The following is a 288,358-nucleotide window of genomic DNA, read 5'->3' as shown; positions in this document are numbered from 1 at the left end:
GTTCAACAATTTTTCCTTCTCGGAATCTTTCGAGCTGACGTATCTTTTCTACGGGAATTCCGTGTTCAGTGAGTTTTTTGTGAATTATTTCCACGTTTGAGTTTCTAGGCAGCTTCTTAATTACTACTTTGATTGGTTTTTCGGAATTAATTTTGTATGTGTGGAATTGCACATCTCGTTTGGCCAGAAACTCCTTGATTGCGCGATAGTCATTTTTATCCCAGACTTTGATGTTGAGTGTATCTCCTGTGAGATTGCCTTTGACTTTTTTACTCCTAAATTTTCGATTTCCTCTTTTAAGGTATCCCAGTTGGCTGTAAAATCTGAGAGAACAATTGGGGGAATATGTCCAGTGCTTTTTTTTGGCGAGAATACATCCTGCGGACTCTGAGTTCGATTCCTGCTCCATGCGGTCATCGTCCTGTAGGTCACTGAACTTATTTTTCTGTAGGGGTAGTTCAGCTTCCGATGAATTTGAATGCTTTCGTTATGCGTGATAAGGGGGGTTTTAAACCCGTCGCTGTCAGTAGTAATTTTCTTTTTCTTATTCTTAGATATAGTCGTAGTTCTTATTCTTAGATGTACTCTCTATATTTTTTGCACCGCTTTTTTGTGTTTTATTAGATGCTTTTGCCTTTAACATAGCATCGCTTTCGTTATTATTTTCCATAATGGAATTGTTTGTTTGATGACGGCCAGATTTAAGAATGCGTCTTAATCCTGAATGATGCGTTCAAGTTCCGCTATACGTTTGAAATCATCGCTAGTTTTGTTTTCAACTGAGTTGAATTTAAGGAGATCAGCAATAGCTTCCTTTTTGGGGTTGTGTAAGAGTTAACATTGGGTGGGAGATTAGCTCTCTTCAAGTGTATATTAATTCTACCGAAGGCTTGTTCGGCGGCTAAAATTTCATTATCTAAATTTGCGGATGGCTGACACTCACTCATATTTCACCGAGGTAAAGCATAGCGAGGGAATCAAAAAGCAAAAATAGCTTACATAAATCCAGAGCAACAGCTTCGGTGAAATACCGGAAGGCGTACTCCAAAGAAAAGCAAAAATATCCAAATGGATGCGCAGACGATGCGTTGAAAAACCCGATCTGGACGCGATTAAAGAGGCAACCAGCTGAAAGCAAATTCCGACTCAGAATGAACTATAGGTTTTATGACTTATGACTTACTTTTTTCTGGTCATTAACTACTAAAGAGTTTTTGCCAGTAGATCGCATTAAAGTGCACCAGGCAAAGATATTTTCAAATAAATGGTACTAGGGAAGTACCAACACCCGTGGGCGAAGAAAATTCAGCTGCGTGAGCAGGCATATCTTAATACTTACGAAAGTAGGCGTTTATCAAAAAAATTGTGCAGTGGTAAGCAATGGCATTAAATTGAAGCATGTAGGCAGGTTCAGTGAGTTGTATGGCAAATGCAGGTGGTGAGCTCTATATAGCTAGTAAGAGTGCAGGATAAGCAATAGTGAGACATCATGAAAATGGCGCGAAGACAGTTTGAAGCTTGCCAATGCCAATGATTTAAAAATTTTGGAGTTCCTATGGTTCAAAACCATCTACCTCCACATCAGAATTAATAAAAGCGAGCAGAAATAGGAAAAATTTGGCATAAGTGATTTACTTGATGCACACTAGAGGGAGCCACAGGCTCAAGAATGTTTAGGGATAGAGATGAGAAAATAAAATCTTAAGTATCATAGTCTTTTTATAAGTTTTTAGGTTTATAATTTTTTTTTTTTTTATATTTTATACTTTTTTTGGTTTTTTATAATTTTTTTATACACAGTACAAACACTAAAGCAAAAAGTGGATAGGAAAGATTTTACGATTAATAGGCTCATTGGCATGTGGCTTGTGTTGGAGAGTGCAAATAATTATTGAGATCGCGATGAAAATATTCTTAGGCAGATTTGAAATCTGCGGGAGATGTGATTCTTAAGTAAACAGATTGATAAGTTTGCTTGAAGATCTTGATGGTAGTAGCAGAGGATGAAATAAGCAATTATATGGTAGCTCGCTGAAGAGACGTCCTTCCTTCATGGCGCGGGGGCTGGAAGGCTCAGGTGCTGGGCACTTCAGCAGGCTCCTAGGCTGGGACAGCCACATCCTGTGCATAGTACATTTCAGATAAGCATATCTTTCCTGGCATAACATGTTGTAGCGGATAAAAGAGGAAGAACAATTTTTCCTTAAGAGAGTTCAGTTATTGTTGATGTATGGCATAAGGGAAGGTAAGCAATTGACGATATTTAAAAATCTTGAGCCTTGCGTATACACGAATCGTAAGGTCAGAACGTCCGTCAGGAGAGATAGGCGTAACTGTCACTGCTTCGACGTCCGGTGCTCAAATGAGTAAGAAATGGGTAGCAGGGCAGGTCCATGGTTGAGTGGGAGGAGCTACTGGTCACGTGGTCCAATGGGAGTCCTGGAAAGAGAGTGCATTTCCTTGCTCGACAGGCATTGGTGGGGGAAAATTTTTAAAAAAAAAAAGTTTAAGCTTCGTTTAGATCTTGGGTAAATTTATTTAATAAAATAAAAAGAAAAAAGAGAGTTGTCTAGATACAATACAGTTACAAAAAGTAAAGGGATTCTGGACTGAAATAAGTTGGTCTAATTTTAATGAGTTCAGAACTACGTAGAAAAATAGGAAAAATTTGACATATCAGGTGATGGTGTGATGAATTATTGGTTCCTATTCTGTATGATAGATGGCGAAACATGTGCGTGTGCTTTTAAGAATTGCCTAGGTATGGTGAGGGAATGTAAACATAAAATAGCTATTGAGATGCAAAGAATCAGTAAATAAAACCGTAGATTAAATTAAGTGCCGGAGAACTGCTCCGGGTCTTTTTTTGTTAGCTTCGCTATTATAATCATAGTTTAGTCTTGGGATGGAACTGTTGTTAATTTTTTCTATGTTATTGAAGAATTTCTGTGCTATTTTAGCTATATGTATGCTAATACTTTCAATGTTTAATTCGTTCTGTATAGCCTCGTTCCTGAAGAACCAGGGACTGTTGGATATGATCCTCAGCAAGACATTTTGGCTTTGCTGAATTTTAAGCATGTGGGTTTTGCACACATAACCCCAGACTGGGTGATAATGGGTCGCAGCATGGATCTATATACATGAAGTTTATTTTGTATAGATAAAACGGAGTTTCGGGCAATTAGGGGGTTGAGTAAGGCTTTAGTACCCCGAAACTTGTTCAAAACAAATGTTATGTGTGGGGCCCAAGTGAGTTTTTGGTCTAAAATGACTCCGAGATATTTGGCTTGCTTGGCCCAGGGAATACTGATGTCATACATTTTGAGGGTGATACTTAAGTCGAAGATCCTTTTCTTCGTGAAATAGACAGCTTCCGACTTTTCAACGTTGATCTTGATTTTCCACTTAATCATCCAGGACTCTAGTGCATGGATGTGTTCTTGTAATGCCTGTACGACTGCGGCCATAGACGCAGCTTGATAGAGGATCGCAGTGTCGTCTGCATAGAGTGCTAGTGTTGTGAGAGGGTGGTGAGGGATGTCGTTCGTATAAATAGAAAATAATGTGGGCGAAAGCAAACTTCCTTGCGGTAAGCCCGCAAGGGTTACTTTCCGTGTAGAGTGGGTGTTGTTATAACGAACGACAAAGTATCTATCATATAGATAGGAATTAATGATGCTTATGATGTAATCTGGGAAACTCAGAGTGATTAGTTTGTATGTGAGGCCCTGTAACCATACACAATCAAAGGCTTTCGAGATATCGAGAAAGAGTGCTCCAGTGATGTGTCTTTTTTGGAATCCTTCAGCAATCATTTCTGTAACTCTGTACAGTTGATGGGTTGTAGAGTGTTTGCTCCGGAATCCGTACTGCTGTGGGATGAGAATTTGATTTTCTTCAAGGAATTCTTGGATTCTATTTAAAATGACCGCTTCGGCGATTTTGCTTAAGGTCGACAGTAAACTGATCGGCCTGTAGGAGGAAGCCAGCGTAGGGTCTTTTCCGGGTTTCAGGATCGGTGCTATGATTGCAGTTTTCCAATTGGTTGGAAAGTGATGTAGGCGAAGCATAGCGTTCAATAATTTGGAGAATTTACATAACATTTTTGCTCCCATTTCCTTGATCATCTTGTCGATTCTTTCTCTTCTCGATATATCTAATAACCTCTGAAGGCATGACTAAGGGTGTGTTGTTTGTGTGTGTTTTTGTTTGGAATTGTGTGATGAGTGTCGAAACCAAGTGTTCTGTTTGAGGGTTAGAAATGTTGTGAGTGCGAAATTGAGATGCATAGTGATCTGCAATAGACTCAGCTTTCTCAAAATCGGTGTATGCGATCCCGTGGGGGCCATTAATGGGCGGAATATTAGTGTTGCGTCTCTTAAATTTAGATACAGCACTCCACAGTGAGTTATCATCTGTGGATAATGCTTCTAAGTGTCTGGCCCAGTCAAGTTGTGCATGTTTTTTTAGTAGAGTCCTGACTTGTTGGTTTAATTGATTAAGTAGAATTTTATCCGTAGGACATCTGAAACGCTGCCACTGCTTCCGTGTGCGGTTTCTGTTTCGGATCAGCTCCCGGATTGCACTGTTCTTGTATCTTCTGTCAGCTCTCATTGCTTTGCTGTTTTTGAGTAAGGCATCTTGAAGCTCATCCGTGAATTCTTCAGTATAAGCGTCTAACGCATCCCTGGAGTGTATCGTGGTGGTAGGGTACTGAGTGTTGGTTAGAGCTTTGGCATAACCTGCCCAGTTTGTAAAAAGGGCTCTTTTGTGTGGTGTACTGTAGGAGTCGGTAGATATTTCCATCATCACCGGATTATGGTCTGAAGACAATTCTGTCAGACTTTCGACATAACTTGGGGGGTTGATGTTTTTTAAAATAAAAAAATCCATAATTGATGGTCTACCTATCCCACAGTGTGTTGGTTTATCTGGTACTGCTAGGTGGATATTGGCCGCTAGGGCAATGTCGTGTATGACTCGTCCATGTTGATTGATATCCCAGCAGTTCCACTCGCGGTGGTGTGCGTTGAAATCTCCACCTATGATGACTCGATTGTTGGTATTTAAAAGTGTTTCCAAATCTGTCCGAACAGAATTTGTAGGTGAGTGTATAGGAAAATAGGTGGAGATAATAGTGAGTGGTCGTGACGTGTTTGGTGTGAGTGTAATAGCTAGGGCTTCAACCGCTAAAAGCTGTGGAAGTGGAGTGACATGATGAAGGATGGAGCGCTTAACCAAAATTAGCAGACCTCCTCGTGCATTTCCTCTAGGCCCAAGGCCCAAGGCGATATTTTCCGGAGTACCTTTGCAACTTAATGCAATTACCTCCACAACTTCGTTAAGGAAAACTGAGGTGATTAAGACAAAGCACTGGCTGAAGGGTAATGAAGGAGACCATTAAGGGTTTACAGAGAAGGAAGTGAATAAGTAGTCCGCACTATGGACGATAAATTCTTTCTGCTTTCAACGCTAGGTTGAAAGAGAGAGAGGTGATGGATAAGGCGAATTCCTGAATGCATTGCATTAATGGAATCGGAAAGATTGAAAGACAATTAGCCGGGAAACATAGTTTTCCAGGGCTCGGGAAAGGTATATTAGGTAATACGGAAAACCGCAGTAATTGCTAATGCCTTGGGGATGGGCTGGGGGGGAAGAGAGTCTTTCGACTAAAGCTCGGAGCAAGGGATGGTGGAGCGAAAAGAAGGGGGGAAAAGGATTGAAGAGGCGAAAAAGTTCTCCTACCGCCCGTGGCGAGAGTACAATAGGAGCAACTTTTGAAGCGGAAAGAACCGTGAAGAAAGTTAACTGTAGAAAAGACGGAGAAGTTTTAGGATAGTTAAAGGGAAGGGAAGCAAGGAAAAGTGTTATAAGTTGGAGAGGAGAGGTGGATTAAAAAAGGGGAAAGAAATAAGAATTGGGACAGAATTAACCAAAATTACCTAATTGCAGTTGGTGTTTGAAGATATGCAAGCTTGTATCTATGCAGATTGCTGGAACAAAAATTCATGAAATAAAAGTGTTTTGAGTAGCATATGGGGGAGTTAGATTTAAAAGATTAGAAAATTAATTTAAATTTCATTAATTAAGCAGTTTAAGTTAAATAATTAAGTTAGATGATAAAATAATAAAGAAACGTTAAAACTATTGCAAATCTGATTTATAGTTGTCTGGGCCGTGTTTTATGAAAAGATGAGGTCTTGGCAAGTGGAGGGGCAGGTTACCTATAGCAGCACGGATATAAAACCGAGAAACGAGGCCGAATTAGGTCCGGCGGGCATGTGGAAGTATAGAAATAATTAAGGGTCGTCGGGTTAGGCCCGTGAAGTGCTTGTTAATTTAGAAAATTTTTAGAAAGAATTCCTAGTCAAGCAGACACCTCCGCTTCGGCTTCCTAGGAAAGATGTTATAAGTTCTATCAAGAACGCTCCTAGGTCGCTTAGCTGAGCTGGGCTCAGCTGGATCATAAGCAGGAAGTGAATGCAAGACTGGGTTTTCCATCTGTGTTAATCGATTAAAGAATTTGGCCGAATTTTACCTGAAAAAGGCGTCAAGGGGAAGAATTTTGAGGTCGTTATGAAGCACTTCATTACGGACGAAATAATGAGCATTTGTCAGAATACGAAGCGTGACGCTCTGGAATACTTGAATTTTCTTCAGGTGACTATTGGCGGCAGTCGACAAGACGACAGCTGCGTAGGTCAGGATCGGAAGGATGGTGCTTTTGTACAGGAGGATCTTGTTGTTGAGAGAGAGGTTGCTGGTTCTATTGAGAAGGGACATCAGTTGAGTTCTTGTAGTACGAGCTTTGGATATGGCATAATTAATGTGTGTATTCCAGAGCAGCTTCGCATCTAGATATACTCCCAGATATTTGTAGGATTCCACCCAGGGTATATTTTCTTCAAATAATCTGAGTGGAGGGAGTTGACTATGGACATTCCTCTTTCTGGAAAAGAAAACTGTGGCGGCACTTTTTGCGACATTAATTTTGATTTTCCAGGTAATGAGCCAGGACTCCAAGTCTGTTAAATACAGCTGTAGGTGATTGAGAGTGGCTTGTAATGTTGAGTGCTGTGAAATGATGGCTGTGTGGTCTGCATAGAGTGCTAGATCGACACTTGGTGTTTGTGGTATGTCATTTACATACAAGTTGAAGAGCGTGGCGCTAAGAATTCCTCCCTGAGGCACCCCAGCCAAGATAGGGCGAGGAGAAGAGACAGAATATTTTACTATGACAGAAAAGGTACGATTAGTGAGGTAAGAGTGCATTATGTGCACAAAGTTAGCCGAAATTTCAAGTCGCATGAGCTTGAATAGAATTCCGATATGCCAACATCTGTCGAAAGCCTTTGCTACGTCTAAATAAACAATAGCTGTAGGCTTTCCACTGCGAGATCCTGTATGAATGATTTCAACTACCCTCAGTAGCTGGGCCTGAGCTGAGTGTTTCGCACGAAAGCCGAATTGCTGAGGAATAATAATATTTCGGTTTCGGCAGAAATCATTCAGGTATCTAAGCAGTATAGCTTCGTAAATATTACTAAGTGAAGACAGAAGGCTGATCGGCCTATAATTTTGAGGGACCTTTGGGTCCATTCCAGGTTTTAGAATAGGAATGACTAATGCATTCTTCCAGCTATGGGGATAATATTTTAGCCTTAGCATTGAATTTATCAAAACTGCTAGGTAAAATATGAATTTAACTGCTAAATTTTTAATCATGCGATTAGAAATCCTATCCAGGCCAGGTGCTTTTGCGGGGGTGAGATTTTTGATAAAAGCAGAAATCTCAGTCATTGTTGTGGTGATGGGATCCTCTGAATTTGTATCTGAGGAGAGAAATTCTTCAACTTGGTGTTGGACTTCATGCGTGTGCTCTGCACAGGAATCGAACATGAGTCCAGTGTTAGGTGAAAATTGTGTTTGAAGGCTGTCTGCTATGCGTTCAGCCTTTTCGGTGTCTGTTAGTGCCATCCGGTCATTGACCGTGCGCATTAGGGGGGAATGTCGTGTTTTGGTTTGCGAAGCCGTGCGCTAGCAACCCAGAGGCTATTGTCAGAAGTCTTTAAGGACTTAAGATAGTTTGCGTATTTTTCGTCTGTGTATTTCTTAATGTCAGACTTGATCTCATTCTGGATCCTTCGCAGTTGCACTCGAAAGTTTTCCAAACGTGTATTTTGCCAATCTCTGCGAAGGCGGTTTTTAATTTTGATTTTATCTTTAATGTGATCAGGTAATTTATAATAATTTTGCCTGAATTTGGGTTTGGAAGCGGCTGTAAATGCGCTTCCTAGGGTTTGGTTGAGCCTGTCAATGGCAAAATCAACCTCCTGATTATCGTGAATTTTGATAGGGGGGAGAATACCATTTTCCAAGACATACCGAAAGTTGTCCCAATTTGTGGAGACTTGCGCCGGTAAATTTTGGTTAATTTTAGATGTTTTAAGGGTGAGGTGAACCGGATAATGGTCAGAGGACAATTCCGGAATCACTTCGATCGAATAATCTACTGGGATATTTTTAAATAAGGCCAGATCAATAATGGAAGGAGCACCTAACCCCCCAGGAAACTGGTAATGGGTAGGTGTGTTTGGCGCAATAATTTGGATACGGGCGTCCTGAGCCCAAATTTTGAGTTTATCGCCATAGTTGTTGGCAGTGACACAATCCCAACTTCTATGACGGGCATTTAAATCTCCTGCGATAATCAGGTTATTTGCAACACCGCTTAATTTTCTGAGATCAGAGATAAATGCGGGTCCCTGTCTCGGAGGCATATAGCAGGACGCTACTGCTATTGGGGGACAATTTGGAATATGAATTTGTACTATAGTCGCTTCTAAGGCCTCCAGTGGTGGCGTGGGTATCCTAGAATGCTTTAGGGAGCGTTTTACATAAATGCTAGTACCGCCACTAGCACGAACAGTGTCACTGATGCATACCTCTCTGTCATTTCGGTAGCAGAAATAATTCGCGATGTTCGCGCTAAGTCCCTCAACCAGATGTGTCTCCTGAACGAGGAAGAGGTCCATGTGATGCTCATTAATAAAATCCCGGACTTCGTGAATCTTCTTCTTGATTCCGTTAGCGTTCCAGTAGGAGATCAGGAGAGAATCTTCACTAGTTGCACAGTTGAACTTGAGGCCTTTAGTTTAAGAGGCCACAGTATGCCTCATAAATATAAAATGCTCTCTCAGGCCCCGTGGAGACATTTCGGAGCCTAGGGAGAGCATTTCTAAAAGCCTCGAGGAGGATCTTATGTTCTATACCGAATTCCGAGGCGATTTGGAAGACGCTCCGGAGGGTATCTGTGCAGCTTCCATCATCTACGGTCGGGGCTGGAGCCTGGGCCGGTGGAGTTGGCTGGAGGAGAGGACTCTGCTTCGGCGCTTGCTTCGTAGCTTGCTTCAACGCAGGAGCTTTCTTCGGTTCCTTAGTAGATGATGGTAGTCCGGGATTTTTCCGTCCGGAAACGACATCACTAAATGAGGGATCCGTGCTGCTAATTGGAGCTTTTACCGGAGCCGGTACAAATTTTGAATTCCCGCTATCCGATCTAATAGGGGGGTTTTATTTTTATTGGCTGGGTTTCGGGGACAGTGAAACCAGTTGGCTGCGTGCCGTCCAAGGCAGTTCGCGCAGGTGTTGGCTTCCTCCGGGTCTTTGGTACATTGGTACGCGTAGTGCGGGCCGGCGCACCTCAGACACCGGATTGGCAGTGTGCACACTGCGGAACTGTGGAAGAAGCCTTGGCAGCGCCAACACTGGCTCGGCCCCTTCTTCCCGATATGTTTCTCGAATTTGATTTCGATGCCAAACATTGAGGTCTCTTCAAAAATGTCATAAACGTTCAGAGACGGATTTAGCTGGACTAAGAATAATGGCATAGGATAACGGGACCTGTGCCTACGGAGCTGAGTCACACTGATAACAGAGTATCCTAAAAGTTGTAATTCAGCCTTAATTTTCTCAGCTTTAGCAGAATTAGGTAGACCGCGAAGTATAGCCTTTACGGCCCGATCCTGTTTCAAATTAAATGACTTATATTCGGCGCCCTGATTATTTAGAATTTGGGCCACCGAACGATAGTCCTCTTCGGACTGCATTTCAATGCGTAAAAATTTACCTTTCATTTTGCAAATAGCCGTAGGCACAGTTGCTTGGACTAGAGATGTAAGAAACTCAAAATCTTTGGGTTCAACAAAGAAGAAAGGTATTTTCCTTTTAGCTTTGTTAGAGTTTTCAGTAGGGGGGGAGTACCGTCTCCGGGTTGCTCCACGAGATCATTTTTCTCTTCCACCCTAACCGCAGGTTGGGTGGGAGGCAATTCCTCCTCTGGTTGTTCTCTCCAAAATGGAGGCAGGCTATTGTTCGGGACCTGTTTTTCTGGGGAAATCGGCGCTCCTCGTGAAACAAGATGGCGAGGAGGCCGCTGAAATCCTTCATCATCTATTTTTCTAATCTTTTTAGTTTTTGGTAATTCCGAATTTTCCCGTGAGTTTAAAGTTAGTTTCTGGATTTTTTTGGTTCTAGATAGTAATTTTTCTGCTTGTAATTTAGCCGGTTTTAGTATTTGCTTAGAATTTTGATTTTTGGCCGAATTTTGATTTTTATCCAAGGAATCGGATTTTAGTGAGATTTCGTCGTTACTAAGTTCCTTAGCCGATTTCAGTAATTTTTTAATACATTCTTCCTCAGTTGGGGGAATGGCAAAGAGAGGCAGATTCAGGCGTTTAGCAAGAGTGGTAAGATTAAAAAGTGTTACCTTAGATTCTTGTTGCACGCACTTGAGGTCAAAGCTTGCCAGTGGTGTTGATTTCCTCGCTCTGGATAGATTCTGTTCTAGGTCAGTAAAACGGGCCTTGAGTAAGTACAGCTGTTTGATCTGGATCAGGAGGTCGTCCGGATTCATCTGATGGTCAAGATTGGTGTCAGAGACAGGGACGTCGATGTGTCCATCTCGGCGCTTGCTTCGGAGGGGTTTCCGGCCATGATTTCCGGCTTCGCGTCGCTGCAGGTGGCTTGTGGGGAGCTCATTGTCATGCGTCCGCACTCTGCGAGAGACACCCTGCTAATATTTCCTCTAGGTGCAAATCTACCTTCGGTAGGCCTGTTCCATCGATGCGTAATATAATTGGAAGCTCTGAAATAATTTTGGGTGCCAAGCATGTGTTCTTGTAGGAGTAAAATATCGGGGGAAACTTCATGTAAGAACTCCTTAAGCTCATAGGCTTTTTGGAGCAATCCATTTGCGTTCCACGTGACAAGAGTGAGAGGCATATTAGGGTTGTTCTGATACATGATTATTGATTTCACTAACAATTTCGTAGAACATAAATAACTTATCTATAGGGTCAGACAAGGTTTTCAATTTTGGTAAATAATTTTTAAAAACGTTATTCATCAATCTAATATTATTGATTCCTAAAATGTTGTTAATTTCGGCGATATTTTTCATAAAATTAATGAATTCAGAGCCTTCTGGCTTCTCCTGGCTATCCATAACATTTTCTTTTCTTTTACTATTAGGGTTATCACTATTGGTCATGTTTAGATTTTTTAAAGCATTGCTTAAATCACTGGGCTTAATATTATCATTTTTCATTGAGTGCAAATTTTGTGCAGCAGAAGCCGATTCTGAGGGATAAAATTTAGTATTGCCATTAAGCATATTGTTATGTCGTTTTGCCATATCTGCATAGGAGATGCCTTTTCTTAGAGCGTTGTCCTGTTTTTGCTGGGCAGGTCTGTTTCGTGGGAATTTCTCACACCCACGGTATGAAGCTACATGATTTTTGAGGCAATTGGCGCACTTGGGCTCTTCCATCCTTCCTTTGGTGGGGCAGTCCATGGTTTTGTGTTCCAGCGAGCACTTAACGCATCGAGGAGCAAAGTGACAATTTTCGGAGGAGTGGTGCCACTTTTGGCAGTTATAGCACTGTGGCACCTGATTCTTCGAAATATATTTTTCTACTGAGACAGCAAAGAGAAGGAGGCCGGTGATTTGATAAATCTCGTCCGCTTTTTCGTTCTTGATAATCTGTACAAGGAATAAAGGCATGGGAGCTTTGGTTCTTCGTCTTGTAAGTTGCGTGACTTTACTGATTCCGAATCCCTTTTCCGATAAGGCAGTGGCTATATCCTCCGGTTTTGTGGTTATAGACAGTCCTCTGAGAACCACTTTGATTGGACGGGCGTAATTTGCGTTAATGACATAGTGCTCTACTTTTTTTCCAAGAATAGAGACGTCAGAATTCTGTGGTCATCTTCAGTGCGTGGTAGGACTTTCAAAAGTTCACCGTTGACTTTTCCCAAAAATTTCCTTCAGTTTGCAGAGCTAATTCCTTGAGAAAAACCTCGTGCGTCAGTCTTCCGGGATTAACCATTATGGGGGGAATAGCCTGTGATTGGCTGGTGGTCGGCTGCTGCTGCACGGCCTGTCCGTCTGGGTTATTTATAGCATTTACATTTTCATCATTACTAGAATTTTCATTTAATACAGATAAACGATTAACAATTTCTAAATTTAATGGAACTTTATCTAATTTTTGTTGCTTAGCAGTTTTTACAGGTAACTTAAATCCATCATTATCTATAATCAAATTGCCATGACTAATTTTCCTCTTAGCTTTAATTTCCTCATTTTTTCTTTTCATGCTAGAAGTAACAGGGGGAACAATGCCTGAAGAGCAAGATAAATTGCACTTACCTCTTATTTCTGCAGCTTGGGCCTGGAGCATGCGTAAATTCTTCGTCATGATATCCGTAGTGGTATCCGGATCAGAAACCGCGCGTAGCCGTTGACATGCTTTAATAGCGGTCTTCACAGCATCAATTTCCTTTTCTAAGTCCATAAGCTTTTCCGTATAATATTCCAGGTTGTCGTTAATATCCGATTGGGGTTGCTGCGGGGGCTGGAACTGAAGTTGAGAGGGCGAGTCTTGCCCTTTTGGATGGCGGATAGATGCCAAACTCTCGGCCAATCACGGCTCTCGGTCTCTTCTGTGAGCTGCGAATAGCAGGATCGTATGCTGGAATCTGCTGAAGTGCTCGGTTATCAATCTGTTCAATTTTAAGGAATAAATTTTGACTAAGCTTTTTAATATGGTAATCTACAGGTTTAATATCCCCCCCCAGCCCATCCCCAAGGCATTAGCAATTACTGCGGTTTTCCGTATTACCTAATTTACCTTTCCCAGGCCCTGGAAAATTATGTTTCCCGGCTGATTGTCTTTCAATCTTTCCGATTCCATTAATGCAATGCATTCAGGAATTCGCCTTCATTCATCACCTCTCTCTCTTTCAATCTGGTAAAACAGGTTGAAGGAAGAAAGAATTTTTTCGTCCTTAGAGTGGACTCCTAATTCACTTCTTTCCCCGTAAACCCTTAATGGTCTCCTTCATTACCCTTCAGCCAGTGCTTTGTCTTAATCACCTCAGTTTTCCTTAACGAAGTTGTGGAGGTAATTGCATTAAGTTGCAAAGGTACTCCGGAAAATATCGCCTTGGGCCTTGGGTAAGCACAGTCAAATAATAAAGTGAAAATGAAGAATTCACACTTGAAGACACACAATACTTGTAAAGCATAGTAAATTAAATGTATACACAATGAAACAGCAAGAGAACACTTGATCAACCAGATACAATGCCAATGCCAATGATTTGAAAATTACGGAGTTCCTATGGTTCAAAATCATTTACCTCCTCATCAGAATTACTAAAAGCGAGCAGAAATGGGAAAAAGTTTTTGCATAAGTGAATTACTTGATGCACACTAGAGGGAGCCACTGGCTCAAGAAAGTTTAGGGATAGAGATGAGAAAATAAAAACTTAAGTATCATAATATTTTTTATAAGTTTTTAGGATTTTATAATTTTTTTGTATTTTATATTTTATACTTTTTTTGGTTTTTATAAATTTTTTATACACAATACAACACTAAAGCAAAAAGTGGATAGGAAAGATTTTACGATTAATAGGCTCATTGGCATGTGGCTTGTGTTAGGGAGTGCAAATAATTATTGAGATCGCGATGAAAATATTCATAGGCAGATTTGAAATCTGCGGGAGATGTGATTCTTAAGTAAACAGATTGATAACTTTGCTTGAAGATCTTGATAGTAGTAGCAGAGGATGAAATAAGCAATTATATGGCAGCTCGCTGAAGAGACGTCCTTCCTTCTTGGCGCGGGAGCTGGAACTGATGTTGAGAGGGCGTGTCTTGCCCTTTTGGATGGAGGGTAGATGCCGAACTCTCGGCCAATCACGGCTCTTGGTCTCTTCTGTGAGCTGCGAATAGCAGGATCATATGCTGGAATCTGCTGAAGTGCTCGGTTATCAATCTGTTCAATTTTGAGGAATAAATTTTGACTAAGCTTTTTAATATGATAATCTACAGGTTTAATATTTAGGTCCGAATGAATCACATCTGTACGGACGTACCAGGTTGCATTCAGGGCCATACGTAAGGTTTTACTTTGAAAAGATTGAAGTTTTTTCACATGAGTTTTTGCAGCAGTACCCCAGATTGTACATGCATACATAAAGACAGGTCTTATAATGGATGTATAGAGAAGGATTTTGTTTTTAATTGACAGATTGCTCTTTCGAGCTAAAAAAGGGTAAAGTTGGGCTCTGGCACCTTTCGCTTTGTTGAGAACATTTTCAATGTGAAGGCGCCAGGTTAATTTTGAATCAAGTACAACTCCTAGGTACTTGTAAGAATTTGACCAGGGAACATAGTCATCAAAGAATTTAATATTAATGGAAGGGTACGGGAGGGGGCTACGTTTGAATATCATAGCAGCACATTTAGTACCATTAATTTTTATTTTCCAAGTGATGAGCCAGTGCTCAAGGCTGGAGAGATATCTCTGAATGATTTGGACCAAGCTTTCAAGGCGTGTGTGTTGAGCTAGGATGGCCGTATCATCTGCATAAAGTGCAAGAGTGATACTAGGTGATTTTGGTATGTCATTTATGAAAATGTTGAACAAAATTGGGCCTAAAAGTGACCCTTGGGGGACGCCGCTTAGTATAGGACGGGGTGCCGAAATGAAAGAATTAACTCGTACAGAAAAAGATCTATTAGTGAGGTACGAATTAATTATATGGATTAAATGGGCCGAAACGTCAAGTCGTATGAGCTTGATAATAAGTCCTATATGCCAAGTCCTATCAAATGCTTTGGGTATGTCAAGAAATAAAGCGCCAGTAAGCATTTTGTTACGAAACCCTTCGTGAATGAACTCCACTGTCCTCAGCAGCTGGTGCGTGGTGCAGTGTTTTGCTCGAAATCCAAATTGTTCATCAATCAGAACGTTGTGATTATTTTCCATAATGGAATTGTTTGTTTGATTTTTATGCATGACGGCCAGATTTAAGAATGCGTCGTAATCCTGAATGATGCGTTCAAGTTCCGCTATACGTTTGAGATCATCGCTAGTTTTGTTTTCATCTGAGTTGAATTTAAGAAGATCAGCAATAGCTTGCTTTTTTAGGGTTGTCTAAGAGTTAACATTGGGTGGGAGATTAGCTCTCTCTAAGTGTATATTAATTCTACCGAAGGCTTGTTCGGCGGCTGAGATTTCATTATCTAAATCTGCGGATGGCTGACACTCACTCATATTTCACCGAGGTAAAGCATAGCGAGGGAATCAAAAAGCAAAAATAGATTACATAAATCCAGAGCAACAGCTTCGGTGAAATACCGGAAAGCGTACTCCAAAGAAAAGCAAAAATAGCTAAATGGATGCGCAGACGATGCGTTGAATAACCCGATCTGGACGCGATTAAAAAGGCAACCAGCTCAAATCAAATTCCGACTCAGAATGAACTATAGGTTTTGATTGAGATGGAAATTCAGAAATATACTCATTTTATTCTTGTAGCGGTGATTGTTGATATATTTATTATACGTACATTTATTTTGAAGTGTTACGTGTTAGAATGGATTAAACTAGGAATGAAATTGTCTCGTCTTTAATATTAATAATAGAAAAAGAAAAGAGCTAATTCACTACAATATGGTTTTATTAACTCTTAGTTGCTTAGACAGGAAAAGTCATTATGCAATATTCACTTTCAAAATAAATCTGCTTGATTTGAACTCTAAAATAACTTGAAAATTGCATATCACTATCATTGGCAATCATTTACCTTTTTGTTTTGGGTTAGCCATCGATTACTTGCCAATGAAAACGCAGCGACTCTTGTAGCGAACAATTCTGAAAGGCGACAAGCAAAAATTCAGCCGTACACCTTCAGTGACTGAAAGTCATTATTGGTACCCCCCTTGTGGTTACATTATACCACTATATGCAAATAGTGATCTTTATTTTTTATCTTGAGCACTTTTGCTTCGTTGTACTGGTCATGTAACCGACGGAAAAATCTTCTCTAATAACAGTAATCCAGAGGGGGGAATTGAGGATTATTGTTAATTATAATTATAATTTTCATTTACATATTTTCTATCTCATAATTTTGCTTTACAGATTTTGTAATTTTGCACATAAAATTTCCTTGCTGCTGCTTTAATTCTTTCGCTAAAAAATCTTTTCTGTTGCCAAGCCTGAGAGTAACTACTGATTGTATCCTGTGACACTGTGAAGAGTTGTAAAATTATATCTTTTTTTTCTTTTTCCTTTTTTTTTTTTTTCTTTTTTTTTTTTCTTTTTTGCAAACTTCCAGAATTCTGAAGGTTTTCTTTTGTTAAAATAAATTTTATCAACCTATCACGAACCCGTATCCACGCAAAAAAATATTATGAGAAGCACGCAATATGTAAAACATCGCTGAATGCTTTGAGCTATATTATGCTTTACTAAATTATATTTGGATCGTCAGATCAATATGCTAATCAGCTGTGAGTTAAATGTTAATTATGTTTGAAATGTGAGCTCACTATATTAAAACTGTGTGCGTTATGTGTTAATTAGGTTTGAAATGTGAGCTCACTATATTAATACTGTGTGCGTTATGTGTTAATTAGGTTTGAAAATGTTTCTTTGTTCTTGTAAAATATTTTATGAATTGCGACTTCGAAATAAAAGTTAATTTTGTGATTTTCATTGATCAAAATACTTGCAAATCAGTGTCACGTCGTCATCAGTGTCACGTCGTCATCAGTGTCACGTCGTCATCATTTTACTGTCATGATACCTCGAAATTCCTTGCTCAGGATTTATTTATGGATACGTGCTGCTGCTCGAGCACAGGATATTTGTATACATGCTAATCAATACCGCTCTCTCTCTCTCTCTCTCTCTCTATATATATATATATATATATATATATATATATGTGTGTGTGTGTGTGTGTGTGTGTGTGTGTGTGTGTGTGATATACCAGCTTTTGTCTAGAATAAAAGATTGGTGAAGAATCATAAAATGTAGTCGTAGCTTAAATTATCAGACGATAAGTGTAAAGAACAGGGATCCATTTATTATAATTCAGAAGAAATAGCTGTTACAAAATCAGATATCCGGAGTAAATAAAAAGAATTACTAATAACTTTTTGTATGAAGTTTACTGTATCATGACATTTAAGAAAAAAGCCCCGACATTCTTTTGCGAGTCCTTTTATAGCCTCTGGAAAGGCGCAGCTGGCAAGAAATGACGTCAGCCTCATCACCCAATCCAGTTCGGTTTAAATATTTCCAGAAAATTCTATAACTGTACGTGTAGAAAAGGCGGGAAAAACAACTTGACTACGGGGCTGTGAATTTAATTCCACGTACTTTCAAATAAGAGACCGTCGCCATTAAAAATGAAAAGAACATACAGTTAGAAATTTAAGTGTATTCTTGACTATGGAATTTTATTATATATATATATATGTGTGTGTGTGTGTGTAAAGTAATTAAAAGTAAATTAGTAAGCCTATGACTTGCTCTAAAGCTGCAAAGTAAAGCTTTAGCGCAAGTCATAGGCTTATTAATTTACTTTCAATTACTTTATTTTGAATTGATATTCTAATAGCAGCTTTTAGCGCTTTTTTAGCCTACTCTGTATGTATTATCCCAAGAAAAATTCCAATTTTTTCGCCAATTTAAGCTAAACTTTCTTAAGAAGAAAACTGCACTATACGACAACCCTTTTAATTTACAGTCATTTGGCTTTAAAATTTTTGAAGGCAAGCTTGTTAATTTTCGCTTACTAGTTTGATCTTTAAATTTCTAATTAACTGCTAGTTTTGAACATTAATTTTAAGATCGTATCATTTTTATCTTCTTATGATTTTGAATCAACTTTTAATATTTTAATATGTTTACTTCTGTTTTTGAATTTAAAATGAAAGTGTAGGGGATATGTCTTCTAAAATAAGCACCTCGTTCATTTTAAGATTATTTGCTATTTCGTTTTACAAGATTATTTTGACTTAAATGGACTAATGTCTGTATTTGGATTGAATATTAATTGTGACTTATGGTTTGAAGCTACCAAATAACTTGATGCTTACTTGGAGGTAAGATGAAACACTCTCTTTATTTAGTTGTCGTTTATTGATGGTAGATTGGCTTATCCCCTTGATAACCTTATAGGTACCAGTAACTCATGTTAGGAACTGCAGTTTCAATATGTCTGTAACGTATCATATGGCTATGTGTAACGTATGGCTTGAGTGTAACCTTTTCATTTCTTCTGGAGACAATTAAATTTTCCATAATTTCTCTTTATATGTGTAGACGTTTGAAATAATCCCCTACATTTAATGGTCTTGCAATTTAAAATGATTGGAAAAAAACTGAAATGAACGAAGAATCTTGAGATCTCCCGATTTCTAATTTTCTAAAAACATACGAGTGCTTTTACAGACAGTAATAACATATATCTTAATTTTAGCTTCAACTAATATTTTCTAATCTTAAAAAAAAACTATTTTCTCCTTTCTCTGTTATTTAAATCTTTATAAATTTGGAAAAAAACTGCGGTTTATTGAAATTAGGTATTTTAAATAATTTAGAATATTAAGTGCAGTTGCAGTTTCGCTTTTCTAAAAGTGTGTTTTCATTAAAACACGATCAGCGCTTGCTTTTAATTTTTCGAAAGCTGAAATCTTATGTTTATTCTGGTTATATGCGAGAATCATTTGTTGTTATAATTTTAACAATTCCTTCATTAGTGTTACATGCTGAAACTTAGCGATTGACTTCAGAAAGTTTCCTAATAAGCTAAAGTCTCGTAACCGGTGAATAAAAGATACATTGTCTCATTAAATGCGATTGGAAGTTGACTTAAAAACAGCAAGGCTGTTGGACGCACATTGCTTTTAGTTTCCATGCCATAACACTTGATGATATAGACATTGCTATGGATATTTCTAATGAATTTATTTTAGAAAAACCAGAATAAATTTAAAGCAGTAGATATTCCTTTTTTTTTTTTTTTTTTTTTTTTTTTTTTTTTACGAGTAACGAATTAGTTGCATTATTTATTGTTTGTAGAATTAACTTTATTTGAACTGTTTGAACAGATTTTCATGCCTGAAATTTTTTTCAAATATCTTTTTGTTGCCTTTCTATCAATATTATTATTAATTATAGCCTTAAAAGTATTTATTAACACAGCATAGGAACAGTTACAAAGAAAATGTACTTCAGAACAGAACATACACTAAAATGAAACTCCTAACATATAGAATTAACATTTAAAATTAACGTTAGGATTACTGAAACTTAATAATGGGGAACCTATCCTCATCACAGAGTAAGGTCGACTACCTGTAAACTGTTTTCATCGCCACTAGGTTGCGCTCGATAAAATATTTCCGTTACAGCCAAGTAATTACTTTCTCACACATATATATGGGGAACGAGTTAGCCAATTTCACTAAAGAATTTAGGAATAAGTTGCATTATGCACTCACAGAAAACAGCAAGGAACTTGCAGACGGAAAATGATATAAAAATCCTACCACAAGAGAAGGCGGAGCATGGCGTTCAGAAGTTTTATGAATTTGCATATCATTTTCACTCCCATCTCTTTAAGCATTTTATTACTGATTTTATCCAGTCCAGGGCTTTTTCGATTTTTTCTCTTCTCGATATAACCAATAACCTCTGATGGCATGATTAAGGGTATGTTGTTTGTGTGTGTTTTTGTTTGGAATTGTGTGATGAGTGATGCGACTGTGAGTTCTTTTTGGGGGTTAGAAATGTTGTGAGTGCGAAATTGAGAAGCATAGTGATCTGCAATAGACTCAACTTTCTCAAAATCGGTGTATGCGATCCCGTTGGGGCCATTAATGGGCGGAATATTAGTGTTGCGTCTTTTTAATTTAGAAACAGCGTTCCACAGCGAATTATCATCCGTGGAAAGTGATTCCAAATGTCTGGCCCAGTCAAGTTGTGCATGTTTTTTTAATAGAGTCCTGACTTGCTGGTTAAGTTGATTTAATAGTGCTTTGTCCGTAGGGCATCTGAATTTCTGCCACTGCTTACGAGTGTGGTTTCTGCGTCTGATGATTTCTCTGATGATCTTGTTCTTGTAGCGTTTATCTGCTCGCATAGTTTTGCTGTTTTTCAGCAGAGTATCGTGGAGTTCATCCGTGAATTCTTCCGTGAAGGCGTCTAACTCATTCCTACCACAAGAGAACCGAGTAAGAAATCTATCGTCGAAAAACCTGGCAAAGATCACGTTGTCCGCAGAATAAAAGAATCATGAATAAACTCAATCCTCGAATCAAAGCAAAGAACGAGCCAATCAAAGAACGAGCCAATCAAAGAACGAGCCTAACTGCACCGGACCAGATACTTAGATCACTTTTAGCCGATGGTAGCTCTATCCGAAATGCTTTTTGTAAGTATAAAAGATTCAACACTAATATTATTATATAGTTTTCTTCTTGTCGACGAGAGATTTCCAGTAACTTCCATTTCTGAAAATTTCTAGAAGATATATATGGCTACACTTTAAGATAATGGTGGGTTACAGTCACACGTACAGAGGCATTTAGGCCTATTACATTTATGTAGGGACGGGGCAAAATTTTCAACACATCATCACCAAGTTTGGGGACGTTTGGAAATTTGTCACTAAAAAATCTGTCAACTTGGCGATATCTCGCAAACTTGGCAAGATAACCATTTACCTCAGTTTTAAGTACATTTGACCTGTAATCGTTTTTTCCCGGCAAATTTTCGTTATTTAGAGGCCGTTCATGTCACATAATGCAAATGCACTAGCACTGCCCTTTCCAAGCGACTGGACGTTCCAGACAATAGAATCCCTAGACAGGAAAGCCTACTTAGAACTAGGAATTTCATAGCAGAACTGTAAGAATAGTTCTGAATGATACATACACTAAATGAAATGCTAAATTAATAAATAATGTTACAAATTTATATACACTATGATCATCGGTCCTATTCGAACCGATGGTAGCTTCCATTATACGCCTCCAATTTCATGGCGAATAATAGAAGCTTGTTAGATGCTTCACATCTGCCATTTGCAGGGCGTTCTATGTCTGAGGCTCCCATTTGCCATTGATGAAGTACACCAGGTACAAGATTTCCTTTGTTTCCGTTGGGCTATCCGTAAAGGAGAGATGAGACAACCTTTCAATATCCGTGCGAGCTGTTGGAAGATTTCCATGCTGGTGCTATTTTAACTGAACAGTCTTTTACACACTTTTCTTTTACGCAGTCTTTTACACACTTTTTACACTGTTACAGTCTTTTACACACTTTTCAAAGTCAAAGCGCTGCTCCATCGCACGTGAAGGAAAATGGAAGTGTAGCCTTTTATTTTCGAGGAGACTTTGAAGGATATCCGTTGCGTGTATTCTCCGAGAAGCAATGATATGGCAGGCCTTAGCTGGAGAATCCCATCCACTTGTGTTCGTAACTACAAAGAACTGAGTTACCTACACTTAACAGGAGGTTTTTCTCATCATATGTGGATAGCTTTAGAGAAGGATACAAAGATATAGCTAGGCATTAAAAAGCCTCAAAATGGTTTCTTGCTGCAGCTATGGATTTCTTTAAGCTGTCAACTTTATTGTTGGCATGAGTAGAGATTCTCTAATCAATTTGTTGTTCAGTAGCATAAACTTAATTCTTCCGTTTGTTGTTTGACAGCAGAAACTGTTTGTCAGATTTATTTTTTGACAGCAGAAACGCTTTCTCAAGGCTTGTTCTTGGAAAGAAGGAACACTTAGTTTATTGTCTTTAATTCTATTTTCAACCGTTTATGTCTGGTTAATTTCAACCTTCCGTAGCTTCGAATTTACTTTTCATTGTGGCAGTAATTTCTATTTTCCCTTGAACTACAAAGGCTGACAATAATTGTCTTATGTTGCTCCCCACCAATCTTTTCAGCGCCATTCAATCGCACATTCGACACCAAAAGCTGTTTCGAATGTACGAGCTCGTAACGGATTCAATGCACTCAGAACCGATGGTAGCTTGATAAAACTTGCTTTCAACGTACCAAAAGAAAAAAAAAAAAAAAAAAACAATTCTCGAGCCTTTCAGAAAAGCACTCATGAAGCTCTTCTCAGTCCGCATAGCACAATCAGTATATGCTACCTGAGACTACTAAGAATGTGTAACACACCACAACGTGAAGCCCAGCTAAAAGCTAAGCTCGCATCGAGAACTATCTAGACTCCGAATTCAGGGTGTCAGCCGATAACATCGCGGCAAAAACATCGCGGACGAAAACGTCGCGGAGAAAACAACGCAAGGCAAAAACGTCGTGGTACAAAATATCGTGGGAGAAAGCATCGCAAAGAGAAAACATCGCAGTTCTAAAACATCGTGGTACAAAACATCGTCGTCGAAAATAATGCGGTTCAAAAACTTCGCAGTTTAAAAACATCGTCGTCGAAAATATCGTGGTAAAAAATAAAGTATCTACAAATCATCGCATGACAACTTCGCAGACATGCTTTTTTCAGGTTTTAATAATTGTAAAGGATGTTCCCATAATGATTTGTGAGCGCAAGATGTAAAGAAGGATAATTTTTACTTTCACATTTTTTATTAACCAATAAATTTTTGCTGAAAAAGTAAGAAGGAAACTTAAGCATAAAAAATTAAATGCAAATTATAGGTTATACTTTTCATGAAAAATTACCAGTAAAACCTTCATAAAAATGATTTATTAATGGCATTTGTTAGTTAACTATGTCGGTTTAAAATTCTATTAATTCTATGCGCATTAATTTTCTATGCTTAAGTTTCATTCTTATTTTCTCAGCAAAAATTTATTAGTTAATAAAAAGTATGAAAGTAAAAATTATCCTTCTTTACATCTTGCGATCACAAATCAATATGGGAATATCCATTTACAGTTATTAAAGCCTGAAAGAAGCACGTCTGCAATGTTATCGTCATGCGATGATTTGTAGATACTTTATTTTTTACCACGATATTTTCGACGACGATGTTTTTGAACTGAGAAGTTTTTGAACCGCTTTATTTTCGACGACGATGTTTTGTACCACGATGTTTTAGAACTGCGATGTTTTCTCTTTGCGATGATTTCTCCCACGATGTTTTGTACCACGACGTTTTTGCCTTGCGTAGTTATCTCCGCGACGTTTTCGTCCGCGATGTTTTTGCCGCGATGTTTTCGGCTGTAACCGAATTCAGCCCTGCGCTAAAATGTCTGAACTCAAATTGAGAACTGATGCTGTCTCTGAATTTATATATTTCACCTCAGCCGAAGATAAATTTACAGCACTTTTCACTTCTAGAAATTGTCGGAATAGTATACGGTTACAGTTACATATAACGGCTGAATACTGTTATAGTTATATAATCATTGTGGCCAATGACAGTTCTCTAGAGATCGGGCGAAAATGTCTTGCGATTTCTCGCCTGCAAAATTTACTAAAAAGCTTGCCTGCAGAATTTAGTCGCGAAAACAATTAGCCAGCTTGGCCCTATCTCGCCAATTTAGCAATCTTCGCATTTCTACAGGCCGTTCGCTTCACATTGTCCAAAAATACGTAACAGTACATCTTTAGTTAAACAATCGGAACTTAAACTGATTGCCTAACTCCTAAATCTTACGCTTGTTTTTAGCCCAAATTGGCTATTAGGATCGAAAGAAATTTTGCGTGCTCCACTGTACAGAGCGTGCGCACACATTTTTAAAGCGGTTTCGATAAAGATTGACAAAAAGCAAATATTTATAAATAATTTTTTTTTCTGTCTGCTTATTACTTCAGCCAAGAAATATCGTCTTTTACATTATAATTTACTCTTTTCTCAAAATGCGCATATAAACAAGTTGTGAATTGAAACATACGTTTTTTGGGCTTTCGGAGGAGAATTATTCGTCTTCGATAATTAAGAAACGTTGTGTAAAACCGTTGTCAAATAGCATTAAGCATTCTAAGAGCAAAATCAGCAATATTGTCTGTCAAAAAGAGAAAAACTGTCAATCCCTACTTCTATATGGAAAGAAGACTCCAAACGAATACTGGGAAACGATGCGTATTGTTCCTAATGCTTCCAAAGTTCAATCGCTATTAACAGAAGTAACGCAGTCCACATAGGCATCAGTTCGAAAACTTTTAAACATATTTGTAGCTGCAATAACTAAAATAATATACCAGTATCTGTTGAATAGTATACGGTAGATACTAGTTTTATTTGTTTAACAAAAGAGTGATTTAAACGACTTCTGTCATCTTACTTTTTTATACATTTAGAAATATTAGTCTTGAAACTTCTGTTTGAGGTGTGGAAGAAATTTAACCTCGCAATTATTTGTATGCGATCTGTATATTTGAGGCAAAATATCTGTATATTTGAGGCAAAATGATCTTAGGCTAGATATGGTAGCAGGAGATGATTTGTATAACGATCCATAACATCCTATAAGAAAAGATGTTGTAGGTGTGGTCGATAAAACAAAAGTTTAGTTACTTGTAACAGGTGAATGGAATGCTCGGATCTTGGGAAAGATTCATGAATTCGAAAAGTCGTTTTTCCGGCCATTCGAAGCCTAAATTAAAAACATTATTCATTTAAGCACTAAACATTTTAAATAAAAGAATGCTATTATCGCAATTTCAAGCGGCTAGGATCTTCAATATATGACTTCTACTCTGCTGTAATTTAAACTTTCATCTTTCTTCTAGAGGGAATTGAGCTATTCATGGTCGTATCAGTGCGGACCTTTCTCATTTCATGACTGACTGACTGATAACTTATAGCCAGAATACCACTGAGATCAGTAGTTTATCTGGCTTAATCAAATTTATGCCAGATGGGCACAATAACATAGAACTATCTTCACATAATGTCCGCAGTAAGGAGCAAAGACGGATAAAGAATAGGAAGACCACCAACGCAAGAGCTCACCAGTAGTCCTGCGATTTAATTAATAGCGCAAAATCTTAAATTTAAACTGTTTGTAAAATGTATTTGACGTCAAAATTAAAAGAGAAATTTCTAGATTACCGATTTTTAACTTTATTCTTCAGTTGTGAAATTTCGAGTTTATCCTTTTAAGAAATATTGGTAATTTTACAAACTAGCCTCTGATTTTTTAACGGACAGTTTTAAAATTTAACTTCAAATAATAACCATTAATATTGATTAAAATATTTCCACCTTTCTCCTTTGGCTCACCAGTGGCCGAGCGGTAAAGTCGCTGAACACTGGTAGTTCGGTCCGAGGTTCGAATCCCGCGAACGGGCTGGCTGCATGGGTGTTTTCGTGGTTTTCCCCATGTGTAACGTGTATACGGGCCAGTTTCCCTTAGAAAGTCCTCCACGAAGGCATCCCTACCCTTAAGCAGATAGCCCTAGTGTACTTTGCCATAATAAAATACACCACACCATACACCTTTATTTTTTTATTAAATTTCGTTCAAAGTATTTTAATTTGAATGATTGAATTCCCACCGGTTTTTATGCGAGCATTAAATATTTAAAAAAAATAAATAAGATTGTTCTATGACAGCATTACAATGGTAAGATGGTTCCACGAAAAGCCAATTTTTCGCTAGTAATGTAAGAGTGGTGGATAATACACGTCCAACATTTCAAACCCTGTATAAGGTATTTGTAAAGTGAATTGTCAAGGCATTTAGCTATTTCTAAAAACTCGAATATATTTTCTGTACAATGTGACTCTGAGAAATAGAGTTGAATTTTTGGAAATGTGAAAGGCTCCTCTCAGTCTATTGTACGACCATTAGTCCGCGCCTGCTCCTAAGAGTTTAATTAAAATTTTATGTAAAACATCTTCACCTACTCCGATACTTTTTAAATATTTTGGCATACGCGATCTATTTTATCTTTAAAAAAGAAAACATTTAAAAAAATCAAGTTCCTATTTTGTTTAACAGCAGAAATTAGTACCAGAAGTCGTTAGAGGAAAAGAATTAGCTTTATTCAACAAAAAAAAGGCATTTATATGAAAGAATTTTCATGCTTTATTGGCTGTTAATCAAATGGCGACAAAGCTGAACGAGAAGTTTCATTTTAAATATTTTTTATTAAGTCCAACGACTCCCAGTTTATACAAATGTAACCGTGAATACAGAATAATTAAATATTGAGACATAAACCTCGAATAATAATCCGATAACATAGTTCAATTAAAAATAAGTATTAAATTATTAATTGATTGGCTACGTTTTAGCTACCCAATTCTATGAGCGACAACTAGAAAGCGAGGTGTGAACGAAACGCAACAAATACAAGTTGTACATGTAAAGCAATGAAAAGGTACATGAAAGTAAACACCTGTTAAGAGTTTTTATAATTTTTAAAACGTTTAGGAGTTAATTCCTCTTTGAGAATTTAAACTCTAATTTCAGATTATTATTGATTTGGGGTTCATTCAGGTTGTGATGTTATCTCAAGCTATGAATTACTATGTCAGATCATAAGCTGCAATGACAATCTGAATTTCAGGTTATGAGTCTTTTCAGTTTGAGTAGTTTGTAGGCAGAATTCACAAAGTATTCCAAAACCTTGCACAGGCATTTCAACAATGTAAAAACTTGGACGATAACAATTTATTGCACATGACGTTCGTTATAGCCATTTATCTTGTAAAAAACTAATTAATAAAAAAATACGTAAAAGATTTCAGATTTTTACTGTCCCCCATAAAGGTTTGTTAAGGTTTTCTGCACTCTCGCTGAGCTCGAAGTATACCGGTCTGCTGTTATACTCACTCCCACTAACCCATTTCACTTTTTATCATTTTAGCTTTAGTATTCAGCATTATTTTCTTTGCATTTACGCCATATGCAATGCAATAGCAAAATAAGAACAAAAATTAAAAGCGGCATAGCAGTTAGAATTTTCAGGGCAGTGATTAATATTGGCATGCATTTTTCTTTTTTTGTCCTTTCTTTTCAGTCTTTTCTCAGTTCATCAGATAAATATTCAGTTTTGTTATTAAGATGCCTTTGTTCCGATAGACACTCTCACGCGTTGGAGATAAAAATGCATTATTATTTACAGAGTTGCCACTACTCGCTTTGATAGTCCTGAGTTTGCTAGTCAACAGTTCGTTAAATTTTACAAAATATGAAAGAGATAAAAAGAATTCGAAATTCAAAGTTCGGATTTCTCGATGTCCATGTTCGGATGGAGGACTACATTATTTGAAATTTATGGTTGCAGGTACCGTTGTTTTTCCACAATGAGCGAAACATACATACATTCATTATTTAATTTCTTTAAATGGGATACAGGGTGATAATATTTGGCTGGAGCAATTTCAGTTCCATGAGTTGGTGCAAGTTAAATAGTAGCTTTATTTAACACGATAATGGAAACGAATTTCGAACTAAATAATTCTTCAACTCACGAACTAAAATAATAATAATAATAATAAAACTGAATTTCCTTGCCTTTTACGTTTAACGTATATAATATATTTGAATACATTCTAGTTCTTTTGCGAGGATTTAAAATTAAATCTTCGATTATGATTTTTATCTTTCAGATCTGAAGTTAAATGTTTTCATGTTATGAGTTATAAAATGATTCGTTATTATTTTGATTTTAGCACTTTTAGTTTGTGCTCATATTGTGGGACAGTTGAAATACTGTTCTGTCTGACAACTCATATAATTTGAGTAGAAATGTAAAATCTTGTGCGACACCATTGTGACATTCGGCGCTGGTCTTGTGGTACCAAAAACGGCCTATTATAGAAATGCTCGCCATGACGGATTTTCACGTAATTAAGTGTCGCATATTCGTCTGAACTAATTCTTAATTCCAAAGTGTCTTTAAAATGAAACAATGTTGCATTTTTAAACACCTATTTATTTTAATTTCTTGTTAATAGTCATAAATTAATTATACATATAATATTTCAGGGCATGAATAGGTGTATTATTTAATTTGTTAGTTAGGCTCTTTTTCAAAATTCCCATTTTTTAAATTATTATTTACGTGCATGGAAATATTTATATGTTTTGCTTTTGGCAATGCTGTTTGATTTTTTTTTTCTGATTTTACATAGTAATGTTGATAAGAACTTGTAATCAGACGGTTAAGTTTATCTTCTAGAAAACTACTAGTTTTCTGTTATTCAAATTACAATGATATTTTCATAATATTTACAAAAATTTTGTGGCATCCCATAAATATTGCGCAAATCCGGCACACGCCTGAGTGAAACTGTCACGTTTTCACTTGTACTGTAATATACTATTATATTTTTAGGTCATTAACTTTAATTTCTAATTTTAAGACATAAAACGACGTGAAAATTTTCAATAAGTGATAGACGAAATGACAGCGTCACCTCCTGCGCTATGTTTAACAGTTGGTATTAAGTTTTGCTTTCGCAATTCCTTTTTTGATTTTCTCCTCACCAACGCTCGTTCATCTGAGCCGAAAGATGTTAAATTTGCTTTCATCAGCAAACAACACTTTTTTTCCAGTAGTCGGGGGTCCTTTGTTTCATCGATTTTTCGAAAGCGACGCGAAGTTTTCGGATGTTTTTACTGACATAAAATTTTCTGCATGCTACTCGCCCATGACATCTTGCAGATCGCATTACTATTCTTACAGTTTCTGGATTTACACACATTCCATATAATTCACAAAATTTCACAAGTCTAGGAACACTCACTCTTGGATTATTTTTAATAGTCTTTAGAATAAAGCTTTTCATTCCAAGAAATAATTTAGATGGTCTTTCAGGTCTTCTTTTGTTTCGAATACTTATCTGTAACTTATAACGCTTAATAATACCAAAACAAAAAACTGTAGAATCATTTAAATGAAGGGGAAATGCGCAATTTTTCTAATAGGTTTCCCCTTTTTTTTTATTCAAATAGATAACTAATCCGCGGGTTTCTAACGATGTCTCCTTTCGTGACCGAGCCATTGCAAGAAACATTAAAAAAACGAATATTTTCTAAAACGAAAATTCGAATTATAAAAGCTAACAACATATAGAATTTTGCCGAGTTTCTTTATCCAAACTGATTGCATAAAATTTCGTTTGTTATTTATTACAAATTTTTTAATTAGAAATTATGAAAATGTACGATTAATTTTGTGGAATCGTTTTCTTCCATTTCAGTCTAAAACTCTTTTTTTTTTTTTTTTTTTTTTTTTTAGTCTAAAGGGACTTGAGTCCCTAAGGACTATTACTTTCGTTTTGGCATTTTGCGTCGGACGGATAAATGTCGGTTCACTTTTCAAACTGTTGCCATAAAATGTTAGAGTCCTGCATTATATTTGAAGAAATTAAATAATGAAAATCTGCGTAAATGTATGTATATTTCTCACATTGTCATAAAATAACGGTACATAGAGTCATCGAATTTTGAATAACGTAATCCTCCAACGAATATGAGCATGTGGAAGACCAAATTTGAAATTTGTTTTATGATCGATTTCCTATTTTTTAAAACTTTGACGAATTTTTGATTAACAAACTCAAGGATTTCAAAGCGAGCAATGGCAACGTTGTGCAGAAAAAACATTTTTATCTCCAGCGCGTGAGTCTCTGTATCGGAAATTCTAAAGATATGCTCGTTTTAAAACTATTTTGCGATATTGCTGTTGCACTGGATCTTATGGTTTAAGTGCGAGGAACATGATATTTAATAAAGAAAGGTAACACACAAAATGTTAAAAAACGCCCCTTTGGACGTAATTTAAAATCTGAAACATTTCAGATTTTGTTTTTTATTTATTTATTTATTTATTTTTTTTAATTTACCGTTTCGTATTTCCAAATTTATTCAGTACAAAGAGATAGCTAAGATATAATGTATTCAAGGGGAAAATAGTCTTTATTAGTCTATTGTAAAGCTCTTCTCCTATTACTTAAAAAAGAAAAAATATTGTATTATGCGATTATTTTCGTGAGACTCTATAACTTGGTCCCGCTTGTCTTCTCTTATGCGCAGGGCTTTCTCGAGTTTCTTTGTACCCTTTTCCATGACAGCTTACATCACTTACCGCATATTATGCAAAGCAGCTCTCTGGACTACAGGTACGTGACACTTAGCCGACAACCACATAGCCGACAACTGTTAGTCGACATGTCATTTAGCCGACACGGACAATTAGCCGACAGGACATTAAGCCGACACGGACATTTAGCCGACAGAGACAGTTAGCTGACATGCTATTTAGCTGACACGGATACTTAACCAACAGGACATTTAGCTGACTGGATATTTAGCCGACAACATATTTAACTGACAGCTGATTTGACCGACAACACATTTAGCCGATACCAAGTTTAGCTGACAGTGCCCGCATTTAGAAAAGAGAATGCCGCAAGATTTTAGTAAATTTTGCCCTTATGTCTACAACGAAAATTTAATATTTCTATCAATTACAAACTTGCTTTAATTCTACATTAATTCACATTAAAGTCTTTTTTTTTTCCCCTTCTGTCATCAAAAGCTCTGTTCTTAAAGATCCCATCGCTGTGTTTCATTCCTGCGTAATTTAGCATATCGGGCTAGGTTTGAAATTTCTTGATAGAGAACATGAATCCTGTTTCCCAAAAAGAGAAATAAGAAAAATTCAACACTTAAACACCAAAGGGACCCTTATTTACATTTTCGTTTGTATATCGATTAAATATCCACACGTTGTCAAATTGTTGCCACCAAATATTATCACCCTGTTTTATATTTGAAGAAATTAAATAATAAAGAATCTGCATAAATGTTTCTCGCATTGTAAAAAACAGCGGTACCTAGAGTCATCAAATTTTGAATAACGTAATCCTCCACACGAACATGGGCAGTAGATAGAAAATGGGGGTTCTGCCACACGCGGTGTGCGGTGTGGGCGTGGTCAACGACGTCACACAGAGGGCGGGACCAAAGGCAACGTCATCACACTAGGAGGCGTGGTCACGAGTGGAGTTGAGGTGTTGGTAGATTGCTGATTGAGTTGTAGACCTCCTGCTTTTCATTTAAGGTTAGTTCTTTTATATTGGCAACGGGAAATATTTTCTGCATCTTAATTTTGATGATATAGCGATGCTGCCCTCTATTAATGAAAAAGTGAATTATATGTTTTAGAAATATATTTTTTAAGTCTGGTGTTAAAATGATTCAATGCGCGACTCTGAAAACAATGTAAAAGAAACAAATATAAAAAAAAAGACTTTCCTTTAATGATAGTTCATCATGTTATGAAAATGTAACTACAAGATAATTTTTTTTTTATTACTCAATTTTATTCTGATACTTTTATCCTTTCTAGTTTTTCATGAAACTTTAACTTATTTCTCAGGTTTTCTGTTTCATAATAACATATTCATTTACTGTCATATTTTTTTAATACTTAACGTTTCTAATTTATTTGTAATATTTTATTTAATTTCCACATACTATTTTTTTTCATACCTTTCATAAATTTCAGAATAGCCTGATTTTTAACTTATACGTTATATTTCACAAACGTTCCCGCACGTGCTGTTTATTTGTTACATTACTTAATTTTAGATGCAATTTCACACTTTTTTTAACGTTATAATGTTCAATATATTCTGAATTTTAACTTCATTTACTTTTTTTAAACCATTCTAGTATTCTATACACACTTTAACTTAGCGATATGAAATTGTATTTAAAAAGAAACGTTTATTTTTCGTGATCTTAGTTCTTTTACTAAATTTTCTACAGAATTTCTAATTTCTTTCATGTGTTTAACAATATCTTCCTTACATTACCGAATATTTAAAAAAAAAACTTAAGTCTATAACTGTTAATTGCTTTTCTTACGTTCATGATTTCCCTTCTGTGTTTATATTTCTTAATTCTAGCTTAACTTATTTATTATAATGTTTTTATTTCTGTCTCATCACTCGTAATTCCAACATTTTATCCCTTTTTATTCATTTTAACGATATGGATTGTTTTCATTTACTCCTTACAATTTTTATAATACTTGTTTTATTCCTCGATCATAATAGATCATCTACAGGTTTTACTCAGAAATTTCCATTCACAACTTTACAGTTTAATACCATTTATATCTAAATGTATTTCTTTCTCATATAGTTTTATGGTCTTCAAAGTTTCTAACATCATGTTTAGTTTTAAATCCCGATTACCTTTAAGTGTGTTGATAATTTTCATTTCTAATTTTACAACCACGTTCAGTGTTTCATCCACACATACCAAAATATTTCTTACATTTTCTGATATTTAGTCTATGTCATATTTCAGTACTTCAAATGAATTTACACTGCTCACACTATTATTTTTTCATGTTTTAGAGACACTAACTATACTAATTTTACTATTTTTCCTGCACTAATTGCATCTATGTCAGCACTCATGCTAAACTAGCAATTGTTTTGCATCACATGCATAAAGAAATTCTTAAAACCAACTTTTTCAATATCGTACTCAAATTACTGTTTTCCAGATGGGAATTACCAGTATTCTTTGGTTTTACTCTGTTACATCTTTTTAAATTTTAACATCTTACTTTTAATTCTAACATACATCTTTTAAACAGTTTTTTCTTTTAATGATAGCCTTACCTTATTTGTTCAAATTAATTCTTTCCTTCACCTTCTTTACTACCTTTCAGTACCTTCATAATTCACTATGCAAACGCAATGTCTTTCACTGACATTCTGTTTAATAATACCACAAGTTTCCTTAATTGACAAAAAGCGAATTATTTCTCATTTCAAAATAGAACTACTATATTTTTGCACAAACATTACCTTTATCCATTCAAGCCACCCCTTAACCGGTAACTGACGTAGCGATAGGAAAGGAGATTCTTATCATATGCTCTTTCGACATTTGAGGTTTCTAGAACTTCTTTGACAAGTATATCAATACCATCAGAAAATATACTTAACACTTTTACCCAGTTTAAAGGCAACATACTGTTATAAGAATGGTTTTAGTTAAATTTATAACACAAATAAACGCATTTTGTGCTAAATAGGCATAAACATTTAGATTCAGAATATTTCTTTTTAATCCGATGTAAGACTTGAATTTCATTCATGATACGGATTGTCTCTTGATTTTCTTTTTGTTTACCTTACACTAATAGAAAATTTTTATTTTACAAGTTCAGCTTTTAATGAAATAGAAATAAAAACTACGATACACCTGCTGTTTTTAAGAAAAGGAACTTTGATATATTTCTGGAAATGTAAATGCTTTCAGAGTTTTCTTTCAATAACGTTGATTTTCATTACTTTACTAACTTCAATAATTCTCTTATTAGCTAATATGAATGAAAGAAGATTGTCAAAAATGTGACACAGTATAATTCTTACGAACATATGTACCTTTACCAGCATACAGATATTACCGATTGAAATGAAGAAAGATACAGATATTTTACTCCAATCTACATTAAATTAAAAAAAATATTTAAACTTTCATACATTCCAAAGAATAAACGAAAACTCAATAGATATTGTCATGTTTGTATATATGAGATAAAAATTTTATGAATGGTATCTAAAGTAATGCTTAGAACTTCATAAAAGCGAACATTCCCTATGTTAATACACATATCATCAGTTATTTACATTAATCAATGTAATATTAATCATTACATGTACTATATGCATAATTGTCTTACAATTGAATAATTAACTATTGAGAGAAAGAGGTTCATATCTTACACTATTTAATTCACATGGAACAAATTTTTCCATCAACCACATTGAACCACGTTTATTAAATTCGCCAAAGCTCTTTTATTTCTGCATTTTCACACTCACGACACATTTTAAATGTAACTATTGATTACCATTTCAAACACCGATATCATAACTCAGTGTAAAACTACATCATAACTCATTTTTTCCCTACTAACTACAATTTTATATATTCAAGAAGTACATCTAAGACATGATCATTTTCTATGTTCTAGCAAATTGATTCAATTGCGAACATACTATTAAGACTTGCGATTTTAGAAGACTTGCATGTATTAACGATGTCAACGTTTCTTCGTTTTTGTAAGATTCGTATCAAACCATGTCGCATTCGAATGTGGTGTAAGAGATCACTTTTTCTTTTAAACACTTGTAAACAATGGATACAATTTATAAGAAGAGAAGTATCATACTGTTTCAAAACATCATCATCAGCATATTTCTGTTTCTTTTGACACCAACAAAATTAAAAAAAAAAAAAAAAAAAGGTTCGTGAGATTTTCTTCAAATTCTGTTTTACTTGAAAAAAATGTCCGAACATTCAATACGATGTAAAGATTCATATTGTTTTAAATTCTTATGCTCACTAAATATTTTTTATCACGATTTACTCTTAAAAGTAACTTTATAAGTTTTCATATCCTTTTTACATGAAAAGAACTTGTGATTATTCACTACAAAATTCTAAGACGAGAAGCTTCGCGACTTTTCAAACTACAAACTTAAATTTCTTAGAACATACACTACATCTGATGTTTCTTTCATGAGATTTCAAATATCTCTTCAGATTACTCGTATTCAAGAAACCTTACAAATATATCACATAAGTTCAGCGAATAATCGCTTCATAAACTCTTAAATTTTCAACACGAGTGAATCACTTGAAGCATATACTGCACTGTAAACATACAATACTTAAAAAAATTGTTATAAAAAATAAAAATACATTCATTTCACCAAGAAGCTTTTCTATTTAAATACATTTATTTATTTCCAAAGAACAAGTTTCTGTATTTTACATAAAATATACTTAGAATTTTCTTTCATTAGTTAATATCAAATTAACAACAATATCCATTTACTGATATTTGATATACATGTTTGCTTTAAAATTAAAACTAAAATTTCAATATATTTCTATTAAAAAAACATAATGAAAAAAAAAATACTCATAACATCAACCAAAGACAGAAATTTAAATAGAATAGCTGTACTTATATTAGTGCATTTTTATAATCTTCATAACATTTCGATTCAAAAAACCTATTACAAAATAAATGAAACATTTGTTTCTGCCTTAAAGAATCTCTTATATTTTTAAAATCAATACATAAAAATATATCTTCACCAATATATTTAATTCTGTCCTCAACACTTATTATAATGCAATCATATCTTGTTTGTGAAGGATGATTTACAATGCAACCTTCGCATTTATATAGCTTTTTTATCACTGAATTTAATTCAGTTTTGATAGAGTTTATGAGTTCTTTAAAAAGTTCATCATCATCACTTACCATATCCGAACAATTGTTTTTACATTTGATTTGCAACGGTAAAATAATTTCAAAAATACTTTTATATAAAGTATTAGATACATCAGGAATAATTTCTTTCAATTTTTTTAAAATATCACAGTTTACTTTTAGGTATGTAGGTTTTAGTTTAAAAGAATTTTCATCTTGTTTAAAAACTTGTTGAAAAATACACTCACCTTCTTTGTTGAAAACTACCAACTCATTATTGCAAATGATGCTGGCACTCATATAGAAAAGATTAAATTCATATATTTTTGAGGAAAATTCTTGCCATGTTGCAGGAGTTATAACAACACCGCGTGTAGTAGGGTATAATATTTTATTTTGTTCCACACATTCACGTAGATGAATGTTCATTCTGTTTTCAAACTGATTTATGGACACAAAATATCCCCAACCAAGAGTCCACTGTGCAATCAACTTCGAACTTTCTTTTTTCTGTTCTCGATTATTCGGCATGAAGATATTTTCAGGAACAGACTTCATATAGTGGGCAAACCAGTCATCCTCTGGAAGTTCATCCTCATTATCTTCCAATCGTCGTTTTTTAATTTTCGAAATTTTTATGTTTCGGAATGTGATACTAATTCTAGGATCTTTAACGTCAGGTTGAGAGGGTATTCCGTGCATCCAAAATTGATTCGTTGGGTGTTTCATTACAAGGAGAGTTCCATGAGTTAAGTCCACGCTTCAAGATGTGAAATTTCGCCTGGTAAATACTATTTGACGTTTTGCACCTAAACTGATGATAGGTATATCACTTTCAGGTTCGAGACAAGTTTCATTGTCTTTATGCGTTGAAATTTTCGCCACTCCGTCAGGATAATAGTTCAATAAAGCAAAATTATATTTTTTGCCAGTTATCGTTTCAACATAATCTTTTACATTTAGAAGAGTCCATGGTTCTGCACAAATGCTCGTTCCAGAGAATTCGTAACTAAGTCCTTCATCACCAAAACCGAGTACTTTTCTTCGTAGAACATACTGAGTCCCATTAATTTCAAAACTAATATTTTTAAAATCATAATTTGATAGTTCATCTAGCAAAATATCAGCTTCATTTCGTGAATAAAATTCTTCGTATAATTCCACATTTAACTCCGTATCACATATATTCCTCATATTCGCTTTTGAATCTAACGACAATTCTGAATGATATAGAAATACGTAGCATTCTTAAATAGCAAAAATTATCTAAAACATACATTAACGAAATGATTTCATCAACACTTATCGTAATACATTCTTGTCATGTCTTGTTTGTGAAGCCAGTCTTTCCGGCGTCATATGTGTAAAAATAATCATGATAGGATAGTGGGAAAGAGTTATAGTGTCCTAATGTTTTTATTCTGAACCTCGATATTACATATATGCATAAGGAGAATCTTAAAAGCATCATCCACTTATCATGATAGAGTAATGGAAAATTTCTAAAACTCTGATAATCATACGCGAAAGAATGTATTATCTTAAGGTTGTTGTTGCTATTCCAAGTTTGACAATACATACAGAAGTGAAGGAAGACCCTTGATGAGTGCTGCACGTTATCATGATAACGTGAAGTCTACAGCGCTTATCAAGGATCTTCCTTCACTTCTGTATGTACTGTCAAACTTGGAATAGCAACAACAACCTTAAGATAATACATTCTTTCGCGTATGATTATCAGAGTTTTAGAAATTTTCCATTACTCTATCATGATAAGTGGATGATGCTTTTAAGATTCTCCTTATGCATATATGTAATATCGAGGTTCAGAATAACAACATTAGGACACTATAACTCTTTCCCACTATCCTATCATGATTATTTTTACACATATGACGCCGGAAAGACTGGCTTCACAAACAAGACATGACAAGAATGTATTACGATAAGTGTTGATGAAATCATTTCGTTAATGTATGTTTTAGATAATTTTTGCTATTTAAGAATGCTACGTATTTCTATATCATTCAGAATTGTCGTTAGATTCAAAAGCGAATATGAGGAATATATGTGATACGGAGTTAAATGTGGAATTATACGAAGAATTTTATTCACGAAATGAAGCTGATATTTTGCTAGATGAACTATCAAATTATGATTTTAAAAATATTAGTTTTGAAATTAATGGGACTCAGTATGTTCTACGAAGAAAAGTACTCGGTTTTGGTGATGAAGGACTTAGTTACGAATTCTCTGGAACGAGCATTTGTGCAGAACCATGGACTCTTCTAAATGTAAAAGATTATGTTGAAACGATAACTGGCAAAAAATATAATTTTGCTTTATTGAACTATTATCCTGACGGAGTGGCGAAAATTTCAACGCATAAAGACAATGAAACTTGTCTCGAACCTGAAAGTGATATACCTATCATCAGTTTAGGTGCAAAACGTCAAATGGTATTTACCAGGCGAAATTTCACATCTTGAAGCGTGGACTTAACTCATGGAACTCTCCTTGTAATGAAACACCCAACGAATCAATTTTGGATGCACGGAATACCCTCTCAACCTGACGTTAAAGATCCTAGAATTAGTATCACATTCCGAAACATAAAAATTTCGAAAATTAAAAAACGACGATTGGAAGATAATGAGGATGAACTTCCAGAGGATGACTGGTTTGCCCACTATATGAAGTCTGTTCCTGAAAATATCTTCATGCCGAATAATCGAGAACAGAAAAAAGAAAGTTCGAAGTTGATTGCACAGTGGACTCTTGGTCGGGGATATTTTGTGTCCATAAATCAGTTTGAAAACAGAATGAACATTCATCTACGTGAATGTGTGGAACAAAATAAAATATTATACCCTACTACACGCGGTGTTGTTATAACTCCTGCAACATGGCAAGAATTTTCCTCAAAAATATATGAATTTAATCTTTTCTATATGAGTGCCAGCATCATTTGCAATAATGAGTTGGTAGTTTTCAACAAAGAAGGTGAGTGTATTTTTCAACAAGTTTTTAAACAAGATGAAAATTCTTTTAAACTAAAACCTACATACCTAAAAGTAAACTGTGATATTTTAAAAAAATTGAAAGAAATTATTCCTGATGTATCTAATACTTTATATAAAAGTATTTTTGAAATTATTTTACCGTTGCAAATCAAATGTAAAAACAATTGTTCGGATATGGTAAGTGATGATGATGAACTTTTTAAAGAACTCATAAACTCTATCAAAACTGAATTAAATTCAGTGATAAAAAAGCTATATAAATGCGAAGGTTGCATTGTAAATCATCCTTCACAAACAAGATATGATTGCATTATAATAAGTGTTGAGGACAGAATTAAATATATTGGTGAAGATATATTTTTATGTATTGATTTTAAAAATATAAGAGATTCTTTAAGGCAGAAAAAAATGTTTCATTTATTTTGTAATAGGTTTTTTGAATCGAAATGTTATGAAGATTATAAAAATGCACTAATATAAGTACAGCTATTCTATTTAAATTTCTGTCTTTGGTTGATGTTATGAGTATTTTTTTTTCATTATGTTTTTTTAATAGAAATATATTGAAATTTTAGTTTTAATTTTAAAGCAAACATGTATATCAAATATCAGTAAATGGATATTGTTGTTAATTTGATATTAACTAATGAAAGAAAATTCCAAGTATATTTTATGTAAAATACAGAAACTTGTTCTTTGGAAATAAATAAATGTATTTAAATAGAAAAGCTTCTTGGTGAAATGAATGTATTTTTATTTTTTATAACAATTTTTTTAAGTATTGTATGTTTACAGTGCAGTATATGCTTCAAGTGATTCACTCGTGTTGAAAATTTAAGAGTTTATGAAGCGATTATTCGCTGAACTTATGTGATATATTTGTAAGGTTTCTTGAATACGAGTAATCTGAAGAGATATTTGAAATCTCATGAAAGAAACATCAGATGTAGTGTATGTTCTAAGAAATTTAAGTTTGTAGTTTGAAAAGTCGCGAAGCTTCTCGTCTTAGAATTTTGTAGTGAATAATCACAAGTTCTTTTCATGTAAAAAGGATATGAAAACTTATAAAGTTACTTTTAAGAGTAAATCGTGATAAAAAATATTTAGTGAGCATAAGAATTTAAAACAATATGAATCTTTACATCGTATTGAATGTTCGGACATTTTTTTCAAGTAAAACAGAATTTGAAGAAAATCTCACGAACCTTTTTTTTTTTTTTTTTTTAATTTTGTTGGTGTCAAAAGAAACAGAAATATGCTGATGATGATGTTTTGAAACAGTATGATACTTCTCTTCTTATAAATTGTATCCATTGTTTACAAGTGTTTAAAAGAAAAAGTGATCTCTTACACCACATTCGAATGCGACATGGTTTGATACGAATCTTACAAAAACGAAGAAACGTTGACATCGTTAATACATGCAAGTCTTCTAAAATCGCAAGTCTTAATAGTATGTTCGCAATTGAATCAATTTGCTAGAACATAGAAAATGATCATGTCTTAGATGTACTTCTTGAATATATAAAATTGTAGTTAGTAGGGAAAAAATGAGTTATGATGTAGTTTTACACTGAGTTATGATATCGGTGTTTGAAATGGTAATCAATAGTTACATTTAAAATGTGTCGTGAGTGTGAAAATGCAGAAATAAAAGAGCTTTGGCGAATTTAATAAACGTGGTTCAATGTGGTTGATGGAAAAATTTGTTCCATGTGAATTAAATAGTGTAAGATATGAACCTCTTTCTCTCAATAGTTAATTATTCAATTGTAAGACAATTATGCATATAGTACATGTAATGATTAATATTACATTGATTAATGTAAATAACTGATGATATGTGTATTAACATAGTGAATGTTCGCTTTTATGAAGTTCTAAGCATTACTTTAGATACCATTCATAAAATTTTTATCTCATATATACAAACATGACAATATCTATTGAGTTTTCGTTTATTCTTTGGAATGTATGAAAGTTTAAATATTTTTTTTAATTTAATGTAGATTGGAGTAAAATATCTGTATCTTTCTTCATTTCAATCGGTAATATCTGTATGCTGGTAAAGGTACATATGTTCGTAAGAATTATACTGTGTCACATTTTTGACAATCTTCTTTCATTCATATTAGCTAACAAGAGAATTATTGAAGTTAGTAAAGTAATGAAAATCAACGTTATTGAAAGAAAACTCTAAAAGCATTTACATTTCCAGAAATATATCAAAGTTCCTTTTCTTAAAAACAGCAGGTGTATCGTAGTTTTTATTTCTATTTCATTAAAAGCTGAACTTGTAAAATAAAAATTTTCTATTAGTGTAAGGTAAATAAAAAGAAAATCAAGAGACAATCCGTATCATGAATGAAATTCAAGTCTTACATCGGATTAAAAAGAAATATTCTGAATCTAAATGTTTATGCCTATTTAGCACAAAATGCGTTTATTTGTGTTATAAATTTAACTAAAACCATTCTTATAACAGTATGTTGCCTTTAAACTGGGTAAAAGTGTTAAGTATATTTTCTGATGGTATTGATATACTTGTCAAAGAAGTTCTAGAAACCTCAAATGTCGAAAGAGCATATGATAAGAATCTCCTTTCCTATCGCTACGTCAGTTACCGGTTAAGGGGTGGCTTGAATGGATAAAGGTAATGTTTGTGCAAAAATATAGTAGTTCTATTTTGAAATGAGAAATAATTCGCTTTTTGTCAATTAAGGAAACTTGTGGTATTATTAAACAGAATGTCAGTGAAAGACATTGCGTTTGCATAGTGAATTATGAAGGTACTGAAAGGTAGTAAAGAAGGTGAAGGAAAGAATTAATTTGAACAAATAAGGTAAGGCTATCATTAAAAGAAAAAACTGTTTAAAAGATGTATGTTAGAATTAAAAGTAAGATGTTAAAATTTAAAAAGATGTAACAGAGTAAAACCAAAGAATACTGGTAATTCCCATCTGGAAAACAGTAATTTGAGTACGATATTGAAAAAGTTGGTTTTAAGAATTTCTTTATGCATGTGATGCAAAACAATTGCTAGTTTAGCATGAGTGCTGACATAGATGCAATTAGTGCAGGAAAAATAGTAAAATTAGTATAGTTAGTGTCTCTAAAACATGAAAAAATAATAGTGTGAGCAGTGTAAATTCATTTGAAGTACTGAAATATGACATAGACTAAATATCAGAAAATGTAAGAAATATTTTGGTATGTGTGGATGAAACACTGAACGTGGTTGTAAAATTAGAAATGAAAATTATCAACACACTTAAAGGTAATCGGGATTTAAAACTAAACATGATGTTAGAAACTTTGAAGACCATAAAACTATATGAGAAAGAAATACATTTAGATATAAATGGTATTAAACTGTAAAGTTGTGAATGGAAATTTCTGAGTAAAACCTGTAGATGATCTATTATGATCGAGGAATAAAACAAGTATTATAAAAATTGTAAGGAGTAAATGAAAACAATCCATATCGTTAAAATGAATAAAAAGGGATAAAATGTTGGAATTACGAGTGATGAGACAGAAATAAAAACATTATAATAAATAAGTTAAGCTAGAATTAAGAAATATAAACACAGAAGGGAAATCATGAACGTAAGAAAAGGAATTAACAGTTATAGACTTAAGTTTTTTTTTTAAATATTCGGTAATGTAAGGAAGATATTGTTAAACACGTGAAAGAAATTAGAAATTCTGTAGAAAATTTAGTAAAAGAACTAAGATCACGAAAAATAAACGTTTCTTTTTAAATACAATTTCATATCGCTAAGTTAAAGTGTGTATAGAATACTAGAATGGTTTAAAAAAAGTAAATGAAGTTAAAATTCAGAATATATTGAACATTATAACGTTAAAAAAAGTGTGAAATTGCATCTAAAATTAAGTAATGTAACAAATAAACAGCACGTGCGGGAACGTTTGTGAAATATAACGTATAAGTTAAAAATCAGGCTATTCTGAAATTTATGAAAGGTATGAAAAAAAATAGTATGTGGAAATTAAATAAAATATTACAAATAAATTAGAAACGTTAAGTATTAAAAAAATATGACAGTAAATGAATATGTTATTATGAAACAGAAAACCTGAGAAATAAGTTAAAGTTTCATGAAAAACTAGAAAGGATAAAAGTATCAGAATAAAATTGAGTAATAAAAAAAAATTATCTTGTAGTTACATTTTCATAACATGATGAACTATCAATAAAGGAAAGTCTTTTTTTTTTATATTTGTTTCTTTTACATTGTTTTCAGAGTCGCGCATTGAATCATTTTAACACCAGACTTAAAAAATATATTTCTAAAACATATAATTCACTTTTTCATTAATAGAGGGCAGCATCGCTATATCATCAAAATTAAGATGCAGAAAATATTTCCCGTTGCCAATATAAAAGAACTAACCTTAAATGAAAAGCAGGAGGTCTACAACTCAATCAGCAATCTACCAACACCTCAACTCCACTCGTGACCACGCCTCCTAGTGTGATGACGTTGCCTTTGGTCCCGCCCTCTGTGTGACGTCGTTGACCACGCCCACACCGCACACCGCGTGTGGCAGAACCCCCATTTCTATCTACTATGGGCACCTAGAAGCCGGAATTTGGTATCTTAATTTTTTTTATTGTCTGTTTCATATTCTGTAAAACTTTAACGAATTTATGAGGGAAAAATTCATCTGTTCCTAAGCGATCAGTGGCAACACTAAAATAAATAAACCATTTTTACTTCCAGCGTGCGAGACTGTCTTTTGAAAATTTAAAGATATGTTGTTTTTAAATATGTTTAGCTGAAAGGGATTTTAGCCCAAATGCTCTCAAAAAGTGTATCTATATGTAAATGAAAAACAGACTTCTTTGTGTGTAATATAAAATCGGAAAAATTTCAGATTTTTATTATTATTTATATTAAATTCAAAATTAATAAAAAAACATACTTTGGCGCACATCTTCTGCATTTTTAGCAGAAAAGAAGGTCTTATTGTCCTCGAAATACATTGCGCGTAGTTCAAAGCCTTCACCCCATTCGAACTGTTGTTTTCTTTGAACTTTTAAAAAAATGGCTAGACTCAAACGCCCTGAATTATTACTCGGTATCTGATTGTGTTTGCAATTTTGTTCATTACAGATGGAATTGATTATCGTAATATTGATGATAAATATATAAAGAGTCTCTTATTATTATTATTTTGTTTACTCCCATAGAACAAGATATAAATATTCTTATACTTAAGATTTTAATTTTTTTTTTTTTCAAAATGTATTATTTCCAACAAATGTTTTTGTACGAAGCTTTGAGCACACACTGTTATATGCAGGCGGCTACTTTTATATGCTTTTGCTCTGCCATTAGAGATATTATTTGAAACTTTCTCATTGTATTATTTGAGAAACAAAGAAAAATTAAGCGACTCGGAAAGGCAGTGTCTTCTATAAATGTAGGAAGAAGATTTCTAAAAAATTTGACCCACCAGCGGCCGAGCGGTAAAGATGCTGAACACTGGTAGTTTGGTCCGATGTTCGAATCCCGCGAACGGGCTGGCTGCATGGGTGTTTTCGTGGTTTTCCCCATGTGTAACGTGTATTCGAGCCAGTTACCCTTAGAAAGTCCTCCACGAAGGCATCCCTCCCTTTAGGCAGATAGTCGTCGTGTGCTTTGCCATAAATGAATAATCCAATCCAATGCAATTCTAACAAATTTGAGCATTTCAAAGTGTTTTGTATGAAATATAAATTCGAAGGTTTCCCTAATGTTGAAAATATTTTGCTTGTAACGAATTAGTTACAAAAGGTTTTCTTACCGAACATGTATTAATTACTACTACCGAATGAAACATTTATAAAATGCCCTATGTCCTATTTAACGTTATTTCTTGTCACAACAAGACAGGCGATCACGCCCTTTGAAACGTTTATTTCGTTCCTACCTGATTTAACTTCCTTAATAAATCGAATATTTACATCCCCCCCCCCACAGAAAGCGTTTTTTCTACACTTTATTTGAAGGCTTCTCAAATCCTCCTAATCACTGGTATGTTTACAAATTATTTTACTCGGCGAATAAAGGCCACGGGCATGCATGGAACACTTATCCGTAAGGTAAATACCTATTTTATGAAATCAAGCAAAAACTCAAATGCGTTAATATAAAGCATGTTTAAAACGAGAAAAACCCGGGAATTAAATTTAATTTTCTATGTACAGAGTATTGTATTTCGTGTTCCAAAATAACGCACCTGTTACGGTAGATTAAAAAATATTTCTTGAGTAATTTATGAAGGAAGTTATCATTATAGGAAATGAGCGATATTAAAGCTATGACCACCTCATCTCAAGTGTGCGACCGTTTTGCGAGATTTTTACTAGGTCTAGTTTTAGTTGAGATACATCCTTCACAAAGAATTTCGAGTTTCTAATTTTCTTAGTTTTCCAAAGGAGTAAGAGCGTTTAAAATTCTAAAAATTTCCGGTTAATTGAGGCAGCTAGACGTTTAGCTGATTGCTAGATATTCGGATTTTCAATCTTAAAATGTAAAATATTCTGAATCCATGTGCATGGTAATTGTACTTTCACATTTCTTCGAGATTAACGCTGCATTTATATATACGTATCTATCTATTTTAGTTATCTATTTCTTGCTCTCTATCTCTTACTCTCTATGTATGTATATAATATTTTTATTATTAGTAATATTATTATTTTTAGTGGTATTATTATTATTATCATTATTATATTATTATATTTTAATTTTAGCATTTATATTTATTTTTGAATTTGTTGACGCTGAGAAAGTCAAGTGAAACGAAACGTATAGTCAAAGAACATATTTGTCGAATTTTAATATTTTAAATTATTCCCCCTTAATGAGTCAATCTGAAATAATGTAAATAATTATTTACATTAAAATATAAATAATTACTGGTTCTAAAATAGTTCATTATGTTTTATTTTTTAAATCCATTTAAAATATTTTTCTAGGATACTATATTTTTCTTTCTTTTACTCTCTCTCTATATATATATGTACAAAACTGGCGGGATATCTATTTTAATTACTAACATTTAACAAAACAGAAGCAAGCTTACAAGGTATGGTAAATACAAATTTGGCAAAAAATTATTCTGTAAGTTTTCAAGTCAAGATATGCATTATCACTTTTGGATGAAAATTTTAAAATCGAATTTTTCAAACAAGCTCTGATTCGCAAAGACAAAATGGAATTTAGAATGAAACATAAACATCTCTAACAAATAATACAAAGCATTACCAAATTGCTAACCACCAGTTTTTTCATCTAGTTTTGTGATATAATAATTTTCAAAAAGGAGCAAATAATGACTACAGAAAAAATATGAATTTATTTTACATAAACCCGTTGCGTCTCTGACGCAAAGCGGTGGTTTAGAAAAGTAAGAAAATACTGTTTTTGCCATGTAGCAAGGTTTTATTTCGAGCGGTGTTGTCTTGTGAATGTGTCCGCAGTTGTTCGTCGAAACTGTAATTTGTAAATATCAGTGACATAATTCACGTTATTTAAAATTGCCGGAAAATCCTAATTTAGGCTTTTTTTTTTTTTTTTTTTTTTTTTTTTTTTTTGCAAAAAAAAGAAGTAAACTGGATATAAAACTGAGTTACGATTCATTCAGGAATTTATTAAAGCTAAATGCTAAATGGAATAATTTATCAAACAGCACTTTTAAATACCAGTAGAAAATATGATTATTAGTTTTTTGCAAATATAAATTCGGATTTCTAATAGAACTTCCTATATTTATTGCGCTGGCAAGTTTCGACATTTTAATTAACAACTGCAAATTATTTTTGAAATAATGATTGATAATGCCAAGAATCGTCAATAAGATTCAAATTCTCTAGCTTGCTCTTCATCCACTAGTTTCCAAGTTAAGCTAGAAGCAGTGCATAAATTATTACTCAAAATGTACGTCTCAGCATCACTTTGAGTATCCAAACCTTTATTCAATAGATATAACGTCACATACGGTAAGTAAAAGTAACTCCCTTTACCAAAAAGATCTCCTTTGCTGAAGAAAGACTTCATTTTCTAAAAATAAAACAAAATGTCAGCTAACGGATTTAAGAGACTGCCCTAAAAATATATGTGTATAAAATTATTTTAATTTTTGTATTATTATATATTTTTATATTTTATACTATTATATTAGTTTTTAAATAAATTAAAAGCTCAGTAATAAGATTTAAGTAACTATGATAAAAACGGGTATGTATAAAACCTGAGTTAAACAACTTAGTTCATTTTTAATAGTGACAAATTAATATTGCTAACTCAACATTTTTACAAACTTGAGTTAAAAACCAGTATAACTAAAAGAAATGAAGAAACCAATGGAAATAAAGCTGCTCAATAAGACCGATTTTATTGTACGCAGCACCAGCATGGGCCGCTACAGCCAGATCAAATCGTCAGATTTTGGAAAGATTGCAAAATAAATTTCTTAGAACTATCACAGACTCACCGTGGTTTGTAAGAAACACTGCAATACATCGTGGAATGAAAATCAAACCATTAGATAGCGAGATCTTAATTGCCTCACATAATTTCTACATCAAATATGATAATCACGAAAATAAAGCTGTACGTAGCATAGGAGATTATGACTATAGAGTCATTCAACGCTGCAAAAGACCAAGAACGATACACCATAACGAGTTATGGTGATCGATGTATCTAGTGAATTTAATGTTTTTTCTACTTTTCATTGTTTACTCGTATTTATATTTACTTAATTATTGCTTAATTATTGCAAAGCGATATGGACTTTGCGCCCCCGGAGGCAGGACTTTGATTTGTCTTATGTGTATAAAACTTCAACGTTTGGTCAGTGCAACTATGCTCCGCCCACTACTGTTATATGCCTCAACTATTATGCCCACGCTATTTTGTTGCTCCAAGACACGGAGGAAGGAGGATACTCAGCCGTAGTACCTACGAGGAGAAAGTTATGCCAAAGTTTTTATGCTACAGATATGTTAACATTCTTTTAAGATATGAAAGTTATGCTTCAGATGTTAAATCGCTATTTTACCAAAGTTATGCCACTGTTACATACTGCCACATTGGATGTCATTCAATACTTCAAGTGTACATGTTTATTCCAATACTTGGAATTTTTTTTTTTTTTTTTCACTTTTAGGATTCTTATTAAGGACAGCTATAGATAGGTAAAGACTTCGGGTCGTATACCTATTGAATAAGCGAAGACCTAAGACCTAACCTAAGACCTATTTTGCGGATCCCAGTATTTATACACGAATTACACTTTTTCCCAAATCATAAATATAGGATATATTTTGTATTTCTGCTTTTCCATTACTACGTTCAACTACGTGAGATAGAGATATAAATAAATAACTCTGATACTGTCATTTCTCTCACTTACAGTGAGGACCTGATTTTTGGTGTATTTAATGCAAAAATGATTTTAATTTAAACAGAGAAACGAATATTTGTAAGGTGTCGCTTTGGTTTGTGCTGCTGTCTATTTAGTTAGGTAATGAGAGACAGTTTTAGAGTTTGTTAGATAATAAGCAGATTATACTTGGAATATGGAATATCATCATTCTGAAACAATGAACTCGAGATCTGAGATTATTCGACAAAGATATTCATTAAAACGTACGCAAAATATTCGTGTGGCCGAATATTCCTGATGGAGTATATAAAATAATAAATAATGAGTTATCGTCTTTAGGAACTCGATGCCATATAAATTCACTTAAATACGAATCGAAGTGATATTGTGCTGTTGCGTGATACCTACTGCTGTGTCCTGTTTGGAATTCTCTATTATTTTGATATTTGTATCAGTATCACCAAGCCCCTAACTTTGAAAATTCTTGCTTTTCTGTAGAAAGAAGGTCACATATATTAATTTTCCTCCAAAAATATAAGAGAATACAGAGAAATAGCGTTTACAAAGGGTGTTAACTCATTTTTTGAATAATTTCGAGACCATTTAATTAACGCTTAAAATGTAAAAGGTATTTTTTTTTTTTTAAATTGCTTGATCTGATAGCATTTTTGTTTTCGGATTATTAGATCTGCGGACTTTATATTATACTACCTCCATCCCAAATTAGTTGCTATTTAGGTCGAAAATTTTGTCCTAAATTATTTGCTAAATTTAGGTCAAAAAATTTTGTCCTAAATTAGTTTCTAAATGTAGGTCGAAAAATCAAATTAGTTGCTACATTTCAAGTATTTGGAGTCATAAAAGACTTTCGATGCAGTTTAGTCGACTGATAGCAGTAAAATTATATATGAATTAAAATTGCTCTATTTGCGATTAAAATGATCACAACTTGGTAATTCGTTCTCAGATTTTACTTTGCACAAATGTAACATTCATTTTTTTTTTTTTACTTATTTTATTTTTTACGTGCTCCGCCCTTAGGCACTACACGGAAAGGGAGGGATGCCCTGTGGAGGTCGTTTTAAGGGAAACTTGCTCGTATCCACGTTACACATGGGGAAAACCACGAAAACGCCCATGCAGGCAGCCCGTTCGCCGGGACTCGAACCCTGGAACGAACTACCAGTGTTCAGCGGCTTTTACCGCTCAGCCTTAACATTCATTTTGAGACAAATTTTTTTAACCAAAATTACAGGGCTCGCACACCCTTAAGCCACGCCCTATTTTGTAAGGACTCTACCACCAGTATATCAGAAAGATCAAGTTTATGTGATTAAGGCAAAGCCTCTTCCTGCAACGCCCAGCTCAAGCATTTCTCTACCTTAGTAGGCCCACCAGCGGCCGAGCGGTAAAGTCGCTGAACGCTGGTAGTTCGGTCCGAGGTTCGAATCCCGCGAACGGGCTAGCTGCATGGGTGTTTTCGTGGTTTTCCCCATGTGTAACGTGTGTACGAGCCAGTTTCCCTTAGAAAGTCCTCCACGAAAGGCGTCCCTCCTGTTAGGCAGATAGCCCTAGTGTGCTTTGCCATAATTAAATACACCACACCACCAATCTACCTTAGTAGCATCTAACTCGAGACAGCTTTTCCGGAGGAATTTTTAAGGGATCGGTTCTGGATAGTAAATTTCACATCTGGTATCTACTACTTAATTTCCAGTAATTAATTTAGCCCTTGGTCACTCACTTTATTTTTATTTAGTTAAAAGGTGGGAAGCACTTCCGCAGAGAACCCGGTAAATGTAAACATCGCCAACTTTGGCGATAATAGTTCAAACCTGGTAACCCAGCGGATTTATTGTGTTCGCTTGTTCGAAGTTTGCAACCATTCCTCTTGCGTTCATTTTGTTGAATTGTCACTGTCGTTGTTCGCATTTGCAGATTTATATTATTCTTCTCTTATTTACAATTATTTTTTCTGAATTTTTTAACAACGAACAGATAGAAATATTTTCGGTGAATGCTAATTTGTAACACGGCTGTTCACGTAGTGTTCTTAATTATTAACAGCTCTAAGAACCATGAGGTTTCCAACCTCTATTATTGGTTATTGTCATCTAAAATTATGAAAGTAAATCAATTTTTATGGCGTAAAATTTTAACAATATATTGTTAATGCTTTTCTAACAATAACCTTTCAGAGGATGGCAGGTGTAACATAAATAGATGATTAAATTGAAATAAAAATATTATTGATTATCTAAAATGACAGAATACTTTGATGCATCACCATGGTCATCAAAATTAGCAAACCACTGCTGTTGTACGGAATATATTGTTTTCTGTGTTAAATGGAATTTAAGACAAGTTTTTTCCGCTTATCACGTTTAACCGGCTAAATTCAGTATATTAATAATAATTTATATTTTTAAAATGAATTTTTATTTCCGTTATAAATGCTTATATACGAGGGCTATCCAGAAAGTAGATTACGTTTTGGAATAAAAAAATAAACAAAGTATAGGAAACAAATTTTATTATATACAGATGAAAGCCACACTCAAATACTACTTTTCTACATAGTCACCATACAAATTAAGGCATTTATCGTAGCGATGTACGAGCTTGGAAATTCCTTCGTCGAAAAATTCGGCCGCCTGCGCCTTCAACCACTTCGTTACCTCTTCTTGCAGCTGTGCGTCGTCATCAAAACGCTGCATAGCCAGCCACTTCTTCATTGTTGGGAATAGGTGGAAGTCGCTCGGTGCCAGGTCGGGACTGTACGGCGGATGAGGAAACAACTCCCACTTAAAAGATTCAAGAACTTTACGAGTGACATTTGCCGTGTGGGGCCGGGCGTTGTCGTGAATCAACAAGATCTTAGAGCTCAACATTCCTCTGCGCTTGTTTTGAATTGCTCTTCTGAGTTTTTGGAGAGTTTGGCAATACCTTTGAGAGTTTATTGTAGTGCCTCTTTCCAGGAAGTCCACCAAAATTACACCTTTTCTGTCCCAAAAAACAGTCGCCATCATCTTCCTTGCCGACATTGTTCGCATGCATTTCTTGGGTTTTTGGGGAGAACTTGTGTGCCCCCACTGCATTGATTGCAATTTCGTTTCACAGTTCACATGTTTCACCCATGTTTCGTCACCAGTAACGATGCGATCGAGTAAAGAGTCACCATCCTTATGGTAAGCGTCCAAAAAGTTCAACGCTGCAGCCATTCGCTGATTTTTGTGGTCCTCTGTCAAGATTTTTGGAATCCATCTTGCACAAAACTTGTGGTAACCAAGCTTTTCGCTGATGATTTCGTGCAACAAACTTCGCGAAATTTGTGGAAAACTCAAAGAAAGTTCCGTTATTGTGAAATTTCGATTTTCACGGACTTTAGCATCGACTTTTTCGAGAAGTTCGGCGGTCACTATGCTGGGTCTCCCACTTCGATCTTCGTCGTGAACATTGGTTCGGCCATTTTGAAATCTTATGACCCACTGACGCACTCCACCTTCAGTGATAATGTTGTCCCCATACACTTCACGAAGCTGCCGATAGATTTCTATCGGTTTACAGTTTTTTGCAGTCAGAAACCTTATTACTGAGCGCACCTCGCAGCTCGCGGGATTTTCAATTAACGCAGACATTTCAAACCGTCACAGTATCTGAACGGAGCACAGCACGAACCTCTCACTAGCACGGCTAGATGCAGACTGAGCTGCGCAACGCTCTGACCCCAAGATGGCCGCGCTAGCCCCGCCCCTAGCGGACACAGACGGAAACGTAATCTACTTCCTGGATGGCCCTCGTATTATCTTATGCTTAATATATTCTTTTCTGTGCTAACTTGAATTTAATACAAATTTATTTTCGTATATCCCGTTTAACCGGTTAGTTTTACATCTACATGCTTATTATCTGTGAATTTTTACTACGATATGCTTAATATATTGTTTTGTCTGCTAACTTGAATTTACATGCACTAAAAATCACGTTTACGGCTCGGCTCATCATCGATGAACCGCGAGCTTGGCGAGTAAAAATGCAACGGCGCCAACAGATTCTTTCACGAAGCGCCAACGGGTTCTCTGCGGATGAAAACCCAAAAGGTGCACTATTTGGTACACCGCGTCCTGGGAACGAAAAATTTCCAAACAGGTGGCAAGTCAGAAGATCAGTCGTTCCAAAGTAAGTTAAATTAGTAATCAAGATGATAAGTTATACTTTTTAAGCAAATTTTTGCAATCGTAATATTGAGTAGGTGCCTGGCATATCTTACTAACATTAAGCTAACTACGTGAGCGTTTGGTTGCTGACTGAATATTAACGGAGAAACGGAGAGTACATCATAAAAGTTACATGACATAATGCCAATTTCTTATTGGACCATACCTTATGCAGGCGGTGTTAACATTGAGACACAAATGTGTTTAATTTCTTATCTACTTGTAAATTCTAACTTTAATTTACTAATTAAGCATTTTCTCTGCCCTTTTAACGTATTAGTATTTCAAGATTTGTTGCTTTTTGGCTATTTCGGACACTATTTATCTGTTTTTCAGGAGAAACACACTTTGCAGTCACATCTCATATGTTTTTTTTTTTTTTTTTTTTTTTTTTTTTGAGACCAATGGTGATTTGTTATTTGAGATTTTTGCGGGTGGGTGAATTCCCAATTGATTAGCTAGAAAATAGTTTTGTGCTATTACTGGTGGAAGAGTCCTGACAAAAGGGGGCGTGCCTTAAAGCTGTGCGAACTTAAAACGGTGTTTTGATTATATTTTATTAAATTTCAAAGCATTATGATACTTTGAAATATGCACCATTTTATCCCGTATTACTTTACGTTTATTTATTGAAATTTATAATTCAGAAATATATTCTGCGCACCTTGCTTTCTTTTCATTATCTCCAATAAGTCCTAAAATTACTTTAAATTCACAAGTAACAATACTTACGAATGTGACACCTCTTATTTCATATTTAGTGTTTATCTAAGCTAATACTTGAAATAACCTTTTCCCTTTTACACTTGCTAAAGTGAATTAACATATATACCATGAGCTCCGAATTAAAAATTAAAATTTTAAATCCTTGTGCACCACACAGTATTACACAAGGCTTACGAGGTAAGTAAAAAAAACAAACAAACAAATACAACAACACAACACAAAATAAAATAAACTTACAAATTCACAGATGACACGTAAGAGATAAAGTTACAGAAGGAAGAGAAAGCCATTTTATGTTGGACAGATACGTGAATAGGAGGAAGAAATGTAATATTCACAGAGTTTAACCTAGAAATGAGTTCTTTTCGTCCTTCCTTGAGCTTTGAACAATAGAACAACAAATGTTCGACATTTTGCAACCCCCCCCGAAACTGCATGAATACAAGGCTATATTAGATAATCTAAATCTCTTCAGATATGAATTGAATTTACCATGTCCAGTTAGAAATTGAGTAACTTCAAAATTGCAGAAAAAGTGTGTTTATTATTCAGTCTGTGAGGAATGGAAGGAAAAAATAGTTTAGTCAAAGAGGCAGTAGTAAAATTCCTGTTTAGTTCATTCCACCTGAGTATTGTATCATCCCTATTTTTGTTCTTGTAAAATGACTTGGGAAGTATCATTGGAGTGTACTTGAAGATGTGTAGTTTGTTTTGCCAACCAATCAGCCCTTTCATTTCCTAGATTGCCAGTATGGCTACGTACATGAGAAAAGATAACATCAACACCTTTATTATTAAGGTATTTAAGAAGGTCATGGGAAGTGACAATTAATTTATTATATGAGAAGATATTCCTAAGAGAATATAAGGATGAAAGAGAATCAGCGCGAATAAGAAATTTAGCACTTAGCAAACAGTCATTAGATATCCACTTAATTGACTCACTAATGCACAGTAATTCGGCTTGGAAAATACTGCATTCATTGGGAGTTTTAAAGAGTTTGTATTCCAGTTCAGAACCATGATGGAAAACGACATAAGCTAATCCAACTCGATTATTGATTTTACTGCCATCTGTATAACACACAACAGTTATCATCAACAAAATTGTCATAAATGATAGTTTGAATTGGCAAACGTTTGGCCGGATGAGGAAGATCTTCAAGCAACACGTTGGTATCGAACATAAATTTTCTGATGGTATCTTTAAACTTTTTGTTATTTAAAACATGAAGGTCAATCGGAGGAAATCCTGAAATTGCGAAACAGGCTTCATAGCTAATTGTTCTGTAGCCACGCACAACTCTTAGTAAAATTCTTCTTTGAATTCTGTGAAGTAATTAATCTTCTTTTCTAAAGATGTTTCTCACACACTAGAAGCATAACAAATAAAGGGGACAATATCCTGCTTATTAATCATATCAATAACATTAGATTTTAAATCAAACGTATTGCAAGAGACACGATTAAGTCCTCTAAATATATTTTCACATTTATTGGATAAATACATAATATGATTTTCCAGCAAAACTTATGATCAAGAATAGCGCCTAAATATTTAATTTCATTCACCGTTTCGAGTAAGGTATTATCCAGGTACAGTTGTTGTTTTGTATAGCTGACATGCTTTCTTTTAATAATCATAATTTTATATTTATTAGGATTGAATTCAAATTTCTGTTCTCTGGACCAACTGGAAATAATATTAAGGGTGTTCTAAGCCGTATTAAAGCGAGTAATGGGACACTTCTCTTGAAAGCAAATTAGTAGATCATCAGCAAAAGCAATTGTTTTACAACTCGGACAATGTGAGAGTCTATTGAGTTGATCATTCTAATTAAATTAAACAATAAAGGTCCGGAAACCGAGCCTTGAGGGCAACCTCTTTCCAAAATGCGGGAGGAAGAAACGTGGCCATGGGAGAGCAATGCAGATTTGTCATGCATAAAATCTTTAATAAGGCAGAAAATATTACACGGAATACCAGCATTCCTTAAAAAAACAAGTATCCCAGGCCACCAGGCGTGGTCGAAAGCACCTTTGATATCAAGAAACACTAGAACTGTGTGTAAATTTCACTTTTTACCTTCAACCACTATGTCTTTTAAGTACAAAAGAACATCTTCACAACTATTATGAGGGGTAAAACACAACTGGGCTTTCTTTAGCAGTTTTTTATTATGCAAGAACCAGGTAATTCTATTAACAGACAGCTTTTTTTCTAGGCATTTTCCTAATCATACATTCGATTTCAGTAGTCCACCAAGATATCTTATGAACTCTTTACTTTTTTAGAGGCATGGAAGCCTTGGATGCGTTATAGAGAATTAAGACAAAATTTTCTAGTCGAGAGTTTAATGCATGCTTATCCATACAGCACTCAATAAACTGCGGTAACTCATCAATAGACTGCTTACATACACTGTAAGAAATACTCCAGTTAGGTTCTTTACACTGAAGACAATCTTGCTGTTTTTTCTGTCATAGAGAGTGTTATTAGAAGTTACAGATAGTTCAAACTCAATCGTACAATGATCAGAAAGGGATTCATAATCTGGTTGACACCAACGCAAAATATCTGCAAGAAGATCAGATCCCACAACCGTAATGTCAATATAGCTTGAACTATGAGTACTACAGAAAGTAGGACCAAAGTCATCGTTTATAACGAACAAATTTATCATATTTAAAAATTCACAAACTTTAACACCTTGAGAATCTGAAACTGAACTATGCCAAATTTCAGATTTGCTGTTGGCGTCCATAGCCTAAATTATATATCCATAGCCCCTCTATTACAATTTTTTGAAGCTAATGCTACATTAATTTTATGCAAATCCAAGTCGATGTGTCTATTAGGTTCAAAATAATAGGAAAAAAGATAAAATCATGAGTATTGAGAGTAACATGAAGAAACACCATATTATAATCAAGATTATTAATATCAAGCACAGTAGACAGCTTTTGATTCCGTACAATAATAGCAGCTCTAATGGTATCACTATTAGCATCAAAGAAAACCCGGTAAGAGGAAGGCAAGTTGGCAATAGAGCATTAATAAGAGTGAGGCTGCTGAACAAGAGCGATATCAATGTGAGAATTTTCCATATTTAAAACAAGCTGCTGAGTAGCCATTTTCGAACGATGAAGATTAAGTTGAATAATTTTAAGAACAGAAATGGGAAAGTTAACCATATTTCATTTGAGAAATAATTCTATTCTTCATAAATATGTGAGAAGGACAATTTTCGAAGAAAGACTTATGCTTGACATCAACTTTCTTGCCAACATCCTTGATTTTGCTATTATAACGAATGCAATTTACACAAGCTTGGGTTTCTTGAGTTTGGCAGTGCTCACTTTTATGTTTTTTTTTTTTTTTTTTTTTTGAACATTTGAAGCAAACAACAGAATTTCTGCAGTTAGCTTCCTTTGTGATTATAGCCAAGGCATTTAAAGTATCTATTTATTATGATAAACTCTTCTACTTTACAAGCCGACCACTCAAAATGCAAATACGCCAAAGATAGGCATTTTCTGTATAGCTCGGGTTTCATTTCGACAACGATATGCTTTGAGTTTTGGAATTTTTTAAGAGTAAAACAGAATTTCATGTCATTAATACATTCATTACGATAAAAAGTCAGGATTTTGATCAAAGAGAAGAGTTAATATATCTTTATCATCGATTTCATTTGCCACATTTTTAATAATCAGAGCAGAATTTTTTTGTCTTGGAAGAGAAGAAATTAGTTCAGGTTTGTTGTTGATTTCATCTTTTAGTTTATCACGATCAGTTGAGGAAGATCATTGCACTAAAATTCTGTTATTCGAAATCGTCCTAATATTTTTTATACCTAATTTCTTTTCTGTAGGATTAATTTTTTCCTTCAAAAGTTTTTTAACATCAAGGGATGTAAAGTTTTCCAATCCAGCAGCTGCCGAAACAAGCAAATTACAGTCATTTGACTGTTTGTTTACATTTTCTTCCCTAGATGGCGATACCAACTCAGCATAAGAAGGTCTCATAACAAAGGTTTTTCAAACTTGCGACACAAGCTTTGCGATAATTAGCAGATTGTAATCTTTCAAAAATTTCAATTATAAGAGATTTTAACTCACGCAAAGTAGTCCTAGCATGTTCACGCAGCTCACCGTTCATATTACATTTAGATGCAAGTGCTGTGTTGATAGTATTATAATGTTTTTCAAGAGACGTGTAAAACGCGTCAAGCTCTTTATCCGCCATCTTGAAAATGTCAGGATTTTGATTAAAGAGATCAGTTAATACATCTTTATCATCAATTTCATTTGGCACATTTTTAATGAGTAAAGCAGGATTTTTATGCGCAGTCTTGAAAATGTCTGCTTGCTTGATGTAATCACTGAATTCGGGAATGACTGTGTTCCCAGGGGCCACAATTATTCCCAACTTTTGGGCTGCCTATAATAGTCTGGAACCCCCCCCCCGGGGGTCGACGTAGAGAACTCTGCGAAGCTACTAGCTAGGATCTGTACCTAGGCAGTCTCGGCCACGGGGGTATAAAATTTATGAACTTGGTGGTTCTGAAGGCTATGGGAAAGGTCACTTATTGGCCAGCCTCGGAGTCTGGCACGTCCTAGCGCGGCGTGGTTCTAGTAACCCTGGGGTCTCCTCCGGGGTCGCTGGGTTATGTCCCGCTGCGACGGGCTCGGCCAAGCGACGGTAGGAGCATTAGACGACCGGTGCTGCTGGTGTCTTATCCAGGTGGTGCGCTGCTCTCTTGGAGGGTAATAGTGGAAGTTGAACTTCCACGAGGTGCCCAAAGGGGGAGTGGACCTGCAGTGAGATTGAGTTCTCGGAGCAGGGAAGCCCAAACTTATCTTATCTTATTATAGTCTGGAAGACGAAATATTTCGTACCTGTTTTGCAGGTGCGCATACTAATAGCACGTGGTGTGTATGGTCGAAGACTTTCTTGGAAATTTTACTAATCGAATATCTGTATGTCTATATGAATATCTGTATGAATTTATGTGGTGGAATTTTCTTGTTTCCACTTGATTGAGAACGATTTATTTAAAGTGTTCTTGCTTGACATTGCAAATATATACTCCCACCACCTTACGTGATACAACCCCGAAGAAGGATGTTTTAAGGTTTCTGCTGATGATGATGACTTTGATGTGCCTGGGGCATACTCATCTTAATTAAATAAATGAAGGGATTTTTGGGGACAGCCTTTTTTTAAATGAATGTGAGTGAATGTATTTTAATTTTTCGATGTTGTGTAACGATTTTAAGTCTTAAAACTTACTATGATTATGAAACGGTTATCTGATTAAAATTTTTTTTCAACTGTTGTTTTGAATTTATTTTAGATTTTCACCATACTAAATTTCCCGCTTTTACATAGTGTCTTTTGGAGGGATTGCAACTCCAGGAGGCAAGATGCGAGAGCTCGCCGAGTTGGCAATTTTTCGCTTCTGCCTTCCAACCTTGTATTTGTTTTGTTTTGGAAATTTCATTTGAATGAATTATTACGTGAAGGACCATAACTTCAGTATTTTTACTGGGGGTAACACATTTTAATTTTGCAATATCCGAACGTTTGCTCACGTTATTCTTCGAATTGCTTCGGCTAAATTGTTATGCTTCGGATTGCTTCGGCTAAATCACGTTATGTTTCGGCTAAATTGTCTGCCTAAAGTACTAGTAACAATCAAGCTACAGCGCAGGTTTGGAAGCATATTACCTGAAGAAGTAGAATGTTATATGACGCTCTGCAATCACACAACTTATCCACTGAAGATACGTTTTCTTTCAAGGCTACCATTTTAGAATGCGCGTATGACGAAAAATCATACGTTATTAGTTTTAAGTTACCAGCGTCATAGCTACTAGTTTTGAATTTCTTAAAACAAAAGGTTTTAATTTCTTCAAAACTAGTCAGCAGTGCTATAAAAGATTCTAAAATGTATTAAAATTGTAAAGTATGCTTACATTTAACTGCTTTCAGAACTGTAACAATAGTTTGAATGAATACATACACTAAATGAAATGCTAAATCAATAAATAAAGTCACGAAGTTACACATTTATATGCACTATGACTGCCTCGAATTTCTTGGCATATAAAAGAAGAATTTTAGATGCTTCACATCTGCCATTCGCAGGGCGTTTTATGTCTGAGGATCCCGGATGCCAACGACGAAGTACACCAGAGAATTGATTTCCCTTGTTTCCGTTGGGGTGTCCTTAAAGGAGACATGAGGCAACCTTTCAATATCTGTGGCGAGCTATTGGAATCTTTCCATACTGGTGCTATACTGAAACCTGTTACAGTCTTTTACACACTTTTCGTCAAAGTGCTGTTCCATCGCGCGTGATTGACTTTGGAAGTGTACTCTTTTATTTTCGGGAAGACTTTGAAGGATATCCGTTGTGTGTATTCTCCGAGAAGCAATGATATGGCAGGCCTTAGCTGCAGAATCCCACCCACTTGAGTTCGTAAGTACAATGACCTGAGTTACTTGTACTTAACCAGGAGATTTTCACATCATGTGTGGATAGCTTTGGAAAAGCACAAGAAGACATAGCTAGGCATTTAAAAGCCTCAAAATCGTTTCCTGCTTCAGTTATGGATATTTTTAAGCTGTCAACGTCATTGCCGGTGCGAGTAGAAACTCTCTAATCGATTTGTTGTTTAACAGCAGAAACTGTTTGTCAGATTTATTTTTTGACAGCAGAAACGCTTTCTCAAGGCTTGTAGTTGGAAAGAAGGAACTCTTAGTTTGTTGTCTCCAATTCTATTTTCTACCATGTCTGTTCTGCCTTCCATAGCTTCGAATTTATATTCCATTGTGGCAGTAATTTCTGTTTTCCCTTGAACTACAAAGACTGACCATAGTTGTCTTAAGTTGCTCCCCACCATTCTTTCCCTTGCCATTCAATCGCACATTTGACACCAAAAGCTGTTTCGAATGTAGAACTTCGTAACGGATTCAGTACACTGAGAACCGATGGTAGCTTGATAAAACTTGCTTTCATGTAACAAAAGAAAAAAAAAATTCTCGAACCTTTCACAAAAGCACTCATGAAGCTCTTCTCAGTCCGCAGAACACAATCAGTATTTTCTACTTCACACTGCTAAGAATGTGTAACACACGCCACCGCAAAGCCCAGGTAAAAGCAAAGCTCGCACCGAGAACTATTACTAATCCTAATTCAGCTCTGCGCTAAATTGTCTGAACTCAAACTGATAACTGATGCTGTCTCCGAATTTATATACTAGTTTTCCCTCGGCCGGCGATAAATTTACAGTATCTTTCAGTTCTAGAAATTGCTATGAATCATATACTGTTACAGTCACGTATAACGGCTGAATACTGTTACAGTTATATAATCATTGTGGCCCTTGTGGCCAGTGAATGTTCTCCAGAGATCGGGAGAAAAAGTCGTGCGATTTCTCACCAAGCATCTCTGAAAAATTTAGTCGCGCAAACAATAGGCTATCTTGGCCATATCTCATCCATTTAGCGAGAATGCCGTCTACCTCAAAGCAATCTTCGCATTTCTACAGGCTTTTCGCCTCACGTTGTCCAAAATAAGTAACAGTACATTTTTTAAATGATCGGAAATTAAATTAATTTTCTGGCTCCTAAATTTTACGTTTGTTTTTAGCCGAACCGGCTATTAGAGTTGAAAGAAATTTTGCATGATCCAGTGTACAGAGGGACTTTACATATTTTTAAAGCGATTTCGGTAGAGATTGTCAAAAAGCAAAATATTTATAAATAAAAGATTTTTGTAATTGTTTATTACTTCAGATAAGAAATATCTCTTCTACTTTTAAATTTGTTCTCTTTCAAAAGTCGTACGTATACAAATTGTGAATTAAAACATACTTTTTTGCGCTTTCGGAGGAGAATTATTCAATAAACTCTGCGTCAAACCGACGTCAAATAGCATTAAGAATTCTAAGAGCAAAATCAGCAACATTATCTGTCAAAAAGGAAAAAAAACTGTCAATCCCTACTTCTATATGGAAAGAAGACTCCAAACGAATACTGGGAAACGATGATTATTGTTCCTAATGCTTCCAAAGTTAACCCTTTGTTAACAGAAGCAACTCAGTCCACATAGGCATCAGTTCGAAAACTTTTAAACACATGTGTAGCTGAAATAACTAAAATAATATGCAAGCATTTGTTAAATAGTATACAGTAAATACTACTTTTATTAATTTACCAAAAGAGTGATATATGAATGACTTCTGTCATCTTACTTTCATATACATTTAGAAATATTAGTCTTCAAATTTCTGTTTGAGGTGTGGAAGACATTTAACCTCACATATATTTGTATGCCATTTCAATGACAATTAACACATAACACAAACTTTATTAATATGGTGATCTCACAGTTCAAACATAATGAACATATAAGTCACAACTGATGAGCATATTCATCTGACGATCCAAATATTATTTTGTTAAAGCATAATTTTGCACAAAAGCATTCAACGAATTTTACATGTTGTTTTCTTCTGATAATGTTGTGTTGCGTGGGGAAGGGGTTCGTAATAGATAAAATAGTCATACAACTCTTCATGGTATCACAGAGTAGAATCCGTAGTCCCACTTCAAACTAAGGACGCTGAACACAATGTAATGTAAAGCACATCTAAAGAGCGAAGCTAACCCGGAGATATCTCAGTACTCTGAGCTCACAAATCCCCCCCCCCTCTTCGAAGAGAAAAAGGCTTGGTGACAGGAAAAATGTTTTAGCAAAAGCATTAAAGCATTAGCAAGGAAATTTTATATGTAAGATTAAAAAATGTGTAAATCACAATTATGATATAAAAATTATGTAAATCAAAATTATAATTTAAATTAGTTATTGTCCTTAATACCTCCTCTCTATTCTAAAAATCGTAATACATTTTCTGGTTTTTCGTCGTTTCTAGATGAATCCATCTCGTATGGCTTGCGTAACGCTGACGACGTGGTTAATGCGGAATTTGAACTCAAAATTTCGAGAACTGAAAGCTTTTGTTTCTCTTTAGCTACAGATATATAAAGAGGTTTTTATTTGTCGTCGGGTACATGACGAGAACAACGTAGCAAAAGTGTTTTAAATGAGAAATTAAGATCCATATTTGCAAATATAATGTAACCAAATTAACCGTAGCGCCAATTTGACTTCCGGTTACTGAAGGGTAAGTTTGAATTTTTGTTTGCAGCCTTTCAGACTCGGTCGCTACAAGAGCCACTGCATATTTAATTAGTAAGTAATTGAAACTAACATAAAACTAAAAAGGCAAGTTTTTGCCAATGGTAGTGGCATGCAAAGTTTCAAATGTTTGGAGTGACTTCGAGTTTAGAGTTCAAATGAAGCAGATCTGTTTTGAAAATGAATATCGCGTAATGACTCTTCCTCTTTTTAGTAACAAAGAGTTAATAAAACGATATTCTAGTAAATAAGCTCTTTTTATTTTTATTATCAACTGAGAGACTCTTTCATTCGTAGTTTAATCTATTCTAACACGTAAAGCTTCAAAATAAATGTATGTATCGTATATCAAAAATCACCGCTACACGAATAAAATTGTTTTATTTATGATTATCCATCTCGGCGCATGAAAACGCGACAGTGATCCTATTAATCGTAAACTCTTTTCTATCCGCTTTTTGCTTTAGTGTTTGTATTGTGTAAAAAAATTATAAAAACCTAAAAACTTATAAAAAGATTATGATACTTAAGTTTTTACTATCTTATCTCTATCCCTAAGATTTTCTCGAGCCTGTGGCTCCCTCTATTGAGCATCAAGTAAATCACTTATGCCAAATTTTTCCTATTTCTGCTCACTTTTAGTAATTCTGATGTGGAGGTAAATGGTTTTGAACCATAGGCACTCCGAAATTTTCAAATCATTGGCATTGAAAACGCGGCGTACGTAACTGGTATGGTAAAACTTTTCTCGCAAAGCTCATTTTTTTTGGATCTTCTTCAAGTAGTGGTGGAAAAAGTGCAGAAATGTTTTGGGTCGTTGTTTCGGTTCCAGAAAATTTTCGTCGTCTTCGAAATTGTGTACATGGACTTATATTCGGTACCACAACATCTTAAGCTACCGTAGAGGCAACTACATTTGTCAGCCGGAAAAGCACGATAATCGTATTGATCGCAGGAAGATGGAGAGAGAATCCTCAGTTCTGATTAATTCTTGTTCTTAGTCACAAGAAACGCGATTGCAAATTAGTGGTTGCGTTGATTAGCATGTTTAAATACGCCTTCAGAATACAGAGCACCGTCATTCCTGGTATTTCAAGACCCGTCAGCAACCGAGAGTTAAAATCGGTAAACACTGGAAGTTCCGACTTCGGCTCCAGTTCAGGCAAACGGGCTGGCTTACATAAGCGTTTTCGTGGTTTTCCACATGTGTAATATGTATATGAGCCAGTTTTCTTAGAACGTTCTCAAAGAAGATCCCTCCTCTTAAGCACATTGCCCTAGTTTGCTTTGCTATATTCTGCCAAACCAATCAAGTTGGTGTTTCAAAACGTGTGACGCATTCTACTCAAAGTTAAATTAGGTTCAATTAACAAGGCAAAGTATAATTCTTCGATAGTATTCTTTTAATCGTTTAGTAAATTTTAATAATTAAGTTTAGTATTCTTTTAATCGTTTAGTAAATTTTAATAATTAAGTTTAGTATTCTTTTAATCGTTTAGTAAATTTTAATAATTAAGTTTTGAACGTTAACTCGTTGTGTTTAATGTTAACGACAGCAACCAGCAGACTATAAAGTAAATTTATTGTCAAAAATCTCGCGCAGTAACATTATACAGCTAACATTTCTACTCAGTTTAAATATAATTTAAATTTTTCTTCAAATATGAAGCTGTGGAGGACTGTAACTCGTTTCTGGAAAGAGATGAAGCCAATATTACATTATAAAAAGGCGTGTCCAAGGTAAATAACATCTTGATTTGTGCAGCATGTTCTAGAAATGACCCTTAAATTTTTGTTATTTAATTTCTCTTTTAATGAAATCTTAGTCAAGAAAACCTTTTATTTTAGGTTTAACTGAGTTATGTTTTTTGTTATTTTAAAACCTGTTCTCTTAGACAACACGGTTTGTACAAATTGTGCAATAAAATGCAAAATTTCAAACTTTCGTTTTTTTTTTTTTTTTTTTTTCTTTTACATGCATTTCACTTTCAGATGTACTCTTTTAATCTCATGATTCTCAGTAATCTCATGATTTCACTGAAATGACATCTTTATTGAAAAATTTGTTATTTGAAAATATAAGGATACGAAAAAATCTGATTAAAAAGGAGACAGACGAGAATCAGTCGTCGCTGCTGCATGGATTTTCCAATCACGTTTAATCTATAAGTGCATTACAACAAACGGAAATCAATACATCAATTCCAATAATAAATTTCCTTGTTACAAAAATGCAACAGAGCCGGTGAAAGTGATTGAAGTGCAACAGGGCCGGTGAAAGTGAACAGAATCTGTTCTGACAGGTATTATAGTTCCGTCGTTTGGATATGAAACACAACTTTCGTACTGTAACACAGTACAACGTTCACTTCAAATCGGCGATCAGTGTTCTTAAAATGCTACGCAAAGCATACTTCTTGTACATGTTGAATGAGCTATGAAACATAATCGTCTCATTATGTTTTACGGTTTCTTAACCCTTCTAGTGTAAATTGAGATTTGAGCTTCGAGACCGCAGGTGATTTTTATGGTTTTTTATGCTTTGTCCAAAAATCTGCATCACGACTAACCTTTTTTCTAAATTCTCTGCAAAAGAATTATCAACCAATTGCTTTTATTTCTTCAACCTCGTTGAAGATGTTTAGAAATAATTTAAAGTATTTCATTGTGTAAAGATCAAGTGGATTCATTTTGGATTGAGCTGAAACAATCATTCGCAATGTAGCAATAAAATAGTGCAACTCAGTCTGAATGAGGACTTCATCCTGAACATTTGGCACTCCCTTTCTACTCTTCCACGTAACTAATTTGCTGTCTGCCGCTTTCTTCTTATTGCAAATCTATCAAAAATGCAAACATTCTTGTGTAGGCACAAATAATGTGGCAAATTGTTTGTGGCTGCAACATGTTCTCTGAAAATAAAGTGAATATTTTGTCTTCCTCGGCAGCCAGTTTTGTATTCAATATAGATTAGCATTTTACTCAATTAAAATTCTTGCACTTCATTACGGATTCAACCTTCTATATTCAGTACCATCAGTTTACATATATATGTTGTAACTATATATTTATATATACACATATATATAGAGAGAGAGATAATGATTAGCATGTACACAGAAATCCTCTGTTCGAATAGCAGCACCTATACATAAATCCTGAGGAGGCAATTAAGGTATCATAATAGTAAACTAATAATTTTGTGACGCTGTTGTATTAGAAATGAACACATGTAACGTTAAAAAATATTTTTGCAAATATTTTGAACATTGCAAATGATAAAATTAACTTTTATACCGAAGTCGCAATCATTTCATAAAATATTTTACAAGAAGAAAGAAGCATTATTTAATTTCCCCTTTCAAACACAATTAACACATAACACACACATGATTAATATAATGAACTCACAATTCAAACATAATTAACGTATAACACACAGCTGAATAACATATTGCTCTGTCAATCCAAATATGATTTAGCTAAAGCATAATATTGCTCGAAAGCATTCAGCGATGCGTTACATGTTGTTTTCTTCTGATAATATATTGTTGCATGGGTACGGGCTCGTAATAGATTGAGTACACCCAGGTCCGATGATTCGTTGATAAAATTTATTTTATGAAAAGAAACACTTCAGAATTCTGTAAGTTTCCAAAAGAAATAGCTGTACATCTCTGAACACTATCACAGAGTATAACCAACAGTTACTTTTCAGACTAAAAGCGTTAACCACGACGTAATGCAAAGCGCATTTAAAGAGCGAAGCTAACCCGGAGATATCCAAGTACTCTGAGTTCACTTTTACATATAGAACACCTTCAGAGAGAAACAGGCTTGGCAACAGAAAAGACTTTTAGCAAAAGCATTAGAGCAGTAGCAAGAGAAGTTTATATGTAAGATTAGGAATTATGTGAATCAAAATTATGATATAAAACTATGTGTAAATGAAAATCATAATTATAACTAATAATCATAATTATAATCCTCAATTCCCCTCTCCCTATTCTAAAATTCGTAATAAAATTTCGGGGAAAGTGCAGAATCACCCACTGCTTGGCGCGTTTTTAAGAATTGCACATACTCAGTATCCACGTACACATCGACCTATTTTCACTTAAAACAACATTCCAGAATTGCACAAAAATGGCATTGTGCGCTCCCTTAACTTTATCCATCTTCCAAAACAAATATACGTATTATATATATCAACTAGCAGCATCGCTGCCAGCCTTCGTCTGGCTTTTAAATGTACCGGAAAAATGGCTGAAGGGAACACCAAACGTTAAATTTAAAAACCGCATAGAATTTTACTCTGTATATATAATACATTTTTATTTATTTATTTATTTATTTGTTTTTGATAAAGTTGTTCTGCAGAGTAAAATTCTGCGCGGAATGTTTTGTTTTTTTGATGTTCTTTCATGTTTTTTTTTTTTTTTTTCTTATTTCACTATTTTAAGATATTGAAAAGTTTTGCATGATTTTGTTTCTTCAACGGAATGTTCGTTAATTTTTTATTAGGATAATTAATATTTGCATTAAGGGATATAGCTTATTTCATTGTAATTTTTTTCTCTTGAAAATATAAGATAAAATATCATTAATTATACTTTGATTTTCTAAATTTTTTGTTTTTTGTATTCTTTTATGTTATTTATTGCTCATTTCATTGTCTTTAAGATATTTAAAAGTTTTGAGTAATTTTTTTTTTTAGGAAACAAAGTTCTTAAACTCCTTTATACCATTTGAGTTCTTAAGATTTTGCAAAGGGAATTTGGTTAATTTATTTATTAGGATAATTAATATTTGTATTAAGGGATATTGCTTATTTCATTGTAATTTTGTTATACGTAATAACTTTTTTTATGAAAATGTTCTGCAGAATAAAATTCTAAGCAGTTTTTAAATTTAACGTTTGGTGTTCCCTTCAACCATTTTCCCGGTACATTTAAAAGCCAGACGAAGGCTGGCAGCGAAGCTGCTAGTTTTTTAATAAAAGTTGAAGTATACAATTATAAAGTAAAAGAAAATTATGTACTTACATTTTTTTATTCCTTTCGAAATCTGAGAAATTCGAAGAGATGAATAATAAAATTTTAAAATGGCGCAGTAATGCACAAATATTCAGTCAGGGAGCTGATTAAATCACGCATAGAATTAAAATTATTTAAATAATCATTTATAATAAAATCCTTTTTAAAACAAATGCAAAATTAAATTGATTTTTAATATTTAGAAGCTATAAATAATATTTAAAACACGCAATTTATGCATAATAAAACGCATTATTTTAAAAATAAAATGACAACAAAGTATCGGTTACCATAAATAATTTATCCAGCAACGGGTTTACCATAAGTCGTATTACTCGCCAAAAGAAAAATCGCCAAAATCCGTGCAACCGTCTACCAAAGTAGCACCAAAACTTACAATGAAATAAGCTATATCCCTTAATACAAATATTAAATATCCTAATAAAAAAATTAACCAACTTTCCGTTGAAGAAAAAAAAAATCATGCAAAACATTTCGATATCTTACAAACAGTGAAATAAGCAAAAAATAACATGAAAGAAACTCAAAAAACAAAAAATTCCGCGCACAATTTTACTCTGCAGAACAACTTTATAAAAAACATCTATAAAAATGTATTATATATATAAAAACATGACAAGGAAATATGCTAATCTCTTAAAAACAGTGACATAAGAAATACGATGAAAAATTGTTGCCAAACCCTTATTTCGTAAAGAATTAAGTGAGTGCGATTTCATCAAAAATCTATCAACAACAATAAGAAAGGAAAATTGTTGCCAAAATCTCATTTATAAATATGTGAGATGTGTACTCGGAAGCTTAATTTTTTTTTTTTTTTAAATACAAAATATTATTATTTTTTCAAAATTCTTTTTTTAAAAGCTGTCGCAAGGATGAAAGTTTAACGTGTCCAGAAATCAAAGAAAAATAAACTGTACATTTTTAAACATAAACCTTTTTTAAAGAAATCCCGTTGAAAAGGTGTTGAGCTCACTTTGTTAAATAAATTCGTATTTAATCGATTTATTTTAAATTCGTAAAATAGCTAAGTGCCTACATTTCATGACGATATAAAAATGGAGTGCGTAGAGTAAAATCTCGCTTTCCTATAGCCCATTATGTCTCAAAATGACGCGATTTCGTCACAAAACATAAAATTTAAAAAATTCTAATTCGAATTTCGAAAAAACCGCTTCGAGGTGCACTGGCTCTTGTCTACAACCATGTCCATAAATTAAGGATAATTCAAAATCAGGCAAAGGAAGACTTAGAAGCAAAACAAATTTAACTTATCTGTAAAGCTTATTTATTAAACAAAAGGTAAAGAACAAAAATATGCTATATGTTTGATATTATTAAAAAAATTAGCGATTTTTTCTCCCTGGAGCAAATTACAAAAAACCCCATTAAGAGAAAACCAATATTACATGGCTGGTATGATTGTTAATACATTGTATGTCTCCCAGACGATGCAATACAGTCCGTACAACGCCTAGGCATGCTGAGTATCAAATTATCGATCTGATCTTGGGGAATATTACACCACTCAAAAAGCAATGCCCTCCGAAGTTCCGGTAAACATGTAGGAGGAGGTTGACGGGCTGCAAATCGTCGGCCAAGCATGTCCCACACGTGCTCTACTGGATTCAAGTCCGGTGAGAATGCTGGCCAGTCCATACGAGTGATATCCTCCGATTGAAGGCATTCGCTTACGATGTTTGCACGGTGAGGACGGGCGTTGTCATCCATAAACACAAATTGTGCGCCCATGGCGCCCCGAAACAAACGTACATGTTGTTCCAGAATGACGTCCCGATAGATTTGGCTTGTCATGGTTCCAATTTGAACATGCAGGTCAGTTCTGGAAGCCAGAATAATTCCACCCCAAACGAGCACTCCTGCACCACTGTAATGGTGTCGTTCATTGATGTTTTCTTGGTGGTAACGGGTACCTGGAGCTCTCCATATGAAAGTCCGGCGAGAATCAGACTGGAAGCTAAACTTTGGACTCGTCGGAAAACATCACACAAGCCCACTGTTGCGGTGTCCACAATGTATGCTCTCTACCCCAAGCTAACCGCATGCGACAGTGAGTTGCAGTAAGTGGAACGCATCTGACAGGTCTATGAGCCATATAGACCAATCTGCCCTAATCGTCTGTACACGGTCTGCCTTGAAATTGTCGTACCAGTGGCTGAAGAGAGCTGATGTGACAGGTCTGAGGCTGTGCTCCGCCTGTTTCTTTTGGCAGTAACTGCCAAATACCGGTCGTCTTTCGGTGCTGTAACGTCTACTCACATTACCATCATCTTGGAATCGTTGCCAAAGCCTGGAGATGACACTCTGGGCAATTCCAAGTTCGTCTGATACTTCCAGTTGGGTACGCCCACATTGCATACGGCCGATAATTCTACCACGTAAAAAATCCTCTAAATGCGTTTTTTGTGTCATAACTATTCGGTTATTGTACTGAAATGCTTATAAAGCGCCTGCGAACAATTTTATTTCTTTGCCTGTATTCCTTATATATCACTCTCTTACACTCTCGTCATTGTGACGTACCATCGGTGTCATTTCCTGAAATTTGCATATGATTCTTGAAGATGTGTGTAGTGATTTTACAGGTGATATATTTATTTTAGAGTTCGATTTCCGCGTGACTCCGAATTATCCTTAATTTATGGACATGAGTGTAAATGCACCTATGTACCAAATTTCGTACCCGTGGGTCTATTAGGTTACGCGCAGTGCGAACGAAATACACACACACACACGAAAAAAAAAAAAAAAAAAAAAAAAAAAAAAAAAAAAAAAAAAGGCAAATTTACAACAAAACACAAAGATGCAAAATGTTTGCAGTCTGAGAAGACTGATGACAGAATATTTAAATTTAAAAGTAGCTCATCAAGAAGAATCTACTAGGTCAAAAAAAAAAAAAAAAAAAAAAATTCAGAGCATGATTGTAACAAACACTGTTTGAAAATGTATTTACAGTGCAATATTAGCATGCAAGCATATATTTGTGAATGTATTGACCTTAGTGTTCAAAATAATTTGTGCGAACACATTCTTTCAGCAGTAATGTACAACAGAAGTGAAACAGGCTATTCTGGAGCAATCATGAAAAGAAGGAGTACAAAATTTAGAAAAACCACACATAAACTTCACTTCTGAGAAATCAACTATCATATTTTTTTAATCACTAGTGAAAATGAAATCCAAAAATTGGGCAATGAAAATAAAAATTTGCAGACTACATTAACAGACAAAATATTTCAGCAAATCATGCAACATTTAAATGCTGTTCAAAAATTATTACAGTTGTTAGAAAACTGCAACACAAATCAAAAAATATATATGCATTAAATTTGAATCTAAAAAGTAAAAAGATTATTCTACAAAAAATATTTTTCTCAACAAAAATTTGTAAAAAAATGAAAACTGAACAAACCTACACCAAATGAAACTGAAAAATTGACAGATATTTTGTTAGGACAGCCTGTCATTAGCAAAGGAAATGATCATGACAATTCAATACAGAAACATCACTAATAAGTGAACTTTATATTACTATTTTGTCTGACAAAGAAATTTAATCATAAAAGCTAATCATTACTTTTACTGTTAACTGCTCCTGTAAGTTTCTTTCTTTCTATGTTAATAATTTAGAACAAACTATGAGAGATTAAATTATTATTTCAAGTGGCTTTAGAAATTTTAAGATGTTTAAGAGCTAATTTCGTCCAGGAAATCTGTTTGCTAAATGAAAGTGTGCTATGATTAAAGAAAACATTTGTAAATAATCAAACTTTTCAAAATAACATCTGACTAATGTAATATGTTTTGTCAATCACATAATGACTAAAATTCTACTTTTTTTTTAAAAAAATTTTTGCTGTAAATATTATTTGTTGAATATTTTAAAGATAATAAAAATATATAATGAAAATTTTGTGCATGCGCTTAATGTTGTAGGTAATTTCGAATGCTTCATCCCAAAACTTTAATTCTTTATTCTGATTTGTAAGAAAAGAAAAGAAAAAAAAAAAAAAAAAAACACTTTACATTTATTAATAATAATGTGTATCCAACTTTTTATTAATTTCATAGAAGAATTTTATCTAGAATGTTGAATACTTGTAAATGCATTCACAGTCATCTACTTCCTTTTTTTTTATTAACAAAAAAGCTCATTGAGCTGTTCATTCATACAATGCTCGAAAAAGTCATCCTTATTACAAACAATGCATATTTTCCTATAGCTTTAAAATTAGTTAAATTATTTCCTTATACAAAATAGTTCCTTATGTTATCTCAAGAACGAAAACAGCCACTTCATATGGCACTGAACTGCAGTTCAGAACTAATCATTTATAAAATTTCATTATGCAATAAATCTTTTTTTTAACTGCAGTTTGATAGTGATTCTGTATAAATTGCATTCATAACCTGATAGAATAATAACTAATTGCACAGATATTTTTTTTTATATGACACAGATGCTTAAACAGTGTGATGTCCTATAAATTATTTCATGTATGTTAATATAAAAGTTGACATGTAAAAATAATATTTTTGAAACTCGGATTAAATAATCAATGATTCAGCAACCGCCAAAATGCAAAAACAAGCAGCACCAGGAGATATTTTCAGAAGGCATAATAATCTAATATAGTATGGAAAACTTGAGATTATGAAAGAAAATAAGATTAGACTATAAAACTATATGAAGAATTTCATGTTTACATCGTCAGCCATTCACGATTACTCCGCCTATAAATGACGTCATTTTCAAGTCAAACATAATTGGCCAACATCAGAAGGGTATGGCGCGGAGTCTAGCTTCTCGTCGAAAGTAACGTTTATCGAGTTCAAACTTCTGACACTACTTTTTTTCTTCATCGATTCAACATAAATTAAATCACTCATCAAACTGCGATATGGACTGCAACAGCAAGTGCCAGCAATTCGGTTAATTTTTATTACTAATTTCAATTTTTATTTGTACTTATGGACTGAATTTTCACTATGCACTAATTTAAATTTATTTTCTAATAAAATTGAATTGTTTTCGTTTTATTAATGTGTAATATGGCTTCATTCAAGACCAACTTATATTTAAAGGCCTGCCAGACTGAACGAAGTTACGGTTCCCGGTTTTCAGTAGCTTTCGTGAATTCATCACTAGGTAGCGCTCGCATTCTGCTACACTTCTGCTATACGTTCTCCATTTGTAATGTGCCTTGTTATTAACAAAAAGTGTATTTTATTAAAATGGGCCGCTGTAACTAATGGTAACATAGGATGGTACATTGTTACGTGCTATACTGTAAAGTTTTCTTCCTTTTAAAAAAATTTTTACGATTCAATTTAAATAATTATTCGCAACATATAACTGTAGGACGGATAGCATTTCCATCAGTTTCATGTAATACAGATTTAATACAAATACATAATACAAATTTCTTAAAAGCGATCATCACGTAAAATTTTAAAGCTTTAAAATTCTTTTGATGTTTCTTTCGCTCAGCTTTTGAGCTTAAACAAGCTTCTTAATATGTGTGTTCAGCTTCATATCCTTTTTTTTTTTTCGTCTTCCTGAAATAAAAAATATCATAATTTTTCTCATCAGACTGGAGATAATCTCTGTTTTCTGCATAAATGATATTTTAACCTATCATATATATATATATATGAATTTAATGCAATTAAAATTTAGGAATGAATCCACATATATATTTTATAACAAATGCTAATTCCACTAGCTTTTTTACGAAAGTTATTACTTTATAGCTCTCGTATTTGTTATCTCTGATCCAGAAACACTTGAATGCTGCCTGTACTAGCTTCAAAAATTTAAAGTGCATATCTCATTTTAATTCGTGTTATGTATCAATATGCTGTGCATGAATTTGTATCTACTTGGTTGAGTGTTTTGTGGTTACACTTGAAGTAATGGAGATTCATGTCGAATCCATATATCTCTATTAATCCATATATGTAATTAATAGAGTTAATACTTTTTGTTTTAGGGAATATGGCTTTATTTTTTAAAATATGCTGTCAATGATATTGAAATACTTGGTATTCAACACTAGCAGTCTCAAAATTTTATATTCCCTCCCTCCCAAACTAGTTACTACACTTAGGTCGAAAGTTTTGTCCCAAATTAGGTGCTTTTAGTAAATAGAGTCATAAATAACTTTCGATGCAGTTTAGTAGATGGACATCAGTAAAATTATAAGGTGTACTACAAGGAATGTAACGCTACATACTAGGTTTTCATTCTCAGTTTTTATTTTTCACTAATGTAGCACTTGTTTTGGGACAATTTTATGGACGCAAATTTAGGCGGTCCGCACGATCTTCAGCCACGCCCCGTTTTGTAAGGACTATACCGCCCGTATTTCAGAAAGATCGTGTTTATGTGATTAAAGCCGAGGGCTGTCTGCCGAACGTGAGGGATGCCTTCGTGGAAACATTTCTAAGGCAAACTTGCTCGTATAGACAAGGCAGATCATTGAATTTATATTTAATTACCCTGAAGATTTTAAGCGATTACTGATGGGAGAGTACTTACAAAATGGGGCGTGGCTTAAGGGTGTGGTAAAGCTGGATTTTTGAAACTAATTTGGTACTGATTTAAGGAGGGAATTCTCGGTAACTAAAGTTGTTCTTGATTGATAACGTAGCACCCTGAAATTTCTGGAAAAAATGCAAGCAAAATCATAAAATCTTCAGCATTAATAATCAGTACTGGAATGTAGCAACTAATTTCGGACAGATGGAGTATATGATTCGTTGTGAATTAATGTCATACATGTTATTATTATATGCTGTAGGTGATATTGAAATACTTGGTATTCATCACTAACAGGCTTAAAATTTTATATAACATTCATTGTGATTAATGTCATGTATGTCATTATTATATGCTGTCGGTGTAAAAGGTGATGGATCATGATTCTTCGCCACCAGGATTTGGCGACTGGGTCCCCTAATCCCCAGTGGCCCTTTAGAAGGGGAAGTATATGAGTTATTTTCTCCCGCCTTTCTGCATGCCCTCGTAATGTAACGGTACCACACTTGACGCGTATTCGAATGGTCCAGGTTTGAATTCCGGCGACGGCATTGCTCATTGTTCGTCTTTCCTGCTTCCAAAATAACGTAATAATTCTACAGTGGCTCCCAAACTCTTGATATTGAAATATTTGGTATTATTTGGAATATCTGTAGTGTTGCGTTTATTCTTCAGAGCTCTAAATCTGCATTAAAATGTATTTTATATTAATGAAATAGTCTTCAGTACCTAAAATCAAATCTCTTTTATAAATACTTTTTCTCTTATGTATTATCAAATTTTAGATCATCATTTATTAATTTCTTGATAACATACTTAATAGTGTCTCTAAATTATTTTGTTGCACAGGACAACTGATATTAATAAGATGAAAATTTTGCTCTGAAATAGTTCTGAAGCTACTTGCTAACTTCGTACTATATAAATAATTTAAAAGTAAAACATGTGCTCTAAATTACTCTTAAACAGGAATAGGTAGCTCTAATAAGTACAATTAAAATTAGCGTAGATGGAAGCAGGAATTAAAATCAGATTCAAGTAGCTGACGGATATATATGAAAAAAGAAAAGTGGGATAGCTTGAAATTCCATACTTTCTTTCTAAATGAAAATATTTTCATTACACTAAAGAATATTTTCACACTGGCAAGCCTTGAGTATAAGTTGGCCTTGTTTCATTATTACATTTTTTACGATTTTTTAGAACAACTTTCACTTCATTATCTCACCACCAGATGGCTGCACTATGCAAGAAGCAGTTTAGATGCAGTTTTGAAGATAGCTTGTCTAGTGTGAAATTGTAGAAAATAATAATAAATAATGATTAATTGTAAAATAAAAAATACTGTTTGAATGTAAATATTACAAGTTTATTGGTAAAGTGTTTTTTGTAATTTTCTAATTCTTTGTTTAATTATTTTAAATTCCTAATTTTTCACTCTGTGTTTTAACTTGAACTCAACTGCAACTTTGAACTGAACAGAGAGTATGTCTATCTCAAGGAGGTTAGAATAGACCTCCTTGGTCTATCTCTGAGTTGTAAAACCATGTGTTGGACTGGGCGTGTGGAGTTTGTGTCAATAAAACTCTTGCATTATTTAATTTATTTTTTGCTGATTTATTTTACTGTATCAAGATTATTATCAATGTTCAATATTGGTTTACTCACTAAAATACTTTTTCTTCGGATTCATTTGATATCTCCAGGACATAGATAATCCAGACATGCACATAGATAACACGGACACTTTCATGAGGGAAAATCTTTAGAGTTTCTAATCTTACACGATTTTTTAAAATTGTGAAATATATGCCCGACTTTACCATGCATTTTTTACTCAATTTGTTTTGCACGGTTTTCTTAGGAACGTATTTACCGTGTAAAAAAGATCTGATGTGTACACCACATGACTTCATTGTACGGAATATTAAGTTATACGCATTTTTTCTTGCATTTCATTTAAACTTATTTGATTGAATTAAATTTACTTCGCTGACAGCGCATAAACCACAATAGAATAAATGTATTTTTTAAAATTTCCTCTATTTGTTTACCATAGCGACACTCTGGCGCTATGTTCACTTAACAGTATTATATTTCGTTCATATTATAACTCAGAATGAACAAAATTTATATCATTTAAAGAATTATCTAATCGTTGCCGCATGTTCTATTCAAATAATATAATAAAGCTAGAGCGATGTATAAAAGAAATTAAGCAAAAGAAACAGTTTTTCACAGACGATTGAGTATTTCTCATTCATTTATTTCAGTTCTCACTTTGCTACAAGGCAAAAATACATAAAAACTCAAAATATCTGTATTAAAAATTAAAAATCAATCTTAAACACTTATTTCCTCGAAAAAATTCCAGAAAGGATTAAGCATGATTTAATTCGCAGTGTTTTCCTGTATTATAACTTTCGAAATTGTTTCAATAGCGTTTAAAACAGATCAGTTGAAAAGCAGAAAAAGTGATATATTGATTTAATATGCTTGTAATTAATGTAATTGATATGGTATGTATGATTATAAGTACATTAATTATATGCACTATATAGATAATTATATGACATAATTTAATTATTATTAATATAAAAATACAGGATGTAATATTATTAGACTAAACATAATATATTTGTCACATAATTTTTACCTATCCACATAAAGGTGTTGTAACAGCCAGATGATATAACCATAAGAACAGTAAGGGGTGCTCCTGGAGCCATTTTCGGAGCTGGCTACGCACGTCCCAAACCATTAACATAGACCAGAAATAGTCAAAGGCTTAAATTCATTACATCTCTGAATGTAATAAGCGCAAAATTCCAAAAATTACACCAATGAATGCAATAATTCCACGAAAGGGCTGCTCAATAGGCTTCAGTGTATAAAATTTTAGTAATTAACATGAATGAAACTACAGCATGTAAATCTCCAAAATTTGGAGAACCTTTTGCGTTTGCAGAACAAGAGGATGAAAAAAAAAATCGTGTTATAGCAAAAATTGTTATAATATAAATTAAGAATATAGAATTCTAAACTATTATTAAATGTATTGAGTTTTATTGTATGTGCAACAAACTAAAATAAGTTTTGATTAAAAATTACCAATAAAACACAAAAATGATGTATTTCTGTGACTAAAACCTGCCAATCTATTTTTCAGTTAATAAACTCACATCCAGGTGGAAACACCCAGGTGTGGGAACCGTAATCTGAACATTACATAAAATTAGATAACTAAGTAATAAATTCCGTTTAATGCTATTAAGGGTGTTTGCATTGGTGGACAACTTAAAACATCAAGTGAATGCTTCACAAATGTTCATTAATAAAATGCAGAACAATTTATCACATCAGAATTAACTATCCGTACCATGCGGGTAAGTATAATTGAAGTCAGAAATTTAAAGTTAATAAAAGATATTTAAACTGAATGTATCAGACTTCTAATTAATAAATCTTGCAAATTCTGCGTGTCTCTTTCATAATTAATTCCCTTCCATGAGTAATACGTAATATTTCGATGATTACCATTAATGAAATTAAGCATTTAGTTCCGATAACTTAAAATACGTCTGTGATAATTTATAACAAACCTCTAAAGGATATGAATCTTGCTTACGCACTGCAACAACCGGCAAATGGCTGAAATCAAATTTTCCACTTCGGCTTGGGTTAGCTATTTCGACATAGAGTAATAGGCGTTAATTCAAAAGCAACTGCACCTACAACAAAATGTTCCAATATTATGCTTATTATGTTAAACATTTTGTCGAATGTTTTGTCTACCAGTTTCTTCTTCCAAGGTTGCTGTTAAAAATTTTTAAATAAGCATTGCTCGTAGCTCGAGTCCATTAAAGACTCCATTCTTAAAAGAAAATACTTTGCCAATTCAAGGCAAAGTATTGACTTGAAATATATTGTTGATCGATCTGTAGTAAACCCGCCAGCGGCAGAGTGGTAAAGATCACTGACGCTGGGATTTCGGTCCAACGTTCGAATACCGCGAACGGGCTTGCTGCATGGTCGTTTTCGTGTTTTTTACCATGTGTGAAGTTTATACGAGCCACTCTCCCTTAGAAAGTCCTCCACGAAGGCATCCCTCCCTTTATTTAGCAGCATCTAGGTTGAACATTTTGTCTCAAATTAGTTGCTACATTTCAAGTAGGTGGAGTCATTAGTAACTTTCGATTCTGTTAGTAAATTAACAGCAGTATACAATAAATATATATTATATATTGTAATACAATAACTAGTTACGGTGTTATATTCATTGTAACAAATATACAATGAATATAACACCGTAACTAGATTTCCATTCTCAGTTTTTACTTTCCACAAATGTAGCAGTTTTTTCGAAGCAAATTTACAGGGTTCAGGTGCTATTAAAAGCCACGCCCCATTTCGTAAGGACTGCCCCCAGTATATTCGAAAGTGGCTCGCATACACGAGACAGATCACTGAATCAAGGCCTGCCAGACTGAACGAAATTCCAGTTACCAGTTTTCAGTGGCTTTCATGAAATTCATCACTAGATGGCGCTCTCGTTCTGCTACACTTTTACTATACGTTCTCTATTTGTAATGTGGCTCGTTATTAACGAAAAGTGTATTTTATTAAAACGTGCCGCTGTAACTAATAGTAACATAGAATGGTATATTGTTGCGTGCTATACGGCAAAGTTTTGTTCCTTTTAAAAAATTGGTTACGATTCAATTTACATAATTATTCACAACATATAACAGTAGGACGGATAGCATTTCCATCAGTTTCATGTAACATTTGAAGTAGGTGGAGTCATAAATAACTTTCGATACAGTTTAGTAGATGGACAACAGTAAAATTATAAGGTGTACTACAAGGAATGTAATGATTGCATACTAGGTTTTCATTCTCAGTTTTTACTTTACACAGATGTAGCACTTATTTTGAGACAATTTTATCGACGCAAAGTTAGGCGATCCGCACGCTCTTCAGCCACGTCCAATTTTGTAAGGACTACACCGCCCGTATTTCAGAAAGATCGTGTTTATGTGATTAAAGCGAAGCCTCGAGCTCTGTCTGCCTAAAGTGAGGGATGCCTTCGTGGAAAAATTTCTGAGGCTAACTTGCTCATATAGACAAGACAGATCATTGAATTTATATTTAATTACGCTGAAGATTTTAAGCGATTCCTGATAGCAGAGTACTTACAAAATGGGGCGTGGCTTAAGGGTGTGCTGGATTTTTGAAACTAATTTGCTACTGGTTTAAGGAGGGAATGCTCGGTAAGTAAAATTGTTGTTGATTGATAACGTAGCACCCTGAAATTTCTGGAAAAAGTGCGAACAAAATCATAAAATCTTCAGCATTAATAATCAGTACTGGAATGTAGCAACTAATTTCGGACAGATAGAGTATATGATTCGTTGTGAATTAATGTCATACATGTTATTATTATATGCTGTAGGTGATATTGAAATACTTGGTATTCATCACTAACAGGCTTAAAATTTTATATAACATTCATTGTGATTAATGTCATGTATGTCATTATTATATGCTGTCGGTGTAAAAGGTGATGGATCATGATTCTTCGCCACCAGGATTTGGCGACTCGGTCCCCTAATCCCCAGTGGCCCTTTAGAAGGGGAAGTATATGAGGTATTTTCTCCCGCCTTTCTGCATGCCCTCGTAATGTAACGGTACCACACTTGACGCGTATTCGAATGGTCCAGGTTTGAATTCCGGCGGCGGCATTGCTCATTGTTCGTCTTTCCTGCTTCCAAAATAACGTAATAATTCTACAGTGGCTCCCAAACTCTTGATATTGAAATATTTGGTATTATTTGGAATATCTGTAGTGTTGCGTTTATTCTTCAGAGCTCTAAATCTGCATTAAAATGTATTTTATATTAATGAAATAGTCTTCAGTACCTAAAATCAAATCTCTTTTATAAATACTTTTTCTCTTATGTATTATCAAATTTTAGATCATCATTTATTAATTTCTTGATAACATACTTAATAGTGTCTCTAAATTATTTTGTTGCACAGGACAACTGATATTAATAAGATGAAAATTTTGCTCTGAAATAGTTCTGAAGCTACTTGCTAACTTCGTACTATATAAATAATTTAAAAGTAAAACATGTGCTCTAAATTACTCTTAAACAGGAATAGGTAGCTCTAATAAGTACAATTAAAATTAGCGTAGATGGAAGCAGGAATTAAAATCAGATTCAAGTAGCTGACGGATATATATGAAAAAAGAAAAGTGGGATAGCTTGAAATTCCATACTTTCTTTCTAAATGAAAATATTTTCATTACACTAAAGAATATTTTCACACTGGCAAGCCTTGAGTATAAGTTGGCCTTGTTTCATTATTACATTTTTTACGATTTTTTAGAACAACTTTCACTTCATTATCTCACCACCAGATGGCTGCACTATGCAAGAAGCAGTTTAGATGCAGTTTTGAAGATAGCTTGTCTAGTGTGAAATTGTAGAAAATAATAATAAATAATGATTAATTGTAAAATAAAAAATACTGTTTGAATGTAAATATTACAAGTTTATTGGTAAAGTGTTTTTTGTAATTTTCTAATTCTTTGTTTAATTATTTTAAATTCCTAATTTTTCACTCTGTGTTTTAACTTGAACTCAACTGCAACTTTGAACTGAACAGAGAGTATGTCTATCTCAAGGAGGTTAGAATAGACCTCCTTGGTCTATCTCTGAGTTGTAAAACCATGTGTTGGACTGGGCGTGTGGAGTTTGTGTCAATAAAACTCTTGCATTATTTAATTTATTTTTTGCTGATTTATTTTACTGTATCAAGATTATTATCAATGTTCAATATTGGTTTACTCACTAAAATACTTTTTCTTCGGATTCATTTGATATCTCCAGGACATAGATAATCCAGACATGCACATAGATAACACGGACACTTTCATGAGGGAAAATCTTTAGAGTTTCTAATCTTACACGATTTTTTAAAATTGTGAAATATATGCCCGACTTTACCATGCATTTTTTACTCAATTTGTTTTGCACGGTTTTCTTAGGAACGTATTTACCGTGTAAAAAAGATCTGATGTGTACACCACATGACTTCATTGTACGGAATATTAAGTTATACGCATTTTTTCTTGCATTTCATTTAAACTTATTTGATTGAATTAAATTTACTTCGCTGACAGCGCATAAACCACAATAGAATAAATGTATTTTTTAAAATTTCCTCTATTTGTTTACCATAGCGACACTCTGGCGCTATGTTCACTTAACAGTATTATATTTCGTTCATATTATAACTCAGAATGAACAAAATTTATATCATTTAAAGAATTATCTAATCGTTGCCGCATGTTCTATTCAAATAATATAATAAAGCTAGAGCGATGTATAAAAGAAATTAAGCAAAAGAAACAGTTTTTCACAGACGATTGAGTATTTCTCATTCATTTATTTCAGTTCTCACTTTGCTACAAGGCAAAAATACATAAAAACTCAAAATATCTGTATTAAAAATTAAAAATCAATCTTAAACACTTATTTCCTCGAAAAAATTCCAGAAAGGATTAAGCATGATTTAATTCGCAGTGTTTTCCTGTATTATAACTTTCGAAATTGTTTCAATAGCGTTTAAAACAGATCAGTTGAAAAGCAGAAAAAGTGATATATTGATTTAATATGCTTGTAATTAATGTAATTGATATGGTATGTATGATTATAAGTACATTAATTATATGCACTATATAGATAATTATATGACATAATTTAATTATTATTAATATAAAAATACAGGATGTAATATTATTAGACTAAACATAATATATTTGTCACATAATTTTTACCTATCCACATAAAGGTGTTGTAACAGCCAGATGATATAACCATAAGAACAGTAAGGGGTGCTCCTGGAGCCATTTTCGGAGCTGGCTACGCACGTCCCAAACCATTAACATAGACCAGAAATAGTCAAAGGCTTAAATTCATTACATCTCTGAATGTAATAAGCGCAAAATTCCAAAAATTACACCAATGAATGCAATAATTCCACGAAAGGGCTGCTCAATAGGCTTCAGTGTATAAAATTTTAGTAATTAACATGAATGAAACTACAGCATGTAAATCTCCAAAATTTGGAGAACCTTTTGCGTTTGCAGAACAAGAGGATGAAAAAAAAAATCGTGTTATAGCAAAAATTGTTATAATATAAATTAAGAATATAGAATTCTAAACTATTATTAAATGTATTGAGTTTTATTGTATGTGCAACAAACTAAAATAAGTTTTGATTAAAAATTACCAATAAAACACAAAAATGATGTATTTCTGTGACTAAAACCTGCCAATCTATTTTTCAGTTAATAAACTCACATCCAGGTGGAAACACCCAGGTGTGGGAACCGTAATCTGAACATTACATAAAATTAGATAACTAAGTAATAAATTCCGTTTAATGCTATTAAGGGTGTTTGCATTGGTGGACAACTTAAAACATCAAGTGAATGCTTCACAAATGTTCATTAATAAAATGCAGAACAATTTATCACATCAGAATTAACTATCCGTACCATGCGGGTAAGTATAATTGAAGTCAGAAATTTAAAGTTAATAAAAGATATTTAAACTGAATGTATCAGACTTCTAATTAATAAATCTTGCAAATTCTGCGTGTCTCTTTCATAATTAATTCCCTTCCATGAGTAATACGTAATATTTCGATGATTACCATTAATGAAATTAAGCATTTAGTTCCGATAACTTAAAATACGTCTGTGATAATTTATAACAAACCTCTAAAGGATATGAATCTTGCTTACGCACTGCAACAACCGGCAAATGGCTGAAATCAAATTTTCCACTTCGGCTTGGGTTAGCTATTTCGACATAGAGTAATAGGCGTTAATTCAAAAGCAACTGCACCTACAACAAAATGTTCCAATATTATGCTTATTATGTTAAACATTTTGTCGAATGTTTTGTCTACCAGTTTCTTCTTCCAAGGTTGCTGTTAAAAATTTTTAAATAAGCATTGCTCGTAGCTCGAGTCCATTAAAGACTCCATTCTTAAAAGAAAATACTTTGCCAATTCAAGGCAAAGTATTGACTTGAAATATATTGTTGATCGATCTGTAGTAAACCCGCCAGCGGCAGAGTGGTAAAGATCACTGACGCTGGGATTTCGGTCCAACGTTCGAATACCGCGAACGGGCTTGCTGCATGGTCGTTTTCGTGTTTTTTACCATGTGTGAAGTTTATACGAGCCACTCTCCCTTAGAAAGTCCTCCACGAAGGCATCCCTCCCTTTATTTAGCAGCATCTAGGTTGAACATTTTGTCTCAAATTAGTTGCTACATTTCAAGTAGGTGGAGTCATTAGTAACTTTCGATTCTGTTAGTAAATTAACAGCAGTATACAATAAATATATATTATATATTGTAATACAATAACTAGTTACGGTGTTATATTCATTGTAACAAATATACAATGAATATAACACCGTAACTAGATTTCCATTCTCAGTTTTTACTTTCCACAAATGTAGCAGTTTTTTCGAAGCAAATTTACAGGGTTCAGGTGCTATTAAAAGCCACGCCCCATTTCGTAAGGACTGCCCCCAGTATATTCGAAAGTGGCTCGCATACACGAGACAGATCACTGAATCAAGGCCTGCCAGACTGAACGAAATTCCAGTTACCAGTTTTCAGTGGCTTTCATGAAATTCATCACTAGATGGCGCTCTCGTTCTGCTACACTTTTACTATACGTTCTCTATTTGTAATGTGGCTCGTTATTAACGAAAAGTGTATTTTATTAAAACGTGCCGCTGTAACTAATAGTAACATAGAATGGTATATTGTTGCGTGCTATACGGCAAAGTTTTGTTCCTTTTAAAAAATTGGTTACGATTCAATTTACATAATTATTCACAACATATAACAGTAGGACGGATAGCATTTCCATCAGTTTCATGTAACATTTGAAGTAGGTGGAGTCATAAATAACTTTCGATACAGTTTAGTAGATGGACAACAGTAAAATTATAAGGTGTACTACAAGGAATGTAATGATTGCATACTAGGTTTTCATTCTCAGTTTTTACTTTACACAGATGTAGCACTTATTTTGAGACAATTTTATCGACGCAAAGTTAGGCGATCCGCACGCTCTTCAGCCACGTCCAATTTTGTAAGGACTACACCGCCCGTATTTCAGAAAGATCGTGTTTATGTGATTAAAGCGAAGCCTCGAGCTCTGTCTGCCTAAAGTGAGGGATGCCTTCGTGGAAAAATTTCTGAGGCTAACTTGCTCATATAGACAAGACAGATCATTGAATTTATATTTAATTACGCTGAAGATTTTAAGCGATTCCTGATAGCAGAGTACTTACAAAATGGGGCGTGGCTTAAGGGTGTGCTGGATTTTTGAAACTAATTTGCTACTGGTTTAAGGAGGGAATGCTCGGTAAGTAAAATTGTTGTTGATTGATAACGTAGCACCCTGAAATTTCTGGAAAAAGTGCGAACAAAATCATAAAATCTTCAGCATTAATAATCAGTACTGGAATGTAGCAACTAATTTCGGACAGATAGAGTATATGATTCGTTGTGAATTAATGTCATACATGTTATTATTATATGCTGTAGGTGATATTGAAATACTTGGTATTCATCACTAACAGGCTTAAAATTTTATATAACATTCATTGTGATTAATGTCATGTATGTCATTATTATATGCTGTCGGTGTAAAAGGTGATGGATCATGATTCTTCGCCACCAGGATTTGGCGACTCGGTCCCCTAATCCCCAGTGGCCCTTTAGAAGGGGAAGTATATGAGGTATTTTCTCCCGCCTTTCTGCATGCCCTCGTAATGTAACGGTACCACACTTGACGCGTATTCGAATGGTCCAGGTTTGAATTCCGGCGGCGGCATTGCTCATTGTTCGTCTTTCCTGCTTCCAAAATAACGTAATAATTCTACAGTGGCTCCCAAACTCTTGATATTGAAATATTTGGTATTATTTGGAATATCTGTAGTGTTGCGTTTATTCTTCAGAGCTCTAAATCTGCATTAAAATGTATTTTATATTAATGAAATAGTCTTCAGTACCTAAAATCAAATCTCTTTTATAAATACTTTTTCTCTTATGTATTATCAAATTTTAGATCATCATTTATTAATTTCTTGATAACATACTTAATAGTGTCTCTAAATTATTTTGTTGCACAGGACAACTGATATTAATAAGATGAAAATTTTGCTCTGAAATAGTTCTGAAGCTACTTGCTAACTTCGTACTATATAAATAATTTAAAAGTAAAACATGTGCTCTAAATTACTCTTAAACAGGAATAGGTAGCTCTAATAAGTACAATTAAAATTAGCGTAGATGGAAGCAGGAATTAAAATCAGATTCAAGTAGCTGACGGATATATATGAAAAAAGAAAAGTGGGATAGCTTGAAATTCCATACTTTCTTTCTAAATGAAAATATTTTCATTACACTAAAGAATATTTTCACACTGGCAAGCCTTGAGTATAAGTTGGCCTTGTTTCATTATTACATTTTTTACGATTTTTTAGAACAACTTTCACTTCATTATCTCACCACCAGATGGCTGCACTATGCAAGAAGCAGTTTAGATGCAGTTTTGAAGATAGCTTGTCTAGTGTGAAATTGTAGAAAATAATAATAAATAATGATTAATTGTAAAATAAAAAATACTGTTTGAATGTAAATATTACAAGTTTATTGGTAAAGTGTTTTTTGTAATTTTCTAATTCTTTGTTTAATTATTTTAAATTCCTAATTTTTCACTCTGTGTTTTAACTTGAACTCAACTGCAACTTTGAACTGAACAGAGAGTATGTCTATCTCAAGGAGGTTAGAATAGACCTCCTTGGTCTATCTCTGAGTTGTAAAACCATGTGTTGGACTGGGCGTGTGGAGTTTGTGTCAATAAAACTCTTGCATTATTTAATTTATTTTTTGCTGATTTATTTTACTGTATCAAGATTATTATCAATGTTCAATATTGGTTTACTCACTAAAATACTTTTTCTTCGGATTCATTTGATATCTCCAGGACATAGATAATCCAGACATGCACATAGATAACACGGACACTTTCATGAGGGAAAATCTTTAGAGTTTCTAATCTTACACGATTTTTTAAAATTGTGAAATATATGCCCGACTTTACCATGCATTTTTTACTCAATTTGTTTTGCACGGTTTTCTTAGGAACGTATTTACCGTGTAAAAAAGATCTGATGTGTACACCACATGACTTCATTGTACGGAATATTAAGTTATACGCATTTTTTCTTGCATTTCATTTAAACTTATTTGATTGAATTAAATTTACTTCGCTGACAGCGCATAAACCACAATAGAATAAATGTATTTTTTAAAATTTCCTCTATTTGTTTACCATAGCGACACTCTGGCGCTATGTTCACTTAACAGTATTATATTTCGTTCATATTATAACTCAGAATGAACAAAATTTATATCATTTAAAGAATTATCTAATCGTTGCCGCATGTTCTATTCAAATAATATAATAAAGCTAGAGCGATGTATAAAAGAAATTAAGCAAAAGAAACAGTTTTTCACAGACGATTGAGTATTTCTCATTCATTTATTTCAGTTCTCACTTTGCTACAAGGCAAAAATACATAAAAACTCAAAATATCTGTATTAAAAATTAAAAATCAATCTTAAACACTTATTTCCTCGAAAAAATTCCAGAAAGGATTAAGCATGATTTAATTCGCAGTGTTTTCCTGTATTATAACTTTCGAAATTGTTTCAATAGCGTTTAAAACAGATCAGTTGAAAAGCAGAAAAAGTGATATATTGATTTAATATGCTTGTAATTAATGTAATTGATATGGTATGTATGATTATAAGTACATTAATTATATGCACTATATAGATAATTATATGACATAATTTAATTATTATTAATATAAAAATACAGGATGTAATATTATTAGACTAAACATAATATATTTGTCACATAATTTTTACCTATCCACATAAAGGTGTTGTAACAGCCAGATGATATAACCATAAGAACAGTAAGGGGTGCTCCTGGAGCCATTTTCGGAGCTGGCTACGCACGTCCCAAACCATTAACATAGACCAGAAATAGTCAAAGGCTTAAATTCATTACATCTCTGAATGTAATAAGCGCAAAATTCCAAAAATTACACCAATGAATGCAATAATTCCACGAAAGGGCTGCTCAATAGGCTTCAGTGTATAAAATTTTAGTAATTAACATGAATGAAACTACAGCATGTAAATCTCCAAAATTTGGAGAACCTTTTGCGTTTGCAGAACAAGAGGATGAAAAAAAAAATCGTGTTATAGCAAAAATTGTTATAATATAAATTAAGAATATAGAATTCTAAACTATTATTAAATGTATTGAGTTTTATTGTATGTGCAACAAACTAAAATAAGTTTTGATTAAAAATTACCAATAAAACACAAAAATGATGTATTTCTGTGACTAAAACCTGCCAATCTATTTTTCAGTTAATAAACTCACATCCAGGTGGAAACACCCAGGTGTGGGAACCGTAATCTGAACATTACATAAAATTAGATAACTAAGTAATAAATTCCGTTTAATGCTATTAAGGGTGTTTGCATTGGTGGACAACTTAAAACATCAAGTGAATGCTTCACAAATGTTCATTAATAAAATGCAGAACAATTTATCACATCAGAATTAACTATCCGTACCATGCGGGTAAGTATAATTGAAGTCAGAAATTTAAAGTTAATAAAAGATATTTAAACTGAATGTATCAGACTTCTAATTAATAAATCTTGCAAATTCTGCGTGTCTCTTTCATAATTAATTCCCTTCCATGAGTAATACGTAATATTTCGATGATTACCATTAATGAAATTAAGCATTTAGTTCCGATAACTTAAAATACGTCTGTGATAATTTATAACAAACCTCTAAAGGATATGAATCTTGCTTACGCACTGCAACAACCGGCAAATGGCTGAAATCAAATTTTCCACTTCGGCTTGGGTTAGCTATTTCGACATAGAGTAATAGGCGTTAATTCAAAAGCAACTGCACCTACAACAAAATGTTCCAATATTATGCTTATTATGTTAAACATTTTGTCGAATGTTTTGTCTACCAGTTTCTTCTTCCAAGGTTGCTGTTAAAAATTTTTAAATAAGCATTGCTCGTAGCTCGAGTCCATTAAAGACTCCATTCTTAAAAGAAAATACTTTGCCAATTCAAGGCAAAGTATTGACTTGAAATATATTGTTGATCGATCTGTAGTAAACCCGCCAGCGGCAGAGTGGTAAAGATCACTGACGCTGGGATTTCGGTCCAACGTTCGAATACCGCGAACGGGCTTGCTGCATGGTCGTTTTCGTGTTTTTCACCATGTGTGAAGTTTATACGAGCCACTCTCCCTTAGAAAGTCCTCCACGAAGGCATCCCTCCCTTTATTTAGCAGCATCTAGGTTGAACATTTTGTCTCAAATTAGTTGCTACATTTCAAGTAGGTGGAGTCATTAGTAACTTTCGATTCTGTTAGTAAATTAACAGCAGTATACAATAAATATATATTATATATTGTAATACAATAACTAGTTACGGTGTTATATTCATTGTAACAAATATACAATGAATATAACACCGTAACTAGATTTCCATTCTCAGTTTTTACTTTCCACAAATGTAGCAGTTTTTTCGAAGCAAATTTACAGGGTTCAGGTGCTATTAAAAGCCACGCCCCATTTCGTAAGGACTGCCCCCAGTATATTCGAAAGTGGCTCGCATACACGAGACAGATCACTGAATCAAGGCCTGCCAGACTGAACGAAATTCCAGTTACCAGTTTTCAGTGGCTTTCATGAAATTCATCACTAGATGGCGCTCTCGTTCTGCTACACTTTTACTATACGTTCTCTATTTGTAATGTGGCTCGTTATTAACGAAAAGTGTATTTTATTAAAACGTGCCGCTGTAACTAATAGTAACATAGAATGGTATATTGTTGCGTGCTATACGGCAAAGTTTTGTTCCTTTTAAAAAATTGGTTACGATTCAATTTACATAATTATTCACAACATATAACAGTAGGACGGATAGCATTTCCATCAGTTTCATGTAACATTTGAAGTAGGTGGAGTCATAAATAACTTTCGATACAGTTTAGTAGATGGACAACAGTAAAATTATAAGGTGTACTACAAGGAATGTAATGATTGCATACTAGGTTTTCATTCTCAGTTTTTACTTTACACAGATGTAGCACTTATTTTGAGACAATTTTATCGACGCAAAGTTAGGCGATCCGCACGCTCTTCAGCCACGTCCAATTTTGTAAGGACTACACCGCCCGTATTTCAGAAAGATCGTGTTTATGTGATTAAAGCGAAGCCTCGAGCTCTGTCTGCCTAAAGTGAGGGATGCCTTCGTGGAAAAATTTCTGAGGCTAACTTGCTCATATAGACAAGACAGATCATTGAATTTATATTTAATTACGCTGAAGATTTTAAGCGATTCCTGATAGCAGAGTACTTACAAAATGGGGCGTGGCTTAAGGGTGTGCTGGATTTTTGAAACTAATTTGCTACTGGTTTAAGGAGGGAATGCTCGGTAAGTAAAATTGTTGTTGATTGATAACGTAGCACCCTGAAATTTCTGGAAAAAGTGCGAACAAAATCATAAAATCTTCAGCATTAATAATCAGTACTGGAATGTAGCAACTAATTTCGGACAGATAGAGTATATGATTCGTTGTGAATTAATGTCATACATGTTATTATTATATGCTGTAGGTGATATTGAAATACTTGGTATTCATCACTAACAGGCTTAAAATTTTATATAACATTCATTGTGATTAATGTCATGTATGTCATTATTATATGCTATCGGTGTATATGATTCATTGTGATTAATGCCATACATGTTATCATTACGTGATATTGAAACATTTCGTATTCATCACTAAGAGGCTTGAAATTTTATATAAAATTCATTGTGATTAATGTCATGTATGTCATTGTTATATACTGTCGGTGATATTGAAATGCTTGGTATTATTTCGAATATCCGTAGTGTTGCGTTTACTCTTCAGAGCTCTAAATCTGCATTATTTAAAATTTTATTTTTTAATATTTCCTAAAAAGTATTTTATATTAATTAAAATATCAATTGCAACTAATATTAATACGATGAAAAATTTGCGCTGAAATAGTTTATGATCTGGAGCTACCTACTAACTTCATACTCTATAAATGATTTTAAATTAAAACATGTGCTCTAAATTACATTTAAATTAGAATAGGTAACTCTAATAAGTACAATTAAGAATAGATTATATATCTAGATGCAAGCAGGAATTAAAATCAGAATCAAGTATCCGACGGTTGCATATGAAAAAAGAAAAATGGGATAACTTGAAATTTCATGCTTTCTTTTTAAATAAAAATATTTTTAATAAAAACAAATGTATAATTTCTGACTACTACAGATTAATCGTTTTTTAAATTTTGCATATAACAAAACAATTATTTGTCTCGGGTACCATTCTGCTCATTGTTAACATCGCAAACCGTAGCGGAATAGTAGTGCCATCTTGCGGTCAGTTGAAATTTCACGGAGGCTACCAAAAACACAAAAGAATATTTTCACACTGGCAGGCCTTGAGTATAAGTTGGCCTTGACTGAACGCGAGTACTAATGGAAGAGTTCTTGCAAAATGAGACGTGCCTTAAGGGTGTTAGAACCCTGGATTTTATAAACTAATTTGGTACAGATTTAAAGAGGGAATGTTTGGCAAGTAAATATGATTGATTGATAACGTAGGACCCTAAAATTTCTGAGAAATGTTCAAACGAAATCATAAAACCTTCGGTATCAATAATCAGTACAAGAGTATTCAAATGTAGGAACTAATTTGGGACAGAGGGAGAATGTGTATTTTCCTCTATTATACTCAAAATGTTTTGTTTCTTCATATGTTAGAAATGTTTATTGACCGACTATGCTCATGGTACATAAAATGAGACTCTTTAATCGCCTTCACCTGCACTTGTTTCGCAAAACTGCTATCATGGAATGCTTTTTTTACATGCTTCTACAACATCGCACATTGCACAAATAAAATATAATGCTTAGAAATAATTTCAAAATTAATAAACTTTGAAGATTTTAGTTCTTACTACTTCTCTTTCATGGATACTCTTTCTGGTGCTACTTTGGTAGACGGTTGCACGGATGTTTGGCGATTTACGTTGGCGCGGTTTTTACAATCGTCAGCCATCTTGAAAAACGCTGTTTTTCTATAACCAATCAGAGAGCTGATTACATCATACCTAGAATTAAAATTATTTAAATAATCATACATAATAAAATCATTTTTAAAAAAAAATGCAAAATTAAACTGTAATTTAATATTTAACAGCCATAAATAATGTTTAAAACATTAGATTAAATTTGTAGATATTAAAACTATAAAAAATATCATTATATAAAAAATATCATTGATGCAGACTTTTAAAGTAAGGTGACGTCATTGATTAAGCCATTAATAATATTTAAAACACAGAATTTATGCATATTAAAACGCATTATTTTTTAAATAAAATGGCAACAAAGTATCAGTTACCATAAATAACTTATCCAGCAGTCGTATTACTCGCCAAAAGAAAAATCGACAAAAAATCGCCAAAATCCGTGCAACCGTCTAACAAAGTAGCACCCTCTTTCTAATGAAACTCTCTATCGCTGATATTGTCTGAACAATTTTTCGCGTCTGCACAATAGTCGCATTAATTTATTCGCATTCTTTATTTTAAAAGTAGAGTAAGCCTCATTTCTTTATAATTGTCATCTTTCAAGGGATCCTTTTATTCCATTGCTTCTAACTATCCATGCCTAAAATTGAGAGCGCTGCTTTAGATCACTGTTTAGATACTGTTGTTGTATCTCTCAATAGAATTCTAAAAGGTAAAAAGAAATCTCTTACCTTTTCTTTCACCCGGGAGCCGAGCTTGTTCCATTCTAATTCTTATTCGATGAAATATCTAAATAATTCCAAGCTTTTGCATAAAAACTGACACTTCTGTATAAATAAAGATATTATATTTAGATACAGTTATATACAATTATTAGATTACATGAAATTACGCGCTCTCCAGCTAACAGTCATTCAAGTTCGGGTTCAGAGTTCTTACTACGTTCTTCCGTAGGATTATTCTCGAGTTTAGATGTAATGGTGCTGATAGTTCAGAGTTTAGATGTGGAGGCGCTGATAGTTCGGAGTTTAGATGTAACATCTCCTCCCACCATTGAGATCCGACGATGCGGAGGAACTCAATACACACAGGTCCAGTCGATGAGGAAGCCGAACAACTCGTCCAGCTCTGGTCATCACTCGAGGACTTGAGGCAGGTTCTGGAATACTAGCAGCCTGATCAGCCTGACCAGTTGCATGGTCGTTTCTATCTCGAGGTGCTCTGTCGGGGAACGGAGGGCCAACGGATTCGGAAGTAGAGATCTCCAACGGGAAAAGCCGGGGCACTGGACGAAGCAGAATTCCATTTCTTGTCTTGACCCTCGCTAGTCTAACTATTCCGTCTTTACTGGGGAAAAGCTCGACTATCTTGGCTAAAGGCCAATGTATGCGTCGTCTCTGGCTGTCTTCCAATAGAACGACATCGCCTACTTGCAACTGTTGAAATTTTCCCTTCTTTATTGCCTGTTGTCTCAACTGACCAAGATATTCATTACGAAATCTGTTTCGTAGATCATGTCTTATTCTCTGTCGGTATTTGGCTCGACGGTTTAGTTCTTTGGAATCTACGTAGTCCATATCAGGAACTCCAGATGACGGCAATTCTTGCAGAAACATCATAGGGGTCAGTGGTGATGGATCTTGATTATCCTCTGATACATATGTGATAGGTCGCGAATTAATCACTTGTTCACAGTACAATAATATAGTGTATAATTCTTCATAATTTAAGGACGTTCGACCTAACACTCTTCTTAAATTTTCTTTCACCGTTCGCACAAGCCTCTCCCACCAACCTCCCCACCAGGCGGCGGTCGGAGGGTTGAACTTCCATCGTATCCTTTGGATAGAAGCAGCTGAACATATGGCGTTCCTATTAACTTTCTTAAGAACACTGTTAGTCCCTACAAAATTAGTTCCGTTGTCGGAATATATCACATAAGGTCTACCTCTTCTGGCAATGAATCTACGTAAAGATTGGATGAAAGTTTCTGTAGATAGAGAAGTAACTAGTTCGAGGTGAATGGCTCTATAAATGGCACATGTATACAAGACTATCCACGCTTTAGACCCGGAGATAGAGAGGACCCGCTAGATCTACACCGACGACTTCAAAAGTCGCCCCTTCTCTGACTCGATCTTCGGGTGGAAATCCTGGCTCGACTTCCACTCTTTGTGAAACAAATCTTTTACATCTTACACATTTTCTGATAATATTTCGAATACTTTTTCTGGATTTTAATATCCAAAAGTTTTCTCTAAGATTTGTCATCAAAGTGCTGACACCAGCATGCTGGAGTTCTAGATGTTTCTCGTAAATTAGTCTCTCAACAAGAATATGTTTTGAAGGTAAAATGATAGGATATCGGAAATTTTCATCATCTTGACGCTGTAGGACGTTCGTTTTGGCTCTTAAAATTCCATTTCGGTCTACGATTGGTCTCAGCGCACGAATAGCGGGATCGTTTATGCCTGTAAATGATTCTTTCTGTACCAATCTACAAAGTGCCTTTTCAGCATTCTCCAATTCATCAACTGAGACATCAGGAGTGAGGTTTTTATCTTTGTTTATAAGTTCCTCATCAGGCTTTTCTTCTACATGGGGCCACTCGTCTTCTGGTAAGTAAAGCCACGATGGGCCCTCCCACCATGCCGATTTCTGTAACTGCTCAATAGTACATCCTCTCGATGGGAGATCCGCTGGGTTTAAACTTCCAGGTACATGCCTCCAGTCAGATATTCTGGTAAGCGATCTTATTTCTTGTACTCGATTGTTAACAAACGTACCCCATGCTTGATCCCTTCTTATCCACCCCAAAGCTGTAGAAGAATCACTCCAGAACACTGTTCTACAATTCTTAAGTTTCAAATCTGATAGAATTGTTTTGGCAAGCCTGGCACCTATCAGACAGGAAAGAAGTTCAAGCCGTGGAATCGTAAGTTCTTTAATAGGGGCTATTCGACTTCTCGCGCTTACTAACTGAATCTTTACACCTTCGATGGTTTCAGCTCTTAAAAATGCACATGTGGCATAGGCTCTTTTACTAGCATCCGAAAAAACGTGGAGCACTACGGTATCTTCGTTTTCGTAATCAATATTTAACCAACGAGGAATTTCAATCTGAGATAGCAGAGACAATTGGTACAACCAAGTCCCAAACTGCTCACTTAGGGGAAGAGGAAGATCTTCATCCCACTTAATCTTTTCGTTCCATGTTTCTTGCAAAATTAGCTTAGGAATTACAGTTATCGGTGCAGTAAAGCCAATGGGATCAAAAATTTTCTGGGTAATTGACAAAACTTTTCTTTTGGTAATAGGTTCCCTCAAGTTAAATGTTTCTTCGATCTTGCAACTCAAACTATCTTTTTCTAAATCCCATACTAATCCTAATACTGGGACAACTTTCGTCTTGCTCTCTATCTCATCGATCATGTCAATGCGAAAATTTGATCGCCAACATCTCAAATTGAAATGCCCTGAAGCCAAAATCAATCTTGCTTCTTGAACGAAATTTTCAGCTTCATCTACGTGATTTAAGCTAATTAACGAATTATCGAGGTAAAATGAATCTTTCAAAATATTAGAAGTTTCTACAAATTTTTCTGGGACTGTAGTCAAAAGGTGACTAAGTGTAGCGGCTAGCAGAAACGGACTTGATGTGAGTCCAAAAACAACTCGGTTATGTCTGTAAATTTTAAACTTATGTTGATTATCGAACCATAGAAACCTTAAAAAATCTCTATCCTTTTCTGCTATTTTGATTTGACAAAAGGCCTTTTCGATGTCAGATGACACTCCTATGCGATATTTTCGAAAACGATTCAATATACGTGGAATAATTTCTATTAAATTTGGTCCTTTACTCAAACAATCATTGAGAGAGGGTGAATTCTTAGAACGTGCAGATGCATTGAAAACAGGCCGTATCTTTGTAGTTTCACTAGACTCTTTTATTACAGGTCTGTGTGACAAGTAGTGCACTCCTTCCTCCTTTTCCTCAGTTACTACCTCAATAATGTCCTTCGCTTCCCACTCATCAAATATTTCTTCGTAATCTTTTCTTCTGCGTGTGTTAATTAGTTTACTTTCGGTTTTGACGAGGTGTCTTTCTGCCGTAGTACGGTTACTGGATAAGACGGATTTATCTAAAATAAAGGGTAATGTTACTTCATATCTCCCTGAGCTATCTCGTTTTACACTTTTTAAGAAATGTTTTCGAGTTTCTTCTTCCAAGACACTTTTCGTTTTGTTTTCCTCACTTGAAATCCCCAAGGTGTCTAAACGCCAAAGATTGGACAAATTTGTATCGGAAACATGTAAGGATAAAGAAAGAACGGACAGGGAACTCGACGTATTCGCATTCTCTTTAATCTTGCCCATTAAAGTCCAGCCTAACTTGGTCTCAAAGGCTACGTAATCCCCCGCAAAATGTTCAATTCTTTCAGTGAACAATTGTGCTGCGGTGTCCGCTCCTAACAGCATATGAATCTCTTCCGGATTTTCTTCAAACAGACAGAGATTTCCATTCACATGATTGTCGTTGATAAGGATTCCCCTTTTTTCCATCACTTTAATTAATTTTTCGTCTTTGATCTTAGGTAGTGACGAACAAATTTTCCTCTGGTCTAGTGCTTCGATTTTACACCTGTACTTTCCATCCAAACTAGTTAAATCTATTTGATAACGATTATGATCTTCCGAAACTTCTACACCCCCAAATAACCCATGTTTAATTCTTTCAGTTCCTATCTTTTCTAATTTCAACGTTTTAGCAGCATATTGACTTATGTACGTGTTCTGACTTCCGGTGTCTATTAGCAATCTTAAATAACCCTTTAAGGTTTTCCCAGCTACCCCTACGACCAAAGTTTGTAAATAAACTTCAGAACGGTTGCTTTGATTCGAAAGTACTTTATTCTCAACTTCCTGGACAGTTTTGATCGTTCCCTTTTTACTCTCGGAATTAATTCTGTTGCACATAATCGTAGAATGCTTAGAGTGACAATGGGTGCAAAAAATGTTAGAATCACAAAATTTGCTGATGTGACCCTTATTTTGTAAACACCTAAAACAAGTGCCATTTTTGCGTAGTATTTCAACCTTTTCGTCATTAGTTAGTTTCTGGGCAATAGGACATTTATGGCTTGAATGGGAAAAATCTCCGCAAAAAACACATGCCTTAATCAATTTTTCTTTAATACCCGTGGACACTAAATCAGAAGCAGAAGAAGCTTTCGTTTCTAATTTATTGCTCTTTCCATCGCTGAAATGACGAGTGTTTATTTTCTGGACTGCATACGCCGACTGACGGCGCCCACTATTCGCTGTCGAATGCTCTGAATTCTTATTTATGACTTCCGCCCTTTCGCGTGAATCTAAACATTGAGCTATAATCAAGCACAGGCTTTTAATATTACAATATGCACTTCCATTACTCATTCTGTTAATCTCAAGCAAAATATCTTGGGGAAGTGATTTCAGAATTATTGGACATAACACACTTGATAAATTCTCGAGAGACTGACCCAAATTTTCTAAACATCTTAATTCGATAGAAATATTATCATAAAATTTTCTAAAGGCGCGAACATCATTCGAGATTTTCAACGGTTTAGTGTTCAAAATGTTATTTATGTGAGTGTAAATGAGCACATCTGTTTTCGCAAATCTTTCTTTTAGAAGATCAATTGCGGAATCGTAATTAGCAGCAGTAATCGGTAATCCTTCGACTGTATTTAAAGCAGAACCACCTAAATGAGCTTTCAAATAATTAAATTTGTCTATTTTATCTAATGAATCATTTTTATGAATGGCAGACTCGAAACTGTTCCAAAAGGTTAGCCAGTTGTTTATATCTCCGTAGAATTTCATTAAAGTTAACTTAGGTAATTTAATTCGAACAGACTCGTTATGTTTTGGTTCTCTTTGACTATCAGTACTGAACTGGTTATTAACTACCGTTTCAGTAGATTTGCGTTTTAATTCGTCGATTCTTTTGGAGGTACGGAAACTGCATTTAACGACCTTTTGACGATATTCTTCAGATTTTTGGAATTCAGCATCAAATTCTTCGACTTTAAAAAGAGGTTCTAATTCTGTATCGACACTTTTAAGCGATTCGAAATTATTCTTTAATATTTCTAAATTTTCTTCCAAATCATGGATTTTCGGATCAATTTCCGAAAGCTGCGATTCCAAATCTTTAAGCGATTTCGTTACTGATGTTCGGAGAGCTGCGCGCTTCTTTTTTAATTTATTTAAAATCTCTTCAGACATGTTCTTAACAGTTCAAAAATTCAAAATGTAATCAATAATTGTATTCTTAATCTTTATTGTTTAATTTAAATTCTTATTCTTAGCTCGGGCGTCCCGGCAGGGATGCCAAAATTTGTTGTTGTATCTCTCAATAGAATTCTAAAAGGTAAAAAGAAATCTCTTACCTTTTCTTTCACCCGGGAACCGAGCTTGTTCCATTCTAATTCTTATTCGATGAAATATCTAAATAATTCCAAGCTTTTGCATAAAAACTGACACTTCTGTATAAATAAAGATATTATATTTAGATACAGTTATATACAATTATTAGATTACATGAAATTACGCGCTCTCCAGCTAACAGTCATTCAAGTTCGGGTTCAGAGTTCTTACTACGTTCTTCCGTAGGATTATTCTCGAGTTTAGATGTAATGGTGCTGATAGTTCAGAGTTTAGATGTGGAGGCGCTGATAGTTCGGAGTTTAGATGTAACAGATACCTTTGTTATGGATTTTGTGTTTAGTTAGCTATTTTTAGTAGAATTATAATTAAAATTATTTTATATCCCCGTGCAGTGGAGCACGAGACAAAGCTACGCTGGAAAAGTAAAAATGCAGGAACACGTACGTTTAAAATTTAACAAATACGTACAGTGAAGTACGTTCAACGCAAAAACGCTTAAAACGAACTATCGGTTAACAAGAAATAATACAACGGTCCCGACAAACCACCTATATATTTTCATGCATTTATTTATTTTTTTTTTTTATTTTTTTTTTTTTTATTTTTTTTTTTTTTTATTTTTAACGCGAAACGAAAATCGCTTAACACGAAAGGATTTCTCTTCTGGGAATGAACAAAATACGGAAAACACCAGCCGCGCAGGCGAGATTGAAGATGTGTGTGAAACGAAAGAGAGCTGGTTTCACATGTTTTGTTGAAAGAGGCTAACTTCGCTTTGAAATACCTTCGGAATAACCTGTGACACGAGCCAATTTTGTTTATTTTAAGCTACTTTTACCCTTCCCCCTTACAAAAGCCACACAAAAAAAAATCTCATCTCTCTTTAGTTGGCTTTGGAATTCGGTGACGAGTACATCGCAGTGTGTGTAAAAATCCGTGAGTTTGGTTAACTCCAAAAGGAATGGAGAAGGAGGGTATTGTACCTCTCATCATACAGCGAGGATAAGTCTGGCAACAGCTGCAGGAAGAAAAACTTGGCAGTGCTGGAATGGCAACGGCAGATGATATTCTATAGATTTTAATATTTTGATTTTGAATTGATGTTTCCTTTGCGATACTATTGCGTTAAAACATTTGAGTTTTGGGTGAATAAAATGAATTCGCTGCCCCGTTGCGGATATTAATAATATATCTTTAGAAAATTAGCTGCGTTGGAAAGGATGAAACCTGTGTGTTTGAATTTGTTATTTTTCCTTCTAAAATTGCGTCAAGTTCAGAATATTATGCCAGGCTTATTCAGGCTGGTGGAAATAAGTTCAAATTTTGTTATTGTGTTTATAGTGTATAACTTGCAAATATATGAATAGAATTATATTAAATAAGCATTTAAAATTCTGGAATGGTGTTTAAAATTTTAGATGTAGAATATTCACATTGCTATGTCGGAGACAGTGGCAGTCAGGTGTAAAGTAAAATTGTTTTTGCTCCATGAGGTATTGAAACTGAGCCGACACTTTACGAAATGTTTGAGAAAGTTTCTGTGTTATTTTACTGTTCCTATTGTGTCATCAGAAGAATTCGTTGCAGTAGATGATGATAATTTGTTATACAGCCCAAATTATGACCGACAAAGACATTTTGTAGCGTATTCAAAATTAAAAAATATCATTGATGCAGATTCCGACGACAAAAATGGAATGATAAACAGCTCGTGTGTTCCCACGCCATCAGAAATGAGGAATGGGTCTGGGTCATAATCCCGACAAGCCAGAATCCCGACTGTCCAAAACCCCGACACGGTCGAAATCCCGACAGGGTCAGAATCCCGAGTGTCCAGAATCCCGACAGGGTCGAAATCCCGACTGTCCAAAATCCCGACAAGTTAATATCTAAATACAAACACTCAATTTAGCTTAATAAAATACAATTTTTAACTAACTATTACATATTACTAATTAAAAGTTTAAATCAAAAAATCATAAAAATTATGTCATTACTTAAAATAATTTTTAACAAATTGAAATGACCGTTAAAATTTGAAATGAAGATTTATAAAATTCTTTTTATTAAGAAAAAGAAAACATCACTTACACATGCAAACGACATATTTACAGTGACACATTGTGAGCGATAGCACGAAGATATTCCATCACAGGTCGATTATCACGATCGTCTACAACAGTCATAATTCTCCTTTCTCTGTCATCATCTATCTTCCTACGTTTTGGTTGCTGTTTTCCTCGAAGAATGCATTCAACTTGGTACTCCACATGCTCCTGTTCTTTTTGAAATCCTTCTATGATGTTATAAACGCCAACATGGGCCGTCCAATTAAGGTCTCCCATCTTCTGTGCCAATCCTCGACAGCATTTTGAGTGCGCGGAGCATTTATTGCTGCCTTTTCTAGATCACTAATGATTCTAGATGGCCTCAATTCAATATTAATTTCTTCAGCGAAATAAATTAAATCTTGGAATAATCTTTTGTAATTTTCTTCAGATTTGCTAGTCATCAAAGTATATACTAGTTGCAGCTGTGGAAGTATGTTAAGGGGTCATTAGGCCTTATTGGGATTTCGCCCGTGTCGGTATTTTGACCCTGTCGGGATATTGGACAATCGGGATTTCGACCCTGTCGGGATTTTGGCTTGTTGGGATTCCGTCTGTCGGGATTCTGGCTTGTCGGGATTTCGGCTGTCGGGATTATGTCCGGATACCATGAGGAATATCAAGAGAAGTGTGTGCAATTATTTAGACGTACTTTCCAATGGTGAAATGAGTAACAAAACATGAACGACATCGAACAATTTGTTGACAATTTGACGTTGAAAAAAATAATGCAAAGAAAAATATCAGATTATTTTTCAAAAACTCAATAAATGCTTTTTTGTTTTGCAAAGAACTTTAAAATTTTGTATTAACTTAAGTTCTTGTGGATGTGTTTGTTTATTGATTTTTATTAAATACATTCATATATACGTATCTGTATAAATAAAATGTACTCTAATAAGCTTCATTTTGTTGAATATGTGATTTAGTTTACTTTTTTTTTTTTTTTTTTTTTTTTTTTTTTTTTACAGTGTCCTCTAACACGAAAACACTTTTCAGTCCCTTCAGTTTTGTGTTAAACGATTTTCACTGTGTCTCGTAATTTATATTTAAATTGAATAAATGTAATTCACTACTATGCTAGCTGTAACTGTAATTCTAATCTCTTGCTTTCTAGAAATCTCGAGAAAACAGAAATTCTCAGAACATTAAAGCTTTAAAAAGCACCCCTTCCCTTGAGAAACATCTCAGCTCAGTTTCTGTTATCATTGCTGTTCGGATTAGCTTTCTCTGCGCTTTGGATTGGGTTCTATTTAACGTTTTAGTACTGTAAAATATGGCTACGGATTATATAGGGTGGCCCAGAAGTCACTTTACATTTTGAAAATTAAATAACTTTTTCTTAAATGACTGTATTTAATTAATTCTTTTTTATTTTTTGCTTATTCACATGTCCATTCAAATGGAAATGAGCTTCATCTCCCATGATCAACTTGTGAATAAACTCATTGTCATTTCTTGCAGTTCTCTGAAACCTGACAGCATAATTTACTCGTTTCTGAAAGTCTGCTGGTTTTAAAGATTGCACTAATTGAACCTTGAAAACGCGTCACTAAGTTCCTTATTGCAGGCCTACTAGGGGGATGTCGAACATTAAAATGGCGCATATCTTTGCGTTGCAACAATTGACCGTCCATTTTCAAAGTAAAATTCAATTATCTTCACTCGTTGTTCTGTTGTAAACTTATCCATGCCAAAAATTTCCAGGGATTATATTTTTTAATTCTGAAAAGAGAAAAAGAAATATATTAATAGAAAAAAAGTTATTTAATTTTCAAAATGTAAAGTGACTTCTGGGCCACCCTATATTGCGTGATATTGTACAAATAGACTTCAGGAAAAATACAGCGTTTTGTTATATTTCTTGTGATAAGAATAAATTTTATTAACTTCTTATAGGACTTGTAACCCGTACACACGCAATACGATTTCTGTGGGGAACAAGTTTCAGCCATGTTCTATAAAATAAGATAAAGCGCTGATCAGGCACCTAGCCAGGAGGGTTCCCTTGGCGCCCGAACAGCCCGCGCTTGAGCACTACTTATGCTTCAGAAATAAAGAACTGCGAAATTATTTTCAGAAGAAGAGCCTTTAATTTTTAAAATATTGGTTTTCAGCTTCCTAAGAAATTCATGTCATTAACCAAGACTATACCGAGAGACCACGATTTCAGGAAAATTTGTAATGTAAATACAATCTAGTTTCCTTAGAAAATCTGTCATAAAGGCATTCCTTCCCACATGCAGATAAACTTCGTGTGCTTCGGCGTACTCGTATAAACAAACAATAATATGCATATACGAAATGCTAATTACAATGTTATAAAGTTTAACGTTTTGTAAGATCATATTCGAGATGAAGCCATGCCCACGACTCAACTAAATAACTTTTTTGAAAGAAAATAATTTTGCTGAAAAATGGAAAAATTAAATCATTAGATTCTATCAAGATAAAAAGAAAAACATGAAACTGAAGAAACATGAAGATGGAAACTTCGACGTGTGAAATAAAAGTGTTTATTTTATAGATATTTGTCTTAGGTGGAAAAAGGAACAAATTCTAAGAAAAACCTGTATTCACCACAGCTGTAAGGGAAAATGCAAAGATGGGAGCGTCAAGGTTTGATTGAGAGTAAAAATTCGGTCAGTCCTATGAAACATTTCAGTCCAGAAAAGATGTGTGATCCATGCAGGGAGATAAATTTGCTTGCGAGCAGAACGGGGGATCGAACCGTCATTTTTTGTATCGCCTGGTTTCTGCTGTACTCAAACCTACTCCTCGATTTCGGCAAAACGCATGAGCATCGTGAAAGCCTACCTTCAGTTTTTCAGCGGTCCCTTTTGCTTCTTTAATTTCCCCTATGTGGGAAATGATATCACTTAGGAAATTATTGATTTTTTCGTCTTTCAACTATGATAGTGCTTCAATAATTCCTTCGGGAGAGGGCTTTTGAGTTTTCTTTGTTGCTGTTGAGAACTTTCTGTTAGTTTGTAGGGTTTATATTTATTTTAACTAACATTCATTTTAAGTTTAAACTACCTTTCCTGTCTAGCCTTACTTTCCCCTGGAACTGCCAATGCCAAAGTATGTAAATTTTAGTAGAACGCGCAAGGATTCAAATTATCAGCGGAAGTATTCTGAGTTAAATAGAAAGGAAACGAGTTCGAGGTGTGCTGTTCTTACTTCACGAGCGCGGAGGTAGTTGGCCAGAAATTGAAGAACCCCGCGTTTCGGCCTGAGTGCTTGCCTGGAAGAATTGTTAATCGTTCAAGTGATCTTCAAGTTTGCTGAATTAGCAGCGGTATTGTAAAACGCGGTGAGGTTAGTTACTTTTAGAGAGCCTCGTAGTTAGAGTCTTGTCTTTAGTTTCTTTTCAGGTTATTATTTTTATTTTACCGCCGAGTTGGCGTAGTTTGTGAGCGTCAAGAGCACGCACTTGTAATTTATTACGTTGAATAAAAAGGGACTTAAACCCTTAACAAGACTCTGTCTTTTATCCAGTTTCAACAGTCACCTCTTGGTTGCGTGCAAGTTGGAGGCGCGCAACGCTACAAGTTTTTCTTTTCGAGTTCATCTGTGATTTTCAGTACGGGAACTGCAGGGCGTTAAGGAGTCAGGTACCTTTTGAACGGTAAAATATGTCAAAAAATTATTCAAATTTCAAGTGATGTATCTCCAAAACTAATAGCCCCATAAAAATGGAATTTCTAACACATATAGTAGTATCCTTAGTTATTTGTTTAAGATTACTAAATAAGCCATGTGCATTAGTAAAACTTTTAAATAAATATTTTAATATAGAGCCCTTTTTTATTGCTAATATTTGGACATTCACTGCGCGCAGCATTGCAACTATATAAAGCATAAGAGGAACCCATTTTTTTTTTTTTTTTTTTTCATATGGTAGAAAAATAATGTATCTTGAAAATGGCGAAGATTTAATTTATATAAATGTTCCTTTCCCACAAAAATAATTTTTTTAAAAACAAAATTGAAATTTTTATCGAATTGCTTACGCAGAAATTAGCTACAATTTTAAACGCTTTTTTATAAGAACCATTTTGGTTCGTCATATTAAGCATATCTAGTATATACACATACATGTAAAATTTGGTGCACTTTAGATTAGCCGTTTCAGAGAAATGCTGCGCTCATGATGGTCAGAAACAAAGTCAGAAACGCGCAGTAAGTAAAATCATAGTTTCGAGAAAATTGACTTTAAAGATAAAAGCATGTTTTTATCAAACAAATATGCATTATTTAAGAAAACTAAGGGTTCATATTAAATCAAATACATGATATAATTATTTATATATGATACTCAAGTATAAAAACATCTAAAAACAAAATTAGTTCACACAACTCGTGAAAATATGAAACGGAAACTTTAACTCAATGACCAAAAAATTTACAATTTTTCCACAAATTCACTTTTTTTTTTTTCAGGTTAGTCACTTGGAGATTAATTTTTTTTCATACTGAGTGGTATTTGCATAAAATTACTTAAAATTCTCTAAACTTATACAATACAGGTTGTAAAAATGGACAATATAAGTTATTGTCCAAAAACAACAAAAAAAAAAAAGTAAAGCGTACGTATTTAAAATGCACCAGGTGAATGTGTTTTGCCTTCATGCAACAATACGTTCTCCGCAATAGCCTTTTGTTTATTTCTCTTTTTCTTTCGCATTTATTCGTTGCTCGTCTAATACACGTGCTCGACTACACGGACCAACTGACAGCCCAAGTTCCGTCATAACTTTTAATCTTCCCTGATTATCTTCATTGTAGATTATTGTGGCCTCACTCGTTGCTATTTCAGCAATTCTTCTTTCTGAACCAAGAGTCTTGGGACACAATTTCCAAATCAAATTATTTAAAGATTTATTGCAGTTTTGTGTCTTTCCGCCAAGACATCTTCGCAACAGTGTCGGTTGCGATAAATTATTAAATATTGGTTTAATAACATCCATAATACAAAAAAGAAGTGTTGGTTTATGTCCGAATTCACTGACAGTTCCATTAGCTACAGCTTTCTGGTATTTACACCAAGTATTGGGACCTATTGGAAAAAACGTATGCAACAGTTCAACATCAGTTGACCGTATGTGAAAATAGATTGCCCATATAGCATTACGCATTTCCGCCAAAGAAGTTTTGTGTTCTCGAATTACATTACCATAGTAAACAGTAAATTTGTCAATTTGTGTATCAGTTAAGCGACTTTTTCCTCCAATAAATCTGAATGTGACCAACACATTCGATTTTAGAAACGGACACATCAGAACCATAGGGCTGGGCCTCCGTTATAGATTGAAAAGTCTTGGAATCTCCATCGCCTGTGTATCCAGTATACTTAACATCATGCTTCGTTTCTGACCGCTGGAAAATTCGAACCATACCGACGACCTCCGTTTCACGCGCAGAACCACTGTGATTCATAAGACACTCCGCCTCATGTTTCATTTGCCAGTTATCATACTCTGGTGTACCTTTCGTGGAATTCCATGTATCACATGCCTCACAAAAAGATGAAAGAACGTCTGTGTCGAGAACCTTACCACTTTTGTCTCCAATAACTGTACACACACCTATTCGTGATGTGTGACCCCTGGTTTTCCATGAACCATCGCCGCTAACCACAACATTTGAAGAACCCGTTAGCTGAACGTCTTCGCAAGCAGCATTTTTCAGGGATTGTTGGGCCACATTACTTGAGCACGACATAAACTTCTTTACTGTAGCATTGTATGCTTTTTTCGATACTGGGTGTGGAAGCTCTATGATACCACAAAATAGTTTCATTGCTGAGTAGCCCATTCGAATTGTTCGCATTGCATAAGCATAACGTACGTTAATATCAGCACAGTTGTTTCTTCTTACCAATCATTTTTGTACTTTTAAATGCACACAGTTCTATACAATTTACAGAATTTAAAGAATATTTAGAACTTAGTCCACACACAACTTCTTCTTTGATAGTGACATCATTGAAACATGTTTTGCAGCATAATTCCTTTTCGAAAAAGGAAATCATTACTCTCAAGTACAAGATCTTAAAACCTTTAAAATCATCATTAGTTTCATTTTCCAACTGCTTATTAGAAAGTTTTATTTCCTTTGCAGCAGCATTCCTTTGCTGTGCTCTTCGAAAGAAACGGACCCAGAGTGAAGTTTGCACTAAAGGCGCACCAAATCGTTACATGCGAAGAGTGTAACGTAATTTGTAGGAACTGATGTGGGTTTGTAGCAGTCCAATACTGCAATTGTGAGAGTTAGCCGCACTTTCCATGTAAAAGTGTGGGCCCGCGTCGGTCCGCGGAATTTTCCATGATCATTCATCCTGGAGCTCAACTCGCGCATGAAACCACAACGCAAAAGTTTGTCGACTATTCAGATCAGCTGGTAAGAGTTGCTGCACTAGCGACAGTTCATAGGGATAGTAGCGTAAGACCTATTGAAGAAACTTATGACACATGGAACGAGGTTGGTCAACAGATGCTGCAATACGCCCAACACCAGTGCTGCCGATGGTTTGCGATCTGTCTTCCTCCACTTTCGTCGCTCCATCATCCAATACCTCTGCTGCATGCAATACACTTTTCATCCCCTTCCGGCCCACCAGCGGCCGAGTGGTCAGTGCTGAACTGATAAGTCGCTGAACACTGGTAGTTCGGTCCGAGGTTTGAATCCCGCGGACGTGCTGGCTGCATGGGCGTTTTCGTGGTTTTCCCCATATGTAACGTGTATACGAGCCAGTTTCCCTTAGAAAGTCCTCCACGAAGGCATCCCTCCCCTTAGGCAGATAGCCCTCGTGTGCTTTGCCATAACTCAACAAACACACTTCATCCCCTTCCTGGCTGAATCCCCAATTTTCCCGTTGCTTCAAATTTCCTAATTATATTTGTTAGTCCTTGAATAGTGGGTGGACCTTTTCGTAGCCGCTTCAAAGACAGAAATTTTGCAATGCTTCGGTAGCAGTGTCTCTATTTTGGTAAAAGAATTTCTACAGAAAAGCACGTTCCTGGAAAGTCAACGTCATCCTCCTTGACTCATGGACCTTGACTTAGAAACGAGTATAACTGCGTTTCGCCTCTCGCATACCTATAGGGCTGCTGTGCGCGCACAGGATTACTATGGTTCGACATCTGTATATGCCAATAGTTTACATTGCACCACGCTATCTAGCGGTGGTTTTGAAACGCAGTGTTTTTTTTTTCCTCTATAAAATTCCCATCATTTCATTCTGCTATTACCCACTTTTCATGCAAATCTGCTGCATAGTTTTTGCTACAGAGCGCCCGCAAACTTCAGGTTTAATTATGGATACCCTATATATAAATGAGTTTGAACTTTGCCGCCATGCGCGAAGATAAGCCGTGAGTTTGCTCTTGCGTTTATATACCATGATTGCACGCATTCGAAACAGAATTTTTCGATATAAGCTTTGATTCGAAGAAGCAATGGATTTTAAAATCAAATATAATCCAATCTAATATTTATTATATATTATTACCAAATTGTTGACAAACCAGTTTTTTCGTGCTCAAATGGGTATAAATATTTGAAAATTCAGGTAAAGGTATTCAGGTATTTCCTCGTTTTTATTTGTCTAAATAAAACCGCGTTGCCTTTCTGAGGCAAAGCGGTGGTTTAGAATGTAGATCAACAGCTTTGTTGCTGAGTTGTCTTCCGAATTCTGTTCTTCGCGGTGCATATCGAAGGCAAAACAGCGTTGAAGATTACTGTGTGCGAAGACAATTAAATTTTAAATTGACGGAAACTGTAACAAAATTAAAAAATCCTAATCAAAACAATTTTTTTTCAAAAAATATGGGTAAACTAGCTTGGTATTTCAGTTGACATACAATTATCAATTTGAGAGTTTAGGAAGTTTTTACGAAAAATTATGTTAGGTTAGATGCAAAAGCCAGCTAGTTGCAGTTGTAAATTGGAATTTCTAATAGATTGTGCTATATTGACTTTGCCGGCTAATTTCGGCATTATAATTACCAACTGCCAATCGTTTTTAAAATGATAATTGATAATGCCAAGAATCATCAGTAGGATTCAGGTTCTCTACATTAAAACTGCATATGAAGCCAGACCTTAAATAAATATTTAGACAAAATTTAGTTCTCAACATCACTTCCAATAATAAGTGTTCTCCGAAACTTTATCCAATGCAGGTAATGTGCCATATGGCAAAAAATAACTTTCCTTTCTGAAAGCATTTTATTCTTGGAGAAAGACGTAGCTCTATTTTAAAAAAAAAATCAAAATATTAGGGACAAGATTTAAGTAATTGTGCTAAAAATGGATGTATATATGAAATGAATTAAACCAATATGGTTCGGATTATTTAATAGTAACAAATTAATATTAATAATCTAACATTTTTAGTGATGATTTAAAAATAAACATAATTACAAGATTCTAGGACCAACACAAAGAAACTTCTGTATTTTCTCGATTCCAATATTAATAAAAGAAGACAAATTTTTTTTTGTTTTCTCCGAGATACAATGCAACTCAAATTTGAAAGCAAAATTCATTGAAGTGGGCGTGCCTGAATTTTACAAATATTTACCAGCCAGGTTTGAAAATACTTGAAAATTCGCATATGAAATTATTTCCATGTTTGGTAGCACTTATCGGTGCGAGCAGTTATTTTCAGTCATGAAAGGTAATAAGTCTCCTATTAGAAACCGTATTAATGATGCTCACCTTGGGTCAGCGTTGAAAGTTATCACTGCAGACAAAATTTCTCCCGAAATAGGAAAGATAATAGCAAAGAAGAGATGTCAAGTATCAGGACGTAAACATTAAATTTTTCTTGTTCTTTTCTATATATATATATATATATATATATATGTTTATTATTGTTTCGAAATAAATCTACATTTCTATGAATATTGATTTTTTTTTTTTTTTTTTTTTTTTTTTCGGCCCGTCTAAAATTCAACCTTGTTTGTTTGGCCCAAGTGTACCTATGAGTTTGACATGCCTGCTGTAGGTGATTGGTCCCAATCATTATTTTTCATTTTATTATGAAAATTCTTTAAAAATGCATGCTTGCAAAAATTTTATTTTTTCTGTGTAAATTATTATTAGTACTTTACCTGGAATTTACAGTTAATGTTTATTATTTTTGTATAAATTATTACTATCATTTTCTTCCTGTTTAATTATTTTTGTATTTAAGAATAAATTTATTGAAAAAGCTGGAAATATTGTACTGCTATTTGCTTCAAATGCTGATTTTCTTTCCAAACAAACTTCATGAATTAATTTTACTAAAACATCAAATCAATATCAAGAATCTGTTGTTTTGTTTTTTTAACAGTAAAAATATTACTTTAAAAAAAAGAAAAAAATATTTTCACTTATTTAAGAATAGTCACAATAGTCAATTCAATGGTATAAGCTTTGGATAAGTAATAAAAGATTAATCTTTTGAGAAAATGCTCTTATGAATTCCAAGAAGGAAAAAAATGTAGTGAAATATCCTTAAAACAACAGTCAACAGTCTAGACAGTTTTCTCTCCTGTTGATGTTCTGTTCTGTTTTTAACCTTAAAACAACAGTCTGGACAGTTTTGTCTCCCGTTGATGTTATGTTCTTTTTTTTAATTACGGTATCCATGAAAGGAATTTACAGTTAATGAAAGTGAATAGCACACGTAATTCATAACATGGACTATAATAATTTAATGAATAGTATTTGTTATTATTATTCACTCTTTATTACTATCATTTGAATGGAATTTTGATCATTAAATTCATGCTATTCCTCTGGTAGAAATTCCTGGATAAGGTATGAATGTTTATAATTTTGTTGTATTTGAAGTCTTGGGCACTTAAAATTTGTCAATGTGAAACTGCTTTTGAGATAATAGTCGTAAATAGAAATGACAGCATATGTTGAAATTAAACTCTTTTTGGTGCCTTAATATGCATGTCTGCCAGTGAGTGAAGAACTGTCATAATCTGTCAGCAAATGAAAAATCATTAAAAGTAATTACATCTGACAATAGATGTGGATGAAACTTACATCTATGACATCTCTCAGCAGAGCAGAGTTTAATTTGAATTACTCATATAATGTAAATATACCGGTTTGCAGAATTATCTACAAAAATTCCTGAAAGTTAGTGTTTACTATGTACTGTAGTCTCTCGAATGTAACCCCCCCTTTTTTTTCAGAAAAAGCATATGAAATTCAGGGGTGCAGCTGGCTTATACATGCAAATGATTAGAAATAGATACATACAAACAGCTGGCAACTCAGCAAAATGTATTTAATGATTGAGCATAAAATACATTGTTGGGTGAACGTTTCATATTATTGTACTAGTTGTGGTTGCTGGCGATAGTGACCAGTTGTGGGATACTAGTACTAGTGATAATTGATACTGGTAGTGCAGCCAACTACTGTAGTGATCGACAGTGACATAAGCACAGAAACATGTTCCTTTTGATTGAAAATTTAAAAAAAAAAATAATAATAATGTATGGTAAGCACTGTTTTCCGCTTAAATGCTTTCACACCTGCAAAATTGAAAAATATTATATACAGACTTTCTGTCATTTATCCTTAAGATTTTTTTATAATTAGGCATATTTAGAATATTTCTCCTAAGAGAAATTATATATAAAATTTGAAGAAGGTTAACCATATATAGATATAATAATACCCCTCATTCTGTAACAAAATTCCCTCCATCATATTTAATGTATGGAAAATTACCTTATGATTCCTTAATTCAAAATCAAGAATTGTATCCGTCAATAGAAGAAGCCAGAAAAATAGCTCAAAAGAGATCTGATGATTATCATAATGTAAATAAAGAAAGATATGATATTCATTTTAAACATAGTAATTTTAAAATTGGTGAGTTAGTAATGTATGAAGAATTTCAATACCCTAATACACGTAAATTATCTTCTCCATTCTCAGGACCTTATAAAATTTTAAAACAATATTCTGAAGTTACTTATGAAATAGATAAACCTAATCCTTTAACTAAAAAGAAATCAGAAATTGTTCATTCAACTAGATTAAGACCTTTTAATCCAGCAAGTGAGTTTAAGTTAACTGTCCGAAATAGTAGAATTCCTATCTCTGTTCAAAATTAAAATTAATTTTTAAAAAAAAATTCTCTTTTAAACATTTTCCTGATTATGACCTTTAATACCTGATTTAGACTTAAACCCTAACTATGACAAGTTATTTTCAGCATCTCCCCTTAGACCATTACCTTCTAGAACATTCGCACCTATTACATAACCTCCTCATATAAATGCTGCGTCATAAGTTTTTCTACATTTTTCTAGAAGCTACTCTGTTACATAACCTTTCATATAAATGCTGCGTCATAAGTTCTCCTAGACAGATGCCTTCTCGCCTTCGTCCTGCTAACGCTTCCGCTATGCTCCTCTTTATTTGTTAGAACATTATGATGTATTAAAGTTTAAAGTCAGTCGTATTTAATAGTTCAATTACTGAATAAGTTATTTGATTAACTTCATCTGGAAAAAGTCATCTGCTATAAATTAAAATAAAGATATGCTTGCTGTTAAAAGTGAAAAGTCCTGAGTCGTCATTTTTCTCCGTGTTTCAATCACCCCAGCTTCGTTAACCATCTGCCAGAACGTGTAATGGAATAGCCTCACCATTCGCCCACGATGTGTTGGAATAACTGAAAAGATTACATATATATATGCATGTGCATGTTTATAGTATACAGAGTACTACAGAATAATGCAGAAATATTCCAAAGTACTTTGCAGAGAAATATGTGCCAACCAAGTATTGGTCTTTCCAAAAGATCATTTTCTTTTTTTACCTTCTTCCGTTGCCTCTCGGCTTATAAGAAGGGCAGATAAAAGAGCATTCTTTTGAACCAGTAAAACTTTGTGGTGAGCTGGAAAAGCCATCACACAAAATAACGAAAACAAGCAGAGCGAGTGCGGGAAATTAATCGAGCTGGAAAACAACGCGCGAAAGGTGTAGACACATCCACACATTCGCAAATTTAGCTTCTCTCATTGGCCACAGCTTAACAGCACTCCCGTATTTTATGCCCTTATGACTATTCCTCTAGGCTCTTTATGCCGCCGTCTGAACGCAGCTTTAAAGTATTTCATACCCTGAGGCGTGAAATTTATGCCAAATTTCATTAATTGTAATGGATGGCGAGTGGTGAGGGCCAATCTCTTGGCAACCCAGTACCAGGTTTTTCTCAGTGGGTCAGAGATCTGGAGAATATGTTGGCCAGGGCACAGGCGAACGCCCTTTGTATCGTAGAAGATGAAGACAGGACGGGTAACGTGTATTCGTGCATTATTTTGTTGAAAGATGACGTCGCTGAGGATCGTCATCCCACTGTAGGTGCGTCATGTCTGTCATTCAGCATCAAAGAACGCAACAAAAATGGTCGCCTTGCTGACAGTCCTTGGTGCTGCGAAAGTCGTCGCATAGTTCGTGAGGACTCTTGTCCTGCACACTAGCCAAGTTCCTGAATTAGGTACATGACGTGACTGTGGGATCCCACAAGTCCGATAAAAAATCATACATGTCCTCTCGGAAATTAATGGCCTACATCTCTGTGATCCTGTATGGCCTTCAATATTACCAACCCAGACCTATCGATTCTACATTTGCCTGAATAACATAGTTTTCAATAACATATCGGTTGATCTTTACAATATGGTAACTGGTAGTTTGGCGACATTTTGGAGGCGATAAAGGTTACTACCTGGGACTTTGGTAATAATGTGAGCAGTACTCAGTTCCGATTACGCATTATTTTGTGTGAGGGAAATGAGAGATCATGGGATATGTCATGTGATATTAATGGACGAATTACGGTTCTTTAATCGGAAAAGGGGGGAAATCGGGAAAAAATCTAGAAATTTTGTATTTGGCTTTATTCTGTGTTGTGTGAAACAGTGTTCGTGAATTTTTGGATCCCATGACCGCGACTAAAGTGAATTCGAAATGGGTATTTATGTATGTATTAATTTAATGTATGTGCTCATTTATATTTTAAGTAGTATTTTTGAATTTAATTATATTTTAATTAAGTGATAGTTATTTTGTGAATTTTATATTTGTAGGAATTTGGTATACGTTTTAGTTGAAGTAAACGTGCATAATGTAATAGATGATTTAGAGGTAAAAGTTTTTGGATATTTTATTTATTTTATATGTGGAAATGTTCATTACTTTTTCGCGATCAAGTAATTTCATATATGTTCTTTTTACCGGGTTTAAAGATTGAGAAAATTGTCATGTATTTTCGTGAAATTTTTCTAATTTATGAGAAAAAAGCAGTGTACATGGATATAGTGAAGGGTGTGCGCAATGCCATTTTTGTGCAATTCTGGGATTTTTTTTTAAGTAAAAATAAGTCGGCGTGTACATAGTTTAGTGATATTTTAATTAAATGGTAGTTATTTTGTGAATTTTATGTTTGTAGGAATTTCGTATACGTTTAAGTTGAAGTAAACGTGCATGGAAATAATTTAAATATTTGATACTAAGTATTTGTAATGCTTGCGGTATGAATTCGTTGGTGACGTGTATAATGTAAGATGATTTAGAGGTAAAAGTTTTTGGATATTTTATTTATTTTATATGTGGAAATGTTTATATTTGGAAAGGGTAAATACTTTTTCGCGATCAGGTAATTTCATATATGTTCTTTTTACCGGGTTTAAAGATTAAGAAAATTGTCATGTATTTTCGTGAAATTTTTCTAATTTATGAGAAAAAAGCAGTGTACATGGATATAGTGAAGAGTGTGCGCAATGCCATTTTTGTGCAATTCTGGGATGTTTTTTTAAGTAAAAATAAGTCGGCGTGTACATGGTTTATGTGTATGTGTTATTTTGAAAAACGCGTAAGGAGTATGGTATTGTGCACTTTTTCCCAATTTTGCAGTGAATATTTGTCATGATTAAGCAGTTTTGTTAGATAAAATTTCTAGCATAAGTGTAATTCGGCTAGTAGATTGTTGGAAGAAGTGTTCAGTAGATAAAAAGAAAAGAAACATGTCTTTACTTCGTGAAGACAAAATGGCGGAGGGAAAAAAAAATAGAGGGTCGCTGTAGGAGAGTTGGTCGCCAAATTTTCGCCAAAAAAACGCCAAGTTACCATAATGTAAAGATCAACTAACATATCTCATTCTCAGGACGTGTACAAAAAATATATACTTTGCACGCTTCTTGATTTGATTAGTTTATGTTAGACAAACATAATTTATAACCTAACTGCTAATTTGGCATACATAACTAATAATTTTTACATGGTGCTATGGACATGACGGATATGGTGCTATCTAACGTTTTTACTAAAAATTGAAGTCGGAAAGGTAACAGCGGCGATGTGGCACAATTTCAGAATTGAAACTCTGGTAAAATATTAATATCTATGTTTTGTTAAAAAAGAGAGATGATAAATTCCTTGTTTAACATCAATGATTTCCACTGCTAGTGGGAATAAAACAACAGCGACGAAAGCTTAAGTTGGAAGACGTGGGGGCGGTGCCCTGAGTGTGAACCCAGTGAGGTTGCTTTTCAAAATTTGATTTAGGGAGCGACCTTCCTTTTGTTTTGAGGCTCAAGCGTACAAAATTTTATCAGGATCAGAATAAAACTGTAAATTTTTATGAATTACACTCAAACAAACAAACGGACACTCTTCTTTATACAAGCAGATGGCTTTTAATGAGGCTGTCTTATACAGTACGGCAGAAAGTCCCTTTGAGTGCATAAGATGGCAAGATATTTAAGATTTGAACTAACCATCCTCATCACTGATATTGCAATAGGTGCTCCTCACTTGAATTTCAACGTGATTGCCGTATTATTAGTCCAAAGGGATTTGAATCCCGAAGGACTATTAGTTTCGTTTTGGCATTTTGCGTCGGACTCATAAATGTCGGTTCACTTTTCAAACTGTTGCCATAAAATGTTAGAGTCCTGCATTATATTTGAAGAAATTAAATAATGAAAATCTGCGTAAATGTATGTATATTTCTCACATTGTCATAAAATAACGGTACATAGAGTCATCGAATTTTGAATAACGTAATCCTCCAACGAATACGAGCATGTGGAAGACCAAATTTGAAATTTGAAATTTGTTTTATGATCGATTTCCTATTTTTTAAAACTTTGACGAATTTTTGATTAACAAACTCAAGGATTTCAAAGCGAGCAATGGCAACGTTGTGCAGAAAAAAACATTTTTATCTCCAGCGCGTGAGTCTCTGTATCGGAAATTCTAAAAATATGCTCGTTTTAAAACTATTTTGCGATATTGCTGTTGCACTGGATCTTATGGTTTAAGTGCGAGGAACATGATATTTAATAAAGAAAGGTAACACACAAAATGTTAAAAAACGCCCCTTTGGACGTAATTTAAAATCTGAAACATTTCAGATTTTTTTTTTTTTTTTTTTTTTGTTTTATATATTTGTTCGAGAAGGAGAATAAAGTCTGCAAGTAGACCAATTCATTGCCTCGCCTTTCTGTGCTCGGTTAAAAACAATGTCAGTGACTCTAAGTGATTGGACTTCACTTTGCAGGAGCGCTTAGTGACAAGTGTGTGTATCCATGAACAGAAGCACAACAACGGAAATATGACAGAGGTGATGGATCTCTTTCGTAAACGGTTCGGTAAGGAGCCACCAGTTCGTCAGATTTTGGTCACGCGGAAGAAGATATCTTTCCGCTTAGCAAATGTTTTGGATTCATCAGCGCCTTATTCTTGGCCGCCTCGAAACCCTGACCTTAGGCACCTACAGGCCTACAGGAAGTGCCCTATAAGAGATCAACAAATCAGACTACAGGAAGAAGGGATACGTGCACAATGATGCTGTGTGTTAAAGTGTGCTAGAAACCTTCCCGATTGTGACAGTGCAGCTGCTAAAACGAAGGAGTAAGAGGATATTCTAGCGCTTCAACCTATGCAGGGATGATGATAGTGCGCATATACGGACGTTTTGAACAAATTACTTTTAAAACGTTAAAGTTGCAATGAAATATTTGAAAGTCTAAAGAGTCTTTCTGGCCACCCTGTATTATTTCCTAGATATATTAGTAGTTAGTAATAAGTGTAATGAATATGCTTTTATTTTCTTTTAAAATCGCTTAGTTGATCAATTAATGGCAAAGTAAATTTGAAAAATTAAATATCTTAGACTTTGCTGAATCATTGCCGCGTGGAAGATACAAATATTTTAATTTGAACAGTCGCAACATATTTCTTTTAATTCGCTGCATTTGTTGATTAGATTCCAAAAGCAAATATTTTGCGAATGACAACAGAATTCTTTTATACCTCTGATTTGTTTTCCTTATTAAATTTGAAACCCAAATATCTTACGATTTGCAGATTGACAACACATGCAGCAAAGCTTTATCAATAACTGAATACGTACAATTTTACCATATTGTGTTATGGATATTGTTTCGTATTACGTCAGTTATGTTCACATGAAATTTCATAATGACCTGTTTCTTACTTCTTGGAAAAATCGTCCAATTCTCTTAATTTTGCGCACACTTTCAGATCCCCAAACGTTCTGAACTCCTTAAATTTCGCATATTTTTCAAAAGACTTTTTCAAAAAAAAGCAAATTTTATTGTTCTCTTTAATTATTAAAAATTCTGAGCTGATAGGTATCAATATCAGCATTCCCCCCCCCTTTTTTTTAAATTCAACATTTTCAGAGATATAATTATCTAAACTTTGCGAAGACCTTTTTCTTTTTGACAGAGCAAAATTGACGGCTACAACCGGTTTCACCCTCCTTTTGTTGCTGGGCTCCGAAGGTGTAGGACGGTCTTCTGGCCGTTCTCACCTCAGATGACGCTTGTATGCCATTTTGTTTTTTCGTTCTTTTTTTACTGTCATATCCATATTGTGTGTAAAGTAATGTATTTCGTCGAGTAAAGAAATTGGTACTGAAGATTCAACTAAAATTATCTAGATGCTGACTCTTGCAGTAAATTAACGAGGTTCTACGACTCTTCAAAAATATATTGGAATTGAATTATCGTCGAAAGGACTTCGTGTGCACGTGTTCCACTTACCTGATGATTCCCCCAGCCCGGAGGTCGACGTAGAGAACTCTGCGAAGCTACTGGCTAAGATCTGTACCTAGGCAGTCTCGGCCACGGGGGTATAAAATTTATGAACTTGGTGGTTCTGAAGGCTCTGGGAAAGGTCACTTATTGGCCGGCCTCGGAGTCTGGCACGTCCTAGCGCGGCGTGGTACTAGTAGCCCGGGGTTTTCCCCCGGGTTCTCTGGGTAATGTCCCGCTGCGACGGGCTCGCCCAAGCGACTGGTAGGAGCATTAGACGACCGGTGCTGCCTGGTGTCTTATCCAGGTGGTGAGCTGCTCCCTTGGAGGGTAATAGTGGAGGTTGAACCTCCACGACGTGCCCAAAGGCGGAGTAGACCTGTAGTGTGATTTAGTTCACGGGGCAGGGAAGCCTAAAATTATTATTATTATTATTACCTGATGATCTCCCCCGGGGGTCGACGTAGAGAACTCTGCGAAGCTACTGGATAGGATCTGTACCTAGGCAGTCTCGGCTACGGGGGTATAAAATTTATGAACTTGGTGGTTCTGAAGGCTCTAGGAAAGGTCACTTATTGGCCGGCCTCGGAGTCTGGCATGTCCTAGCGCGGCGTTGTACTAGTAGCTCGGGGGTTATCCCCCGGGTTCGCTGGGTAATGTCCCGCTGCGACGGGCTCGCCCAAGCGACTGGTAGGAGCAACTTGACGACCGGTGCTGCCTGGTGTCGTATCCGGGTGGTGCGCCGCTCCCTTGGAGGGTAATAGTGGAGATTGAACCTCCACGAAGTGCCCAAAGGGTGAGTGGACCTGTTATGTGATTAAGTTCCACGAGGCAGGGAAGCCAATATTGTTGTTGTTGTTACCTGATGATACGAATATTCGCCTCGTGTTTCTTCAAAAATATATTGGAATAATCAGTCAACTCAATTTCCTCCGTTATAAAATTTGATTTTTTTATCATAAAACTTTGTTTAAAGACGATGCACTGAGATTTACTTTGATTGGAATATTACGCATTTCTTCTACGAAAGGTTAGGTTTCAAAATGGTAGGACTGTTTTTTTCTCCCGCTGTATCACGGATAATAATCTTCTGTCTGGCGATATTTACTTAATTTATGCTGGTATTAATTCAGCATTTTATGATGTCAAGTTATAATAAATATTACTTAGTTCACATTATTTGGAGTGTCATCCTTTGGGATTCAGTTACTTTAATTTTATATTCCTTTCAGATCACACATTTCATTCTGCACGTTATCAAGTATTTCTGGCTTATTGCGCCCAGCACCATATTTTTATTACACTCAATCCCATCATATTTCTATCTACAGTTAACAACCTACGCGTAATCTAACATTTCATTTCTGAAAATGAAACGCGCATGCGAGGAAAATACTCACATCAAAATTACAACTGAACTCTTCAACGCTAAAATAATCCTTGTTAATAAAGTTAATTCTCGTTCCATCAAACATCATTTGATATTTGGGCTAATATCAGTCTGCTCAAGACGTACTGGAATAGAAAAATGTAACAGAACACCGAGGAAAGAAATACGATAATCCATATTTCAATCTCCGCATTTAAATCTTAAACAATAAGATACTATGAAAAATAAAGTGTTTAAAAGGTTTTTCTTCATGCCAGACCTTTTCAGAGCATAGTTCAAATACATTAGGAAGTATCTAATACTACGAACTATAATAGTATTCAGTACAGCTCATTGTTTAATTTCTAATGCATATAAAACCTTTAAACTCTAATTAGTTGATTTAGTGTAATCCTAAAAGCAATGCTTTTCGTTTATTATTAAAATCATTTAAGATATTGTTACGAATTTTGTAATTAGATAAGTAATTTTAGTAGAATTATATGTAAAATTGTTGTATTTTCTGTGTAATGTAGAGCGAGACAAATTCTAAGAGAAAGCCATGCCGGAAAATTAAGAGTACAGGGGCAAGGGCATTTAACATTGAGTAAATGGGTATCTCAGTAATTTGGCGAGATAAAGCCAAGCTGACAACGGTTTTGGAGACTTACTGTGTCGCCAAATTTAGCGAACCTTTGGCGACATATTTGTCCAGTCCCTGTATCACCGTAATATATCTTGAAACTGAATGAATGTAATTGACCACTACGTTAACTGTAAACTTAATTCCACCCTTGTATTGCTTTCCGGTAATTTCGAGAGTCAGAAAGTACCAGAAATATCTAGGTGGTCGGTCAAAAACCATAAAAGTCCGAAGAGAGAGCATCTGAGTTAAGTTGCATAGTACAGTCAAAAGTCGTTAATCCGGACTCGTCGGGACTTCGGCGATTCCGGATTATCGATTTTTCGGGATTATAGATCATCAGTTTAAATCCGGTAAGATTGCACGCAGAAATTATAAAATTAAAGATATGAAACCGTAATTTATGAAATAAAGAACAATTATGATCTAAAGGGTAACATAATTAAAAAAAAAAAAAAAAAAAAAAAAAAGCTTAATATTTATTTGTTTACTTTATTATACATTTCTTTCAATGTACGTTGTTTAAGTTGCTCCGTTTTATGTGATAATACTTTCCCTTTAATTCTATAGGAAGACATAATTTCTTGTTCAGTTACAAAGTTCCGCTGTTCAAGTCCTATAATTGCTGTGTCGAGAATACCGACTAATTTGTCAATCGAAATGTTTTCGTTTTTAATAACCTCTGTGTCACTTTCTTCACTATCGGAAGCGAATTATAATGATGAGGAATTTGATTTAAATCACATCAAAGATGGAGTACATCGAGATGAAATACTACATTTAGTAAGGAATTATAAGCCAAATAAAATAAAAACATCCACCCTGAAGATAAGGATAATGCTGATAGATGAACTTCCAATTCATTGCGCGCCGCGGCGTTCCCCCTTCCCGCCGCAGAGCAGTGTGAAATTGATAAACAGATTTCGGAATGGTTAGCAAAACAAAGGATATGCCTTTATCCATTTTTTGCAGCAATTCCACTTTTTGTTTAATGGACTTCGAAACATACTTTCGCTTTGTAGATGCTTTACATATTAGTAAATATATATCGGAAATTCTATTTGACATAATCAAAAGTTCAAGCTTACTTTTATAAAATTGCTCTAACAGTCTGCAAAAAATAATAAGCCGGATCCAATTCGAAGATTAAGTAACAACTCATTCTGCAACATTAACTGAATTAGATAATTTTAGCTTAGCTTATACCGTCCGTCATACATTAAACGCGCATGCGTAAACGTATTATGCGCATGCGCACACGCGTATTCGCAGCCGTGAAGGTCTTACGCGCATGGGTCAACGCGACGCATGCACAGAAAGTTTGTAGCTTTGAGGTCCGGATTATAGATCATTCCGGATTATGGGTGTCCGAATTAACGACTTTTGACTGTAATTATTGTTGCGAGTTGTTTAGATTCGCGTGAACTGAGATATGCGAGTTAGCTTTCTCTTAAATTTGCTTTGTATTGCATTGTGTTTAACGTTCTTAGTAGTTTGAAATGTAGCTACTGATTATACTGTAAGTACTTTTATGCTTCAATAGAATAAAGTAAAGTTAAATTTAATTTTAACTAATTCTCTTGCGCCATTGCTGCAAGGAATGAAATTTGAATTTAACAAACATTCGCTAATTTGTAAAAATTTAAATGAAATTTAATGCAAACAAATGAATGATTAATTATTGTTCCGAACTAATCTGCAATATCATTTAAATTCTGAGAGCATATGTAAATCAAGTGCAAGTATCAAAATCCATGTATAAATATAAAATTAAAATTCCAGACACAAATAGAATGATTGAAGAGTTAATTTTGGGGGCATCCCCCCCTGTCATTCACTTATGCATTTTTTAAGAAAAATTTTTAGGATTAAATAATTTTTGGAATTTTAATTAAATATAAATATATAATAAATATAAAATTAAAATTCCAAACACGAACAGAATGATTGAAGAGTTAGGTTTGGAGGCAACTTTCCCTTGATAAGTCTGTCATTCACATATGCATTTTTTAAGGAAATTTTTAGGATTTAATAATTTTTGGAATTTTAATTAAATATAAAAATATAATAAATATAAAATTAAAATTCCAAACGTGAACAGAATGATTGAAGAGTTAGGTTTGGAGGCAACTTCCCCTTGATAAGTCTGTCATTCACTTATGCATTTAAAAAAAAAAATTAAGATTATATAATTTTTGGAATTTTAATTAAATATAAAAATATAATAAATATATAATTAAAATTCCAAACACGAACAGAATGATTGAAGCAACTTCCCCTTGATAAGTCTGTCATTCACTTATGCATTTAAAAAAAAAAAAAATTTTGGATTAAATAATTTTTGGAATTTTAATTTTATATTTATACATGGATTTTGATACTTGCACTTGATTTACATATGCTCTCAGAATTTAAATGATATTGTAGATTATAACAATAATTAATCATTCATTTTTTTGCATTAAATTTCATTTAAATTCAATTTTTACGAATAGAGAATGTTTGTTAAATGTAAATGCTTGTATGAATATTTAGGGAGAGAATTCCAGAGTTCTGAAACCTTTCTTTTGATAAAAAATAAATTTTATTAACCTATTATCGGACTTGTGCATTCAATCTATTTCGAACCTGTGGGCAAGCAACAATATATAAAAAATTACACTAAATGGACCCCTGGAAATTACTCTATCTTGATTCATTAAAGTCATTATCTATTTCTTGGTTTTTTTATAAAAGCTAATTTAAGCTGTCCACGCAAATGGTTAGTCACTTCGAAAAAGCAGGGTAAATAAAATTATAATATTTCAAAAATAAATACTAAGTCTTAATATTTAATTATTTAGATTAAATTAGCATGCATATTCTTTTTATCGTGTAAACAAAAATTTTTAAAAATGCCTTTATTAAGATTATTACATAAAATTAAAGGTAAATAAAATTACTATATTCTAAAAATACACTTAAGCAAGCTTCACAAAAAATGTATCAACATTTAATTCTTTTGGTGTAAATTAATATGCATAATCTTTTTTATATTATAAACAAAAAATGCCTTTATTAAGGATTTTACATAAAATTACTAAAAGAAAATTATTTGAAGTTTTAATTCTGATTCAAGTTTCTATTCCAAAGTTGAAAATCAGCTTAATTTAGTATCTTCTAGGATTTCATTTACATATCTTAAAACTTTTTGACGCTTCTTTTAAAACTCTTTCTTTTAAACTTTTAAAACTTTTGACTAAAACTATAATAATTATAATAATATTTCTCTATAAATTTTGGATACACTGAAAATGAAGTAAACAAGAAATAGCTCCATCAAGAAATTTATTTATTATGGTTTAACACAGAGTAGCCAAATTTAAATAATGACGGTTGATCTTTACATTATGGTAACTTGGCGTTTTTTTGGCGAAAATTTGGCGACCAACTCTCCTACAGCAACCCTCTATTTTTTTTTTCCCGCCGCCATTTTGTCTTCACGAAGTAAAGACATGTTTCTTTTCTTTTTATCTACTGAACACTTCTTCCAACAATCTACTAGCCGAATTACACTTATGCTAGAAATTTTATCTAACAAAACTGCTTAATCATGACAAATATTCACTGCAAAATTGGGAAAAAGTGCACAATACCATACTCCTTACGCGTTTTTCAAAATAACACATACACATAAACCATGTACACGCCGACTTATTTTTACTTAAAAAAACATCCCAGAATTGCACAAAAATGGCATTGCGCACACTCTTCACTATATCCATGTACACTGCTTTTTTCTCATAAATTAGAAAAATTTCACGAAAATACATGACAATTTTCTCAATCTTTAAACCCCGTAAAAAGAACATATATGAAATTACCTGATCGCGAAAAAGTATTTACCCTTTCCAAATATGAACATTTCCACATATAAAATAAATAAAATATCCAAAAATTTTTACCTCTAAATCATCTATTAAATTATACACGTCACCAACGAATTCATACCGCAAGCATTACAAATACTTAGTATCAAATATTTAAATTATTTCCATGCACGTTTACTTCAACTTAAACGTATACCAAATTCCTACAAACATAAAATTCACAAAATAACTATCATTTAATTAAAATATCACTAAACCATGTACACGCCGACTTATTTTTACTTAAAAAAAAATCCCAGAATTGCACAAAAATGGCATTGCGCACACCCTTCACTATATCCATGTACACTGCTTTTTTCTCATAAATTAGAAAAATTTCACGAAAATACATGACAATTTTCTCAATCTTTAAACCCCGTAAAAAGAACATATATGAAATTACCTGATCGCGAAAAAGTATTTACCCTTTCCAAATATGAACATTTCCACATATAAAATAAATAAAATATCCAAAAATTTTTACCTCTAAATCATCTATTAAATTATACACGTCACCAACGAATTCATACCGCAAGCATTACAAATACTTAGTATCAAATATTTAAATTATTTCCATGCACGTTTACTTCAACTTAAACGTATACCAAATTCCTACAAACATAAAATTCACAAAATAACTATCATTTAATTAAAATATCACTAAACCATGTACACGCCGACTTATTTTTACTTAAAAAAAAATCCCAGAATTGCACAAAAATGGCATTGCGCACACCCTTCACTATATCCATGTACACTGCTTTTTTCTCATAAATTAGAAAAATTTCACGAAAATACATGACAATTTTCTCAATCTTTAAACCCCGTAAAAAGAACATATATGAAATTACCTGATCGCGAAAAAGTATTTACCCTTTCCAAATATGAACATTTCCACATATAAAATAAATAAAATATCCAAAAATTTTTACCTCTAAATCATCTATTAAATTATACACGTCACCAACGAATTCATACCGCAAGCATTACAAATACTTAGTATCAAATATTTAAATTATTTCCATGCACGTTTACTTCAACTTAAACGTATACCAAATTCCTACAAACATAAAATTCACAAAATAACTATCATTTAATTAAAATATCACTAAACCATGTACACGCCGACTTATTTTTACTTAAAAAAAAATCCCAGAATTGCACAAAAATGGCATTGCGCACACCCTTCACTATATCCATGTACACTGCTTTTTTCTCATAAATTAGAAAAATTTCACGAAAATACATGACAATTTTCTCAATCTTTAAACCCGGTTAAAAGAACATATATGAAATTACTTGATCGCGAAAAAGTAATGAACATTTCCACATATAAAATAAATAAAATATCCAAAAACTTTTACCTCTAAATCATCTATTACATTATACACGTCACCAACGAATTCATACTGGAACCATTACAAATACTTATTGTCAGATATTTAAATTATTTCCATGCACGTTTACTTCAACTAAAACGTATACCAAATTCCTACAAACGTAAAATTCACAAAATAACTATCATTTAATTAAAATATAATTAAATTCAAAAACACTACTTAAAATATAAATGAGCACATACATTAAATTAATACAGACATAAATACCCATTTCGAATTCACTTTAGTTACGGCCATGGGATCCAAAAATTCACGAACACTGTTTCACACAACACAGAATAAAGCCAAATACAAAATTTCCAGATTTTTTCCCGATTTCCCCCCTTTTCCGATTAAAGAACCGTAATTCGTCCATTAATATCACATGACATATCCCATGATCTCTCATTTCCCTCACACAAAATAATGCGTAATCGGAACTGAGTATTGCTCACATTATTACCAAAGTGCCAGGTAGTAACCTTTATCGCCTCCAAAATGTCGCCAAACTACCAGTTACCATATTGTAAAGATCAACCATAATGACAAATTATTACCCTATGGTGGATAGCCTAATGAAAAGACCTAGGTCAATTCTTCATAACGCAAAGTGGTAAAAATATATACGTACATAGTTTGACAAAGACTTTGTTTATGTTTGAGTTTGTTCGTGAGCAAAGCAGGATGATAGATTTTCCTGTTTATTTTATATTCTTCATTATTTTTATTTATTTAATCGGATAACTTATTGTGATTATGATACTGGGGACTTAGTGCCTGGTAGAGCAGGCTAAGGACTCTACTTTTGTGTTAAAATTGCGTATTTAATATTTATATATTTAATATTACGTCCACGGCATGCGCTCCCAACAAGCACGTGACTACTAAAATTTTCTCAGTAACCTTACGTTTCAAGTAGAAAGAAATTATTCACTAAGAAATTTCTCTAAAGAATTATCTAAGGCTGAAAATTATTGTTACTAAAGACGCAAATTAGAATGAACTGGTGAAAATTCTTTAAAATTGTACACTAGAAGTGAATATGAGATAAGGGGTAACATTAAATATTGAAATAGAATTTGCGAGTTACATTACAATTACATTTACTGATACAAGATGGCAACACCGTATACAGAGGATCTTTTTTGACTCTTCCGAGGAAAGCTTTTGCTGCAATTGAGCCGTATACGGCAACAATTTATTGGTGCAGCAATTCTCGTATGAAATATACCGAAAGAAACTCATTTTCTTAAACCGTTGGTATGTTTGTTCTCTGATTTTCTGTTTTTACTTTTTTCCCTAAAGAATGTTCCTGGCTTATTTATTTATTTTTATGTTTTGAAATAAATTTAATTTTATATGATCTAATTCTATATGATTATGATCTATGATCTGTTCTCTAAAATTTATCCTTTCTGGAATTACGGTTTTTAAGAAAGCGGAGTGATTTTGTCCTTCACTGTTAAACCATTAGAGGTAATTTTGTTTAATAATAATTCCATTAATTTAATTTTGTTTATTAATAATTTGATAATTCATGAAATGTTTTGAAGCATAGCAAAAACTGATAGAATAGATAGGAAAATTTCGGTAATTTGAAATTAATAGTTAAATTTCTGAAAATTTCGCTGCGTTCAGTTTTGCTGGCAATTTCACCAAACTTTGGGAGCGCAAAAACTTTTAAAAGTGACGCATGATGACTTTGCCTTTCAAGACGTATGAAGCGTATATACAAATAACCAGTTAATAAAGAACTCATTTCATTAAATACACAGTTTCCACCGACCTTTATTTTCGCAATCGTTGCTCGAGTTACATTTACAGTTACGTTACTGCAAAACTACTTTCTAGTGCGTTTGGGCTTCAACAGATGGTGCCACATTATGGATATTGTGTCAATGTACTCCCATGAATTCCCATTTCATTTGACTGGACTGCTCTATACGCCTGTCATATGTTAGGCTCCTACTTCCTGTCATTTCTTTCTTTTGAATTCCAATTACCGGACTTCCTAGGTCATACGCCTCTTGGCCTTAAATAATATCTCGGCAATACCTACGCATACTAGACAGTTTATTCAAGGTCAACTTATACTCGAGGCCTGCCAGTGTGAAAATATTCTTTTGTGTTTTTCAAGGCCAACTTATACTCAAGGCCTGCCAGTGTGAAAATATTCTTTTTTGCTTTCTCTAGCCTCCGTGAAATTTGTACTGACCGCAAGAGGGCGCTACTATTCCGCTACGATTTGCGACGTTAACAATGAGCAGAATGTTTCTCCAGACAAACAATTGTCTTGTTATATGGAAAATTTAGAAACGATTAATCTGTATTAGTCAGAAATTATACATTTCTTTTTATTAAAAATATTTTTATTTAGAAAGAAAACATAAAATTTCACGTTCTCGTATTTTACTTTTTTCATATATAACCGTCGGATACTTGATTCTGATTTTAATTTCTGCTTGCATCTAGATATACGCTATTCTTAATTGTACTTATTAGAGTTACCTATTCTAATTTAAGTGTAATTTAGAGCACATGATTTACTTTAAAATTATTTATAGAGTATTAAGTTAGCAGGTAGCTTCAGAACATAAACTATTTCAGCGCAAATTTTTCATCGTATTAATATCAGTTGCAATTAATATCAGTTGTTATTCGTATTAATATCAGTTGCAATATTAGTGCAACAAAATAATTTGGAGTCACTATTAAATATGCAATTAAGAAATGATGAAAGTAAATTTGTTAATACATAAGAGAAAAAGTAATTCTAAAAGAAATTTGGTTTTAGGTACAGAAATTTTTTCCCTTTTTTAATTAATATAATATACTTTATTTTAGGAAATATTAAAAAATAAAATTTTAAATAATGCAGATTTAGAGTTCTGAAGAGTAAACGCAACGCAACAGATATTCGAAATATCTGTTCTTCCAAGCATTTCAATATCACTGACAGTATATAATAATGACATACATGACATTAATCACAATGAATCTTATATAAAATTTTAAGCCTGTTAGTGATGAATACCAAGTATTTCAATATCACCTACAGCATATAATAAAAACATGTATGGCATTAATGACAATGAATCATAACTCTCTCTGTCTAAAATTAATTGCTACATTTGAGTACTGATTATTGATACTGAAGATTTTCAGAAATTTCAGGGTGCTACGTTATCAATCAAAAACAACTTTACTTACCAAGCATTCCCTCCTTAAATTAGTACCAAATTAGTTTCAAAAATCCAGCTTTGGCACACCCTTAAGCCACGCCCCATTTTGTAAAGGACTCTTCCATGTTTAATCCCTTAAAATCTTCAAGGTTATTAAATGTAAATTCAATTATCTGCCTTGTCTTTACAAGCCAAATCGTCTTAGAATTTCTTCCACGATATCATCCTTCACCTTAGGCAAACAGCCCTCGAGGCTCTGCCTTAATCACATAAACACGATCTCTCTGACTGAAATGCGGGCGGTATAGTCCTTACAAAATGGGGCGTGGCTTACGAGCATACGAACCCTTTTGCTGGATAAAATGTTTCCAAAATAAGCGCTACATCTTTAGAAAGTAAAAACTGACAATGAAAACCAAGTATGCAAGCGTTACATTCCTTGTAGTACACCTTATAATTTTACTGATGTCCATCTACTAAACTGCATCGAAAGTTATTTATAACTCCACCTACTTGAAATATAGCACCTAATTCGCTACACCTAACGATGTGTAGCAACTAGTTTGAGACGAAGGGAAAAAAACAATTTTGAGACTGCTAATTTCAATATCATTGACAGAATATTTTAAAAAATAAAACCATATTCCCTAAAACAAAATGTATTACCTCTGTTAATTACATATATCTATGGATTCGACATGAATCTCTATTACTTCAATTGCAACCACAAAACACTCAATCAGGTAGACAGAAATTCATGCACAGCATCACACTAATTAAAATGAGATATGCGCTTTAAAATTTTGAAGCTAGTACAGACAGCATTCAAATGTTTCTGGATCAAAGATAACAAATATGGGAGCTAAAAAGTAATAAATTTCGTAAAAAAGCTAAAGCAATGAGAATTTCTTATAAAATATATACGTGGATGCATCTTAAATTTTAATTGCATTAAATTAATATATACATATATATGAAAGGTTAAAATATCCTTTATGCAGAAAAGATAGGTTATCTCCAGAATGATAAAAAAAGATTTATGATTTTTTTATTTCAGGAAGACGAAATTTTACGTGATGATTGCTTTTGTTTAAGAAATCATGTATTATGTAAATGTATTAAATCTGTATTGCATGAAAGAAATGGAAATGCTATCCGTTCAGCAGTTATATGTGTCGAATAATTAGTTAACTACAATCGTAAAATTTAAGGAAGAAAACTTTGCCGTATAGCAAGCAAGACTATTCCATTCTATGTTACTATTAGTTACAGCGACACGTTGTAATAAAATACACTTTTTATCAATAACGAGCCATATTACAAATAGAGAACGTATAGCAAAAAATATAGCAGAATACGAGCGCCATCTAGTGATAAATTTCACGAAAGCCACTGACAACTGGGAACCGGAATTTCGTTCACTCTGGCAGGCCTTGAGTATAAGTTGGTCTTGATTCAGTGATCTGTCTCGTGTATGCGAGCCACTTTCGGATATACTGAGGGTAGTCTATACGAAATGGGGCGTGGCTTTTAATAGCGCCTGAACCCTGTAAATTTGCTTCGGAAACACTGCTCCAAAATAACTGCTACATTTGTGGAAAGTAAAAACTGAGAATGGAAATCTAGTTACGGTGTTAGATTCATTGCATAATTTTACTGCTGTCGATTTACTAACTGAATCGAAAGTTATTAATGACTCCACCTACTTGAAATGTAGCAACTAATTTGAGACGAAATGTTCAACCTAAATGCCACAACTAATTTGGGACGCAGGAAGAATATCATATACCATTATCAGGAGTTCTAATTATTGAGAGCCAATACTTCAGAACTTGATGTTGCAGCTGTAATGGATTGGAGTATTTAATTGCGGCAAAGCACACGTGGGCTATGTGCCTAAAGGGAGGGGTGCCTTCGTGGAGGACTTTCTAACTGGCTTGTATACCCGTCACACATGGCGAAAACAACCATGCAGCCAGCCCGTTCACGGTATTCGAACTTCAGACCGTAATACCACCGTTCAGCGTCTTTACCGCACGATCGCCGGTGGGATTACTACATAGCGACAAACAACATATTTCAAGGTCACCACTTTGCCTCAAAGTGGCAAAGTTGTTTCTTTTAACAGAGGAATATGCACTAATTATTGGTCACACGTGTTTATAAAAAAAAATTTTTCACCTCAGTCTTGCAAGAAGAAACTGGTAGGTAAAGATTCGGCAAAATGTTTATCATAAGCATAATTATTGGACCATTTTGTTTTAGATGCAGTTGCTTTTGAATTAACGCCGAAATAGCTAATCCAAGCGGAAGTGCACAGTTTGATTTCACATAAAGCTCTAATGCTCTAAATTTCTTGTTGCACTGCGTAAGCAACATTCAAACATGGACATTATAAGAAATAGACTAACCGAAGTGGCTTTTCTCCCTCTTTTGAAGTATTCCGGACTGTCACCTTGATCGCATCCGGAGGAGTAGGGACGACTTGCAGAAACTCACAGTGGTTGGCTATTGCAGTGGGTATAATTGTCAAGAAAAAGTTGGTTGTAGCGCCTCATTTCACAAATTAGAATTTTTAGATATTTTTATTTTTGAAACTGAGATAGATTTTTAAAATTTAGCATATTTATCAAGCATAATTAACGTTCCAAACAATTATAAAGCAATTATAAAAACAATTATATTAATTAATTTTTCCAAACAATTATAAAGTGTTAATAGCATTAAATGGAATTTCAGGCCTAGCTATTTTTTTAGCTTTTCCTATGCTGTAAGGAAATTTGTAACTATTTCTTTTAGAAAATAATATTTTAAATCTGAACTAGATTGTGCTAACATTTTATAGTGATTCTTTTTTATTTATTTAATTCTAATTCTGCATAAGATTTTTTTTGTACTTTTTCGTTTCGCCGGCGCAAGTCTCGCCAAACAGACTTTGTTGGCGACAGCATACAGTATACACGTAAAAAATGTTAACAAATGTTAGTTCTAAGAATTTTTTATTTTGAAGGCATAAACATTTTAATATGGTTTAAAATTTTGTAAAAAGCCAATAAATAAAGCAGTTAATTTTTAAAAAAACATTAGGAATTTACTATGCTTTCATGGTTCAACATCCCGATTCGCCGGTTCTTATCACGTGACCCCAAGTGATCTCATCTCACGTAAACTACGCTACAAAAATCCAATTCTCTCAGAAATTATCTACATTAATTTCAAGTTAACTCTTAATTTGGAATGCAAGTTTAATTGCAAGAATTATTTCAATTTGTACGAATAGCTTACTCAGAAATTATGTAAAACCGCAGCGCTTTACTTCGCTAGTGCATTCTCATTAGAATAGACGAATTTAACCCTTGATTTTGCCTTTTCTATATTTTCTCCTTCCAGTGAGAGGTGTAATTGCATCCTAATTGACTTAATTACCGCGAATGGCCTTAGAGCATAAAATTGAACTATCTGGTAAAAATTCTATGTAATTGTATGCCAGTGTTGAAAGAATAGATAATAATAGACTGATAAGAAATGGCTGCGACTTCTTTTGAAAATGAAGCCTAGAAGGTTAACAGCGAAGACATTCTGTTTAGCATCAGTTGTACCATTATTGGTGACTTTATTGTTTGCGCCGGCAAAACGGAAAAGTACCGATTTTTTTATTTACTGTGAATTTAATTTATTACCCCAAAGGGTTGGCATTCCAGAAAGGCTATTAGTTTCGAAACGGCATTTTGCTCTGTTTCATTATAAATGTCCGTTTCACATTGCAAATTGTTGCCACCTAATATTACCGCCTTGTATTATATTTAAAGAAATTTAATAATAAATAATCTGCATGAATACATGTATGTTTCTCGCATTGCGAAAAACGAACTGTCGTTTCATTTAGAGCCATCAAATTTTGAACAACGTAATCCTCCACCCGAACGGCCGAATTTGTTTTAATCCATTTCATATTTTGTAAAACTTTAATGAATTGTTGATTAAGAAACTCAACCAGTTCAAAGCGAGCAATGGCAACACTGTGCGGAAAATAACATTTTTATCTCCAGCGCGGAAATTCTAAAGATATGCTGTTTTCAAATATTTTGTGATACTGCTGTTGAATTGAATTTTGTGTTGTTTACGTGTGAAGAACATGATATTCAATAAACAGAGGCAACACACAAAGCGAACAAAAACGTCCCTGAGAGCGTAACATAAAATCTGAGTGCTTCCAGATTTTATTTATATATTTATTTTCATTACACCGTGAAAAGTTTATGTTCCAAATTTTATGAATTATTAAAATAAATAATCATCATATGATGTTAATAATTAATAATCATATGATCAAATAAATGATCGTCTTGTAATGTTATAATAATTTTATAAACCACTGCCTGAAAATACTCATAAAATTTAAATATATATACATAGCAGATCTTGTTTAATTTTGCTTTATTTGTTTCAAAGCTTTGGCTTTTATAATCTCATCGCTATACAACGTATCACGTTTAATAATTAAATAAGACTTATGTGATATTACGCCATAGGATAATGATTAATAAGACTTATGTGATACAAACGCCATAGGATTCAGTGGTTAAAGTAAACCAGATCGTTCCTACTCTTTCTTGCCGACATGTCGGTGACGCGCGACCCGCCCACTGGGTTAGTCTATCTCTTATGCATTCACATCCTTTAGACGTTTGTTATAAATTATCACAGACGTATTTTAAGTTATAGAAGCTAAATACTTAATTTCATAAATGGCAATCATCCATATATTACGTATTACTTAAGTAAGGGAATTAATTATGAAAGGGAAACGCAGTATTTGTAAAATACATTCAGTTTAAATATCTTTTATTAACTTTAAATTTCTGACTTAAATTATATGTACCCGCATGGTATGGATAGTTAATTCTGATGTGATAAATCGTTCTGCATTTTATTAATGAACATTTGTGAAAACTTCACTTGACGTTTTAAGTTGTCCATCATCATAAAACAAAAGGGAAAACCCTTTTGGGTTATGATGCAAAGTGTTAATAGCATTAAATGGAATTTATTACTTAGTTATCTAATTTTATGTAATGTTCAGATTACGGTTCTCACACCTGGGTGTTTCCACGTAGATATGAGTTTATTAACTGCAAAATAGATTGGCAGGTTTTAGTCACAAAAATACATCATTTTTGTGTTTTATTGGAAGTTTTTAATCAAAACTTATTTTAATTTGTTGCGCATACGATAAAACTCAATACATTTAATATTAGTTTATAATTCTATGTTCTTAATTTATATTATAACAATTTTTGCTATAACACGATTTTTTTTTTTTTTTTTTTTTTTCATCCTCTTGTTCTACAAACGCAAAAGATTCTCCAAATTTTGGAGATATACATCCTATAGTTTCCATTCAAGCTAATTACTAACATGTTATACACTGAAGCCTATTGAGCAGCCGTAAAGCGTTACTTACTTCACTGTCTTCCGCAATCTTTCGTGGAATTAATGCATTCATTGGCGTGATTTTTGGAATTTTGCGCTTATTACATTCAGAAATGTAATGAATTTAAGCCATTGACTATTTCTGGTGTATGTTAATGGTTTATGACGTGTGTAGCCAGCTCCGAATATGGCCCCAGGAGAGCTCGTTACTGTTCTTATGGTTATATCATCTGCCTGTTACAACACCTTTATGTGGATAGGTAACAATTATGTGACAAATATATTATATTTAGTCTAATAATATTACATCATGTATTTTTTATATTAATAATAATAAAATTATGTCATATAATTATCTATACAGTGCATATAATTAATGTACTTACAATCATATATACCATATCAATTACATTAATTAAAATCCATATATCACTTAATCTATTTTTCAACTCGTTTTAAACGCTATTGAAACAATTTCGAAAGTTATAATACAGGAAAACACGGGAGGAAAAAATAATTGCGAATTAAATCATGCTTAATCCTTTCTGGAATTTTTTCGAGGAAATAAGTGTTTAAGATTGACTTCATTTTTAATAATTAGTAATTTTTAATACACATATTTTGAGTTTTTATGTATTTTTGCCTTGTCGCGAAGTGAGAACTGAATTAAATGAATGAGAAATACTCAATCGTCTGTGAAAAACTGTTTGTTTCTTTTTTTGCTTAATTTCTTTTATACATCGTTCTAGCTTTATTATAGTATTTGAATAGAACATGTGGCAACGATTAGATAATTCTCTAAATGATATAAATTTTGTGCATTCTGAGTTATAATATGAACGAAATATAATACTGTTAAGTCAATCTAGCGGCAGAGTGTCGTTATGGTAAACAAATAGAGTGAATTTTAAAGAATACATTTATTCTATTATGCGCTGTTGGTGAAGAAGATTTAATTCAATCCAATAAGTTTAAATGAAATGCAAGAAAAAATGCGTATAATTTAATATTCCCTACAAGTAAGTCATGTGGTGTACACGTCAGATGTTTTTTACACGGTAGATACGTTCCTAAGAAAACCATGCAAAACAAATTGAGTGAAAAACGCATGGTAAAGTCGGGCATATATTTCACAATTTTAAAAAATCGTGTAAGATGAAAAACGCTAAAGATTCCCCCCCCCCCAAAAAAAGTGTCCGGGTTATCTATGTGCATGTCCGGATTATCTATGTCTTGGAGATATCAAATGCCCGTATCTGGAGAAAAAGTATTTCAGTGATTAAAACAATATTGAACATTGATAATAATCCTGAACATTGAGTAAAATAAATCAGCAAAAACTAAATTAAATAATGAAAGAGTTTTATTGACACAAACTGCACACACCCAGTCCAACACATAGTTTACAGAGACAGACATACTCTCTCTTCAGTTCAAAGTTGCAGTTGAGTTCAAGTTAAAACACAGAGTGAAAAATTAGGAATTTAAAATAATTAAACAAACAATTAGAAAATTACAAAAAACACTTTACCAATAAATTTGTAATATTTACAGTCAAACAGTATTTTTTACTTTACAATTAATCATTACTTTATAATTTATTATTATTTCACACTAGCAAACAAGCCATCTTTGCAACTGCAAATAAACTGCTTCCTGCATAGTTCTGGCATCTGGTGGTTAGATAATGAAGTGAAAGTTGGGTAAAAGCGCAGAATAGGCTGCATCAACAAAGTTCAGTAGGCGGAGCTGTGTGACGTCCATAAATGGGTGGGACTAAGCTTGTGACGTCACAATGTCCATGGAGGTAGTACCTTACTTCCCTACCTCCATGGTAGTCTCCATGGACCTTATAAGAAATAGACTAACCCAAATGGGTTTTCTCCCTCGTCTGAGGCGTTCCCGGCTGTCACCTTGATCACATCCGGAGGAGCAGGGACGACTTGCAGAAATTTAACAGTGGTTGCCTATTGCACTGTATAATTGTCAAGAAAAAGCTGGTTGTAGCGCCTCATTTCAAGAATTAGAATTTCTACATATTTTTATTTTTGAAATTGAGATTGATTTTTAAAAAGTTAGCATACTTATCAAGCATAATTAACGTTCCAAAGAATTATAAAGCTACTGCATGCTTTCAGGGCTGGATATTTTTTTTTAGCTTTTCCTATTCTGTAAGGAAATTTGTAACTACTTCTTTTAGAAAATGATATTTTAAATCTGAACTAATAGAAAATTTCAAACAAGCAATTTTCTCTTGCAATTTTTCTAAAATTGCAAGAGATTTTCTAAAATTCCCTCCCTTTAGGCAGATAGCCTAAAGGGAGGGATGCCTTTGTGGAGGACTTTCTAAGGGGAACTGGCTCGTATACACGTTACACATGGGGAAAACCACGAAAACGCGCATGCAGCCAGCCCGTTCGCGAAATTCGAACCTCAGACCGAACTACCAGTGTTCAGCGTCTTTACGCTCGGCCGCTGGTGGGCTCCTAACAGAAACAGAGGGACCGTTTTACTTAATATACAACCAGTATCTTCCAATAAAATTGCCTTTTGAGGCTAGAACTTTGTAAATGCATTCAGGAAAATGGACACCAAAAATTTCCCTATTACCATTTAGCTACAACAGAAACGAGTAGAAAAGAGAACAGAAAAGAGAAAAAATGAAAGAAAAAAAAAAAGTTAATGAAAAGTGAAATGAAAATTTATACATTTTTATCAGATATTGAGAAAGTTACATGGTATGAGAAAAACATGGCACAATATAACATATTATATTAAAAATTACACATCGCGACTTTCAAAACAGAGTACATAATATTATCTAGTTCCGTAAACCTAGCTTTGATAGATGGTACCACATCACGGTGACTTTTACATGGACCTTATAAGAAATAGACTAACCCAAATGGGTTTTCTCCCTTGTCTGAGGCGTTCTCGGCTGTCACCTTGATCACATCCGGAGTAGGGACGAACTGCAGAAATTTAGCATTGGTTGCTATTGCAGCGTGTATAATTGTCAAGAAAAAACTAGTTGTAGGGTCTCATTTCACAAATTAGAATTTCAACATAGTTTCATTTTTTAAATTGAGATTGATTTTTAAAAAATTTAGGATATTTATCAAGCATAATTAACGTTCCAAATAATTATAAACCTATTGCATGCTTTCAGGACTGGATATTTTTTTAGCTTTTCCTATGCTGTGTGGAAATTTGCAACTACTTCTTTTAGAAGATAATATTTTAAATATGAACTAACAGAAAATTTAAAACAGGCAGTTTTCTCTTGCAATTTTTATGCTTTTTATTGGCGTAAATATGTAAAAAATACTAAAATATTTAAAAAATAATTTTTGAAAGTTTTGTTTAAAATTCTAAATTGAGCTGCTTTTTTAAAATTACAGATAAGTATTATAGCACAATTTCTATAAAGGATTTTTATTTCAATTATATTTTATAATACATCATAGTGATAACACGTTTTACTCCTTAAAAATTTTTATACATTTAATTCTTATATTAAAATTGTATTTAACCGTAATAATTAACTTTGCTTGCATTTTATAGTGATTAATTTTTTTAAATTTATTTTTAGTTCTGCATAAGATTTTTTTTATTTACTGTTGATTTAATTTATTAGCCCAAAGGGGGGTAGCCTAGAAAGGCTTTTAGTTTCGAAGCGGCATTTTGCACTGTTTTACTATAAATGTCCGTGTCTTCTTGCAAATTGTTGTTACCAAATATTATCGCCCTGTATTACATTTAAAGAGATTAAATAATGAAGCATCTGCATGAATACATGTATGTTTCTCGCACTGTGACAAAAACGACAGTATCTAGAGCCATCAAATTTTGAATAACGTAATCCTCCACCCGAACATAGGCATCTGGACAGCGGAATTTCGAATTTGTTTTAATCTATTTCATATTTTGTAAAACTTTAACGAATTTTTGATTAACAAACTCAACGCGTTGAGAGCGAGCAACGTACGGAAAATAACAGTTTTATCTCCAGTCCGGAAATTCTAAAGATATGCTGTTTTCAAATGTACGTGGTAATTTGTGCTTAGAGTTTTTACCCTTTTACCAAAGTAAAGATATTTGTACAAGAATTACGCGTGAAAAAAATGCGCGAAATGCAGTAAAAAGTTCTTTAATGAGATATATTAAATCCTATTTGGAAAAAACTGTGGCTTTCATAATCTCATCACTATACAACGTATCACATTTAATAATTAAAAAGAGTTATGTGATACAAACGTGTTAAATTAAACCATTAATTTCAGTGTTAAATTAAACCAGGTCGTCCCTACTCTTTCTTGCTCACATGTCGGTGACGCGCGCCCCGCCCACTGGGTTAGTCTATCTCTTATAAGGTACATGGTAGTCTCGCATTTACACTACGCATTCTATTTTCTCTTAAAAATAACAATAATAAATTGCTTATTATTGTAAAATAATACCAAATCCTTTACTTTTAATTTACATTTATAACAGTTAAGCTTAGGAGTTACTGATAATAAGTATAATAATTTGTTTATATTTAAAATTACCATGATACAGTAAGCGAATTCTACCAGTTATTAAAATGAAAAACAGCGTCGCTGTCTCTAATACTTGTAGAGCATCAATATTTTCAAAGATTTTTACTAATGCATTTATACAAATAAAAAAAAATTTTTTTAATTTAAATTCATATTGTGGAACATTTCAGTTTTATCATTTTTACAAATTACCTTCTTGCTATGTAACGACATAATTCCTTACATACCAATAATTAGACAATTTTCATTATTTTCTAAAAATTTTAAACTTTAATAAAAAAAGAAGAATATTTTTTATTGCATATGAACATCATTACACAGCTTTCATATCAGTTTCTAAAATTCCTAAATCACGTCATATTCTGTGTAGGCATACTAGAATTCTACGCATTAATAAATAAAAAAATCTAATTTCTCAGAATGAAAGAAAATAATATAATAAAATAAATACTTGGAACACTAAGCAATGCTTCACATACGCACTCACACACATATTATCAATGAACTCATATTATCAAGAGCAATTATGATACCAAACACTACGTATTAAAATATGAGGTAAACGTTACTTCAAGGATTAAAGTTTACAGTTTTGCTACTGTTGAGTAGATCGTCGGACTATCGATATATATCGTAATTCGGTAAGCGTTATAAACATATCAAAACCAAAAAATTAAAAATACAATTTAAATGAAAAATTGTGTCTTAAATATAATTCACAATTAAAACAACAATACAATTTTAAAATACACAAACGATATGTTAAACATTGCACATAAATAAAGTTACATTACTGCTTGGCATTACGCACAACCTCGTTTTCCCTTTTACACAACCATCAGTATTCGCTCGAAAAACATCAAAGAATTCCACAAACTCGGTCTCCATGTGCTCATTTATCTATTTTCACTAAAAGAAAAATCAGAGAATTTCTCAAACTCGGCATTGCGCACCACATTGGCTTTGCCCATGTACACACCGATCTATTTCCACTTAAAAAAACATCCCAGAATTGCACAAACTCGGCATCGCGCACAATCTCGGCATTGCGCACCACATTGGCTTTGCCCATGTGCACATCGATCTATTTTCACTCAAAAAAACATCCCAGAGTTGCACAAACTCGGCACTGCGCACTACATTGGCTTTGCCCATGTGCACATCGATCTATTTTCACTTAAAAAAACATCCCAGAATTGCACAAACTCGGCATTGCGCCCCACATTGGCTTTGCCCATGTGCACATCGATCTATTTCGAACGATAATTCGCTTTATTCCATTGGATAGCTTTGATGGTCGGCCAGGTCTTCTTTTATCCTGAATCATATGATTATTTTTATATCGTTTAATGATATTGAAAACTGTTGAATGACTGAAGTTAACTGAGTAATTGCTAGTTTTTTATAAATATGGCTAAAAATTATTGTGAAGCAGAAAATTTTTTTAATTGTCTGAAAGTGACGATGAAATATTGCCCGGGAGGTTTGGTAAACGACGTCGAATTCCAAGAATAAGTACCAGTTCGGAAGAAAGCGATAACTTCTTTACTGATGGTCCGGACATTGAATCAAAGGATGATGATGTTATAGACCAAAATACTCAACCGACATCAGCTGAATGGAAATGTGAAAGAATACTGCAATCGCCTTTTCCGTTTTTATCTCAATCTAGACTTACATTTGAAGGACTTGAAAAAAGGATTGCCTTTTTTTTCCGAGAAATTTATCGATGAGAATTTTGAAGAACTTATTGTGGAACAATCAAACAAATACGCTGGATAGTTTTTTGAGAAAAGTACTTCCATGAAACTGCGTTCAAGATAGCTCTCGTGGGTTGACCAAAGATTAACCCAGATGACCGAGAGATGAGAGTGTTTATTTTTTTACTAATTTTGCAAGGAATAATAGGAAAACCTTCTTATCAGCTTTATTTCACAAAGCGAGAAAGTCTGGAGATTCCATTTTTTTATAAAACTATGTCAGAAAAAAGATTCCAACTGTTAGTAAAATTTTTACATTTTAGTGATAACAATGCTTTCGATCTAAAAGTGTGCAACAAGAAAACCTACAAAATCGATTCCATTTTGAACTATTTGAGAAACAAATTCAAGGTGTTATACGTACCAGATAAGGAAATATCTGTAGATGAGTCTCTTTTGATATGGAAAGGAAGACTGTCTTGGAAACAGTACGTTCGATCGAAAAGAAGTCGATTTGGTAAGAATTGGAGGCTCCCTTCAGCCCACCTGGACACAAGTGTTCCCATAGCTCAAAAGAAGGGGCCCCGTATCTCCACAAACGAGAGCAGCCAGTAACCCAGCCACCCCCAAACAACAAACAAAAATACTAAATCAAGACTAAATAAGCACATCTAACACAATATTACAGACTAACAAACAAAACAAAAAAAAAAAAAAAAAAAAAAAATCCATAAACACAAATTCACTTGAGCCAGTTGTTGGTGGCCGCGTAAAATGTAGACAAACTAATATTTCGTTGAACTCTACAAGAATGGTGAGATACTATTATCTTTTTATAGAAACCTATTTCCCATTAAATACAACAATAGTTTCTATTAGTCCTTTCAAAAAACATCGTTTATGACAAATTTATGTCTATGGCTAAAAGAATATCTGTGAAAATAAAAAGGGATTATTTTCCTTAAGTCTATGAACGTCTATTGACAACAGCAGATAATAGCAGATCGAAGAACAAATAGCAGATCAAACAGCAATAGAGAACAAATAGCAGATCGCATACATTTACGAGTGTTAGAGAAAAAACTTTATCGGAATGTTGGGGCATTTAATTTTTTGAATTTAATGGTTAAAAATGCTTTGTTTATTTGCGTACCACCTATTTTTCTCTTACATACCACCAGTGCTACGCATACAAATGGCTGAAAGTCGCTGTTCTAAGCGAAGAACACCAGATATGGCAGAAAGCACATGCGTCCGCCCAAGAAAATATTCCTTTCATTTCTAGCATCTCTAATTTAGAATTAAACTATGAAATACGAATACCATTTAGATTAAAAGAAGGCTGATCAGAAGACGAGGAAGTTTAGGGAAAGAATATTTTCGCCCTAAATTTGTGGATGGAAACGAAGCAGTACGTAGAGGCTGTTCGAAAACTTTTAGACTTTGTTAGAAAAAATCGTCTGCTTAGAAATATTTTTTAACTGCAACTATATTTTTGAAAGCATAAGTTATCGTCTGCTATTTGGCAGTTTTATCCTGATGAAAAATGGCGCTTTCAAGCTTTAGAAAACCGAAGACTTCGCTAACTTGTATGCTTAAAATGCCAAAATGCTCGTTTCCTCACCTTCCATTAATGCGCATTATGAAGTGTGAAGATTTCAAATGACATGTTTTCTACTTGTTTGTAAATGTATCCGACACTGTACATTTACAAATACCCATGCCTTCTCCTGGATTCGAACCCAGGTCTTTCGGGACGGCAATCAGCGACGCTAACCATTTTAACCCCTTCGCGCCGACTGTCACGTATACGTGCCAGCAACGAACACACTTATCTACCGGCTGACACGCAGGCGTGCCAGAGCATTTTCCCGTTCAGCCCCGACTGTCACGTATTTATGCCAGTGTCCTGGAACGTTTTAAAAACTATAATTTCTGCCACAAGATGGCACTGTATGTCCATATGGTTTCAGATACATGTACATTAGACTTTCTACTCGAAATGAGAGAAGCATGACTCACATACACGTGTTTTTGATTATATAAACAAACGGGGAACTAAATGTTTCCGAATGGCGTGATTTATGACGTGTCTTTAAATCGCACTTTATTCGCACGTGGTAGTTGTTTATTGTAAGTAGAAGTTTTATATGCGCTAAAGCGTTGAGTATTTCCGTTTACAGTTCAGTTTTTAGAAAATAATTAGATCTTGTTAGACGTGAATTCTTTCTGTTTTTACCGTTTCAATGTCGAAGCGTCGAAAATGTTTAACAGAGCATGAAATAGCAGAAATGATGCAAAATATTTCAGATATTGATTCTGAAATTCTGATATTGATTCTGAGAGATTAACTGAAAGACATTTTCCAAAACTTTGTTCAGAAGAGACTGATAAGAAAATGAGACGACGATGCTTCGTTTGTTCACATTCCCGGAAAAATCCTCCGAAACGGCAAATGAGTTATTACGAGTTCAAGGAATGTAACGTAGGACTGTGTGCAGATCCCTGTTTTAAAATTTTTCATACGAAAAGAGACTTTTAAGTAATATATTTAGTTTTCAGATGTATAATGTTAAAAGTCATAAAACGGTGAGTAATTAAAATAAAATGTGTAAAATATGCATTTAAATAAGAAATAAGGTAATTAAAGTATATATATAAAAATATCTATGAAGCATAAGCCGTTTAAATACTCTGTAGAGCATTATTAAACAATGCGTTGATACTTCGGAAATTTCATGGATTTAGGCTTAGTAGCAAAAATGCCCCCGGCCCTGGAGAGACGCTCGCGGAAGACACTGCCGGCCTCCGCGATAAGCGCGCGTTTTCGCTACCCGGCTCGAAGGGGATACTGGTTGGGCAGGAGGGTTTAGAAGTAGAAGAAGAAGATTAGGGCATTCCCCGTATCGAGAAATCAATCTCATTCCGGGTCCACTCCCCCTTTGGGCACGTCATGGTGGTTCAACCTCCACTATTACCCTCCAGGAGAGCAGCGCACCACCTGGGGACGCACCCCAGGCAGCACCGGTCGTCAATGCTCCTACCAATCGCTTGGGCGAGCCCGTCGCATCGGGACATTACCCAGCGACCCCGGGGGAGACCCCCGGGTTACTAGAACCACGCCGCGCTAGGACGTGCCAGACTCCGGGGCCGGCCAATAAGTGACCTTTCCCAGAGCCTTCAGAATCACCAAGTTCATAAATTTTATACCCCCGTGGCCGAGACTGCCTAGGTACAGATCCTAACCAGTAGTTTCGCAGAGTTCTCTACGCCGACCCCCGGGGGGGAGGGTTTAGAAGAAATCAGACAGTATTCTTCCCGGTATTGACAATCCTCTGCAAACGACTTGGATTAAAATGCTGCGAAGTATCTCATTATTTAGATAGGCGGATCATTTCATGTATATCATGGTCCGTGTTCTAAAACCTGTTTTTATAAATAAAAGAGTAAAATCAGTGCTTCGCCCCCCCCAAAAAAAAAGGTTAAAAAAGGAAAAAAAAGAAAAGAAAAAAAAACTTTTCTTAATTGTAATTTTTCTTTTCAGGATGATTATATATACGAAAACAATATTTGCATGAATATTTTGATTTTACCTTTCAGTCCAAAGGAATAATTTGCCCTGAAGGACTATTAATTTCGGTTAGGTTAGGTTAGGTTATTGTAATTACGGCAAAGCACACTAGGGCTATCTACCTAAGGGGGGATGCCTTCGTGTAGGACTTTCTAAGGGAAACTGGCTCGTATACACGTTACAAATGGGGAAAACCACGAAAACACCCATGCAGCCAGCCCGTTCGCGGGCTTCGAACCTCGGACCACTACCAGTGTTCAGCGACTTAACCGCTCGGCCGCTGGTGGGCCCTATTAATTTCGTTTTGGCATTTTGCGTTGGTTCGCTATAAATGTCAGTTCCCTTTTCAAATTGTTGCCAGCAAATAGTATCGCTTTGTATAGTATCGCTTCATTATTTAGAAAAATTAAATAATGAAGAATCTGCATGAATGTATGTATGTTTCTCTCACTTTGATAAAACAGACATCGAATTTTGAGTAACTTAACCCTCCTGCGAACATGGGCATCTGGAAGCCCAAATTTGGAAATTGAAATTTGTTTTAGGATCGATTTCATATTTTGTAACACTTTAACGAATTTTTGATTAAGAAACTCAACGATTTCAAAGCTAGCAGTGGCAACACTGCACGAAAAAACATTTCTATCTCCAGCGCGCTAGACTGTGTATCAGAAATTCTAGCTTTGCTCATTTTAAAATTATTTTTGCGATATTGCTGTTGAATTGAATTTTATGTGCAAAGAACATAAAATTCAATTACATACATACATAAAACATAAAATTTTATGTTGAATTGAATTTTATGTCTTTAGGTGCAAAGAACGTTATATTTAATACATAAAGGTAACACACAGAACGTTAAAGAAACGCCCTTTTGAGCGTAATGTAAAATATGAAAGCTTTCAGATTTTTTTATTTTGTATTATTTTAATGGAAGCCTTTAATTTCATTTTACCCGTTTCCAAGATATGCCACTAATTAATATGTTATCGTCTCTCCAAAATCTCCTCGAGTAGAAACAATTTGTCATAGTTTTGATGCTATAAGTCGCGACTCCTAAGAGGGTCGTGAGATCTGCAGCAGGGGTTAGCCAAAAAGTTTAGCAGTTTTTATATTTCTTTAACTTATTATAATAGTTTTACAATTACCAAATATTTTTACACAATGTATCTGTAAATAGATAAAGATAAGATAATGCAGCCAAAGAAGAAAACGAAAACGTTTCGACGCATTCTTTTTATAATATAAACGCTCATTTTCTTTGCTTTGCAGGTGACGCTGTTATTTCGTCAGTTACTTATTTAAAATTTTTACATTGTTCTATATCTTAAAATCAGAAATTAAAGTTAATGACTTAACACTGCAATAGTATATTACAGAAAAAGTGAAAAAACTGACAGTTTCACTCACGCGTGAGTCAGATTGGTGCAATAATTATGGCTTCCCACAATTTTTTTGTAAATATTATGGGGTACTGGGGGGGGTCGTGAAAAAATCTAGTGATAAAAAGGTGTCGTGTCTAAAAAAAGTTTAAAAAATAATGCTATAAAGTAAATTTGTTAATTAGAAGTCCGCATTAACTTAGCTGTAGCAGATCACTTGAAAAAAAAAAAAAAAAAAACTTCAAATTGGTGTACTTTCCGATCATAACTATTTTTAAGACAAATCTGATTACTGTGTTAGTGGTTTATGGTTGGTTCATGTGATTTGAGCAAAGCCTCGAAGGCTATCTACCGATGGGAAAGAATGCCTTCGTGGAGGACTTTCTAAGAGAAACTGGCTCTTATACACGTTACATACGTGGAAATCGATGAAAACGCCTTACAGCCAGCCCGTTCGCGGGATTCGAGCCTCGGATCGAACTAACAGTGTCCGGCGACTTTACCGCTCGGCCTATAGATGTGGTGTATTTAATTATGGCAAGATGCCTGCGTGGAGGACTTTCTAAGGGAAACTGGCTAGTATACACGTTACACATGGGGAAAACCACGAAAACATCCATGCAGCCAGCCTGTTCGCGGGATTATCCAGGATATGGAAATACAAAACACTGATGTATAAAATGTAATGAATGTGCATAAATTGAAGAGGTAAATACTCATAATATATAATGAATAAAGACTGAATAATGTGAAATAGTGAATAGTAAATAGCGACTAATTTGAAAATACAACACTGATTTTTGGTTGTTTGACTTCTAAATTAAATAGTGACTGTTTTGAATACTCTGATTGTATTGAATAGTTTGAAAAAATACTGAATAGTAATCAGTAAATAATCTGAAAAACTAATATTTTTAATTCTTAGTACGGACTAATTTGAGTACATGTCGAAAAGTAAATCCTGAATAGTTTGAAAAATAGTCAAACAGAAAGTAAAAAAAAAAAAAAAAAAAAAAAAAAAAGGAAAATTAAAATGCTTTGCATAAATATTGAGTCGTAGGAAAAATGATCTCAATAGAAACCGTGCATAGCTTGAAAAATACATTCCAAATCACCTATTAAAATAGCATAATTTTAAATACACGAAAATAAGCCTGATTTTCATGCAAACCGTTGCATTAAAACCACACGTATTTTCTCATATTTAAAAGCATATGATATAATATCCCTTTAAGCTTTTAGCTTCTAAACAGCTTTGTGAAACCTTTACTTTAGATCCGCGAACCGGAGAGGGGAAATCATGTTTATGGAGGGGGTATATAAAAGCTATCTTTTATGATAATTACATATCGGCTCTATATTCATTACTGATGCCAACGGAAGAAGAAGGGGGCTCAAACAGGAAATGTAGATTTTTGGGGGTAGGCAGTTATGTGTTTCATAACTGTAACCGTTGCGTGAAGGGACTGTTAGAACCGTAATGATGTTCAATTTCCCGCTCAAGGCTATCGAAGGCACGATTAACATGTTAAGAAAAAGATTACTTCAAAGGAGTAAGGGGTGTTTTGCGTGGGAATAGAAGTGTTCTTTTGTTAGCATTTTTAGGGAGAAATAATAAGGGGCGGTGAGAGTCACGATGTTTTTAGCAAGGGAAAGACGTAAGGTTTAGTTTATAAGCATTCGCAAATGTGGTTTATTGGGGATTTTAAGATGCATTTTGTACATAATTCTAGGATGTATGATAGGTCTTAATTTTTCATTCGTAAGCATACACCGTCTAGAACAGCGGTCGTGAATCCTTAGAAACTACACGAACCACTAACATGAATATTTGGCGGACCACTAACATTAATTTAAAAAAAAAAAAAAAAAAAAAAAAAAAAAAAAAAAACTTAAATTAGACCTTAAAAACAACATGTTAATACGCAAAAAACAATATTCAACTTTCCAATACATGTAATTCTAATTTTCATTTATTAATATAATTTTGGAGACAGTCGATGTTTAGCAGCATGTCTTTATGGAAATTTAGGCTACGCCCCTAATTATGCATAACAATTAAAACCGTATTAACACTGTTACCGTATTAATCGTAAATTATCACTGTTACACATATTTCCTCACACTGAAAAATTTTATGCAATGTACAAAAATCTTACCCTCTTGTACAGAAAGCTTCACATTTCCATATCATTGAAAAGGAACTTTACGAAAAGCAAGAAAAAACTGGCAAACGCAAAGCAATACCAATAAACTGAAAGTGTATGCCGCCATTTTTTAATTACTTTAAACATAACAATCATCGCCGTCGATCAACAGTTAGACAAATAAATAAATAAATAAATAAAAAAATCTGAAATTTTTCAGATTTTAAATTACGTCCAAAGGGGCGTTTTTTTAACGTTTTTAGTGTTACCTTTATTTATTAAATATCATGTTCTTTGCACTTAAACCATAAAATTCAGTTCAAGAGCAATATCGCAAAATAATGTTAAATTAAGCATATCTTTAGAATTTCCGATATACACAGTCTCGCGAGCTGGAGATAAAAGTATTTTTTTTCTATATAACGTTGCCATTTCTCGCTTTTAAAGCATTGAGTTTGTAAATCAAAAATTCGTTAAAGTTTTACAAAATATAAAATCTATAATAAAACAAATTCCAAATTTGGGATTTCAGATGCCCATATTCGCAGTAGGATTTCGTCATTCAAAATTCGATGGCTCTATGTACCATTGTTTTATCACAATGCGAGAAATAGACAATCATTTATGCAGATTTTTCATTATTTATTTTTTTCAAATATAATGCAGGACTCTAACATTTTGTGGCAACAGTTTGAAAAGTGAACCGACGTTTATGAGTCCGACGCAAAATGCCAAAACGAAAGCAATAGTCCTTCGGGACTGAAATCCCTTTGGACTAATAAAACTGAAACTTCCTGTGATACAAATATAAACAAGAATGCAGATGGTTCTCATAAAATACTCCCCCTTTGAAATGTCGCTAAATACGCCAGCAAACGTAGCTCAAAAGTTGCTAAATTCAGAAGGAATTTCGCTAAAAGTAGTAGCTAAAATAAAAAAAAAAAAAAAAAAAAAAAAGTATAATGAATATTCCACAATAGGTCTTGTTACTCGTCATTTTTTAAACTGAATCTTCATAAAAATATAAATAATATCCCAATTTTTCTGCGGACGATCAAAACGTTTTCACGGACCACCAGTGGTCCGTGGAACATCGGTTGGCGACCGCTGGTCTAGATTACATGCCAAGGTAATAAAGTCTTTAGGAAAATGTTATCGGGAATTTCCACATGACTTCGGGCATAAGTTTACGCTGTCTTGAAATTGGTAACTGATAGATAACAGGTCTTTGTTCTTACGTTAGTACCGATGACAACGTACAATACTTTCATCCTATGGTGTACAGCAGTTGTCTTCAAACTTTCTAGATTCACGGAACACTTAGAACCGTGAGATTTTTTTAGCGAAAAGCATACTTTTTTTTTTTTTCAATGGCAGATTGGGAACAATTACAAATGTAACCCTGTCCGTTAATCTATACAAGGCCGGATGTGGGTGGTCTCTTTATTATGGAGGCACCTAATAGGTGGGCCACCATCGCCTTTCCTATGAAGGAACGGACGGTTACAGCCATGCCTTCTCCGGGATTCGAACCCAGGCCCTTTGGCATCACAGTCGGATTCCCTGACCACTATACCAATTGGGCGGCGGGAAACGATCCTATATCTAGCAACAATAGCTCGCAGTTTTCAATGACTTTCGTCTTTCTAATCAGTTGGTCGTAAAAGCTCAAGTTCCATCCAATATTTCTCCTACATTCCAATTTAGTCGATTAAATGTGGCAAAAAATTGATCATAATTGATCACAAATCAATAACGCGAACAAATAAACAAACAGACCAACAGACCTTCTTCTTTATGTGTATAAATTTTCTAAAGCTTACAAATTTTTGGTTAACAAACTCTACGATTTAAAAGCGAGCGGTAGCAACACTTTTCGAAATGAAACATTTTTATCTCCAACGAGCGAGACTGTTGCCACTCGGAAAAATGAGTGCGAAAATGAGTGTTCTCCGAGTTTTTAATTAATATCTGGGCTGATTAAAGTCGTACTAAGATAGAAACAGTTGAAATGGCTTCCCGCGAATTTTGGGAATCGGGAACACCTTTAATTTAATTAATACAAAATAATACAGTACGCTACCATAATATTTCCATAATGGATGAATTCGCTGAAGTAAATTGCTTAATAAATTAATTCCATTTCTATTTTCCGCTGTTATACTGGACTTAGCCTGCTTCGATTGCAGGCTTTTGAAAGTTGTCGTCCAATATGGGTTCCTGGAAGTACAAAAAACAAAACAAAGGTGTCGCAGAGACAAGATATGAAAATAAGGGAAAATGTGGCACGTTGCCACTAAAGAGTGTAACATCGTGAGGTGGTGTAAAATACTTACTAAATTAGACTTAGACTCTTATTTTTATTTAATTTAATTTAATTTAATTTAATTTTTTATTTATTTATCTTTTATTATTTTTTATTTTTATTTTTAAATTATTTTTTTATTTTCTTAATAAATTATTTCATCAATCAATCAATCAGACAAATTATTGCTGGGATAGCGCGCGAAGCGCGCTATTTCCAGCTCTAGCTGAACGATACGGTTAGCATACCGGCATAGCACGAACGGACAGGATTATCTTACAGAATTATCGGATTTATACTGGATATCATATTTATTCTCATAGTTATTCGTTTTGGGAGGTTATTGACTTTCGGTTATTTTTCTTCCCAGCATTTTTAGTGTATCATTAAAGTTGAGACTATAATAGTAGTAATATACAAGATGTGAATAGATAGTATAAATAGTAAATAATTATGTATAAGTGAAAAAAATTATATTAAACAAAAACCTGAAATTCTCAGATTTTATATTTCACTCTAAGGGGCATTTTTTTATTTATAAACAAATACACGTTTCAAGAGCATTTGGGTTAATGTTCGTTTAGGCTAAAAATATTTAAAAGCAGCCTATCTTTAGAATTTTCGATAGACAGTCTCGAATGCTGGAGACAAAATGTTTTTTCTCGTACAGTGTTGCCATTGCTCGGTTACAAATCGTCGAGTTTGTTAATCAAAAATTCGTTAAAGTTTTACTAAATATGAAGAAGGTAATAAAACAAATTCGAGACTTAAAACTCGGGAGACCAGATGCCCATGCTCGAGTGGAGGATTACGTTATTCAAAATTTCATGGCTCAAGGTACTTCGGTTTTTACAATGCGAGAAAGATTCGTGCAGATTCTTCATTATTTTATTTCTTTAATTATAACGCAGGGCGATAATATTTGGTGGCAACAATTTAAAAAGTGATTTGGGGTTTGTGGTGGAGCGCCACCAAACACACTTTTGATAGTAATAAACCTTCTGAACTGCCGCCCCATTTGGGCTAACAGCAATAATTGTAACTCTAGTCTTTAAAACATACAATGGAATAGTAATATCAGTATATCTCGTCTATAAACTGTCATATTCATTTTTTTACCTGTTTTCTACCCAAAATTATTAACAGATAAAATTAATAAATAGGAAACATCAATTAAAAAATTTGTTTTTGAGGAGCTTTGAAATCGTTTAGATGCGAAAGACTAATTTTAATTTAGCTGTGCATGTTGACACGGACAGAAAATAGTTAACAAACAAAACAAACAAACAACCAAAAAAAAAAAAAAAAAAAAAAAAAAAAACACCAAACACCTGCTTCATTTTTCTGAAGTCAAAATATCAAAATAAATGTTATTGGTGACTTGCCACAACATCCAATGTTACCGGACTTTTCCTGCTGTCACCGATAGATGGCGATACCCGTACTAGTTTTTTTTCAAATTTCACGCAACTTCATTGCTTATTTTTCTCAAATATACTTCGATATTTTTTGTCTATCTTCTGTTTTTGTTTCTTTAATTGTTCTATCAGTAAGGATTATTAACAAGGACTAATTGTCATTGTCAACAATGAAAATAATTAACAATAATTGTTTTTGCTTTTTTAATTTTTCTGTCAGTAAGGATTTATTAATTAATAAAGATGAATTATTATAAGGAATAAGGATTTATTAATTGTAATTAACAATGAAAATAATTAACAGTAACTCTCTGTTTTTTAATTCTTCTGTCAGTAAGGAGTTATTAACAAGGATTAACTATTATTAATAATGAATATTTCTTAACAAGGATGAATTATTATAAGGAAAAAGAATTTATTAACAATGACTGGTTGTCATTAACAATGACGATAATTAACAATAACTGTTTTTGTTTTAATTCTTCTGTCAGTAAGGATTTATTACCAAGGATTAACTATTATTAATAACGAGTATTTATTAATAAGGATGAATTATTAAAAGAGTAAGAATTTATTAGCAAGGACTAACTGTCATTAACAACGAGGAACAATTATTATTAATAACTGGAATTAATTATATAATAAGGGATTAATAAGGAATTCACAAACATCCTAAAAGGAGTTATTATTTATTACAAGCTATTAATAATAATTAACAATGAGGATCAATTATTATTAATAACTGGGATTTATTATATAATAAGGGATTAATAAGGAATTCACAAACATCTTAAAAGTAGTTATTATTTATTAACAAGAACTAACTGCTATTAACAATGAGGATTAATTATTATTAATTACTGGGATTTATTATATAATAAGGAATTCACAAGCATCGTACTTTTCATTTAAAACGGCCAAATTAAAGGGATCCTAGAAAGGTATCCTATAACCGTAATTTAGGATAAAAGAAATCTATATTGAGTTTGTTGATATATCTTCATTCTTCTCTCTGTTTTCCACTGGAAATGTCATTGCTGGAAAGATTTTTAGACGTCGTAGTTGGTCTGGTTTGGTTTATTTAATTACGGCAAAGTACACTAGGGCTATCTACCTAAGGGGGGATGTTTTCGTGTAGGACTTTCTAAGGAAAACTGGCTCGTATACACGTTACACATGGGGAAAACCACGAAAACGCCCATGCAGCCAGCCCGTTCGCGGGATTCGAACCTCGGAACGAACTACCAGAGTTCAGCGACTTTACCGCTCGGCCGCTGGTGGGCCGCTGGTCAAAAGGACTGTCTAAGGAAAAGTAGTTGGTATTCTCGTAAAGGGAAAAATCACACAAACTCCCATTTCCGCAGCTTGTCGATCAAGATTTCAAATGGGTCGAACTACCAGTGCTTAGTTATCTTATATGCTTGACCCAAAGCTAATCGGATTGTATTATTTTCCTTACTGCAAAGCATACAGAGTCTATCGGGTTGTTTTGAAGAGAGACTTTCAAGGGATACTGGCTCGTATGCATGTTACACATGAGGAAAAACAAGAAAATTTCAGTTCACTAACATTTTAATCCAGGGTTTTGCCCCTAGTGTTCAGCAGTTTTGCCGATTGTTCGCCAACGGAACTCAAAGTGGTAACAATGCACAGCTTTGAAAAAAAAGTCCCTATAGTGACTGAGTGGTTTAGATTTTTTAATAGTGAGAATTCGACTTGCGTTTGATCGCAGGCAAACGAGTGTAAGGTTGGCTCTTCTGATGTGCAACCTGCCGGTTTCCTAAAGGAAGTCCTCCAAAAAGGCGTCCCTTTATTTGAGGCAGATAGCCTTTGCTAGCTTTGCCATATTCGAATACCGTTTACAAGAAAAGTATAGGGTGATTAATTTTTTTACGTATTGAAATATTAAAATGTAATGTGAAAATATGTAATGTGTAAAAATGTAAAATGTAACAATAATCAAAAATGTGTCACGTGTGAAAATGTAAAATGTGTAAAAATGTAGCATAATGTGCAAAAAAGTAAAAATGCAATGAAAAAATATATAATTAAAAACGTAATGAGTGAATACTGAAATATTAAAAAATGTATTGAAATATTAAAAAAATGCAATGTATTAAAAATGGAAGTGAAATATTTAAAGTGTCAGATTTTAAAAATAAAATATACAAAAATAATTTGAAAAAATAAGAAAGCTTTCAGATTTTATATCACGCCGAAAGGGACGCTATTTTAACGTTTTTGTGGTAGCTCTATTTATTAAATACCATGTTCTTCCCACTTAAACCATAAAATTCAATTCAACAGCAATATCGCAAAATAATTTTAAAATGAGCCTAGCTTTAGAATTTCCGACTCGCGCGCTAGAGATAAATATATATATATATACTTTTTTTACCGTACAGTGTTGCCAAAGCTCGCTTTGAAATCTTTGAGTTTCCTAATCAAAAATTCCTTAAATTTTTGCAAAATAAGAAATAGATAATACAGTCAAAAGTCGTTAATCCGGACAACCATAATCCGGAATAATCTATAATCCGGACCTCAAAGCTACAAACTTTCTGCGCATGCGTCAACCCATAGTGCGTTGACGCATGCGCATAATACGTTTACGCATGCGCGTTGAATGTATAACGGACGGTATAAGCTAAGCTAAAATTATGCAGATTGCGTTGTTCCTTAATCTTCGAATTGGATCCGGCTTATTATTTTTTGCAGATTGTTAGAGCAATTTCATAAAAGTAAGTTGGAACTTTCGATTATGTTCAATAGAATTTCCGATGCTGGAGCTGCCAAAGGATCTACAAAGGGAAAGCATGTTTCGATGTCCATCAAACAAAAAGTGGAATTGTTTCGAAAAATGGATAAAGGCTCCTTTGTTTCTCTAACCATTCCGAAATCTGTTTGTCAATTTCACGCTGCTCTGCGCGGGGGAGGGAACGTCGCGGCGTGCAATGAACTGGAAGTTGATCTGTCAGCACTATCCTTATCTTCAGGGCTGATGTTTTTAATTTAATCGGCTTATAATTCTTTACTAAATGTAGTATTTCATCTCGATGTACTCCGTCTTTGATATGATTTAAATCAAATTCTTCGTCATTATAAATATCACAAATACACATCAAATAGTTTTCTGGTTGCAATTTTCTAATTTCGACTATGCGTAATGTATGCTTTACGCATGCGCACGTCGAAAGAAATGTTTAATAAAGTAAGCAAATAAATATTAAGCTTTTTTTCGTAAATTTTGATACTCTTTAGATCATAATTGCTCTTTATTTCATGAATTACGGTTTCATATTTTTAATTTTATAATTTCTGCATGCCATGTTACCAGATTTAAACTGATGATCTGTAATCCGGAAAAATCGATAATCCGGAATCGTTGAAGTCACAACGAGTCCGGATTAAAGACTTTTAACTGTAAAACAAATTCCAAATTTCAAGTTCGGACTTCGACATCCCCATATTCTAGTGGAGGACAACTTATTGAAAATTGGATGTCTCTAGGCACCGTTGCTTTTTCGTAGCGTGAGAATACACATAATTCTTCATTATTTGCGGGGCTCTGATTTGGTGGCAACAGTTTGAAAAGTGAACCGACATTTATAGTGAACCAACGTTAAATGCCAAAACGAAATTAATAGGCCTTCTGAGAACGCCCTTTTGGCTAAAAATTTAATGTGTACGTATCTCCTTACGTTTCAGTATCAATTTCGGTTTGAATTAGGGAGGAATTACCAGTTTAAAATTAAGGAAAACAGAAATCATAGCTTGAAGCAGGTTAAAAAAAAAAAAAAAAATATCAGAAGGTCACATCTTCAAGTAAATAACAAGCCCACATCATCAAATGGATAATCTAGCCCAAATTGCATTTTCTGAGTAATTTTACACTTTATATTGGCACGCCCACGAAGACGTTCGTCTAGTTTCACCTAATCGACTGTTATTGAGCTACAACCTAGAAGAGGATGCTGGTGCTATACATATCAACTCACTAAAATATCGTCTATGCTTAATATATGTACACCTTTCATAAGAAGATAGAGCAGCATTTTTTTCATAAGAAGAAATAGGTATTTTAACACAAAATCGGACATTTTCTGAAATAACATACCAATTTCCTTCCACATTTCGACTCTATGACTCAAATTATAACTGAGTGCAAGTTTTGCAAAAATCACCAGAGTAGTTTTGAAAAAACTAACTCTCAAAATTTCAGCTCCTCCTTGTTAATTGTCCTCGCCAAATTATCGTTGATGCCAATGCTGCCAAAAAGGAATTACGGCAACCCTAATAATTGCAGCAAGAAAAGAAGTATAATAGTAAATAACTATCTAAGATTGATGTTTTAATTTAGATGCAAGATTAATTTCACATAATACATTATTATTATTATAATTTATATGAAAAAGGCTAAACATGACTGAACGGAAGCATAAGAGTAAATAACTATTTCAGATCATTATTAGAATTTATATAAAAATTGCTAAACATAACTGAATGGATGCCTGCATCGCTATTTCGCTACCGACTTATCGCTAAAGCATAATTTCATCTCGTTGGTTGTTCAAACGTAATTTTCTATAATGAATGATGCCTTTTCTTTGAAAATATTCTCGGTAAAGTGCAGAATGCAGAATCGCTCACTTATTTGTTTGCCGCTTTTTACAAGGGTAAAAACAATTGGATTTTTGTCAATTTTCTTTTACTTTTTAAGTGAAAATAAGTCGATGTGTACATAGATAAAGTCAAGCGTGTGCGCAGTGCCATTTTTGTGCAATTCTAGGATTTTTTTTTAATTTAATTTAATTTTTTTTAAGTGAAAATAGGTCGATGAGAACATGGATACCGAGTATGTGCAGTTCTTAAAAACTCGTCAAGCAGTGGGTGATTCTGCACTTTACCCAAAATTCTATTGCCGACTTTTCGTCATGGGCAATTCCCAAATTGTTAAATCCATAGGATATCAAAAAAGGATTTAAAATCAAAAAAAGGATTTTAAAATTAAACTAGTATTTCAATGGCGTCTTAAGAAATATTATATAAACTTAGGCAATCTGAAATCAGCACTTACGCTATGGCGCGCTGTTAAATGGGCGCGTTTGCTAGATTTGGCGCTTTTGCGCATACATTTTCACTGCAATTTTCTTACGGCCCTCAAAACAGAATAGTACCAAAATTTTTAATATGATATTAAAGTAGATGTATTTCTAAGCATGCCTACAAAAATATTAGAGATTTTTATACGAAACTTCCTAAGATATTTTAATTTTTATTAAATTTACATTTTGGCGCATTTTGAAATTTGGCCTATTCGTTATACGCGATAATAACGTCAAATATTGTTTACTCACTTTTTTTAACTTATTTGAAATTAATGAACGATGACCTTTTTTCCGCTCGTGTGCAATGAAAAAAAAAGGAAAGGAAAATAAGTTGCTATAAATTAGGAAGTTTACATTACGCATAAAAAATTATTCTTGGCAGGAACTGAAAAAAATGCACCAAAATATATTTTTTAATTTCTCCCCCAAAATTACAAAATTTAATATCTAGGGATAATTTGAGTCGTAAAGTCGAAATATGAAAAAAAAAAAAACTTATCTGTTGTTTCAGAAAAAGTCCCTTTTTCTAATTTCCTTAATATTCAATTATTATTCCTTAATATTATACATTTAATTATGTATATAGTATTTAATTATGAGATATTTTAATCATAAAATCTCACGTAAGAAGAGCGAACTGTTTGTTGAATACAAAACTGAGCAAATTTATTCTTTGAATTTTGTGTCAAGAGATGCACTTTCAGATTGGATGAAAAATTGGAAATCGAATTTTTCGAAAGAAGTTTTGATTTGAAAGTGTAATGGATTTCAAAATGAAATATAATCCAAAATAATTCTTAATACAAATCATTGCGAAATTGTTTACTACCAGTTTTTTCATCAACTTTTGTGGTATAAATATTTGAAAATGGCTTGGTTATATATGTCATCTCTTTCTTCATACAGGTCTTATTTTTAAATGAAACTGCGTTGTCTTCTTCAGGCAAAGCGGTGGTTTTGGAACATGTTTTAGGTCGTTGATATCTTTGTAGCTAAGTTGCCTTTAAGAATGCGATTTGCTACTAGATATGTTTCGGAAATTTGGTTTGAAATATGAATTACGACAATTTCATAAAAATCGGGCCCACCAGCGGCCGAGCGGTAAAGTCGCTGAACACTGGTAGTTCGGTCCGTGGTTCGAATCCCGCGAACGGGCTGGCTGCATGGGCGTTTTCGTGGTTTTCCCCATGTGTAACGTGTATACGAGCCAGTTTCCCTTTGAAAGTCCTCCACGAAGGCATCCCTCCTCTTAGGCAGATAGCCCTCGAGGCTTTGCCATAATCACACACACACATAAAAATCGATCAATGTGATTCGAAAATATATTTCCTTCTACTGGTTCATTTCAAATCAAAAACCGTAAAGAGATTTCATCAAATTTTTATTAAAGACTGTAAAATTCATACAGAACCGAAAACAATTTTCCCTACACGAAATACTTGGTAAAAAAATAATAAAACATTGCATGGTGCCAAAATAACAATAAAAAAAACCATAGAATTATGTATATTGAATTATGTACATAGAATTACTTACATTGAATTATGTGCACAGAATAATTTACATTGAAATTTAGAAAAAAAAAAAAATGGTCTAAAACCAATACATGCTCATCCAAAATTCAAAATCAAGTATAAATAAAGAGCAAAACTAGTAATCATTTAAACAAACTAAAAAACTGGGAGGTCCCCAACTATGTCAAACTAAACTTTTAATATCAAGAAAACGAAAAACTTTACTTAGAGATTTCTATAAATATAAAAGTTAAATCTGAGCTTTTATTTTTCGAGATTGTTCTACTATGAATTTTCTCTTTAAATGGATTAGTTTTGATACTGTGTTAAACCTTTTATACACACTTGCAATTATTCTATTATAGAAGAATTGCATTCCTATTATTCCAATTTCCTAATTAATTTAGATGCTTTAAGTTTATTCTACTTTACGCCTGCAGCTATAGCGCAGGACGTGTTTAAAAAAAGTGTTTTATTCGAATTTTTAGCCTATTTGTACATTTCTTTATACACATATATATATATTCTTTATTTATTTTCATATATATATATATTATATTATTTACTAAAGAAATGTTGATTATATTATCTCCTAAGATTAATTTTAGTAGAATTATCTAAAAAGAGTGAATCCATATTTAGTAAGTTTAATTCCGAAAATTATTTTAAAGTAACTTGAATGTAAATTGTTAAAAATGTTTAACGGGAACTTGAATTAAATCATGAATAACCAAATTACAATTGCAAAATTAAAAGCAAGTAATTAAATTAAATGCAACTAATCATTGCCATTGATCGGAAATTAGTTGACTTTTCAAGGGGAACAAACCAACTCCCGTTCAATGAACAATAAAATAAGAAATAAATACGAAGGTGTTTCGTCCTTTACTCAAGTAAACTCAAGTAATAATTACTCAACTAATTTCCGATCAATGGCAATGATTACTTGCTTTTAATTTTAATTTAATTACTTGCTTTTAATTTAATTTCTTTTTACAATTGAAATTTTGTTACATTTCAATTGTAAAAAGTCCCCTTTAAACATTATTAACAATTTACGTTCAAGTTACTTTAAAACAATTTTCGGAATTAAACTTACTAACTATGGATTCACTCTTTTAAGAAAATTCTATTAAAATTAATCTTAGGAGATAATATAATCAATATTTCTTTAGTAAATAAATTATTATTAACTTACTTTGCAGCAATTGCGCAAGTAGTAGAACAACTCGATTTCGAACTAAGTGAATTTAAGATCATACAACATATATATATATATATGTATATTCGCTCATAAAAGTAGAACAGATTATTTGTTACTTGAATGGATAATCTTGTCCACATCATGCTTCGGCGAAAGTGAAGCCTTATCAGACAAAACCGAACAAAAGACATTTGAACTGAATAATAAATGAGGGAAGCCTGTCCACTTATTTCCCTTGATGGAGGCCTATTAGAAATCTCATTACAGAACAATCCGTGAGCCCGAAACAATTAGTTATTTAGCTGCTAAGTCCCGGATATGAGACTTCACCGACTGTGAAAGTAAATTTGCAGAGGGGTCACAGGTTAATGAGAACACGGGATGCCGAAATATTCGACGCCCGCCCACTGAACCTCCTTTTTTCTTTCTCGTTTACCAGGTGTACGTGCCGTACAATAAATAATTTTAACTGTGGTTTTACCTGTGAACGAGTTCTAATGAGATTTGAATTTGACATATGAATATCGATTCTAGAGCTTTTTGTTTTCCTTTGCCTCTTCCCCCTTCAAAGTGGACTGTAAATGTGTTAGAGGAAACGAAGCTCGTTTTTTCGATTTCGAAATTAAAAATTTTACACTCCATGCCTTGTTATTACGAAGCGGGAAAGAAGAGAAAATTTTGAATTTAATATTACGTAAATTACGACATTGAATAAGTATCCACAATAATTTCAATAGAATCTAACAAATCTCTACATATAATAAAAGATAGAGTTTGTCTGTGTGTATGTAAGTGTCTGTGTGTATATCTGTGTGTGTATCTGTGCGTAAGCTACGAAATTTGGTACATAGGATGCATCTAGACAAGAGCCTCGAAGCGATTTTTTCGAAATTCGAATTCGAATTTTTTTTTAATTTTATGTTTTGTGACGAAATCGCGTCATTTTGAGACATAATGGGCTATAGGAAAGCGAAATTTTACTCTACGCACTCCATTTTCACATCGTCATGAAATGTAGGCACTTAGCTATTTCACGAACTTAAAATAAATTTCGTGTTTCAATAAATCGATTAAATACGAATTTATTTAACAAAGTGAGCTTAACATCTTTTCAACGGGATTTTTTTCTAAAAAAGTTTATGTTTAAAAATGTACAGTGTATTTTTCTTTGATTTCTGGACACGTTAAACTTTCATCCTTGCGACAGCTTTTAAAAAAAGAATTTTGAAAAAATAATAATATTTTGTATTTAAAAAAAAAAAAAATTAAGCTTCCGAGTACACATCTCACATATTTATAAATGAGATTTTGGCAACAATTTTCCTTTCTTATTGTTGTTGATAGATTTTTGATGAAATCGCATCATTTTGAATAGTTTCATTCCTTTAGAAATATGGGTTTGGCAACAATTTTTCATCGTATTTCTTATGTCACTGTTTTTAAGAGATTGGCATATTTCATTGTCATTTTTTATATATATAAAATACATTTTTATTGATGTTTTTTATAAAGTTGTTCTGCAGAGTAAAATTGTGCGCGGAATTTTTTGTTTTTTTGAGTTTCTTTCATGTTATTTTTTACTATTTCATTATTTGTAAGATATTGAAAAGTTTTGCATGATTTTTTTTCTTCAACGGAAAGTTGGTTAATTTTTTTATTAGGATAATTAATATTTGTATTAAGGGATATAGCTTATTTCATTGTAATTTTTTTCTCTTGAAAATATAAGATAAAATATCATTAATTATACTTTGTTTTTCAGAATTATTTGTTTTTTGTATTCTTTTATGTTATTTATTGCTCATTTCACTATTTTTAAGATATTGAAAAGTTTTGAGTGATTTTTTTAGGAAACAAAGTTCTTAACCTCCTTTATACCATTTGATTTCTTAAGATTTTGCACAGGGAAGTTGATTTATTAGGATAATTAGTATTTGTATTAAGGGATATTGCTTATTTCATTGTAATTTTGTTATACGTAATAACTTTTTTTATGAAGTTTTTCTGCAGAGTAAAATTCTACTTAGTTTTTTAATTTAACGTTTGGTGTTCCCTTCAGCCATTTTCCCGGTACATTTAAAAGCCAGACGAAGGCTGGCAGCGAAGCTGCTAGCCTTCGTCTGGCTTTTAAATGTGGCTTTTAAATGGCAGCGAAGCTGCTAGTCTACATATAGAGAAGAGAGGTCTCTGTGTTTATCCTCTAATAACTCAGTTACTACTATAGCTATCGTAGCCAAACTTCTTTTCTGGGTCCTAAAAAAGGTCGACGTCCACTTCCCCCCCCAAAAAAAAGTAGCTAAAACCAGAGATATTAATTAAAAACTCAGACAAACGATCATTTTCGCACTCATTTTTCCCAGTAGCAACAGTCTGGCAAGCTGGAGATGAGAATCTGCTTTATTTCGAAAGTTGTTGCCACTGCTCGCTTTCAAATCCTAGAGTTTGTTAATAAAATATTTCTAAGTTTTACGATTAAATAAAAATAGCATTGCCGAATATTAAATATATTATTCCCGAATCCCAAAATTCGCGGGAAGCCATTTCGACTGTTTCTATCTTCGTACGACTTTAATCAGCCCAAATATTAATTAAAAAACTCGGAAAACACTCATTTTCGCACTAATTTTTCCGAGTGGTAACAGTCTTGTGCGTTGGAGATAAAAATGCTTTATTTCGCAAAGTGTTGCCACTGCTCGCTTTTAAATCGTAGAGTTCGTTAATCAAAAATTTGTAAATTTTACAAAATTTATATATATGAAGAAGAAGGTCTGTTGGTGTGTTTGTTTATTTGTTCGAGTTATGGATTTGTGATCAATTATGATCAATTTTTTGCCACATTTAATCGACTAAATTTGAATGTAGGTGAAATATTGGATGGAACTTGAGCTTTTACAACCAACTGATTAGAAAGACGAAAATCATTGAAAACTGCGAGCTATTGTTTCTGATATAACGATAGAGAATTAGTTTATTTTTTTATCGAAATTTTTTATGTGAGTTCCATATTGCATTTATATGACTATGAATGTATAAAATGTATGAGTATGAATCGTATTTTTTGCATCGTTATTAGGGAAGGATTACAGTGGTATGGTTCTCTCTGCTCTTAGATACATTACTCTCCATCTAACTTAAGGGGCCCACCGGCGGCAGAGTGGTAAAGTCGCTGAACACTGGTAGTTCGGTCCGAGGTTCGAATCCCGCGAACGGACTGGCTGCATGGTGTTTTCGTGGTTTTCCCCATGTGTAACGTGTATACGAGCCAGTTTCCCTTAGAAAGTCCTCCACGAAGGCATCCCTTCCCTCAGGCCTAGTGTGCTTTGCCGTAATCTTAATAAACCAAACCAAACATCTAACTTAACTGGCATACTTCCGCTAGTTTAATATAAATTTAACTAACATTTGCAGGGCATTCGTCATCTCAACATTTGTAAGAAATTATGTTTTACCATTTTCTTCTTCAGAAGTTTTATCATGCTATACTCAAGGATTTGTTTCAGAACAACTAACAAACATATATTTTGTTCTGTCATTGGTGCTGCAGGGCTTCGACTTTTTCAGATTTGTTGGCGGAAACGTATTTTCTTTAGATATTTTGGCTCGAAAATGCAAGGTTGTCTAGAATTCCGCTTCGTTATTTGGGAATCCTGATAAATCCAGTCGACGCTTTTAAAACTTGGAATAGGTGTTGGCCACATGGCACCCTTCAATCAAAGCCAAGCCACTTTAGGGATTTTAATCCCTTATTTAGCAGCATATCACTACCAACTGGCAATTTCTATACTCTATTTCAAATTTATACGGTAATTTTATCTTACATTTGGCGAGTTTACTTCCGTTGAAAAAATCCATTCTACAGTATTTTGATAAGATTAACCGAGTTATTACTCATAATAACTGATGTTTTTTCCATGTTTTTGTGGGTGGAACTTTGGCAGTTTGATAGTGATATCCGAATCATAGCATTATCCGCCATTATGTTATATTCGGCGAGTTTATTTCCGTTTAAAAATTCATTCCGCAGTATTTTGATAGGATTAATCGAATTATTAATAATCGATGTATTTTGCATGTTTTTGTGGGCGGGACTTTGGCAGTTTGATAGCGATATCCGAATTATACCATCACAACCAGAGGTATACTCTGGCTGTCTTAAATTTTAATTGGATTGGATTGGATTATTTAATTATGGCAAAGCACACGAGGGCTATCTGCCTAAAGGGAGAGATGCCTTCGTGGAGGACTTTCTAAGGGAAACTGTCTCGTATACACGTTACACATGGGGAAAACCACGAAAACGACCATGCAGCCAGCCCGTTCGCGGGATTCGAACCTCGGACCGAACTACCAGTGCTCAGCTTTTTTACCGCTCGGCAGCTGGTGGGCCCTTAAATTTTAAAAGAACATCCGAAAGCTTTCAGATTTTTGTATTTACTACAAAAGAGGCGTTTTTTTAACGTTTTGTGTGTTGTATTTATTAACTACTATCATAAAATTCAATTCAACAACAATATCACAAAATATTTTCAAAGAGCATATTTTTAGAAATTCCGATGCACAGTTTCGCGCGCTGGAGATAATTTCTCCCCCCCCCCGTACTTTATTGTCACTGCTCGCTTTGAAATCAGTTTCTTAACCGAAAATTCGTTAAAGTTTTACAAAATATGAAATCGATAATAAAACAAATTCAAAATTTGTGCTTCCAGAGTTCGGAACTATTTAATTTCTTGAAAGATAATACAGGGCGATAATATTTGGTGGCAACAGTTTGAAACAGCGTTTTAAAGTTTTCAACGCAAAATGCAAAAACGAAAATAATAGTCCTTGAAGACAAATTGCCCCTTTGGACTAATAATTTAGTAATGGAATGGTATATTTAGTAATAGAATAGTAATTTAGTAATAGCAATATTTTAGTAATAGAAAAAAGTTTTAAGTTGCAGCTTTGATAACTATTAATGGAATGAAGTATACTTCGCAGCGTTTCCTCTCCCCCCCCCCCGGTGTTCTTTTAGGTTCACATTTACTCTACTTCTACGTTAACGATATATCGAATTCAGCTTTCTCCATTTAACCTCTAACTAAAATTTTCCAGCATTAAATGTTTGCGGATTGCGTTTTCGAGTGACGTCACACCCAATGTAAGCTGACAACAACCATTTCTAATATTAAATCCGTCAGCTTCCATTATCAAGGCGACGACGTGACGTAAAGCATAGGAACAGCGATTGCAGATACCCCAGAAATAAACCCTTTGGTTCCACTTGTCTTGAAGCTCGCCCGATGACAGCTAAATGCCACACGCCCCCTGCCGGCATATTGCTTAGTTATTTTTCCCTCATCTAAACTCGACTATTTCCTCATTTTTGAAAGTCAGGAAGTAAACAAGCTACTGGACTTCGAGACGCCTCCGTTTCCGATTGGCCCGTTTTTTTTCCTGTAAACACGGTTGCATTTTATTATAGTTTGATTGATGCTATACAGATTTTGGAACACATAATTTAGGAGATAAATTAAACCTTGCTGCACGGCACCGACATGTACCCTCATTCTATTAACAAATTTGTTTTATCTTTTTCTTTTTTTAGTCCAAAGGGGTAATTTGCCCTGAAGGACTATTAATTTCGTTTCGGTATTTTGCGTCGATTCATTATAACCTTTGCTACACTTTTCAAATTGTTGCCACCAAATATTATCACCTTGTATTATATTTAAAGAAATTAAATAATGGAAAGTCAGCATAAATATTTCTCGCATTGTGATAAAACAACGGTGCCTAGAGACATCTAATTTTGAATGATGTAATTCTCCTGCGAGTATGGGCATCTGGAAGCCCAAATTTGAAATTTGGAATTTCTTTTATTATGGATTTTATATTTTGTAACACTTCAACGAAATTTTGATTAACAAACTGAATGATTTCGAAGCGAGCAATGGCAACACTGGAGGGAAAAAAAAAAATATTTTTAACTCCAGCGCGTGAGATTGTGTATCGGAAATTCTAAAACTATTCTTATTTAAAAATTATTTTGCGATTTTGTTGTTGAACTAAATTTTATTGCTGAAAACGTAGAACACGATTTTTAATAAATAAAGGTAACACACAAAACGTTAAAAAAAAAACGCCCCTTTGGACGTAATTTAAAATCTGAAACCTTTCATTTTTTTTTAGTCCAAAGGGATTTGAATCCCGAAGGACTATTAGTTTCGTTTTGGCATTTTGCGTCGGAATCATAAATGTCGGTTCACTTTTCAAACTGTTGCCACAAAATGTTAGAGTCCTGCATTATATTTGAAGAAATTAAATAATGAAAAATCTGCATAAATGTATGTATATTTCTCGTATTGTGATAAAACAATGGTACATAGAGTCATCGAATTTTGAATAACGTAATCCTCCAACGAATATGAGCATGTGGAAGACCAAATTTGAAATTTGAAATTTGTTTTATGATCGATTTCCTATTTTTTAAAACTTTAACGAATTTTTGATTAACAAACTCAAGGATTTCAAAGCGAGCAATGGCAACGTTGTGCAGAAAAAACATTTTTATCTCCAGCGCGTGAGTCTCTGTATCGGAAATTCTAAAGATATGCTCGTTTTAAAACTATTTTGCGATATTGCTGTTGCACTGGATCTTATGGTTTAAGTGCGAGGAAAATGATATTTAATAAAGAAAGGTAACATACAAAATGTTAAAAAACGCCCCTTTGGACGTAATTTAAAATCTGAAACATTTCAGATTTTATATATATAAATATATATATATATAAGAACGTTCTACCGTGGATATAACTCGAGTTCAATAATTTAAAATTTTTAATTATAGCAGTACATCGTTTAATAGTACAGTAACGTGATCAAATATTTACGACTACTTTTATAATTTAGAATGTTCTGTCATATTCTTATGCCCTTCGAAATAAATGTTAGTACCTCTATCATTATATAGGGTGTTTATAAAGTCCCGGACCCATTTTGATGTTTAATAACTCCTAAAATAATAAAAATAGATTAAAATTAATAACATAAATGGTTCGATAGACTCAAAAAGTTTCATGACTCTTGTCAATGAACTTCCACGTGTGGCCCCTTCGTCACACGGAGAATATCAAGTCGATATTCAATTTCATGCCAGATACAGGAAAGCATGTCAGCATCCACAGAGGCTATTGCGGCTGTTATTCTGGCTTTTAGGTCATTAATATTCGACACTCTCCTCCTGTAAATATTTTAATTTATTATTATATTTAATTAATTATTTAAATTTATTATTATATTAGATTATTTTAATTTAATATTATATTAGATTAAATAATAAATTAATTAGTATTATAATTAATTTATTATTTAATCTCCTCCTTTACAAATCCCCAAAGGAAAAAGTCCATAACATTGCAATAGTTGCCAAAAACAAAAGAGAGAAAAATGCAATTAGTAAGCAGACGATATTTAGAAAAGTACAGACATTTAGACTGGGAAATGAAATTGTCTGAAATTAATAACACGCGCAGACGATATTTACAAAAGTAAAGATACTCAAACTTGAAAAGGAAAATATATAAGTTATTCCATCCATAAATGCCATAAGTTTGTTTATATCTTCATTATTTTATGAGTTATTAAAGATCAAAATGGGTCCGGGACTTTATAAACATCCTGTATTTTAAAATATAACTAATTGTAATTCATTTAATTTTACATTTGGTTAAATAAATAAGTTGATAGATAGGTTTATTATGGCAAAGCAACTAAGGGTTATTTGCTTAAAAGGGAGAGGTCGCTTCGTAAAAGACTTTCTAAGGAAAGCCTACCAAATACTCCTTTGTAACCAGTGCTTCGAATCCAGGTGTAACTACCAGTATTCAGCGGTGTTACCACTCGGCCGCTGGTGGCCGAACGGTAATATTAAAAAAAATTACAGTAATAGAAGATTTATGAATTTACATTAATAGAAATAATACTCGTACAAGAAAACTTACATTAAATTAATAGAAACAAATTTACATTAAATTAAGCTAAGCGAAGAAAATTTACGTGTGTTTTTACGAATTCAAGGCTGTTAGAGTTTGGATGAGTTTGATGATATTAAATAAATATTTAGATAGACCGTCTGGTAGCAAAGTGGCAAGCGCGTCCCGGGTCATCACTGGTCCCGGGTTCGATCCCGGGGTTGGGCACGGTTGACTTCGATATCATCTCTTAAGTGGGTCGGTAAAATGTGTACCAAGTTCGCTCGGAGACTAAATTCTGGAGGTCCTGCGACAGGCTGCCCACTTGCCTACGGCATATGCTAATGCACTCCGGGGCCCAAGGGTCAAGAAAGCAGAAAAAATGCACTGCAGGCGGTGGCCAAATGGGACCTTGTGCCACTGAGTTTTTAGCTTTTTTTTTTTTTTTTTTAATTTTAAATAAATATTGGTGCTCACGTTAATGAAATGAATTAGCTGGACAATTGTTGCATAGCTGCTCTATATTTGGATGCACCACTGTCATAGGAAATCAGCCTATATGCTGTCAGGTCGTAAATTTACAACCCCTTTTTTCACGGGGGCAGCTGAAAAGGAGGGATAATCTTGCTTGGGATCTTGAGAAAATGTGTGGGGTCGTTTAAACACTAACTTCTCTACATTCGGTTTTATATTGAGGAAAATACAAATTGAATACTTAGAATGAATGGAATTTTGTACAACGAAAATGTGTTATTGAACGATAAACTGTAAGAGAAATAACATCTTTTTTTAAAGCCATAGGTGTAGAAAGACAGATATTTGTTACACGAATGAATTTGTAGTAAATATTGAGTTTTTCATTTCGAATGCTGTGTTCCATGTATGCGAAGTAGCTGAGTATGTGAGATAATAGTCATAACCGAATGGCTTTCAACCTTTTCACGGCTAAGGACTGTTTCTCAATTACATTGTGGTCGCTGCTTTTTGGTTAATTTTCTAATGACATATAAAGAATAACTGTTTTTATTTGAGACTTATGAATAAAATAACGCAAACTAGACTGCAGAAAATTCTTCAGAATGAAGTTAAATAATACTGAGAAAGATATTCTTGACGCACTTTTCGGTTTTATATGTAGTAGTTAATATGGAATCATTAAATTATATATATCTATGTATAGGTATATATAAACGGAACAAAATATAGTACAAAGTATAAAATATCAAAGGAAAATATCTTTATTATACTATGTTCATTACCATACGTATATTTACGTAATATCAATATAAATGGTTAATTAGGTTTCGTACATATAGCATTATTTTTTATATTTTGTATGATATTCAGTACTGTATACGTATCTGAAGTTTAATTTTACTTGTTCTCCTTTTGGGTTACAACATTAAGTGAGAAAGAATTGTTAGGGCCATCACAGGTATTAAATTATATACAATCAATTAAGATCTGACTTTTCCTTTCTTTTAATAATGATATATATCTATATACTATTTTATAAGTATACGTAAAATATAGCAGTTTTTTAAGCTACTTATTTATATATCTATTGTCCGGTCTGGTTTGTTTGATTATAGCAAAGCATTCGACGGCTATTTGCCTAAGGGTAAGGATGCCTCGTGGAGAATTTTCTAAGAAAAACTGACTCGTATGCACGTTACATATGGGGGGGGGGGGGTGATTATGGCAAAGCCTCGAGGGCTCTCTGCCTAAGAGGAGGCATGCCTTCGTGGAGGACTTTCTAAGGGAAACTGGCTCGTATACACGTTACACATGGGGAAAACCACGAAAACGCCCACGCAGCCAGCCCGTTCGCGGGATTCGAACCTCGGACCGAACTACCAGTTTTCAGCGATTTTACCGCTCGGCCGCTGGTGGGCCGTTACATACGGGGAAAACCACGAAAACTCCAATACAGCCATCCCCGTTCACCGGGATTCGAAACCCGGATCGACCTATCAGGGTTCAACGACTTTATCGCTCAGCCGCTAGTGAGCCACACACATATACATTAAACCATATTTACATGTCGTTTATAAAGTAAACGTATTAATATAGAAAGCGTATTAATCATAAAGAGTTCGAAAATATTCTACGGAATTACTTCGCTTCCTAGACTTTTTGTAAGCTTCACCATATTTCTTAAAGTGAATCTCAATGCTAGTTCTATTTCTAAGCCGTTTATGTACCTTATTTTTTTATGCTTTGAATTGTATTTAGAGAATTATTTTACCTGATATAGCTGAAAATGCAGTTTTTTTTTTTGGACCGGTATCTATAATGAGCTTTCCGTGTATCAATAGAATTAACTCAACTTCGATTAATCGTAAAAATACTTTATACATCTAAAACGTGTTATTAGTCCAAAGGGATTTGAATCCCGAAGGACTATTAGTTTCGTTTTGGCATTTTGCGTGGGACTCATAAATGTCGGTTCACTTTTCAAACTGTTGCCACAAAATGTTACAGTCCTGCATTATATTTGAAGAAATTAAATAATGAAAAATCTGCATAAATGTATGTATATTTCTCGTATTGTGATAAAACAACGGTACATAGAGTCATCGAATTTTGAATAACGTAATCCTCCAACGAATATGAGCATGTGGAATTGAAATTTGTTTTATGATCGATTTCCTATTTTTTAAAACTTTGACGAATTTTTGATTAACAAACTCAAGGATTTCAAAGCGAGCAATGGCAACGTTGTGCAGAAAAAACATTTTTATCTCCAGCGCGTGAGTCTCTGTATCGGAAATTCTAAAGATATGCTCGTTTTAAAACTATTTTGCGATATTGCGTTGCACTGGATCTTATGGTTTAAGTGCGAGGAACATGATATTTAATAAAGAAAGGTAACACACAAAATGTTAAAAAACGCCCCTTTGGACGTAATTTAAAATCTGAAACATTTCAGATTTTTTTTTTTTTTTCTTCTTCTAAAAAAAGTATATTCCTTTAAATTAATTCCTAGCATTTGGTGCCCGAAGAACTGTTTCCCATTCTTTTACCACCGCCTTTATTGAATGTGGGAAATTTTGGAGAAAAAATCAACTCTAAAATTGTAAATTTTGCATCATAATAAATAGTTTTATAATCGTTTTAATTTGATATAAAACTGCGGAATGTTTAAAGGCTTTGTGGGACTGTCATGTTTTCTACGCAAGGGAAATTTTACAATGAAAGAAGCTACTCTAATTTCATTTCGGTCAGTGGGACATCAACCATTTCCTGCCCATTGACCTTCAGAACATTTGGTCAGGCTGAAACGAACACCCACGTCTACAGTTTGTTCCTCTTCATTCAACATTCATCTCACCCTTACTCTCCGAATCTGAAGGTGGTAGAAAAGACAGACAGAACATAAGAACAGGAAGAAAAAAAAAAAGTGTCACCAAGTCTTTTGTCACTCGACACTCAACGCTGCTTCCTGCTGGACTAAGATCCGATGTCCGGCGTTTCCTCCAGATGTCCACCACACCGGAAGTGACGCCTTTGTCGCCCACTGCCGGAAGAAACTCGAGTCCGGTGGAGTAGTTGAACGACCGATAAGGTAAGATGTAACGGTCAGTTTATGGAAGGAGCAAGAAGCATTCCCTTTCTCTTGTCATCCGGAGGAAACACGCATGCGTAAAGAAGAACTGAAGATAAATATGGGAAATGATGGCGAACGATTTCTGCAATCGACGAAAGGGGAAAACGGAATATGAGAATCCCTGTTCTCTTGTCCGTACAGAAAAGAAAAATCGTAAGGAGTCAAAATACTTTTCTTAAGATGTTCCTATCACAAAATATTAACATATTTACAAAAAATCTGATGTGTACACCACATGACTTCCTTGTACGGAATATTAAATCATACGCATTTTTTCTTGCATTTCATTTAAACTTATTCGATTGAATTAAATCTACTTCGCCGACAGCGCATAAACCACAATAGAATAAAGGCATTCTTTAAAATTCACTCTAGTATTTGTTTACCATAGCGACACTCTACTCTGGCGCTAGATTCACTTAACAGTATTATATTTCGTTGATATTATAACTCATAATGCACAAAATGTATATCATTTAAAGAATAGAATTCTCTAATCGTCGCCACATGTTCTATTCAAATACTATAATAAAGCTAGAATGATGTGTAAAAGAAATGAAGCAAACAAAACAAAAACGAAACAGTTTTTCACAGCCGATTGAGTATTTCTCATTCAATAAATTCAGTTCTCACTTCGCGAGAAGGTAAAAATACATAAAAACTTAAAATATCTATATTAAAAATTACGAAGTAAATCTTAAACACTTATTTCCTCGAAAAAATTCCAGAAAGGATTAAGCATGATTTAATTGGCAATAAAAAATGAAGGCGTTACCTTTGTTGTTGCGAAGCTAAGTTTCTCTAGATTGGCAAGAAATCCACTAGTCTGCTGTTTCAAATGTAAACAATTAATGGCCGCCATAGGAAAAAAAAAAAAAAAAAAGACTTAGCGGCACTTAAACAACTTCAAAATTTTTGATAATTCTAAAAATATTGCATACAGATTTACTAAAGGCATGAAAACCTTAACCGGAAGACAAAAACAACATAATTCAATCATTTTTAAAGCAAAAAATGTACAATTTACAAACATATAAGAGTAAAGAAACTGAGATCACTGAGCCGGGTAACAGAGTGGATATATATATAAATATATTTATATACGTTTGGTGCGGCCGATTGCAACCAAAATACGAGGTGCACATCTACATGTTATAGCAGTCCTATATACAAAATTTCAACGTTCTGAGGCTACTCGTTTTTGTGTTATGCGAGATACGTACGTACGTACATACGTTCGTACAGACGCCACGAAAAATTCTCTTCAGAATTTATTTTAAAGCAGTATTATAATTTTTTTGGAGGAAGCGAGTCTTTTGTTCTGCCCTTACGTACAGATATCACGCAAAAACATCGTTAAATTGCATTCGATAGCTGTCAAAATGGATATTTTCGTTGAAATATGCTGCCTGAAACTTTTCGCGATTACAATACTTCCTTTCTCCTTCGTACAAGGAAATAAAAAGAACTAAAATCTAAGCCTTAAACATCTAATAGGGTGGGGGACCGGAATGTAATGTCGCTTTCTCACATTAAATTCGAACGAGTAAATTTTTAACAAGTTTTTGTTTTTAATCAATAATATAATCACACTCGTTATCAACAACCTTTTGCCATCTAATGTGCAGATTTTCAATCCCGGACCGATCAAAATCAATTGGTTTTTGAGTAAAATATCTCGAGAGGACATTTTGGACATCATCCACATTTTCAAATTTTTTTGCTACTAAGAAAGTGTTGTAGGGATCCGAATAAATGGAAATCGAATGCTGCGATATCGGCCAAATATGGTGGGTGAGTATGGCAGTACCTCCCACCCCAATTCATTCATTTTTTCCAGTGTTCGTCTTGCAGAGTGCGGTCTTGCATCGTCGTGTTGCAGAATGACGCCTTTTCTGTTGACAATTCATATTTTTCGATTAAAGATTGGTTCCCTCCATCCAATTGTTCACAATAAAGTCTGCATTAAGGGGACAGTGGACGATGCTTTTAGCAAAAATCGATCAATAAATTGGAAAACAAAAATTTCATATAATAATATTCTTCGTTTTTAACTCTATCGTCTACAAAAAACCGCTTTTATGTAAAATTATTTTTAAAGAAGTTATAAGCGTTTGAATAGGCTTGTTTACCTTTTTTGTGACATTTAAAGGGACATTTAAATGACAATAAAAAGGTAAACAAACATTTGAGAAACATTATTTTAATTTCCTCGACAATATTTTCACTGTTAGTAAGATATAAATGTGTAAGGTTATGAAGATTGCAATTTATGCAAGTTCGTTTCACGGATTAGTTACCCAGACATTATAAATACCCAACAGATGTCATATCATTAGTCCAAAGGGATTTGAATCCCGAAGGACTATTAGTTTCGTTTTGGCATTTTGCGTCGGACTCATAAATGTCGGTTCACTTTTCAAAAATAACTTTTCACAAATAATTTTGTGGTAAAGCTCTTGAATTGAATTTTATGGCTTAAGTGCGAAGAACATGATATTTAATAATTAAAGGTAACACACAAACCGTTAAGAAAACGCCTCTTTGGACTTAATTAAAAATTTGAAGTCCTTTAAGATTTTTTATTAGTCCAAAGGGATTTGAATCCCGAAGGACTATTAGTTTCGTTTTGGCATTTTGCGTCGGTCTCATAAATGTCGGTTCACTTTTCAAACTGTTGCCACAAAATGTTAGTGTCCTGCACTATATTTGAAGAAATTAAATAATGAAAAATCTGCATAAATGTATGTATATTTCTCGTATTGTGATAAAACAACGGTACATAGAGTCATCGAATTTTGAATAACGTAATCCTCCAACGAATATGAGCATGTGGAAGACCAAATTTGAAATTTGAAATTTGTTTTATGATCGATTTCCTATTTTTTAAAACTTTGACGAATTTTTGATTAACAAACTCAAGGATTTCAAAGCGAGCAATGGCAACGTTGTGCAGAAAAAACATTTTTATCTCCAGCGCGTGAGTCTCTGTATCGGAAATTCCAAAGATAGGCTCGTTTTAAAACTATTTTGCGATATTGCTGTTGCACTGGATCTTATGGTTTAAGTGCGAGGAACATGATATTTAATAAAGAAAGGTAACACACAAAATGTTAAAAAACGCCCCTTTGGACGTAATTTAAAATCTGAAACATTTCAGATTTTGTTTATTTTTTATTTTTTATTTTTTTTAAAGTGTAGTATTGCTAAAAATATGAAGCTTAAATCTCATTTAATGATGAAAAACAAATCAATAGTAAATGTTTTATCCAAAATATTGCCAGTGTACGAATGACTAGGCAGTAATCAGCTTTTAGCATGATCCATATCTGAAAAAATACGAAACACTAACGAGAGTTCACATAGCGACATTTGGAGGAAGAACTGCCCGAAGGACACATTTGTATTGAAAACAGACTCGAAATAGCTGTTATCACAGCAATTAGTGACTTCAATTTTCAGTATTAGTGACTTTAGTGACTTTAGGTATGGAACATAAAGATATAAATTCATGTTCAAGATCTATTGGGTGTTTCGGTGTATTTAATTATGGCAAAGCACACTAGGGCTATCTGCCTAAGGGAAGGGATGCCTTTGTGAAGGACTTTCTAAGGAAAACTGGCTCGTATACACGTTATACACGGGGAAAACCACGAAAACACCCATGCAGCCAGCCCGTTCGCGGGATTCGAACCTCGGACCGAACTACCAGTGTTCAGCGACTTTACCGCTCGGCCGCTGGTGGGCCAATGTCTATTGGAAAGAGGCAAGATAAACGTCGTATACATCAAAGCAAAAAGAGGGGTTCGACTGGATACAAGAAAAGAAGAATTAGGAAAAAACAAACTATGTAAGGTAGGTAAACATAATGAAAATGTAAACGAGGAAGGGGAAACATGTGGTGCAGGATGTTTTTAAAGTGATTCTTAGTTTTAAAAAAATGTAGTTGGATGAATTTACTGAAAGTGTTCGAGAAAATTTCTAAAATAATATTAAGTATTTCTTACCATTCTACGATTTTATTAGTAAAAACATTATTTATGCATACGTAAAATAATGTTAAAATATTTTATATTAAATAAAATCATATATTAGGACATGTTAAGAAGTAAATGTTATAGGTAAGCGTAAAAATATTCTTAAAATGTATTTTTCTCATAATGAAACTTTCGCGATTATTGCATCTTCAAAATGCTCCATGCGCTTTATTTTATGTTCGAAATGACTGTAATTTGTAATTTAGATTCCCATTTATACATGTAACAAAAATTAGTATATATTTTTTGAATACGAATTAAGGGGATAAAAGTCCAACTAAAGTGTATTAAAGTGGGAAATTTTGTCCAAAATTCAGGTATATGTGAAAGAAATATTAATTTAAAGCTAACATTTTATGCAATTCACTGATTGATACTAAGTTGTGTTTGCAATGCATTTTTAATAAAAATAAAGCAAAAATAACAAGAAACAGAAAATATTTAAGTCGCATGGAGCATTTTGAAAAAAGTTAAAAAATTCAAAAAAAAAATTGAAAAAAAAATTAAATTGCTATGATCCAGAAATTTTTTTCAAAGATATTTGATATAATTATAATAAAATATACATTCATGCAAAATTTCATAATTCTATGACAATAATTAAAAAAAAGTATTTGAACGTCCACTGTCCAGTTTGTCCAGGTTTCCGCAATTCAAAATGAACCATTCCGCGAATACTCCATCAAGCACCCAGAAGCGCCTTTTCGGGATGTAAACCCTTTGTAACCCCTATTAAAACTGCCTTTTGAGTTTTGGATTATCATATAGGACTCACTTTTTTGTCTCCACTAATCAAACGATCAAAAAACGGTTCAGTAGGGGGTGCCGTTGAAGCAATACGTTACACGTGATGGATAGGTTGGCTTTGTTCTTTTCGGACAGATTACGGGGGGACTCAAACACCTGCTTTGCTTATTTTTCCATTCTGCTTTAATGTTCTTGGCTGGTCGACCAAGGTTGGTTAAGAGTGTTTGACATGGATTTGCTTCCACTTCTGCCCTTAGCATGTTGTTGTCGACATGAGCAGAAACGACATTACTTTCCGGTCCCCCTATTACAATTATTAGCCACACTAGCTCTTGCGGCTTTCCTTAGTTTCTTCTCTTATTACCTAAAATATAATTAGTTATGAAAAAAGTTATTAATAATAATTAGTGTATTTATCTAAATTAATTTTTAGCCCAAAGGGCCGTTAGCTTAGATGGGATATTAATTTAAATTTGGCGTTTTGCGTCGAAAACTTTAAAAGTCTGAATCACTTCTCAAATTGTTGCCACCAAATATCATCGCGCTGTATTATATTTAAAGAAATTAAATAATGAAAAATCAGCATGAAGGTATGCTATAGTTCTCGCATACTGAAAAAACACCGGTCCCTAGAACCATCAAATTTTGAATTACGTAATCCTCCACCCGATCGTGAGCACGGTGATGTACTACTTTTGAATTTCGAATATGTTTTATTATCTCTTTCATATTTTGTAAAACTTTAACGAATTTTTGATCTACCAACTGAGCGATTTCAGTGCGAGGAGTGGGAACACAATACGGGGAAAAAAATCTTTTTTATCTCCAGTGCGCGAGAGTGTCTGTCGGAAATTCTAAAAATATGCTGTTTTTTAATATTTTGAGATACCACTGTTGAATTAAATTTTATGTGATATAAGGGCGAAAAACAGGATATTTTTAGGTAACACGCAAAGTGTTTAAACAAACGCCTCTTTGTGTGTAATATAAAATCCGAAAGCTTTCAGATTTTTTTTAGCATTTTCTCTTTAATTATGTGAGAAAATTTGTTTCTTTTGGAATTCTAATTTCTTCATTATACCACTGGGCTGAAACGAGAATTCATTTTTGCAATCCGATTGGTATTCTAATGAAGTAAATCTTAAAAAAAAAAAAAAAAAAAAAAAAAAAAAAGAATTGGCTGTTTATATAGAGCTTAAAAAGAAAGATAAAATTAAGAAAGAAAAACTGAGATGATTCTGATTTTAACGTTGTACCAGAGAGTTTGTTAATGTTCTCTATAAACTCGCTGAGCTCGTGATTTACCAGTCTGCTACTGGATTCATTCCCGCTAACACATTTTTTTTTTTTTTTTTTTTGTCTTTTTAACTTTATAATTAAGCATCACACTTACGCTACACAAAATTCAAGAACAAAATCGCACAATTTTTGAAAGCCGCATACTGTTAGAATACCCCAGAGAATGTTAAATCTTGCAATAGTTTTTTTTTTAAATTTTTTATTTCTCAATCTTTTAAGTTTTTCATAATGTTCAGTTTTCTTAAAAAGATAGGTGACCTACGCAACGTTTTCTGCCGTTTTAACTTTATTATTAAACATTATTTTCTTCGCACATGCGCCACATAAAATTCAGCATCAAAAGTCCCTAAATATTTAAAAACAGGATACCTTTAGAATTTCCGATAGAGTGTTAAGGTAACTAACTACCTCTGATTAAGTCCTGTTTGCTTTCATTCAAATATACGAGGCGATTGAAGCATGATCAGATGTAATAACTGTTACAGATTTTATCGGGATGGGCAAAAAATCTTCATGGAATCAGCAAAAATTAATTTTTTATACATGTTTTTTATATATTTTAAATGGTTTTCTCCCAGATTAATTGATTTTGCCGGATTTTCATAATAACAATAGTTTAAAACTCTTCGCTTTCAAAGGCTTTCTTCTTAACTCAGTTTTATGATTACAATAGATTTATAATGTCATTTCCCAAGAGGGTAATCTGTATTAGTTTGAAGAACTTGATGTAGAAATTGAAATTTGGATTATACAGTTGATTCGTCTTTTACAGAACGAAAATTTTAGGAGCCCAAAATGTAATTTTTATCCCAATTTGGCCATTAGTCTCGAAACACGATTTTGCGATGTTTCACTCTTCATCAGAGCCTGTTGCCATTCCGAAAAAAGTAAGATATTATTCTTTCGCACTTAAATATATCTCTTAATAATAAACTTATTTTATTGAAAATTATTAAAAAAAACTTTATTCTCTTAAGAATCTTTAGTATTGATAAAAATATTTTTTTAGCCCAAACGGGATATTAGTCCCGTACGACGATTTCGCACTTCTCCCTTTTCATTCGAGTCTATTTGCATTCCGCAAAATGTAATGTTTATCTTTCAAATTTAATTAGTTTGTTATTTGTTAACAAACTTAACTATTTTAAAGCAATCGATGCAGTCCTTAAGAGCATTATTGTTCTGCTTTTTAATCGGATTGATTTAAATAAAAAGCATTTAATTCATGACATATCTAATTCAAAACTTTGAATATTTTACAGGATTACATTACGTATTTTTTACTTTTCAAATATACAAAAGATAAATGGCATTCCCATGTTAGTGTCAATGCATATTCATCTGATATCCTATAAAATGCTTTACTGTTCCAATTGGGTCATCTCTTTTGAAAATCTCCATTGATAAACCATATTAAAATTTAAAAGTGCCTTTTTGGGCAAATCTAAAACTTTCATATTTTTTATTCGGATAAAATCTGAAGCCTTTCATATTTTTTTACTGATTTAATTTTTAATTTTTAATTTAAATTTAATATTATCCTAAAGGGCACATTAATCCCGAATGGGATGTTAGTCTTGAAACTGCATTTTTTGGTTACTTACATTTAAATGACGTGTCTCTTTTCATATTGTTGCCACCAAGTATTATCGCCCTGTATTATATTTAAACAAATTAAATAACGAAGAGTCTGAATGAGTGCATGCGTGTTTCTCACACTGTGAAAAAACGAAGGTACCTAGTCATCGAATTTTCAATAACGTTGTCCTCTACCAGTAGACCGAATTACCAGTGTTCAGAGACTTTATCTTGATATCTGGAAATACATTTCCAATCAACCTTATCTTGAAATTTTTCAATGATTTTCTCTGATATTTTCTGATTTAAAGAAATAATTCTCTAATCAACTTTATCTTAAACTTTTTCAATAATTTCTTCTGATAATTTCTGATTGAAAAAAGTAGTTCTCTAATCAACTTTATCTTAAACTTTTTCAATAAATTCTTCTGATAATGTCTGATTTAAAGAAAACGCTCTCTAGTCATATTTATCTTGAAATTTTTCAAAAAAATTATTCTGATAATTTCTGATTGAAAGAAATAGCTCCGTAATCAACTTTATATCGAAATTTTTCAGTAAATTCCTCTGATATTTCCTGATGTAAAGATATGCATTTCCAGTCAACTTTATCATGAAAATTTTCAATACATTCTTCTGTTAATTTTTGAATGCATTTTGGATCAACATTATCCTCAATTTTTTCTAATATTTCCTTAGTAAAAAATTTTAGTATCCAAAAGGTACAGTTTCATAATTATCTAAAATCCCTCTTATATCCAAATTCAATGTATATATTTTAATCATTTCGTTTACTTTTATATTTTTGTCTTTTTAAATTTGAAATTGATTAACTTTTACATCTATGCGATTAGTTTTTCCTGATGTTACTTTATTTCTTTGTTTAAAATTGAGTTTTGTTTCACTTTCATGACACATTTGAAATCCCTTTTCCTTTTTCGAGATTAGTATTTCAAATATAGCTGTCAATTTTAGAACTACAAAATATTAGTGATTTTATATATTCGTTTTCTTCTAATTCCTTGTTCCATTCACTCAATAAACATTCTATTGTTAAATTATTAGTAAAATCATCAATCTAAAAAGTCTTATTCTAGCAGAACTGGACTGGTAGTAAAAAGATATATATATGTATATTTTAGCGCTTGGCAACCGTGTGGTACTACGCAGAAACCAGTGACATTTTGCTACCGAAACAGAATAGTGGTTACTGACACTGACTGCCAAACCGAAGAACGCGTGTTCGAATCCCGGAGAAAATATGGATGTTTGTAAATGTATGGTTTCTGTGCGGCATGGAGGCACTTTAAATGTACGGCGAGCCGAATGTCCTCTGGAGAGGTTACTGGTAGGGGACGAGGGGTGGTATACCCTCGGACCCGAGTGCTCTCCATCAAAATTGGGGGGCGGAACTGAGAGAAGTCATACTGTACTCCTTGCTGCAAAGAATCTCGTGGGCTTATTCTGATGTTATTGTCAGGCAAATGAGATGAGTACCAACAATAATAACTTATTTGTATTAAAATTAGCTATCATATAATTTTATGATATTATCTATCATATATCAATTTTATGGTATTCATCTTTCATCTTATAATTGATTTCCACACAATCATCATTCGCACAAATCATATTTAAATCCTTAATCTTATCATTTAATAATATAAAAATGCCCCAATTCTGCAATATTGTTATGGATTTGGTATTTACATAGCTTAAGTTACTAGAATTATAAATTAAATTGTTTTATTCCCCGTGCAGTGCAGCGCGTGACGAATGTTAAAGAAAGTTAAGCCGGAAAATTAAAAATGCCAGAGCACGTGCATTTAACATTTAATACATAAATACTTTTAATTGACTAGTGTATATAACTGTAACCATAATTCCACTATTTTTGCTTTCCAGAAATTGCTAGAATTCTCTCGTGCCGCTGATTTAGAAAGCTATAAAAGCCCGAGAGAGAACATCTCAACTCAGTTGTTTCAGAAAACTGTTGTTGTTTACTGTTACCGGAAAATTAAGAATACAAGAGCACGTGCATTTAGCATATAATAAATAAATATATCTTTTAATTGACTAGTGTATTTAACTGTAACCATAATTCTACTCTTTTTGCTTTGGAGAAATTGCTAGAATTCTCTCGTGTGGCCGATTTAGAAAGCTATAAAAGCCAAAGAGAGAACATCTTAACTCAGTTGTTTCAGAAAACTGTTGTTGTTTACTGTAGAGAATTCGCGACGAGATTGGATTAGCTTTCTCTACGTTTCTCTGTTTTGAATTAAGTTCTGTTAAACGTTTTTAGTAGTTTAAAAGATAACTACTGTGAGATATTGGGATATTGTACGAATATCTGAGGAAATTTAAGCATTTTGTTTTATTTGTTGTGATAATAATAAATTTTATTCATTTTTCATCGGACTTGTGCATTTAATTCGTAACAAACCCGTACGCACGAAACAATATATTCACTATGTTTCATATTTTCTCTTTGGCCAAGTTAAGGTAAATGTTACCGAAAAATAATCGCTGGTAACCAGAAATGTCAATAAGGAATGCCAACATAAAAATTATAAATTTATGTCAACCAACAGATTAGTATACCCCGATTTAATTCGATATATAAAATGTCCGTTGCTTAGATGACGTATGTAAAATGAAATGAAATAGCAAAAGCTGATGCATGTACACTTTCGACTGAGGTAATTGAGAACTAGCAGGACTTGATTTAATACCTAACACTTCGCAGAAGTTCAAGAAAAGGGATCACGTTTACTTTAGCAAGGGAAACATTTTTTCCCGTCTGAAAATTTATGTGATACGGGCAGAAATGAATGTCATCTATGTTTAGTATAATAGGCGGAAATTTTTCCGTTCGAAGGGAAGAATTATACAAAAGAAAAAATACTGAAAGCAAGCTTGTGAAAGTGCTGTGTGTTTATTCGTAAGCTGGCACTTAGAAATATATATATGGAATACTGTGAGTTTACAAAAAGAGAAAAGAAAATTTAGAAAAGGGAAAAAAGAATAAAATCGGCAGCCATCTGGATGGCTTCAAAGGAACTAATAATTCTTATGCCAGTTAGAAAAATCCGAATTTCAGTTTCATTTCTGAATGCCTTCTTAAAGCGCTTATTGTCCATCACTTCAAGCAAAATAAAAAAAAAAGAAAATGAAATGGCGAATTCTGAAGTCATTTCCTTTTTTAGTGTATCTATTTTTACAGTGAACTCCAGATTAACTGCGCACTTTCTATAAAAACATTCAAGAAAAAAAAAATTTTTGTTTGTTTGTTTTGTTTCAAGTCCTTTTGCAATTATCGTTCTTTAATGACTTTTTCTTTATTTCTAATAATGTTAATTTACTTATTGATTTGAATATTAATTATTTACATTTTGATTTGAATATTAATTTAATTTATTTAATTTAATAGAAATATTTTCCAGATTAAGCATTTTAAAAGTGTAAGTCAGAAAAGTACAATTAAAGAGTCTTTTTCTATTAATTATACTTATTTATCAGATGTTCACCTTTTCTGTGTTTCTTTAACTGCTCTCGTTTTAAGTGTGATTGTTACTGGACATTGTCTCCGGTAAATCCTGATTTAAATCTACTTTTTCAAAATTCGAATTATTCTTGACCTATACAATTCATCTGCAGTAAATCGTGAGTGGATATCGTCTGCCATAAATTGTGAATTAAATATGCTTTTTGAAATCAAATAATTCTTGATCTGCAGACATCAATTCGGGTAAATCGTGGCTTAACTCTAACTTTCAAATTAAAAAATCTCTTTATACCTGTAGACATCATTTTCGGTAAATAGTGAGTGGATATTGTCTGCCATAAATTGTGAATTAAATACCATTTTGGTACTTACGTATTATCGCAACCAGGTTGGCGCTATTTGCAAGTTTGAGTAAAAAAGTATGAATAGAAAGAAAATGTGCCTTTATTAATTACAGATACTTTTAATACAGTTTTTTTATATTATTTTGTTTTAAAATAGAAAATAGCAATTAAACCCTTCCGGTTTCGAATTTGAATAAGTTGCAGAATTATTTTTTCGGCGGAAATCTTTTGGCTATTGCTTTTAGCACTGATTGAAAACCGTATTCGCCATAACCATGTACACATGTAATAATATTTTATTTAATTTTTATACATGTAAATAATATTTTTACTTAAAAAAACATCCCAGAATTGCACAAAAATGGCATTGCGCACACTCTTGACTTTATCCATGTACACTGCTATTTTCTCATAAATTACAAAAATTTGCACGAAAATGCAGGAAAATTTTGTGAATCTCTACATGCTCTTTTTACAAAACTACGTATAACACGTAGGGTTGCCGTAAGTAGGGTCGCCAAATTTCGCAATTTATGCGAATTTTGGCCTGGTTGCGTTAATACGTGAGTACCATAATTTTTTAAATCAAATAATTCTTGATCTGTAGACATCATTTCCGGTAAATCGTGGCTTAGTTCTACTTTTCAAAGTCAAAAATCTCTTTATACCTGTAAACATCATTTGCGGTAAATCGTGAGTGGATATCGTCTGCTATAAATTGTGAATTAAATATGCCTTTTGAAATCAAATAATTCTTGATCTGTAGACATCATTTCCGGTAAACGGAGCTTAACTTCTACTTTTCAAAATCATAAAATTCTTTATACCTCTAGACATCAGTTCCGGTAAATCGTGATCCAGCTCTACTTTTCCAAATCAAATAATTCTTTAGATCTGCAGACTTCATCTCTAGCTCATCGTGAACTAAGTATTTTTTAAAAATCAAATAACACTTTAGCTTCTACCTTTTAATTTGTTATTCATATATTATCATTCAAACCAATCTTCCCAGCTTTTAATAGAAATTCTTTTCTTATTCAAATATAAAAGATAATTATTGCAAGCACGTTTGGTACTGGAAAAAGAGATATGTATCCGTTAGGCGTAAATATTTATAAAAAGATGTAGTTTTCTTTATCTCCTGAATAATTCTTGCTGCTAATATTAAATTTACGTTGTCCTGACTATGATAAAGCCTATTCAAATAGTGCCATTTCTAAGCATGGCTATGATTTTAGTTATAATAAGTCGATCTCCATTGATGTTACACAGCTGCTGCTTTATTGGATCACTTTAAACGTCACTTTAAATTTATCACTTTAAATGTCTGAATCACATTTAAGATTGTTGCCACGAAATATTATCGTCCCATACTACCTTTAAAAAAAATTAAATAATGAAGAAATTGCATGAAAGCAGGTATGTTTCTCGCACTGTGAAAAAACGACGGCATCTAAGACCATCAAATTTTGAATAACGTAGCTCTCCACGTGGAAGACGGAATTTTGAATTCCGAGTTTTAATATTTCATATTTTGTAATACTTTGAGGAATTTTTAACCAATTCAACGATGTGAAAGCAATCAGTGGCAAAGCTGTACGGATTAAAACCTCATTACCTCCAGCGTGCTAGACTGTATATCGAGAAATCTAAAGGTACAAATATTCTATGATTTTGCTATTCAGTTGAATTTTATGCGGCGAAAAACATAATATTTAATTAAACACAAAACGTTAATAATAAAGACAAAAAATAAAGAGTTTTGCTAGCCACCTTATTAAGAAAGCTGTGCATTGATATGATAAACTGAGAAAAGTCTGAAAAAAAAGGAGAAAAACAGAGCTTAAATTGCACCGGAGCCCACCGGAGTCCGGCTCCGGTACTTCTTAGTTTTTAGGATAAATCATAATTCTAGCCGGAGCGCACCGGAGCCCTAAATCAGAAGGCTCTGGCGCTTCTTTTTTGTAACTCAAAAACAATTTCAGTAGAAATTTGATCTCGAAAATTTTATTTTTTGCAATAAAATTATATTACAAATCGCTTATTAAATTTTAATTTACCTCTTTACATTTTATTTAATTTTAATTTAATTATTTAGATCTCGAAAATTTTATTTATTGCAATAAAATTATATTACAAATCGCTTATTAAATCGTAATTTACCTCTTTACATTTTATTTAATTTTAATTTAATTATTTAAGATCTCGAAAATTTTATTTTTTGCAATAAAATTATATTACAAATCGCTTATTAAATTGTAATTTATCTCTTTATATTTTATTTAATTTTAATTTAATTATTTAGATCTCGAAAATTTTATTTATTGCAATAAAATTATATTACAAATCGCTTATTAAATTTGAATTTACCTCTTTACATTTTATTTAATTTTAATTTAATTATTTAGATCTCGAAAATTTTATTTTTTGCAATAAAATTATATTACAAATCGCTTATTAAATTTTAATTTACCTGTTTACATTTTATTTAATTTTAATTTAATTATTTAGATCTCGAAAATTTTATTTTTTTGCAGTAAAATTATATTACAAATCGCTTATTAAATTGTAATTTATCTCTTTACATTTTATTTAATTTTAATTTAATTATTTAGTTACGTTTATCTTTAATTATTTAACTATTTTAATAAAACAATTAATTAATTTTAATTACGTAATAATCGTTAATTAGATAATAATTGACAGGTAATAATTATTAAAATTAATTAAATAATAATAAACTATTTAATTTTTAAATTATTAATGATTTTTAATAGTCATTTTATTTATTTATTTACTTTTGTTCCTCTTTGCTGACGGTCTTCCATAGGGCTCCGGCACTTCTAATTTATAAATTAAGCCCTGGAGAAAAATGTATTTCCAGCACTTCATCGGGAATTTTAAACAATTACTTTTAAAATTTCTGCTATTTTCTGCTGAATATCATATGGCGTAAATGCGATGAGAATTATACTTAATAATAAAGCTAAAATGACAAAAAAGAAATGGATTAGTGAGTGCAACAACAAAATGATAGACTGCTAATTCAGCGGTAGCGTAGAAAATCCTTAACAAGCCCTTTTAGACTACCGTTAAAATCTGAAACCATTTAGCTTTTTTTTTTTTTTTTTTTTTTTTTTTTTTTTTTTTTTTCTCTTCCTTTCTTTCTTTTTTTATATAAATAGTTAAAACAGGAATTAAAATAGGAATTTATCGTAAACATTCATGATATGCTTCACATTTCTAAAAGTCTTTTAGTAAATTCTGGAAGTCTTTTTGTTAGGAATTTTTTGGAAGCAGGAAAAGTGAAAAATGAGCAACGCTTTCGCTGGAAATCGAACCACGGACCTCTGGAGTGAGTGTCCAGCGTGCAAAGCACTACACCATGAAGGCGGGAGAAATACCTTATATTCCTTTTGAAGGGCGAATGGGGATTAGAGGACCCAATCGCCAAATCCTGGGTATGGAGAATCATCATCCACCACCCTTTTAGTTCGGGCGCCACTGAAGAGGTATTGGATATTTTTTGGAAGCAAGAGAAATGAAAAATGAGCAACGCCTTCGCCGGGAATCGAACCACGGACCTCTGGAGTACGCGCCCAGCGTGCAGACCACTACACCATGAAGGCACGCTAAGAAGGCGGGAGAAATACGTTATATTTGTAGTAATTTTTTCAGTCTTTTAGTAATCGCATAATAATTGCCTCTCGTTCGTTTCACGATTTTCCTATATTAAGCTTATAGGATATACAACCCTTAGTTAAAAAACTCAAGTTTTTCATCCGAAAATTCTCACCTGGAAAATGACCTTCAAGTTACCTTCTCACCTTTAAGTGACAGTTAATCAATCCATTGCGATAAGTGGAAATTTGTTATTCTAAATTAAGTATAGAGGAAGAAGTTTCATACTATAAAATTAAGTAATTAATTCTATATTAACTGGGGGGGCAGAGAAAACGTAAAAGAAAAGTAAATCGCAATTAGAGGACATTTTTCTTAAAATTAATATTATTTAAATTCTGTTCAGGATTTAGAATTAAATTTTTTCGATGTCTTTCGGTTTTATCGCAACCATTTTGTCATTTCGATCAGTAATTTTAATTCTAAGTTTTGGTATTAAAAAAATTCTCATAAATCTGCTTGCGTAAACTTTGTATTTAATCCTATTGTTCTCAAGAGATGGCGCTACGTGTCCGTACGACTGACATTTTGTCATTGCACTAGCGGTTTGCGCTGCCAGGCATGAAAAATAATTACAAGAAAGAACAAATATATAATGATTTTAATAAGGCAATTTGACAGGAACTCTGATTAATTAAGAATAATAATTGTGTTTAACACTTTACTTGCTAACTACGCTTATTACGTTAATAACAGCTTTTATTACTTTTAAAGCACATAATTTGCTAATCCATAACAAGCGCTTTAAATTTGGAAGGAAACTAAATGTCGTACGATTTGCCGAATGGCAACACACTGGCACGTAGAAAAAATATTTTATTTCAGGAAACGATATTTCTTTTTAATCTTAAGCTTAATAATTAAATTTGAAAAGCAAATAGCTGACCCTTTGCTTATTACCTTTAAATCGCTGAGTGTGTGTGTGTATGTGATTATGGCAAAGCCTCGAGGGCTATCTGCCTAAGAGGAGGGATGCCTTCGTGGAGGACTTTCTAAGGGAAACTGGCTCGTATACACATTACACATGGGGAAAACCACGAAAACGCCCATGCAGCCAGCCCGTTCGCGGGATTCGAACCTCGGACCGAACTACCAGTGTTCAGCGACTTTACCGCTCGGCCGCTGGTGGGCCTATTAAATCGTTGAGAATGTTAACTGAAATTTCATTACATTGCCACGAAACATAACATAAATGAGGAAAATGTTGCAAATTCCGGCGTCGATATGCGCATGACCGGGTGGCGGATTATATGTGTTCAATATTTGGTCGAAGTCCGCCATTTGCCCTTAATGCTAGGAATATACACTATACATACTGACTGCTACGAATTTAGTATATGTGTAAATAATTGTAGTGAAACTATACGTAAAACTGTGGTATCATTTGTATTATGTAACATAAAAGCGAAGCTTTGCTAGAAAAATAAGATTACAGGAGCAAGTCTATTTAACAACGAAGTAAATGGTTATCTTGCTAAACTGGCGAGATATCACACAGCTCTCAATGATTTTGGAGACTGATTTTTGTCGCCAAACTTGGCGGAAAATTACCAAAAGTCGCCAAACTCTGACCCGGTTGCTGTATTACTGTAAATGGTACTTTGATTGAATAACTGTAATTGATCCCTATATGTAACTGTAACCGCATCCGACCCTTATCATTATATATTTCTTAACTTTAAGCATATATGCCTTCCAGTAATTTTAAGAAATTGAAGGTACTAGAGATTTCTTGACGGCTAGTGGAGTACTGTATAACTCTGCAAGGCAAACTGGCTCGAATAAAGATAGCATACTGGGAAAACTACGAAAACGCCCATGTAGCCGGCCGGTTCGCCTAGAATCCAACAAAGGTCAAACTACCAGTGCTCGGCGAATAATTAGTAATAATAGTGGTAGGCGATAGGTCGAGTAGGTCCTTTCAATGTGTTAGAATACACGTGAAATCCTGTCACGGCCCAATAAAATACGTTATCCTTATCCTGCCTTGAAATGGAAAAATTCTGCTTGGAGTTCTTGGGAAGTTTTATCATATGCGAATCACAATACCTTTATTTAACATCCAAGTACTCTCGCGAATAGCCGATTCTCTGAATGTTGCTATTCGGCAAAGCATAATATCTTTAATTTGTATTTCAAGTTTAATCATGCTGTTATTGATTAAAAATTGAACGTTCTAAAAATAATAAATGTATTTCTTAATAATTTGAAAAATTATTTTGCTTATTTAACGATGTATCTAACAGATCTAATTTAAAATACATTATAATAACTTTTACAAACATTTGCGACTTTGTTATAGGAAATCAAAAATATTCCTAATGCCAAACGTTATGTAACTGGTACAGAAGAATCTTCTTATTCTTTTTTTTTATATGGTTCCACTTTTTCTTTTCGTTGACTTCTGTTCTTGTTCGAAAGTACTGTAATCCCTTGTACGAAAGTACTGTATGGTAAAGTACTGTAATCGCGAAATACTGTTACTTCCTTGTACGTGTTCCGAATACTGTTACTTCCTTGTACGAAAGTACTGTAACCCCTTGTATGAAAGTACTGTATGGTAAAGTACTGTAATCGCGAAATACTGTTACTTCCTTGTACGTGTTCCGAATACTGTTACTTCCTTGTACGAAAGTACTGCAGTCCCTTGTACGAAAGTAATTTGTGGTAAAGTACTGTAATCGCGAAATACTGTTACTTCCTTGTACGTGTTCCGAATGCTGTTACTTCCTTGTACAAAAGTACTGTAATCCCTTGTACGAAAGTACTGTATGGTAAAGTACTGTAATCGCGAAATACTGTTATTTCCTTGTACGTGTTCCGAATACTGTTACTTCCTTGTATGAAAGTACTGTAAAGTACTGAAATCGTGAAAAATTTCGATTAACAGATTTCAATGGAAATATCCATTTTGTCCATTTTCCGAATCCATTTGGAAGATTTTTTTTTGCGTGACAGCTACACACAGAGTACAGACAGAGTACAAGACTCTTTTTCCCAAAAAGGATTGTAAAATGGATTTTTTCCGTAACTTCTGTTCGTAAGTATATACCTATGTGTCTCGCATAACTCAGAAAGGATTAGCCATAGAAAGCTCGAATTTTGTATATGTAACTGCTATAACATCTAGTTGTGCATCTTCCTTTTTTGTTGCAATCGGCTGTACAAAAAAGTATAGACATAGATATTTAAAAAAGCCTAATACTTGCTGAAGCTGCTAAGTAATAAATTAAGAATTTATTTATTAGAAGAGTTTTTGTATTATCTCCTAGAAAAAGAAAACATATTACCCACCCCCCTTAACCCGCGTAACAATCTTTCCTGCCCTTTATTTTCGAAATCGTTGGTCATAGTCATGTACTTCCAATTACATAAGTGTTTTCAATGACGAAAATATTCATGTTTTGGCAATGCCGAATATATTAAAAAAAAAAAAATAAAATAAAAAAATTATAATAATTTTGCACAAATAACGAAATCTAACTTTTAATGCGACCTCCCTGTTTGAGAAGGTTTTACACTCGTTATGATAAAATTAAATTAGAAATTTGACTCCCGTACGACAAAAATTTACCGCTATATTTAATTTCAAATCTTGAAATTTTTTATGTCATTTTCAACTTGTTTTGAGGGATTAAAAATAAGGTACTTGTAATACGAGGAAATAAGTTAACATGAAGTTCAGCAGAAAACGTGTATAACTGAATAGGCCTTGCAAGGAAGTCAGGTGACGTCCACCATCAGATTACCTTTTCTTTATGCGAGTAATGCTTAGATCTTCTGCGACTTAACTCTTCTAGACCTGTGACTTCCAGAGAATCAAGTGCTGTTTTTTCTTATATTAAGAAATGTTTTACAGAGTAGTGTGAAATTCTTCAGCTTTAACTCATGCATAATTTTTGTCATAAAATAAAAGGATGGTGCATCTGCTTTTAAGCTAATCCAAAATGCTTGGCGGGGACAATAAAACACACAAAACATGCACTTCTGTATGAGTATTATACACTAATGTCAGCGCAAAAAAGAAAAAAAATTATCTGCAATAGTCTGACTTTTATTAGCTTTCTAAGTCTACAGTTAGATTTGGTTTAATTATTAAACGGGTATCAGAAACCCCTATACCGACAATGTTAAATTGGCCATTTTGGATGTACCTTTTCTCAAAATCTGCTGTAGGTACAAGCTTGAAATTTTTTCTGTAATTAAAGTGTACCTATCTGATTATACTGAAATGAGCTTTTGAACCATTTTGAATTTTAGAGTAAATTACAGAATATTTTGTTAGGCATAGTAAAATTTAGCACTTTTCTCAAACAAAAAAATTATATAAAAAAAAAAAAATTTTTTTTCTAAGTTTATTACAAAAAGCTCATTTCAGTAAATATTAGGGAACCTAATAAATAAGCGATAAAAAGTTTAGCTACCTGTGAGCAGTAGTTCCTGAGAAAAGGTACATCGAATATAAAAAAATCACGTTTGGAGAAAAACGCGTTTTTATGTAAAAATCCTCATTGATCAAAGCAGTTGATGAGAAATTAAAACTAGATTTTTTTACGGTTCTAATTTTCATAGAGATTAAAGAATGGTATTTTTAGAAAGATAAAGGTGTAGAGAATTTGAAAATGCAAAAATCCGAAATCACAATTTTTTGAAGATTTGGGGGTTTTCAGATTTAGAAAAAAGAATTTTTAAAACAAATAATCGAAAAATATTTACGATCTCAGATCTTTGCATGAATGAAGCTAATACTATATTTAAAAGGAGAGAAAGAGATGTTTAAACTCTGCGATGATTTTGGAAATGATCTAAGAGATCGTTTCCTAAATTAAAAATCAATACTCTTCCAAAATTCTGCATAAAGGTGAGTTACAATAAAATCTTTCACAACAAATATTCGTTCTAAAACGAAGTACTAAAATGACGTTCATTCTTCTAAAATGACTTCTGCTTGATTTTAATTGCGCCTTTGGAGCTTTTAATTCTTTCATTTATGCAAATCCAATAAACTACATTTTTCATATTTCTATTCCGAATTCAATACTGATAACCTTTATAAAGGGTTAAAGATTTTTTTTCCTTTTAGTTTCAATAATGTCTAAAACATCTATATTGGTTAACATAAGATGTGAAATTAACAGCCAATATTGTAGCAGAATTATAAATAGAATGACATTAATGATTTCGAGAGTAGCCTAAACTTAACGAAAACTAACTTCACAAAGAAACTGCTCAGCTCTTCGTGCCTTATCGTGACATCCCCTTAGGAGCTGTGGGAAGGGGGACTGTACTTTCCAATTTCGCGGGAACAGGAAGAATTTTGAAAAACGCTGAAAGAGAAACCGCGGAAACAGAACTAATTCAGACTGATATTTCTCAAGGCTGTGACGTAATCACATAAGCGAAACCATACCGAAGGTACCTGAAGAGCTATCAAATTTTGAATAACGTAGTCCTCCACCCGAACACGGGCAACTGGATGCGTGAATTTTGAATTTCGAATTCGTTTTTTTTTCCTCTAATTCATATTTCGTAAAACTTTAACGAATTTTTAATTAAAATTCTCAACGGCAAGATTGTATGCAATAAAACATTTTCATCTCCAGCGCACGAGACTGTCTATCTGAAATGCTAAAGATATGCTGTTTTTAAATATTTTGTGGTATTGCGGTTGAAATTATTTTAATTTTACGTTAAGTGCGAAGCGCATGATGGTTTAAGTGCAAAGAATATGATATTTAATAAATAAGGATAACACAAAATGTTTAAAAAACGCCCCTTTGGACGTAATTTAAAATCTGAAACCTTTTAGACTTCTCTTTTGTACTTTCATTACGATTTAAAACTAATTATCGATAGTTAATATAATGTTCATCGATAGTTAATATAATATTAATGTTAAATAAAATGTTGATGTCACAAGTTTAGATTAAAAAGCCCTTAATATTTTTTTTTATTTTGTTTTTAGTCCAAAGGGGCTTTGTCCCTGAAGGACTATTGTTTTCGTTTTGCGATTTTGCGTCGGAGCCATATAAACGGCGTATCACTTTTCAAATCGTTGGCACCAAATACTATCACCCCGTATTAGTTAGTATATTTGAAGAAATTAAATAATGAAGAATCTGCGTAAATGTATGTATGTGTCTCGCATTGTGATAAAACAACGCTGCCTAGAGCCATCCAATTTTGAATGATGTAATGCTACTGCGAATATGGGCATCTGAAAGACCAAATTTGAAATTTGGAATTTGTTTTATCATCAATTTCGTATTTTGTAAAACTTTAAGGAATTTTTGATTAACAAATTCAAGAATTTCAAAGCGAGCCAAGGCAAGGTTGTACAGAAAAAACATTTTTATCTCCAGCACGTGAGTCTCTGTATTCTAAAGTCTTCTGTAAATTCTAAAGATAGGCTCATTTTAAAATTATTTTGCGACATTGCTGTGGAACTGAATTTTATGGTTTAAATGCAAAGAACATGATATTTAATAAATAAAGGTAACACACAAAATGTTAAAAAAAACGCCTCTTTGGACGTAATTTAAAATCTGAAACATTTCGGATTTTTTTCCTTATTTATTATTTATTTTAAAACTTTGATAAGTTTTTAATTAACAAACTTGACCATTTGAAAGTTTTTGATTAACAAATTTGACCATTTGAAAGTTTTTGATTAACAAACTTGACCATTTGAAAGTTTTTGATTAACAAACTTGACCATTTAAAAGTTTTTGATTAACAAACTTGACCATTTGAAAGTTTTTGATTAACAAACTTGACCATTTGAAAGTTTTTGATTAACAAACTTGACCATTTAAAAGTTTTTGATTAACAAACTTGACCATTTGATAGCGAGTGGCAAAGCCGTGGAATAAAATATTTTTATCTCCAGCGCGCGAGACTGTCTGTAGTAAATTCTAAAGAAATGCTATTTATAAATATTTTGTGATTTTTTACTGTTGATTTTTTACTGTGATTTTTACTGAACTCCGTCTCGCAAAGCCCTAGTGGGCCACGACCGGCAATGCCATTTTTCTGCTTTCTTGACCTTGGGCCCCGGGGTGTATCAGCATATGCCCTGGGCAAAGTGGTCAGCTCGTCCCAGACCCCCATCCCGGCATAAACCCTTTTTAGGCGACTGTTAAAATCTGAAAGCTTTCGGGGGTAGTTAATATTTCTCTTATGTATATTTTGATAAAGATTCAATAAGTGAAATTTAAAATTTACTTCATTTTAGTTTACTTATATATTTTTGTTTTGTTAAAAAAATCTTTTAAAATCTTTTTAAAAAATATTCTTGTCCCTCAGCTACTTTCATATTCACCATTCGATGTATATTTTGATATGTATGTTTGATGTATATTCAATGAAAATATAATTCATTTTAATTTGCTTAGATATTTGGGTTTTCTTAATGTTTTTAAAATTTTTTTTAAAAATATTCTTGTTCGTGAGCTACTTTCATATTGACTCCTTCGATGTATATTTTCATATGTATGTTTTGATGTATGTTCGATGTATACTTTATGTGTATAGTTTGATAAAGATTCAATAAGTGGAATTTAAAAGTTATTTCATTTTAATTTTGTTATATATTTGTGTTTTGGTAAAAAATGTTTTTTAAACTTTGTTAAAAAATATTCTTGCCCCTCAGCAACTCTCTATTTGCCATTCGGGTGTCATGGAATTTGGGTTCCAGACCACTGATTTAAATTAAATTACTGATTTGTAATCAAATAGTTAAAACATTTTAATTTAAAACATTAAATGTACTATAGTATGTGTTATAACTGGAGTAGCACGTAAGTTTCACGGTTAGAAAAAGAATAAAAAACAAAACTTTCGTTTTCGAGAAAGCTAATTTTTAAACTACCATCTTACTTGCAATCAAGTCACAAAAATTATTCACTAATTAAAATCAAATTGCGCACAAATCAGTAAAATTTGCGCTCACAGAACGCTCACGATCATCATTAACTCCGCCTCTTTCACAGCAACCAATAGCTTTGCAATGCGAAAAACACGTCAACTCACGCAATTTAGGACCAAACAAGTAACCATCGTAATATATATTTACCACAGAAGCTTGAATTACCGAACAGATGCAGATCGGCAGAGCCAATAAATTACTTCCTTAAAAATAGCGGCATTTAGAGACGATCATCTGGCAGCGCAAAACCATGGGGGGTCATAGTTCGAGATGGGGCAAACCCTAAGGTCTCGAGAAGTTGCTGCTATAATTTTTTTAAACCCCTTGGTGTGTAAACAAGTCCTCTTTCAGAAAGCAGTTTGTTTTCTCAGCACCTAACCAGATCTAGGTACGAAATCACAAGCCACAATAGAAGACATATTTGGTCACAAAGCAGGCGTTTTAGTAACAGTTAAAGCTTGCCTTTATAGCAGTAATTTTCGGCTAATAAAAAAAAAAAAGTTCATGTTTATACGTTTCATAATGACATGCATAGTAAATAACTGCATTTATTGAAGTATTTTAATGCTAAGAATATAAGATTTCTTTAAAGACTGTAATCATCGTTTTACAGGAATACTGCACAAAACCCCGCCAGTTCTCAGAGTGTTGCCATTCACGAAGAAAAAAAGGTTTTAATTAGTTATTCAGACTTAGTTTATTTGAAATCTGCTTAAATCTTTATTCTCTTTTTCATAATACATTAAAATAATTATATATATTTAATTATGTCAAATAATATATTTTTCAGCTGTTGCCACAGTGTAATTAATAAACATGTGTCAATTTTTTTAATTAACTTCTTTCATTGCTTTGTTTTTCAAAGGTGCTTAAAATTGGAAAGAAATGGCAGCTTTTTAAATTTTTAAAAAATTAAATTAAAATTAAAAATTCGATCATATGTGAACATCTAATCAAATGATAAAATTTTAATCAATTATTAAATGCATCTTTCGATTAATTGGTGCAGACTTCTTGTTATTTTATGTAATACACATATATGTAATATACATACAGTGAGAAAGATAGAGAGAAAGATTTCTGAGAAAATTTTATTTTAGCTGAAACGATAAACTGGTATTAAATTAGAAAGAATGACTTAGCTTTAGCTCTCTCTCTCTCTTTCTCTCCCCCCCTTTTTTTTTTTCATTTTCTTTTTAAATGTTATTGAAATCAACACATTTTTTTATGTTCCATTCTTAATAAAGTGGTATACATTTTATAATGAAAAATAAATTACCTTTTGCATTTATATGGCATACAAAGAAGTGATTGTTTAATTAAGACACAATAACACGCCGAACAAATACTAATCCAGAAGTCAAACAACAAAAATCAGCGTTATATTTTCAAATTTTCACAGGACTAGTTTCGATGGTTTTACCGAACCACCATTGTTTGAATATACCAAAGCACACAAATACTATCTGCGCAAGAGAAGAGAAGTCTTTGTGGGTGATTTTCTAAGGGAAACTGACTCGTATTCAAATTAGACTAACGAAGACCAGGAAAACATCGAACGGAATCAGCTCGTTTGCTGAAGTCTATTGCAAAGTAAACTGTAAAATGCCTCCTGAGGAAACAAATTTTGCCCATAGGTTGTGAGAAGGATTCTTCTTGTACACTTTGAGAAGGTAACACTCAAATTATTTGAATTAATGCAGGATTTCAAATTATTTGAATTAATGCAGGATTTCAAATTATTTGAATTAATGCAGGATTTTAAATTATTTGAATTAATGCAGGATTTCAAATTATTTGAATTAATGCAGGATTTCAAATTATTTTAATTAATGCAGGTATAAACATATGCCATAAAACGCATATTTATATCCATATAAATAACAGTATATTGTTATATAAATTAGTGTGTTTACACAAAAAAAATTATATAGTGTGGATTTTACATATAGTTGGAGTATACTTATAAACTGTTTACTGGATAGTTAAGACACAATAACAATCGTGTCTTAACAATTTACAATTTTGTGTTATCATTACACATTTTTGTGTTATCATTAATTACAGAAAACAGTTTTACAGAGAGAAAGAGGTCAAAGAATTCAAATTACAATATAGTAGTTCCCCCCCCCCAATAAAGAACTTTATAAATATTTCAGGACATTGTTATAATGCACATTTATAAAACTGAAGATAAAAGTAAGATTTTATGTGATATCGACTAGCAATAATATCTGCTCACTGTGGATAACATTTTATCGCAAAATTTAATTCAATATCAAAAAGGGTTAGATTTTATTATTTGAAAATGCAGAATATAGTATTTGTGTGCAGATAATATTTGTACGCTTTGATATATTCAACCAAACAAACACTTCTTAGTATGCCATACAAATGGTAATATAATTTATTTTTCATTATAACATGTATACCACTTTATTAAGAATGGAACATAAACAAAAAGTGTTGATTAGAAAAACATTGAAAAAAAAAAGAAGAAAGAGAGACAGATAAAGCTAAGTGATTCCTTCGAATTTAATACCAGTTAATCGCTCAAGCTAAATAAAATTTTCTCAGAAATCTTCCTCTCTATGTATGTGAGTGTATTTCTGCTACATAAAATAGCAAGGAAGCTGCACCACTTAATCGAAAAATGCACTTAATAAGTAATTAAAATTTTATCATTCGATTAAATTGTTTATATTTAATCGAATTTTTAATTTTGATTTTTAAAAAATTTAAAAAGCTGTCGTTTCTTTTCCGTTTAAGCAACTTTGAAAAACAAAGCAATGAAAGTTAATTAAAACAAATTCACAGATTTTTATTATTTACACTGTGGCAACAGCTAAAAAATTTATTATTTGACATAAATACTATTATGTTAAATAATAACATTATAAATTAAACATATATTATTATTTTAACTTGAAATAAATAAGTTATAGTGATAAATATTATCTGATAAATATTTAATTCAGTTATCCCTAATTAAATAGCACAGCCATGAAAACAGTTAAATAATACAAGTTCGCAAGATTCACAATAACACGAGTTCGCAAGATTCACAATAACACGAGTTCGTTCCGGATAGGGGAAAAATAGGTCAACTTTCCCGTATCACTGAATACAGTCTAGAATTAAATCCCACCCCGAAACACCAGTTCTCCCGTTGCTAGTTCTAAGCAATGCTTCTCCAAACTTTCCCATGCTTCGAGTTTAATTGACCACTGTCCACTCCTCGGTGATGGCTATTCGACTGCGGTCAATTACGCATAGAGAGAGCAAGGGCGTTTGGAAGCCTAAGCGTAGGGGGGGGAGGCTGGCTCCAAAAGGGTTCCTCTTCATTCTCCGACATTAACTCGCCCTCGACCGGTGGTCAAGAGGTCAAATGACCACAGCGACAGATGCAGGGCATAAGTGAGCCTTGTGTCCTCTAAATTGTGCATTACAGAGCGGAATGCTTTAAACCATAGGGGGGGGAGTAGATAAATTGAGAATCTGGTTCGAGGGTTCTGGAAAACTGAGGGTATCGAATTTGTGCGTCTAACTTGCCAGAAATGATGGATACGGTATTTTGAAGATGATATGTATGGGATTACCATCGGGACTGTTTCAATTTGATGATGTGGTCCTTGTGTCCCGTGCAGATTGTCATTTAGATCCGGTTATGTGGTAAAATTTTAAAAGTACGGAATATAGATGAAGTTTTATAAATGTTATAATGCGTATATATAAAACTGAAGGTAAATTTAAGATCTTATGAGTTGTCGAGTAGCAATAATATCTACCTATCGTGGACAAGATTTTTATTAAAATGAAAGCAGTAACACCTCTTGGATTTCCTAAGAAGTTTTATAAATGTCTATTACGCTCCCTGTTGCCAGTCTAAATAATAGATCTAAGTACTTAGTACTTTTAAAGCTGTCTAGGTCAGCAGAAGGCTGACCACTCAAATCTGTTTAACATTTTATGTACCATTGACATAACTTTCACATGTAGATTCTATATGAGCGGCTCTCAAACTTTTTTGCTCCACGCAACTTTCCACCATTGATAGCCTATCATTCCCCGCCCCCTCCATTCTAAGATTCGAAAAATACATACACATTTATTTCAAATTAGATTGTTTTTTAATGTGTTGTATGAATGAAGCAAGAAAAAGTATGAAAAATGCTGATATATACCTAAACTTGGTAGGAAATATATGTAGACATAATTTATTTACTAATGGATTATTTAGTACAGGTGACAGGTGAGAGCAGGTCCGGACACCCGGAGGGCTTACATAGACTAATCGGGTATCGTCCGGATCCCGCAACTATCTGAAGCTACACTCCGAAAACAATACAAGGGCAAAGTACATGGCCATACAAGGGCCAAATATAGATTTTTCTGCATGCGAAATTAAACATTTTCCTGGCTACATCGCATGTTAACACATTGCTACACATATTCGCTACAATATACATTTCATAATATGCATTGCGTTGATCATAGCAATGTACTTAAGGCATATTTACAACTCAATGCTATACTTAATACACTATGTATTCTTTGCAACATATTACGCTAAACATTATTCTTGACAATTGAACATAGATTCTGAACAATGTAATTGTTTAAATAAGAAATAAATGGATTATATAGTGCATAACCTCGTTATATAACACAGACTTAAATAAATAACTTTATACAACAGATAAATAAATTAAGAGCTCTTAAATAAAGAGCAAAATTGCACATTACTAACAAATTACACATTTTTACACACAGAAATACTCGTTGTTTACTTTGTTCTGTACTTATAATATACAAAATGCAGATTTAAGGACACAGTACAGCACATATTACTTTTGATTAAATAACATGTTAAAAGTTAACTGTGGCATAAATTTTGTGGTATTCTTAAAACATATCAAAAATAACTTTGTAATTAAACATTCTACTGGTTACATTGAACCTTAATATACTGCTATATATAAAACACACAATACACTAAAATTTTTATAATACATATTACATTGAACACTGCACTATATTTAGGACTCCTTACAAAACTCATTTCTACACTTAATGCACTGTGTGGATTATTTAGTACGATGGTTCTCAATCTTTTGACTAGCATGTACCATCTAAACAAAAATTTAAAACGTTTAATACCACCACTACAAAATACTACTCTGGCCCACCAGCCGCCGAGCAGTAAAGTCGCTGAACACTGGTAGTTCGGTCCGAGGTTCGAATCCCGCGAACAGGCTGGCTGCATGGGCGTTTTCGTGGTTTTCCCTAAATGTAACGTGTATACTAGCCAGTTTGCCTTAGAAAGTTCTCCACGAAGGCATCACTCCCCTTAGGCAGATAGCACTAGTGGGCTTTGCCGTAATCTCAATAAACCAAACCAACAAAATACTATTACCACTACACTTGAACAAAGCTCAGATCGTATAAATTTCCGAGCGTTAGAGAAAGAACTCAATCAGGAGTTTGGGGTCTTAATTTTTGAATTTAATAATTAAATATACTTCGCTTCTTTGCGTACCACTAGTGGTACGCGTCCCACCTGTTGAGAACCCCTGATTTAGTATATTATTTCTTTTGATAAAGAAGTTAGAATTCTGTTGAAATGAAGTAACTTATAATTGAATCTTGAATAAATTTAATTTTCTTTGAATAATTTTTTAACATCAAAAATAAATTCTAAAGGAATGAAAATAGAAACTTTTAAAAAGGTATATCATTAAAATTGAAATTATAATCAATAAACCAAGTAATTATCGTCATTGACCGGAAATTAGTTGACGTTTCAATGGGAACAAACCAACTTTCGATCAACTAACAATAATTAGGAAATGGACGATAATTACTTGGTTTATTAATTACAATTTCATTTTTAATTATAAATTTATAAAATTTTTCCTTTTCAATTTATTTAAGATTCATTTTTTATGTTTCCATTTTAAAATTTATTCAAGATCCCATTTTTAAATATTCTTATTAAGTTACTTCATTTCAACAGAATTCTAATTACCTTTATCAAAGGAGAAAAGCTATTAAATAATCCATTAGCAAATAAATGATTATTTTGTTTGTATGACTTCTCCTAGCGTTCATTCGTTTTGATAACTGCTTTCATCATTGTAGAGAAAATTGTTCTTTATATGCTCGTTTTTGATGCCGAAAGCAAATTTTATAATTTCTTTGCAGCTTTTTCGCAAGTATTAGGCAATTTATTACGATTAATTGCATTGTTTACTTGTATATATATATATATTAAAATTAATAGTAGGAGATAATATAATCAATATTTGTTTAGTAAATAAATTATTAAAAATATGTCAAATGTTGTATGATCTTAAATTCACTTAGTGCAAAATCGAGTTATTCTACTACTTGCGCAATAGCTGCAAAGTAAGTTAATAATAATTTATTTACTAAAGAAATATTGATTATATTATCTCCTAATATTAATTTTAGTAGAATTATCTTAAAAGAGTGAATCCATAGTTAGTAAGTTCAATTCCGAAAATTGTTTTAAAGTAACTTGAATGTAAATTGTTAAAAATGTTTAACGGGGACTTGAATTAAATCATGAATAACAAAATATCAATTGTAAAAAGAAATTAAATTAAAAGCAACTAATCATTGCCATTGATTGGAAATTAGTTGACTTTTCAAGGGGAACAAACCAACTCCCGTTTAACGAACAATAATTAAGAAATAAATACGAAGGTGTTTCGTCCTTTACTCAAGTAATAAGGCGATGTCAAACTGGCAATTTAAGTTAGGCCAAATATTTCCGTGAATTGAAGGGGTCAAGAACCAATGCATATACATATATATAATAAAAAGTAAAAAAATCTGAAACCTTTCAGATTTTACATTACACCCAAAGGGCCGTTTCTTTAACGTTTTACGTGTTGCCTTTATTTATTAAATATCCTGTTTTTCGCAAGTAAACTTTAAAATTCAATTAGGCAGTGACATCACAAAATATTTAAAATCATGTTATGTCTCCTTAATTCACGTTTATACTCTTTTGAATTTTTTCTTAGGCACAATTGTTATTACATAGATTTCAATTTTTATAGTTGATAATTAGGCACAATTGTTACGTTGAATAGATTGGACATATACAGAATTACATTCATTCGTTTTGATAACTGCTTTCATCATTGTCGGAGAAAATTGTTCTTTATCTGCTCGTTTTGGATTCCGAAAGGAAATTATTTTATTTAAAATGCATGACTTCTCCAAGCGTTCATTCGCTTTGATAACTGCTTTCATCATTGTAAGAGAAAATTGTTCTTTATATGCTCTTTCAGATACCGAAAGCAAATTTTATTGCAATATGAAAGCAAATTTTAGTGCAACATTTAAGCAAATTTTATTGCTTCTAGTTGCGTTTATTCGTTGAGATATCTGCTTTCATCATTATCAAACAAAATTGTTATTTATCTGCTCGTCTTAGATTCCCAATGTAAATTTTATTGCAAATTGCATAGCTTCTAATTGCGTTCATTCAGGTGAGCTAATTACTTTTATAAAGGAGAAAATTGTTCTTTATACGCTCGTTTTAGATTCCGAAAGCGCATTTTATTGCGAATTCCATGGCTTCTAGTTGCTTTCATTCATTGACATATCTGCTTTCATCGTTATCGGAAAAAATTATTCTTTATCTGCTCGTTTTGGATTCCGAAAGCAAATTATTTTATTGTAAAATGCATGACTTCTCCTAGCATTCATTCCTTTTGATAACTGCTTTCATCATTGTAAGAGAAAATTGTTCTTTATATGCTCGTATCAGATGCCGAAAGCAAATTTTACTGCAATATTTAAGCAAATTTTATTGCTTCTAGTTGCGTTTATTCGTTGAGATATCTGCTTTCATCATTATCAAACAAAATTGTTATTTATCTGCTCGTCTTAGATTCCCAATGCAAATTTTATTGCAAATTGCATAGCTTCTAATTGCGTTCATTCCGGTGAGCTAACTGCTTTTATAAAGGAGAAAATTGTTCTTTATACGCTCGCTTCAGATTCCGAAAGAGCATTTTATTGCGAATTCCATGGCTTCTAGTTGCTTTCATTCATTGACATATCTGCTTTCATCGTTATCGGAGAAAATTATTCTTTATCTGCTCGTTTTGGATTCTAAAGCAAATTATTTTATTGTAAAATGCATTACTTCTCCTAGCATTCATTCCTTTTGATAACTGCTTTCATCATTGTAAGAGAAAATTGTTCTTTATATGCTCGTATCAGATGCCGAAAACAAATTGTATTGCAATATTTAAGAAAATTTTATTGCAATATTTAAACAAATTTTATTGCTTCTAGCTGCGTTTATTCGTTGACATATCTGCTTTCATCATTATGAAAGAAAATTGTTATTTATCTGTTCATCTTAGATTCCCAATGCGAATTGCATAGCTTCTAATTGCGTTCATTCGTTGAGGTAACTGCTTTTATCATTATAAAGGAGAAAATTGTTCTTTATATGCTCGGTTTAGATTCCGAAAGCAGATTTTATTACGAATTCCATGGTTCCTAGTTGCTTTCATTCATTGTGATATCTGCTTTCATCGCTATCGGAGAAAACTGTTTTCGATTCCGAATGGAAATTTTATTACTATCTGCATAGCTTCTCCTTACGTATATCTGTTCTGATAACTGCTTTTATTGGAGAAAATTGTTCTTTTTATGCTCATTTTAGATTCCGAAATCAAATTTTACTGGAAATTGCGTGGCTTCTAGTTGTGCTTATTCGTTGAGATATCTGCTTTTATCATTATCGGAGAAAATGTTTCTTTATCTGCTCGTTTTAGATTCTGAATGCAAATTTTATCACAAACTGCAAAGCTTTTCAATGCGTACATTCGTTCTGATGTCTGCTTTTATCGAAGAAAATTGCTGTATTTTAGATTCCGAAAGCAAATTTTATTGTAAATTGCAGGGCTTCTAATTGCTTTCACTCGTCAAGATAACTGCTTTCATCATCATCGGTGAAAATTGTGCTTCATATGCTTATTTTATAGATTCCGAATGCAATTTGTTTTAAAAAGTGCATTGCTTCTCATTACGTTCATTCGTTTTGCTAACTGCTTTCATCCTTATCGGAGACAATTGTTCTCTTTTTGCTCGTTTTAGAATCCGAATAGAAATTTTACTGCAAACTGCATATCTTCTCATTCGGTGCTAAAATTATATTTTGAAGAACTGCGTTGTTAATTTAAACATCAACATTCTCAGGGCAAAAAGATAGAATTATCATTTTGTGTACAGCCCCCTAAGAGTTCCGCAGCCTCCAAACCCTCACTGTTACAAGGGCAGGTCTAATTGTTACAAACCGGACGAGGCGCCATTGTGAGAGATCATCGAGCGTAATGACTGACCACTAAGTTACCGCAACCCTTTTCTGCTATGAGAAGATCTAGTCAATTGGAAAGTGAACTCTTCCGGCCGCTTGACATTTCAGGGGAGCTGATGAAGGGGGGAGGAACATAACTCTGCCAACTGACCGCTCCTGTCAATGTTCGAAGGGGTGGAAAGAGAATGGACATTTGTCAAAGTAGGGAGAACTCCACTCCATTCCAAATTTGAATGTTTCCCGGGGTTGGGATGTAACAAAGATGCGAAACTAACTAAATGACTTTTACTTTAAAGAGTAAAATTTGGCGTATCGCAACAACCATTAAACATCCAGAATAAGCTGTTTTTCTATCATAAAATATGATGATGATGAATTAAGAATTAATGATGAATTAAGATTAAGAATGATTTAAGATTAAGCATGATTTAAGATTAAGAATGATTTAAGATTAAGAATGATTAAGATCAAGACTAATTAAGATTAAGGTTAAGAATGATGAATTAAGATTAATTAATGATGAATTAATGAATTAATGATGATCAGATACGAGAAATATAATGCAAAATGTTGAGGTGTGAGTTAAAAAATGTGTTATATTTTGGAATTTAAAATGATATATGAATTAATCAGATACCTTTGCTCTCTGAAAAAGAAAGATTTTCACTAGATTCTTGCAAAATTTAGCCTTTTAATCAATGACACTTTTCCACCTAAAAAGAAGAACAATGTAAAGTACTGTTTTATTTAAAGTTTACGGGCTTCTATTGGCTCAGTTAAATTTAAACTTAGACATGCATAAATTGCGGCTTCTTGATCTTTTAAATGAGGATCGCGTCATAACAAGCAACAGTTAAAAAACATTAAGAGAAATAAATTCATAATAATCATTAACAGTAATAATTACAAGTAACTGATAATTAATATGGTAATAAAAAATCTTTCATAGTTTTCAAGTACTAATAATAAATAAATAAATAACCATTCAAAGAAATAATTTTAAAGAAAAAAATCTCCAAAAGTTTTCAGATTTTATATTACTCTCAAAGGGGCCTTTCTTTAAAACTTTCTGTGTTTTACCTTTATTTATTAAATATCATGTTTTTCGCACTTAAAGAGCAGATCTTTAGAATTTCTGATACACAGTCTCAGGCGCTGGAGATTTTTTTTTACAGTGTTGCCATTACTCGCTTTGAAATCGTTGACTTTGTTAATCAAAAATTCGTTAAAGTTTTACAAAATGTTAAATAGATAATAAAACAAATTCCAAATCCGAAATTTGGACTTCCTGATGCCTATATTCGAGTGGAGAACAACGCTATTCAAAATTGGGTGTCACTAGGTGCCGTTGTATATTCAGAGTGCAAGAAACATACATATACTCAGGCAGAGTCTTTATTACTTCATTTCTTTTAATATAATGCAGGGCTTTAATATATTGGGTGGCAACAATTTGTAAAGTGAAACGCCGTTCATAGTGAACCAACGTAAAATGACAAAACGAAATTAATAGCCCTTCTGGGCAAAATTGCCCCTTTGGGCTAAAAGTAATATGATAATAACAGTAACAAATTTATGAATAATAGTAATAAATTAGTACTAGATTAGAATAATTAGTTAATAATCAATTTTAAAAAATGATTTTATTTACTATTAAAAAATAGCAAGTGATTTAATTTTTACTTATTTGTAGGAAGAAAGTATTTTAATCGCAAAAAATTTCGTGCATCGTATTTTAACGGAAATATCCATTTTGAACATTCTCGAATCCCTTTGCACGATTTTTTTGCGGGTTGTCTGTATGAAAGGACAGAATAAAGGACTCTTCCTCCTCAAAAGGATCGTTAAATAGATTTAATGTGATTAAGACACAATAACACGCCGAATAAATACTAATTCAGAAGTCAAACAACAAAAATCAGCGTTATACCTACAAAATTTTCACAGGACTAGTTTCGATGGTTTTACCGAACCATCATCTTCAGCTGCAAAACCGCAAATGAACAAGATAGGAAATAATGATTAGATAAGATAAGAAAGCCTGGACAAGAATAAGCAAGTGGCGCCATCTGTTGGCGAAACCAGAACTAAAACATAATTTCTCTAAAAGCCGAAGGCAAATTTGGATTGGAATTAGGATCGTTGGAATTAGGATCGTTAGAACAGAAAGATTTTTATGAATGTGAAATGCCTCTAGAAAATCCAGTTCTCCAATGGAAGATGTTTTTTTGAATAATTTTGGCAGCAGAAAAATTGAAAGTGTGATTTTCGGACCAACAATGTTGAGCAACAGAAGACCTCTGTGTTTCCTTTTTTCTAACATATGCCTCATGTTCTTTGACGCGAAATTTTAAGGCTCTCTTAGTTTGGCCAATGTAAATTAAACCACACTGGCAAGGAATCCTATAAATACCCCAGGAATTCATATCCGGAATGGGGTCCTTGAGTATAGAAGTTGGAATTTTATTGATGGGAGAAAAAACAACCCGAAAGTTAAATTTCTGCAAAATATGTGCAACTTTATAGCTAATTGATGGAAAGAAGGGAATGACAACAGAATTTTTATAATCTCCTAAAATAAGAGTGTGGCTTTTAGTGTGTTGAGATGAGAATTTTTTAATTGCTTGATTAATAATGTTGGGTGAAAAGCCCCTGTCAATAGCTATTGCTTTTAAATAATTTAGTTCTTCATCAAGGGCTAGTTTGGAGGAGCAAACTTGAAGAGCACGGAAAACATAGGAATAAAATGAAGCTAACTTTTGTTTAGTCGGATGACATGATTTAAAGTGTGGTGGAAGGCAAACCGATGAAGGTTTACGGTAAACTGTAGTACTGAAGTTGAATGTGTTACATGTGACCAGAATGTCGAGAAACGGAAGAGAATTGCAAGTCTCAAGTTCAAAAGTGAACTGAATAGCAGGATCAATAGAATTCATTGTTGAAAGAACTTTATTTAAATCATCTTTATTACCTTCAAACAGGGTAAAAGTATCGTCTACGTAGCGGAACCATGCCGGGAAGTTTCAAACAATTTTGATTCATAACAATGCATGTAGATATCAGCCAGGATGGGACTGAGGGGGCTTCCCATGGCTAATCCCTCAGTTTGCTTGTAATATTTATTTTGGAAAACAAAATGTGTTTGTTTCAAACAGAGTTGAGTGAGAGAAATTAGCTCATCAATTTCGATGCAAGAGAAATGAAATTCGCGAAGTCTGGTTTCTAGACATCTTAATGCACCCTCCACTGGGACATTGGTGAATAATGATTTTACATCAAAAGAAACCATGAGTAAATTACTAGGAGAAATGTTTTTAACCTTTTTTACAAACTCTATTGAATTTTTTATGGTGTAAATGTTATTGTCTAATAGAGTGGAAAATCTAGAAACTAAATATTTAGCTAAAGGATACGAGGCAGTACCTAAATTTGATACAATAGGGCGGAAAGGAATACCACTTTTATGAATTTTGGGAAGAGCATATAATCTGGCACAATTCGCAACAGATGGGATAAGCGAATGTTTTAAGTTGCTTGAAATGATTTGCGAAGATTTGATCGCAGTTTTTATTTTGGATAAGTCCGAAGGTGAAGGATCTTTAGGGATCGGATTATATGGTCCTTCGTTTAAGAGTTTAGTGACACCATCGATGTAAGTGTTCTTATCCATGACGACTATCTGGCCACCTTTGTCGGCCTTTGAAATGATAATATCCGGGTTAGAATGAATTTCGCGCATTGTAGCTCTTTCTCTCGCAGTTAGATTTGGTTTCAAAGGTTTATTATTGAATTTCACATTAGGAGCGATAAGATGCCTAATCATTTCTTTCTGTGAATCTGAAACTTTACTGAACTTCAAAGCTTTTTCGATAGGAGCCAAAATCTTTGGAATCGAGGGTTTACAGGTTTGTGAGAAGTTAAAATTATATTTTAGAATTCTCTCTTGTTCTTCTGAAAGACTAACATTAGAAATATTAACTATTGGCTTGATGTTTACAATGGGAAGATTTTTTGAACTACTTGAACTGGAAGACTGTAAAAGAAGTTTTTCGAATTTAACTGCAAGGGTGTTTTTATGACGGTTAACTGCATTCTCCGTTCTAGACCAAGACTTTTGCTCAAGGCCAGTGAATTTTGGATATGATTTAGCGAGTTCCAGATGAAGCTTATAGAGTTCATGTTCAACTTTGGACAATTGTTGACGTGTATCCCTTATCACGGACCGAAGTAAGGCAAGCTTGCAATTTAACAGAATTCTTGAAACGCGACTCGAAAGTTTTTGATTAGTTTTGATTTGAATAAAATTGGGGATCAATTTTTTACATTTACATTTAAGTAAAAAGTCAAGATGATTCAGGAATTTTTGCCGTTTCAGGCGTAATTTAGTGAAACGATTAACGGATGAAGGCATGATAAACAATGCAGAAAATCAAACTAAATTAACTGAGCAATAATAAAGTACACACAAAACAGCAGAAAAATCCCTCACTGAAATGAATAGAAAACAAAACGTTTGTAAGCAAAATGCATGAAATCAGACAAGCAAAGCACAATATCCAAATGTACAAAACATAAACATAACTTGAAAATTTCAAAAATGTACTCATCGAAACTCCTACAATCACAAAATGGCGGCCACACCACGTGCAAAAAAGAAAGCAAAATGTAAGCCTGTTTGGGGCTTCTATAATTAAGACACAATAACACGCCGAATAAATACTAATTCAGAAGTCAAACAACAAAAATCAGCGTTATACCTACAAAATTTTCACAGGACTAGTTTCGATGGTTTTACCGAACCATCATCTTCAGCTGCAAAACCGCAAATGAACAAGATAGGAAATAGCTATTGACAGGGGCTTTTCACCCAACATTATTAATCAAGCAGTTAAAAAATTCTCATCTCAACACACTAAAAGCCACACTCTTATTTTAGGAGATTATAAAAATTCTGTTGTCATTCCCTTCTTTCCATCAATTAGCTATAAAGTTGCACATATTTTGCAGAAATTTAACTTTCGGGTTGTTTTTTCTCCCATCAATAAAATTCCAACTTCTATACTCAAGGACCCCATTCCGGATATGAATTCCTGGGGTATTTATAGGATTCCTTGCCAGTGTGGTTTAATTTACATTGGCCAAACTAAGAGAGCCTTAAAATTTCGCGTCAAAGAACATGAGGCATATGTTAGAAAAAAGGAAACACAGAGGTCTTCTGTTGCTCAACATTGTTGGTCCGAAAATCACACTTTCAATTTTTCTGCTGCCAAAATTATTCAAAAAAACATCTTCCATTGGAGAACTGGATTTTCTAGAGGCATTTCACATTCATAAAAATCTTTCTGTTCTAACGATCCTAATTCCAACGATCCTAATTCCAATCCAAATTTGCCTTCGGCTTTTAGAGAAATTATGTTTTAGTTCTGGTTTCGCCAACAGATGGCGCCACTTGCTTATTCTTGTCCAGGCTTTCTTATCTTATCTAATCATTATTTCCTATGTTGTTCATTTGCGGTTTTGCAGCTGAAGATGATGGTTCGGTAAAACCATCGAAACTAGTCCTGTGAAAATTTTGTAGGTATAACGCTGATTTTTGTTGTTTGACTTCTGAATTAGATTTAATGTGGATTTAAAAAGGATTTTTTTCGTGAGATCTATACGTATGATGTATGTTTGTATCTCGCATAACTTTAAAAAAAAAAAAAAAGATTAGCCGTAGAATGTTTGAAATTTTGTATATGAGACTGCTTGTGCACTTCCCCTTTTTATTGCATCTGCTTGTGCACCTCCCTTTTTATTGCAATCGCCAGTCATTAAACGTATATTATATGTATACCCAACCTCTTACTTGGCTTAAAAGTACTTACCATACCCTTATTTTCGCAAATGTTCTACCAATCACTGAAGTGTTTTAAATGACGAAACTATTCATGTTTCGACAATGTCAAATTTAATAAAAAATTATTATTCGACAAATAACAAAATTTAGCTTTTAATGGGGTCTCCTGAGTCCTATACTTATATTTGAGAAAGTTTTACATTCATCATGAAAAAATAAAATTATAAGAAATTTGACTCTCGTACTGCAAAAATTGACCAGGACATTTAATTTCCAAATTTACAATTTTTGATGCCATTTTCCACTTGTTTTCATGGATCGGTTATTTAAGTTAAAATAATTCGAGAACATAAGTTTCTATGAAGTGCGGTAAAAAAACAGATTAAATTTAACTGCCCATAGAAGGGAGTCATGCAGTGCCATACCCGTATAATTCTAATTTTTATCGTCCCATAATATGATCACTAATATGGCCCTAATAAGGTCACCATTTCAGGTTAACTAAAAAACTCTGTTTCAATAATGGAAAGCTAAAATAAAGTATCGAATTACGCAAGTTACCTTATAGTAAGGCTCTTTTTCGTACTGTATTCATCTAGATAAGGTTAGGCCCACCAGCGGCCTAGCGGTAAAGTCGCTGAACACTGGTAGTTCGGTCCAAGTTTCGAATCCCGCGAACGGGCTGGCTGCATGGGTGTTTTCGTGGTTTTCGCCATGTGTGACGGGTATACAAGCCAGTTAGAAAGTCCTCCACGAAGGCACCCCTCCCTTTAGGCACACAGCCCACGTGTGCTTTGCCATAATTAAATACACGCACACTAGATACGGTTATTGAATACGTAAGAGTAAGATCGCTGTTTCCGTAAGGAAAAATGCCTTCGTGGAAGACTTTCTAAGAGAAACTGGCTCGTACTGACCTACACAAGGGAAATAAATCCCCATGTGTAACGAGTAACACATTTATCAGCGAGAAAAAGAGGACTTGAAGCATTTAATCTTCGGAAAATTTGGTGGTACTTTTCCGTTTTGCCAGCGCAGGCGATAAAGTCGCCAGTAATGGTACAATTCATGCTAAACAGAATATCCTCGCTGGTAACCTTTTACACCTCACTTTCAAAACAAGTCGCAGCCATTTCTTATCAGATTGTTGTTTCTTTCAATACTGGCATACAATTACATAGAATTTTACTAGATAGGTCAATTTTATGCTCTAAGGCCATTCGCGGTAATTAAGTCAATTAGGATGTAATCACACCGTTCACCCGAAGGCGAAAATATAGAAAAGGCAAAGGGTTAAATTCATCAATTCTAATGAGAATGCACAAGCGAAGTAAAGCACTGCTGTTTTACATAATTTCTGAGTAAGCTATTCGTACGAACTGAAATAATTTTTTGATTTAAGCTTGCATTCCAAATTAAGATTTAACTTGAAATTAATGTAGATAATTACTAATTGAATTAGATATTTGTAGCGTAGTTTACGTGAGATCAGATCACTTGGGGTCACGTGATATGAACCGACGAATCAGGATGTTGAACCATGAAAGCATAGTAAATTCTTAAATTAACGCTTTTTTTACAAATTTAGTGTCTTCATTTATTGGCCTTTTTACAAAATTTAAAACGATATTAAAATGTTTATGCCTTCAAAATAAAAAATTCTTAGAACTAACATTCGTTAAAATTTTTTATTTGTGTACATTGTATGTTGTCGCCAATAAAGTCGGCTTGGCGCGATTTGCGCTGGCGAAACGAAAAAGTACCAATTTGCTTATGAGTATACAATCATATTGAAAGAGACTACTTTGAACAAAGCTTAAATTACGTCGAGTCCACTAAAGCCGGCTCCAGTTCTTTTCAGTTTATGTCAAATATCGTGATTTTATATTGTAATCTAAAATCGTAATCAGTCGTAATTTTAGATTCCAAGGAAGCCTCTAAATAAGGGGGGTTCCCTGGAAAGCAAATTTTTCAAAGGAATGGGAAGCAAATGTTCTAAAGAATTCACTGAAGGAACTAATAGCCACATGCTAAAGGCTTTTCCTCCAGGAAGTTTTGTTTTGTTTTGGTTTATTTGTTTATAACAAAGCACTCGAAGGCTATCTGCCTAAGGGAGGGGTGTCTTTGTGGAGGACTTATATTATAGTGGATATATTATATTATAGTGTATATTATATTATAGTGCCTATATTATATTATAGTATATATTATATTATAGTGCCTAAGGGAGGGGTGTCTTTGTGGAGGACTTATATTATAGTGGATATATTATATTATAGTGGATATTATATTATAGTGCCTATATTATATTATAGTATATATTATATTATAGTGCCTATATTATATTATAGTATATATTATATTATAGTGCCAATATTATATTATAGTATATATTATATTATAGTGCCTAAGGAAGGGGTGTCTTTGTGGAGGACTTATAAATAAAACTGTCTCGTATGCAAGCTGCACATGGCGAAAACGCCCATGCAGCCAGTCCGTTCGTGGGATTCGAACCTCGGGCTGAACTACCAATGTTCAGCCACTTTATCTTACTACCTCTGGTGGGCTTCAATAAGGAAGTGCAATGAATTATAAAAAGCAGATAAATTTTCCCCTCGCGAAGGTACCAGGAGGGATAACCGTGGCCATGCACATCCAATGGTAGTGACCTCTAGCGGAAAAGAACACGTGCAGACTTTTTGAAACGATATAACCAGACACGGGAGATGAAAATTGAGTTCAGTTCTCTACGCGTCTACCGCGTTTTCATAAGTCGAGTATTTTAATTTATTATTTAACTATTTATCATTAATTTAATAATTTATTACATTTTTATTTATCGCTTTACATTTAGTTGAATGTCAGTTTTTATATTTTATTAATTATTTTAGTTAATTTACTTTTGTTGCCTTTTTCTCGATATGGCTCCGGGAATTTTAATTTTACGAATTAAGCTCTGATTTTGAGCAATCCTACGGCAATTTGAACAATTCTAAATTTAACTTGTACTATTTATTTGCATTTAAAAAATTTCTTCCGGCATGCCGTCTCATCAATGAACGCATGAACCGTTTTACCATATTTGATCGGTGTTCTGAAATTCGATGTGTTTTTTGTCATTTCTTGAAACAATGTTTAATACTGTATATTCAAGGCTTAAATTCAGCCGGGCTCGGTTTAGTTGTTTCTTAGATTTTAAGTGAAATTCTAATTCCAGCCCGAAGTCCAAATAAGACAAGGTACTTTATTTTATTATTTAATTATTTATCATTAATTTAATAATTTATTACACTTTTATTTATTTAATTTATTACACTTTTATTTTGCATTTTATTGAATTTCAATTTTTATTATCGTATTAATTATTTTATTAGTCCAAAGGTCGTTAGCCCAGAAGGACTAATAAAGAGGATCAGAAGGGGTATTAATTTCGTTTTGACATTTTCCGTTGGCTCACTATAAATGTCAGTTCACTTTTCAAACTGTTGCCACCAAATGTTAGAGTCCTGTGTAATATTTAAAGAAATTAAATAATGAAAAATCTGCAAAAATGCATATGTGTTTCTTGTGTTCACTGTGTTAAAACAACGGTACCTAGAGCCATCAAATTTTGAATAAGGTAATCTTCCACCGAATGTGGGCATCTGGAATTTCTAATTTGGAATTTTATATTTGTTTTATTATCGCTTGCATATTTTGCAACACTTTAACGAATTTTTGATTAACAAACTCAGCGATTTCAAAGCGAGCAATGGCAACACTGTACCAAAAATTAACCTTTTTATCTCCAGAGCGCGAGACTGTGTATCGGAAATTCTAAAGATAGGCTCATTTTAAAGTTATCTTGCGATATTGCTGTTGAATTTTATGGTTTAAGTGCGAAGAGCACGATATGTAATAAATAAAAGCAGTAAACAAAACGTTATAAACATACCCCTTTGGGCGTAATGTAAAATCTGAAAGCATATTTTTTTTTTAAATTTTATTAATTATTTTATTTATTTACTTTTGTTGCTTTTTCTTGACGGCCTTGTATAGGGCTTCGGCAGTTTTAATTTTAGGAATTAAGCCTTGATTTTGAATACTCCTAAGATTTAGTAAGTTTAACGTGTAAAATTTATTTGTCTTTAAAAGATTTCACAATGACTCTCGTATGTCTAGAATGCAAAAAATGCCTGTTTCAACTGGATATTCGTAGCGTGTATCTTCATTTTAGTTTACATTATTGATATAAGTAACGTTCTTCGAAAAAAAAATTTAAAGCCTCCAGCATGTGACCTTAAAACTGAAAATTTATGTAAAATATAATATTACTTGAAAACGAATTTAGTATTCTCACTACGATCTTCTTTTGAATTAAATATAAAATGGGCGAAATTTTAACAACGTATTTTTCGTTAGAACGTTGCATTTACAAAATGCGTAGACATAAAAAAATAGTAAAATAAAAAATGTGCAAATTCAAGTGGCTATTAAATTGAGAACAGTTTTCTCACGAAATTTCTCACGCTTTAGAGGCATTGTTAGATATCGCTAAAAAATCCCCAACTTAATCCAAGACAATGGAATTTAAAAATATATTCCTCCTCCCCTCAAATAATCGACCAATAAATATTTTTTAAATTCTGCTGAAAAATACATCCAACCCCCTTCAATGTCACTTATTAATAGTCAATAGCTTTTCATATGACATAAATGTAACAGTTTTTTGGGGACCGAAACGGGAACAATGGGTATTATTTTGAGCCTCGTGACCATATGGAAAACAGCTTTGAACAAAAGAAACGCAGTTTTTTACTTTTGTGTGTGGCAGCCGTTTGAGTTTCCCTCCTTTTTATGAAACTAGGTGTATTACAGACACTCATAACCGAGAGTTTTAGATTTCAAAACGTTTCTTATAATCTTCACTAAGAGGGGGGAGGATTGTGCGAACATTGTCGTTTTCTTTTTTTTTTTTAAGAATTTTTCTTTTTGAGGTATATTTTTAGCCATGAAGAGGAGATTCGGATATTATATAGATGTATATTAAGCCTCTTTGAACTGTATTAATCCTATTGCAGACGTTTTTTAAAAGTGTTCTGAATCATAGATTTAGAATTTGTAATGAATATCAGATTCAGAATGAAAAAAAAAAAAAAAAGTCTGATATGGACACTACGACTTGCACGGCCTATTAAATTATATAATTTATTTTTCTGCACTTTATTTAAACTTATTTCCTCAAATTATTCTAACTTAATTAGTCGATCCCTCAACGAAAGTTACAAATCACAGAAAAATCTGCAAATATCCTGCCCAATGTTTGTCGCCGACAATCAAACTTCTTGTATTTTTATTTTTTCATAACCAGTATTAAAACCTTCAAAAATATAAATAAAGGAGGTGGTGTATTTAATTATGGCAAAGCCCACTAGAGCTATCTGCCTAAGGGATGCCTTCGTGGAGCACTTTCTAAGGGAAACTGTCTCATATACACTTTACACATGGGGAAAACCACGGAAACACCCATGCAGCCAGCCCGTCCGCGGGATTCGAACCTGGGACCGAACTACCAGTGTTCAGCGACTTTACCACTCGGCCGCTGGTGGGCTATAAATAAAGGAAACGGGACATCACATTTAAAGTTATATTTCGTTATTTGCCCAATGTTATTAATATATATGTTTTTAATTGACATTGTCAAAACACAAGTGTTCTCGTCATTTAAAACACTTCCGTATTTGGAAACGTATGACACATCTGCAAATTACTTTGCAATATCATTAAATTCGGAAAGCATATGTAAATTAAATTCAAGTATCTAAAATCATGATAAAATATTTAATAATCCAAACATTAATCCTAAAAATTTTTAGTCCAAAGGGCCTTTGTCCCTGAAGGACTATTGTTTTCGTTTTGCGAGTTTGCGTTGAAAAACTTTAAAAAGCTGCATTACTTTTCAAATTGTAGCCACCAAATGTTAGAGTCCTACATTATATTTGAAGAAATTAAATAATGAAGAATCTGCATAAATGTATATAAGTTTCTCACATAGTGATAAAACAATGGTACGTAAAACCATCCAATTTTGAATGACGTAATCCTACTGCGAATATGGGCATCTGAAAGCCCAAATTTGAAATTTGGAATTTGCTTTATTATCGATTTCATATTTTGTAAAACTTTAACGAATTTTTCATTATCAAACTCAAAGATTTAAATCATATTTAAAGAAATTAAATAATGAAGAATCTGCATAAATGTATGTATGTTTCTCGCATGGTGAGAAAACAACGCTGCACAGAGCATTTAAATTTCGAATAACGTAATCTTCCACCGAATACGGGCATCTGGAAGCTTTATTTGGAATTTTAAATTTGTTTTATTATCGATTTCATATTTTGTATCCTTTCAAATAACAACACTGTACGAGTGAAAAACTTTTTTATCTCCAGCGCGCGAGACTGTGTATCGGAAATTCTAAAGATATGCCCATTTAAGAATTATTTTGCCATATTACTGTTGAATTGAATTTTATGGTTTAAGTGCGAAGAACAAGATAAATAAAGGTAACACACAAAACGTTAAAAAAAAGTCCCTTTGGACATAATATAAATTCTGAAGGCTTTCAGAATTTTTTTTTTATTGTGTAGTTGTTTTAAATATCTTAGCAGCAATAATTTCTGCCTCTATATACGAATTATTGAGGTAACTGACTAATTCTCCGTGCAAAGATTTCACAGCCTAGGCAGCTACCTTTCCCACGAAACAGTTACAGTTGCCGTTAAAGGAACCCAGAACCCCTGTCGTATATCTTCAGCAAGTTAAGAACTACAACAAACATATACATGTATTATAGTATTTCGTGGAGAAAGATGCAGTAAAGTTTGTTTGACTTTTCAATGGTATTTTACGACCTTGGAAAGCAGCAATAGATAGAAGAAAAGTTGTATTTTTCTCCCCCATTCAGGTGTTAGTAAGATCCAAAATGTAAACATTGCCTTTCCCCTTTCGGGGTGTGAATTGAGGACAGCTCAATGGTGCAAACTAAAAGTGGGTGACTCTGAATTCTCAACTATTTACTCAGATCTGCAAAAGACAGACACATAAATAAAGCAGACAGATATCTTGTTTTGCACCCGCTAATACAATAGATGACGCTTAATGCAACCGCGGTTAAAGTTATCATTGGGATTTTTTATTAAATTGCACGTTCGTGATTTGAAACATTGAAAATGCTTTTCTTATCATGATTAAAAATTTGATTACTAGGATTAAAGTATTACAGAATATATTTAAATAAGCCAAATAAGGTCAAATAAAGTGAAATAAAGTAAAGCTGCCAAATAAGGTCAAAGTCAATTATAAAATTTAGCAAGTGATAGGTAAATGTCGCCAAATAAGGGCAATTATCAAATAGCTTATCAAATAGCTTCGCTTCGACTATAGTCAACCGTTTAAAATTATTTAAAAAAAATCTGATGTGTACACCATATGACTTCCTTGTACGGAATATTAAATTATACGCATTTTTTCCTTGCATTTCGTTTAAACTTATTGGATTTAATTAAATCTACTTCGTCGATAGCGCATAAACCGCAATAGAGTAAATGCACTCTTTAGAATTTACTATATTTGTTTACCATAGCGACATTATGGAACTAGGTTCACTTAACAGTAATATATTTCGTTCATATTATAACTCATAATACAAAAAATTTATATCATTTAAAGAATTGTCTAATCGTTGCCACATGTTCTATTCAAATACTATAATAAAGCTAGAACGATGTATAAAAGAAATTAAGCAAACAAAACAAAAAAGAAACAGTTTTTCACAGACGATTGAGTATTTCTCTTTCAATTAATTCAGTTCTCACTTCGCGACAAGGCAAAAATACATAAAAACTCAAAATATCTGTATTAAAAATTACTAATTATTAAAAATTAAATTACTAATTATTAAAAATTAAATTATTAATAATTAAGTAAATCTTAAACACTTATTTCCTCGAAAAAATTCCAGAAAGGATTAAACATGATTTAATTCGCAATAATAAATGAAGGCGTTATCTTTGTTGTTGCGAAGCTACGTTTCTCTAGATTGGCAACAAATCCACTACTCTGCTGTTTCAAATGTAAACAAGCAATAGCCGCCATCAAAAAAAATTATTAAGCTTAGTGGCACTTCAACAACTTTAAAATTGTTGATAATTTTAAAAATATTGCATACAAATTTACTAAAGGCATGAAAACCTTAACCGGGAGACAAGAACAACATAATTCAATCTTTTTTAAAGCAAAAAATGGACAATTTACAAACATTTAAAAGTAAAGAAACTGAGATCACTGAGCCGGGTAACAGAGTGGATATATATATAAATATATTTATATACGTTTGGCGCCGCCGATTGTAACCAAAATACGAGGTGCACATCTACATGTTATAGTAGTCCTATATACAAAATTTCAACGTTCTGAGGCTACTCGTTTTTGAGTTATGCGAGATACGTACGTACGTTCGTACAGACGCCACGAAAAATTCTCTTCAGAATTCATTTTAAAGCAGTTTTATAATTTTTTTTGGAGGAAAACTTTTTGTGAAAACTGAAACTTTTCGCGATTACAATACTTCCTTTTTACTTCGTACAAGGAAGCAAAAAGCAACATTAGTTTGGAGTCGATTTTCAATAAGTATGGATTTGAGGGCAATCAAACGCAGGTCCGTCGTTTTCAGAAGCAGAAAAATTTCTGTAGAAATTCACCCCCCCCTCCTCATGATGCAGTAATCGTCGACATCGAGCTGATATATAATCCAGTACATAATCGATGTTAATTGAACAATAACCAGACTTATGGAAAGTATTCCGTAACGAAGGAATTCCGTACGTCTTATGGGACGTATTCGTAATGAAGACAAGTCTTTTGAGACATATTCATAACGAAGACAAGACTTATGAGACATATTCGTAACGAAGACAAGTCTTGTGGGAGATATTTATAACGAAGACAAGTCTTATGGGACATATTCGTAACGAAAACGAATGTCTTATAGTGCAAATTCGTAAATAAAAAAGTCTCACGGGAAATATTCGTAATGAAGACAAGTACTATGGGCATGTTCATAACGAAGACATCTTATGGGACATATTCCTAACAAATGAAAGTCTTATGGGACATATACGTAACGAAGACAAGTCTTATGGGACATATTCATAACGAAGACAAGTCTTATGGGAGGTATTCGTAACGAAGACAAATATTGGTAACGAAGACTTTGTGGGACATATTCATAACGAAGATATCCTATGAGACATGCAACGAAGACAAGACTTATTAATAAAGAATATATTAATAAAGAAGATAAGTCTTATGGGACATATTCGTAACGAAAACGAATGTCTTATAGTGCAAATTCGTAAAAAAAGTCTCACGGGAAATATTCGTAATGAAGACAAGTGTTATGGGCATATACATAACGAAGACATGTTATGGGACATATTCCTAACAAAGGCAAGTCTTATGGGACATATTCAAGAACACTGAGGATGTAATCATGAGAAAAAGAATTTGACTACAGGTCAATATTTTTAGGATGGACAGCTGGAATGGAATGGACACCAGCAATGAAATTGAAATCGGTTGTTGTTGAGTTGCAATGTCGAACTTGTGCCGCCAGGAAAACTGTCTTTTGAACGCAGTGCAGATTTTGTGCAGCATTCAGTTTCCAAGATTAACTAAACGAGATTTTGTGATCTTTAATAAAAAGTAATTTTTAAATGCATAAGAAATTAGCCTTCACTAAATTTATTATTGTAAGCAATTTTAAGAAATGAAAATTTTGTGACACAATCTGAGCAGGATTTCGAAAATGCGTCTCAGTTATATGCATGGTTATATACTAGATAAATACATGCAAACATTTGCAGTAAATCAAATTTGTAACAGAAACTTAAATTATGCCATTTGCATACTTATATGCAATTTACATACTCATATGCCATTTTTGCATACTTATATGCCATTTGCATACTTATATGCCATTGCATACTTATATGCCATATGCCATTTTTGCTTTTGCATACTTATATGCCATTTGCATACTTATATGCCACTTGCATACTTATATGCCATATGCCATTTTTGCTTTTGCATACTTATATGCCATTTGCATACTTATATGCCACTTGCATACTTATATGCCATTGCATACTTATATGCCATATGCCATTTTTGCATATTTATATGCCATTTACATACTTATATGCCAGTGATGTTGGACGACTGTTGCACCCCTTAATTCAGCGATCCAATTCGTCGTAGAGGTTCTGGATAGGGTTCAGGGCTGGGCTGTGGGCAGGCTAATTCATTCGGCTTTGAGCTTACCATGAATTTGCACCAAGGATCACAGTTCATACCAGGAGAAACACCTCAAAACAATAATTCCAACAACTGGTGGTGATAATACAAAATAAATTAAAAACACGTTTAAAATTCATCACATTCAATTAGAATAAATCACATGCAAAAAAAAAAAAAAAAAAAAAAAAAAACACCACAGTGGCTTACTACAAGAAACAGAAGGGTAAAAGTATACCAAATCTCATTTTTTAGCCAATGGTGGACATTAGCCGTTATAGGCATCCGCCACTATTAAGCCCGAAAGCGGTGGTCACTTCAAGGAGGCATCTAATAGATGGGCTACTTTTGCCTCTTACGAAAGGACAGTTAATTTACATCCATGCCTTCTCGGAGGTTCGAATCCTGGCCGTTCGATATGGAAGTTAGGGTCATTAACCACTTTTCCGTCTGGGCGGCGCTGAAACTAAAAATGAAATAGAAAATTTAAATATTTCTCTATATCTAAATTTCTCTGTATCCCCATTAGGGAGTTGGGACAAAGAAAGGAAGTAAAACAACCTGCTTCTGCACCGGCAAAGGCACAAATTAAAGTTTAAAATTTAAAAATAATCTGAATAAAGCAATAAAAGCAACCTGTGTCTCTAACAGTTCAATTCCTATCTATATACTACACCTTGCTGTCAATTCAGAGAGCCAAAGACTCGTTTGTATTGACCCTGATATCTTTTACGAAATCCCAATTACCCTTTCATTCTAAAAGAATATATTTAGCAGAAGAAAAGTAAAACGTTCTCGACTCTAATCGAAATTAATGAGCCGCGCTGATGATCCGAACGATAATGATCACTCAAGCGATAGAAATATCGTCTGAGGAAAGAATCATAGAATAAAAACAAGAACAAATGATGTTCCGGCGGTCTGGTTCCCTTCTGCGTGCACAGTCCAATTACTGCTGTCACAAAAGATTCATTAATTCGAACAGCTTCAGAGGATTTCGGATGGCAGCAAGAGATCTTCTCGCGATATTAGGGGGCGGAGCAAACCTTTTTCAAAAGAAGATTATAAACTAGTCTTCGCTAATAATTGTGTGTTGAGATAATTTCAATGTTCTGTGCTTCAACTGAGTGGCGAACATTTGGTACAGACGATCTATCAATGTTACTCCGAGTTAATCGTTTGCGGGAACGATGGCGGGCTGTTTATTCCTGCCGTGGGAAAACGATTGCTACAAAGATGTTTTTAATACTTAAAACTAGTATTTTCGAAGAAATAGGTGTTTTCTATTTTTTAAGCGACATGGCAATAACTGGTTTTTTACCTATTGATACAAATTTACCTTCTAATCCATGATTTTTAAATATACGCGGTAATACCAGCGTTAAAATTGCGCCGGTACTTTTAGTGTGGGGATAAATTCTAATTCTAGCGTGAACGCAATGGAGCCCTAAATAAAAAGGCTTCGGCACTTCTTTTATGTAACTGAACAAAATTTTAGTAGAAATTTGATCCTGAAAATTTTATTTTTAGGAATAAAATTATATTAAAAATCGCTTATTAAATTTTAATTTATCTCTTTGCATTTGATTTAATTTTAATCATTTAATTATTTTAATCTTTAATTATTCAATTATTTTAATAAATAATAGTAAATTAATTATGAATAAAATAATATTTATCAATTAAATAATAATTAATAAACATTAATTGTTAACATCAATTAAATTAAATAACCATGGCAGTTAAATAATTATTAATTCAATTCAATTTTTAAATTATTAGTAATTTTAATAGTCATTTTATTAATTTATTTACTCTTGTTCCTTTTTCCTGACGGTCTTCCATAGGGCTCGGACACTTCTACTTTTAGAAATTAAGCTCTGGTTTAATACATTACTGTAATTGCCAGAGCTTTACGGAGTAATGTTCTTACTTTTTAACGTAGGTTGACGACGTAGGTAGAAAAGGGAGAAGAAGCCAAAGTTGAAAAATATTGTTTGATGAGGAAATCCTATTCCGGAAAATGCACCAGGTAGCTGCTGTCTAGTTCTTTCTTTCGTTTTATTCCCTTGTAAAAAGTAAAGAAAGCATTGTAATCTCGAATTAATAATATTCTTACGGCTTTTACTAGGTATTTTAATCTTAACTTTTAAAATTGATATAATATATGTAAGAAAAATAAAGAATATGTAAAAGATTAAATTAGCAGCTTAAATTAATTTCCCTTCTCTATTCTAAAAACAGCAACAGCTACTTGCACTGCGTCATTTCAAGAAAAATCTATGTCATGTGACTCTTAACGTAATTCTGGTGATGTTAATTGAACTAAAACTCAAGCAGCCAATAATAATTTTACAGCAATATTAACTATCCAATCAAAATGCTTTGAGAACCAAAACTAACTCAGTTTGACTTAAGATTTCATCCTGAACATTAAACACTTTCTTTCTACGCTTTGCCTTAGCTGTACTGCAGTCTGTCTGCTTCTTCTTTTTTGCTGCAGATCTATCAAAAATGTAAGCCTTTTGGAACATGCACATTTAATGTGCCGACTTGTGTGTAGCCGCAACATGTTGCTGAAAATAAAACTGAAGATTTAATCTGCTTTCGCCTTCAATTTCCTAGTCATTATGGATCAACACATCTACGCCATAAAAATTCCCGCTGCTCGTCATTACTTCTAAGTTTGTTTTAATTACATCTATATATAAATAATTTAATTAATTGTAATAAATTTTGTTTTTTGTACGCTTCATTCTTGAAAATAATTGTTCACAAATATAGGTTCTGCCAAAAGCTGAAGGCATTAATAAAGCATGATTGTGAAAGTTACGATATTTATCTTGGGGTAGGTAATCTTTATAAAACTCCAGTAAAGAAATATTTTCCAATTTTTCTTTCAGTTGAATGTCTCATTGCATTTAACATATCATGACATGCTAAGATTTTTTATTTAAATTTTTATTTTAAAATAAATGCAGACGAATCGATCCTATATGAATCAAACTCAAACATTTATTTTTTTAATAAAAATGTGTAAATTTAAATACTTTCATAATTTGCGATTGGACCGCATTTTAAAGACTTTTGGGCCGCTCTTTAGACGCCCATGGTTTAGATATTGTGTTATGCATCTTATACAAGGGTCGCAATTATTCATACAGTACAAAGGTCTTTAATCCGGACGTCCATAATTCGGAATGATCTATAAACCGGACCTCAAAGCTACAAACGTTCTGCGCATGCGTAGCGTTTACGCATGCGCATCAGACTTTTACGCATGCACATAATACATTTACGCATACACATAATACATTTACGCATGCGCGTTTAATGTATAACGGACGGTATAAGCTAGGCTAAAATTATCTATTTCAGTTAATGTTGCAGATTGCGTTGTTCCTTAATCTTCTAATTGAATCCGGCTTATTATTTTTTGTAGACTGTTAGAGCAATTTTATAGAAAGTAAGCTTGAACTTTCGATTATGTCAAAAAGTGTTTCCGATTCTGGAGCTGCCAAAGGATCTACAAAGCGAAAGCATGTTTCGATGTCCATCAAACAAAAAGTGGAATTGCTGCAAAAAATGGATAAAGATACGAAGAAGGTGACAGAGAGGTTAGTGAAAACGAAAAAATTTCGATTGACAAGTTAGTCGGTATTCTCGGCACAGCAATTACAGGACTTGAACAGCGGAACTTTATTGAACAAGAAATTATGTCTGCTTATAGAATTAAAGAGAAAGTATTAGCACATAAAACGAAGCAACTTAAACAACTTACATTGAAAGAAATGTTTAATAAAGTAAACAAATAAATATTAAGCTTTTTTTTTTTTTTTTTTTTTTTTTAAATTTTGATATCCTTTAGATCATAATTGCGCTTTATTTCATATATTACGGTTTCATATTTTTAATTTTATAATTTCTGCATGCCATCTCACCAGATTTAAATTGATGATCTATAATCCGGAAAAAACCCTAATCCGGAGTCGCCGAAATCCCGATGAGTCCGGATTAAAGACTTTGTACTGTATTGCTGAGGAATTGCCTTGCTTTGACTCCAATTTACTTTTAACTTTAAATGCTTTATGTTTATACGCCTTACTCGGCTTAAAAGTCCTCATTCGGCCTTTATTTTGGCAATCGTTGGTCATAATCGTATACTTGCTATTACAGAAATGATTTAAATGATGAAAATATTCACATTTTGGCAATGTAAAATACTAAAAAGTTATTTCTGGATAACCTTGGGATCTCCTGATTGCAGTTCTTATATTTAGTTAAGTTACTCGTTACAAAATAAATAAATAAATAAATACGAATACAAGAAATTGGACTCCCATACGACAAAAATTTATCGGGATATTTCATTTCACATTTGCAATTTTTGATGTCATTTTCAACTTGAAGAATCGCCTAATTAAGGTAGAATACCTGGAGGAAATAAGTTTAACTGAAGGGTAGCAAAATATGTGTGTAATTTAGTAAGTTGTACAAGGAAGTCATATGGTAGCTTCAACAGATTTTTTTTTCTTCAGTGACCTCGGAGTAATACGCCACAGAAACAAAATAGTATGCAGGCATTTTAATAATAAGCATCTAATTAATAAAAATAATGATGCTTATATATTTATTTACCAAGTAATATCAATCATAGTTACATTTTCCAAAATTTTAAAAAACCTGATACATACTATTTCTCGAAAGAGTACCATAAAGAAAATATTACCTTATTGCTTTAATGATAGGTGACGCGTATACAATTGAATGTTTGGGGAAAATAATAATAAAGACAAATAATTTTAACCAAAATAAAATTTATTCTATAGAAACAATAGTCGAGACATGGCATAATACACCAGAGAAATGCAAGAAATTACAAGTTAATGCAGACATTATATGAAAAGATGATGAAAATAATGTATGAAATATTAAATCTCTCCATAGCAAACTTTCATTTTACAATTAGCCTTACACATTTATCAGTGAAAATATAATACAGACTCTTTGAATTAAGCATTTTACAACAGTCATATATAAAAAACGTAAAATAATATTTTAAATGATGAGAAATTCTTCATTAATTTCAACTACAGAGCATTCCATTTAAAGTTTTTGTCCATTGCTCTATACACTTTTGGGAATTCTTGAACCACTAGAGAAGAATTAATATAGCGAGTGCAAAAATGAAAGCCAAAACGACCTCCGAATCTTAAAGGCCCACCAGCGGACGAGCGGTAAAGTCGCTGAACACTGGTAGTTCGGTCCGAGGTTCGAATCCCGCGAACGGGGTGGCTGCATGGGCGTTTTCGTGGTTTTCCCCATGTGTAACGTGTATACGAGCCAGTTTCCCTTAGAATGTCCTCCACGAAGGCATCCCTGCCCTTAGGCAGATAGCCCTAGTGTGTTTTGCCATAATTAAATAAACCAAACCAACCGAATCTTAAAGAATCTAATACTAAAGAAAACGCGCACAGCGGGAAAAGGGGAAAAACTCAACTACACAAAACTCGCATACTGGGGGGGGGGATAAGTCATTTAGATATAATTCGAATTCCGAGGGGGAACAACATTACGCCCAAAGAGCCCCCCCCTTTATTTTTATTTTTTTTTTCTCATTTGCCCACACATGCATGCTTCGAGAGCATCTAGTCTAAAAATATTTAAAAACATCATATCTTTAGAATCTCCTTAAGACAGTCTCGCGAGGGAGATATTTTTTTTTACCGGTACGGTGTTGCCATTGCTCTTTTTGAAATCATTGAGTTTGTTAATCAAATATTCCTTAAAGTTTTTGCAATATATGAAATACGAAATAAAACGAATTCCAAATTCCAAATTTGAGTTTTTAGATGCCCAGTTTCGAGTAGAGGACTAGGTTATTCAAAATTGTATGTCTCTAGCTACCGTTGTTTTTTTTTTCCCCCCACAGCACGAGAAACATACGTACATCCATGCAGATTCTTCATTATTTAATTTCTTTAGTATAATGCAGGCTCTAATATTTGGTGGCAACAATTTGCAAAATGAAACGCTGTTTTATAGTGGACATTAGATTAAATGAAGTGATCAAGTCTAAACGTAATGCCCCAAGGTATTAAAAAACAAGACCTATGTAAGTTTTTGTCATTTTTGGCTGTTACTAAAAGTGTTCGATTATTTTTGTGAGAATATTTTTTCTCATTAAGCAAAAGATATTGATTTTGGAATTTAATTTTCATCTTTTCAAAAATGTATTTACTATAAAAAAGGTTGAATATATTCAAAATAAAAGCCTTTCTTTTTGTTTTAATTTATTTTAGTTTTTATGTTCATTAAAGATTTAAAAAAATTCAAAGTTTCCGATCATTTTTGTGAGCCACCGTATTTGCTTTCTGAATTTTTACTCAGGTTGCTTACTTTTGCTTCAGAAGTTTATTCTAGAAATCTTGTTCAATGCTTCCAAATTCAACTGTGATCTTTCTTATAAGAAACAGCAGCAAACTAATCAGCAAACGTTTTGGAAATACTGAAACTTAGAATTTCTTTATTACAATACCTTATTGCTTCTTTAACTGCAAATCCTACCTTATAGTTGGAAGTGGGTCCAAACAGAAAATACCCTACGTGCCAAAACATCTAAAACCCTTTCACAATATTCTACCAAGGTCACGCATAAAAGGCCCCTTACAAGATGTCCTATTATAGCATAAAGAGTAAGCTGAAGAACTTAAATATGACCTTTCTTTGACCTTTACTAAAATTGGGGTCAGGGTTCAACCCCTTTTCTCCTTTCGGTTCCTTTGGTTATTTAAAGGGTTTGTTTACATTTTTCTTTAGGGGATAGAGTCTTTTTGGAGAAAAGAACGGTTCCGTTAGAAGCTAGTGGAGGAAATATATCGTCTGCGACCTCCCCCCTTTCCCGTCCGACCGAAATGGCAAACTGGGTAGTTGAGGATCAATTTGTTGCGGTAAATATAGGTATTTGTCGTATACTTACTGCGTTTAGCGAATGCTATGTAAAAGAGGAGACTTATGAAATTCAAGGTCAAAACATTTGCGGCCTTTTTTTCCTTAAGCAATTTGGCATCATTAAGGAACCTTCATGCAGGTGAAAGACTTTTATTTATGTATTAAAATAATTGAAATTTATAAAATAATAGCTCCAGTGGATCGGGGTTTTGAATTGAATTTTAGAGAGAGAGATTTATAATGTTGATAAAAATAAATCCATTCTTATTAAATTTTATTCAAAGAACTTGAACCTGAACGAAATTTTATGCCCACCTTTTTATGAAAGGACATATGTTAAAAATTTTGGAATTTTTTATTCAGGAATTTTATGTTACTATTTCATTTTTTAATTATTTTGTATGAGTTTTTACTTTATCGTATGATTCTACGAACTTTTGAACTTTCTACGGCCTATCTAGCTACTGAATACTTCTGAAGGACTTTGAATTCATGCCATTCACAGCTTCAAACTGTCTTCGCGCCATTTTCATGATGTCTCACTGCTGCTTATCCTGCACTCTTACTAGCTATATTGCACTCACCATCTGCATTTGCCATACAACTCACTGCACCTGCCTGCATGCTTCAATTTAATGCCATTGCTTATCACTGCACAATTTTTATGATGAACGCCTACTTTCGTAAATATTAAGATATGCCTGTTCACGCAGCTGAATTTTCTTCGCCCACGGGTGTTGGTACTTCCCTAGTACCATTTATTTGAAAATATCTTTGCCCAGTGCACTTTAATGCGATCTACTGACAAAAACTCTTTAGCAGTTAATGACCAGAGAAATGTAAGTCATAAATCAAATAAGTCTGTGATTAGTGCCACACGAGCACTTCATTTGTTCAAAGTTTACTTATTCTGCGAACGGCGGCAAAGGAGCCTCCGTCGCTAGTAATCTCTGAGTTCTAGCACAGCATGTGCACAAGTACTTCCATGTTATTGGATACAACTTACTCGATTCCTCAAGCATTTAAAACTCAAGTATAATATATTGGTAAAGGCCGTTAATGGTCGATTGCCTCTTACAAAGTGATAGGACATAGACATAGACATAGCTGTGATTAGTGCCATATGACAATGAGCGTATTTTAATCTGTAAAATCTTTCCTTTCCGCTTTTTGCTTTGGTGTCGTATTTATGTGTTATAAAATTTAAAAAAAAAAAATTTTTTTAAAGTTTAAATCAAAACTTGTTTTTCCTATCCCTAAACTTTCTCGAGCTAATGTGGCTCCCTCTAGTGTGTATCATGATAATCAATTATGCAATTTTCCTATTTCTGCTGACTACTTAGATATTTTTCTGATGTGGAGGTACATGGTTTTGAACCATAGGCACTCAGTAACTTATAATCATTGGCATTGACATTAGCGGGCTGGTAGCATTTAACACAGGGATGCGCAAACTCTTTCGGTCGGGGGCCAAAAATTGAAAAAAAAAAAAAAAAAAGGTTTAGCAGGCTAAGATAAATTTTTCTAAAATTTTGAAAGAGTATTACAATTTAAATATGTTAACGAGATGAAAAATTTTGATTTCATTTGTAGGGTTTATATTTATTTTAACTAACATTTATTTTAAGTTTAAACTATCTTTCCTGTCAAGCCTTACTTTCCCCTGGAATTGCCAATGCCAGAATATGTAAATTTGAGTAGAACGCGCAAGGATTCAAATTATCAGCGGAAGTATTCTGATTTAAATAGAAGGAAACAAGTTCGGTGTGTGAGATTCTCTTACTTAGCGAGCGCGGAGGTAGTTAGCGAGAATTGAAGAACCCCGCGTTGCGGCCTATGTGCTTGGCGGGAAGTAGTGGTCATCGTTCCAGTGAGCTTCAAGTCTGCTGAATTAGCAGCGGTATTGTAAAACGCGGTGAGTTAGTTATTTTAGAGAGCCTCGTAGTTAGAATCTTGTCTTTATTTTTCTTTTCAGGTTATTATTTTTATTTGACTGCCAAGTTGGCATCGTCTGTAAGCGTCAAGAGAACGCAATTGTAAATTATTACGTTGAATAAAAAGGGACTTAAACCCTTCAAAAGGCTCTATCTTTTATACAAGTTTTCACAGTCACCTCTTGGTTGCGTGCAAGTTGTAGGCGCGCAACGTTATACATTTTTAAAATTTCCTTATATTGAGGTTCGAAGTGAGATATACAGATGCTAAGGAACGAGGTTAAATGGTCATCTATCAGTCTACTTCTGAAATAATTCTTTCTAAAGTTCATAACTATGAACCTTAGAAAGAATTATTCTTAGAAGACAGTTTTTCACATATATAAGATGAAGCAAACATAGCACTGATTTTCTGGGCGCGAGATATTAAATTTGGAAATCTTACTTTCGATAATGATTTGTAAAACTCTAAGTTTGGCATATTTAGAAACAACTGCTTGAGATGATAGTTAGATTGCAAATCTGACCTAACTGCTTAACAATTTATGTTGAAAGGCATGGAAAAAATATTCGATTCTGAATAAAATAGAATTGAATAGATTGAAATCTGGATAATGTTTATCTTCTTGAAAAAAATTTGACGGCCTGATAATTTTTTTACAAATACTTTCTAGATCTTGTTTTCTTTCATGTTCGGACATCGCTTCGTAATTGGAATTCTTATGCTTAGATGTGAAATGACCGGAAATGTTATATTCTTAAGACTGCTAATGCTTCATTGCAGATGAGACACACTGGTTTATCTTTTATAACTGTAAAACAATATTTCCAGGTCCATTCATCATTAAAAGCACGGCACTCTGAATCAACTTTACATTTTTAGTAGCCATTTTGGAGTTGAAATAATTTACGAATAACCCGAACAAGCACTAGCTACGCTATAACTTTTAATAATTTCACCACTATTCACAATGATGCTATTGTCCGCAATCTTTCCATACGCAATCAATAATATTAGAACTCGCGCAAAAAGAAAAAGCCGCAGGTTGGAGCTTAAAATGCGCAGTCTACCGCATGTGAGTTCGAATTCACCTATGTCGGATTCTCGTATGTCTGCTCCCCGAAAAAGAGATAACGCTTGTTGGTGCCAATCTACAGCTACAACTAGCAAAGAACTTCCGATTTAAACACTTTACCGATTGAAAACTGTCTGTGCTTGCTATTTCCGTCGATTTATGTTTTGTAGAATAAAAATAGAGAAAGTAAGAAGGTCATCAGTCCTTTGAAAAAAGGGATGAAATAAAATAATATTTAAACGAAGTAGAAAAGGAGATGGATATATAATATATAAATACATATTTCTTTTAATTTGCCTCATATCGGCAAATTAAAATTATATCCGCGGACCGGAGTTGGCCCGTGGGCCGTAGCTTGTCCATCCCTGATTTAACAAATGAGTTTTTCTCTCGTTGGCTTTTTGAAATATTAAAAGTTGTCGCAATGTGTCAGTCTGGCTCTGCTTTTAGTAGCTTAACGAAATTCTACTCCGAAAGTAAGCGCTATAATCCTTAAACACTAGCAGTTCGTTTCGCGTTCGAATTCCCTAAAAAATATCTATCTCATCATGTAATGGTATTATTGTACAGTACAGTATTGTACAACAGTCTCTCGGGGATCTTCTGGAGAAGGTTATTTCTGTGTTTTACATTTGCTTAATTTGTTTAACATTTCTGTGTTTTACATTTGCTTTATTTGTTTTATATTTGCTTTACTTGTTTTACATTTCTGTGTTTTACATTTGCTTTATTTGTTTTACATTTCTGTGTTTTACATTTGCTTTATTAGTTTTGCATTTGTGTGTTTTACATTTGCTTTATTTGTTTTACATTTCTGTGTTTTACATTTGCTTTATTTGTTTTACATTTGCTTTACTTGTTTTACATTTCTGTGTTTTACATTTGCTTTCTTTGTTTTCCATTTCTGTGCTTTACATTTGCTTTATTTGTTTTCCATTTCTGTGTTTTGCATTTGCTTTATTTGTTTTACATTTGCTTCATTTGTTTTACATTTCTGTGTTTTTTATTTGCTTTATTTGTTTTACAGTTGCTGTGTTTTACATTTGCTTTATTTGTTTTACATTTGCTTTATTTGTTTTACATTTTCTTTATTTGTTTTACATTTCTGCGCTTTTTACATTTGCTCCTGGTCATACAGGGATTTATTGAAACGAGAGAACTGATAGGCCTGCTAGCAATGCATCTAGAAAAAGATATCAATGTTGGAGTAAATATTCCAAAATTGTATTTAAAAAAAATATTCAAATCTAAAATGATTGAACAATGCAATTATGATTATATCGCTTCTGATAAGGGGGATATTGAAAGAAAGCTCTTTCCAGCTATCTTTGAATTACCGAAAAATAAGAATTTATTGCTCAATTTTAACACGACGCAATTTCTTTCTGGGCATGGCAAGTTTAATATTCATCTTGAACGGTTTATGCTGACATCTTCCAATTTGCTTTATTGTGATCTCGGCGTTCAGCGAAGTGTTTTCCGCCTACTTTTCGATTGCCCATTCCTTAGTTATGTAAGAAATTTACTGAAAAGTAGCCTAGTATTAATTATAATTTAATTGGGTCACCGAAATGTCATAATTTTGTTTCTTTATCCTCGGCTTACTATGCTTTTTAATGAGTTTATCAATGTTTATTTTAAATGTTGTAAATGAATTTCTTTGTGTATTATTGTTATTTTTTCTGTCTTCCTTTTAGTCAAAGATGTTTGAATTAATTGTATTATTCATGAATCTTTTTTTACGTACGTTTTTCTAAGCCTCATGTAATACTTTATGGTGCACGAAATATATTTTTTTTCCCTTCAGTAAAAAAATAGATTAAGATAGAATGAATATTGTTCAGGTTTTAAAGAGTATATGCCCTCCAATGGTTAATGGACGTAAAATTCCTCATTAATAAATTAAATAAAAACCTTATAAAATGACGGGGATTTTAAAATGAGTGGTTAAAAAAGTTGAAGAAAAAGAAATTATTAATTTATATTAGATAGAAAAGAGCGCAAACATTCAATAATATTTTAATTGTATTTTAGGATAAAATCAAGTAAAAATTTAAAAATAATTTCATAAATAAATCTATGTATTTTCTATATTTTCCAAACAGATCTACTGTAGAGCATAGTATAGCTTATTCTTAGAATACTGTAGAGCATATACTTAGAATACTGTAGAGCAGTATTCTAAGTAATTTCTTCATCGAGTTTTTACGCTTTTTCATTTCGTTTTATTTTTTAATTATCGCATTAATTTAAAAATTACCTGCACAGACATTAAAACTCATTTACTTACAATTGCACACACTGACTTGGAGTAAAAATAATTTTTTGTAAGATATCCTGAATTAGCTTTCTTAAAATACAATAAAATATCATAAATTAGCTTTCTTAAAATATAATAAAACATCCTAAATTAACTTTCCTAAAATGCAATAAAATACCTTAAATTAGCTTTCCTAAAATACATTAAAATATCATAAATTAGCTTTCCTGAAGTACAATAAAATATCTTGAATTAGCTTTCCGAAAATACAATAAAATATCGTGAAGCAGCTTTCCTAAATTGCAATAAAGTATCCTGAATTAGCTTTCTTAAAATACAATAAAATACCATAAATTATCTTTCGTAAAATACAATAAAATATCTTAAATACGATTTCCGAAAATACAATAAAGTATCCTGAGTTAGCTTTCCTAAAATACATTAAAATATCCTAAATTAGCTGTAATAAAATGCTGAATTAGCTTTCCTAAAATACAATAAAACATCCTGAATTAACTTTCCTAAAATGCAATAAAATATCTTAAATTAGCTTTTCTAAAATACATTAAAATATCATAAATTAGTTTTCCTGAAGTACAATAAAATATCTTAAATAAGCTTTCCGAAAATATAGTAAAGTTAGCTTTCCGAAAATAAATTAAAATATTCTGCATTAGCTTTCCTAAAATGCAATAAAATACCCTGGCTTAGCCTTCTTAAAATACAATAAAATATCTTAAATTAGCCTTCCTAAAATACAATAAAATATCATAAATTAGCTTTCCTAAGCTACAAAAAAATGTCTTAAGCGTTCCGAAAATATAATAAAATAACCTAAGTTAGCTTTCCGAAAATAAATTAAAATACCCTGAATTAGCTTTCCTAAAATGCAAAAAAGAATCCTAAATTAATTTTCCTAAAATACAATAAAATATCTTAAATTACCGCGTTTGCTCGCGTAATAAGTCGCACTCCCGTTTTGAAGCAGAAAAATTCTCAAACATGTCCAGTATTGTGTAGTAGATTTCCCGGCATAATAGTCGCTCTTACACTTTCACAATAAAAAACTGGCAAAAAAGTGCGACTATTACGCAAGTATAATTGACAGCTTTCCTAAAGTAGAAGAACCCCATTTAATGACAAATTAACCATGCGCGCATTAAAGTTTAAGGACTCTTCTATGAAACTGGCACTGGTAGCACAAAATGCAATTTTTCAACTATTCATAAATTAAGAATTTATTCTTTTTATTACTTTATAACTACGACAAACTCAAATCAACCCTTCTTAATCAGAAGTAAATTTACTTCGATATTCATCTTCATCAATTACTTCGATATTCATCTTCATCGATAAGCGTCTAAATTCTGCCCTTTCAGAAGATCTTTGCTCCCTCATGGGCAATTACTGCTGACCACAGTCCAGAAAAGAATGATTATGACCCGCAATCATTTAACCCAGACTTCCCATGGGTCCCCAAAACTCATTCGGGACGAGGCGCGTATATTTTGTGTCCAGAAATTCCCAATTTGCCAGAGAAAAACAGCTTCTAAAACAGTTAGCCTAGCCCCAAGAAGATTAGAACCCTAGGCGAGAAAGGATGACATAGAGAATGCCAGGACCTCCAGTAAAAAGCTCGTTTTCGGGGAAATACTCCCCTGAGGGTTAGGGGCGACCTTTTTCCTTCTTCCTTCCCCTTTAGATTATAACAAGCAGGAGCTAAATGAGGTTTTGGAAGAGTGGTGATCTGTGGGAAGTTCTTTTTTGCTGTTGGACGGTTGGCATACCATTAAATAAGGACCTCTTGAAACAAAAACACTATTCCGCAGCATGTCGTTGTTTATTTAGAAGAACTTGTGATATTGAGTTCACAAAATATGCAATAAAAAGTTATGTTATATGCTTTTTTACCTCAAAATATTTTTGTGAGTTGTTTCAAATATTCAAATCATTCATGTGGAACATAAATTTCAATATGTGTGAAAATATATTAATTCACTTGAAAACTTTAATCGAATGGCAGTAAATTGTTTCAAATTCTTCGAAACAGAAGTTTAATAATTACCGCGTTTATTCGCGTAACGTATTATTATACAACAATATAACGTATAATATAACGTATAATAATGTATAATATAAATTAAACGTATTATTATAAAAATATGTTCAGAAGTGATTCTTTGGGGTGTTTTGATGTCACCGCCAATCATGTTGGATTAGCTTAAGGGCAGATGGATTTTCCTTTCGATTTTATATTAATATAAAAAAGAATAGCATTTGATTCTCAGAATTAATACAGAAAATCATTGGTCCACAAGTGTTAAAATGGCAGAAGACCTCAGTATTTCGCTTGAAGGGAAAATAATTTTTCAAATTTGAACTATTAAAAACTCTCTGTTGAATCAAATGTAAAATAATTATATTTTGTTTCAAATTCAAAAGCAAATACAATAACATTGCAACCAGCCAATTTGACAAAATGGAATTATATTATACTTTTCCCCCTTCCTTTTCCTCTTCAGTACATATACTGAATAACTGGTATTTTCAGTGAGCATATATGATGGACACTTGCACAGATAGTAAAACATAAATTGTTCTAGTACTTTAGTAAATTACGCCTGAGAAGCACATTCAATGTCATCTTCAACAATTTTGAAGTGCATCCCTGAAAAAAATAAATAAATAAATAAATAAAAGAAGAACAAAGTAACTTACAGTTCCGTAAATAACGATGCAAAGAATTTATCTTTATTATTCTATCTTAGTTGTTCTTATGTATATGTTACCGTGAAAGACCGAAATTGGAGAATGTCGACTTTCACCGGAGAATGTTAACATTCACCAAATACGTGGGTGAAAGATCGAATATTGCACTACATTCTTGTATATTCGGACGCTCACCGGTGTATGTCGACAATCACAGATATGCTCTGGTGTAAGTCGAAAAGAGAGGTCACAAAGTGCCATAATAGTTTAAGTTGTTGCCATAAATAAGATTTGATTCACATAATTTAGTAAGTTTTTTATTACTGTTATTTTATTTTCTCATTTAGAACGTACTGTATAATTAAGTAAGTTTTTAACTTCTATTATTTTCCTTTCTCATTTTGAATGTATTGTGTGTTTTAGGTTCTCATGTTCTTAAGTTCTTATTTCAAGTTTCAAGTGCGTTTATTCGCGACTGAATTACGGAGAAGAAAATATAATATTGTTATATGTTCAACATTCACCATTAGTACATGGTGAATGTCGACATTGACCGGTGTAAGTCAGAAGTAAGAGTATTTGGAAAATATTTCGGACATACACCAAGAGACTATGTGAATGTTGACATTCACCGGTGAAAGTCGACATTCTCCAGATTTCGTTCTTACACCGTAAGATATATATTTCGCATAACAGAATACACATATATACTTTTAAAGACGCGAATGGATGAAAGGGTATATTTGTGCTCTCCTCCGACGAAAATTACTTGTATTTAGTAATTAAAAAACATCGTGAAAGCTATGGTTTTTTTCAAAATCTAAAGCTACGATAGGTAAGGTAATATTGTCAACAAGAAAGAAAAAAGTCCAAGTTGGCTTCAAAAGGAAAAATAGTCACAAATGTATATCTAAGGAAAAAGCGGAATGTTTCGAATGTTGCAAAAGTAAGAACTTTAATACTAAAAGGAAATCCGCCAATCAAAGGAGAGTTGCAAAATACTTAAAATATTCAAAGTCAACTGTAAACAAAGTGATAAATGCCGATTTGAATCTTAAAAAGAAGGGAAAAAAATACTGTGCATCGTTTTCTCCAAGACATATTTGACAAATAGTGATCAGACATAATGACAGACAAACAGTGATTAGACAAATAAACAAATAGTGATCAGACAAATAGTGATTTAGTGACAAATAGTGATCAAACATAGTGACCGGCAAATAGACAAATAGTGATCAGACAAATAGTGATTTAGTGACAAATAGTGATCAGACATAGTGACAGGCAAACAGTGATTAGACAAATAGACAAATAGTGATTGTAGTATTTAAATGATTGGTGTGTGTATTGTATTGGTGTATTTTATTAAGGCAAAGCACACTAGGGCTATCTGCCTAAGGGGAGGGATGCCTTCGTGGAGGACTTTCTAAGGGAAACTGGCTCGTATACACGTTACACATGGGGAAAACCACGAAAACACCCATGCAGCCAGCCCGTTCGCGGGATTCGAACCTCGGACCGAACTACCAGTGTTCAGCGACTTTACCGCTCGGCCGCTGGTGGGCCCATTTAAATGATTGTGATTGTGATAATAAATGATTGATCTATTTATTATTATGTAAGGGGGGATCTTAAAACATGCTTCAAAGCGTCTAAAGAAAATTTTCTCAAATGGATTTATTATAGCTGCTAGTTTTTCATGCAGCGGCATGTTATAAATAAACCGAGTGGAGAAAAGTTTTAAGATGAATTCCCCATATTATCAGGAACATATTTTATACCCAATTTTCAAATATGAAATAACTTCTCTCTATCCACATTACATCAATCAATAGAACTGTATCAAGGCGAAGCAAGCAGCCACCGGTCAAAATCCACTGTTAAGGGGGTTCATACACCTTAAACCCCTTATGATCTTCGAATATGTGACTGTTGCAAGAATTGGGATATTTTATTTGTTTTTAAAGCAATTATTTCTAACTTTTTACAGCTGACTACATGGTATACCTGCTTTGGAAACTAGTAACCAGAAAGTTTGTGTTGCCACAAATATTTTTGTAATTTAATCCGATTTGTGACAAAATGTTTCGTCACGTTTGCATCTTGTGCGCATGATATTTTAAAAATGACTAATGGTACATACTTGAAATTTGATGGAATTCTTTATATGGACACTATTTTCTAACTAAACCAAAAATCTGATGAATATTTTAAAATTAAAAAATTTTATGCTAGAAAATATTACAGATTTTTTTAATAAAATACATTTTATAAACTCAACTCCAAATAAAATAAAAATTTAACATGAAATTAATTCTTAGAAATTTTGGTTCACAGCAGTTTCCAAATATTATAAAAGCTCTCTATTAAATATGGAATTTAATTATGCAATAGACCGTTTTAAACTGTTCGCGCAAGGTGGAAACATGACGAAAAATTTTGTCACAAATCGAATTAAATTATAAAAATATTTGTGGCAACACAAACTTTCTGATTATGGTTTCAGAAAGCAGCTATATTATGTACTCAGCTTAAAACGTTGGAAGTAAATGCTTTTAAAATAAATCAGTTATCCCAATTCTTGCAACAGTCACATATTCGAAAATCTTACAGGTTTTAAGGTGTACGAGTCCCCTTAATTTCCTGAACGAAATGGAACAAGAAATAGGTATCAAGGTCATAACGTTCACTCACATCACTACTAAATCTCGGGAAGTATCACCAATAAGTTTTAAAAAATGGATTGTCCAAACGTTGAGGCGAAACCTTCCTTGGACTTCGGAAAGATGTTTAAGAGGAGTGGGATAAAAAAACTTGTTCGTATATTACAAAAGGCTTAGTGCATCAAAGTTATAAGGTATTTCTCCTTCCTTCTTAGCGCGTCTTCGTGGTGTGGTGGTCTGTACGCTGGGCGCGTATTCCACATTTCCGTGGTTCGGTTTCCAGGAGAGACGTTGCTCATTTTTCATCACTCCTACTTCCAAAAAATACCTAATGTCTCTACAGTGGCGCCCGAACTAAAAGGTGGTGGATGAGGATTCTCCACACTCAGGATTTGACGAGTGGGTTCCCTAAAAATTCCAGTCGCTCTGTAAAAGGGGGGAGTATATAAGATATTTCTCCCACCTTTTTAGCGTGCCTTCGTGGTGTGGTGGTCTGCACGCTGGGTGCGTATTCCAGGATTCCGTGGTTCGATTCCCGGCGAAACTGTTGCTCATTTTTCATCACTCCTGCTCCCCAAAAAACACCTAATGTATCTACAAAGTATCTTTATTTATCTTTGTAAATTAAGGGATTTTTCTAGACATTGAGTGCCCGCGTACTTTCCTAAGATTGCTGCCCCCAAATTAAAAAAATCTGATGTGTACACCACATGACTTCCTTCTACGGAATATTAAATTATACGCATTTTTTCTTGCATTTCATTTAAACTTATTGGATTGAATTAAACCTACTTCGCCGACAGCGCATATACCACAATAGAATAGATGCAATCTTTAAAATTCACTCTAGTATTTGTTTACCATAGCGACACTCTGGCGCTAGATTCACTTAACAGTATTATATTTCATTCATATTATAACTCAGAATGCACAAAATTTATATCATTTAAAGAATAGAATTATCTAATCGTTGCCACATGTTCTATATAAATACTATAATAAAGCTAGAATGATATATAAGAGAAATTAAGCAAACAAAACAAAAAAGAAACAGTTTTTCACAGACAATTGAGTATTTCTCATTCAATTAATTCAGTTTTCACTTCGCGAGAAGGAAAAAATACATAAAAACTCATATCTATATTAAAAATTACGAAGTAAATTTTAATATAGAAAGTTATAAATTTTAATATAGATATTCCAGAAAGGATTAAGCATGATTTAATTGGAAATAATAAATGAAGGCGTTATCTTTGTTGTTGCGAAGCTAAGTTTCTCTAGATTGGCAACAAACCCACTAGTCTGCTGTTTCAAATGTAAACAATCAATGGCCGCCGTCAAAAAAAAAAAAAAAAAGGCTTAGCGGCAATTAAATAGCTTTTAAATTGTTGATAATTTCTAAAAATATTGCATACAGATTTACTAAAGGCATTAAAACCTTAACTGGACGATAAGAACAACATAACTCAATCATTTTTAAATAAGAGAAAAGAAAGTGAGATCACAGAGCCGGGTAACAGAGTGGATGTATATATAAATACATTTATATACGTTTGGTGCTGCCGATTGCAACCAAAATACGAGGTGCACATCTACATGTTATAGCAGTCCTATATACAAAATTTCAACGTTCTGACGATAGTCGTTTTCGAGTTATGCGAGATACGTACACGTACGTGCAGAGGCCACAAAAAATTCTCTTCAGAATTCATTTTAAAGCAGTTTTATAATTTTTTTGGAGGAAAAGAGTATTTTATTCTTTAATTACGTACAGATATCACGCAAAAACATCGTTAAATTGCATTCGATAGCGGTCAAAATGGATATTTTCGTTGAAATATGCTGCCTGAAACTTTTCGCGATTACAATACTTCCTTTTTACTTCGTACAAGGAAGTAAAAAGAAGGTTCAATAATCAATACAATTTTTATTTCATACTCACTAAGTATTTGTATATGAGAAGTACTTAAAATTAATTTAAAATATTTAGACGTGGTAACGCGAGAGTCTGGCCGCTGCTGATGTTCCCCACCAACGTACTTCTATGCGCTGCACCCCCCGATAGGAACGACCCTGATTACGGTACAAAGATGGTGAAGAATAATGGTTATCAAATGGAACATTTAAAACCCAAAAATGTTTAGTAACATATTTATGCAAATACATTAAAAGTCACCTAAAATATGTAGGAAAAGTCTCTGTAAAAATTCAAATAACAAAACATTAAAAATCGCTCACAATACTTCACTAGTGTTTATTAACTATAAAATGCAAAGCTACATTTAGTTTATAAGGTATTTCTCCCGCCTTCTTAGCATGCCTTCGTGGTGTAGTGGTCAGTACACTCGGCACGTATTCGAGAGTCCCGGCGAGAGCATTGCTCATTTCTTCAGTTCCTGGCATCGAAAAATTTTAAATGACTCTACAGTGGCGCCCGAACTAAAAAAAAGGTGGTACATGTTATAGATTAATTTTAAGATTAACATACGTTCGTGATATGGCGAAAGAGAAGCACGTGCAGTGCTTTGGGGTTTGCACCATTTGGCGTGCAGTGCTAAACAGTTTTCTAATGGAAAATGAATTGAATTTAGATAACAGTGTTACAAATTATACAGTGGGTCCACTTTTTTGAGTTAAAGAAAAGTATAAGATAATACTTCTCGGAACGAAGAAAAGTACTTAAAACATGCTTTTATAAAACATCCGTTCGAGTACTACAAAAATTCAGAAAGCCTGCAGATGAAGGAAACGGAACAACGTATCGATATACCAACAGACTCGACTTTAAATTCTAAATTTAAGCAAAAATAGCTCCTAAATATTTGACTGCAGATTTATGCAGAATAATTAGAGATTTCTCACACTAATATACACATTTTAATGCCATTCGGGACAACGTATATAAATGAAAAATCTTTCTCAACGTATGTGGGAAGAAAAACAAAATATTACCTTTTATTTATTAAATATCACGTTCTTCGCACTTAAACCATAAAATTCAGTTCAAGAGCAATATCGCAAAGTAATTTTAAAATGAGCTTATCTTTAGAATTTCCGACAGACAGTTTGACGTGCTGGAAAAAAAAATAATAATAAAAAAAAAAAAAAAAAATATTTTTTTTCTATGAAACGTTGCCATTGCTCGCTTTAAAATCCTTGAGTTTGCTAATAAAAAATTCGTTAACGTTTTACAAAATATGAAATTTATAATAAAACAAATTCGAAATTTTCAGATTTGGGCTTCCCAGATGCCCATATTCGCAGTAGGATTACGTCATTCACAATTGGGTGGCTCTAGGTACCGTTGTGTTATCACACTGCCAGAAACATACGTATATTTAAGCAGATTCCTCATTATTTAATTTCTTCAAATATAATGCAGGTCAATAATATTTGGTGGCAACAGTTTGAAAAGTGAAACGGACATTCAGTGTGATTCGACGCAAAATCGCAAAACGAAAACGATAGTCCCTCAGGGACAAAGGATTATGCATTTAATTAATACAAAGGATTATGCATTTAATTAATACAATACTATGATGCATTTAATTAATACAAAGTTCCTTTGTATTAATTAAATGCATAATAGGAGAGGTGACTGCAAATAGCATCATTAAAATAATGCAAACATAGATAACACCTGGTGCATGAGTTAGTACAATTAACCCGTGAGCGAGAGCATTGGATCCAATGGATTAAACAAACCTTTCTCAAGGTAAACAAATCCTTCTCTCAAACTATTTCACGCAAGTTGTTAAGGTCCAGTGTAGTCGTGTTTGAGGTCGACCTCTTTATGTTTTCGAAGTTTGTTCGTTGGAGCTTTGATTCGGAGTCTTTATTTTGATCGGATCGGGTCTTTTACACCCAGCGCCAGAGCTTAAATTGCGCCAAATCCCACCGGAGTCCAGTTCCGATACTTCTTAGTTTTGGGGTTAAATTCTAATTCCAACAGAGTCACGGGAGCCTTCTTATGTGTAATTGAACAATTATTTTAGCAGACATTTGGTCTCAAAAATTTTATTTTAGCAATAAAATTAATATTGAACATCGCTTATTAAAATTTAATTTATTTCTTTAAATTTTATTTAATTTTAATTATTCAATTACTTTAATTTTCAATTATTTTAGTAAATAGTAATAAATTAATTTTAAATTAATTAAATAAAAAAAGAATAATAATTTTGAATTAATATAAATTAATTTGAATAATTAAATAATAATTTTGAAATAATTAATTAAATAAATAATGATTAATAAAAATGAATTATTTAATTTGATGATCATTAACGATCTAATTTTAAAATTATTAATGATTTTAATAGTCATTTTATTTATTTATTTACTCTAGCTCCTCTTTCCTGACGGTCTTCCATTGGCTCCTATATTTCTACTTTTAGAAATTAACCCCTGCCCAGTGCACCCATTCGTATTACTATTACGTAGTTGATTTGTGGTAGTATAGAAAGAGGCAAGCATGTCGCGTAATTTACGAGTATCTTAGAACGAAGAAATTTTGCAAAAGTTATATCAACTGTCGAAGAATGTATCGAAGAAAATAAGGATGCAAGTGATCACGAATTTTTAGTTCGCATGATACTAATTCAGAAACTGAGATAAATTCTGAATACGAGAGTGAGAATGACATAAAATGCGTTATTGGGGGGGGGGATGTGAAACCTTTCAGATTTTATATTACGTCCAAAGGGGCTTTTTTTAACGTTTTGTGTGTTACCTTTATTTATTAAATATCATGTTCTTCGCACTTAAATCATAAAATTGAATTCAACAGCAATATCGCAAAATTTTTTAAAGAGCATATCTTTAGAATTTCCGAAACACAGTATTGCGCGTTGGAAATAAAAAAAAAATGTTTTTTTTTTCCCCTACAGTGTTGCCATTGCTCGCCTTGAAATCGTTGAATTTCTTAATCAAAAATTCGTTACCGTTTTACAAAATCTGAAATAGATATTGAAACAAATTCCAAATTCCTAATTTCGGCTTCCAGACTCCCAAATTCGGGTGGAGACGTACGTTATTCAAAATTGGATGGTTTTAGGCACCGTTGTTTTATCACAATGCAGGAAACATATGTAGATTTATGCAGATTCTTCATTATTTAATTTCTTTAAATATAATACAGGGCTCCAACATTTGGTGACAACAATTTAAAAAGTGATTCGCCGTTTACAGTGAATCGAGGCAAAATGCCGAAACGAAATTAATAGCCTTTCTCGGCTAACGCCCTTTAACAAGAGGAAAAAAAAAAAAAAAAAAAATGCAGCGGAAAAGCACAGAAAACAAGACCGCTCTGTGTCGAATGAGAAAAATACTTGCAATACACGACAACACTTTAATTTCTGTGTTTAGATTTCTAATAAAAAATCGATACAGAGCAAATGGACACTATTTTTTTCCTATGCTAATATATAATATAATATTTTAATCCTTTAAGAAATTTTAATTCATAAAAACATTTGGAGAAATAAAAATTTTTAATGTGCATATTGTTTAACTTCGATCATAAAATTTATAATTGGCATTAGATGCGACACTTTTTCTAAAGATTTACCATTTTTCTTCAAAAAAACAGGAACCGGATCTTTTGGATCCAGTGCGCACACTCGTGTAAGTCATGTCAGCGCGCGTGCCTTCGAGTTAATGAATGAATTAAAATATATGTTACGATTTTTTAATAAAAATGTAATATTTTTTTAATTGTCTTTACATAAAATGCCTATAGCATATTGATCTATTTTAAATATTAAATTAGATATATTTTTCTAAGGATGGGATGGGGATTTCCCGAAAAAAATCCTTACAGTTCTATGGGTTCTGTGATTGGACAATATTTGAAGATCACTGGCGTAAGCCGGTGTAGTTGTGAAGTCAAATAAAAATTTTGTTAATACACCTCGATTTACACGGAAGATAGGTTGCGCACAAAACCGTGTAAATCGAAATCTTGGATTTTGTTATGTAAAACAGTGTAAAAGGAAAAAACACTAAATGTTCCAGCTGCTACACTTTTTCTAAATGTCCTTATTGTGGCTTCATTCATGGAGTAAAATTTAGGAACATCTGTTATTACGTATATGTTATTATCTATTTCGTAGGCTATCTAATATTTTAATTTTTGTTTCTAACAAAATAACTTTTCTTTGTAGTCTCTCTCTCTCTCTCTCTCTCTTTTTTTTTTTTTTTTTTTCAAATCTTTTAGCATTATAAAACCTTAAAAATTTACGTAAATTACAAAAATGCCACAAAAACTAAATGTTGAAAACTTACCAGTAAACACTCAAATATGCAGATAAAAATGATGTAAGCTTTGCTGCTAAAATAGTGATACTGTACTGGTTCACATGAACTAAATAGCTTTACTATGAAATACACATACATACTACGGGGATTTCCCTTTTAAAACACGGGGAATCCTCATCTTCGTTGTTCCCACAAGTGTTACAAAAGGTATGAAATTCAAAAACGACTTATATATATATGTATTTGTGTATGTGAAGACGTATTGGCTCAGACTCCAAATGAATCTTTATTTTTACAACTCCGTTTCATCAAATAACGTCATTCCCCGTTTTAAATCAAAAATAATCTTTATTTCGTTTTTAGAAAATGTAAACAACTCTTTAGAACAATATCATTCGTAATCTTTTGTTGCCATTCCAAGAACAACAAAAATCGAATAATCTTTTTGTTGCCATTCTGAAAACAACAAAAAACAAATAAAACGATATTAATCAGTATTTAAAGTTTCTGTATTCTGTTTCTGTTCAAGCCACAACAGTACTCCCTGCCCAGTAGTAATCTTTTGTTGGCATTCCAAGTACAACAACAAATTGAATAATCTTTTTGTTGCCATTCTCAAAGCAACAAAAATTGAATAATCTTTTGGTTGCCATTATGAAAACAACAAAAAACAAATAAAACGGTATTAATCAGTATTTAAAGTTTCTGTATAAGTTCAAGCCACAACAGTACTCCCTTCTCAGTAATAATCTTTTGTTGCCCTTCCAAGAACAACAAAAATTGAATAATCTTTTTGTTGCCATTCTCAAAACAACAAAAACCAAATAAAACGGTATTAATCAGTATTTTAAAGTTTCTGTATAAGTTCAAGCCACAACAGTACTCCCTTCCCAGTAGTAATCTTTTGTTGCCATTCCAAGAACAACAAAAATTGAATAATCTTTTGGTTGCCATTCTCAAAACAACAAAAAATAAACAAAACTATATTAATCAGTATTTTAAAGTTTCTGTATAAGTTCAAGCCACAACAGTACTCCCTTCCCAGTAGTAATCTTTTGTTGCCATTCCAAGAACAACAAAAATTGAATAATCTTTTTGTTGCCATTCTCAAAACAACAAAAACCAAATAAAACGATATTAATCAGTATTTAAAGTTTCTGTATAAGTTCAAGCCACAACAGTACTCCCTTCCCAGTAGTAATCTTTTGTTGCCATTCCAAGAACAACAAAAATTGAATAATCTTTTGGTTGCCATTCTCAAAACAACAAAAAATAAACAAAACTATATTAATCAGTATTTTAAAGTTCCTGTATAAGTTCAAACTACAACAGTACTCCCTTCCCAGTAGTAATCTTTTGTTGCCATTCTCAAAACAACAAAAATTGAATAATCTTTTTGTTGCCATTCTGAAAACAAAACCAAAAAAAAAAAAAAAACAAATAAAACGATATTAATCAGTATTTAAAGTTTCTGTATAAGTTCAAGCCACAACAGACGAATATACTTTTTTACCAAGTTTTTGAAATCCGTTAATTTTTAAATCGTGTAAAATCGAAATCGTGTAAAACGAGTACCGTGTAAATCGAGGGATAGGTTTATAAGTTTAGTTTGGGTTTAGTGGACGACTTCTTTCGCTTTAACTATCATCAGTACATTTAAGGTAATAAGATCACCAGTGCATTTAAGGTAATCAGTACATGTAAGGTAAGTACTCAGGCTTTTTCAACAGATCTTTTGAAGCAGAAGGATAAAATGACTCCTGCCTCTTGCCGACTCACTCGAATAAACCGCTGATGAGGGACAGCAGCGATTATCGGGGGAGGAACCGACGGGGATGGCGAAGGGAGAAGTTCACAGAAAGCCATGGTGTCAACTACATTACCAGGTTTGCGGCTTTCTCCCTTATCTACTGTAGCCACTGCTTGTGTCTATTGAACTCCACCCCCAATCCCCTTTCAGAGAAGGGGTGAGAGAAGATAGAGGCGGAAGGGAAAAGCACAGAGGGGATAAGCTTCCTCAGAATCTAATACCCAAACATGATGCGCCATTTTGGTTTTACTTTGCACCCGCTTTGTAGATCGAAGTATGGACTTTGAAGATTCGCATGCATAATACATTTTCAATTGAAGAATTTGAGAATGAGATTAACTTATGTTTTTAAATTATCTGAGTACACACAGATACAGATAAATAAATAAATAAATAAAAAAGAATGTGAAAGCTTTCAGATTCAGATTTTACATTATGCTTAAGGAGCGTTTTTTTAACGTTTTGTGTGTTACTTTTATTTATTAAATATCATGAGGGGATAAGCTTCCTCAGAATCTAATACCCAAACATGATGCGCCATTTTGGTTTTACTTTGCACCCGCTTTGTAGATCGAAGTATGGACTTTGAAGATTCGCATGCATAATACATTTTCAATTGAAGAATTTGAGAATGAGATTAACTTATGTTTTTAAATTATCTGAGTACACACAGATACAGATAAATAAATAAATAAATAAAAAAGAATGTGAAAGCTTTCAGATTCAGATTTTACATTATGCTTAAAGGAGCGTTTTTTTAACGTTTTGTGTGTTACTTTTATTTATTAAATATTATGAGGGGATAAGCTTCCTCAGAATCTAATACCCAAACATGATGCGCCATTTTGGTTTTACCCGCTTTTGGCACCCGCTTTGTAGATCGAAATATGGACTTTGAAGATTCGCATGCATAATACATTTTCAATTGAAGAATTTGAGAATGAGATTAACTTATGTTTTTAAATTATCTGAGTACACACAGATACAGATAAATAAATAAATAAATAAAAAGAATGTGAAAGCTTTCAGATTCAGATTTTACATTATGCTTAAGGAGCGTTTTTTTAACGTTTTGTGTGTTACTTTTATTTATTAAATATCATGAGGGGATAAGCTTCCTCAGAATCTAATACCCAAACATGATGCGCCATTTTGGTTTTACTTTGCACCCGCTTTGTAGATCGAAGTATGGACTTTGAAGATTCGCATGCATAATACATTTTCAATTGAAGAATTTGAGAATGAGATTAACTTATGTTTTTAAATTATCTGAGTACACACAGATACAGATAAATGAATAAATAAAAAAAAAAAAGAATGTGAAAGCTTTCAGATTCAGATTTTACATTATGCTTAAAGGAGCGTTTTTTTAACGTTTTTGTGTGTTACTTTTATTTATTAAATATCATGTTCTTCGCACTTAAACCGAAAAAAATTAATTCAACAGCAATATCACAAAATGTTTAAAAATAACGTTCCTTTAGAATTTCCGATACACAGTCTCGCAAGGTGGAGATAAAAATTTTTTTTTTCTTAAATTCAAAATTCCAGCTTCAAAATGCCCATGTTCGGTTGGAGGACTACGTTATTCGAAATTTGTTGGCTCTACGTACTGTTATTTTTTCACAACGCGAGAAACAATCATGCATTCGGTTTGGTGGCAACAGTTTGAAAAGTGAACCAACACAGAACGTGAAATGACGCAAAATGCCGTTCCGAGACTAATGCCAGTCGGCTGTTTGAGATAATAAAAATAAAATATAGCCAAAGGTAAAAAATCTGAAAGATTTCAGATTTTACATTACATCCAAAGAAGCGGTTTTTTTTTTTTTTTTTTTTTTTTTTTTTTTTTTATAGCGTTTTGTATGCTGCTTTTATTTATTACATATATTCTTCGCACTTAAACGATAAAATTTATTTCAACAGCAATATCGCAAAATAATTTTAAAAATGCGATAAGGTAGCAGATCTATCATGTAGCATAATTTTTTAATTTGTGTAGCATAATTTTCGAACTAAATACTATGTCTTTGTGGAAAGTAGACTTACGCCACTTTCAAAGTAATTGTATTCGTAATTTCATTAATTACGTAAATTTGTACTGTCAAAATGGTGAAAATATTAAAGGATGTTTGGGGGAAGGTTTAGTAGATAAAAGACTCATAGCAGATTGCATTCACTGTTATTCTTAACTAAATAACTTTTGTCAAAAATAGACTTTCACCAGTTTCAAAGAAAACAGTTGATATTATAAGGTATTTGTGGTATAGTGGTCAGTACACTCGGGGCGTATTCGAGAGGTCTGTGGTTCCAGTCCAGGCAAGGGCATTGCTCATTTTTCATCTTTCCTGCTTCGAAAAATTTATTAATAATAATAATGTCTCCACAACAAGGCTATTGGGTCCCCTCGCTCTTTAAAGTTGGAAGTAGGTATTTTTCTTGCATTTTTGCATGCCTTGCTGTTGTAGTGGTCAGCAAAATTGACGCGTATTCGAGAGGTCCATGGTTCGAGTCCGGGGAGGGCAATGCTCATTTTTCCTCTCTCTTGCTTTCAAAAAATGCCTAATATCTCTACAATATATAATTAGAATTGAAGTGGAAAAAATAAAGTATGTCACAAATAGTACAAAGTAAAAAAAATAAATATAAATATCATGACGCTTTCTATTATAAACATAATTTTATACGGAATTCGATAATAAAATCTCTGGTAAAATGTTTTCTAACTAGATTAGAACGTAACTCCACCTCTTCGTTTCTTCCGCAGTCACAGCTACCAAACTTGATTTTTGTCCATCATTATCAATTATCGTTAATTGATGCTTCGTTGATTAGAAACATCAATGAACGTTGAATCTGCTGGAATGATTAATTGAGTTTCGAAACATCAGAAAGAACTTGTGATTAATGGTTTTTTCTAATTGCAGCTTTGCTGAAAAAAATCATCTTCCGATTCCTGAGTGAAGTCAAAAAGGGCGTAAAAAGTCGATTTGGATGGTAATTTAATCAAATAATCCTTGTAGGGAAAGTTTCATTCAGATTGATAACCTGAGTTTGCTATTTAATTCTAATGTATTAATTCATCTGTAATTTAATTAATAATTCCATAATAATAAGAAGTCCAATTCCTTACGAAAATTTCCTAGCTTTGCACAAATATTTGCATCAAAGTGTTGAAGGCTGCTGACTATATAAGGTTAAAGGCAATTAATACTGCTAAATTACAAGTTTGAATGTTATAGTGAAACAGTTATAAGGGCGAAGGAGTTGTATTAAATTAATGTTGGTTCCACAACATAGTCCAGCTCAGTGTATGGGAATTAAGCGAAGCGAGCAAAAATGGCAGTGCCTAACGAGTAAAACAAGAATATAAGAACTCACAACATCCGGTGTATACTCAACAGGAAAGTAAAAATTCTTGAAATGTAAGCCCTTTAATTGTCTCCATCTTCATCCCAGAGTATCCTTAAAAGAGAAGTGATCGTGCTATATTAAAGTATTACATTTTTGCAGGGTTTAATTTCTAAAATTAGAAGTGCCGGAGCCCTATGGAAGACCGTCAGGAAAGAGAAACAAGAGTAAATAAATGAATAAACATGACTATTAAAATCATTAATAATTAAAAAACTAAATAGTTAATTATTATCAAATTAATTAATAATTATTTAATTAATGTTTATTAATTATTATTCAACATCAACCAACTATTAATTATTAAATATTAATCTATTATTTAATTAATAATAAATGATTTATTAGTTATTAAAATAATTAAATAATTAAAGTAGTTACATAACTAAAATTAAAATTATATAAAATGTAAAGAGATAAATTAAAATTTAATAAGCGATTTTTAATAGAATCAGGAAAGTAAAAATTCTTGAAATGTAAACCCTTTAATTGTCTCTATCCCTAACAGAGAAGTGATCATGCTATATTAAAGGATTACTTTTTGGCAGGGTTTAATTTCTAAAATTAGAAGTGCCGGAGCCCTATGGAAGACCGTCAGGAAAGAGGAACAAGCGTAAATAAATAAACATGGCTATTAAAATCATTAATAATTTAAAAATTAAATTGATTTATTAGTTATTAAAATAATTAAAGTAGTTACATAACTAAAATTAAAATTAAATAAAATATAAAGAGATAAATTAAAATTTAATGAGCGATTTTTAATAGAATCAGGAAAGTAAAAAGTCTTGAAATGTAAGCCCTTTAATTGTCTCTATCCTTAAAAGAGAAGTGATCATGCTATTTTAAAGTATTGCGTCTTGGCAGGGTTTAATTTCTAAAATTAGAAGTGTCGGAGCCCTATGGAAGACCGTCAGGAAAGAGAAACAAGAGTAAATAAATAAATAAACATGACTATTAAAATCATTAATAATTTAAAAATTAATAGTTAATTATTATCAAATTACTGAATAACTATTCAATTAACGTTTATTAATTATTATTTAACATCAATCAACTATTAATTATTAAATATTAATCTATTATTATTTAATTAATAATAAATTATTTATTAGTTATTAAAATAATTAAATAATTAAAGATTGAAGTAGTTACATAACTAAAATTAAATAAAATGTAAAGAGATAAATTAAAATTTAATAAGCGATTTTTAATAGAATCAGGAAAGTAAAAATTCTTGAAATGTAAGCCCTTTAATTGTCTCTATCCTTAAGAGAGAAGTGATCATGCTATATTAAAATATTACGTTTTGGCAGGGTTTAATTTCTAAAATTAGAAGTGCCGGAGCCCTATGGAAGACCGTCAGGAAAGAGGAACAAGCGTAAATAAATAAATAAACATGTCTATTAAAATCATTAATAATTTAAAAATTAAATAGTTAATTATTATCAGATTAATAATTATTTAATTAATGCTTATTACTTATTATTTAATATCAATTAACTATTAATTATTACATATTAATCCATTATTATTTAATTAATAATAAATGAATGATTAGTTATTAAAATAATTAAATAATTAAAGATTAAAGTAGTTACATAACTAAAATTAAAATTAAATAAAATGTAAAGGGGTAAATTAAAATTTAATACAAGCGATTTTTAATAGAATTTTATGGCTAAAATTAAAATTTTCCAGATAAAATTTCTACTGAAATTGCTGTTCAGTTACATAAAAGAAGTGCCGAAACTTTCTTATTTTAAAGCACTGATGCACACCGGCTAGAATTAGGATTTACCCCGAAAACTAAGAAGTACCGGAGCCAGGCTTCGGTGTGCTCTAGCGCAATTTAAGTTTGGTTTATGTGATTACGGTAATACCTTGAGAGCTGTCTGCCTGAGGGGAGGAATGCCTTTATGCCTTCTAAGGGAAACTGGCTTGTATACACGTTACACATGGGGAACAATACAAAAACACCCATGAAGCCAGCCTATTTGCGGGGTTCGAACCTCGGATCAAACTACCAGTGTTCAGCGACTTTACCGCTCGGCCACTGACTTTACCGCTAGGCCTGCATTGCGTGTTGAAAGGACAGTAATACTACAGGCAATCACAAAAATAAAATGTATGAAGTTAAAGGGTGTAAAAACTTTTATTTCCGGACTAAAATACACATGAAAAACTTTTTATGATCAGAATTATCAAAGAAAAGTCATTAATACAATGTCTGGCTTCCACAAACTCGTTTTTACGACGCGAATAGATTTCTGAAGAAGAGAAAATTCGCTCATTCAGGTGTAAGATGCTCACTTTGCATCTGACATACAACTATGGAGTTTTTATTAGTAATTCTGATTCACGGTACTACCCAACACGATAGTGGTTAGTGACTATGTCTACGGTACCGAAGAGCTCGAGTTCAAATCTCCGAGAAGGCATAGATGTTTATAAATGTATACTGTCTATGCGGCATGGGGCTCTCCAACTATATGGCGAACCGAGAGTTCTGTTGTGTGGTATGGTGGAAAAGGAAGATAATTGCGATACCCACCGACACAGCCCCCTGGGTGTTCTCCTGAAAATTGGGGTGGAACTAAACGAAATCGTACTTTTATCCATGGACCTTAAAAGAAACAGACCAACCCAAATGGGTTTTCTCCCTCGTCTGACGCGTTCCCGGATGTCACCTTCATCACATCCGGAGGAGTAGGGACGATTTGCAGAAATTTAACAGTAGTCGCCTATTGCAGCGTGTATAATTGTCAAGAAAAAGCTGGTTGTAGCGCCTCATTTTACAAATCAGAATTTCTCCATATTCTTATTTTGCAAATGAGATTGATTTTTAAAAATGTAACATATTTATCAAGCATAATTTGCGTTCCAAATAATTGTAAAGCTATTGCGTGCTTTCAGGGCTGGATATTTTTTTAGCTTTTCCTATGTTGTAAGGAAATTTGTAACTACTTCTTTTAGGAAATAATATTTTAAATCTGAACTAATAGAAAATTTAAAACAGGCTGTTTTCTCTTGCAATTTTTATGCTTTTTATTGATGTAAATAAGTAAAAAGTACTAAAATATTTAAAAACGAATTTTTGAAAGTTTTGTTTAAAATTCTAAATTGTGCTGTTTTTTTAAAATTATAGATGAGTATTATAGCACAATTTCTATAAAGGAATTTTATTTCAATTATATTTCAGAATACATCATAATGATAAACACTTTTGACTCCTTAATTTTTATACATTTTAAAATCGTATTTAACCGTAATAATTAATTTTCCTTGCATTTTATAGTGATTATTTTTAAATTTATTTTTAGTTCTGCATAAGTTTTTTTTTAATTTACTGTTAATTTAATTTATTAGCTCGAAGCGGCATTTTGCGCTGTTTCACTATAAATGTCCGTGTTTCCTTGCAGCATGTTGTTACCAAATATTATCGCCCTGTATTATATTTAAAGAAATTAAATAATGAAGAATCTACACGAATACATGTATGTTTATCACACTGTGACAAAAACGACGGTATCTAGAGCCATCAAATGTTGAATAATGTAATCCTTCACCCGAACATGGGCATCTAGACGGCCGAATTTCGAATTTGTTTTAATCTATTTCATATTTTGTAAAACTTTAACGCATTTTTGATTAACAAACTCGACGAGTTCAAGCGAGCAATGGTAACACTCAATGGTACAATAACAAGCAATGGTATGGAAAATAACATTTTTATCTCCAGTACGGAAATTCTAATGATATGCTTTTTTCAAATGTATGCGGTTTACGGGTGAAGAACATAATACTCAATAAATATAGGTAACGCAAAAAACGTTGAAAAATAGTTCCTTTTGGGCGTAATATAAAATCTAAGTGCTTCTAGATTTTATTTTATCTTTTTTTTTCCCTTCATTACACGCAGAAAATTGTATGCTAAATTTTATGCGATTTATAAATTACTAAAATTAATAATCCACTTTAATGTTTATAATTTAATGATGATATAATCAAATAAATGACTGTATTGTAATATTATTATAGTTTGGAAAATCACTGTTCATTAAATTTAAAAAAAAAAAAATGAGATCTTTTTTAATTTTACTTTATTTATTTCAAAGGGTCACGTACTATCAATCTTATTTAATTTTACTTTATTTTTACGCAAAATTAAGTTTATAAATTTTGTGCTTAGAGTTTTTACCATTTTACCAAAGTAAAGATATTTGTACAAGAATTACGCGTGAAAAAAATGTGCGAAATGCAATAAAAAGTGCTTTAATGAGATATATTAAATCCTATTTGAAAAATACTGTGACTTTCATAATCTCATCACTATACAACGTATCATATTTAATAATTAAAAACAGTTATGTGATACAAACGCCATAGGTTTCAGTTGTTAAAGTAAACCAGATCATCCCTACTCTTTCTTCCGAACATGTCGGTGACGCGCGCCCCGCCCACTGAGTTAATACCGTTCATGACTTTTATCTATATGATGTCGAAGGCAGTTGCCAGCGACAGACGTAATGGTACAAAAATATGATTACGATTAAATTCGATTATTTATTAATTCAGCGTTCGTAAAAAATCCGGAAAAGTCTCTAGTTTGTGCTGCCATCTGTTGACGGAGTTCTGAATGAATTCCCTGAGGAAAAATCTGTCAATTTAAAAAAAAATGTAAGTAAAAATATTCTTCAGTTCGGAACCTTTTGGCTAAAGCATACCATCTAAACAAGAAGTGAAAACTTTACAATGATTATTTTCCAATTTCTCAATATTAAAAATTAATTATTAATTTTTAGCATTAAAAAAATATTTCAAAAAACTTCTTCCAGAAAACTTTGGATTGTAGTCTTTTAAATTATTTTCAGATATTCAACTATGCGATCCTCGCAGAAGATCAATATTTACGTCCTTTTGCTACATTCATGCTTAACACAGGTGATAATCACCCAACTTAAGCAGTCAAAGACCTCCCATGTGACCATGGACTGAGTGCATTTCACCTTTTTGGATCATCTAGTGCCGTCGACAAGGAATGTACATACTTGTATATATTTATAGCCTAATTAATTTACTGTATCATATTTATATCATGTATGAACACCTACTTTTTATTTAATACTCATTTTCATGTGCATTTTACTGTCATCTGGGCACTCCTACGTATGATGAACTCTGACTGCTAAGCTCCGCCCACTGCTCATGATTGGATATAACAACACTTTCACAATTTTTCGTGGTATTCTCTTACCAGGACTATTACTATTATGAGAAAAACAAGTGCTCATAATTCTACAGGGGTCATAAATGTTTTCTGCCCTAGGAAATGGCAAGGATTCTCGGCCGTCATGTGACATGATCAACTACTCGATTTTTATTCTCCATGTAAATACTTTTTCATATTTTATCAAGACTCTCAATTTTTGGTACTCTCATCTGGAACTATTTTTTTTTCCTTACTTGAAATTATCTTTGTCTGTGAACTCATCTAGCATTTGAATTATTTATTACATCACCGGCAAAGACAACTGATAAAAAGCCTGCAAATTCAAGGCCGGCTAGGCCCAGTATAACAGCGGTAAATGGACTGAATGGAATATTTCACCATTTGCACAACCTAAAAGGCTATATGTATTAAATACACACTCGTTAAAAATTTTTAGATTAAAAGGTGGTTACCGTTTTAATGATCAATATTTTAATTCAAAAATTTAGTGTAAAATTTGGGCCTGTTTAGGACAGATCACTCTCTTTATGTCTGGTCTTGTTTCACTTAGTTTTAATCGTAAAAATTAGGATCCACTTTTAATTTTGTTCTGTATTTATTTTTGAAATATGAGAGGAAATAAGATCCTTGTTCACACAAGCAGGTTGTGCAAAAAGGCAATAAAATACCTTTAAATCATTTTTCTCGGTTCAGCCAAAAGTTAACAAATGTGTTGTTTTTGAAATCTTCAGTTAGAATTCGATCACAGGAAATTTCTGTCAATTGTCCTTATTCACAAGATAAAATTTCAGATATATTTGAACAAAATGGGTTTCCAACCCAATTTTCTTTTTCATAATCCTCGGGAAAATACATGTTGAAATTATTTATTAATGAAAAGCAATGACTTTTAATGTGGGATACTAATTCCTCTTTTATTTCGAATTAATTTCGCATAGGAAAACTTTCTAAAAGTGGTAAAACTCTTATGATATTATTATTCAATTTTTTTATTATTAGCTGGAGTTTTTTATAATCGTATTTATATTATTTCTAATGGTAAACAAATTAGCACTTGTAATCCTAAATTTAATTCATTTAAATTTTTCAAAATATCAGCTAAATATGCTGAACGCACCAACCATAATTTACTAACTAAACAATTTTGCAATTCAAATTTTGAATCACACAGGAAAACTTGAATTTGAAGTTCAAAAAAGACAATTTAAAACGAGTTCCTGGAGTGTTTCTGTCGGAGGGATTTTAATTGAAAACTATTATAGTCTTCTAAACATTTCTCGCCAAAACGCCCGATGGAGCTTCGAAGTCTAGTCTCTGCAAGGAGGTTAGAATACATGGAGATGGCGTCTCTGCTTATTGCAGTATGAAGAAAGTGAAGCCAGGGGGAAGGCAATAAGCCACGAAACGCATGGAGGTAGGAAAGGGAGGAGGGGCCAACCCACGCTAAAAGGGAAGCACTGCTTTGAAGCTTGGGTCACCAGAGGGGGTGTTCTTTGTTTACATTCAGAAGCTTGCTTGACAAGATTCTGATAGTATTTCGACACACGACAGTTCCATAGAAATCGAAAAAGGGACACTCTCGCATGAAAGAAACATTCATAGTGTGATGGATAATAGCAATTTGTATAGTTTAGTGACATTTACGCAAAAATCACATCTTGGTTATTTTTCGATAACTAACAACAGCGATTTTGATTATGAATTTGTTTTATAAAATTCTAAGCTGTTGCACTACAAAAATATAGATTTTAAGAAAAATGTTATGCTTAAAGAATGAAAAATACCTTACGGTACATTTAAAATTGTATACGTCTTTCGATACCCTTGATAGAGTATTCGCTACTTTTATTTTATTTTCCAAACATCAAAATGTTTTAAATAAAACAAATTTTTTCACATCCATATATTATTGTAACATGTACCTTTTAAAATTTTTTAGAGGAGAGGCTTTACTGCTGCTCATTTTAAACCCATCGTTTTAATTTTATGTATCTGAAAAATAATCACTTTCGGCTTACACGTTTTATAAATATAAAATTATGCATGTTAAAATATTTGTAATTAGGCACATAGGTCAGATTAAGTTTTTATTAAATAGAGTAACGCATGCAAGGATGCTTAAAGAGAGAGATGCCATCCTGGAGGAATTTTGAAGAAAAACTGACCTTTGAGTGGGTATTAAAAATAATACTTATAATTTTCATTCAAATTATATTCATATATATATTTTATCTAAAACTTTCGGGTGTATGCTAAATTAGTGTAAATTACTTTACACGAAAAATATAGTGAATGCACAGAAATTAAAGATTTGCACATGCCGGAAAATGCTAAATAGGAAATATGTATGGGTATTTATGCATGTGCTTGCAAAAAGCATGTATCTGCCTTTGACAAAATACTTAAATATTCATTAAATTATTTATAAATGTATTTGAAATGAAGAATTTATTCACTTTTAAACAACTGTGAAAGTACTGTGAAGAAATCTAATTATTAAATGTATCTAATTTATAATGATTATAAATGTTATCTAAATATATAATAACCTTAATATTGAATTGTAAACATAAATTGAAATCCTGTTGACAAATACGTTATAAAACTATTTAAGCAAGAATTGTTCGTATTGGAAAGCAATCTGTTAAAAGGTATTGTAAATCAAATGCTATGAGATGCGCACTTAAGAATGTAATAAAGAGTTTTGGAATATGTATTGTTGAAATGAAGGGTAAAAAAAAAAAAATCTGATAAGTATAATTAAAAGAATTATTCCCCTTACATTTTATAATAACTCAGTTACAAGTTTTAAATAATACTTTAAAAAAAAAAAAAAAAAAAAACTTATTTTATTCTCTTTCAGAAATGTTTAGAGAAAGTCAAGTACTATTTAATACCTATTTAATTATTAGGAATTTAATTCCTAATAATTCTCTAATTTAAAATGAACTGAATAGAGCATTAATGTCATATTTAAGAAAGTATTTTAGGAAGAAGCTCTATAAATAGAAAAGAAATAATGCATAATTTTAATATTAATAATACAATAAACTTTGATCTTAATTTTTGTACCTTAACCGAATAAAACCGAATTACCTTAATTTTTTTTTTCTAATGTAATTAACCAAAACTTGTGAAAATATTTCATTCAAATTAAACCATTCTGAGAAAACTGTCCTGTGAAAAGTATAGCATTTAATTCCGTTCAGAATGAAATGTTGTTTAAAAATATGTTGTTTTCACATACTTAGGACTCTGAAGTGTTGTAGAAAAAGAAAATATATACATTTATATGTATATTTACGACGTAATTACAAAATATTTACATCCGAACGCGTCAAATCCCATAGAACTCAATGGTAAATGACCCAATGTTTTGGTCACCACGTAGGGATCGCCGGTGCTTCAGAGCAGGGTACGGGAGAAACCTGTTCAGGGCGACTCCATCTTACTTCCTACCTCCATGGTTAGAATACATGGAGATGGCGACTCTGCTATTGCAGTACGAAGAAAGTGAAGCCAGGGGGAAGGAAATAGGCCACGCCACGTGAGGGCAAGAAAACGATTACCTTACTAAGCGAAGTGAGATAAAACGCCAGCTGGTTTCAAGTTCTCAGTGTGTTTTCTGATTTTGTATGTGTAGATCTGAAAGGCCTAAAAGGCACTGAATTGTTACAGCGAAATAATATCGACATTTCCGACTTCATGTCCATGTAAAAGAATGTTTTAGAACGTGCGTAAACAAGTAGAACAATCAAAACCTGTGTTTCACATCCCACTTCAAGAAAGAGTCTGAGTATTTTCTTTGTGTATTTTCTTTGTACACGAAGAAACATATATAGTTCTCAGATTTACCTTTTCATAATAGTAATAAAAGTGATATTCGTAATTAACTTATATGTGATAGCAAAACGATAAGTAAACAAGGGGAGGGGGAGGGGCTAGCTCTCCATGGAAAAGAAAACAGTTTACTTTAATGTCTGATCATAATTACATTACATGTCTTACCTTTTACCATGTTTGCTTGCTTAAATGCTAATTGCTTATGCTTAGTGTTTAACTATATTTTATTTTGTGCTCAAGTAAATACATAATAACTGGATTTGATTTTTAGTCACATTTGTTGTGTGAGTTTTAAAATAACAACGTAAAGTTTACGTATTTCTATCATTGTTTATTCAAATTAAGTTTGGTTGATCTTTACAATATTGTAACTGGTAGTTTTGCGACATTTTGGAGGCGATAAAGGTTACTACCTGGGACTTTGGTAATAATGTGAGCAGTACAGTTCTGTGTACACAATACTTTTAATGCTAGCATACATTAATTAGATGTAGAAATTATTGCAATTACATAATGTAGAAATAAAATGAAATGGGGAGAAAAGGAAAGAGGACGTGAAGAATCTGCGATCCTTTATGACTACCAGGTACAAAATTGGGTGTGGTTAGAGCACGTCAATCTTTCTAAGCCACGACTACTTAGGGCATGCTTTCCCCCCTTTTTTGGCTTCACTTGGACTGCGTGGAGGGCATCTCCATGAGTTCTAATCTCCTTGAGTATCTGGTTTTCTGGAAAAATTTGAAGAATATCCTTAGCGTCTGTTCTCTGAGCAGCGGCGAGATGACAGGCATTAGCTTGGGAATCCCATCCATTTGCATCCGCCACTATCCGTATCCGTATCCTAGACACTAGCGATCAGACCTAATGAGGTCTTTTCCCAGTCAGTTTCGTACCCTAAAAAGAGAAAATATTCCAGAAGCAGTTCGCTTCTATTGGAGAAAGTGGCGCAGGAAAGAAATGTGCTGAATATCCAGAGTTAGAGTTAACATCTGCGCATGGGTGTCGCCATCTATTGGGAGTGTCAGTAAACCTCGAAATAAAATACTTCTGAGCTTAATTTTCATCTTCTGCGAAATTAAGGGTAATCTTCACTGCTTCAAATGCGATTGCTAATTTTTCTGTGCTGGATTTAGAGTTCTCTTCCTGCGATATTGTTCATGTCTTGAATAAATTGGAACACTTTAGGATCTTGAAATATAGAAATATTATAGAAATATAAAACTACTATAGAAAACTGTGTCTTATATACTTGCCAGGAGATCTTTCCATCATACGTGGATAGCTTCAGAGAGCACGAGCAGGGCATGGGTAAAAATTTAAAACTATCTGAATTGCTCCCTGCCGTCGCTACGAATTTCTTTAGAGTATCAACTTCTTTGGCGACTCTTTTTTCAATTTCTCCAACTATGTTTTCAGCCGTGTCAATTCTGTCTTCCACAGCTTCAAATTTGTTTTCTTTTCATTGGTGATTTCTCTTTTCATTTCCGCTTGGCCCACATTTATTTCTCTTTAACAGCTTTCCTTTCGTCGTTAACGGCTTTCATTTCTTATTTAGCTGATTCTTGACGGGCTTACAGGACCAGGTTTCATCTCTGCTTTAGCTGAATAGACGGTCCCTTCTGTCTTTTCTTGGAAGGCAGCAAATGCACTCATCAACTGTCTCAATTGTTTTTCCATCGCTTGTGTGACTGGCATTCAAATCCCACTTCTGACACCAAAACGTGTTGCGAGCGTACGGGTTCGTAATGAATGGAAAAGTCCGATAAAAATTTTTAAAAATTTATTCTAATCACAAGAAATATAACAAAACGCTTTATTATTCCTCAAAGATATTAGTACAAATTCACAATATCAAGCAATATAATCAGTAGCTATCTTTTAAGCTACTAAAACGTTAAATAGAACACAATGCAGAAAGCTAATCCGATCGAAATTTACAGCAGCTAAGTAAACAACAACAGCTCACAAAAACTCAGGTGAGATGTTCTCTCCCTGGTTGTTATAGCTTTTTAAATCGGCCGCACGAGACAATTCTAGCAATTTCTCGAAAGCAAAGAGTAGAATTACCGTTAGGGTTAACACACTAGTCAATCTCATTTATTTGAATTAAATATAAATTAAAAGAGATATTTATTTATTAAATGTTAAATGCACGTGCTCTTGTCTTTTTAATTTTCCGGGGTAGCTTTCTCTTAAAATTAGTCACACGCTGCACAGCACGGGGAAATAAAGCAATTTTAATTATAATTTCACTGAGATTAATTATTTAAATGCAAAATTCGTAACAATATAGATAAGATGAAAGAAATATAATTTATTTATTAATATATAACGAAAGGGAAGCTTACTCTGTTTGGTGAATGCAAAACTGACAAAATTCTTTTTTAACTCAAGTTATTCTTTTTCGCTTTGGATGAAATTGAATTTTTGGGCATAAGTTTTGTTTCAAGGAATTAAAAGAATTTTATAATCAAATATAATCGAAGAAATTGCTGACCACCAACTTTTTCGTACTATCTCGTGCTTTTAAGAATTGAATATTATTTTACGTTGTGCTTTAACCTCTAATCGCTTGTATAATTTGAATACACCTGCTTTGGTTCTTTGAAAAAAAGCGGTGGTTTGGAAAATATATTATTTCACTATTTGCTTTTTGGTTTAGTTGTTTTAGAATGCTATTGGCTGCGAAATGTATTCGCGTTTAGTTTTGGAGCTTTGATTTGCAACATGGGCAATTAATTTTAAAATGACTGAAATTGAAACAAAAACCATTTTCCCAAAGAAATATGCTTAAACCAGCACGACTTTTCAATTGACAATCAATAAGCAATTTGAGAGTTCGAAAACTTTAACGAAAAATGAAGTTAGGCCAGATAAAATACCGAGTTACATTTTATTTTGGAATTTATATAGCGGCATTTAGCATTAAATAAATTCCTGAATGAAACAGTACTCGGGTTTATGTCTAGCCTAACTTCATTTTTTTTCGTAAAAGCTTCCAAAACTCTCAAATTGCTAGTTGTACGTGAATCGAAAAAACATACTGGTTTAATTATATATTTTTGAGGAAAGAGATATCCAGATAAGAGTTTCTAAATTTTGTTAAAATTTCCCCGAATTTTGAAAGTGAATTGCTGTCCCTAACAATACAAGTCAAATTTCCAAAACATTTTGGGAACGCACTTGGCAACTAAATGAATTCTAGACATCTTTAGAGAGAAAGGAAACAACAATCTAACACAGCGGTTTTCAACCTTTCTGCCAAAGGCGTACCATCTAATAAAAATTGAAAAGCACTTACTACCACGACTACATTTTAAAATGATTATTTTTCAATTTCTCAATAGCAATATATATATACATATATTGCATAACGTATTGGTTATTTGTATTAAATATGCACACATAAATATATTAGATTAAAAATTGATTATAGTTTTAAGTATCAAAATTTAAATTATGTTACTTTTATTCCAAAATTCAGTGTGAGATTTGGGCCAGTTTAAGAGAGCTCATTTCTGGTTCTATTTCACTTACATTTAACCATAAATTAGGATCCACTTTTAATTTTGTTCTGCATTTATTTTTGAAATATAATACGGAAGAACAGCCTCGTTCACATGAATAGGTTGTGCAAAAAGGTAATAAATATTTAATACCTTTATTTAAAATACCTTTACATTTTGGGGGGGAAGGGGGGTTGTTGAGCCAAACGTTATCAAGTGTGTTATTGTTGAAAACTTCAGTTAGAGTTCGATCACAAGAGATTTCTGTCAACCGTTCTTTTTCTTCACGAGAGAAAATTTCAGATACTTTGGGACAAAATGGATTTCTAATCTAATTTATTTTTTCATAATCCTCGAGGAAATACATGTTAAAATTATTTATCAATGAAACACAATGATTGTTAATATCAGATACTAATTTTTCTTTTATTTTCAAATTATTTTTGGTTAGTAAACTTTCTACAAGTAGTAAAAAGCTTAAAATATTATTATCCGATTCTTTAATTATTAGCTCGAGGATTTTTATTAGTGCATTTATTTTATCTCTAAAGGTAAACAAATTACGCTCTGCCTTGTAATCCTAAATTTAATTTTTTTAATGTTCGAAAAACATCGGCTAAATATGCTAAACGTGCAAGCCATAATTTCCTAAATAAACATTTTAATAATTCAAATTTTTTAGTCACAGAAGAAAATTTGACAGTATCACCGACAGCATATAATAATGACATACATGACATTAATAACAATGAATCTTAAATAGAATTTTAAGTCTGTTAGTGATGAATACCAAGTACAGTCAAAAGTCGTTAATTCGGACACCCATAATCCGGAATGATCTATAATCCGGACCTCAAAGCTAAAAACTTTCTGCGCATGCGTGACGTTCAAGCATGCGCATAGGCGTTTGCGCGTGCGCGTAAGACCTTTACGGCTGCGAATATACATGTGCGCATGCGCATAATACGTTTACGCATGCGCGTTTAATGTAAAACGGACGGTATAAGCTAAAACTATCTAATTATTTATTTCAGTTAATGTTGCATATTGCGTTGTTCCTTAATCTTCGAATTGGATCCGGTTTATTATTTTTTGCAGACTGTTAGAGCAATTTTATAAAAGTAAGTTTGAACTTCCGATTATGTCAAATAGAATTTCCGATATATATTTACTAATACGTAAAGGATATACAAAGCGAAAGTATTTTTCGAAATCCATTAAACAGAAAGTGGAATTGCTGCAAAAAATGGATAAAGGCATATATCCTTTGATTATCTAAACATTTCGAAATATGTTTATCAATTTCACGCTGCTCTGCGGGGGGAGGGAAACAACACGGCACGCAATGAATTGGAAGTTGATCTGTCAGCACTATCCTTATCTTCAGAGCAGATGTTTTTATTTTATTTGGCTTATAATTCTTTACTCAATGTAGTATTTCATCTCGATGTATTCTGTCTTTGATATGATTTAAATCAAGCTCCTTGTCATTATAATTCGCTTCCGATAGTGAAGAAAGTGACTCAGAGGTTATTGAAAACGAAAAAATTTCGATTGACAAATTAGTCGGTACTCTCGACACAGCAATTAGAAAACTAAGTATTATCACATAAAATGGAGCAAATTAAACAACTTACATTGAAAGAAATATTTAATAAAGTAAACAAATAAATATTTAGCTTTTTCTTTTTGTAAATTTTGATACCCTTTAGATCATAATTGCTCTTTATTTGATATTTTTAATTTTATAATTTCTGCATGTCATCTTACCAGATTTAAACTGATGATCTATAATCCGGAATCGCCGAAGTCCCGACGAGTCCGGATTAACGACTTTTGACTGTATTTCAAAATAACCTACAGCATATAATAATAAAATGCATGACATAAATCACAATGAATCGTATCCTCCCTCTGTCCCAAATTTGTTGCTACATTAGAATACTGATTATTGATACTGAAGACTTTATGATTTTCTTTGCACATTTTCCAGAAATTTCAGGGTGCTACGTTATCAATCAACAACTTTACTTAGCATTTCCTCCTTAAATCAGTACGAAATTAGTTTCAAAAATCCAGCTTTCGCACATCCCTAAGCCACGCCCATTTTGTAAGGGCTCTTCTATAGTCCTTAAAAGCTTCAGGCTAATTAAATGCAAATTCAATGATCTGCCTTGTCTATACGAGCTAGTGCCTTAGAAATTCTTCCACGATAGCATCCCTCACCTTAGGCAGACAGCTGTCGAGGCTTTGCGTTAATCACATAAACACGATCTTTCTGAAATACGGGTGGTATAGTCCTTACAGAATAGGGTGTGGCTTAAGAGCGTGAGAACCCTCTAAACTTGCGGCGATAAAATTGTCCCAAAATAAGTGCTGAATTTGTGGAAAGTAAAAACTGAGAATTGAAACCTAGTATGCAGCGTTACATTCCTTGTAGTACACCTTATAATTTTATTGATGTCCATCTGCTAAACTGCATCAAAAATTATTTATGATTCAACCTACTTGAAATGCAGCACCTAATTTGGGACAAAACGTTCGACCTAAGTGTAGCAACTTGTTTGGGACGGAGAGAATATAAAATTTTGAGACTGCTAGTTTTGAATACCAAGTATTTCAATATCATTGACAGCATATTTTAAAAAATAAACCATATATGTATATATATATATATAATTACACACACATATGTATATATGTGGATTCAACATCAATCTGTATTAATTCAAGTGCAACCACAAAACACTCAACCAGGTAGACACAAATTCTTGCACAACATATAGATACATCACACTAATTAAAATAAGGTATGCTCTTTAAATTTTTGAAGTTAGTACAGACAGCATTCAAATGTTTCTGGATCAAAGATAACAAATACGTGAGCTAAAAAGTAATAAATTTCGTAAAAAAACTAACGCTATGATAAACTTAACAGTATGATAAAAAAAATTGTGATATATTTATTTCAGGAAGACGAAAAAATGACATGAAGCTGAACACAAGTACACACACACATTAAGAAGCTTCTAAAGAGTTTTAAAGCTTTAAAATTTTACATGATGATGGCTTTTTTTTTAAGAAATTTTGTATTATGTATTTGTATTAAATCTGTATTCCATGAAACTGATGGAAATGCTATCCGTCCAACAGTTATATGTTGCGAATAGTTGTTTAAAAATAATCGTAAAAATTTTTTTAAAAGGAAGAAAACTTTACAGTATAAGCACGCATGTTACTATTGGTTACAGCAGCACGTTCTAATAAAATTTTTGTTAGTAACGAGCCACATTACAGATAGAGAACGTATAGCAAAAGTGTAGCAGAATGCGAGCGCCACCTAGTGATGAATTTCACGAAACTGGGAACCGGAATTTCGTTCAGTCTGGGCGGCCTTGAGTATAAGTTGGCCTTGGTAACAGCAAATCATTAAAAAGAACTGTTTCAGTTCACTGCGCAAATGGTTCCGATCTGATCCCTTAAAAATGCGGTTGTGGTTATCCCTAGTTGGGAACATCTACTCTAGATTTAGAATTTCTAATGCTATATTTCAAACATCAAATTTTATTGCATTGTTTAGATGTATCGGTGCATCAAAAAACTGTATTATTGTGATTATTGTGATTTCCATTGAAAGATGATTCGAAATTTCTTTTCTATTAATTGCTTTTAACGCTGATAAAACAATATTCACCTTTCTCTCTTTGCGTTTTTAACATTATAAGAAAAAAATCTTATTTCATTTTCCACCGCTTTCTATATAAGTCGATCCCATAAAATATTTCGAAAACATGGGGTTACTCTTAAAATATCACATTGCCATTCTTGTAAAACGCGCCACAATTGGTTGCGTTATCTTTGAAATTGTTCGAAGTATCAATTTTCAATCTATATTACCCCTAGTGTATTTTTTTTTGTGTGTGTGTGCATTCACGGCGGTTTGTTAATTAGTGTGCAGAATAGACTACCAGGACGCATTTTTTTTCTCCTTAAACGCAATTTCTGTTTGTATTAAATTTCCAAATTATTAAAAAATACATTTTCCACAGGAAAGAAGAGCGTGTAATTTACATGCTATTAATTCTATTGAATATGTATACACATATTACATGGGCTGTTATATATGTTTCTGGTATGAAATTTTATTCAAACGCTAATTTGTCTTTTCTTTCTTGTTAAATTTGTTCAATGAATTTTTATTTAAATGGCTTCTATTCGCACCGATGTTACTGAAAGTAGATCAAAAATGCTACAATACATGCATTGTTGTAGATGTTTCCATTTTCAGCTTTTTTTTGAAGGACTTTTTGATGTAATTTTTGATAGTTTCTCTTTATATTTATTTACTCTTAAAAAGGAAATGCAGAAACAAACGAAGGTTCTAAAGTCGAAATTATTTCCAGCTGATTTTGAATTTTAATTAATAGGAAAAAAAAAGTACTTATGTATTATTCTTATGACCATGAAAGTAAACTCCTTTGGAGCCATGAAGGTTGGCAGAGATACCACCAACGTACTGCTAGTCTTTCCTGCGAAACCTTAAAGAAACTGAAACAATCAATAATCTCTGCGATTTGCAGGTTAGGTTAGGTATAAGTGCAGGGGCCACTTATTATTTACCCTGAGTAAGTAGGCAGTTAACACAAATAAATTAAATTTAAATGGTTGCTATTTCCGCAGCTGTTTACGAAAGTGTATCTTGCATAAAAGATATGTGCAACTCTGTGAGTTTGCTTTCGCACAGTTTTTGTCGACCATTCTGGTAAAACACATTCGCGTTTGTAAAATTGTTGAAAGTTTACCAGAGTTTACTTTCCAGCCTCGAGACCTCAATTAAAGTTATTTCTGCTTTTATGCTCTTGTTCCTGTTTTATACTGTTTATTATTACTGTTTATTTATTGTTTTATTGTTTAGGAACTTTTTCCCAAAGTTCTTTTGCTTTCCGTTCTTTCAGTTGTGTCCTGTCTTTCAGTTCAGTCCTGTTCTGTGTTGCTCATTTGCTTATGACGGCTATATGGCTAATAAATGGCTATAAAGCTATGTGGCCTATATAGCTATATGGCTCAATATTATGGCTAATAATCATAACGCATCGTAATATATGCAGGAAAATCAGAAAAGACAAAAATTTCTTGTTAAAGGCGAATGCTACTGGTATTAAATTACGAGACTTTGAAATGTATATTGCAATAAACTTGCTATTTCCCAAAATGGCATCTAAATTACATACCTGATCGGTGCTGCTTTACATATATACGCAGTTACATGTGAAGCTATGTTTTTAATTTTAATCAAACAATAATATATTTGTTAATGTTGTAATATCTTGTTATTTAATAAATAAGTATAATTATTTTTGAAGTGGCAACGCCATATTTGTATCAAACTGTTACTCAGCAACCAGAGATATTGTGATATTGTTAAATAAAGATTACGATTCTGAAGATTTTACAGCTAGGAGTAGGATGAAAATTTTACCACTTAAGAATTGTATAAAATTTGTCTATCACCGTGAACTAGAAATAAAATTTATGTTCTACTAAGAAGATTGTCTGTTTTGTAAATTACTGCAAAATACATTACAGTCTTAATAAATTGGAGGTTCCACCGAGATACTGGAAATTAGGAGTGAAATTATCAATTTGATGGTGCTGGTCTCCTAATCCCAGAAATTTGCTGAATTTTTTAGCACAAGTTTGCTAATACCAATTGCTGAGTTTTTTTATTTCAAGGAGAAATGGATGTAAGAAGTCTGCCGTTTTAAAGCCAGATTTGAAGCAGATCATTCAAAGGTTATCTTCTGTGCTTCCATAACTTGCGTCCGAGCAAAAAATCTGTCAAAACAGGATACTGCTGATCTCTGAAGATAAGAATAACTTTTGGTTTCTTTAAAAAGCTTTTATTGAATTTTAATAGATTGTTTCAGAATTAGAGTTTATCGTGTAAAATTTTGTTTAAAATAACTGACCCCAAAATTATTCAGCTTAAATTTATAATTGATATTCGTGGTAAAGAAGTATTTTGAAATTATTATTTATACTTTACTTTTATTTGTATTGAAATTTTATGTTGATAAATGATATGTGTAAGCCATCCCGGCATTTATAAAAAAAAAAAAGAACTGCTAGCTGAGTTTTTGAATTTGTTGCCAAGTAGGCGCGTGAAAATAAGTAATAATGTCAAACTGATGTAGAGTGAATTGATTATACTGCAGAATTGGCAAAGTTCTCGCCATCCAGGCGCGTGGTAGATAGTAACGTCATCCCGACGTATTACAGATTGTATATTCTAAAAGTTGTATTGCCAAACTGGCAAAAATTGTTTTCGTTATCGCCAACCAGGCGTGGAGATATATAGTAAAATCGTCAAACTGACGTTGGTAAAATTCCATTGTATTGCCTAACTGGCAAAGGTGTTTATATAGTTATAGCTAACGAGGCTTGTGAATAGTCAGTTAAAACATCAACCCGACGTAGTATTATTAAATTATTTTGTGCCAACCTGGCAAAGTTGTTTAAATAATTCCAATTGGTTAGTGTGAATTTCGTATTCGAGAAATTAAATCTCGCCAGAAATGATATATTTTTAATACAAGTAAGAGCTTTTAGATTGAATTTCAAAAGGAAGCCTATCAAAAGTAACTTGTGTCAACATGTCATTCTTAGCTAGGAGTAAAAAACAGGATTTAAAAGTACTAGCAGAAGAGTTAGGTTTAACCGTGAAAACTGAATTTAAGATTGCTCAGTTGCATAAACTGATTACTGAAAGTCCCGATTATGATGAGGAGTTTACTCGAGAGCTTCTGGCTGCAATTAGAGAAGAAAGGGAACGAAAAGAAGAATGCGAAAGAGGAGAAAGAGAAAGAGAAAAGGAACGCGAAAGAGAAGAAAGAGAAAGAAGAGAAGAACGCGAAAGAGAAGAAAGAGAAAAGGAACGCGAAAGGGAAGAAAGAGAAAAAGAACGCGAAAGAGAAAGAAGAGAAGAATGCGAAAGAGAAGAAAGAGAAAAGGAACGCGAAAGAGAAGAAAGAGAAAGGGAACGCGAAAGAGAAGAAAGAGAAAAGGAACGCGAAAGAGAAAGGGAACGCGAAAGAGAAGAAAGAAAAGAAGAGCTTGAAAGAGAAGAGCGAAATAGAGCCTTTGAGCTACAGAAACTTCAGCTGGAAGCAATGGCTGCCACAGCACAGCCGGCAGAAACTATGCAGTTACCTGAGCAGCCTTTAAAAATCAGAATTCACGATGTCATGCCACGTTTCAACCCTAAAGAAGATGAAATAAGTTTATTCCTGGTGTTATTTGAGCGTCAAGCTAAAATAATGAATATACCTGCTGAAAATCAAGTGACTCAACTTATTTCATTACTGCCTCCCGACATTGTTCAGCTTATTGCTAGAGAACCAGAAGAGGAAGCGAAAAAGTATGAATATGTAAAAACTTTACTGTTACAACGATTTAAATTGACTGCGGAAAAATTTCGACAACTATTTAATAAACACCAAAAATCTACTGAAAGTACTTGGTATGATTTCTACTATGAATTAAAAAATTATTTAGAAGGATGGCTTAACGGATTAAACATTAAAACTTTTGAACAGCTAAAAGATCTCATGCTGGTTGATCAAATAAAAAAGCGTACTTCTCCTGATTTCAAAGAACATTTTATGGATCAATGGACAACCATCATTTCACCTACTGAAATGGTTAAGAAAATTGAAGATTTTGAAGATGTGAGAAAAACAATAAAACCGAAATTTTCTACCAATCAGACTGAGAAATTTAACAAAGGATCATTTAAACTGCGTTATGATAATTTTGTGAAAAAAATAGAGCATCCGCCTCATTTTAAGCATTCTGATAGATGGGATGATTCAAAATACAAGAAAGATCATCAGCAAAGGAATCAGTTCCAAAACAAAAACCAAGAAAATTTATATGACAAAAGATATCGACCACGTTGTTTCGAGTGTGGATCATATGAACATTTTAAGCCTCAGTGTCCTCGCTTAAAACCAAATGAAAAGGTAAATTGCGTATCTTCAAATGATGATTTGTTAGAGACATATACAATTAACGGTTTAGTGAATGGGTACGAAATGCCTATTCTTCGAGACACAGGAGCAACTGTTGATGTTATTTCTCGAAAATACGTAGATAAAGCAAAAATGACTGGAGATCATGTCTGGGTACAATATCTTTTAAATGACCATTTAGTGTGTCTACCGTTAGCGGAAGTTGAAATTAATTGCGAACTTGGTCATATAAAGACAAAGGCAGCTGTTGTTACAAATGATCCCGGAAGATATGTATTGGGTAACAAAACTGCACAATTGTTCAAAAATAAATCATTCTTAAATTTAGAAAAAATAAATGCGGTTATGACACGATCTCAAGTAAAAAGATCTCATGAAGATGACCGAAGCAGAGAAATTGAAATGGAGAAACTAGAAGAAGTGAAGTTTATTGAAACTAATGACGATATTTTACCGCAAGCTGATGAGGAAGACAAGGAAATTAAGAAAGTGATTAATGTTAATTCAAAGGAATTAATTGAATCTCAGCATCAAAGCAGAGATCTAGCGTCATTACTTAACGAAGCTAAAAATGAAAATTTCAGCAAGACAAATGATTTCGGATTGTAAAGTAAAAGAAAACGGATTGTTGGTGAAAAGGAAAATAGATAAAAACGGAAATGAAAGGGAATTAATTGTTATTCCTGAAAAATATAGGAATCAAATAAAGTCATTATGTCATGATAGCACATCTGGACATTTAGGCGTCGTGAAAACTAAAGATAGATTAACAAGATACTTTTACTGGCCTAATTGCTATAAAGAAATAGAAGAGTATGTTAAAACTTGCGATCCATGTCAAAGAGTGGGAAAATCTAATGATAAAGCCAAAGCACCTTTGACTTTAGTACCAATTATTGCAGAAGTATTTTCAAAAATTAACTTTGACGCATGCGGTCCTTTACCAACAACACCGAATGGCAATAGATATTTAATTACAGCTATTTGTTTAGCTTCAAAATATCTGGATGCTGTACCTGTTCCTAATATTGGCACAACGTCAGTAATTGAAGCCATGTTACAAATATTTAGTAGAATGGGTTTCCCGAAAGAAATACAAACTGATTAAGGTACCTCCTTTATGAGCAATCTAGCCATAGAATTTGTAGAAAAATTTGGAATAAAAGTGACTAGAAGCTCAGTACACCATCCGCAGAGCAACCCTGTTGAAAGATTTCACCGAACAATCAAACGAATTTTAAAAGTTTTATGTATCGAAGCAGCCCCTGAGTGGGAGAAGCAAGTTCCCGCAGCTCTATTTGCTTTAAGAACAATAACGCACAAGAGTACGGGATTTACACCTGCAGAATTAGTATATGGTCGAAATCTTAGAACACCTGTAACATTATTATATGAACAATGGATGAATCCTAAAGACGAAGGAAATAATGTTGTTGAATACGTTTTTCAATTGATAAATCGGTTAAAAAGATGCAAAGAGCTGACTACAGATAAAATGCTGGAAATGCAAACCAAAAGAAAGGTGTGGTACGATCGTAAAGCTATAAAAAGAGAATTCTCTGAAGGGGATTTCGTATTAGTTGTATCAACGAATAAACCAAACAGACTAGCAGTTGAATGGAAAGGTCCTGGGAAGGTTGAGAAGAAATTATCCGAAACTAATTATGTTGTGAGTTTCGAAGAAAAAAATGACTTTAACCAAGTCTACCATGTTAACATGCTAAAACCCTATCATAGACGAGCAGAATCGGTTAACCTTATGATTACAGAAGATCAATCTGAAATTGATGATATGGAGGAAAATTTCCCAACAATTGACTCTGAACCAACATTGTTCGATTTTTGAGGACATCAAAGAAAACAGCTCCTTAAGTGATAAGCTAAATGAACAACAGATTCAAGAATTGCATGATATGCTGCTGAAGTTTTCAAAAATCTTTTCTAATAAACCTCGAAAAACTCATTTAATAACGCATGATATTCAATTGACAGAAAACACCCCAATCCACTGTAAACCATACAGAATGTCTCCTAGACAAACGGATATATTAAAAACAGAAATTGATAAAATGCTTCAGCATAAAATAATTGAAATAGGAGATTCAGATTACACTTCTCCTATGATTTTACTAGAAGTAGCAGGGAGGGATCCAAGACCTTGTATCGACTATAGAAAATTGAATAAATTGACTAAAACACAATTCTTCCCCTTGCCTAACATCGAACAACGAGTAGAAACGGTAGCAGGCGCAAAATATATAACTCTTTTGGATTTAACAAAGGGATACTGGCAAATACCTTTAACACCTAATGCTCAAAGATTAGCCACTTTTGTTACAAGTTTTGGCACATTTAGACCTCTACGGATGCCTTTCGGACTTAAAAATGCACCATTTTCATTTAGTAAAATGATGGCCGAAATCCTTCACGGTTGTGAAAACTTTGCTGTTCCATATTTAGATGACGTGGCAATCTTTTCAAACACCTGGGAAGAACATCTAAGTCACCTGAAAGCCGTTTTGTCCAAAATAAAGGACGCTGGTTTAACTATTAAACCAATAAAATGTAAATTTGCTCAAGATAGAGTAAAATATCTAGGACATATTGTAGGTCGTGGTATAAGAATGCCAAGTGAAGTGAAAGTAAAAGCTATTCTTGATTTTCCAGTGCCATCCACAAAAAGTCAAGTCAGAGCATTTTTAGGATTAGCGGGATAGTATAATCATTACATTCCCATGTTCTCATCTATCGCAGCACCTTTAACAGAAACTTTGAAAGGAAACTTAAAGAGAAAATAAATTGGACAGAAGAGTGGACAAAAGCATTTGAAGAGCTAAAAAAGAAACTGTCTCAAAGGCCTATACTACATGCACCTGATTTCAATAAGGAGTTTATTTTGCAAACTGATGCGTCAAACTCTGGTATGGGTGTCATTTTAGCTCAAAAAGATGAACGAGACAATGAACATCCAGTATTATACCTCAGTAAGAAGTTTAGAGAAACTGAAAAAAAGTACTGCACCACAGAAAAGGAATGCGCCGCCATAATATTTGCTGTAAAGAAACTTCAATGATATTTAGACGGGCGTACTAAATTCCTCATCATGACCGATCATAATGCCTTAGTTTGGCTCAAAAATAATGTGAGTCTAAATCCACGACTTATGAGATGGGCACTGGTACTACAACCTTACAATTACACGATCGTTCATCGAAGTGGTAAAAACCATAAAAATGTAGACGCATTAAGTCGTACTCCCTGGCCTGATTAAATAATTTGTTTCTCTATGTAGATAAAAAAATATTTTGTTCCTTCCTCTCTTCCTCAGTGTATCTTATTATGTTATATCTTGTATTTAAATTCTGTATTGTGCTAATATTGTTGTTTTGAGGAGGAAAAAAAAAAAAAAACGTAAACTTTAATTTATAAAAATATAAATTAAAGTTTATCTGGAGGGGGGAGAGGTTGTAATATCTTGTTATTTAATAAATAAGTATAATTATTTTTGAAGTGGCAACGCCATATTTGTATCAAACCGTTACTCAGCAACGAGAGATATTGTGATATTGTTAAATAAAGATTACGATTCTGAAGATTTTACAGCTAGGAGTAGGATGAAAATTTTGCCACTTAAGAATTGTATAAAATTTGTCTATCACCGTGAACTAGAAATAAAATTTATGTTCTACTAAGAAGATTGTCTGTTTTGTAAATTACTGCAAAATACATTACAATGTTTTGCTACTTTTATATTAACGTTATTATATTATAATAATATCCTATTATAATAGTTTTATTCTCCAAAAAGAAATGAAGAAAGGAAAGCAAGTTTGGAAACAGAAAGCTTTCGGAGTGGAATTTTAATTTGTTTTAAGAGTAAACAATCAATTTCACGAAATGATAGATGGAGAGATAAGTTTATTAGGTTTCACATTACCAGTAATTTTACTTGTGGTATACAAGTAGACATGCGGAGGGTTAGTTATACAGATTCAATATTCAGTGTTCTATTACACATTCGGGAATTCAAAATCTTCAAATAACGCCATCTGTTACAGTTCACACTTGTTATAACAACTTTTATTGTCTCACAAAATTAAACATACAAACTATAGACGTAAATACTTTTGAGTTGATTAAGAATTGAACATTCGATCCTCAAATCCTGGAATTAAAAGAGTCTTGAAAATAATTCTCTTTTTAAGAACATATCTTGCATTCTTACACATCTGCTGATATTGACTTTTTATCGTCTTCATGTTACAAAAATATTTAGATTTTAAAGGCATAGGTCAGCGTATTATTGAATTTGATAGATTGCTGCATAGCTTTCTTCAAATGCTACGAATTTTGTGCATATGTAAATAAATTTAGTGAAATTCTATTTGAAATTGTAGCATTTTTTGAATAATGTAACATGAAATGCTTGAAAGAGACGATGCTATACCGCAAAAATAAATTACAGGGGTAAGTCTATTTAACATTGAGTAAATGGCTAAACTGATCTCGTCAAGCTTGTTATGGTTTGGATATTAATTTTGTTGCCAAATTTGGCAAGAACTCGGAAACAGTCACCATACTTGAAGACTATGTGACGACATTTTTCTTAAATCCCTGTATAACTGCAATGGGTATTGTAATTGATTAACTGTAATTGATAATCTATGTACTTTAATTGTAGCCGAGATAGTATTCCTTTCCTTGATAGGAATGTATCTGAAAAGGCACTTGAAACCAGCAAATCCAACTTGGTGTCATTTCCCCTGCAACCGTGACAGCTCTCGTGATCAGGGAAAGGTTATATTTCAGGCCCCTTTGTTAAGTAATGAATGACAAGGAGGAGGTATTTGTCTCCATGAGATGTCAAAGGCGATGCATTCAAAATGCACTACCACATTGTAACATTGCAACTTTCCTCGGTTACATTTCTTCGGCACTTTTCGACTCGCGCAAGCATTCAAAGATTAACACTATTTCTGCCCTTTAGACTTTTTATTACACCAGCAGAAGCGCTCTCGAACTTACCAGGATACCACTTCGAAATCATAAAGACTGCATATAAAGTCTTCATTATTCCGAAGTGGTACCCTGTTGGACTGCTATGTGATTCTTTAACAACATTCGGGGTGTTGGAAGTATAAGCTGATACTGGAATGTGTTTCTAAATTCGGGTTTAAGGCACCATTACGAATATGGAGTATGTCCTAGACAGCCCAATATTCGTTTGTCATATGAGCATAGATCTTAACCCCTTCCTGTAGTCGACGCAGAGTTTCTGGTAAGAGTCTATGTAGCTACTGGCTAGGATCTCTACCTAGGCAGTCTTGGCTACGAGGGATAAAATTCATGAGTCAGGCAGTTCTCGACGATTTGTGGGGAAGGGTTTATCCTGACCTATCACGGGTCCGGTGGCGTTAAGTCCTCGTTAACTAGGGTATCAGTAGCTGAATAGTACCTGGACCATTGAGCAACCAGTCCATGCTGTCTTCAGTATTTTTGCAAAGCCCGGAAGGAGGGGCAGCGCACGTAGTACTAGTGGGTAGTATCATAACGACCAGCCGAAAAAACTTCAGTCAATCATCCTACCCCGCAGTGGTCTCTGTTCACTGGGATGGTGGACTTAGCTAATCAGTTAGACCCACTTCCTATTTGAAGTCAACTTTGAACTTCATGTCTTCATCTTCCAACTGGACATTCCTAACTTCTTCGTTACTCCATGGTTTTGGGTCCGATGAGATTAAATTCGTAACCTAAAGTAGCACAGGATTAAGCATTTCGTATTTTGCATCGATCAAGAAACAATATAGGCAGCATTTCTGGTAAGAGTCTACTAGATAGAGAGTCGGTATTTAGGTTCAAAATGCTTCCCATGTTGATAGTTATGCCACATTCTTGGAGTCTCTATATCCGTCTGGCTATTTGGCCTACAGGATTCTTGAAATTTAATCTCCAGGTTAACGCAGCTTATTCTATGCGGAGCAGAAATATGGGTCCGTGACACTTAGCAGAAAACCACTTAACTGACGGGACACTTAACCGACAGGACATTTAGCCGACACGAACACTTAGCTGACACTGACAGTTAGCCGACAAGACATGTAGCGGACAAGGACACTTAGCCAACAGGACAGTTAGCCGACACAGACAGTTAGCCGACACGAACAGTTAGCCGACAGGACATTTAGACGACAAGGACACTTAGCGGACAGGACATTTGGCCGACACAGAGAGTTAGCTGTCAGGACATTAAGCTACGGGACACTTAACTGTCAAGACATTTAGTCAACAGGATACTAAGCCGACAGTGACGTTTAACTGGCGTTAACCCAATAATTGTCTAAACTTATTATCAATTACAAAATTTCTCGACTTCTCCATAAGTTCAATATTTAAGTTATTTTTTCACCTATCACTAAAATTCATTTTTCGATTCTTATAGATCTCATATGTGCTTTTGATTATTCTGTTAATTTACCATTGTTTGATATGTATCGTGCTGTTTGCTATATATTGGCCAAAATGAAAAAGCGCTGAAATTTCTCGTCAGGGAATATAAATTAAATTTCGAAAGGAAAAAATAATTTTCTAAGTACGGCGACCACTTAATTACATTTAGGATCTTCAAAAATTATCCGTAAAGCTTCTTCATTAAATCAACTGTGTTTTTTGAACACTTTCACATCATTAATAACTTTTCTTGTTTACTTAACGATATTAATTTTCCAATCTCTCTCTTCCAAATTTCTAATACCTTTACGTTTCATAATTATTTTCCACAATGCATCATGTTACATTCTTTTCTTTATAAAATCGTTTCGCTCCTCCCACAAATAAAATTTCCTTTCTCTGTCATGAAAAATCTAAATAATGCAATAAAAATTATTGTTATTCTTGAATTGTACTTTTTATAGAAACATATGGTGGGGTAGGGTTAGTTTCCAAATATATATTATTTTGTTATTAGAAACAATTAAAAAAAAAGTGCATCAAGGCAAGCAAAGGTATAAATTATTGACCTCTATAACGTCCTGTTCATGCCACCGTACTTGAGATAAAAATTCTGTAAAACATTTTATCGACGACGCCTGTAATACTTACGCCTCTAAATACTTAGGTTAATGTTTATAGCACTAAATTGGTGGATTATGTTCAATTTAGACATGAAATATTCTTTAAGGTTTTATTTCATTCATAACTGAATTCTATTCTCAAAAACTAAATTTTTCACTCTTTATATATCGAAAACGTTGCTGATATGAAATTTCGGACGTTCGAAAATCTCCGAAGAGAAATCGGAGGAATCTGCTGAAGGAGGAGCATCAAGCAGGGCGGAGCAAAGCGAGACATCCGGAAAAGCACATAGACCTTATAAGAGATAGACTAACCCAGTAGGCAGGGCGCGGGTCACCGACATGTCGGCAAGAGAGTAAGGACGATCTGGTTTTACTTTAACACTGAAACGTATGACGTTTGTATCACATAACTCTTTTTAATTACTAAAGGTGACACGTTGTATAATGATGAGATTATGAAAGGCCACAGCTTTTTCCATATAGGATTTAATACATCTCATTAAAGCACTTTTTACTGCATTTCGCCCATTTTTTCACATGTAATTCTTGTACAAACATCTTTACTTTGGTAAAACGGTAAAAACTCTAAGCACAAAATTTATGAACTTAATTTTGCGTAAAAACAAAGTAAAATTAAATAAGATTGATAATACGCGATGCTTTGAAATAAATAACGTAACATTAAAAAGATCTGATAATTTTTTTTTTTTTTAAATTTAATGGCCATTTTCACGCAATGATTTTCCAAACTATATTAACATTACAAAACGATCATATTTATTTGATTATATGATCATTAAATTATTAACATTAAAGTGGATTAGTTATTTTAATAATTCATAAAATTCGGAGCATAAAATTTTTTGAGCGTAATGAGGGAAAAAAAAGATAAAATAAAATCTAGAAGCACTCAAATTTTATATTACTCCCAAAAGAACCTTTTTTTAAAGTTTTGTGTGTTACCTATATTTGTTGAATATCATATTCTTCGCCCGTAAACCACATACATTTGAAAACAGCGTATCTTTAGAGTTTCCGCACAAGAGATAAAACTGTTATTTTCTGTACAGTGCTCGCTCTGAATTCGTTGAGTTTGTTAATAAAAAATTCGTTAAAGTTTTACAAAATACGAAATACATTAAAATAAATTCGAAATTCGGCCGTCCAGCTGCCCATGTTCGGGTGGAGGATTACATTATTCAAAATTTGATGGCTCTGGATACCGTTGTTTTTGTCACAGTGCGAGAAACATACATGTATTCATGCAGATGCTTCATTATTTAATTTCTTTAAATATAAAACAGGGGCATAATATTTGGTAACAACAATTTGCCAGGAGACATGGTCATTTATAATAAAACAGTGCAAAATGCGGTTTCGCAACTAACAGCCTTTCTAGTCTACTGCCACTTTTGGCTAGTAAATTAAATTAACAGTGAATAAAAAAACATCTTATGCAGAACTAACAATAAATTAAAAAAATTTGCAAGGAGACATGTACATTTATAGTGAAACAGTGCAAAATGCCACTTCGAGCTAATAAATTAAATTAACAAAAAATTTAAAAATCTTATGCAGAACTAAAAATAAATTAAAAAAATAATCACTATAAAATACAATCAATAATAATTACTACGGTTAAATACAATTTTAATATTAGATCTAAATGTATAAAAATTTTTAAGGAGTCAAAAGTGTTTATCACCATGGTGTATTCTGAAATATAATTGAAATAAAATTCCTTTATAGAAATTGTACTATAATATTCATCTATAATTTTAAAAAAGCAGCACAATTTAGAACTTTAAACACAACTTTCAAAAATTCGTTTTTAAATATTTTAGTATTTTTTACTTATTTACAGCAATAAAAAGCATAAAAATTGCAAGAGAAAACTGCCTGTTTTAAATTTTCTGTTAGTTCATATTTAAAATATTATTTTCTAAAAGAAGTAGTTGCAAATTTCCACACAGCATAGGAAAAGCTAAAAAAATATCCAGTCCTGAAAGCATGCAATAGGTTTATAATTATTTGGAACGTTAATTATGCTTGATAAATATGCTAAATTTTTAAAAATCAATCTCAATTTCAAAAATGAAACTATGTAGAAATTCTAATTTGTGAAATGAGGCGCTACAACTAGTTTTTTCTTGACAATTATACACGCTGCAATAGCAACCAATGCTAAATTTCTGCAATTCGTCCCTACTCCTCTGGATGTGATCAAGGTGACAGCCGGGAACGCCTCAGATAAGGGAGAAAACCCAATTTGAGTTAGTCCAAGGCCAACTTCTACTCAAGGCCTGCCAGACTGAACGAAATTCCGGTTCCCAGTTTTTCAGTGGCTTTCGTGAAATTTATCACTAGGTGGCGCTCGCATTCTGCTACACGTTCTCTATTTGTAATGTGGCTCGTTATTGACAAAAAGTTCCGCTGTAACCAATAGTAACGTAGAATGGTATATTGTTGTGTGCTATACGGCAAAGTTTTCTTCCTTTTAAAAAAATTTTACGATTGTATTTAAATAATTATTCGCAACATATAACTGTTGGAAGCATTTCCATCTGTTTCATGCAATACAGATTTAATACAAATACAAAATTTCTTAAACAAAAGCAATCATCACGTAAAATTTTAAAGCTTTAAAATTCTTTTCTTACGTTTTTTCGTTGCTTTTGAATATAAATAAGCTTCTTAATATGTGTAAGTACGTGTGTTCAGCTTCATGTTATGTTTTCGACTTCCTGAAATAAAATTATCATAATATTATTTTTATCATTCTGGAGATAATCTCTGTTTTCTGCATAAATGATATTTTAACCTTTCATATATATATATATATATATATATTAGTTTAATGCAATTAAAATTTAAGAATGCATCCACGTATCTATTTTATAAGAAATGCTAATTGCGTTAGCTTTTTTACGAAATTTATCACTTTTTAGCTCCCATATTCGTTATCTTTGATCCAGAAACATTTGAATGCTGTCTGCACTATCTTCAGAATTTTAAAGCGCAAATCTCATTTTAATTAGTGTGATGCTGTACATAAATTTCTGTCTACCTGGTTGAGTGTTTTGTGGTTGAACTTGAAGTAATAGGGATTCATGTCGAATCCATAGGTATATGTAATACTTTTTGTATACATACTTTTTGTTTTAGGGAATATGGTTTTATTTTTTTAAATATGCTGTTAATGATATTAAAATTAGCAGTCTCAAAATTGTTTTTTCCCTTCGCCCCAAACTAGTTGCTACACTTCGGTTGAAAGTTTTGTCTCAAATGCTGCTACATTTCAAGTAGGTGGACTCATAAAAAACTTTCGATGCAGTTTAGTACATGGACATCAGTAAAATTATAAGGTGTACTACAAGGACTGTATTGCTTGCATACTAGGTTTTCATTCTCAGTTTTTACTTTCCACAAATGTAGCACTTATTTTAGGACAATTTAATTTTATCCACGCAAATTTAGAGGGTTCGCACGCTCTTAAGCCACGCCCCATTTTGAAAGGCCCTATTTCAGAAAGATCGTGTTTATGTGATTATGACCTCGAGGGCTGTCTGCCTATGCTGAGGGATGCCATTGTGGAAGAAATTCTAAGGCGAACTGGCTGGTATAGACAAGACAGATAATTGAATTGACATTTAATTAGCCTGAAGATTTTAAGCGATTACTTATGGAAGAGTATTTATGAAATGGGGCGTGGCTTAAGGGTGTGCCAAAGCTGGATTTTTGAAATTAATTTGATACTGATTTAAGGAGGAAATGCTTGGTATGTAAAGTTGATGTTGATTGATTACGTACCACCCTGAAATTTCTGGAAAATGTGCAAACAAAATCATAAAATTTTCAGTATCAATAATCAGTACCCAAATGTAGCAACTAATTTGGGACAAAGGGAGTATATGATTCGTTGTGATTAATATCATACATGTTATTATTATATGCTGTAGGTGATATTGAAATGCTTGGTATTATTTCGAATATCAATAGTGTTACGTTTTCTCTTTAGAGCTCTAAATCTGCATTATTTAAAATTTTATTTTTTAATATTTCCGAAAAATGTATTTTATATTAATTAAAACACAGCAAAATTTTCAGTACCTAAAGCAAATTTCTTTTAGAAATACTTTTTCTCTTATGTATTAACAAATTTACTTTCATCATTTTTTAATTACATATTTAATAGTGGCTCCAAATTATTTTGTTGCAAAGCACAACTGATATTAATACGATGAAAAATTTGCGCTGAAATAGTTTATGTTCTGAAGCTACCTGCTAACTTCATACTCTATAAAATCTCTTGTAAGGTCCATGGAAAAGTAACCGTGATGTGGTACCATCTATCAAAGCTAGATTTACGTAACTAGATAATATTATGTACTCTGTTTTGAAAGTCGCGATGTGTAATTTTCAATATAATATGTTATATTGTGTCATGTTTTTCTCATAATATGTAACTTTCTCAATATCTGATAAAAATGTATAAATTTTCATTTCACTTTTCATTAACTTTTTTTTTTTTCTTTCATTTTTTCTCTTTCTCATTTCTGTTGTAGCTAAATGGTAATAGGGAAATTTTTGGTGTCCATTTTCCTGAATGCATTTACAAAGTTCTAGCTTCAAAAGGCAATTTTATTGGAAGAGACTGGTTGTATATTAAGTAAAACGGTCCCTCTATTTCTGTTAGGAGCCCACCAGCGGCCGAGCGTAAAGACGCTGAACACTGGTAGTTCGGTCTGAGGTTCGAATTTCGCGAACGGGCTGGCTGCATGGGCGTTTTCGTGGTTTTTCCCATGTGTAATGTGTATACGAGCCAGTTCCCCTTAGAAAGTCCTCCACAAAGGCATCCCTCCCTTTAGGCAGATAGCCCTCGTGTGCTGTGCCATAATTAAATAATCCAATACAATCCTATTTCTGTTAGGCCCAGCAGCGGCTGAATGGTAAAGTCACTGAACACTGGCAGTTCGTTCCGAATTTTGATTCCCGCAAACGGGCAGGTTGCATGGGTGTTTTCCCCATGTCTAATATGTATACGAGCCAGTTTTCCTTAGAAAGTTCTCCACGAAGGTAACCCTCCTGTTAGGCAGATAGCTCTCTGGCTATGTCGTAATTACATAAACCAAATCTACTTCTGGCCGCAGGTCGTGAGGTACGAATTCCCGTGCCGGAGTACTATCCCATAATAATAAATATGCGATGCCTAACCTGTAATTGTAGTAACCTGTAATAAATATGCAATGCCTAACATGTAATAAATATGCAATGCCAAACCTGCAATTGTATAGGGTGTAAATAGTATTTTAGATAAAAAAGTAGTTCCAGTGGGGCGAGGAGTAGGGCGAATCGCTCTACTTCCCGACAAGGAAAGGAAATTTCATTAGTGGGAGGAGCGAAACGACTTTATACGGAAATGAATGTAGTGTGATGTGTTGAGCAAAGTAGTAATGAAATGTGAAAGTATAAGAAATTTAAAACCATTAGGAAGAGCGAGACTCATTATTGGCTTAATTAAGTGTCCGTGTTGGCTAAATGTCCTGTCAGCTAAGTGTCCATGTTGGCTAAGTGTCCCTGTCGGCTAAATGTCTTGTCGACTAACTGCTGTCGGTTAAGTGTCCCGTTGGCTAAGTGATTGTCGGCTAAGTGTCCGCGACTGAAACATTTGTATATATATTCACTAATAAAAATCTTATTCATTACATTAATACTAATAAACATACATCAACAACAAAACATACATCAACGAATCGCATCTCTCTCGCTATGTGATGGTAAATATATGACTTATTAGATGTGTGTGTTTATATATATATATGAATGAAAAAATGAACATTGCCAAAAAGTTTATTTGAAGTTACTTCTAATTCATATAAGGATTATGTAATTGTCAGCAACTGTAGTCATCAATTCTTTGCACATTATCATGGATATGGAATACACATTTTGAAAAATAATTTAAGTGCATTTTGTGCATTAAGCTAGTCATTAAAATTCACCCACTTATACACAACCTTTGCATTTGTACTTGGGAATTTAAATAAAAAATTTGAGCAAGTAGCCTTTATGAAATATTTAACATTTCAGGGATAAAAGAAGAATTTTTGACTCATCACGAAACGAATATCAGTAAATGCCATTATATCATGTGCATAAAAGTATTTAAATCAATATATGGATACGAAAATAACTATTTCCAATAATAAAATCAAATGTATGCAACAGATCACCACAAAGAATAGGATTTCTCTTTGCACTTTTTTCTCTTTAGCTTTTAGAATCGCCAAAATCGAGATAAAAATGATTTACTTAATAGCCATTACCTTTCTATTATTTTCGATAACTAACAATAAAGTTTAAAACAAAAACAGTGTGAGCGACACAAAATACAACACGGAAAAGAAATCTTCACATGAAAGGAAAGGACACTTTCGCCAGTCTGAGCGATAACTGATTTTTGTTTGGCTTTCAGCCTGTTTACCAAGTAAAGATGGTAATCCGATTTCCCGAAAGCTCACTTCCCAGAATTGTTCCTTCTAAGGATATGTTTCGACAACAAATATCGTATATGATAGCAGCCTTAGTGAAAAGGTTGAGAACAGCTGGCTTAGGTTGATGGCTGGTACTGTCATGCGCGTTTACGCTTTAACAGTAGATGCACACGCCTGCCGCTGATTTTCGGTAGTTTGCGCAAGAAAGAGATTAAACGTCATTGCACAAAATTTCAAAGCAGGTCGGATTCAGCAATTATGAAGGCCTAACTTGGCCTGCTGACTCGCTATTTCCCACTCCTGTTTCCCTTACTGAACGCAATGCCACCGTTTGGTCTGCCGAGGGATAACACTACTAGTTCACTGAACACTAGTAGTTCGATCCGTTACTTCGAGTCCTGGCGAACGGGCTGACTTCAAGGACGTGGTCTTCACCATGTGTAACGCGACAGTTTCCCTTAATAAGTTCTCCACGAGACATCGCTTCGTTTCCGCATAGTAAAAAAATGTTGCAACGCGCTGTAAATAATAATAATAAAACCACCACCGGTTCCCACTGTGTGCTGTACTTTAATCTACTCAAGTACGACGCTAAATAGCAACTCGCAATTTTTTTTTTTTTTTTTTTTTTGAATCAGCTAATTTTAAATGAATCAACAAAGGATACTGTGATAGTATTGTTATATTCTGGCATGCAGCGGAGCATTTCTATCCCTGTTCTTCCAGATTCCAGAGTGAATCCAGAATAGGGTCTGACGTCTGAGCAAGTCCGTGAATGGTATTGCCAAGAATGGACGCAGCTGTAGAAGGGCCTGTAATCAGGAACTGTTTAGCGGGCCATGTGGCTTAAAGCAGCGACTTTAATGTCATGAAGGGGCGTGGCTTGACAACGCCCAAAGTGAAAAGATTTATGCACCTAAATCAAAAAATTATGCACATAAATCAAAATTACATGAGATATTTAGAAATTGCTATGTACACTATTTACATGGTGAATATATTTTCTTTTAAGAACAGTCGTGAAATGACTGTTGCTTTTCAGGCTGCTGAGGGCCATAGATTGCCTGTCTGAGCGATGGGTAAGGTCCAGTACGTCAAAAATCACAATAAAGGAATAAACAGTCTTGAAATTATTTGGTAGTTAGCTGCGGTGCATTAATTAACAAAAGAAAAATGAATTAATTAAATCCAACGACTATAGGAGGCTATTTGCAAACTCATTGGCTAGTCTGATTCGTTTGAAGTAGATAGGCGTGGAATGGGCGTAGAAACTTGTCTACCTTCATGATTAGGTAGGAAGCTTGCTGATTTCATTAAAAGTCTATCCAAGAAATTTTCATTAGTGTTGTTGACGAAATCTTGAATTGGTTCAAGGTTCGGGTAGAAATTAAAGTTTTTTTTCGGACTTAATACGGTGCACCAGTAATTGTGCCAAGAAACTTATTTCGACTAACTGAATTTTCTAAACATGCTTATCTGTGGCATTGGCCCATGTAGGCGACGCACAGGTCAGAATCCATGGACCTTATAAGACTAACCGAGTGGGCGGGGCGCGCGTTACCGACATGTCAGCAATAAAGAGTAGGCACCATAAGGTTTACTTTAACACTGAAACCTATAGCGTTTGTATCACGTAACTCTTTTTAATTACTAAATGTGATACGTTGTATAGTGATGAGATTATGAAAGCCACAGTTTTTTCCAAATAGGATTAATATGTCTCATTAAAGCACTTTTTACTGCATTTCGTGCATTTTTTTCCCGCGTAATTCTTGTACAAACGTCTTTATTTTGGTAAAACGGTAAAAGCTCTAAGCACAAAATTTATGAACTTAATTTTGCGTAAAAATAAAGCAAAATTAAATAAGATTGATAGTACGCGATGATTTGAAATAAAAAAAAATTTAAAATTAAACAAGATCTGGTAATTTATTCTAAATTTAATGAGCATTTTCAGGCAGGGATTTTCAAAACTATAATAACATTACAAAACGATCAAAAAAAAATTTTTTTTTTTTGATTACTATGTTCTTTTTCCTTCTCTTCCTCTAAATTATATATATATATATATATATATAATTACTTTAATTGCAAATATTTAACGAAAGACAAGCAAGCTTACACCGCTTTCAGTACAAACTTTGATCCGGGAAATAAAAATGGATTTCAAAATGAAATATAAGTAACTGGTGGATCATAGATTAGTATTAAGAAACTGCTGACCACCACTTTTTTCGCCCGACTTGTGGTATAAAAGTTTGAAAAGATATGCAGTAGTTATCTAGTGATATTCTATTTCTCGTCATATTCTATGTCCCTCCTTTAAGTTATATTCATTATTTCTATCTCAAATTAACTGCGTTGCATCTTAGAGGCAACGTGGTGTATTTAAAATTAATCGTTGATGTGCTCTATTTCAGAGTAACCGCGTTGCTTCTTAGAGGCAAAGCGGTGGTTTTTAAACTTGACCGTTCTTTGCTGTGTACATAGGTTTTGTTCAGAATGATGTTGGCTGCTGAATGTGGCCGCGATATATTTTGAAACTTTAATTTGTAATGTCTGTAAAGGCAATTCTGGTTATTTGAAATTTAACAAAATTCAAAAGTCTTAATCTAAACCTTTTTTTCTGAAAAAAAAAAAAAGAATTAATTTCGATACCAAACCGAGTCACGATTCCTTCAGGAATTAATTTAAAGCTAAATGCTAAATAGAATGATTTATGAAAGTGCCCATTTAAATGCCAGTAGATATTATTATTATTCATTTTTTTCAAATATAATTTAGGATTTGTGATATAACTTTCTCTGAATACTGTGCCGGCAAATTTCCGCAGTTTAATTAAGAACTGCCAATTACTATTAAAATTATGATTGATAATGCCAAGAATCCCCCCCCAATGGATTAGAATTCTCTATACGAAGATTATCAATACACAAAGCAAAAATATTTACTTAAAATTTATATCTCGACAACACTTTCAACAGTAAGTGTTCTCCAAGCCTTTATTCCTGTAGAAGTAATGTCCTTCACTACTCATACTCCTGCGATTTTTACAAAATTTTGGCAGTTTGCCATAATTTGAGTCGTAGAATCGAAATATGGAAGGCAATTGGCATGTCATTTGAAAAAAGCCAGATTTTGTGTCAAAATACCTATGTTAGAATGATTCTATATATAAATCTAATATCTATCCTAAGTCGCGCTTTCCAGACATATAAAACTTTAAGTTGAACTTCGTCCATCGGTCCAGTAAAGCGGGAGGTATCGAACTTTCTCATTTTTAGTCCAAAGAGCTTTGTCCCTGACTGACTGTTGTTTTTCTTTTGCGATTTTGTGTCGAAACACTATAAACGGCGTATCACTTTTCAAATTGTTGCCACCAAATGTTAGAGTCTTGCATTTTATTTGAAAATATTAAATAATGAACAATCTGCATAAATGTATGTGTTTCCCACATTGTTTTAAAACAACGGTACCCAGAACCATCCAATTTTGAATAAGGTAATCCCTCCTGCGAATATGGCCATATAAATTTGGAATTTGTTTTATTATCGATTTCATTTTTGACGATGATTTTTCATTTTTTGATTTTGAGTGACGTCTAAGAATTATTTATTCTAAAACGGATTACAAATATCAAAGTGGATATTTTCGCCACGTCTGGCGTAAGTACACGTAGGTATCCCCGCATAATTCCAAGATGATTACCTGTAGAACTTTGGAATTGTGTATGTGAAGGTGCTATAAAATCTAGTTGTGTACCTCCCTTTTCTTATTGCAATCAGCAGTGCCGCTCCAGCTTTACTCGTCTTAAATGCCCTTATCCGTCCTTTACTTTCACAATCGTTGCGCGTAGTCATACAGTTCCAAAAGAAATTTTTTAAATATCGAAAATTTTCACGTTTCTGTAATGTAAAATTTGAGAAAAAAAAATTAATTTTGGATATATAATGAAATTTAGCTTTTAATGCGGTCACTCGTGGTAGAAAAATAAAAATATAATAATAATAATTGTACTATGACAAATATTGACCGGGATATTTAATTTGAAAATTTGCAAGTGTTGATGTCATTTTCAACTTGCCTTGAGTCGGTTAATTCAATTAGAATACTACGACGAAGGAAATTTAGGTAAAGTTCAGCAAAAAATGTGTATAATTTAATAGGCGTAGAAAGAAATCAGCTGGTGTGCACATTAGATTTTTTTGATTTTGTTTTCTTGTGTATCTAATTTTCCCTTTTTTCTGCAGCGTATTATTCTTAAAAAAATTTGTTAAAAAATATTGGTTTTAAAATGCATAAAATTATGTTAGTCTATTTTCCCGTTATGTTATGTAATGTTATATAATGTTATATAATGTAGCTGTCCATTAATAAAAAATTAATTATCTGTTTTATTAAAATCATTTTTGTAATCAATTGATTTTATTTATTTATTTTTCTTTTTTTGCCAATGAGATCATTTCTGTAATCAATAAGATCTTGTTTATTGAGTTTGAGTTACGAGTTGAGTTTGAGTTACGAGTCCCGGTGAACGGGCTGACTGCACATTCTTTTACATAGTTTTCCCCATGTGTAACTACGAGGTAGTTTTCCTTTATAAGACCATCATGGGGTTAGTTAGTTAGTTAGTTAGTTCTAAGCATTGGCCCCCAGCCCACCTGCCATATGGCTATGAGAGCAGAGGCCTAGCCACAAAGTATAACAAACAACCAAAATAATAATAATAATAATAATAATAACGTAAACCAGACACATACATTCCAAACACTCTCGGTGAAATAATATATAAAAGTCTAGTTTCTATTTCTGTGTTTTTTCCTAAGCTTAAAATCTTCATAAGTTTTACTTTCAATTAGTTATTATTATTCAAATCTTCTTTATATTATCAAAATTCATCTTAAATTTATTAGTTACTTCAATTATTTCTGTTTTCATTATGATTTTCTGCTTTTTATATCTCGATACCAATATTCTTCTTATTCTCATTCACAGTTTGCATAGTATCTCTTGCAAATTTTCTAAACAATTTATAGTTACTAAATAACTCCTCAAACTTCGCAAATTTATATTTTTCTCTCACACTTTCAGTCAGGCAACATTCCTCGGCTAAATACATTGAATTGCGAAATTTATTATAAACTTTACATACATCATTTCCCTGGAGGTGGAACCTTTTCAAGTAAACAGGGAACCTTCCATGTGCAGCGGGAATTTGATTGACATCTGCATCTCCTAAAATTCCCCCTTTTTTTTTTTTTGCTAATTTTTAAACATTTTAAATAGTTTTTATTTCTTTCAGAGCGATCCCATAAATTTTTCCAGTCTCTAATAAGCTTGTTAGATATTATAGTACATGTCTTCTTTTTCGAATCTTGAATAATGACCTTTTCGGTCACAACACCAGAGAGGCTTCTTTCGCTAGAGCATCCGCTCTCTCATTCCCATAATGACCAGCGTGAGGTTTGATTCAATGTAAACTCAAAACATGCTTCTTTCGTAGTTCTAAATATGAGAACATTATTTTCCTTAACAATATTATTCTTTTGAAAGGGGCGGGAGAGCGCCATAAATGCAGATAAGGCATCTGAGTATAAATTATTGTAATACCCGACGGATAATTTCTTGATCCAGAAAAGTCATTTTAATTGCCAACAATTCTACTTGATAAACTGAATTTCTTGGTTTTAAAGTAAACGTTTTGTAATCAATTTCAATACCGAGGAAAAATACAAAGAAGGCACAGCCGATGCTCTCCGCAAACCCTAATCCATCTGCATAAATTTAAATTTCTCCAACTGAAATATAGTCTTTATCGTATGATATACCGTAATATTCGGTAGGATGGCTTAAATTGAAATCATGTAATGGGGGATCATCCCTCTTCCATCCTTCATGGGGTACCATCTCTCTTCCGTGTAGTGATTTGGTTTGGTTTGGTAAATTATGACAAAGCAGCCTAGGGCTCTCTGCGTAAAATGGGGGATGCCTTTGTTAAGGACTAGAAAACTGGCTCCTATACATGTTACAAGTGCGGTAACCCAAGAAAACGCTGTGGGGCCAGCCCGTTCTTCTGAAATCATACCCGTATCTGAAATATCAGTGTTCAGCGATTTTAACGTTCAGCCTCTGCTGAACTTCGGCCCCGTTGGGAATCTCTGCTCTAAATTTACATTTTATAATTGGATATTTCAAACATTAAATTTTATTTCACGGCTTTAATAAACATCGGTGCATCAAAATTCTGTATTATTGCAATTTTCATTGAAAAAAATTATTTTTTTTTCTCTATCCATTCCTTTTAATCCTGATAAAATTATTTCCTCCACTTTCTTTCATTGCTTTTATTAACTTTACTCAATGTTTTTTGGAAAAAGGGAATATTTTTTAACCATCGCTTTTAGAAACAATAAACCTCATAAAAATATATCCCCCACCAAATTCCATTTCGGAATGACCCAGCGCTGCAAAGTATACTAATTTCTACCAAGAAAAGTAAATCCCAGAGAAATGAAAAGAAAACCGCAGGAAGTCCTAAGAAAATAGCCGATAATACTAAAAAATTCAAATCCTCTCCTTCAAATTTTGAAGTAGTAGTTAACAAACACAGAAAAGTTTTTTCTAATTTAACAGAAGCTATCTCGCAAGAATATTTTAATACTCAGCTTCTGACTAATCCAAAAGATCTCTCACTCAAATTAGGAAACGAAATCGCCGATAAATTAAACACCAGCGATAGAAATGAGTTCAAAGTTACAAGAAGAAATTCAACAAAATCAGTTTATTTTAGCAAGCATTCAGAACACCCCGAAGCTCGCAAATTCTAAAACAGATGATAAAACAATAAATCAGAAAGATTGGCAAACTCCAAAGAAAACCGCAAAAAATTCCGAGTCTATCCCACAAGCAGCTATTCCACAAAATAACAGATTTGAAACTCTTAACTAAAATAACGAAGATATGGAATTTACAGATGAAACGCAGATGACTACAACACAGAATAAAGCAGAAAATAAAACGAAAATTTCCCCATTAGTCATTCCAGAAATTGACAAAATCCTCAGAGAGATATGTAAAAACGAATTTGAAGTTACAATCAAAGCCAGACAGATTTTCCTTTACACTACCACCGAAGCCGATTATAAAGCTACAATTGATAAATTCAAGAAAGCACAGATTAGTTTTCATACGTACCAAATTTCCTCAACCCCTTCAATTAAAGTTATACTTCAGAATATTACATGATCCTACACAGAGCAAGCAATTCACGCAGTCTTGGAAAGCATAAACTTCCCTATAATTAAAGTAAAGCAATTCACGAAGAAAGCAGAAGACCAAAT

Source organism: Stegodyphus dumicola, chromosome 11, assembly GCF_044657685.1.
Source record: "Stegodyphus dumicola isolate Sdum_Otavi_A_Nest chromosome 11, ASM4465768v1".
Classification (NCBI taxonomy): Eukaryota; Metazoa; Arthropoda; class Arachnida; order Araneae; family Eresidae; genus Stegodyphus; species Stegodyphus dumicola.
Note: the sequence above shows the minus strand (reverse complement) of the source record.